Source organism: Canis lupus, chromosome 27, assembly GCF_011100685.1.
Source record: "Canis lupus familiaris isolate Mischka breed German Shepherd chromosome 27, alternate assembly UU_Cfam_GSD_1.0, whole genome shotgun sequence".
Taxonomy (NCBI): Eukaryota; Metazoa; Chordata; class Mammalia; order Carnivora; family Canidae; genus Canis; species Canis lupus.
The window spans coordinates 30,460,892-30,749,249 of record NC_049248.1 but is presented as its reverse complement, the minus strand read 5'-3'; the positions used below and the strand labels follow the sequence as shown (position 1 = coordinate 30,749,249).

General features: G+C 37.2%; 1 protein-coding gene, 1 long non-coding RNA gene and 1 other non-coding gene across 4 annotated transcripts; 2 read left to right on the top strand and 1 right to left on the bottom strand.

Annotated features, from left to right (window-relative positions):
• The first annotated feature begins 155,373 nt into the window (after window positions 1-155,373).
• On the top strand, window positions 155,374-197,870 carry LOC119866310. Of its 2 annotated transcripts, none has more exons than XR_005379650.1 (3): window positions 155,374-155,465; window positions 181,483-181,622; window positions 197,547-197,870. It is a non-coding gene; the product is annotated as an uncharacterized LOC119866310 (long non-coding RNA). The 2 variants fall into 2 exon arrangements; XR_005379651.1 differs by lacking the exon at window positions 197,547-197,870 and adding an exon at window positions 182,359-182,466.
• A 289-nt stretch (window positions 197,871-198,159) lies between these two features.
• PKP2 (plakophilin 2) lies at window positions 198,160-285,374 on the top strand. Its single transcript, XM_038577246.1, has 13 exons — window positions 198,160-198,467; window positions 211,962-212,074; window positions 212,604-213,298; window positions 224,917-225,052; window positions 238,346-238,553; window positions 247,289-247,466; window positions 264,117-264,234; window positions 265,074-265,238; window positions 266,544-266,717; window positions 273,592-273,745; window positions 280,903-281,092; window positions 283,685-283,772; window positions 283,920-285,374. The coding sequence occupies exons 1-13, from the start codon at window positions 198,245-198,247 to the stop codon at window positions 283,986-283,988; spliced, it is 2,511 nt and encodes an 836-aa protein (XP_038433174.1). The 5' UTR covers window positions 198,160-198,244; the 3' UTR covers window positions 283,989-285,374.
• LOC119866474 lies at window positions 221,170-221,275 on the bottom strand. The gene has a single exon (XR_005380222.1). It is a non-coding gene; the product is annotated as a U6 spliceosomal RNA (small nuclear RNA).
• Window positions 285,375-288,358: the final 2,984 nt, after the last annotated feature.

Genomic DNA, 288,358 nt, shown 5'->3' with positions numbered 1-288,358 from the left:
GTTAATTAAATGTTCCAGCCAAATTCTCTGTCACTCCAAAGAATCCTTATACTTTCTCAGTTTCATTATTTTTTCATTTTCTTTGCATAGGATTACATCATTCACACAATCTATCCCTAAAAATACCTTTTATTAAAAAAAAGTGAACTTTACCTCACTCCAATCCCAGTCTATATTTTGGGATATAACTTATATTATTGAATTTCATCTTTTTTTTAATAGCTTCTAGTCAATTTAAAGTTCCTTGAGAAAGGAATCATGTCTTGTTTTTCTTAGTATTAGCTTCAGTCCATCACTCTACAGAAAAGTAGTAAAGATATAAATGGAAGAAGAAAACTCACCTGACAATATCCCTGCAAATGTCCCATAGTGAATTAGAAGCAAATTGAAAGAGTCTGATTATACTCTAGGTAGAAGAAAGACCCCATTTAGGGTAGGCTTCTTCAGTCTGTGGGTGGTTTGAAATATCACAGAGAAACTTAGTACGTACATAATGAAAAGATATTTGCATGTGCCTATTATCTAATCACCTAGGACTTACTAAATGCCTGTTGACATCCTCAAAATATTTTAGATGCAGAAAAATTTCCAAAAAGGATAAGATACTTCATCATCTACAGTATTCAAAACCTCATTTTAAGTGATTGTACTCTTCAGAATAAAAGATTGTCAGAGCCATCTTCACTTGTTCACAAAGTTACCTTTTAACTCAGAAGTTTCCTGAAGCTGAAAAGGTAGTAACTCAAAAAGCACTGAGCAGCTGAACTCGTCACCTTTAAATATTTTTTATTTTTAGCAGATTCTCTGTTCTTTTAGATACATAGAAAATGTAAACTAGATCTTAGTAGAGAGGAGGCTGTAGACTTGCAAATAAGAAATAGGCTGTTTGATAATAAGGTAAGCAAAATGAAAAAAAAACAGCAAATGAGATTACAAATAAATTCAAAATGTCAGCTATAAAAAGAACCATGGCTCAAGATCATAACAGATGCAAGTGATTTTAATAATCTAAAAAGCAAGGCCAGAAATGGTTGGAAAGAAAACCAAAATAACAAATGGTATCTGAGCAAAATATTTAATATTTGTGGCTGTTTAAAGTTGTAATAAAATCTCTTTAACTGATCAGAATGTTCTCAGGACATAGAATTTTATTCTTCTTTCATAAAATAAATATGAATCTCAAACATTCTAGATAATTTCTTATTTTCCATAAATACAGCATAACAATTTCTGAATGGTTTATGTGTTTTTTCTCAAATCACTCAAATCTTGGAAAGACCAAATTAAAATTATATGCTCCTATATGTAAGCTGACTCTTCTTCAAAGGCACAAATTCCAAAAATCTCCATAGCATGAACATTCTGTGTCTTTACATATATACATGACATATAGCTAGGATACAGTATGCTATTATGAGAAAATAAATGAAGGTTAGGCATGATATGAGCCTTCCCTATTATTTCAGTCTCATTGTCTACTACTTCCTCAAATTATTCTTATAGTCTAAAAGAGAAGGAAATCTTACCATTTACAACAACATGAATGGAGCTAGAAAGTATAATACGAAGTCAAATAGTCAGAAAAAGACAAATACCATGTAATTTCACTCATGTGGAATTAAAGAAACAAAACAAATGAGCAAAAGGAAAAAGAGAGATAGAGAAACAAACCAAGAAAAAGACTCTTAACTATAGAGAACAAACTGATGGTTACTAGAGGGGAGGTGGGTAGAGGGATGAGGGAATAGGTATGGGGAGTAAGGAGTACACTTATGATGAAAATAAAATAAAATGATTTAAAATATATATATTCTTATAATCTAGACACATTTAAACCATTCACATTCCTGTAACATCCCCACGTTCTGTATATAACTATGCCTCTGCTCCTAATTTGTCTTTCTTGTATGGTATTTCCAATTTATCTACATGTAAGGCTCCTACTCGTCTTTAAGACAATTCTAGTCATCATCTCCTCTCTGAAACCTTCCCAATCCATTCCCGGTCCTACCAGTTTATATATAATCCACTTGTAATCATCATATTGTATTCTAACTATTTAGATCTCCTTGAGACCAGGAACTGTGCCTTATTTGTCATTGTGAGTTTACATACATGACACCAACCATGTCAGGATCCTGCTACATCACTGGATGAATGTTGACCAAATCTGTATGTCTATATGTATGACTATAAATTCCTTGAGGTTAAAGACACTGTGCTATTCATCACAGTACCAGAAACTTAACATAGTGTCCACTACAAGTTGGCTCTAATCTAAATAGAATGTTTTAATGAATTACCTTGCAATCAAGAAAGCACAAAGTTCGGATCCCTGGGTGGCGCAGTGGTTTAGCGCCTGCCTTTGGCCCAGGGTGCGATCCTGGAGTCCCGGGATCGAATCCCACATCGGGCTCATGGTGCATGGAGCCTGCTTCTCCCTCTGCCTATGTCTCTGCCTCTCTCTCTCTCTCTCTCTCTCTCTCTCTCTCTCTGTGACTATCATAAATAAATAAGAATTAAAAAAAAAGCACAAAGTTTAAAAAGGTAGGTACTAGTATTTAGCCCATCATTTTGCAATAGTAGATTAATATAGATTCACATATCTATGCAGAAAAGAAAATACAGATTATCCCAAACATTGATGAACTTACTGATATAAACTCCTTTTTGCAAATCATTCTGTTCTTGTTATTTCCTGGGAAAACTCAGAAACATCTATTTCTTTATATATGACTCTCTCTTAATAAAATGATAAAATTTATTTAATAAATTTTGACCACCACAGATGATGTTTTCAAAACATAAGCAATAGGGACACCTGGGTGGCTCAGTGTTTGAGCATCTGCCTTCAGTTCAGGGTGTAATTCCCGGGGTCCTAGGATGGAGTCCTGCATCAGGATCCCCACAGGGAGCCTGCTTCTCCCTCTGCCTATGTCTCTGCCTCTCTCTGTGTGTCTCTCATGAATAAAGAAATAATCTTATAAAAAACATAAGCAATAAAGGAAACAAAAAAAGAGAGTTGCTTTTTGAAACTTATTCTGATGTTAGGCAATGTGGTATTATAGGAAAGTCAGTACAACTTTGTGCCAGCGTCGGATTCTCAGTCAACTCAAACACATCTGTGCTTGCAAACTTGAGCAGTTTATTTAACTTCTCTGTGCCTCAATTTCCTCAGCTGTAAAGTGGGAAAGAAATCATAGTGCTCACTTCATAGCATTATTGTAAAGTTTAAAGTTGTTATGGTTTTTGTAACAACTATGTCTGGAACATAATAAGGTCTCAATAAAATGTAAGTGATTATGATGTTAAAACATCAGATGGTCTTTAATAAACAGGAATGAAATTCCATTCTTCCCAGTATGAGAATATAAAAGCTCCCTGTTCTTACCTCCACATGACCTGGTTAACCAAAGTTTTAAATTGCTGTAATCCTTATGAAATAAGCACCTACATGAGTCTCAAATTTTTTTTATTGGGCAGAGCACCTGAGCCAGGAACTAGCTATGGAATAGGATGCCTTTTTGCAGAACAAATGGAATGTGATTATATTAAATCTATCCTGCATACCAAAAACCCTTGGCTAGCAGAAAATATTGTTATATTGTAGCACACATATTACCATAAATGGGTGCTCCCATAATAAAATATATTGCTATTAGTTATTAATGATTATTCTTTTGGCATGTATTTAGTATACTACCACCAATACTCACTATCATGGTTAATAGTTCCTTTAACTAAAGAAAACCTGTATTAACATCTCAGAGTTACTTTCTAAAATTTTTTCTATGCATAATTTTGAGTTAGTTTACTTCGCATAAGTGTGATTATTCTGTAAAAATAAATTTGTAACTCATTTTTCTCTTTCTCCTTATGATAGAGACATTAACCCACACTAACATAAATTTCTTTGCTATCAATATAAATTAATAATTTATTAATAATTTATAATTTAAACAGCCATATAATGTGACATATATATATCATTTAGATATTTTCCTATTTTTGAACATTTAAGTTGTTTTATTTTTATTATAGATAATGCTACCATGAATATTTTTGTGCACTTTGTTTTCCTGCTTTATCCTTATTTCTTTATTTTTTTCCCTTATTTCTTTAGATTGAAGTCCTCGAAAAAGTCTAAAAGTACTTAAAATTTTTAAGATAGAAGAAACTTCCAATTAAAGAATTGGTAGTAAACAACACATTACTTCAGGATATGTTTCCTAAAACATGTACATAACTAAGCTTTTTAAAATCTATGTTCAAAAAAGGATAAAATAGACTTGCTGGTTGGGGAAAATGATCTAAAGACAAGAGATGGAAAGCAATCTTCAGGCATTAAGAAGAATTAGTAAGAATAAAACTAATATAACACTATGTTAATTATACTTTAAAGAAACAAATAAATTTTTAAGAGTAAAATGGATGGAGTGCCAGAAATTACTAGAAGTCATATATATATATATATATATATATATATATATATATTACCTCACTTGAACTTCATAAGAATTCTGAGCCAGGTGCAGCTATTATTCCCATTTTTCACTTCTTGTTCATGAAAAACAAAGTCATAGAGAGGTTAAGTAGCTTGCCAAACATCACACAGCTTATTACTGCTGAAACCAGATGTCATGCTAAGGCAGACTGACAAAGAACCTGTGCTCTTAACCACCCCAAACATCTACTTCCACAGAACAGGAAGATGAACCTCAAGTAAAGGAAGTAAAATTTAAAAAAAGATCCAAAAATGCCAATTTCAAAATTCAAATCCATAGGACTAATTTCTCAAAAATTTTATCAACAGCGTTAGTACTTATTTATAAAACATATGTATCAAATTTAAAGATGGCAAACTTGAAAGGAATATGTCAGGATCAAAATTTAAATAAATTTAAGGATAGGGGACCCTTGGGTTGCTCAGCAGTTTAGCATCTGCCTTTGGCCCAGGGAGTAATCCTGGAGTGCCGGGATCGAGTCCCACATCAGGCTCCCTACATGAAGCCTGCTTCTCCCTCTGCCTGTGTCTCTGCCTCTCTCTCTCTATCTGTATCTCTCATGAATAAATTAATAAAATCTTTTTTAAAAATAAATAAATACATACATACATACATACATACATTTAAGGATGAATAGAAGGAATTCATTAATTCCTGAATCCTCATTCCAATGATCCAAAATATGGACACCAATAATGTAAAATTTCTCCATGAGGTTTAGTTAAATTCAAATTCTTTAATTAGCTACAAAACTACTAAAGAATAGAACCATGGACAGTATTATTATTTTAATTCAACACTGGTAATTGATCAATTACTATATGACAGAGGATTATGATCAAGGGAAATAATGATCCCATTGTCTCCCTATTGACAAGATGACATCCGGAATGTTATAGCTGGCTCTGAGTCTCACTTCCACAAAAAGGCATCTAAAACAGTGAGACCAGAAGGATTAAAGTCTGGAAATGTGGTAAAAAGAAAAAAAAAAGGCACTCAGATACTTATTTGGAGGGCAGTCAAAGAGAGTCTGTATATTGTTTCAAGTACATAACACATTCAAGTGGCTAAAAATTTCAAAGAGATCACTTCAGGAAGTAAACTGTCCTTCATTAGTGCACAAGTTTAAACACAAAATTGAGAGCCATCTATCAGAAGTGGTAAAAACCTTCCCAATAATGAGGAGGAAATTGAACCAGAGTGCCTATGAAGTTTCTTCCAGATATAATATTCTGATGCTCTTAAAATCTGAAAACAAAAACAAATCATAAGATTTCTAACTAAAATTTAACTTCATTAAACTCCTATTAAAGGTGGTTACTTCCACTGAGGGGTATCTTAATGACACAGTTCATAGGCAGTTCTGCTGTAAAAACAAAATATGCTTTTAGCTAGCAAAGAAAACCGTACAGGCAGCCAAGCCTTCCATTGATTCCACTCTACTCGGAAATCCATTAAAGTAAATCTACCACATTGGGAATATCTTTAAAGTGGCACTCTGTGAAAATTGACTGAAAATTTGGCAAAATGAAGGGGAAAAACCTGAGCTTTAATATATCCATTCCTTCCTGAGAAGAAAAATGAAGATCAAATGAGTTTATTAACAACTTTATAATGCCCTAATGGAATTTTCATTGATGTACTAATCAATATTTCAGAAAATGGGCATTAAGTCTAATTTAACTTATCTATGCCAGAGTTAATGCTGAGATAACATTTCCATTGTGAAACTTGCTTTTAATTTAGCAATTTTATATCTTCTGAGAAAATTATCCCTAATGAATAATTTAACTGTTCCTACCCATAAGTGAATTTTAATATGGAAATGGGTCTTGAAAGCAACCAGAACTACTCTTATAAGGTAAAGAGTTTGGAAAGTCAAAGGAATTTTACCTAATGAGTGGGTTCTTCCTTGCTGAGAGCAATACAATTAATTTTTACAAATCCTTAATTAATATTAAATAATATATTTATACAATTATATAAAAAGTAAGAACATCAATAATCATGATTTTTAAAAATTTTCCAGTAACAAGATTAAGGTAGAAATGGCACTCTAACTTTCAGCAGGATTTCCAACAGAAAGCACTAGAGAAATGGAGGTTTGAAGCTACTCAAAGGGGAAAAAAAAAAACGTAAATTAAGCATGGGGCAGGAGAAGGCTCAGGAGATGGTCCAGTTTGGCCATGTCTACCTAGGAGAATATTGAAGGTTATTTTACAACCTTATTCTGAAGGAGTTTATTTTTTTAATATTTCATTTATCCATGAGAGACACAGAGAGAGAGGCAGAGACACAGGCAGAGAGAGAAGCAGGCTCCCTGTGGGGAGCCTGATGTGGAACTCAATCCCAGAACCTGCGATCACAACCTGAGCCAAAAACAGCCGCTCAACCACAGAGCCACCCAGGTGCCCCTGAAAGAGTTTAACATAAATTCTTTGATTCTGGATAATCCTATTTGATTTTGGAAGAAGATAAATGGGATCTTGGATTTACTATAAGTAATTTTTCTCAACTAGAAGAAATAGAAAATTGAAATAACATGGCTGGATAGGATTTGCAACAAACAGAAAAGTTTTGGAAGGACTTTGACAATGAATGATTAGAAGTTCATAATATAGATTGTGAGATGACCAGGAATCCTTGAAAGTTCATACAAAATTAGAAAACATTAGTATTCCATTCTCACTTTATTTAAGAATACAGGACAAATTTTTACCAAAACTGTTAGGTAAAATTAGGATAGTCTGTGGCTATCCTACAAAATATGTGGCTCTTTTTAATGATCAGAAACTTAAATTTAAGTATTTTACTCAGTTTATACTTTTTTACATTTTTATTTCTGAACTTTATGAATTTTTTTGCCTATGCAAACATTTTAATTTATAATTTTTAATCAAAAATTATAAATTAAATATAGTCTTCTGCTTACTTTTATGGACTGAGAAAGAGGAACCTCTAAGTGTTCATTAATTTTTCAAAGTGGCTGTCTGAGTTTATTTCTTTGAATACACGTAAGAAATTATGCCAATAAAAATACCATCATGAAAATTAAGAAATCTGGGTTCCACAGTGTTGTACTGGTGCTAGTTCCTGCCACCTCAGAAGAGCCAACTGGGCACTCCTCTTCCCAACTCCATGATTAATTACATTATGTTAGGAACTTAAAATTGGCCATGATGTAAGTACTTATACCTAGAAATTGGCAAAGCATACAGTACAAATTGAGCTTTCAGAAAGCCAGTTGTTGAAGAAAAGAAAAAGAAAAGCCACATGATGAAAGAAAGAAAGAGAGAGAGAGAAAGAGAGAGAGAGAAAGCAAGCAGGCCAGTTATTAAATATTTATCAGCACACCACTGGTTCCATATGAAAAAAAAGATTTTAAAAAGGTTAGGAGAGACAGAGAGAGGAGGAAGAGGAAAGAACGGAGGAAGAGAAGAAGGAATATGGTTAGTTTCAAGAGCATGGAGAATAACTGCCAATCAAAAAAGTTCAGCTAGTTCAAGAGCAAATGAGATTGACATATCACATACACAAAGAATCTTTAGTTCCTACTCTGGAGAAGCCCACTTTTTTTTTTTTTTTTTTTTTTTTTAGAAAGAGAAAGATTGAGAGCTGAAGGAGAGGAAGAGAGAATTTTAACCAGGCTCTGCACTGGGCATGAAGCCTGTTGGGTTCCATCTCAAGACCCTGAGATCATGACATGAGCCAAAATCAAGAGTTGGATGCTCAACCTGCTGAGCCACCCAGGCACCCCAAGGCCTATTCTTTTTAAAACAGCCTGGACTGTTGCAAAAATCTGAAGAGTAACTGGGCAGACATAGTAATTAAAAGTCATCCTCAGAGTGACTGAAACTGAGACTTGAACTGGGTGGGTCAATTAGCAAGGTGGTATAAATCCAGAACCAAGAACTTGGCAGGCCAGATGTGACAGACTATATGAATTAAAATAGCTTTAATTTTTATTTTTTTAAGATTTTATTTATTTATTCATGAGAGACACACAGAGAAAGAAGCAGAGACATAGGCAGAGGGAGGAGCAGAATCCCTGTGGGAGCCTGATGAGGGACTCGATCCCAGGATACCAGAATCACAACCTGAGCCAAAAGCAGCTACTCAACTACTGAGCCACGCAGGTGCCCTTAAAATGGCTTTAAAAAAACAAAATAAGCACCAATTTCAAATACGAATGCCAAGTATATATAAGGATACAATGTGTAATCTGTATCTCAATGTCTAACATTTATTCTGTTTTTGATCTTTGAAGGAAGGTATATGGTGTTCAAATGGGTAGGTCATATTGGACTCAATTTCAGAGCTATTGGGATCTTTATAATGGAACATCTCTACTCAAGTTGTGAAATGTTTATCAAGGAACAACATCTAGAAGCCACGTAATTTAAAAATGACATCAAGACCTTTCAATGTGTATTTCAAATGAGTGTAGAAAGGAAGAAAAAGGTAATTACCCCTTCCCCCACTAATACTGCTTCCCATGAACTACTATTTTTTTAAAAAATCTTTTATAGTTCCTTGCAATGACATTTCTACCATAATTGACATGGTCACTACTACAAACTCCCCACATTATACGTTATGTGCCCCATGGTACACGTTACTTGCAACTAAATTACCTTATTGAGGCTGAGTATGCTGGTCCGAGGAGAGGCTCCACCAATTTTAACTCCAGATCTAGCATCACTAAATGTCTAACAGCCAACTCACTATTTAATCTCTTAGAACATCTATTTCCTCATTGATAAAAAGCCTAACTCATAGGATTGTCGCAAAGGTAGATGAATTTACACATATAAAGAACATAGGACAGTGTGTGGCATATAACAAATGCTAAAATAAATGATGATTTTTATTATTTTACCACCTCAACATTAATATTGGTTTCCATTAAGTGGTTTTTTGATGATGATTATCTGTTTTACCAAGCAACCCCAAGTATAGAGTGAATAAACATTTTATGACTATCTATCTTGATAACTGGGCTGCCCTGAATTGGAAAGAAATGACACATTTTGCAGATATACCTTTGTCAGAAGTACTTGTTCTAACAATTCTAATCTGTAGTAAATTTCTTTGGGATGTTATTAGCCATTGTCATTGTTACATGACACTGTGGATTGATTATTTCTCTGACATCAAATTTTTCTTAAAGTAATAGCCTAACACTGTTATATTGCATTGACAACTCCAAAAATCCAAATATTTTTAAAATAAGGTATATTTCTTATTAAAGTTGCATGCCCACAGCTGTTTTGCTGTAAGTCTGCCCTCTTCATTGCCTTTCCTGCAGGATCCAGACTTACAAAACCAACCCTCTTTGGGTCTCAGGGCAATGAAGAGAGACAACACGGCTGACTATGAACTCACTTTTAAAACCTATGCACAAAAAAAATAAAATAAAAAAAAAAAATTAAACCTATGCACAAAGTGACACATGCCATTCCCGCCCATTTCATTGACCAATGCAAGTCAACGACCACTTATGAGCCAAACAGAGAAAGGACACATCATCCTCCCATGGAGAGAGGCAGCAAATATCTTGAACAGTAATATAATCCTCCACCAGATCTTAGTGCCGCCAGGAATCAGGTGCTATTTTTAGGAGGAACAGTGTTTTGTTTTTTTAATTTGACTTTTTTCTGCGATTTTACCCTTTGCAGTTTTTGAATGTGGCTAATGTTTTTTTGTTTTGTTTTTATTATTTCTCCCCTGTCCGATTTATTATGACTAAGAAAGAACCTCTTATCTATATCCTGAAACTGAGAACATTAATCACTCAATGGCATTGGATCCAAATGCATGACGGCAGTGAAAATCTCCTCTTTCTTCTACACAATCTTTCTCTACCATTTTGCTCCACTACTTTTATGACTAATAGTTCCAACCATGTGTGTGCGCCTGGCAGGAGACCTTATGGCTGAATCATTATTAAAATTTTTAATATTTTTTGCTCAGAGGTGCAATAAATAGGACATTGACTAGATCTAGGTGGAATTACACTGATTCTCTGACATAATCACCCATTTCCTTGGGGGAATATTGTACTTTATTGATTCTAGGACTCATGCTTGTTTTCATATCCTAACATCTCTTATATTGGAATCCTTCCATAAATTACCATTATACAATATTAATAATTTTTTCTTTCTTGGTTATATATAAAGTTATGATGGATTTAAAAATACATTACATCTTAAATTCAATGGAATATGGTCCTATTAATATATATCTCAAATTTGATCAGTACTAACATGTTGAGTGCCTCATCTAATGAGTTATGATGCTGTGAACCACCCTTCCTCAAAGGCTGCTCCCCAGGTCCCTAATGACAATCAGTAGTACTGCTCTATAAAGAAGCCAATCGGAGCATTCACAGACTAGCACTAATAGCACCTGCTCTGTTAACAAAGTGAGCTTAATGAATGACAGAACTCTTTTCCTTTTTCCAACTTTTATTGTTAGAAGTTTCATATCTTCATAAAATCTGAAACAACATACAAAGAACATCCATTTACATTTCTTCTAGACCAACCACGTTTGCCTTCTGTGAGTGTATGTGTGTGATTTATTTTGCAAAACCACTTGAAAGTAAGTTGTGGACCTAAATTGTAGACCTAACACTTCATTCTGAAGACTTCAACATGCATGTCTTACATTACTATAGTCCATCATCACACCTAAAAAGTTAATAACTCACAATATCATATACTACACTATCCATATTTAAATGTATATAAGTGCCCTAGAATGCCAAATACTCAGTGGGAGCCCTCTGGACTTCACTCCTCTAAATAACTTCAGCCCATCCAAACAACTTCATAAGCTCTAATTTCTTGCCATTTGCCTGTGCTTGAAATTCTTTTTTTTTATTTTATTTGTTTATTCATGAGAGACAGGGAGACAGGCAGAGACACAAACAGAGGAAGTAGCAGGCTCCCCACAAGGACCCCAATGTGGGACTCCATCCTAGGACCCCAGGATCACACCCTGAGCCGAAGGCAGAAGCTCAACCACTGAGCCACCCAGGTGTCCCTGTGCTTGAAATTCTTAAGAGAACATTTTATCTTTTCACTGGACCCAAACCTGAAAAAGATACAAATATATAGATATTGAAAAGAAAACAACAAAAGTTTATACCACAATGGTCCCAAACATTTTATAGAGAGCTAAACTGTTTTGGAGTTTTAATAAATGAGTTTGCATAAGTGGACATTACGCAGAAATATGGAAATTGGAAAGCAGATGAGCTATAACAGTAGTAATGATACTGCTCCTAAGCTGACTCTTTAGACAGGACTCTTCATTGGGGGAAAAAATGACCCTCCATCCAAATACAACAAGCTAAACATCATGCCTTTCTTTTAAAATTAATCTGTAAGTTTTCTTGATACTATACTTTAGAGGCCACCATAAATGAGTGAACACACCCAAAAGTAGTGTTCCTTACCTTTTCTATAATGTCAGCAGAACTCTCATGGGGAAACAATGGATTAGCTCTTCTACAAAACATGGTCCCTTGAGTTAAGCAAAATAATGCAGGGCAGATTTTCAATTTAGCAGCTTTAGAAACATTCTGTGAAAGTTACCAAAAAAATCCTTTCCCATGGTGCTCACTTGCCTAAATGGAAGCATCTGTTCTGAAGATTAGTACATCCTAGAAAAGCTCAAGGGAATGTATGCCACTTTTCTTCTATGAAACCCAAGTATTAACCACCTGCATGTTCCCATGTCCTCCAACATTTTAGAGTCATAACTTCCTCCTGTAATGTCTCAACAAGCCTTCCTTCATATACTGCCTGGAGGGCTGCAGAACCCCAATTTTTCCTTAGAGAATTATTAAAGTATTGCATTGCACCAATACACCCCTTTCTCTGGTTTCCTGCTTTACCTGAAGGTTTAATTGCCCTCTCATAATGATTTGCCTCCCATGGAACCTATTCACTTCCTGCACAGCTCAGCCAGGCTAGACATTTACCCTCTTTTTAGTTACTTCCAGAAGAACAGAGAATTTTACTGAAATTGTTAGGTTAACACAAAGGAGGTTAAGCATAGAAAAAGCAACAAAGCAAAATTTAATATTAGCCATTTCTGTTTCTGAGGTCCTCCCCTTCATTGCTCTCTACAAGGATTTTTCTTCTTTATTTTATTTTATTTTATTTTACTTTATTTTATTTTGCAAGGAGTGGAGGTGCCCTCACCCTCATAGTCCAGGCTTGCCACCATGTTGCCTTAAGATCCTACTCTGCAGCTAACCCTTTGCTTTATTCCATCTTCTTTCTCATCCTCTAGTCTCCTCACACATTTTCTTCTCATTACCAAACTCCTAGTTTTTTCTTATTTATGACAGAAAGCAATTTTATTTTTGTTGTTGCAGCCCTAATCCATCAATATGAAACTCTGGTCTCACATTCCTCAATGAAAAGACAGTTAAAGTATTCTCTGACACTTAGAAGTCATCTACTCTAGAGCTTCTTTCTAATCACATTAAGATATTGTAACCAATTAGGAATAGATCCTGCTCCATGAATATCAATGTCTTAACCACATTGAAGCAAAAGAGTAATATTTTTCTCCACAAAATGAAAAATGTAGGGATGACAATCTGGCTCCAAAATGCTTCAAGTGCCTTATCAGTGCCCCAACCTCTCCTACCTTTTAGCAACACAACAATTTTAGCATGTGTCCCTTCATCCTCATAATATGGATGTTCCATGTCCAGGCAGAAAGAGCAAATGTTTTTAAAAAGAAAAAGAAAAAGGGAAACAGGAAGATAAAAAGAAAGAAAGTGAGAAGAGAAAAAAAAAAGATAAAGGGACAAGCCAGCCAAATCTACTTTTAAAAGAACTTTCTAGAACCCCCATCCAAAGATATCTGCATCTATTTCATCGGCTAGACCTGTGTTATAAACCAAATACCCTACAAGGGTGTGTATGAAACTAGGGTTCTGTAAGTAAAAAAGAGAATGGATATTAGGTAGGCAACCAGAAAGGTCCATGAGCTGAATACAGAGATCAAACAAATTCAAATCTTACCAAGCAGCAAGCTCATTTACATGCTGTAACGGATTCAAGCTCACGGAAAGTCTCAGAGGAAGCAGAGAGAGGGCTGAGATGTCAAGAGAAGATTCCCAGGTTACCCCCACCAGACATCCCTCTGGTCCAGAATAGATGAGATCTCTAAGTAACATTCACAAAACCACTTCACACAGAGGGAGCATTTGAATTATTAAGCATGTCCACTTCACAACCCAAAGAGATATGTCACCTTCATCACATTCTGATTAGAACAGGTCACCTCCTTCTTTCTGCCCACTACCCAGGGTAATTTTCTCCACCAGGCTGCTTTCATTTCTTCCTCCCAGTCTGCAATAGTTTCTCCTTCTTTATGGAGATGAGGAGATGGAACCATTTTCTTTTAGTTTTGATTTTTTTTTAAAGGTAGGATAAGTTTTTTGGGTTCTTCACACAGAATCTTTTGCATAAAATATAATAAAATGTTGTATTCTCTCCCCATCTTGGGCATGCTCCCTAAGAGTCAGGAGATTCTTTTTCTTCCTTTCTATCTACAAAGTAAGTTAACAAATTCATGGAGTCGCCTAACTACCATTTACTGCTCAAGGTACTGGGAATCTAAAAATGGATGAGACCTTGTCCTGTCCCTGGAGAAGCTCACTGTTATGGGGGTGAGATAGGTTCATAGAGTAATGTGGAAAGTTCTATGATAGCCATATTCCTAGGGTATGAGGCATGCTGAATTGGGCAAATAATTGAGACAGAAGGTAAAGGAGAAAGGTAGATTAGCACTCCTTTGCTGAATCTTAAAGGTAAGTAGGAGGTTGAGACATTCCAAGCAGAAGTAATAAATGAGTAAAATGGAAGAAACCTCTAGTATGTGTAGAGAATAAGCCAGACCAATATCCTTGATGAACATAGATACAAAAATTCTCACCAAAATACTGGCCAATAGAATCCAACAGTACATTAAAAGAACCAACTGGGATTTATTCCTGGGCTGCAAGAGTGCTTCAATATCCACAAATCAATGTGATTTACTACATTAATAAAAGAAAGGACAAGAACCATATGATCCTCTCAATAAATGCAGAAAAAGCATTTAACAAAGTACAGCATTCTTTCTTGATTAAACCTCTCCACAGTGTAGGGATAAAAGGAACATACTTCAATGTCACAAAAGCCATATATGAAAATCCCACAGTGAATATCATTCTCGATGAGGAAAAACTAAGAGCTTTTTTTTAAGAGCTTTTCCCCTAAGGTCAGGAACATGACAAGCATGTCCACTATCACCACTGCTATTCAACATAGTACTAGGAAGTCCTAGTCTCAGCAATCAGAAAACAAAAAGAAGTAAAAGGCACCCAAATCAGTACAGAAGAAGTTAAACTATCACTCTTTGCAGATGACATGATATTCTATATGGAAAACCCAAAAGACTCAACCCCAAAATTGCTAGAACTCATATAGAATTCAGCAAAGTGGCAGGATATAAAAGCAATGCACAGAAATCAGCTGCATTTTTATACACTAACTCTGAGACAAAAGAAAGAGAAATTAAAGAGCCAATCCCATTTACAATTGCACCCAAAAAGCATAAGATACCTAGGAATAAACCTAACGAAAGAGGCAAAGGACCTGTACTCTGAAAACTATAGAACACTTACAAAAAAAAATTGAGGAAGACACAAAGAAATAGAAAAACATTCCTGGCTCATGGATTGGAAGAACAAAAATTGTTAAAATATGTGTGCTACCTTCAGCAATCCATACATTCAATTCAATCCCAACCAAATACGATCAACTTTTTTTCACAGGATGGAACAAATAATCTGAAAATTTGTATAGAAACAGAAAAGACTTCGAATAGACAAAGGATTGTTGAAAGAGAAAATCAAAACTGGTAGCATCACAGTTATGGACTTTAAGCTCTATTACAAAGCTGTAATCATCAAGACAGTATGGTACTAAAAAAAAAAAAGAAAGACAGTATGGTACTGGCACAAAAAAAAAAGACACACAGATCAATGGAACAGAACCCAGAAATGGACACTCAACTCTGTGGTCAACTCCTCTTTGACAAAGCAGGAAAGAATATCCAATGGAAAAAAGACAGTCTCTTCAAAAATGGTATTGGGGACATTGAACAGACACATGCTGAAAAATGAAACTGGACCATATCCTCACACCAGACACAAAAATAAACTCAAAAAGGATGAAAGACCTAAGTGTAAGACAGTAATCTATCAAAATCCTAGAGAACGCAGGCAGCAACCTCTGTGACTGCAGCAACTTCTTGCTAGACTTGTCTTCAAATGCAAAGGAAACAAAAGCAAAAATGAAGCAGTGGGACTTCATCAAGATAAAAAGTTTTTGCACAGCAAAGGAAACAGTTGACAAAACCAAAAAGCAACCTATAGAATGCAAGAAGATATTTGCAGATGGCGTATCAGATAAAGGGCTAGTATCCAAAATCTATAAAGAACTTACCAAACTCAACACCAAAGAACAAATAATGCAAACAAGAAATGGGCAGCAGACATGAACAGACACTTCTCCAAAGAAGACATACACATGGCCAACAGACACACGAAAAAAATGTTCAACATCACTCAGTATCAGGGAAATACAAATCAAAACCACGATGAGATACCACCTCACACCAGTCAGAATGGCTAGAATTAACAAGTCAGGAAATGGCAAATGTTGGCAAAGATGCAGAGAAAGGGGAACCCTCTTACACTGCTGGTGGGAATGCAAGTTGGTGCAGCCACTCTGGAAAACAGAATGGAGGTTCCTCAAAAAGTTGAAAATAAAGCTATCCTATGATCCAACAGTTGTACCACTGGATATTTACCCAAAAGATAGAAATGTAGTGATCTGAAGGGGCACCTGCACCCTAATATTTATAGCAGTAATGTCCACAATAGCCAAACTATGGAAAGAGCCCAGATGTCCTTTGACAGATGAATGGATAAAGATGATGTGGGAGATATACACACACACACACACACACACACACACACACACAGAATGTGACATTATTGCTTACCCAGGCTGTGTATATAATGGATTACTACTCAACCATCAAAAAAATAAAATCTTGGCATTTGCAACGACATGGGTGGAACTACAGGATGTTATGCAAAGTGAAATAAGTCAATCAGAGAAAGACAGTTATCATATGATCTCACTCATATGTGGAATTTAAGAAACAAAACAGAGGATCATAGGAGAAAAGAGGGGAAAAAAAAAAAAACAAGACAAAATTGGAGAGGGAGGCAAACCATAAGAGACTCCTAACCATAGGAAACAAACAGAGAGTCGCTGGAGGGTAAGGGGGTTGGAGGACAGGGTAACTGGGTGATGAACATTAAGGACAGCAGGTGATGTAACGAGTACTGGGTGTTACATGCAACTAATGAATCACTGACCTCTACCTCTGAAACCAATAATACAGTATATGTTAATTAATTAAATTTAAATAATCTTTTAAAAGAGAAGAAGGTAGTTTGTGGTTATTAGAACATAAATTGTGAGGCAGCTAATGCTGAGATAGGCATTTGAGGAGGGCTTAGGTTAGATCATGGAGGACCTCACACACCATCTTAAAAACCTTTCACTTAAAAATAAATAAATAAATAAATAAAAATAAAAACCTTTCACTTGATCCTGCAATTGATGGTGAACTTTTGAGGACTTTTACTTACACTACAGAGTGATAAGATCAGAAGTTCATTTTAGATATGGCTCTAGATTGAAAGATAGATGAGAAATTGGGATAATATCATAGTCAAGGAAACTGGATTGAAGGCTGCTATGACAACTCAGGCAAGAGGTAATGAGAACCTAAATGAAATCTCATATAAGAGGGCAATATTATTAGAGAAATAATGTGCTTATTTATTATTTAATAAATATTGATTGAACATGCACTGTGTTACAGGCACTATTATGAGCACAGGGCTATAACAGTGAACAAAACAAACAGAAAAACAGAAATCCCTACCCTCACAGAACTTACAAGGCAATGTGAAAGTTCTTCAGATCTGTGAATTAATAGTAGTGATGGGGTTATGTAACCAAAGGCTGACCTTCACAATACCATTGACCCAGGCTTAGAAACAATCTTTGTCGAAAGAGAAAAAAGAAAATAGGAAGCCCAGATCCTCATTCACATGTCTCTAAATTTTAAAGGACTTGTTCTCCTAGAGTATTAATTAAATGAAACGCACCTCATCAGTGCACCTTTCTGGTGAATATAAATAACTTCCACTGATCTCTGCAACATTTTAACATTTTCACCATTTGGAAATACAGCTGCTGCTGCCCAGCTTGCTTTTTCTCAGCAGCTTTGATGGTGTGGTAATGTCAGGATGTGACATTATTGCTTACCCAGGCTGTGTACTGAAGATTCCATTTTTTCATTCACAGTGAGGCTCTTAATAACCTTTGGGGACCACTTTCAAATTCTTGTACATCCACAAAAACTGCAATTTGTGAGACATCTGATACTCTCAACTCTAATTTTGAAGAAAATCTCTTCAGAATATATTTTTACTAACTCAGGAAGTTTTAAAAATAGTTTTACAAATTTGCTCCATTGTTCTGCTTTAAACAGAGTATACATGTAAGCAATGAGAACCTGCAAGTATTTTATATTGTTAAAGAAGGTTAAAGTACTTATAGGAGTAAAGTCTGCCAAGGAATTATATATACTAGCAATTTTCCCTTCACCCAATACCTGGCAGAGGAACATTTTCCTACATTTTCTACTCTCAGGTATTCCATTCTTTCCTAGTGCTTGTTCCACTAGCTTGCTGGATAACTATGATAAAGAAAATTTCATCACCTCTACGGATATATTTCCTAATTCAGAAATGGAAAGAATTGAATGACAAGTCTTCCCCTAACAAGGTGATTCTAGATGTTGTAATTAAGAAGTACAATTTCAAAGCAGACCTTGAACTCCAAATAGACAGGAGGATACAGGTGTCTCCCCACCCCGTTTTCTTAAAAGTTCACAGTACACCACTTCACTTTTACAAAAGACCTACATTAGTAGTACATGTTTTTGTTCACCAAAAGAAATCTGAAGAGACTCTTCACTTTTACAAAAAGCAAAAATAGCATTCAGCAATTTGTTTTGCTGCAGAGCTGTTACAGAGGCACTGAACACCAGGAATAACATGAGCAGCACCCCCAAGCTCCTTCCCCAGGAACCACACTCAGCAGCTCAGCATCAAGCTGTCATGGCTTTGAACTATGTGAGCATCATGTTTTAGCTTGATTTATTTCATGCATCTGTTAACAAGATTTGTCCTAAGGTATCAGAAAAGCCTAAGAGAGGTTATTTTTGGGACACGGGAGTGCTCAAAAATTTTTCCATATAAATTAATGGTAATTGCTTCTTTACACCATTTTGTCCTACAAAAGTTTTCATAGCAATGCTCTACATTCAGATGACAAGGGGGAAATGTATTAATCAAAAATAAGTAAATAAACATCTTAAACTAATTAAAATATATAAAACTGACAACACATATCCCAGAGTATTTAGACTATGTATAAATATAATCTCAGGATGGCTGGAGGTATTTTTTTCAGTATTATAGATAACAAATATTGTTGCCAGAATTCTGTGGACATGAAAATTTCTTGTATTCAAAAGTAGGTGCAGAATAAGGCACTGGTTCTTTGACAACTAATTTCCTTCACGGTTATTAGATGTTTATATTTTTATCCCTTAAGGAATTAATTGGGTAACATATTTTCTAGAAAATCATCCATTCAAGAAGCTTTTCATTTTTATTAGCATAGATTTTTGAAAATTATTTTTTGTACCTCTATTAATTATTTCAGTACTGGTGGATCATTCCTTCTTCTCACTCTTAAATCTATGTTTGTGCTTTCATCTCTTCCCAGCTACACTTTGATGAAGGTTAAGTGGAAAGTTACCAATTGGAATGGGTTTTATTATATTATTTAAAACTCCTTATATCAATTCTATTTTTTCTATTTCTTATTTATGCTTTAATTTATGCTTTTATCTTCATTAATTTGCTTCTTTCTTTTCTTTCCTTGGGTGTATTTGTTCAATATCCTACAGTGAATACTTAATTATTTTTATTTTCTTTTCCTTAAGTTGTTGCATTTAGCATTTTTATTTTCTATTTGACCCAAGAGTTGGTTAAATAAAAGCTATTTTTTCATTTGTTTTTATCTTGCTAGGTATATCTGGTTTCACTAGTTTCCATTCAGAAATTCAGAGATTTACTAAATTTTTTACTTTCTGCTGTCTGGAATTTATTGAGATTTATAGAGATTCTCTTTGTGGGTCCATGTGGACCTTAAAATAGGTAGAGCCTCTATGGTATATAAATTTTTATGGCAACTCTATTATATATATTATATTATTAGAAATATCATATCCTTATTGGATTATGGGTTTCTCAATCTGTTCTGAAAGAAATATTAAAAATCTCTAGCTAAGACTTACCAAGAAAAAAAAAGGAAAGGACTCAAAAAAAATCACAAATGAAAGAGAAAAAAAACAAACACAGAACTACAATTATAAGAAAATATTATGAAAACTATATGCTAACAAATTGGACAACATAGAAGAAATGAATAAATTCTTAGAAACATATAAACTACCAAAACTGAAACAGGAAGAAATAGAAAATTTGTACATACCAATAACCAAAAAATTGAATCGGTAATCAAAAAATTCCCAACAAACAAAAGTCCAGAACCAGATGGCTTAACAGGTGAATTCTACCAAATATTTAAAGAAGAGTTAAGACTTATTCTTTTCAAACTATTCTAAAACATAGAAAAGGAAAAAAACCTCCAAATTCATTCTGTTAGGTCAGCATTACTCTAATGCCAAAACCAGATAAAGACATCACAAAAAAAGGAAACTACAGGCCAATATCTTTGATGAATACAGATGTAAAAATCCTCAACAAAATACTAGCAAACCAAATCCAACAATATGTTAAAAAAATCATTCACCACAATCAAGTGGGATTTATTCCTGGATACAAAGGTGGTTCAATACTCACAAAGCAACCAACATAAACATCACATTAATAAGGGAAAGGATAAGAATCGTATTTTCATTTCAACAGATCCAAAAAAGGCATTTGGCAAAGTACAACACCCATTCATTCATGATAAAAACACTCAATAAAGTAGGTTTAGAGGAAACATACCTTAACATAATAAAGGCCATATGTGAAAAACCCATAGCTAACACCATCCTTAATGGGGAAAAACCAAGACCTTTTCCTCTAAGGTCAGGAAGGGGACAAAGATGTCCACTCTCACTGCTTTTCTTCAACATAATACTGGAAGTCAGACCCACAGCAATTAAACAAAAGAAGTAAAAGGCATCCAAATTGGTAAGGAAGAAGTAAAACTTTCACTATTTGCAAAAGACATGATACTATATATAGAAAACCCAAAAGACTCCACCAAAAAACTGCTAGAACTGATAAACAAATCCAGAAAATTTGCAGGATACAAAAACTAATGTACATAAATCTGTTGCATATTGAAGCAGCTGATAGAGAAATTGAGGAAACAATCTCATTTACAATTGCACCAAAATTAATCAGATACCTAGGAAATCTAACCAAAGAGATGAAACACTTGTACTCTGAGAAATATAAAATGTTAATGAAAGAAATTAAAGATGACACAAAGAAATGGAAAGATATTTCATGCTTATGAATTAAAAGAACAAATATAGTCAAAATGTCTATACTACCCCATGCATTCGATACAATCTCCATCAAAATACCACCAGCATTTTTCACAGAACTAGAGCAAACAATCCTAAAATGTGTATTGAACCACAAAAGACACTGAACAGCCAGCAAAAGCAACCTTGAAACAGAAAAGCAAAGCTGGAGGCATCACAATTCTGGACTTCAACTTATATTATAAAGCTGTAGCAATCAAAACAGTATGGTGTTGGCACAAATATAGACACATACATCAATAGAACAGGATAGAAAGCCCAGAAATAAACCCACAATTATATGGTCAATTAATCTCCAATAAAGCAGAAAAGAATATTCAATTGGAAAAATACAGTCTCTTCAACAAAAGAATATCTAATTGGAAAAAAATAGTCTCTTCCAACAAACGGGATAACATGCAGAAGAATCAAACTGGACCACTTTTTCCAGTGGCCCAATACACAAAAATAAACTCAAAAGGATTAAAGACTAAATGTGAAACTTGAAAGCATAAAAATCCTAGAAGAGAAAACAGGCAATAATCTCTTTGATATCTACCATAGTAGCTTTTTTCTAGATCTATTTCCTGAGGTAAGGGAAACAAAAGTAAAAACAAACAAACAAACAAAAAAACTATTGGACCTACATCAAAATAAAAGGTTCTGCACAGCAAAGGAAACCATCAACAAAACTAAAAGGTAACCTACAGAATTGGAGAAGATATTCACAAATAATATTTCTAATAAAGAGTTACCATTGAAAATATATAAAGAACTTAGATGACAACCAAGAAAACAAATAATCCAGTTTAAAAATAGCCAAAAGACATAAACAAATATTTCTGCAAAGAAGACACCCAGATGGCCAACAGACACATGAAAAGATGCTCATCATCACTTACCGTTAGGGAAATTCAAATTATAACTATAATGAGTTATCATCTCACACCTGTCAGAATGACTAAAATCAAAAACACAAGAAACAATGAATGTTGGCAAGGATGTGGAGAAAGGAACCCTCTTGCACTGTTGATGGGAATGCAGCCTGGTGCAGCCATTTTCTAAAACAGTATGGAAGTTCCTCAAAAAGCTAAAAATAGAACTACCCTACAATCCAGCAATTGTACTACTGGGTATTTACCCCCAAAATACAAAAACACTATTTCAAGGGGGTACATGGACACAGATGTTTATAGTAGCATTATTTACAATAGCCAAAGTATGGAAGCAGCCCAAGTGTCCTTCAACTGATGAACAGATAAAGAAGATGTGGGATATATGTATACACACACACACACACACACACACACACAAACACACACACACAGATGAAATACTATTCAGCCATAAAAAAGAATGAAATCTTGCCGTTTGCAATGACATGGATGGAGCTAGAGAATAAATATAATGCTAAACAAAAGAAGTCCATTGGAGAAAGATAAATACTATGTGATTTCACTCAGAGGTAGAATTCAAGAACTGAAACAAATGAGAAAAGGGGAGAAAAAAAAAGAGAGACAAACCAAGAAACAGAAACTCAGCTATAAAGAACAAACTGATGGTTACCAGAGGGGAGGTGCATGGGAGGATGGGTTAAATGGATGATGGCGATTAAGGAATGAACTTGTGATAAGCACTGACTGTTGTATGGAAATGTTGAATCAGTATATTATATACCTGAAACTGATATAACACTGTATGTTAACTAACTGGAATTTAAATTAAAACATATAAATAAATACATAAATGAATAAATAAACAAAATAAAAATCTCTGGCTCCAATTATATTGCTTTTGATTTGCTATTTTCTAAAGTTGTATTTACATATTTAGATGCTTTATTTACCGTGACTATGAACAATGCAAAAATTTGTATAATTTTACCACCTCTCCCTCTCTTTCTCTTCCAGTTTTGGTAGTATGTCCCAGGACATTTTCCCCGGGATACTATAACTGAATTATTAATAATTATTAATTAATTATATGGCTTTGTTCAAGAGTTATAATCATAAAAGAGTTAGTTTTGCAACTGTGATTTAAATGTTTAAACTGCAGTAATTGTTTTTAAAAATTAATATTTACTGCCAGGATTTTCTCCCCATGGTTTCAATCTTTTGGTTGAATAGATTATACATTCAAGATTTTTATACAGACTGCCAAGGACATATAGTTAAATAATCTTTCTATATTTGGAAATATCTTTCTGTTGCCTTTACATATTAATGACAACTTGGCTGGATGTACCCTCTATGGGTGAAATCTATTCTTCCTCCAAATTCTGGAAATATTCCTTGCCTGTTTTCTTGCATATAAATTCTCTGAAATTAAACTAATTTCTCCTTAATTGATGAATTTTTTCTTCTGTTTTTCTAGTTATATGATTCCTTCTTTAACACTGAAATTCAATCATTTCACTAGATTTGCTTTAGTCTTAATCTTTCTAGGGAATATAGTGGATACTTATTGTTTGCATCCCCAGGATCTATCCCCTCTTTTTCTGACAAAAGAATTAATTAATTTCTTTCTCACACTCAGTCTATATAGTTTATGGGGAGCTCAAACCCCAACCTGGGAGTAGGGCATATATATTTCTTTATAGAAAGTATCTTTGGTGAAGCTATTACTGCTTTTTCTTTCTTAAACAAAGATGTTTTTATTTCCCCTGAAGTAAAAATGTGAAGTTCAATTCAAGAATCTATTTCCTCCTTTAATAGTTAATTCTTTACTAATTTATTACCAAAATAGCTGCTACTGATATTATAATCTTAACCTGTATTTTCTTAGCAAAATGGACACTTGTTGACTTTTGACTCAGTAGCAACCATTCACCATCATGTTGATGACAATGGCTAATTTTCACTTGGGGATCCACTCCTCTCTATTTTCAGTCCTTCGACTGTCCTAGATCTAAATGTGATATTTGACCTAGGATGGGCATGTGGTTATGTAAGAATGTGACAGTGGCGATGTAGGAATAGTGTTATGAGCTGGATTGTGTCCTCCCCGCAACCCCAGCAAATTCATATTTTGATATCCTAACCACCAGTAACTCAGAATGTGACTGTATTTGGAAACAGGTCTTTAAAGAAGTAAATAAGGTTAAATGAGGTCATTAGGGTGGTCCTTAGTCCAATATGATTAATGTCCTTATATGAAGAGGAGATTAGAACATACACAGAGGGATATAACCATGGGAAGAAAGAGAGAAAAAGTGGCCAATTGCAAGCCAAAGAGAGAAGCCTCAGAAGAAGCCAAGCCTGCTAACAGCTTGAACTTGGACTTCTAGCTTCCAGAAATGGGAGAAAATAAACTCTTGTGGGCTCAAGACACCCAGTCTGTTATGGCAGCCTTACTAATAATACAAATGGGTATGTGACTTGAGTCAGAACAATCAAAACCAGTAATATTCAATTCTGGGAATGAATATTGTTCACCACTGCATTTAAAACTAAGTGAATTCAAGGTGAGGGTTGCTGCAGCACTCTTGTCACCATGAAGCTAGCTAGATCTACCCAAGAATGTAACCAACAAAGAGGAAGTGATACTAAAGGATCAAATAAATGAGAGTACAATGCTGTCATTTGAACCACAAGGTAAGGTAAACTTGAAGCCACATAACTCCTAACTTTTCGACTTTGCAATTCAATAAAAATTCCTTTCTTAACAATATTAATTGAATTCTCTTTTATCATACCCAAAAGAGCCCTAATAAACTTTTTTTGAAGATTATTTATTTGAGAGAGAGAGAGAAAGAGAGAGAGCATGAAGGGGAGGAGGGGCAGAGGGAAGGGGAAAGCAGGCTCACCACTGAGCTGGGAGCCTAACTTGGGGCTTGAATCCCAAAACCTTGGGATCATGACCTGAGCAGAAGGCAGACGCTTAACCAACTCAGCCACCCAGGCACCCCTAACAAATTTAATATCTAAGAATTCTAAACCAAGACTTGTCCAAAGTTACAAATTGTTTTGTTTTGTTTTGTTTTTCCTAAAGCAGTAATTGCTTTGAAATGATACAACCCTATGGAAAGTTGTCATGGTCTCTTTCTATAGGAAAAAAAATAGATGAAATAATAATGAAAAATTTTACACGAAAATTCCTTGAAAGATCCATCTATTCTATAAGTCATTTCCTCTGGAAAGTGTGGTTTGGGATAGAAATATTTGAGAAAGTTTAAGCTCATTTTGTATATTCCTTTATTCTTTCTATACCAAATATCGTTTGAAACATGTTTTGAAGTAAGAAGAAATAAAATTTATGAAGAAAAATGAGATAGTCCTGGAATTCTGAATGTTGGCTCCATGATTATTTCACTTTCATATCTTCAAGTATATCTGTGTGTATACTTGTAAACTAGGGTATCTGCCTACAACAGAAAACAGGTCAACATATTATATGCCAAAAGCATATGGGAAAATAATTAGGCATAAGACTTTGTATATAAAGGACAGTGTTTAGGTATCTGGAGACTGATGGAAGATGGCTTGCTTACCCAAGCTACTCTGGGTCTTCCTCTCTTAACCACAACCTCTGCAACACCTGTAGCGCCCCTTGTCTGTGTAGCTATTCAAGCAAGGTATCAGCCTGCTTAGCAGATCAAGCAAGTAATATCCATACTGAAGTCCTATGCTGCTAATGTATTGACTTTCTCACTCCACACTACTCACCAAGCAGACTAGACAACAAAAGGTAAGTCACCTCTACACCTGGTATGCGCCTGAAGGACAACAACAATTTTAATTCCTGCATCAAACAATCCTCAGAACAATACCCTGATAGGCTGAAAAAAATCAGATTAGTCATCCACCTCTCGAGTTTCATTGTAAAGAATTTGGTGAAAGAAGTAAATATTCTTGTAAGAATTTGTCAGTAGAAATATTTTTCCTCAACAAGTTCAGCAATAAGTCACGATGATAATGTTATGTATGTTCCTATATTTCTGTCATCTGAGAAAACTATCTGTTCAGTTTGATTCTCAAATTGTAACAGATGGAAAAACCTGGAGAATGATTGACAATATCTGTTTAAAAGGCTGCAAATTTCATGTAAAATTTAGTTGAAAAAATCAAAATTTTTAAAGTGTCATATTTAATGACAAAAGGAGACTATCTAAAACAATATGAGGAACTCCTGGGTGGCTTAGCGGTTGGGCATTTGCATTCGGCTCAGGCCATGATCCCAGAGTCCTGGGATCAAGTCCCACATCAGACTCCCTGCATGGAGCCTGCTTCTCCCTCTGCCTATCTCTTTCTCTCTCTCTCTCTCTCTCTCTCTCATGAATAAATAAATAAAATCTTGTAAAAAAATAAAATAAATAATACAATAATATATATATGTTAGAATAAAACTGAGCAGTTATTGTGACCTAAGTTATAACTAGGCAATATTTATATTATTCTAAAAATTTCTATAATTGATTTGAGAAATTTTAGATTAAAAAAATCATATAGCTTTTCCAATTTCAGTTATATATCCTTGGCCAAGTAATTTAGTCTCACCGTTCTTTATTTCCTCATTTATAAATAAAAATAATATACCTATTTTATGTTTGATTATTACAAGAATTAAATAAAACAGTATGCATAAAGCGCCAAGCATATTACAAAGCTAAGTATGAAATATACATGCAATATATTTTTTGGAAATAATACTGATAATATTGCTGATATACCTACGGTAATACTGATATACAAAATTAATATACTTAAATTAATATATAAAAATCAAATTTACAAAGGAGACAGAGGATAATGTACATTATTTTTAAATGCATTCCCTAGGACTATTTACAAAAATCCTTTACTTTCGAGTCCTCTCCCTCATTTGGAAGATGGCAAGATGTATAAAAACTATACTTACACACAGCAGAGTGTAGCAGGAAAAGCAATACTTTGTTGTGAAAAAGATTCAGAGTGACTTTTTACCAATCTATGATCTTAGGTAAGTTATTTACCTTGCCTGAGTCACCATGCACTTAAAGCAAGAATAAGAACATCAGCACATATTTGCCAAAGCTTGAGAGAAGAGTGAAGTTCTGGCACATGGTATACACTTAATACATTCTTTAAATTTTGGAAACTCACTTATTTTATAGAGCAGGATACATGTTTTCAGTGGCACCACACACAAGGGATTTTGGCTGACAGTTATGTCTATTTTATTTTATTTTATTTTATTTATTTATTTATTTTTTAGTTATGTCTATTTTAAACACAATTATATTGAAGAGGTTTAGCACAGGTGTGGAATCCCATATGTACTTAATAAGAATACAGGATTATTATATTCATTATTCAAAATATTTTTGACCACCTCTCTGCAGGTCTGTGCTAGGTATTAGAAGCCAGTATTTCTGACAGTCACAGATGAAGGCTTGTTGCCTAACATCCTTTATTTCCAGCTCTGTCTTATACCATAAGAAGCTTAATTAATAAGAGCAAATGCCTCCAGGATATAAAGCTGTTTCAGAAAAAGAAAGAATTAATTAATTATTAATACAATAAAATACAACAGAAGCCCAACTGCCAGGTTTATTTATGCCAGTTGTCCTTGCCTGACTTCCCTCTGCAGTCATTTGTGCTACTCTCCAACTTGCTTGTCAAAATACCAGGTTCACTCGATACTGTTAAGTACAGCACAAAAAAGCAGGAAACCGCATTCTATATAAAGCTCTAAGACTGACCTCCTTAAGCCAACAAAGGAAACAATAATGAGATAGTTAAGAAAAAGTAAAAACTCCTCAAGGGTGAAATGTATTTTCTTAGATCCATGCAAGCACACATGTTTACAGAATTCCATCTCAGGAACAAAATGTAATTGTGTTGACAGTGAACACTGTCTTATCTTTTCGCATATCGCGAATGCTAAAATGTGACTATACTTTCAAGAATTTGCTTTGACAGATCAGATTGTTTAAATCAGTGCTTGCCATACCCAACTACCACTGTCTTAGGTGACCCTACTGGCCTATTCACAACACTATGCTCTCTGCTATGTTATGTATTAAATATTATGGATATTGTAGTATTTAACATAAAGGATCTGAACTAAGCAAAAAGAAAATCAAAACCCTTTCTCTAGACAATATTTACAGTGACATAGTCTCTCAGCACAATTTATGCTATTGATCCAGAATTGCTACTCCGGTCTAGACATTTGAAGAAGTGTCAGACCAATATTGAAAACTCTACTCCTGGTTCATTAGAGAACACTAATAACAGCTTTTGTTTCCCCACATAACCCCATACCTGCAGAGGTCAGATAGTGAATATCCATCTGATTACTTTCTCCTACATATCACCCAAGTGTGATTGTAGGAATTTGAGAGACTTAATTTCAAGTTCTGCTTCTGTCTTGTGGTCACATAACTTCTCTGGATCTCAATTTCTTCTTCCGTAAAAAGGTTGATAATGAAATCTATTTCATAGCCTTGTCATGAAAATAAAATGAAACATTCTATTCAAAGTCTTAGAACATAATAGACCCCCTAAATAGTAGCTCTTATTACCAAGGAAAGGCCAGGTGAGATATCAGTGCCTACCGGCAGAGGAGCACAAGAAAGGGGCTATTCCATTCAAAGCATCCAGAACATCCCAGGTCCTCCCTGTGGACTGAGGCTTGAAGCATCACTAAGCTCAGCTGTGAAGGAGAAAAGCAAAATAGAGAAAACCAAGTGGACATAGACAAAAATATGACTTAATTGCAAAAATTAACACCTTTTCTTTTTCTGAATTCTCTAATTGCATTTTAATATTCCCTTTCCCACTCAGAACAGCCTGTCAGCCCCATCATCCCTCCAGGGGATAACAAAGATCCTTTAATGATGCAAAGTTATCTGCTGGTGATGCTTAGGTGTTGCTAACAAATCCCACAAAAATAATTTTTACTTTATGCAAATACCCAAATATGTCCACAGAGTAGCTCACTCATAACCCAAAAATCGTCACTCCACTGTCAGAACATTGAGGTGGGCCAATACACATAGAGAAATAAAGAGTAAAAGAACAAATCAAAATATCATCCCTTGATTATAAAGTACTATTATCAAAGGCCATTTCACAGCTTAGTACAAGAGCTAAATTGGCTTGCTAATTGAGCCCAGTGTTAGGCAGATTTACCTGATGGAGTCACAGGCAATCCTGGATAAGAGCAGGTAAGGCCTAAAGCACAGAGGAGCTGAAGAGAACTGCTCCATGAAGACAGCCTTATTAGAAGACAAAAGAAATGGAACTGAACTGCGTGGGCTCAGTTGACCCTTCCCAAATTTACAGAAGTTACAGCAGTGGCTCCTTAGCTAGTGGGATTGTTCCAAGGCCGCCAGCGGATGCCTGACACCGTGGATAGTATCGCACCCCATATGCCATGTTTTTTCTTATGAACACATACCTTTGATACAGTTCAATTTATAAATTAGAGGGACGCCTGGGTGGCTCAGCAGTTGAGCACCTGCCTTTGACCCAGGATGTGATCCTGGAGTCCTGGGTTTGAGTCCCACGTGGGGCTCCCTGCAGGGAGCCTGCTTCTCCCTCTGCCTGTGTCTCTGCCTCTCTCTCTCTCTGTGTCTTTCATGAATAAATAAATAAAATCTTTTTTAAAAATTATAAATTAGGTTCAGTAAGAGGTTAATAATAACTAATAATAAAATAGAACAATTGTAACCATATATTATAATAAAAGCTGCTTGAATGTGGTCTCTCAAAATGTCTCATGGGGCGTACTCACCCTTCTTGCGCTGATGCAAGATGATAAAAACTCCCACGTGACAAGATGACATGAGGGGAATGACATAGGCATGATGACATAGTGTTAGGCTACTACTGAGCCTGAGGATTGTATTCCCCAGGTGGAGGGTCATGTTCCTCCAGACCCTGCAGCGGTGTTAACTGCAGGTGTTAACTGCAGGTAATTGAGACTGTTTTTAGGTGGGAACTTGTATTTCTGGGGCAGGGTCACAGGGATAGAGAAAGGCCAGCATGGCTAAGTTCCCTAAACTAGAAGAGTTCCCTAAACTGAGTTCTCTGAATTGGAAGAAATTTTCAGGAATGAGGGAAGAAATATTCTCCCTTAGTATCTACAACCAGAAAATGAACTGAAAGCCCTCAGAAATGTAAGGCCATATTACATGAATCTATAACCAAGTAGTGGGATCAATACCTGAAAGGTGTCATGTATTACAAAAGTTAAAATTCTATTTAAGCATAGCTTCAGGCATAATAATAAAAGTTCTGGAAGGCATCTGCATCCCAAGCAAAGCATATAATAACTGTCTCCAGTAAAACATCTCTCACTTGAGTCATAATCCAAATCATTCAGGGCATACTGTTGCCATGTTAGGTCTCTAAAGGGCTAGACAAATCTCTTCCCTTAATTAGTTTGAAACAAATTAAGGAATGCACACAGATGCCAGATAGGAATTAAAATACCTGCTTTTCTACTAGTAGAAATGGAATAGAGACCTATGGCTTAAAGCTGTGTTCAAAGTTAAGCTTCCCCCTCATTTTCTGCAAACTGAGTCTAGCCACCCCAAATTGCCTATGTCCTCTGCACAGGAACCGAGCCTACCCACTTAGGAGTCGGTGTGAAGGCAGAGAAATGGAAAAAGGAAGAAAACAGTGCCTTCACTCAGCAAGAAAAGTAAGATAGATCACACTGTTAGAGGAATGTTTAATTCTGCATTTTCACTGACAGAGGAAAATGAACGTTTGACGGCAAATCCTTGCTATAACACCAAGAGATAAATTATTCCACTTTGCACATGGAGGAGTAGGCAAAAAGGGCAACAGAGTATAGAAGCCCCATACTTTCAAAAGTGTAGAATGTGGACAGAAGGAAAGTCATCTTCCTTACATATTACAGTGATCTGCAAAGGCAGATTATGCTGTAAGCGTTGCCTTTTGTGGTAGGTATGAACTTTAGTCCATATTTTCATGTGTATGAGAAATATAACTTGCTTAGTTTTTGTGTAACTCATCCTAATTCTCTTTATAAGATCAAAGTGACCATTTTCCCAATTTGCCCTGGACAGTCCCACTTTACATATGCTAATCTGGCTATAATTATCAAGAGTTCCCCTTCCCACCCTCAAAAATGTCCATACTTGGTGGTGCTTGGCATGTGACTCTTGATCTCAGGGTTGTAAGTTCAAGTCCCATATTGGGTTTAGAGATTACTTAGATACAATTTTTTTTTTAAAGTGTCCCTATTTGAACAAAATGGTATAGTCTTTGTAATAGTAAGCCTATTTTAATGGTGGTAGAAACTTACTCCTAATCAGTTCAGAGAGTATCTCTTTTACTCTGGTGGTTCAGAGAGGGGTTTGGCTTCACAGGGCATTCAGAGAGGAAGGTCTCAGATCCAGGTGAGCAGCCTGGTACTCTGGCATCTGTAGGGACCCGTATTCTTGTCTGATCTCAGGTGTCAGCTAATACAAGCTGCAGCTTCTTAGGTCTCACTCCTGACCAAAAGGTCCCCTTGGGTTAAGATCTGTCTGTTATTTTGGGTGCAGAGAGTCACTGTGAAGTTACCCACACCACACGGGCATAAGGGAAATTAGGAAGCTAATGCCCCCTATCACTTTCACACTTATCTCTAACACATAAAAATTGGTCTTCTGCTCTTGTGTCACCTTGGCCCCCTTTGGACCCCACTTCCTTGCTTGGGAATTATTCTACTGTTCTTGCCTCTCACCAGGACACATGAAATTTTGTAAAACTATCACACAGGTCTTGCCATTTCCTCAGGCTCCATCAGAAGACAGGCACGGCATGCCTTTGCTTCTCTCAGATCCCATCAGATCATCCAGGGTCTTGTACTGACGGCACCCACTCCCAACATAGTTTGGCAAGAAGGAAGCATAAGATCTACTAGTAGATAGTCAATAGTATAATTATTATCTTTATTAAGTTTCCACTTTATCATCTACAAAAAGGTATGATAAAATCTATTTTCTTGATTATAGTGAGGTTCAAAGAGGTCAACATTTATCAAAAGCAAATTACAAAGTGTATTTAAATACTTTTTTTTCCTTCTGTGAGTTCTTTGGAGGGAAATGACCACGTTTTAGTCTTCATTTTTATTTATACTATTTCACACAGTAACATACACAATGACCTCAAATAATGTTTTCAGTAATCACCTTATAACATGAGTGAAGAATATTTATTTCCCATCAAAATAAGCAGGAATAATGTCATGTAGACATTTATAGATTCCAGAATCGAATACAGTGATAAACGTGTAATGGGATAGTAATGTATATTTGTGGGGTGACTGATTCATTTTATTCCAATATGCTTAATTAAATGCATAATTCCAATATGCTATCTATGGCTCTTGAAGCAGGGCTATGTCTTCGAGAAGCCTAATTTGTCTTGTAGAAACAATCTTTAAAAGTTCAAAAAAATCACTATAATATTTTGGAAGTATTATTTCCAGATATGGAAATATATTGTTAAAACTATGTCAAGGAGACCCAAAAATACAGTGACAAGGGAAGAAAAGAAGAAATTAATTTCTCTATCACATTTCAGAAAAGTTAGGCTGGTAGTTTTGCTTTCTATAGTCATTCAAGGTTCCTTCCTTCTTGGTTTGGAGGGGGTCCCCTAGGACAATGTCCTCATGGGCATGGAAGAGGCTGAATGGCAGCATGTCTGTGAGGGAGAGGATATGGCCCACAAGCAGTCCCATCATCTCTGTTCACATTCCATTGTCAAGAACTTTAAGAAACTGGGAAGAAAGGGAAAACAGATTTTGGTAGGCAGCAGGCAGACTTAATTATAATAACAAAGACATTTTTGTCTCAAATAGGTCAACACAGTTTAACTTACAAGTAAAATTTGGCTAAAACAACACCTTTGCAGGCCAGAAAAGCAAAGGAGTTGCTGTCCCTCTGCACCATTTATTTATGTCTACCAATTATAATTTGCCAAGCTTACATAGTACATAGTCATTAGAGAGTGGGAATTTATTTTATAAGTCAGAAAAATAGAAGCTAGTCTAGAGAAGCTAGAGAGACTCTCTAGGAGTGTCACGGAACTGAAAGTCATAATACAGAATATTGTTTGACTTAAGCTTATATAAAACCTACTAAAAATGGGAGAAGAGAAACAGTAACTGAAAATACCTTATTTTAGAATCCATCTTAGTTTAGGATTCCTAACTTGACATAATTTATAAAAATGAACACCAAAAAAGGGGACAAACAAAATGTCAATAATAAATTAAAATGATGAGAATCTAACCCTAATAACAAGAACCTTATTATTATTTACAATAATAATACATTATCAACTCTTAATTAACCTGCTAAGCAAAGCATGGAAGGCTTAGCAAAAAGACAATAAGGTTAAAATTTTTTGGTAGGGATTGTTGTTCCTTTTCATCCTGTTCTTTAAACAAGATTAATAAGATGTTCAATGTCCATATTTTAAGCAGAGGAATGAGATAACACTCAAAATAGATTGCCAATCTCTAAACAGTGGCCAAGTCCTAGAATATATATTTCTTTAAACAATATCTTTTTTAAATTCAAAAGTAGAAGTAACAAGTATTTGAAATTTGGAAAATGAATCTGATAGAATGTTATTAGAAAAGCAATGACTCAAAGATTTTAATAAGCTTTTATTTTCTAACATGATTTAAATTTACATTTAATAACATTTATAATATGGCAAGTCACCACAAACTTTGGGTTCTAAATTCTTTCTCCTTTGCAGTAGAATTTTTATGATCATTTAACTAATTGATAGAATTTTTAAATGATTAGGAATTTGCCATACATATTCAGGTTCTATACTGTAAAGAAGCAGCTTAAAAGCTCTACTTAATTTGGGCATTCTTACAAGTGAATCCACCTGATTCAGAGAACCTTCATTAGCAGGGCTAATACACACTTAAGCTCCAGACCATGGGATCCCTGGGTGGCTTGACATCTGCCTTGGGTTTAGGTCACAATCCCAGAAACCCGGAATTGAGTCCCCATATCAGGCTCCCTGCACAGAGCCTGCTCCTCCCTCTGCCTGTGTCTCTGCCTCTCTCTCTCTCTCTCTCTCTGTCTCTCATGAATAAATAAATAAAATCTTAAAAAAAATAAACTCCAGACCAGTGCCTAGCACATGGTAAGCCCTCAATAAATGTAGCTCTTATTATCCACAGAATAATCATATGCCTACATCAAGAGGACATGCCTTGTGGATAACTAATTTCTCCTCATTGAAATATTTGTGAAATCCATAAAAAGACAGAATCTTTTCTAGATCAGATCAGGGACATTTACCACTTTTGCAGCCTTTATTCCTGTAATCCACTTTAGTCTACCTCAAGATGACCTCTGTACAAAAACTGCCATTGTCTAACTACTCTGAAAGTAGTCTGTGTTCACAGTTCCTCTGAGTTCTATAAAGAACAGAGTTTTCCTTAAATGTGATTCTATCCCTGAGCCTTTTAAATATTGTACATACCTCAGCAGACAACAGATGAAATGGAGTCCTCTGTTACTGCCCACTGCAAAAGTCTCTACTCTTGAGTTATTGGAAAGGGAGTTGATTGTTTGATTATTTTTAATATACTTTATGTAACAACAATGACAACAAAAAATAGTCTCCTCTTTGTGCTTTGGGATAGAAATCTTAGTTCATAATTAGGTGAAAAAATTATAAATTTAGTTTTTAACTATTTAATCTTCTGTGTCATATCTTGACATGGGAAAAGAAACACAGTCTCCATAAATTTTTCTCCTTTTGTCAAGGAACATATAATGTCCAGTGAGAAGAAGGTGCTTATAGTGCACATCTGATGGGGGTGGGGGGTGGGGTATGGCGCGAGTCTTTATCTTATTTTCAATGTCATGTGACTACAAAGTACCACACAAATGTGTGTCATCCCATCTTATGCCAGCTCATCGTTGTCAATCTAGTCAGGTTGCCCAGCAACATTCCTTGCTTCTTTCTGGTCCCTGCAGGAATTCGGCTCTCTCTATTCCATCAGTGACATACTTGAGGCCATAAACATTTCTACAAGGCTAATAAAGGTCCCAGTTTCCCAGATATGACCCTGCTGTATCTGTTCCAGGGGTCTTGGGGGCATCTTCTCTGTAAGATGGGTGCAAGGTCACTCTCAGTAGGGTCTACCACTATCCTTACACTTGTTGCCTTGCCTTGGGCCCTCTCCTTCCTGGCTTAGCAGAAACTCCTCTATCCTCAGTTGCTCCTCACAAATCTTTGTGTTTTATTTGTTTGTATTTTAACTTGTGGACTCCTTTCCACTCCCATACAAGTGTGTGGACTTTGGGAACACACGTTATTTTGCAACCTCAGAATTTCCCTGGGTGCAATTCAAAACTGGTCCCCCTATGCAGACAAGGTGGAGAGACCCAAGGAAGAGGCAGGCCACCCCGGATTTGTAGGTGGCAGATTTAAGAGGCAAGGGAACTTACAAGGCTGGTAAAATGAGTAGATTGCCACACCAGCCTGCCAGAAACTTGAAAGTTTATATAGAGGCCTCTACATCATTCAGTCACATTATGTCTACATGGTCTCAACAACACATTTCTCTCTCAAGGCTGCATTGGTGAAGCTGCTTCTAGAGTGGAAATAGTAGGTGGAATGTACATTCCAAGGACAGGGAGGGGATGAAGAGCCCCTGATTACCCTGGTCTAGCTCAAGGGTCAACCGAAGGTCACATCCTCCTCCAACAACATGTAAGCCAAAAGGCTTCAGGTTTCCCAGGATACAGGTGATTAAGATAGAGATGTGGAGAGTGCTCTCAGGAATAATATGTTAAGTATCAGAAGGGAGCAGGATTGAGTAAAGGGGAGTTCAACAGGTCGCATGTGCAACTGAGGCCACAGCTGATCTGATGGAAGGCTCAGAAGCTGGTGCATCTCTTCAGAGATGCCTCAAATTAAAAGCTGAGCCTTATGCCTGCTCACCAACAAACCATTGGATAACAGAGGGGCTTACTCTTGGACAAGGCTGCTCCTTTTGGTCACAGGCAACTCCTAGAGCCATGGACAAGCTACATTCCTAGCAGCTGAGATAATAATAATCATGTCAATCCTAAAGACAGATCTGCTTCATGCACTACACCAGTGGTTCTCAAACTTCAGCTGCATCAGAATCACCTAGAAGTGATTGTTAAAACACAGATTATAGCTGCAAGCCCAGAGTCTGATTCGTTATGTCTGGGTTGAGGTTAGAGTGTCTGTATTTCAAATAAGTTTCCAACTGCTGCTGATGCTCTTTTTGGGTCACCTTTAAGAACCACTGCACTCTGCTATTCCAAGCTTACTGTATTTTCCATGAGCAAAGAACACCTGAAAGTCAGGAAGTCCAAAGAAGATAAAATAAGGATGGATGGAGGATGAGAATCTATTTTTCAAATACTACCCTGTCACACTGGGATATGTCTTCTACTCATTACAGCTAACCCTTGAACAACACGAGTTTAAACTGCTCAGGTCCACTTATACATAGATATTTTTTTCTATAAAAAAACTTGTTTCCCCTTGGCCCACAGTTGGGAGAGGGCTCCAACATGGCCAAAAAGCTGCCTAGTGGCCTCAGGTTGATGCTCAAGCAGAAGCCCTGGCACCAGGGGGATGCTAGAGGGCCCTCAAAGTCTGCCAGACTCCTAGTCATGCTTGAGGGTGAGCCTCCGGAAGACATCCATGCCCAACCAGCCCAGGTGGGTCCAGCCTGCACAGATGAGTCAGATGGTCGCATCCTCTGGCTGAAGTGGATCCTCTCACCTAGGAAGTGGTTCTGCAGGAAGTGAGGAGCTAGCTGGGTGTCTGTGCAGGTAGTACCCGAGGTCTGCAGCTCAGAAGGGGCTGCTTCAGTTTCTTCAGGATCATGGGGGCATCCAAGGCTCAGCCCCAAACATCTTGGAACATCTTCTGCATGTCCTTGAAGATGACACAGCTGTGTGCTAGTTTTGCATCTTCAAAAGACGCTGAATACCCTCGTGTTTCTCCCTAGCCAGCTCAAGAAGAATTGGCCCACACCCTCCAGAGCCACATCATCACAGTCAAAATAGAAGTCCAAAGAGAGGTAAGTACAAGAAGCCCACAGATGTGTGTTGACCAGGTTGTTGACATAGGCCTCCACCTGAATAGAATAATTCTGACAAATCTGGGAGCTTATGCTTGATTGGCAATTAGGAGCTCTGCTCAGAAAACAGTGCTGGTTTTTCCTTCAAACAGAGTGACTAAGAAGATGGTTCTAAAGGTTGTGAAAAGAAAAGAAGTCAGAGGGCGACCAGAGGCTGGAAGAAAGAGCATCGCTGAGTCTGTTCTGTCCAAACATTGTTGAAATAGATAAACTCACAGGACTGTCAGGAGCACTGCCTATAGGTAAATTTTTTACAGGACATTATTGTAAATGTATTTTCTTTTCTCTAGCTTTCTTTATTGTGAGAATGCAGTGGGTGATAACGTAACATATAAAATACGTGTATTGACTATTTATGTTATAGGTAAAGCTTCCAGTCAATGGTTCATTATTAGTAGTTAAGTTTTGAGGGAGTCAAAAGTTATAACCAGATTTATGGCTGCACTGGGATTGGCACCTCTAACCCTGTGTTATTTAATGGTTAACTTTATTGTGGAGTTCTTTATATTTAATTACTTTTGTCTTCAATTAATTAAATGTTCTTTACTATATGATTATTTGCAGCAATCAACTTGTCCCCACCCTGGCAGCAGTAACTCAATATTACCCCATTCCAATCCACTCATTAGTTTAGAAATTATTTACTCTGCCCATATGTTCATTTGTTATGTCTGAATTCACTGGTATGAAAAGTTTTGTGCAGTTTAACTACTAAGTGAGTTATAGGAAAAAGGAAGAACCATAAGCACAAAACCCTTTGTGGGGCCAGGTGACTGCAGGTATGGCTTAATGACAGAATGACCCCTAAACAGAAACTTAATGAGATTTGTAAACAAGCACAACATCATAGCACATAACCTGAAGTATTAAGGGCCTGGATATATGTTTCTCATGCCACGCAGAATTGGGCACAACCATGCTGATAAGTAGGAAGCGCACTTCATGTGAGAGTTGTCTTCATTTTCTATACTAAAAATACCCAGTGCCGTGACACACATTTAGTACCTGAGGATCAGGCTCAGACAAGGAAAAGGCTGTGAAAAGTCCTAGTTCCTTCCCTCAATTTCCTGCACCCTCTTCTTCATGCAATTGGTGTTTGTTTATGACATTTCACCTTGCCTTTGCCTTTCATGACTGTCCCTTGTCATTCTTTTTTAATGTTGTTTCAGTGCATAAAATGGTAGTAAATGGTAGCAAAATCATAAGTTTTCCTTTTTATTTCCCTCTGCAAATGTCCAAATCCTCCAACTCCTTACATATAACCCTACCCTCTGGGGGCATATACTTTTTCCTGAGTATTATGGGTGATGAATGATGTGTGAAATTTGGAAATAACATATTCCTAATTAGTTTAAAAAGCAGAAAAATAACATCTATGAGGAAATATTAGAAAAACTAGGACTATTTAGAATGGAAAATACAGTTTAGGAATTAATTTAGCAGTCTTCAAAGATACAAAGGATATCCAATTGAGAGGCAAAGGAGGAAATCAAACCTTCAATTTCTGCTAAGATGTAAGGATAGTATAAACTAGTTAGAAAGGTTTTTTGCCTAGGAGGCAATTCAACAATGATTGGGCACATGAAAAAATTGTATTATCTTCTCTTTGAAATAATATCCTATTTCAAAACAGGATTAAGTGTGGTCCTATCAGGATACAGGTTAGTAGAATAGATGACCTCCTAGGTTCCCTTTTCATCCTAAGATTTTTATCTTTTATGATAGCAGTCAGAGACGTTCTGCTGAACAAAATTGATTTCTGGCAAAGGACATATCTCCAAAGAACCATTTTTCATGGGTTTGTATATAATTTTTATTGATACTATAATCTTCAAAGAATGAAGAGATGACTCCCATGTAATGAAAATCCTTGGGCTACTCTAGCTGTTTGCTTGAAAGGATTTACATTTCTATGATGTCTTGAAGTTCTTAACTCATTGTGACCCCAGTCTAATACTTACATACATCCTGGTTAACAATAAGAGTATGAGACTATAATAATGTACAATTGGAGCATAGCTCCACCTAAAGATATTTGAAAATACTATATGATATAGAATTTTGTTTTTCTCCTATTGATTTATTTTCATTCATAGGGTTTTATAAGGATCAGGTTAATCAGGTAGAGAAAAGCAACCTGAGAAGGCTGGATTCATTCTAGGAAAAATTTGTAGGATATCACATGTATACTTTGCCATCCTGAAATATAGTCACCAATGCATGGTTACTAGAACGAGGGATAGGAGGTTAAAGAAGTGAGAGAAACACTATATAAGCTCTGTCATCCTGGAAATTCCCTTGAGTCCTTTTAATAATATGTAGCAAAGTTCCACTGTACCATTATATCCCAGCTAAAATACCACCTTGTCTAGGAAGCCCATCATCACTCCTATAGTCTTAATGGTAGGACCAGTCAGATACCTCTGAGTTTAAATCCTAATTCCAACAAACACTATCTATAAATACTTGGACATTTTATCTAACATCTCTTAATCTCAAAATAAAATTGACTTATATATGTCTGTGAAAAAATTTAGGACAGTGTCAGAGAATAGGTATTCATCAAACAGCAGATCCCTCCCTTAAACTGTTATAATGGGTCTTTTTAAATATTTATGATAGCAATTATTTCATTCTCCTTGGCAAAATGACTATTGCTTACATGTGAGCCCAGGTGCCAATTCTCTGCTTAGTGTTACCATAAACCATAAATCACTGCACCATCCAGCAACCACTCTCCAAACAGGGGCCCAGCAAGAGGCAAGACTGTGGCAAGATCCCTCGACCTCCCCGGGGAGGAACAGTGCAGGTGCCCACCACAGGAGTCTGTAAAGTTTGGAGACTCAAAGGGGGATCACATGCCTGAGATAAAAATGCTCATAATAGTCTGGGTGAACACAGAGTTCAGACAGAAACCAGGGAGATAGGAGCAATTGACTGCTTCTCTGTGCCAGCTCACTGAAGACTGCAGGGGGTGCAGACTTTCAGTTCTGGGATTAGAGATCAGGGTGCTGCAATTTTCATCCCCCACACTGGCTTCTGGAGCTGCTTACACTCAGCCTGGCCCTCTGGCAAAGGGGGTGCAATTCCACCTGGGCAGACACCTGAGAATCAGTGCAGCAGGCCCCTCCCCCAGAAGACCAGCAGGAATTTCTGGCTAATACCAAGTTTACTGATCATACAGAAATCCAAAACTATAGCTCTTCAGGAAAGTATATAGCATTCGTGGGGGTTTCTTCTTATTCTTTAGTCTTTCCATTTTATATTTTATTTTCCTTTTTAACTATTTTCTTATTTTATCCACTTTTAAGTCTTATTTAATTTTCATTTTTATACTTATGTTTTATATATTTTTTTCACTTCTGATTTACTTTCATTATATTCCACTCAATTTTTGTATGTATATAAGTTTTTCTTTCTTTCCTATTTTGGGATCTAGTTTTTTCTAACAAATGCAACAAAATACACCTAGAATCTAGTTTATTCTCTTCTGTTCAACTTCTTGTTTGATTTTATTCTCATTTTTTTTCTTTTCTTTTTGTTTTCTCTTCTCTTCTGATTTGTGTAGTGTATATTTTTCTGGTGTCATTGTTGCTGTTATTGCATTTTCCCTCTCATCTGTTCCTTTCTGGACAGAATGGCAAACTGAAAGAACTAACGCCAAAAAAGAGAACAAGAGTCAGTACTCACTGCCAGAGATTTAATAAATATGGATATAAGTAAGATGTTGGAACTAGAATTCAAAAGAACAATTATGAAGATACTAGCTGGGCTTGAAAAAATCACAGAAGATGCTAAAGAATCCCTTTCTGGAGAAATAAAAGAACAAAAATCTAATCAGGTTGAAATAAAAAAGGCTATTACTGAGATCCTTAAAAAATGAAAGTGATTGCTAGGATAAACAAGGCAGAAGGGAGTCAGTGATATAGAAGGAAAAATGATGGAGAATAAGAAAGCTGAGAAAAAGAGATTAAACTAGTACTAGATCATGAGGGGAGGATTTGAGACATCGGTGATACCATAAAGCAAAACAATATTAAAATAATGGAGATCCCAGGGAAAGAGGAAGGGGGGGTAGAAGTTTTATTTGAACAAATTTTAACTGAGAACTTGCCTAATCTGGGGAAGGAAACAGGCATCTAAGTCCAGGAGGCATAGAAAACATCCCCCCACACACACACCACAAAATCAATGAAGCTTACAAGTTTCAGAAATAAAGAGGAAATCCTCAAAGCAGCTCAGGACAAGAGGTCCATAACCTGCAAGTATGAAAACATAAGACTGGCAGCAAACCTTTCCACAAAGACCTGGCAGGCCAGAAAGTACTGGCATGATATTTTTAGGGTGCTAAGTGAGAAAAATATGCAGCCAAGAACACTTTCCAGCAAGGCTGTCATTCAGAATAGAAGGAGAGATAAAGAGCTTCCAGGACAAACAAAAACTCAAGGAAATTGTGAACACTAAACCAGCCCTGCAAGAAATATCAAAGAGGCTCCTTTCGGTGAAAAGAGAGACCAAAAGTAACAAAAACCAGAAAGCAACAGACACAATGTACAGAAACAGTGACTTTACAGGTAATACAATGGCATCAAATGCATCTTTGAATAGTTACTCCAAATATAAATGGGCTAAATGCCCCAATAAAAAAGACACAGGGTATCAGGTTGGATAAAAAAGCAAGATCCATAGATATGCTGTCTATAAGAGACTCATTTTAGACCCAAAGACATCTCCAGATTGAAAGTGAGAGATGGAGAACCATTTATCATGCTAATGGACATCAAAAGAAAACTGGGGTAGCAATTCTTATATCAGACAAATTAGATTTTAAACCAAAGACTGTAATAAGAAATGAGGAGGGACACTATATTGTAAGTAAAGGATCTATCCAACAAGAAAATCTAATAATTGTAAATATGTATTCCCCTAACTTGCGAACAGCCAAACATATAAATCAATAACAAAATTAAAGAAACACATTGATAATAATACAATAATAGTAGGGGACTTTAATACCCCACTCACAGCAAAGGACAAGTCATGTTAGCAGAAGATCAATAAGGAAATAAGGGCTTTGAATGACACATTGCACCAGGTGGTCTTCACAGATATATTCAGAACATTTCATCTAAAGTAAAGGAATACATGTTCTTCTTGACTGCACATGGAACGTTCTCCAGAATAAATCATATACTGGGTAACAAATACGGTCTCAACTGGCACAATAGACTGGGATTATTCCCTGCATATTCTCAGACCACAATGCTTTAAAACTTGAACTCAATCACAAGAAAAAATTTGGAAGGAACACAATGATGCTTTTTAACCTCCATGTAATTGTTTGTGTTCTTCCAAAAATTTTTTTTTTTTTTTTTTTTTTTCTTCCAAAAATTTTTAAGTAATGAATCACTAAGCTCTACCTCTGAAACTAGTAATATACTATATGTTAATTGAATTTAAATAAAATGAAAATTTTTTAAAGTCATTATAGTGTGTTCCATTTTTTTTAAAGTTACATAATATATAAGATGTAAAAACCACCCAGGTCAAACCTCTAGAGATGAATTTTTCAATATCTGAGGTGAAAAATACAATGGATGTGATGAACACCTGGCTAGATTGAAGAAGAAAAAATTGTAAACTTGAAGAAATAGCAACAGATACTACCCAAAGTAAAATATAGAGAAAAATGGAATTTTAAAAAAATAAACAGATCATCAATGAACTATGGGACAATGTCAATGTACGTAATGTTTTTAAGATTATTCAGTTTTTCTCTTTTATCTGGAGACTGTTTTGAAAAACTTTATTTTCCTAGGAATTAATGCATTTTGCTCAATTTTTAAATTAGCATAAAATTATCCATAATATCCTCTGAATTTTCTCTTCATGTCTGCAATATCAGTAATGGTGTCTTTTTAAAATTTCTTTCTACTCTTGTGTCTTCTCATTTCTGTTCTTCTATCAGTTTTACCAGAGTTTGTCTATTTTATTAGCACTTTTTTAAATCAACTGCTATTTAGTTGATATTCTGTTTGTTTTTAATCTTAGTAATCACTGTTTTATCTTCATTCCTACCTTTATTCTTGTCTTCTTCCTACTACCATTGTTATTGATGAGAAGTAGCAGTCTCCCTGCAGCTTTTTTGTGCATCGATCTTTTCCCTTTGATATCTTCTTTTTATCTTCGGGTTTCTTCAGCTTTGCTTTTACATATATAAGTGGTAATTTGCTCTCTCCCTTTTGGGATTTGTTGATTTTTTAAAAATATATTTATTTATTTTAGAGAGAGAGCACAAACAGAGGAAGGGGCAGAGGGAGAGAATCTCAAGCAGACTCTCTGCTGAGTGCAGAGCCTGATGCAGTACTTGATCTCACAACCCATGAGATCATGACCTGACCCAAAACTAAGAGTCAGAGGCTTAATCAACTGAGCCACTGATGTGCCTCTGGACTTGTTGAACTTTTTAAATCTATAGATTAATGTCTTTCATTATTTGGGGAAAATGGAGTCATTTTGTTTTTTTAAGACTTTTATTTTACAATAGATTTATTTTTATAGAAAATTTGGTAAGATGGGTAGCCCCAGTGGCGCAGCGGTTAGGCGCCATCTGCAGCCTGGGGTGTGATCCTGGGAACCCGGGATCGAGTCCCACATCCGGCTCCCTGCATGGAGCCTGCTTCTTCCTCTGCCTGTGTCTCTGCCTGTGTGTGTGTGTGTCTGTGAATAAATAAATAAAATCATAAAAAAAGAAAAAGAAAATTTGCTAAGATAGTACACAGAGTCCCTATATCCAGTTCTCCCTATTACTAATATCTTCATTGTTATAGAATAGTTAATAATGAATCAATGTTGATAAATGAAACTGGTTTATAAAATTTATAATAAAATTATTGATGCGTAAACTAAAGTTTATTTAGATTTCCTTAGTTTTTACCTAAAATGCTTTTCCTGTTCTAGGATCCCATCCAATATACTACACTGTGTTTAGTCTGATGTCTCCTTAGGCTCCTCTTCACCGTGAGAGTTGCTCAGGTATGTCTAGTCTTGATGACCTTGACAGCACTGAAGGGTACTGGTCAAGTATTTCAATTGGGATTTATCTAATGTTTTCTCATCATTAGACTGGGGTAGTAGTTTTTTAGGAGGAAGATCACAAAGGTAAATTACTATTTTCATCACATAATAACAAGGGTACATATTATATGGACACCTTGGTGGCTCAGTGGTTGAGTGTCTGTCTTCTGCTCAGGGTGTGATCCTAGAGTCCAAGGATGGAGTCCCACATCAGGCTTCCTGCATGGAACCCGCTCCTCCCTCTGTTTATGTCTCTGCCTCTCTTTCTGTGTCTCTTGTGAAGAAATAGTTTTTTTCTTTTTTAAAAAGGGTACATATTATCAATATGGCTTGTCAATATTGTTAATCTTGATCACCTGACTGAGGTAGTTTAAGTTTCTCCGTTGCAAAGTTACTATTTTTCCCTTTTTTTCAAACTTTGGAGGAAAATCACTGTGTACAGCCCACACTTAAGGATGGGGGAGTTATACTTTATATCCTTGAGGGCAAAGTAATCAAATTGTTCGGAGTTATTCTGCATGGGAGATGTAGCTACTTTCCCCCATTTATTTATTTATTTGATCATTTATTTATATTAGCATGGACTCATGGGTATTTATCTTATGCTTTGCTTATAATCTTCTATTTATTTTGCTGCTCAAATTCCCTTAACTTTGGCTATCAGAAATTCTTTCAGTTGGCTCTTGTGTCCTTTTGGCATATCAGATCTTTGTGGTTTGCTTATGTATTTTATCTTGTTTTGTTTTGTTGAGTATTTCCTATTTTTTGGTACTACAAGATAGCCCACATTCATCTTATGTCCTGCCCCAGCACTAGAGTCAGTAACTTCTCTAATGATCTTGCATTCCTTTCATTTGAGAACAGTATGAGAAATCAAGATCTGGGTGCTGGTGTAGTCATTGCTCCTGGAGTGACATTGCTTTTTTGTTCTATCTGCTAACAGATCAAGAGAATATATATACATACACACCACACACACACACACACACACACACACACACACCAGTCATTATATTTTATTGACAGGCTTTATTTTTTAGAACATCTTTATATTCACGACAATTAATTAAGCAGAAAGTACAGAAATTTCTTGGGGTGTCTGAGTGGCTTAGTCAGTTAAGCCTCTGACTCTTGGTTTTGGCTCAGGTCATGATCTCAGAGTCATGGGATCAAGCCCCACATCAGGCTCCTCGTTCATTGGGGAGTCTGCTTGAGATCCTCTCTCACACTTTCTTCCTCTGCCCCCTCCCAGCTCATGTTCTCTCTCCCTCTCTGTCTCTTTCTCTCTCTCTCAAATAAATAAATAAATAAATAAATAAATAAATAAATAAATAAATCTTTTTTAAAAAATAGAAAATACAGAGATTTCCTATATAGCCCTGCCCTACATTTGTATAGCCTCCTTCATTATCAGCATCTCCATCTGGGTGGTATATTTGTTACAATCAATGAACCTGCATTGACGCATCAGTATCACCAAAGTCCATAATTTATAATAGGGTTCACTGTTAGTGTACATTCTAGGGGTTTGGACAAATGTTTAATGACATGTATCCACCATTGTAGTGTCATAGAGAATAGTTTCACTGCCTCAAATTTTCTGTGCCCTACCTATTCATCCTTCCCTCCCCTCAACTCCTGACAGTGATTGATCTTTTTACTGTCTCCATGGTCTTGCCTTTTCCAGAATGTCATATAACTGAAATCACAATATATAGACTTTCATATTTTACTTCTTTCACTTAGTAATAAGCATTTAAGTTTCCTCCATGTCTTTTCGTGGCTTGATAGCTTATTTTTTTAGCCCTGAATAATATTCCATGATCTAGCTATACCATAGTTTGTCCATTCACCTACCAAAGGACATCTTCACTAATTCTAAATTTTGGCAATTATGGATAAAGCTGCTATAAACATTTGTGTGCGGGTTTTTGTGTTGACACAAGCTTTCAACTCATCGGGGGTAAATGCCAGGGAGCACAATTGCTGTATCATATGGTAATAGTATATTTAGTTTTGTAAGAAACTACCAAACTGCCTTCCAAAGAGGTTGTGTCATTCTGGATTTCCATAACAAATGATTGAGAATTTCTTTTGCTCCACATCTTTACTGACATTTGATATCAATGTTTTAGGTTTTCAACATTCTAATAGGTTTGTGGTAGCATCTTATTGTTTCAGTTTATGATTCCCTCATGACATATGATGTTGAACAACTTTTCATATGTATATTTGACATCATTATATCTTCTTTGGTGAGGAGTCAGATATTTTGCCTATTTTTAATTGATTTATTTTTCTTGAGTTTTAAGTGTTCCTTGTATATTTTTGGAAAATAATCCTTTATCAAATAGATCTTTTGCAAATTTTTTTTCCAGTGTGGCTTTCTAATTCTCTTGACATTATCTTTTGCAGAGCAGTTTTTAATTTAATGAAGTTCAGTTTATCAATTATTTCTTTCATGAGTCATGCCTTTATATTTTAAATATTGTTTTTTCCTATTGGTATTCTCAGCTCCTTCTAAAATCCAAATAAATATATATTGAACTTTTAATTCTCTTGTCCATGTCTCTTATGTTTCATTGTCCCAAGAACTTTTATAGTTTTGTTTCTCTATGCTACATTTTATGTTATCTTGTATAGTTAGATATTTGAAACTGTTAGCTATTCATTTTCATTGGAATTCTATTTGTGGAAAATCTTTACATTCTCCTATTTTCTTCCTACCCACCTAGTGCTGTCTAGAATGACTTTAAGTTCTCAAAATGAAAGGTTTTTTTTTTTTTTTTAAGACTACACAGACTGAATACAACATGTGGATTGTAGTACCAAATTCTCAATGTTTTTTTTCTTTTTCTGGCTTTTACCAGCACCAAGTTTAAGACAGCAAGTTTTCTTTGCTACAGTAAAAGAAATGGGTATTTAATGTATTTCTAGCTTATGTTTACACTGAGGATGTAGTCTATAGAATCTCAGGCATATGGGAGAAAGGTATATATTCTGTTAAAGTCACCAACATGGTTGAGCTTTGGATTTTATCTCATATACCAGATATCTAGTGAGGCCATGAAAAACAAAACTCAATTGTACAATTCAGCAAGTACTTTCAGTGTAAAAACAAGCTTCTGTGCTCCACTATCCTTTTTGAGTTTTTACTTTCAATAGGTTTTTTGGTACCAAAAAAATTACTCACTTGCTTGCAATATCATCAATCCATTTATGATGATTGAAGTTCTTTTACCAATAATTTTGAGGGTTTCTGAACAAAGAAATAAATTCCTGGACCTAGTCTGCCACAGAAGTGAAAATATAAATCATCTACTCTGTTTTCCTTCTTTTCTCACTAGTAGCCAACCTAGCATCAAGATCAAATTCTAGAGATATGCAATATACCTACCTTCCCAAAAGTTACAAAACAATAGCTTCGGTATTCAGGGAATCCCAGTAAGTCTTTCTCGAAAAGCTTTATGCTCCCATACTTCTCCTGCTATTCACCCTGCCTTTTCACCCTAGAAAAAGTGATCAGCATCTCTATAGTTTCACCGTTTGATTCATGGCATCTATAATATTTTGTGTAGTTTTACAGAATCTATCATTTTAAAAAGCACTGAAACAGATCATAAAAGTATTTCTTAACCCATATAAAATACTTTCTTTACAAGGCTGAAAACATTGCTGACAACTGATCTGGAAAGCATAAACAGAAAGAATGATTGCTCAATGTTGATTTTTAAGGATGCATTTAAAAAGAAAACCCAATATTTATCATGGCATGATTTTTCCTGCTTATTTGAAATGACTGCAAAGGAAATCAGCATCAATCTTCTCATTTTTGTTTTGCTTTGCTTGAGAGAAAAACAATCTCATGAATTCCAAAGTCCTTTTAACAGGATTACTGACTATTTTATTTGTCAAAGAAAAATTGACTATAAAATCTTTAGGTTCTTGGTACATCTGTGTGGTGTCCCCGGTGTGGTTGTCCCAGCAGTGGTAGAGCATCTGCCTTCAGCTCAGGGCATGGTCCTGGAGTCCTGGGATTGAGTCCCACATCTAGCTCCCTTTGAGGAGGAGTCTGCTTCTGTCTCTACCTCTCTCTTTCTGTCTCTCATGAATAAATAAGTAAAATTTTTAATTAATTAATTGATTGATTAAAATTTTTGGGTTCTGCATTTTAGAAAAAATACTTAGGACAATTGTTATTCCTCAATAACTATCAATAATCCATCTGGGAATAGACACATTGATGAAAAGAAATAATTAGAATATTGCCAACTTTGCTAAGCTGAGTCAATATATTTTGACAGACCTATCTAGGAAGCTTGATATGGTCATCATTCTATTACTCTAATGATGACTTCACAGACATCAGAAAATTGCTATTTAAACATATCGATTCTCAGGCCAACCAACAAAACCAAAATTAAAAGCCAGACTTTATAAAAATCTTTAAATCACACAAAAAATAACCACTTTCAACATTTTATATAACCTAAAACATGAAGCCAAATTTGATAGACTACAAGCCATCCACCAAAGGTTATGCTTCCATTGGCAAGAACTAGTCAGAGCAGCCAGGTTGGGGAAGGATTAACAGAGATACAGGAAAACATCAGAGCAAAGAACTTTTAGGTAATGCGTGGAGAGGAAGAATAGGAAATAGTAATAAAATAATAGTAGCAGGACTGTGCTATTGTTAATTGATTTGCCCTCGTTTTTTTCCTCTTGGATATTGCCTATAGCCAGGCAGCTAAGTGCTTTATCCTAGTGAAGCACATTAGGTGATGAAGCTAGTGAGATCCTCCTGGCATTTTTATCAAAAAGCACACACCCTCGTAAGAGAGAACATTTACTCTCTTGCCTAGAAGAGCCCTAGGAGCAAAGAGGCAGGGTCATATCTGAGGAAACAGAAACTTTGACACCCTTGCAAAGAGTCTTATGACCTCAAGTGTGACTGATGAAATGGAAAAAACTAGATTCCCAAAGAAGTTAGGTGGTAGAGGCAAAGGATGTCTTAGGGACAATCTGTGTGAATTGATGGCCAACAACCAGAAGGATGACCTACATCTCAGGAGATATCCTGTGGGCACCTAGTATTGAAAGTCAGATACAACTTTTTGTTTCCACATGCACTCCACCAGCTACTAATATTAGTCATGATGAATACTACCTTCCTATCGTATCTTTTTGTCACTTGGTAAAATGAGAATACTACACTTAGGAAGGCTAAGTTTCCTCTCCTAGTCAAAATGGGGCATAAAATAAATTAGTGGTTTTTTTTTTTAATTATGTATTTTTTTTCACATCTGAGTTAATGAATAAGGTTTGTATCCCCACTGCATTAAAAGTAGATATTAATCCTTTGTAAACCAAACATAAGTTATATGATAGGGGTGCCTGGGTGGCTCAGTGGTTGGGCATCTGCTTTTGGCTCAGGTCGTGATCCCAGGGTCCTGGGATCGAGTCCTGCATCAGGCTCCCTTCTCCTTCTGCCTATGTCTCTGCCTCTGTGTGTGTGTGTGTGTGTGTGTGTGTATGTCTCTCATGAATAAATAAATAAAATCTTTTAAAAAAAGAAGTTATATAATAAAATAAACTCATGCCAATAAGAGAAGTCATTTTGCAATGGGTGATAACAGGAATTCACCATCATTTTTAGCAGCACACTGGTATTTATTGTACCAAAAGGACCAGAAATAGAATGACAGCTGAAGAAGTCTCTCTTGTGACAGAATTTTGAACAACTGTGAACATAGACTAATTTCAGAATTCTTAGACAATGACAGTTATTGTATAAAGAAAAAGTAGTTTGAGATAGAATAAAGTGGATCATCAGAATGAAGGCCGTGAAAATGATAAATGTCCCTGTCTGTATCTAGGATAGACATTTCCCTTGACAGTACTGCTTAGGAGTTTAATATTTGAAAGAGAAAGGATTAGTTGTTACCATTAGAACAAGTGATGTATGAAATATTAAGAATGGGGACACCTGGTGGCTCAGTGATTAAGCATCAGCTTTCAGGTCGTGATCCTGGGGTCCTGGGATTGAGTCCCACATCAGGCTCACTGCAGGAGCCTGCTTCTCTCTCTGCCTATGTCTCTGCCTCTCTCTCCTTGTCTCTTATGAAGAAATAAATAAAATCTTTTAAAAATATATTAAAAATAATAACAACTGCATATATTGTGTAACTACTATCTCCTGGCCTCAAGTTAAAAGTGTGTTTCAACCATTGTTAAAATTCTCTGAATCACATGGACCCTCCTGTCAGATGTAGTTACTCAATGGTGCCCAAACTAGGATAACCTATAAATATCATCTTTATGGGATCAATTCCAAACATACATACGGCATATTTTCTAGTGCATATGTTTGAGCTATTGATTAGGTAAATGATCTTAGAATTTTTCCTGCATAGGACAAAGATGTTTAAAGTATAAAATGTGTGCCCATTTCATGTGACTCAGAAATATCATTAAAAGTAAATTTAGGGGATCCCTGGGTGGCGCAGTGGTTTGGCGCCTGCCTTTGGCCCAGGGTGCGATCCTGGAGACCCGGGATCGAATCCCACGTCAGGATCCCAGTGCATGGAGCCTGCTTCTCCCTCTGCCTGTGTCTCTGCCTCTCTCTCTCTCTCTGTGTGACTATCATAAAAATTAAAAAATAATAATAATAAAATAAAATAAAAGTAAATTTAGCTAATAGGTATGTTAAAAAGAAATGTTCTTAATGAATGCTTGCTATATATAAATAAATCATTGAATTCCAGTTATAATTCTTGATGAGCTCTATTTCTGTGTTTCAAATATCATAGTTATTTTTACTTTTGAATTTTTAAAAGTTAATTATTACTGTAATTTTCCAATATTTCTCCACTATTTAGGAATTGATAATCCACTTAAATATTATTTTTTTCTTCTATTCTTCTTTCTCTCTTTTTCCTCCCTGTAATTTGGGCTTTGAACATCTTATTAATCACATTAGGAATGTAAGATGAGAAGCCATAAAAGAAATTTCAAAACAATCCCTAAAATAATTTTTTAATAATTTAATACAGAAATTAGAACATTGAAGTGTTGCCTTAATAATAATATAAAATATGTAGCTATTAACTTTACACTGGAAATAGCACAAAACAAGGAAATACGTACCATAAACAGAAGTTATGATGGGTGATCTATGATGTGATGTAGGACAAAAATTGATAATTTCTCATCAGCAATTATTTAGAAGGCAGAACATTTGCCTATTGAAGCTCAGCCTCTAGAGAAAAATGGATAGAAAGAACCAGGATGTGTGTTGGCTTTTATCTATTAATTTTAGCAGATAGGCTTATAACTGAGCCTCAGACTGGTTCTCCAGATTTGTACCAGCAAGAAACCAGCCTCATGAAGGATTCACTGCCTTCAGGGAAGACATGGGTGAAAGCAATGGATGAGGGAGTTCCTCTCTAAGGAGGAGCGGAGTCTATTCAATATGTGGCAAAAATGTTCTGCACAGATATTTAGTGGTCTGAGGGGCATACTGCAGCAAAAATGGTCACAGCAAAATGCACACTCCTCCTGCAGTAGAGTTGCTGTCAGGAGTGTGGCTGCCCAGCCAGGAAACATTTTCCAACACCACACCATTCCCCACCCTCCCCCACATCTTGCTAACATCTAGACATGGCCATTTGATTAGTTCTTGTCACTGCAATGCTTTGGAAGGTATATGTGTCATTTCTGAACCACAGTTTTTTTTTAATGGGTCAGAATTCTCCAATCGTTTACCCTTTTCCACTGGCCAGATAGAAGAGACAAGGCCAGGAAAATTTGCATTTAACATCCTGTTAGCATAAGGTGGGTGCCATACATGAAGAGCTAAGTGAATGTGAATTATCATTACATTATTGGAAATTATTAGTATAAACCTTTTTTAAAGATTTTATTTCTTTATTTGACAGAGAGAGCCAGAGAGCACAAGCAGGGGAAATGGCAGAGGGAGAAGAGAAGCAGACTCCCCACTGAGCAGGGAGCCCAATGCAGCTTGATCCCAGGAGCCTGAGATCATGACTTGAGATCATGACCTGAGGCAAACACTTAACAGACTGAGCCTCCCAGCACCCCTAGTAAAAACTTTTTTAAAATTGTTTACATAATTTAAAAATTACTGTTCTTGAAAACTCTCTCTTCAAACTCATATATATTAAGCTTCCTGCCTGGAAATGTAGAAATTATCCAAGCAAATTATATTTGGGGAAAAAAGTATCTGTATGTATTTTTCCTGAGAAGTATGTATATATTAATATTTCAGACCCACAATTAGTATTTAAAGTGGCCAATAAATAAGAAGCCAAAATAGATGCTTTAGCTGTGACCTGTTGAAGAAATATAATGAGTTAATTAATTAGTGTGAGGATGTTCTATAATGTATAACATGTGTAATGTCTACCCTAATGCTGAAATTCATGTCCCTCCACCACAAATTTATAAGATTCTATCAGCTTTCCAACCTATTATATCTGAAAACATATACAGAGGATGAATGAATCATTGAAATGTTTCAATCATGTTCAAAGAATGTGCACAGACAGCCCTTCCAACTTCCAAGTTCAGGTAGCAAAGTCCCTCTACTTGATTCTGTGCTCAAAACTGGTTTACTTTTAAGGAAAAGAAAAAAGATATGTATATTTTAAATATATACTGTACAAGTATATTTTATATGTGTGTTAACATTATACACGTATGCAAGCATATTTTTACATATGTATATGGTTTGGGGAGTTAGATATAGAAATAGATATATTAGACACATTTATCACATGGACACATAGATTGATCTCTAGAAAAATAAAGGTAGGGAAACAAATTGACTACATATTATTTGATTGAACATTAATCAGTTCCCTCCATTGGCACATGGGGCATTCTGAATAATATGTTCCAGATTCTTCTGTGTTAGGAAAAGCAGTCTCCTGCAGGCAGTCTTTTGACCTTTTATTTAACTGCACAAGAATAGACGTCAGGCCTGGAACACCTCCTTACCAAGGGACAGAGTCTTCACAGACTGTACTGGACTTAGCATCTTGTGTGAGAATATATTTTCCTGTTTCAGATTCAATGTGTGTTCCTTTGTTCTGCTTATGCATGTCTGTCATATGATCCCTGGTCAACCCCACTGCTTTACCTGCCCCCCTGTAAGGAGGGGAGAGGATTAGATCCTTCATTCGTGGCCACGATTTATTTGCCCTGTTTTGACTTCCAGGGGAGACCTGCTGACGATAGGGGACCAATGACCACTACTGAAGCTCATCTTGCTCTATCTCTTCTCTTTGTGAGTAAAGTGTGTTTCCTTTCAGTTTTTGATTGTGTTGTGTTTTCCTTGGCAACTCGAACGCCAAGATGCAGTGAACATAAGTGTTTAGCCTTCTACTCCTGACAATAGGCAACAGAAACAACTTTCTCTGTATTCTGTACACACCTCAACAGCATCGTTCAGTATAGGCCTGAAATTAAATACGTCTTTGATTCCAATTGGTTAATACATTAGCTTCAAATTGCTGAGAGAACTTGATGAACTGCCCCTAAGCTACCTTCCCAATGTCCATAAGAGGTAGGTTGACCAAAGAGATTATAAATCATCCTTGAAAATTAAACACTGACCTATATATCCCAGATCTAAAATAATACTCAGGATTAAACTGTATACCTATTGAAAAAGTGAAAGATATGCTTAGCTCATATTTTTAATCTACCGCTTCTTTTATACCTTAAGCAACCCAATTTTCTTCATTCAGCAAGTGTTTATTGAGTGCCTCCAATGAACCAGTCACTGCCCTAGCTGATGAGGATAGAACAGTGAACAGAACAAAGTTCCTACACCCTTAGAATCATATGCTAGTGATACAGACAGCTAGCAAACAAATATAAAATCAGCTGATGATAAGGACTTCTGGGAAAAGAAACAAGATAAATGAATAGAATGTGATGAAGATAGTATTGACATAGGGCAGTCCAAAAATGTCTCTCTGTGGGGATGACCTTTGAGTAGAGATCTGAATAAAGTATAAATGTGGGCTAAAAGACCACTCAGGAGAAACATCAAATCTTCTCCAGTTGTTTTCTATTAAGACATTTTTTTCCACCCAAAAGATTACAATGTTCTTAATGACATCTTCTATTTATTTTGTATCTACCTCAGAGAAGCAGTCTCAAAATAATCTGGTTATCAGTATATACAAATAAGAGTAGTGGGATTTTATGGGAGATAGTTTATATGTGTACTAATATAATACTAATTACATATACATATATATATAAATGTAATACTAATTACTTTTAATAAAGTAATACTCTGTATCCTGAGAATATAGTATCCACTTTACAGAGGGAAATAGCCATTGCAGCTTAAAAAAACACACTAAAAATAAATCTTTGTCAATGACAAAAGAGGTCCTAGCACCAGTGATACATATGTGTGATCCACAGAAGTAAAATCTGAGAGCAAATTTTTACTGGAATCTTTGCTTTTTTATGATGTGATTATTTGTCACTCTGTTACATGGTTATTTATTTTCTTTGTAAATAATAAATTCAAAAAGCAGGATGAGATTGAAAGACAAGAAAAAAGATAGCAAATGTACATGAGTAGTGAAATCCAATTTTGCCAGAATTAAATTTTTAGAGCTCTAATATCCTTAACATTTATTTCAAAGGTCTATCACTACCATTCCCATCCGGAACATGTGAAGAAACTAATATGGGAAGGAAAGTTGGCCAACTTGAATTGCATTGTTTTGAATTGGATATATTAGTGCTAAGAAATCATATAGATTTAACAGATTAATCCACCCAGAATCAACCCATTCTCTTGAGTTTCAGAAATAAAGTTTAAACTTTCTGTAATACTTTAGCTCAAAATAGAACCTGTGCTTTATCATAGAGTTATGCTTATAAGCCTTACAGCTGGTCATATTTTATGTTTTAACTAAAAATTTTATATTCTCTTAATTAGCTCTCTAAGGCAAATTTGTAAGAAAATAGACAATAGACTTCCTGAAGTACCTGAAATCTAAATATATTAGCCCATCTTGATTCTGGAAATGTCAATTGGAAAAGATTTAGGAAAGAACAAAACAAGACAATTCTTAGTCATAATTAAAAGTTCAGATTATAAAACCAGATTATAAATCCCAGAAGCTGGGATTCAAATCCAGGCTCTGCCATTTATTATCCATGTATCCTTCGGTGAGCAATTAACATCTCTGCTTCAGTTTCCCTGGCTATAAAATGGAAAAATAATAGACCTCCTTAAATTTACTCTGAAAAGTGAATGAGTTAAAACGCATAAAAGTAAGTAGACCAACACTTATTCTTGAAATATTTTGACACATAGTCCATACTGTAATATTTTTCTGTTAGTAGTAATTTGGCAGGGCTTTTAAGAAAATTAAATGAAAGGAGGACCTGGGTTACAGAGTTTGTTGAGCATCTGACTCTCTGGGGTTTTTTGTTGTTGTTTTTTAAATATTTTATTTATTTATTCACAAGAGACACACAGAGAGGCAGAGACATAGGCAGAGGGAGAAGCAGGCTCCCTACATGGAGCCTGATGTGGGACTCAATCTCAGAACCCTGGGATCACCACCTAAGCCAAAGGCAGGTACTCAACCACTGAGCAACCAGGCATACCCTGACTCCTGGTTTTGTTGGAGGTCATGATCATAGGTTCAGTCTCATGAGAACCAGCCCTGCCGGCATTGAGCCCCATATCTGACTCTGCACTCATCTGGAAGTCTGCTTCTCTCCTTCTGCTCCTCCCCCTACTCTCTAAAATAAACAATTTTTAAAAAAAAATAAATTAAATGGATAGTTTATATAATACATATAAAGGACTCAGCATAGGAGTTAACACAAATGATAATTTTAAATAGGAGCATTATCATCATCAAAACCCTTGTCCCTAGCCTGTCATCTGGCAAATTCTGATACAAAGACTGAGCAAAAGAAATGTTAATTCCCAGTGCAAGCCCATCAGCTTGCTGTATGGAACAACATATACTCAAACATAAATAGACATTGTTAAGGCACCACATAGCAAGAAGTACCATCTCTTTATTCTGGACACAAGACCAAAACAATTATTTAGAGACTATCTCTCTAAAATAATGCCTAAATTCAATTTCTTATATTTCTATAAATTATAAAGACAGTGCTAATTGCCAATATTGGAAACTACACTATGAACTATATACAGCTTTATAAACCAAGAATTTCCATATAAATACACATACAATAAATCTAGTTGTGCATAATAGGATTCTGCTACTACTTTTCAAATCTTCCTCACTAAGGAATCAGAAACCCTTCATCAGATATAATGAAGGAAAATGTGTCTAACAAATCTTACCCAATTTCTCCCCTTTCTTCACATGAATTCTGAATTGTTGGCTAATCTCATGTTCCTTCTTATTCTGGTCTCATGCCAGTCTAGAATAAGCACTTGATTGTATGAGCACTTTCTATACTGATTGCAGACAATTCATGCTATTTCCATCTACAAGTACCCAAAGTTCAGGCCTTTAGGAGGAAGATTTCAGACCATGTTTCTATATCTCTAGCTCTTAGTGTTCAAAACTGCAAAGAATTTAAGCAGATTTCTCTGCCTTTAATGAAAGACATAGAATATCTACCTTTAGACATTTATCACCAAGAAATAGTTTCTTTCCATTTACACAATGCCCAGCTTTCTCTCTGCTTTTCCACCCAGAGGATTCTATTATCTACATTTGTCTCTCACTTGTAGATCCACTCAACAAATATTGAGTGTTTACTATGCCCAAGAAATTCTTTAGGCCTGGGAAGATACAGTGATCAAGATATAACCCACAGCTTCAGAATTAACTATATTTACAGGAAGAGTAAATCCTGTCTAATTACATAAATGAAAGAAATTTAATATTTAGCTATATGTGAGAAAAGTCTTGGTTTTTATGTTGTATTCTGAGTATTTTTATACATTCCTTTTCGTAGCTGCAACGTGTTCTGAAAACCTTAACAGCAGTATCCCACTGACTATTCGTCCAGAGTGTCGCTTTCCTAAATAAGCAAACACTGCAATGTGCTAGATGGTATTGGCCACCATAATTGTGAGATGAACTCTGGTAAAGATAGAAAAGTCTTAAGACTGGAAGAGTCATAGGCTATTAGATTGATTTCACATAATGTATCTCTAGGACTCATTCTTTTTAGTTCAAAAGGGTTTAAGCTTCTCCAGTTACAACTACATTAGTCTTATAAGTGAATTAATGAGAATAGATATCTGCTAAGATATTTCCACATTAGCTCAGTTATTTAATGAAACAATCATCTAAAGAATATTGGAGTAAAATATAATATAAAATGTACATGAAAAAAGGGAAGAGATGCTTTAAAGCAAAGACTAACACTACCAGAGAGAAGGAGCAATGAGAGAAGATTAGAATATCTCTTATCTTATGATACAACAAATATTCTTTGAGCTCCTAACATAAGGAAAGTACTGTGGTAGGTGACGAAACTACAATGATGAATATTACTATTCAACTGATGGCATTAAAATTATAGGCTCTTATTGCAGAATGGCAATGACTACTTAACGTGTACTAAATGTATGGGACTACTTCAAGATTCTTTAAAACTCTTATTTTTTATTCTCAATTATTTGATGAAATCCCTAAATTTTCTATCTTCTATTTCTATTTCTGTATGTGTATGTATACACATGCATATATATTTCTAAACATAAGTTCATGTATGTGTATACATGTATGTTTGATTTATTAATAAAAGTATTCAGTAATTTTATCTCCTTTAGTTTTTCTTGAATACTTGAAATTATAGAAACAATTGAGATAAAAAATATAGTTAACAATGGAAACTGTATGTATAAGACATTCCTAATTTGGATTTTTTGTTTCAATTTTTAGGAAATCATTGAAAGTATTATTTATTCACGGAACACTTATTCTCAAAACACCATTAAAAATTCTATTCTTGCAAGACTGTTATATTTAAGACAATTAATTAACAGGCTAGGGCTAAAATGTTGTCTTATCAGCTCTTATTTCAGTACATTTTTATCTAAGAACTAAGAAGTACATTGTTTTAAGAACAATGGAATACATTCATGATATTAAAGAGAGAAAAAAAAAAGATCCCACCTAAGATCAGGATGTTTCCAATTTGGGGGTTGAATAACAGTGACATTTACCATAGAATACAGCCCTTTCGTGGCCTGACTCCTGTTTAATCTTTTCAGATTCTTCTTTTACCATTTTCTGCCTTACACTTTATACTACAATAACATTAAATTATGTGCTATGTCCTACACATGTTTTGTTGTGTCTCATTTTACTGTCCCTGCTCATTCTTCCTCTTCTGTATAGAATATCAATGTCTCCCTCCTCCACTTTTCCTCTTGTCTTATTCATGCACATTGTCCATGTGTCAGCTCAGACATCTCAGATATCTTCCTCTCAATTACCACCCACCTCTTTCAAACTATTTTCTACTCAATACTTCCAGATATCTCTATCACTGTGTAAACCACATTGTATTAGTAGTGTTAGATTAAACTAAATGAAATTGCCATTATTTGGTTGATGTTGACCTACAGAAATGGGAGTCATTCTCTACCACCAAACTATAAAATTGCTTTAGGAGAGGTCTTACTAATTAATCGCTGTCTCCTCCTTCCCTATTCAGAATGGCCCCCAATATCCATTTGTTTACCTGGATGAATAGGTAATTTATAAGCAATCACAAAAATTTCAAGGATGCTCCTCAGACTGTCCTATGCCCTCAATTCAAGGCAGTTGTGTCCATTCTTCCCTCCAGTGGGATGAATGCATGGTTAAACCTAATATTTATGTTGATACACTGCGTTTTCGATAATGGAACAGGACTCCATATGATGTTTTCTGTTGGCTGTTCTTGCATGGCTTCTTCAGTGGAGACCTGAGAAAATCTGTCCCCTAGCAACAGCTCTCTGTAAACTAATCATAAATCAATACAAAGAGAGGGAGTGAGAGATGTGGGGTAAAGCATTTATGGTTTCTTGGTTAAACATAATTTTAACTTGACACAAGATTCAGTTTATTCAAACTGATTATGGACTGAACTGTCTCTGTTCCTCCTTAACATCAGATCTATATACTTCAGCTTCACCCAAAAAGATCTTGCTGACAGCAGACCACGTATGCCTTTGGGACCATTCAATCATGCCTGGCAAATGGATTATGAATAAGAAGCCAACACAGGATTTACCTCCTACCACTCACTACTGATTTATTCATATTTAGCAAGTGCCTGCTGTGTTCCAGGAATTAAGCTAGGATTACAAAGATGGGTAAAAAGGAACAACTCTTGCTCTCAAAGAGCTCAGCATTTAGTAAGGGAAATGAGGCATATAAATAAACAATGGCCAAATAGAGGGAAACCCATATTAAAGACATATACCAAGCACAATAGCACTGGGAAAGAATTTTCTGAAAAATACCTGTAGGATGTGACAATTAGGAGAATATTGGTGGCTTTGGTAAGAACAGTGAGAGTGTCTACTGGAAAAAGATTTAATTGGTCAAGCTGTGATTTAAGGATAAGGAAGTAGAGACATCAATAGAGAAGACTATTGCTTCTATGTGTATACCTGATATAAATCATAATATTAATACTGAAATAAACTTGTGTTATGGAAAGGCAAAGATATAGAGTACCTAGAAATATCTATGCATATTCTTATTGACCCTTTGGGTTAGCTCTCTTTATTTTCTGCCTTTCACAAAGAAGGTAAGCAATAAACTGGACTTGAGCTACAAAAGCAAAACCACCATTAGTTAGACTTTTTTCATATTAAATCATTTCCCCACATTGCATGTGATTCTTTCAAAGCACTTTCACACTTGATATTCTCAACCCTAATAGGAATTTAAATCAGAAAAATAAAGAAATGTGGCAAGGATTAATTGATTAGTTCAAGGTCACATTGTTATAAAACTTGCATCTTATCTAAAACTCTTCTACCCTAACAAAGAAAATAACTCTTCCAATATTTGAATGGCCATTTAGCCTACCTAAATGGCACAATACCTAAAGTCTAAAAGAAGCCAATATTCTTCTTATAATTAGTATCCATTGCACATCCTTTTCTCCTCTGCTCCCATTTGCCAACCAAGATGAGACAAAATAAAGTAATGATTAAGAGGCAAGAGACAGGACACCTGAGTGGCTCAGAAGTTGAGCATCTGCTTTTGGCTCAGGTGGTGATCCCAGGACCCTGGGATCAAGTCCCACATAAGGCTCCAAGCAGAGAGCCTGCTTCTCCCTCTGCCTATGTCTCTGCCTTTCTCTGTGCGTCTCTTATGAATAAATAAATAAAATCTCAAAAAAAAAAAAAAAGAGGCAAGAGGCAACATTTTGTAGCCAGAATGCCTCTACTCGAATCCAGGCTTTGCCATTTAACACTGTGACCTTGACTAGGTAACTTAACTTTGTTGTGACAGTTTGTACAGCTGTAAAATGGAGATGATAATAATTATACCTACAGCATAAAATTGTTTTGAGGCAAACCCTTTAAATAGTGTCTTATAAACAGTGAGTAGTACATATTTATTTGCTATCACCATTATTATTTCTTTGTTGTATAATAAGTAAGAAGATGACACGGATATTAGAAGAGGGTAAATAGCCAGATCCATTCCTTCTCATTGCTACTACTTATGAATCCAGCCATTACACTGAGATGTTTAAAAAGAAAAATTTTACTACAAATTCTGAGGTAAATTATTGGTAAAGAAACATAATAAAAATGCTTAATGTAACAAAGTTTGAGGATGTTTTTGTCCATGCCATCTCTTTTCTAATAATAGCCCTAGTATTAAAGAGTTACTTTGATGTCTAACTTACCCACTAACCTCAGAAAAATAATTTTCACTTCTTCTTGCATTACAATAGACTTCAATTCCTTTCTGTTTGTTTTCATGAAAGTTCCCTTGTTGAAGAGACATGCCTTTTCTTAATGTATGAATTTAAGACAGGGAAAAAGGAGGTGTGGGGGAAAAGGCTAGGGAACAGAAATACATGAGAGGTAGCTGAGAGCAAATTTTGTAGACTGACTTCCATTTTCTCTATTCTTATCTGATAGGTTCTCATTTCAGCTTTGTATCTCTTAGGGGAATGTGCTGTCTTGCCACTTCATTGAATGGCTGCTCTAAGTTATTCCTCTCAAATCTGAATATGCTTCTAAGAGAGAAAAGTAGACCACACCCAATTTGCCAGTATGTTTTTGGTTAGACTAAATTATGTTAGAAAGATAATAAAAGTCTTTAAATAAGCAAAATGTAAAATTTGAAGGATGATAATGTTTATTAAGCATCATTATGTTCCTGATCTCTAAGATAAGTACAGTTGACTCTTGAACAACAAAGGTTTGAGTAGTATGGATCCATTTATATGTGGATTTTTACATATAAATACAGTATAATACTATAAGTGTATTTTCTCTTCCTTATGGTTCTCTTAATAACATTATTATTTCTCTAGCTTACGTTATTATAAGAATGCAGCATATAGGGGTGCCTAGGTGGCATAGCTGGTTGAGCATCTGACTCTTGGTTTTGGCTCAGGTCACAGTCTTGGAGTCCTGGGATCAAGCCCCAAGTCAGGCTCTGCACTGAGTTCCATAACTGCAGAATCTGCTTGATATTCTTCCTCTCTCCCTCCCACTCTCTCTCTAAAATAAATAAGTCTTTTTCTAAAAAAAGAATGCAGTATATAATACATATAACATACCAAGTATGTATTAATAAGCTTTTTACGTTATCAGTAAGGCTTCAGGTCAATAGTAAGCTATTAATAGATAAGCTTTTGGGAGTCATAAGTTATACATAGATTTTTCATGTATAATGGGTGGATTTTTAACTTCCTTCATGGTGGGGGAGAGGATTAATATCCCTAACCTCCATGTTGTTCAGGGGTCAACTGCATTTTTAATATGCTATTTAATCCCTACATACTATTTAATACTACAAAGTATTAAATACTATTTAATACTACAAAGTAAATATTAGCTTCATGTTACAGATAATGAAACTGAAGCTCAAAAAAACCAAATAACTTGCCCAAGATCATAGAGCTAATAAGTGCAAACCTCTGTGGAATTTAAATATGGATCTAATTTTATTCAGAGAATGAAAGGAAAAAAAAACATTATGATCTCTTTCTACATTAAGAACCAAAAAAACAGTGGTTATTACCAAAGACCCTGAACAAAGAATATACAAGTAAATAGCTTGAAATGAATAAATTAACATTTGATTCTCTTCTACCATAAGCAAACAAATTTTCTGTTATGTATTTTCAACTATTCAATATAAAAAGAACATAAAGACTATTTTATCAGATTTACATTTGAACATATAGTTATACCTATTGTATGTGCCTTCATCTCTATGTATCAGAGAATTGGTCGAAGACTTGAAACATGACTTTATGGGATATACTCTTATTGTTCATGAGATATATAACTGTTATTTTCACTCAATATGTAAATAATATTCCCAGTTATTTGAAAGATTACCTTTCCTTGCTCTCCAAAAAGTTATGTAAAGCCAGAATATGTTTTGGTTTTGAGATGAGTGGCATAACTCTTTATCTTCCTTTGGAAAAGTAAATGATATGAGTTTAGGAGGATGCTGGAAGAGAGAGAGAGACTTTAAAAGAAATTGAAGTGTTTTTTAAAATCATTTTTAATGTTTCAGAAAATAACAAAGTTAATTCATTGCCTCACTTTAAAAAGGAGGAATTGGTATATATACAATGGAATACTACTCAGGCATTAGAAAGGATGAATACCCACCATTTGCTTCATGGATGGAACTGGAGGGTATTTTGCGGAGTGAACTAAGTCAATCGGAGAAAGACAATCATCAGATGGTTTCACTCATAGGAGGAATATAAAAAATAGTGAAAGGGATTATAAGGGAAATGAGGGAAAATGAATGGGAAAAATTAGAGAGGTTGACAAAACATGAGACTCCTAACTCTGGGAAATGAACAAAGGGTAGTGGAAGGGGAGGCAGGTGGGGGGATGGGGTAACTGGGTGACAGGCACTGAGGAGGGCACTTGATGGAATGAGCACTGGGTGTTATACTATATGTTGGCAAATCGAACTTCAATAAAAAATAAAAATAAAAATAAAAAATAAAAAGGAGGAATTGGGAATAATGAAGACAAAGTTTTCCCCATTCATCAGAAAATTGCACTCATTTTTTTATCTACAAAGAGAAAGAATTTTTTCTTTTTTTTCTTTTTTTTTTTTTTTTGCCTTTTAAAGAGAAGTTTCTCTCAGTCTCACCATATCTTCACCTTCATAATTCCTAATTATGAAGTAATTAACCAGTCTTTATCCTATACAGCCCATGGGTAATCTCTTTGTTATTAGATTTGGATTCTATTGCAGTAGGATGCATCAAACATCATTATTATGTGTTTTACATAAGTTATTTGGAGCTAGAGTCAGAAGATATAATAATATATTAAATTCAATTCAGAAAACCCTGATTGAGCTTCCTGTGGGAATAAAACACTGGAGTAAGCATTATATGAATGCAGAGATTAATAAAACACTCTCCCTGCCTTCCAGCATCTCCTAGTCTAGCTCTTAAATAACTCTAATACAGGACAACATGCCATAACTTCTTTAACAGACATTCAGAGTGTTATATTTGAGCTACCATTGTAATACTTACCCTAAATATGTCTCGTCCATGTCCTGATCCTGAAGACTTCGTGAAGTAGAACTTCAGTGTTCAACTAACCATAATATGGAAAGACTACTTCTACCAAAACCAGTTGAGTTTGTTTCCAATACTCTACTCCTTTAGATAGATATTCGTGTATGCCAACACACTACCTGCTGGCATACATTTCTATAACCCTCTTCTCTCATGCCTGCTAAGTACTGTGGCCAGTGGTCAGTCAGGGTTTTTTTTAGCAGTACTAGGAGAAGAGACTCTGCTAGGTCTACCCTATTGTCTTGAAATAATAGTAATTAACATGCTGCCTTCTGTCTGGGAATGTTCTCCCTTACAACTGAGTCTATACAATCAGGAGAGATTGGCACAAAATGGTAAAATTAGAAGGAGATACCACTGTAAATCAGATGTTAGATTCATCAAGTCAGCCCAGACAATCAATGTCATTTTAGGGTCCTCTCAACTCTTCCTACAAGTCCTAGGTTCTAGTATTCTTCCTCCTAACCTCTGAGGGCCCATTAAAAACACTATTAGGGAGTAGCTTTTTGTGTCAGAATTTCTCCAAAAATAAGCTTGCCTTCAAGAGATATATTAGCCCCTGAGGCTCAATTTCTACAGATGACTTGCTAAGTAACAATTAACTACTTAATCCAAAAAGTAATCTGTGAGAGATGAGTAAGGAAACCATTTATCTCTGCTTCCTCTGATTTGCCAATTACCTCTTCTTTCAAACTGTATGGATGCAGTCTAAAAACCATTGCACCTATTATCTACTCTTCCCATCAAAAAAAAAAACTTTTAATCATTAGGCTGATTTAAATAGGAAGACTGTATTGCTGTACTAATTAATTAGGGAGATATTTGAGAGGATATGGAGTTTCACGATCTAATATCGTGTTATGTAAAAAAAAAGCATCCAATAAGCATGTATGTGGAACATATAAAAATATGGAACAAATACTAGCCAGAGGAAAGATAGTAATAAGTGAGAGCTCTATTTTTTGTGCCAGGTAAAAGCTTTTTTTTTTTTTTTTTTTTTGGTAAATCCAATACTGCTTTATATATCCTCTAAGGATTTGAACTTGATCATTCCCTTAGAACAATTGTCGAGAACATTACTATTTCCTCTGGCTGAAAAACAACTACTGAGTTCTCTTCTTGTGGAAAAACATATATTCTGTGCCAATATAATTTTCAAGTCATGTCTTAGAAAACCTAAAGAGATAAATAATTTTCAAAAGGGGTACTGAAATAAAGCTCCTCTTTTAAAATGATTGTTTTCCACAGGCAGATATCTTATTATAAAAAAGGAATTACTGTTCTGCAATAGTTGGAAGTTTTTTAACATTTGTAAAAAAAAAAAAAATTCACATCAATTGATCACTTTTTGTTTAAGAAGGAAATTTGCCTGAAAATTAAACTAAAATATGGAGACAGTTTGTTCTCAATTCTGCTGCAACAAGCCCCATAAATATTTGATTGTGCATGCAAATATAGGTACTGGTATTTGTTTTTGTAAAAAAATACTTCCTGCTCAGAAAAAAAGAATTAATGAAGAACTCTCATGTATTGCTATCTTAAAGACCCCTGGCAACTGAAAGGAAAATATCATAAAAGCATCTTCCTACTGAGAAAACAAAATAAGAAAAGAGCAATTCTATAAAATCTAGGAAGACAGCTGTCAGGAAGCAGAAGAAAATCTCCTTAATACAATTAGAATCAGAGGCCTGAAAGGAACCTGGATAGTTTGTTTAACTTACTGCTAACCTCACATCTAAATCATGCTGCAAAGAAAATGCCTATTTGTTCATTTCTCAAGCAGAGAAAGATTTCACAACATCCCCAGCAATTTAAAACTATTTAGAAAACTTTTGGAGGATATTACCTAATTTTGTATATTATGTAAATCTTACCTTTATTTTTTTAAAGGTATTTATATTCTTAGTGGAGTACAAGAACAAGTGGTTATAACCTTCGTATCATGACCTTTTCAGAATTTGGTAACTTGTCTTTCTTAAGTTGCTCTTCCAAAAGCTAAATAAACATCTATCTTTTTATATGCCAATTAGGTCATTGAATGTAGTCTCCTAAGCATTGGAGTGACTTCTCTGAACCCTGCCAATTTTTTTACATCTCCATTTAGTTGGGAAACCCATATGTCATCAAAATAATAACTAGGGGTACCTGGGTGGCTCAGTTGGCTAAGCATCTGACTCTTAGTTTCAGCTCAGGTCATGATCTCTGGGTTGTGAGATCAAGCCCCCAAGTCAGGCTGTGTGCTGTGGGCAGAGTCTGCTTAAAATTCTCTCTCTCCTTTTCCCTCTGCCCCTCCCCCCACTCACATATTCTATATCTCTCAAAAAAAAGTCTTTAAAAATAATGATAATATAAGGATTATCTTGCATCATCTATAAATAATGCAGTAATTACCTGAATAATGATTTAAGTTTTAATACTTTTATTAGAGATTTATGAAGAAAATTATTTAGACTATAATCTGATTCTCAAGATTTCATAGTAGATGCCATGCCTTTTGACTGATTAAGTGATAGCTTGAGGTATGCATTCAAAAACTCATCATGGTATCCTGCCATAACAGAGTAACTGGTACCTCATTAGCCCTTATACAAAACAAGAATATACTAATATATTCCATACACTGGACAAGAGACTGCATAGGATTATAATTCTGAGAGAAATAAGATAAATGAGATAAACTACACAATTGCCTGAGCTTTTTACCTGAAGGCACATTCTGGACTGCTGAATAAAAAGAGAAACACAAATGGACACAGAGGTATCACTGTCTTGAGGAGATAGCAGAGTTCTGAGAAATGAAGCCAAATGCTAGCTAGAATTTAGAGAACAGAGGGGGAAAAGCATGTAAAAAAAAAAAAAAAAAAAAAGAACTCCAGAAATCACTATAAGATCCTCTTGAGTCTTTGATTGACTATCAACGACACATAAGGGGTTCCTGGGTGGCTCAGTCAGTTAAGCATCTGCCTTCCTCTCAGGTCATGATTCCAGGGTTCTGGGATCAAGCTCCACATTGGGCTTCCTGCTCATCAGAGAGTCTGCTTCTCCTTTTGCCCTTCCCCCCACCCCACTCATGCTTGCACACTCTCTCTCTGAAATAAATAAATGAAATATTTAAAAATAAATAATTAAAAATAAACCACACATAGGTTGGGAGTGAGACATATGAAGCATAATAAAGAACAACTACTGGAGGGGAAAAATGTCACAGTGTACACAGTTGGGAGATATCCAAATTTTAGTCAACCAGAAAAAGAAACCTCACTGAACACCTGAGGCATTCAGGAGAACACAAAGGCCACTTCTTAGGAGTAAGGCTAACCTAGCCCTAGCATGAAAGTAATTCTGAATGCACCGTAACAAATCTCAGAAAGAAAACAAAAGCCCAGAGAATCAAACCATTCTTCAAGAAATTATCTACTGCCAGAACAAAGACCTTTTAAAGGTTGGATGTAAAATCTAACCTACTCAAGAATTAGACAAGTGAAACAGAAAAAGGTGAGCCAAAACCAGGAGGAAAATCAGTCAACAGAAACAAAACAGAAATAATAAAGATGATAATAAACAGATAAAGATTTTTAAAACCACTGCTAAAAATATATTAAAATTTTTAAAATGTGAAAAAATCAGAAAAAAATGGAAAAACAATATCAATTAGAACTCCTTGAAATGAAAAATACAATATCAGAAGTAGATTCACTGAAATAAGAAATACACAAAAAAATTAATTTTACTGTGTATATATTATATTTCAATATATCTGACTCCAAAAAAAATTATATTTAGTGGAATTAGGTACTTCAGAGGAAAAGACCAAGAACTGAAAACAAAGCGGTAGAAAATATGCAAAATGAAGGGAGAAGACAGGCACAAAAAAACAAAAAAGTCTTAAAACTTATAGGACAGTATCATATGGTGTAGCATATGTGTAAGTAAGTGCCAAAAGGAAGGGACAAATAAAATATTTATATAAGTAATAGCTTAAAAATGTCCAGATTTGTCAAAAATTATTATTTATAGAACCAAGAAACACAATGTACCCCAAGCAAGATGAGAATAAGAAACTATATTAGGGTATAATATAAAAATAACACATATAATATATGATACAAATATATGAAAACCAATGATAATGAAGAAGTCTTAGTAGTTGAGGAAGAGAAGAGAAATAAGAAGATGCTTGACATCATTAGTCATCAGGATAGAATAAATTTAAATTTAACTACAATGATTTACCACTAATACCTGTTAGGAACCTAACAGACTGATCGTTCCAAGTGTTGATGAATGTATAGAGCAAGCAAACTTTTTATACCATACTATTTCACAAGTATAAAATTATATAAGCAATTTCTAAGCATATGTCTATAGAATGACACAGCAATTTCATGATTATTTAATCAAAAGAAAGAAAAATACATATTCATAGATTGACTTATTAAAGGAATGTTCATAGCAATTTATTCCAACCAAAACCTGAGAACATCCCAAGCAGGAAGAGAAAAACATATTGTGGCATGTTCATACAATAGAATATTGCTCAGTATAAAATTAACTACTAACACCAAAAACTTAAATGAAAATCCAAAACATTATGCTGATGATGTGCCCCCCCCCCAAAAAAAAGCCAGACAGAGTTTATACTGTATGGCTTCATTTACATAATATTCTGTAATAGGTAAAATTAATATATGGCTCCAAAAAGTATAGGCTTTCTGAATGGGGTGGGAGAAAGGAGGGTTGATTAAGGTGGAGTACTGCTCTAATAAATACCTAAAAATGTGGAAATGCCTTCGAATTAAGCAGTGAGTAGAGTTCGTAAAATTTTAGAGGAACAAAGGGAAGAATAAAAGGATATGCTCCTGATATCTTTAGAACTGGAATCTTTATTATGCCTATCCCACCATTGTATTTTCAGAGCAGGTAACTTGTGTCTTGAGTTCCATTGATACACAAATGGAGATTTCTGTCCTTGGCTGGATTATACCAATAGCCTCTCCCATATTGAATACAGAAAATTTAGATAATGGGATTTGGACTTTGATGCTGATGAGATTTTAGACTTTAAGTTGATGCTATAATTGGTTGAGACTTTGGGGGACATTGTGATGGGGTGAGTGCATTTTGTATGTGAGATGGACATGAGTTTTGGGGGGCTGTAGAGCAGAATGTGATAGGCATAATAATGGTCCCCCCAAAGATACCCATGTCCTAATTCTTTAAACCTATGAATATGTTATCTTATATGGAAAAAGAGATTTTGCCAATATGATTAATTTTCCAGCTTTATTGAGGTATAATTGACAAATTAAAATTTTACACATTTAAAGCCTACAACATGATGACTTGGTGTACATATACATTGGGAAAGGATTACCACAATCAAGCTAATTAAGACATCCATCACTTCAGATAGTTACCATTGTTATGTGTGGTGAGAACACTTAACATTTACTCTCTTAGCAAATTTCAAGTATACAATACAGTATTATTCCATCCTCCTTATCCATTCATCTGATGGACACTTAAGTTGCTTCCAGACCTTGACTATTATAAATAATGTTACAATAAACCTAGAAGTGCATATATCTTTTTGAATTAGTATTTTCATTTTCTTTGGGTAAATGCCCATAATAGAATTATTAGATCATGTGGTATTTCAATTTTTAATTTTTTGAGAAACCTCCAAACTGCTTTCCACTGTGGCTGCACTAATTTATGGTGCAGTGTTACTTTTTCTTCATATCCTCACCAACATTTGTTATTTGTCTTTTTTATTTTAGCCATTCTGACAAGCGCAAAGTGGTATCTCATTGTGGTTTTTCTTAAAAAAGATTTTATTTATTTATTCATGAGAGACACAGAGAGAGAGAGAGAGAGAGAGGCAGAGACACAGGCAGAGGGAGAAGCAGGCTTCATGCAGGGAGCCCGATGACTCGATCCGGGGACTCCAGGATCAGGCCCTAGGCCAAAGGCAGGTGCTAAACTGCTGAGCCACCCAGGGATCCCCTCTCATTGTGGTTTTGATTTGCAATTCCCTCATGATTAGATGTTGAGCATCTTTTCATGTGTCCATTGGTCATATGTTTGTCTTCTTTAGAAAAGTATCTGTTCAAGTCCTTTGCCCCTGTTTTAATTAGATTGTTTTTTTTATATTGAGTTGTATAGGTTCATTATATATTTTGGATATTAACCCCTTATCAGATATATCATTTGCAAATATTCTATTATTCACTAGATTACCTTTTTGTTTTGTTAATGGTTTACTTTACATTGCAAAAGATTTTATTTTGATGTAGTCCCAATAGTTTATTTCTGCTTTTATTTCCTTGCTTGAGGAGACATATATAGAAAAATGTTACTATATTTGATGTCAGAGAAATCACTGTCTGTGGTCTATTCTAGAATTTTTATGGGTTCAGGTCTCATGTTTAGATCTTTGAATCCATTTTGAGTTTATTTTTGTGAATGGTATTAGAAAGTAGTCCAGTTTCATTCTTTTGCATACAGTTGTCTAGTGTTCCCAGCACTATTTATTGAAGTGACTGGTTCTTTTTTTTCCACAGTATATATTCTTGTCTCCCTTGTCATAAATTAATTGGCCATATAAGCATGGATTTTATTTCTGGGCTCTCTATTCTGTTCTGTTGATCTATGTGTCTATACATTTGCCAACAGCATGCTATTTTGATTACTACAGCTTTGTAGTATAGTTTGGGGGTTTTGAGGGTTGTTGTTTTTTTTTAAGATTTTATTTATTTATTCATTCATGAGAGACACAGAGAGAGGCAGAGACATAGACAGAAGCAGGACTTGATACCTGGAACCCTGGGATCATGACCTGAGCCAAAGGCAGACACTCAACCACTGAGCCACCCAGGTGCCCCATAGTATAGTTTTAAATCTAGAATTGTTATACCTCTAGCTTTGTTCTTTCCCAAGATTGCTTTTTTTTTTTTTTTTTTTTTTTTTTTTTTTTTTTTTTTTTTTTTTTTTTTTTGAGTAGTTTGAGAACAACTATTAGCTCTTCTTTAAATGTTTGGTAGAATTCAAAAAAAAAATTGTTTGGTATAATTCACTTCTGAATCCATCTGGTCCTGAACTTTTATATTTTTAAAGTTGTTATTATTAACAATTCAATTTTATTACTAGTAATTGGTCTGTTCAGACTTTTTCTTCCTGATTCAGTTTGGAAGATTGCATGTTTCTAGGAATTTATACATCTTTTTCTAGGTTGCCCAATTTATTGACATATAATTTTCCATAGTACTTCTCCTCTTCTCTTTCATTTTCAATTTTATTTGAGTTTTCTTTTTTTTTTTTTTCTTGGCGAGTCTGGATAAGAATTTATCCATTTTGTTTATCCTTTCAAAAACTAGATCTTGGTTTTATTGACTTTTCTTTCTTTCTTTTTTCTCTTTCTTTCTTTTTTATATTTTATTTAAATTCAATTTGCCAACATATAGTATAGCATCGAGTGCCTTCCTTAGGGCCTGTCACCCAGTTACCTCATTGCCCCACACATCTCCCCTTCTGCAACCCTTTTTTTCCCAGTTAGGAGTCTCGTGTAGTTTGTCTTCCTCTCTCATTTTTCCCCACTCAGCTTCCCTCCTTTCCCTTATAGTCCCTTTTTACTATTTTTTACATTCCACATATGAGTGAAACCATATGATAATTGTCTTTCTCTGATTGACTTATTTCACTCAGCATAATACCCCCAGTTCCATCCACGTCGAAGTAAATGGTAGTTATTCATCCTTTCTGGTGGCTGAGTAATATTCCATTGTATATATAGACCACATCTTTATCCATGCATCTGTCAAAGGACACCGAGGCTCCTTCCACAGTTTGGCTATTGTGGACATTGCTGCTATGAACATTGGGGTGCAGGTGTCCCATCATTTCACTACCTCTATATCCTTGGGGTAAATACCCAGGAGTGCAATTGCTGGGTCATAGGGTAGCTCTATTTTTAGCTTCTTGAAGAACCTCCACACTGTTTTCCAGAGTGGCTGCACCAACTTGCATTCCCACCAACAGTGCAAGAGAGTCTATCTTTCCCCACATCTTTACCAACATTTGTTGTTTCCTGTCTTGTTAATAATTTTAGCCATTCTCACCAGTATAAAGTAGGTATCTCATTGTGGTTTTGATTTGTATTGCCCTGATGGCAAATGATGTGGGCCATTTTTCATGTGCTTGTTCGGCAAGTGTAGGTTTTCTTTGGAGAAATGTCTGTTCATGTTTTCTCCCCATTTCATGACTGGATTGTTTCTTAGGTGTTAAGTTTGATTAGTTTTTTATAGATCTTGGATACTAGCCCTTTATCTGATATGTCATTTGCTCTTTCTTTTTTTAGTCCCTGTGCTATTTATTTCTGCTCTGATCTTCATTATTTTCTTCCTTTTGTCTTCCTTGGGTTTTGTTTTTTCCTCTTTTACTAATTCTTTGAGGTATAAAGTTAGATTATTTATTTGAGCTCTTTCTTGCTTCTTGAAGTAGTCCTGTATCACCACATATTTTCCTCTCAGAACTGCTTTTCCTGCATCCCAAAGATTTTTGGGCCATTGTGTTTTCATTTTCATCTCTTTATGTATTATTTTTTCTTCTTTGATTTTATTTTTCACCAACCAGTTGGTTTTTTAGAATTGTGTTATTTAGCCTCTATATATTTGTGGGTTTCCCAGTGTTTTTCTTCTGTTTGATTTTAGTTTCATACCATTGTGATCCAGAAAAGATGTATGGTCTGACTTTAGTCTTCTTAAATGTATTGAGACTGGTTTTGTGGCCTAAAATGCAATCTATTCTGGAGAATGTTCCATATGCACTTGAAAAGACTGTATTCTGTTGCATTGGAATGAAATGTTCTATATATATTATGTCCATCTAGTCTAATGTGTCATTCAAATACATTGTTTTCTTACTGATTTTTTGCCTAGATGATTTCTTTATTGATGTATCTCTTGTTTTCTTTGATAATAGCCATCCTCACCAGTTTAAGGTGATATCTCATTGTTTTTTTATTTGCATTTCCATAATGATTAGTGATGTTGAAAAACTTTTCATATACTTATTGTCCATTAGTATATCTTCTTTGGAAAAATATCTATTCAGATCCTTTGTCCATTTTTGCCTTTTTTTTTTTTTTTTGCCTTTGGGTTGTATGAGTTCTTTATATATTTTGGATATTAACACCTTATCAGATATGTTGTTTGAAAATATTTTCTCCCATTCCATAGGTTGCCTTTTCATTATGTTGATGGCTTCCTTTGCTGTGCAGAACCCTTTTATTTTGATGTGGTCCCCCTGTCGTTTTGCTTTTGTTGCCTGTGCTTGAGATGGAGATTAGTAAAAAGGAAGAGGGATCAATCTGGTCACATAGGTCTTCAAGAGTAGAAAACCTCTCCCAGCTATAGAAAGAGGAATGATGTAATTATGAATAAATGGTCAGAGAAATTCAATGTGACTGGCTTTAAAGATGGAGAAAGCAGGGCATAAGCCAAGGAACATGGGCAGCCTATAGAAGCTGGGGGGTGGGGGGAATAGAAATATTCTTTCCTAGAGCCTCCAGACAGGAACACCACCTGCTGACACCTTGATTTTGGTCCAGTGAGATGCACATTGGACTTTTAACCTAATGTGTGTGTGAACTGTAAAATAATAAATTTTTGTTGTTTTAAGCTATAGGTTTGTAGCAAATTATTATAATAGCAAATGACTACAGGTCTTCAAACTCTAATATTAACCAATAATACTTAATAATATGCTGCATTACCTATGACTATTGAATTCTAATTTTAAGCATAATTATAACAAGTATAATTAGTTCCATACCAGGCCAATGGAAACTCTTCAATGTCAAAATGGAATTGCCTGATGCAATTAATTATGTGTCTGGCTTATGTAAGAAAGTAAGGAATTCCAATTACAAATCCTTACACAAGGAATAAGCCTTGTCTTACATGAAAATGTCGACCAACAGAAATATGTATATGTTTTATTCAAGTGAAATATTTATTGTATTATGTAACATTTTTATAGCTCCTACTTTTATCAACTTTTTCATTGGAGATAAACTGTCTTTCCCAATCATGCTGAATGAAAAAACTTCCATTGAATTACTAGAAACAGCTGAATTGATAACAGCAAAGAAATTAAAAAAAAAAAATTGAAGATCCACAAGTGGGTAAAAAGGTTATGGAAAAAACCTTAATATGCTCAAAATAATAAACATACTCCAGGCATAGAAATCTGGCAATGAATCTTGGGAACACCTGGTTATATTTAGGTTTTTCTAGGTGATACAATAACTCATTTTTATAATGACAAACATAATTACCAAATAATTGAGCTAAGGCTTTCACAGGTACCAAAAAATCAGAAACTTAAGAAATAAATTTTTAGGAGATTTTCATTAACACTACCAAAGTAAATAATGTTGATTCTTCAAAGAATATTTGATGATTGAAAAATATCCTTAAGAATTCTAAAAATAACAACAGCTAGAAAAACAACAACAACCAGAAAATATTTTCAGGAGCAATTGGCAATACAACCTAGTGCCAAAATGAGACTTCTGTCTTCATATTTGCAGTTGCAAGATGTTTAGAGACAATTTATGAGTTTATCATAATATTTAAAATATTAGTTTTCCATAGACCCTTCTTCCAAAATCACTTCTTTATTTCTACAAAAGAATATTCAGGTACTTGAGGTAACACATTTTTCAAACTCAAATATACATATAATATTTTCATATACATGACAAGTCAGATAAAATGTTATATTTTACACTAAGGGAAAATTTAAATGAATATTTATGAAGGAGTTTTAATGATATTACTAATTATAAGAAAGGGCTTTTTTTCTTTTCAATTTGAATAGAAAGCTTTTAATGTCTCTGGAATATCAACTGCATTAAAGTTATTTGTTATTCTGGGTTCAAAAGGCATGTTTCTGGTAAACAATGGCTTTGTCATTTGCTACTTTAATGGCATTCTTTACTAAATCTGTACTGAAAGAGGTACAGAGGACAGCAAGCTATCAAAGCCAATAAATATTTTTAGAAATGAGATTTTCAGCCATTTACAAAAGAAAAAAGAAAACCCTAGACAAAAAGGTTAACAAACTAATTCTGTCAGCTTGTACTAATTTCTAAGTTATCTTAACTACTTCAATGCTGATTATGCTCCTTTTCAATTCCCTAAATAGATTACAAAGGAGGAAAGTGAACAATAATCACAATTACTTTTCAGAGAAAAATCCAACTAGAATACTTGGGCAAGAATTTTCACTTCCCCATTTGGCAGAGAAAGAAAGACAGAGACAGAGACAGAGAGCCATGTCATTATCAAGAATACCTTTTCCTGACACAGACATTAAAAATTCATGCACTTATTCACTCACATTGCTGGTGATTAATACCTGTTTCTGGGAATCAGTTCACAGCTCATTGCATCATTGGCAGTTTTCTCCTGACATGGAAACCAACTCAAAACATTATAAGAGAATAGATGCAAATGAATTCATAAGGTCAAAAAGTACAATGTGAAAAACATTGACTTTGGAATTAAACAGACCTGGGTTTGAATCCTAATCCCAATCCTTAATTATATGAACATAAGTTCTCTGTGTGACTCTGAATCACTTTTTCTTTATAAAAGAGGTATAATAATATTTACTAGAAGCTATAATAATATTTACTATAATAATATACACCAGAAATATAGTATTTATTAGAATGTTTATTGTAAATAATATTTGTAGTTGGATTATTTGCAGTAAAACAGATCTTGGTGAAGTATGAAATACATTTCTATCCACTCCAACTTATTTCTTCTAACTCTTCAGTAATCATTATCTGTGAGAATCAGCTATATTCTTTGCCATATAAATGGTACCATGAAAAAAAAATGCAACAGCCCAAACTTCCAAAATGTTTAATATACTTTTATTGTAAATGTTTGATTTAATATAATGTTAGAGACAAATAATGTTTGAATGACTTCTTCAATTTAAACATCAAAAATATAAATGTACAATTCTTAAAAGTTTTATGATTTTTATAGCAAGAACTTCATTTAAAAGCCATGTTCAGTTTGAGTGTCTTATAGTAAGGTAATTGAAATAAATAATAACAGAAATCGAAAAGTATAGGAAATTAGAATGAGTGAGGAAAGGCAAGAAAATTTGTTATTATATAGCCTAAGAAGGAAATTATGGAAAGGGTATTATGTAGCTATTTTTCACTATATTTCAATTCAAAATCACTGACTTTTATGGAGTACATTGATTCTTTTCATTCATTTTCTTTTTCAACTTCCCATGAGCTCCCCAAGAAGATTTTTAAAACTAAAGCAATAACTTTTTCCCCCACCAAGGAGGATATATAACTATGAATGCAGGGAGAAAAGTCTACTGTGTGTCCACCACTCAGAAAATGAAGCAAGGGAGAATTCTAAGAGTTATGTAAGCAAAATTCCTGACCCTCTAAGCTGAGCCTTTACAATAGGATGTCGTACTTCATTTATTCTAGATTTTCAATTAATAAAAATCAACTTTAAATAAAATACAAAATCATATTCCAAAAGCAATTGTTTTTTTGGATTATCTAAAGTACTGGTTCCCTCCAGTAGCATGGACAACTGAAAGCTGACTTGCTACAATTGAAAATATAGTCTTATTATTAAATACATACCTTTAATGATAGCATGAAATATAGAAGTTACTTATAAAATTTTTCTGACTAGCATGCTCTTCCAAATAGATTTTTAAATTTTTCCCTAGAATTCTTTAAGAAAATTAAATGATTAAAAAAATGATAAAAACTTCCTGTAGAGTTAAGACAATGATTTTAAGAAAATTCTTTAAAAATCCTTTAAGGAAATGATTCATTATGAAAGAGACTTCCCTAGAATTCTTTAAGAAAATAAATTTTTTTTTAATTTTTAGGAAAATCTCCCTTGAATTATTTAAGAAAATTCTTTAAGAAAATAGGAACCATATTTTTTATTCATTCTAAGTCTTGATTCTATAAGGCAGGTAGACAAAGTCTTCTTTAAAAGATCTGTGTAGTTATATGATTTACAGACCTTAAGATGCCAAAAATATCTACCCCCTTATTTGATCTTCATATGAGGAAGAAATACCCTCCTGAAAATTTGCCACTCTGTAAAATATCTTCACATTGATGGAACCTCATATTTTTTACTTACAACATAGAAAAAAATCTGAGGAAAGGGGAAAAGAAAAAAAAAGAAAATTAATAAAGCATGGATGTAAGGAAAGGGAGCAGAATATAGGTTCCAGTTGTGTACCTCCCTTGTTCAGCTGCCCTAATCCAGTGACCCTTTTATCTTTTGAAGATAAAAATTAAGGCCATGCTTCTCTTGCCTTCTTTGAGTAGACCACATACCTAGAAAAAATATTCTTTGGACCATGAATACTATTCAATTGTGTATTTTGTTAGGACATCTTTTTTAACAAATAAAATTAGTTGACCCTTTTTCAACAGTGAAGAAAGATAACCTGGCAAACATCTACCTTTTCAAATTTGATTCTCAGATCCATTGTTTGCAGTGATTATTTTAGCTTGATAAGGCCCACCACTTAAGGAAATAAATCTTTTTTTTTTTTAAGGAGATAAATCTTTTTTTTTTTCTTTCAAGCATGCAATAGAACATAAGCTTTGTGATAACTGTTGGATTTTCCTTCAAAATAACAAAATTGTTTGTAAAAAATGCTGGTTTTGATTGAGTACAATCACCTGAGATACGATACTCATGTTTTCTATTTTTCACCAACAATTTTATTATATTTTATAATGGCATTGGAGAACTATAGTTATTGCTTAACCCAGTTTTGTCTTGAATAAGACAGCAGAATTGTCAATTGCTTTCTTGACCTTAGACCACATCTCTTCCATCCTTTCATCCACATTCAAAGGAGTCTTATGTAATTATATTTCAGTTGAGGACATTGAAGCTTTAAGACAGCTCATGTTACAGTGTTCCCATTAAATGTAAGACCTTGGCATACTACTCTTCACTATTCTGTCTCCTTACCCCCACCCTTGCTCCCTATGTCCACAGTAAAAATCACAGTAACAGCAATATGCACCTTTTGTTTCAGTTCATCCTTTTAAGAGACTTCTCAAGGTGTTACTTAATCAAGGCTATGAGTTGCAATAAACAAAATCCACTTCCAATATGCATGAGCAAACAAGAAGAATTTATTGGAAAAGAGCTAGGGTGTCCCACAAAATCAAAGGGCAAGAAATGAAGCCTGATCCTGTAAAAGGGAGTGTGCAGGTAAAGAAATGACCCAGGTCACTACTCTATTTTTGCCTCTATTTGTGTGTTTATTTCTTTTGTCTCTTTCTCTCTTCATACCTGACTTCACAGAGTCAGCCTGCACATTGTCCTCAGCTGCCTTGTCTCCAGTTTACAAGAATATATAATGCTTTTCTAATCAAATTCCAAATTCTGAGAAATAAAAACCTGGTAGTTGTCTACCATAGTCCACTGACTGTAACCAAGGATTCAGTCATGTAGTTTGAATATGGCTATCAGGGTTCCATCTTTGGCCACAGATAAATGGGTTATCAGAGAAAGGAGGTATGTGCTGGAAAGATCCCCAAAAATGTTCCTACTACTAGGATATAGTTTCAAATTAGCCCCATTTTAAATATGTGTAACCTAATGCATGTTTTATATAATGGTCTTGTCTTCAAAGACTGGGGTTTCAGCCTTAACTCTCTTATTAACAAGATTTTGGAACTAAGTCAAAATCACTTCAGAATATAAATTTGCAAAGTCTCTTCTAGCACTAAAATATTGTAATTCTATGTTCATATGAGATTGATTCTTTAAATGATCAATGCTCCTGCATGGGTAATATTTTACAGCTTAATAGTATTGGCTAACTTTTCCTAAATAGTTACTCTGGGCAAGGCACTATTCTAAAAAGCCTTACGTATATTAACTACAGTGCAATTCTAACAGACTTCACTGGTGAAGAACACTGTAGCCTACAAGACTTCCCTCATTTCATGTTCCAACAATAAGCTTGAAAGTTCCAAGACCACCCACACTTCTGACTACCTAGGTATAAATTGAAGGTTTCCACTATCCCTCAGATTCAATAATTCTCTAGAACAGCACATGGCACTCAGGTGAGCACTACACTTACAATTACAATTTTATTATAAAGAATAGAAATCAAGACCAGCCAAAAGCAGAGATTCATAGGACATAGTCTGGGAGGGTCCTAAACATGAAGCTTCTGAGTTCTCAGGAAACAATGCCCGTTACCAACTAGGGAAACTCACCCATGCTCTGGACAACCAGTTTTTATCATGGTTTTATTACATAAGAATGTTTAATTGAGTCACTGGCCATGTCACTGAGCTTAGTCTCTAGTCTACCTCCCCAAAGATCAGGAGGTTGGACTGTTGTCATATGGCCCAGTGCCCCAACACTCTAATCACATGGTTGGACTTTGGCATGACCAGCCACCATCCTGAAACTATCCGCAGGCCCATCATGAGTTACCTTATTGGTACAAACACAGATACAGTCCAAGAAGCCTGCTATGAATAAAAGAAAATTCCAAAGAACCAGGAACAAAGGCCAACTAAATTTTTTATCATATAACATTAAATCATTTAATTCTCATAACAACTCTTTGAGGTAAGAATAAAATTTCTTTAAATTTTACAAGGCAAAAAAAAAAAAAATTTACAAGGCAGAAGGTGGTTGAGTAACTTGCCCGAAGTCCACACAGCTAATGAGTGGACAGAGAATCTGACTTTAGATCCTATGTTTTCAAGTGATATATCCCTTCTCCTTCAGTTATTTGGTCCTTGTTTAGAAATTTTATCAAGGAACTACACTCCCTCTTCTGTCACCCTACAGATGTGGTGAGCATAGCATAATGTATAGAGAGGTTGAATCACTGTGCTGTATACCTGAAACAAATGTAATATTGTGTCAACTGCACTCAAAAACATTTCTTAAAAAGGCATAAACAAAAATAAAGAATAATATGCCCCCAAATCATAAATAATAATTCTTTGACTTACCATGTCATACTTTCCAACACAAAGATAGCAACCTTCTACTCTTGTTTTCAAAAGAAAAAGTATATTAAATCAGTGCTGTATGTCATCTTCTTCCCTTTAAAACCACAGAAAAACTACATTATAAATCTTTGGGAAATGTGGACGTGATAGCTTCACAGCTATTATCTTCAAAGTGACTGAGTACAGAGAATGTGGAGGCATCTTTATCCAACAGTGGTGTTGAATATGGCATTGGTCAGAATGATTAATTCTAGTCACTGCAGTAAACTTCTCCAAAATCTCAGTGGCTTAACATAATACAAATTTCTTTTTCACTTACGTAAAGTCCAATAAAAGTTGGATAGCATTCCTCCGGCTGAAATTCAAGAATCCGGGTTCCTTACCTCATGTTGTCAAGCCATCCTGAAGCCCTTTGCTTTCAAGCACACAAAGAGTACTTGAGAAAGGTGAATCAGATATTTAACTCCTTAGCCCAGAAGTGGCATGTGTCAGTCAGATCATATTAGTCTGATCACTGTCCAGAACTAATCAGATGGCCAATTTAATCACAAGAAGCCTGGAAAATGGAGATCCAACACATAGCCATTGCTCAGCATTATTAATAGTCTCTGTCACAGTCTGCATTTTAGTTAGCAAACATCCATTTGATCCCTCCTTCCATCTCTCCACAAATAGGCAATCTAAAGACCCAGCCCTCTTAAATATGGCATCCAGTGTTCTTTCACTAGCTGTGTAGGCATGTTACTTACCCATACTCTGCTCTATAAAATTGAGAAATCCACTTTTCATACCTTTAAAAAGTTATGAAAATCCAGTTTCCAAATCCTATCCATTAAATCCATGGCACAGTATTCCAGGTTTTTCCAATGAATTGAAATGCAGGTTCTATCCTTCAGTACATGCTCAGTATGCAATGAGAGAACAGAGACAGGACAGTGACACTGGATGCTCCTTCTGAAATAGGAAGAATGGGAAATAGAAAGCAGTAACTCATTTATACCAATTCTGAATTATGAGGAAAAGACGATGGAGTCTCCCTGCCCTCACAGTATAAAAACTTCCTTGGTATTGTTGCCTTCTGCAAAGAACTGCCTTGTCTGTGGTTCTCTGTGACCTATCCTAACACTCTTCTTAAGAGTTGGACAGTTTTCAAAATTACCTTCTGTTTACCCAGGAACACGACAATGATTCTAAGTTTTGACAGTAAAAGGTTTTTTATTCCATGTTCTGAGTTCTATTGGCAATATCATTCCTCCAGAAACCTAGTAGCCTTCTTATTTCTGATTGCAATTTTTTCCGTGTGCTAGTAGCCACACTCAAAGTTTATCTTAGATATAATTCTCAACTTGATTTATTTATTTTTCTCTTTGCTGGTTCCTACCATATCTCTCCTAACAATTTTACTGTGATTACCTGTCTAGCACAGTGGATAGAAAGACCACATCCTTAGTCTCCTCTTTGCACTGAGACATTTAATTTAACTGAAAATTTTACAGAGATTGCTTCTTTTACGAAAGTAAGGGGGCCAGAGGAGAGATCTGGAAGCAATTAATTTTTAAATCCTTGAAGACCCTGAATTACTGGACTCTATTTCTCTTCCCTTTTTAAAATAGATTTATTGAGGTATAATTAACCAACAATAAACAGTACATATTTAAAATATACAATATGATAATATTTTATATATGTATAAACCCATTAAACTACCACCATAATATAAAAGTTGCACAACTTCAAAATTAAAAGTTTCAAAATATACTATTAAGAAAATGGAGGGGTGCTCAGTCAGTTGAGTGTCCGCTTTCAGCTCAGGTCATGATCCCAGGGTCCTGGCATTGAACCCTGCATTGGGGGCTCTGCTCAGTGGGGAGTCTACGTCTCCTTCTCCTGTTGCTACTCCCTGACTCCTGTGCAAGTGTGTTCTCTCTCAAACACTTTCTCTCTCAAATAAATAAAACCTTTAAAAAAAAGAAAATGGAAATATAAGACACACACTAAGAGAAAATATTTGCAAATCACATTCCTCATAAAGTACTTGCATCCAAAATGTATAAAGTACTCAAAACTCAATAACGGCAAAATAAAAACTCAATTAAGATAGAAATGGACAAAAGGTTTGAACAGACATTACTCCAAAGAAAACAAAGAAATCAAATAAGCATATAAAAAGATGCCAAATGATGAGACAGAAAGAAGAGAAATTAAGAAACCAATCCCATTTACAATTGCACCAAAAGCCATAAGATAACTAGGAATAAACCTAACCAAAGAGGTAAAGGACCTGTACTCTGAAAACTATGGAACACTTATGAAAGAAATTGAGGAAGAAACAAAGAAATGGAAAACTGTTCCATGCTCATGGATTGGAAGAACAAAAATTGTTAAAATGTCTATGCTACCCAAACCAATCTACACATTCAATGCAATCCCTAACAAAATATCATCAATATTTTTCACAGTGCTGGAACAAATAATCCTAAAATTTGTATGGAACCATAAAACACCCCAAATAGTTGAAGGAATGTTGAAAAAGAAAACCAAAACTAAAGGTGTCACAATTCCAAACTTCAAGTTGTATTACAAAGCTGTGATCATCAAAATAGTGTGGTACTGGCACAAAAACAGACACATAGATCAATGGAACAGAATAGAGAACCCAGAAATGGGCCCTCAACTCTGTGGTCAACTAATATTTGACAAAGCAGGAAAGACTATCCACCGGAAAAAGGACAATCTCTTCAATAAATGGTGCTGGGAAAATTGGACAGCCATGTGCAGAAGAATGAAACTAGACCACTCTCTTACACCAAACACACAGATAAACTGAAAATGGTTGAAAGATCTAAATGTGAGACAAGAATCCATCAAAATACTAGAGGAGAACACAGGCAACACCCTTTTTGAACTTGGCCAAAGCAACTTCTTGCAAGATACATCTATGAAGGCAGGGGAAACAAAAGCAAAAATGAACTATGGGACTTCATCAAGTTAGAAAGCTTTTGCAAAGGAAACAGCCAACAAAACCAAAGGCAACCAATAGAACAGAAGAAGATATTTGCAAATGTCTTATCAGATAAAGGGCTAGGATCCAAGATCTATAAAGAATTTATCAAACTCAACACCCAAAGAACAAATAATCCAATCAAGAAATGGGCAGAAGACATGAACAGACATTTCTCCAAAGAAGAAGACATAGAAATGGCCAATAGACACATGAAAAAAAATGTTCAACATCACTCAGTATCAGGGAAATACAAATCAAAACCACAATGAGATACCACCTCACACAAATCAGAATGGCTAGAATTAATAAGTCAGGAAACAACAGATATTGGTGAGGATTCAGAGAAAGGGGAATCCTCTTACACTATTGAAATAGGAATGCAAACTGGTACAGTCACTCTAGAAAAGAGTATGGAGGTTTCTCAAAAAGTTAAAAATAGAGCTACCCCACAACCCAGCAATTGCACTACTAAGTATTTATCCAAAGGATACAAATAATTATTCAAAGGGGCACCTGCACCCTAGTGTTTATAGCAACAATATCCACAATAGCCAAACCATAAAGAGCCCAGATGTCCACTGACAGATGAATGGATAAAGAAGAAGTGGTGTATATATATACAATAGAATATTACTCAGTCATCAAAAAAATGAAATCTTCCCATTTGTAACAATGTGGATGGAACTAGAGGATATTATGCTAAGCGAAATAAGCCAGAGACAGATAATTATCAAAAATAAAATAAGTTGAAATCAGATAGGGAGACAAACCATAAGAGACTCCTAACTATAGGAAACAAACTGAGGGTTGCTGGAAGGGAGGTGGGTGAGAGGATGGGGTAACTGGGTGATGGGCATTAAGGAGAATACTTGATTTAATGAGCACTGAGTGTTATATGAAGCTGATGAATCACTAAAGTCTACCTTTGAAACTAACAATACACTATATGTTAATTTATTTTAAATAAAATTTTTTAAAAGATGCTAAACATTATTAGTCACTGGGGAAGTATGAAGAAAGACACTGAAATAAACACTCCTATTAGAAGGACTAAAATTGAAAAGACTGATCATATCAAGTGTTAATGCAAGTGTGGATCATCTAATACCTGAATATGAAGCCAATATTGTGTACTTATGAAACCTCCACATCTAGTACCAATTTGTTTTAGTAACTATTTGGCTGCTATAAAAAAGAAAATCTCAGTGGCTTACAATTTAATTATTGTCAATATAAAGTCCTATGTGCTCTAGTGGCTCTGAGTGTAGCCTACTGGCTCTCCTCCACTACTAAGAATTAGGGTTCTTTCAAGCACAGTATTTCATTATCTCAGTATTTTTTCTTCCTGACTGTGTAGACAGGGGAGAGAGAAGGACAGATATACCAGCTAGTGAACCATCTTTTCCCATAAGTGACACAAATCACTTCAGATTACATTCCACTCTTTGGAACAAATTACATGGCCAACTTAATTGTTTTCTACTACAAATAGTGAATAATTAATTGTCTATTATATATCTTCCCTGCCTGTGTTCTGAAGTCTATACTCTCCAGATCTCTGAGACGCTTTGTTCCCAGCTTCATTCTCTCCTTTTCTAATACATTCAACTGTTGAATCATTTCCAATTTCCAGATTATCAAAAAAACATTTGGGCTGACCCCATTTTCCCTTAAAATCACCTTCCTCTTTTTAACCCCAGCATTTTACAGTTTCACATTAAATGAATGTTCTATCTACATATTCACAGACCAAAGCCTTACTCAGCAGAATGTTTAGATTGCTCTTGAGCCACATGAAGGGCCCTCTCATAAAATTTAATCATTCTTACTCTTCTCTCATCCTACTCAACACCTATGCACTTTTCATAACTCCCTTTCCTAAGTGCATATCTTTGTTTTCTGGTTCTCCACTACCTCTTCTGGCACAATCTTACCATAATACATCCCTCCTCAATACTCTTAACTGTGGTCCAGTGCTTAACTCTTTACTCTTCTGCCTTTCATCATGTTACCTATCAACTCAACTAATTTTTTTCAAGTGTAAGTAACACCAAAATAATTCAATGTGTTTCTATAAATATTCTCTCATTGCTAGAGAGTTACAGCGATGGAATTAGAAAAATTGCACTAGGTAAACATAGAGTCAGAAATGTATTGGAGGGGAAGGGATGTTTTAACTCCAATCTTTCATTTTTAAGGCTAGTCAAAATATTCTACGATTTGACCAAGATCATACACTGCTAAGCTGTCAGGAAAGCTGAGACTAGATACCCTATCCACCAAACTAGGCTGATTCCTTGATTTTTATTAACTCTTTTCTGTCTCTTTCCACTGATTTTTCAATTTACTCAAAATAAATTCCAGATAGTTGAAAATATAAATCTTCTGCAGAATAAAGGCATTTGAGTAAGGAACCAAATCAAAGTAAAGGCAAGTGTAAATTATGAAACAATTGAGTTGTTTATTTTTATTCTAAGGAGAAACTCTCATCCATTTACCTCATTTAAAATTTTAATTTATAAGTTTCTTGAAATTTTAGGAGTATGAAAGTTTGAAAAAACACTTTAATATTAAATGGCACCTTCTGATAAGTAGGTTTAACCAGTTTTTTTTTTAACATTAGAATAATCATCTCAAAGTGTTATTGAGATTCTACTAGGTCATTTTATTTAGCTTAATTTGTCCTGTTAATCTCTACTATTTATGGCAAGTAGTGCCATTCATTTCTTTTCTAAAAGGTGGCTATTCTAAAGAAGTGGCCAAATGGAAATTAATTATTCCAGTGGAGATTTTCAATGTATAAACACAGCAGAGACCTTATAAATATGTTTTTAAGTTCCCAAAATATTAATTGCTTTGTAGAAATGTCAGATGTTGCCATGATCATGATACAATGTTCATGTTTTACTTCTTTTCAATTCAACAGTGGTATTCTGAGACACTCAGAATGTTGTTAATCTGAAGCAATTTATTTGACAATTTTTAGACTTCTTTATCCTATCTCTACCAAATATCCTTTGTCAACAGGGATGAGATCCTGTTGAACTGAAACCAAAAGTAAGAGAGAAATAGTGTAGAAAATATTCACTTCATGGACACACACTGAAAGAAATAAGTAAGTCAGAGGGACATGGGGGATCAAGTATGGAGCTAAACCTTTAGCTATTAGGATATGTACTAATATACCGTCAGCATCAGAATTAAAGTGCAACCATTTGCTATTTGGAAGTTGAGGTTATAATATTCCATTTGCTGGCCTCCTAAAAATGTTCTATTAGAAAGACTCAATTCACTCAATTTAACAAACCAAATACTTTATAATAAGACATTTTGTGGTCTTCCTTGTCCTGCCCAAGAAACAGAAGAATCCAATAAAAAATTAATTGAACACAATACAGTTATAATATTTTTTGTATATTTTTAATTGGAGTTCTATTTGCCAACATATAGTATAACACCCAGTGCCCATCCTGTCAAGTGCCCCTCCTCAGTGCCCGTCACCCAGTCACCCCATCCCCCCGCCCACCTCCCTGTCCACTACCCCTTGTTCGTTTCCCAGAGTTAGGAGTCTCTCATGTTTTGTCATCCTCTCTAATTTTTCAGTTCCCTCTTTTCACTTATAATCCATTTCACTATTTCTTACGTTCTCCGTATGAGTGAAACCATATGATGATTGTCCTTCTCCCATTGACTTACTTCACTCAGCATAATACCCTCCAGTTCCATCCACGTTGAAGCAAATGGTGGGTATTTGTCATTTCTAATGGCTAAGTAATATTCCATTGTATACATAAGCCACATCTTCTTTATCCATTCATTTTTCAATGGACACCGAGGCTTCTTCCACAGTTTGGCTATTATGGACATTGCTGCTAGAAACATCGGGTGCAGGTGTCCCGGCGTTTCATTGCATCTGAATCTTTGGGGTAAATCCCCAGCACTGCAATTGCTGGGTCATAGGGTAGCTCTATTTTTAACTCTTTGAGGAACCTCCACACAGTTTTCCAGAGTGGCTGCACCAGTTCACATTCCCACCAACAGTGTAAGAGGGTTCCCTTTTCTCCACATCCTCTCCAACATTTGTGGTTTCCTGTCTTGTTAATTTTCACCATTCTCACTGGTGTGAGGTGGTTTCTCATTGCGGTTTTGATTTGTATTTACCTGATGGCCAGTGATGCAGAGCTATTTCTCATGTGCCTGTTGGTCATGTGTATGTCTTCTTTGGTGAAATTTCTGTTCATGTCTTTTGCCCATTTCATGATTGGATTGTTTCTTGAGTGTTGAATTTATTAAGTTCTTTATAGATCTTGGATACTAGCCCTTTATCTGATATGTCATTTGCAAATATCTTCTCCCATTCTGTAGGTTGTCTTTCAGTTTTGTTGACTGTTTCTTTGCTGTGCAGAAGCTTTTTATCTTAAGTTCCAATATAGTTCATTTTTGCTTTTGTTTCTCTTGCCTTCATATATATGTATCTTGCAAGAAGTTGCTGTGGCCAATTTCAAAAAGGGTATTGCCTGTATTCTCCTCTAGGATTTTGATGGATTCTTTCATCCATTTTGAGTTTATCTGTATGTCTGGTGTAAGAGAGTGGTCTAGTTTTATTCTTCTGCATGTGGCTGTCCAATATTCCCAGCACCATTTATTGAAGAGATTGTCCTTTTTCCGGTGGATAGTCTTTCCTGCTTTGTCGAATATTAGTTGACCATAGAGTTCAGGGTCCACTTCTGGGTTCTCTATTCTGTTCCATTGATCTATGTGTCTGTTTTTGTGCCAGTACTTCACTGTCTTGATGATCACAGCTTTGTAGTACAACTTGAAATTTGGCATTGTGATGCCCCTGGCTCTGGTTTTCTTTTTCAATATTCCCCTGGCTATTCGGGGTCTTTTCTGATTCCACACAAATCTTAAGATGATTTGTTCCAACTCTCTGAAGAAAGTCCATAGTATTTTGATAGGGATTGCATTAAATGTGTAAATTGCCCTGGGTAGCATTGACATTTTCACAGTATTAATTCTTCCAATCCATGAGCATGGAATATTTTTCCGTCTCTTTGTGTCTTCCTCAATTTCTTTCAGAAGTGTTCTGTAGTTTTTAGGATATAGATCCTTTACCTCTTTGGTTAGGTTTATTCCTAGGTATCTTATGCTTTTGGGTGCAATTGTAAATGGGATTGATTCCTTAATTTCTCTTTCTTCAGTCCCATTGTTAGTATATAGAAATGCCACTGATTTCTGGGCATTGATTTTGTATCCTGCCACACTGCCAAATTGCTGTATGAGTTCTAGCAATCTTGGGGTAGACTCTTCTGGATTTTCTATGTACAGTATCATGTCATCTGCAAAGAAGTTGAGTTTGACTTCTCCTTTGTCAATTTGAATGCCTTTTGTTGTTGTTGTTGTTGTTGCTGTTGTTGTTGCTGTTGTTGTTGTCTGATTGATGAGGCTAGGACTTCCAGTACTATGTTGAATAGCAGGGGTGAGAGTGGACATCCCTGTCTTGTTCCTGATTTTAGGAGAAAGGCTCCCAGTGCTTCCCCATTGAGAATGGTATTTGCTGTGGGCTTTTCGTAGATGGCTTTTAAGATGCTGAGTAATGTTCCCTCTATCCCTACGCTCTGAAAAGTTTTGATCAGGAATGGATGCTGTATTTTGTCAAATGCCTTCTCTGTATCTATTGAGAGGATCATATGGTTCTTGTTTTTTCTCTTGTTGATATGATCTATCACGTTGATTGCTTTACAAGTGTTGAACTAGCCTTGCATCCCAGGGATAAATGCCACTTGGTCATGGTGAATAATCTTAATGTACTGTTGGATCCTACTGGCTAGTATCTTGTTGAGAATTTTTGCATCTGTGTTCATCAGGGATATTGGTCTATAATTCTCCTTTTTGGTGGGGTCTTTGTCTGGTTTTGGAATTAAGGTGACGCTGGCCTCATAAAACGAGTTTGGAAGTACTCCATCCCTTTCTATCTTTCAGAACAGCTTTAGTAGAATAGGTATTTTTCTTCTTTAAATGTTTGATAATTCCCCTGGGAAGCCCTGGACTTTTGTATCTTAGGAGGTTTTTGATGACTGCTTCAATTTCCTCCCTGGTTATTGGCCTGTTCAGGTTTTCTATTTCTTCCTGTTCCAGTTTTGGTAGTTTGTGGTTTTCCAGAAATGTGTCCATTTCTTCTAGATCACCTAATTTATTGGCATATAGCTGTTCATAATATGTTTTTAAAATCCTTTGTATTTCCTTGGTATTGGTTGTGATCTCTCCTCTTTCATTTGTGATTTGAGTCTTCTATCTCTTCTTTTTAATAAGGCAGGCTAATGGTTTATCTATCTTATAAATTCTTTCAAAGAACCAACTCCTGGGTTTGTTGATCTGTTCTACAGTTCTTCTGGTCTCTATTTCATTGAGTTCTGCTCGAATCCTTATTAAATCTCTTCTTCTGCTTGGTGTAGTTTTTATTTGCTGTTCTTCCTCCAGTTCCTTTAGATGCGAAGTTAGCTTGTGTATTTGAGTTTTTTCTAATTTTTTTTTGAGGGATGCTTGTATTCAATGTATTTCCCTCTTAGGACTGCTTTTGCTGTATCCCAAAGATTTTGAACGGTTGTATCTTCATTTTCATTAGTTTCCATGAATCTTTTTAATTCTTCTCTAATTTCCTGGCTGACCCTTTCATCTTTTAGCAGGATGCTCTTTAACTTCCACGTGTTTGAGTATCTTCCAAATTTCTTCTTTTGATTGAGTTCAAGTTTCAAAGCATTATGGTACAATCCCAATCTTTTAGTATCAGTTGAGACCTGATTTGTGACCCATTACGTGGTCTATTCTGGAGAAAGTTCCATGTCCATGTGCACTTGAGAAGAATGTGATTCAGTTGTATTCGGATGCAAAGTTCTGTAAATATCTCTGAAATCCATCTGGTCCAGTGTATCATTTAAAGCTCTTGTTTCAGAATAAAATAAAAATAAATAAAATAAAATAAAATAAAATAAAATAAAATAAAATAAAATAAAATAAAATAAAATATCTGTTGTTTCTTTGGAGATGTTGTGCTTAAAATATCTGTCATTTACAGAAGTGCTGTGTTGAAGTCTCCCAGTATTAGTGTATTATTAGCTAAGTATGTGTTTGCTTTGGTTATTAATTGATTGATATACTTGGCAGCTCCCACATTAGGGGCATAAATATTCATGATTGTTAGGTCCTCTTGTTGGATAGACCCTTTAAGTATGATAGAGTGTGATCGAGTGTCCCTCTTCGTCTCTTACTACAGTCTTTGGGATAAACTTTAATTTATCTGATATGAGGATTGCTACCCCAGCTTTCCTTAAGGATCAATTTGAATGGTAGATGTTCTCCAGCCTTTCACTTTCAGGCTGTAGGTGTCCTTAGGTCTAAAATGAGTCTCTTGTAGACAGCAAATGGATGGGTCTTGCTTTTTTTATCCAGTCTGAAACCCTCTCAGCGTCTTTTGATGGGATCATTTAGCCCATTCATGTTCAGAGTTACTATTGAAAGATATGAATTTTGTGTCATCATAATACCTATTCAATCCCTGTTTTTGTGGATTATTTCTTTGGGCTTCCTCTTTCTTTTACAGAGTTGGTTTGGTGGTCACATATATATTCTTTCAGTTTCTGCCTATCTTGGAAGGTCTTTATCTCCCCTTCTATTCTGAATGAGAGCCTTGCTGGATAGAGTATTCTTGGCTGCATGTTCTTCTCATTTAGGACCCTGAATATATCCTGCCAGCCCTTTCTGGCCTGCCAGGTCTCTGTGGAGAGGTCTGCTATTAGTCTAATATTTCTCCCCATATAAATTAGGGATCTCTTGTCTTTCACTGCTTTAAGGATTTTCTCTTTATCTTTGGAATTTGCAAGTTTGCAACTATTAGGTGTTGAGGTGTTGAACGGTTTTTATTGATTTATTGATTTGGGGAGGAGGGATCCTCTCTATCCCCTGGATCTGAATGCCTGTTTTCCTCCCCAAATTAGGGACGTTCTCAGCTATGATTTGTTCAAATATGCTTTCTGGTCCTCTGTCCCTCTCAGCGTCCTCTGGAACCCCAGTTATACATAGATTTTTCCTTCTAAGGCTGTCATTTATTTCCATTAACCTTTCCTCGTGGTCTTTTAATGGTTTTTCTCGTTTTTCCTCAGCTTCCTTCCTTGCCAACAATTTGTCTTCTGTGTCACTCACTCTATCTTCTACCTCACTAACCCTCGTCATTAGGACCTCCAGTTTGGATTGCATCTCATTTAATTGATTTTTAATTTTGGCCTGATTAGATCTAAATTCTGTAGTCATGAAGTCCCTTGATTTCTTTATGCTTTTTTCCAGAGCCACCAGTAGCTTTATAACTGTGCTTCTGAATTGGCTTTCTGACACTGAATTGTAATCCAAATTCTGTAACTCTGTGGCAGAGAGTACTGTTTCTGATTCTTTCTTTTGTGGTGAGTTCTTTCTAGTCATTTTGCTATTTCTCTGCCAAGGTCAGAGACCAGAAATTGAAAACAAAGATCAAAATGATATAAAACAAAAGGACCACTAAAGTGAAAAACAAATTTTGAAACAAAGTAGTAAAAAATAAAAGGCCAAGAACCCCAAAGAAGAAGAGAAAAAAAGGGGGGGAGGGGAGTGGGGGGGAGGACTGGAAGACAGTGGTGGTGATGACGAAGTTATAGTGGAGGGAGAATGCAGTCTACCTGAGGGGTTCTAGAAGGTGATTCTCTTGGTTCTGAATATATTAAGTTCTGTATGTTAGAAGATGTTCAGTCCCAAATTTATATAAACCAGAAATACTTGTAGAGAGCCCCAACATTGACCACCAAAACATAAATGAGATAAAAGAGGGGGGCAGAATGGGAATGAGGAATCTCACAGAATGAACCAGCATGGCATACCACATGGTTCTGGGTGCATGCTGGTCATGTTTTAGAAGGTATTAACTTCTGCCATTGTAGAACAAAATAAGGCAGAGAAAACAAAAAACACAAACAAAAACTAATATCTTGTATATCTCCCAAAATTAAGTTGGTTATGTGGAAGGGAATCTAGAAGTGGAAAATATATATAGGACCTGTAATTGTAGAAATATGAAAGTCAAAAAGGAAGAATCTTAAAAATCAAGAGGTAGGGGGCAGCCTGGGTGGCTCAGCGGTTTAGCACCACCTTCAGCCCAGGGCCTGATCCTGGGGACCCAGGATCGAGTCCCACAAGGGGCTCCCTGCATGGCGCCTGCTTCTCCCTCTGCCTGAGTCTCTGCCTCTGTGTGTGTGTGTGTCTCTCATGAATAAATAATAAATAATTTTTTTTAAAAAATGAAGAGGTGGTAAAATATTGTAGTTAAGGTGGGAAAAGAGAAAAAATGGAAATTTACAGTCTGATATAAAAACGAGTTGTACTGGAAAAAGAAAAAAAAAAAATAGGATATCCCTCAACCTCCCCTGGAGCTTTCCAGCACTGCTCGGTCAAGAACTTGCTCTTCCCCTGTCCTTCCAGCTGGTCTTCTGGGGCCTGCTTTGCTGATTCTCAGGTGTGGGCACCTGGGGGAGATGCCCCGCCCCCTGCCAGGTGCACTGCTCAGTGGGAGCTATTTATCCCATGAGGCCTCTATTCCTTGGTGGCCCCGCTCCATCCCAGGCACAGGGTGACACCAGGAGGGACAACCCCACTGGCTGCGGCCAGCTCTCCAGCCCTAGAGTCAGCTCCCGCAGTAACTACCGCAGCTCCCAGTCCGCAGGGACCTGGATGCTCCCGGGGCAGGGGGCGCTGATCTGCACAGCTGGGGGGCGCCCGGCGGCAGGAGTATCCTTGCTGTCCTGGGCCCTCCCCGCCTCCACCTGTCCCGGGGGGAGCGCAGGATCCTGGGCTGTGTCCCGGGCACCCTGAGCTCCAGGGCCTGCGCCCCTGGAATTGTGCTCCCGGGCAGCGCAGCCCCCTCTTCATGGAGCTGCTGCCTGAGCTGCTCCCGAGACCCCGCTGGACGCACTCCAGCCCTTTACTGCAATGGGTAAAGGGGTTGCAGCACTCTCTGCTGGGGCGCCCCTCCTCTGTTAGTGACCTTGGGAACCTGGGGGCTCCACCGCCCCTCCTGGGATCCTGCCCAAGTTCCCTGCAAGTGCTTTCCATCTGGGAAGATTGTTAAAGTTCCCACTTCTCCAGGGCTGGGCTCTCCTGTCCCAGGGGCTCTTGCCGCCCCCCTTAGCCCAGCTCCTCGGGGTGCCCTCCCTCACTGGAGTCTTTTTTATTTTTTTATTTTTTCTCATTTTCATACCTTGTTAGAAGCGAAAACCCTTCTCTCTGTAGCGTTCCAGCTGTTCTCTCTTTAAAACTCAGGACGAATTCATAGGTTTTCAGGATGGTTTGAAAGTTATCTAGGTAAGTTTGTGGGACAGGTGACTTGGGGACCCTACTCCTCCACCATCTTCTCAGCTCCCAGTTATAATATTCTAAGACCAAAAAAAAGGGGGGAAAGTGGTAATAGTAAGGATCCATATGAAAGATGAGTAATTAACCGAGAAATAATTTGAAGAAGTTACTTTATAAGCATAATGTAAAGAAGGAAAATTACACTATATTCTTAATTTGGGGGGCTATCTTTAGGGGATCCCTGGGTGGCTCAGTGGTTTAGTGCATGCCTTTGGCCCAGGGTGTGATCCTGGAGTCCCGGGATCGAGTCCCACGTCTCATGATAGTCTCATGATATCATGAGATATCATGATATCTCATGATAGTCTCAAGACTCTCATGATATCCTTACACTCGCCAAATTCTCCCTATGCTTCTTGGAGGAAGATAGTTAAGCAATAGGGTACACAGAACGAACTGTTTTTCTTACCACCCTGATTGGGAAATAGACCAGTTTAATACATTTAATAACTAGAAGTAGACTTAGCTGAGAAAAATGACTAGAACAGCCTTCTATCTGTTGTCTCTGCTTCTTCCAGTCTATTTCCCATACTGGAGCCTGGATTATCTTTTGAAAATGCAAATTTTACCACCTCCATCTCTGTCTACAAACTTTCAGTGACTCTCTGTTGCTCCCCAGCACAATCTCCCTTCATTGTCTAGCTCCTCCTTAACCCCTCAGCCTCACCTTTAACAAGCAACCCTTCTCTCCTAATCAGCTGTGATGAATAGCTTACACTTCCCCCCAGTGCCCCTGTCCTCTGACTCATGCCTTTGAATGTGCTGACTTCTCTACCCAACACACTCAGTTCAAACCTCATCACCCCGCTCCCTCTTCTTACCTGATAACAGGCTCCAGAAAGCCTTCCCTGATCTTGAAACTAGATCCTGCCTCCTGGATCTCATAGCATCTTTTGAATAAGCTAAAGTACTACCAAAACAGTTCAGTCTAAGACTAAAGTTCCAATTGGCAGTTTCTGTTCAGATAGCCATGGACAAAGTATTCTTACAATCATGCCTCAGGTTAGAGACATCACTGTTACATTCTTTTATAATAGAAGTTGAGATGGTGGGCAGCCCCAGTGTCAGTGGTTTAGTGCTGCCTTCGGCCCAGGGCGTGATCCTGGAAACCCGGGATCAAGTCCCACAGCAGGCTCCCTGCATGGAGCCTGCGTCTCCCTCTGCCTGTGTCTCTGCTTCTCTCTCTCTCTATCTCTCTCTGTGTGTGTCTCATGAATAAACAAATAAATAAAATCTTAAAAAGAGAAGTTGAGATGGAAGTTTCTGTCAAGATTCTAAGATGATATGGGCACCTGAGTGGCTTAGTCAATTAAGTAAGGGACTCTTTTTGTTTTTAAATATTTTATTTATTTATTCATGAGAGACAAAGGCAGAGACACAGGCAGAGGGAGAAGCAGGCTCCCCACAAGGAGCCCAAAGCAGGACTCGATCCCAGGACCCTGGGACCATGCCCTGAGCTGAAGGCAGAGCCACCCAGGTGTCCCAAAGTGACTGACTCTTGATTTTGGCTCAGGTCATGATCTCAAGGTTGTGAGAGGGAGCCCCCACATCGGGCTGCATGCTAGGTGCAGAGTCTGTTTGTTCCTCTCCCTCCCCCTCTGCCATTCCGCCTCTGTTCTCTCCTGAGTGATGCCCTCTCTCTCTCTCTCAAATAACTAAAATAAATAAAATCTTTTTTTTTTTTTTTAAGATTCTAAGATAATAACAAATGCCAAACAGAACACAACACAGACCATCCTGCGGGAGACTTCTGGCCCCCTTGCTTCTCCTTCCTTCCTTAGTACTGGATTTAACCCAGGGGTCAGAAATAGTAACTAGTGGTTCAGTGGTAAAACAAAAAAGAAAGGAGCTTGCAGCCACACCCCCTTCTCCAGTTATAGATGTCAAACCTATAGCAGGACCTAAGTGATACGAACAAGCATGGTCACGCTTCAAGCCAGAGTGGGTCCTATAATGTTGTAGAGTCCACACTGACATGGAATTAATGTTTTGGACAGGTTGCACAATTAAAATTGCATGATGCATCGTGCAGAAAAATCAGGATTATACGATATTACGTGAGTTCACTAGATTGAGGAAGTTTTAAAAATTCTCCCCAAGTAATTTCCTGGAAATTGATATTTAACTCAGCATATATGAACTTCTGATTTCTTGAGAAGTGAGAGTTCTTGGATCCTCTTGCAGCTACAGCATTGTCATAAGTTCTTTGGGACTTGTTTTTCTTCTCATTGATTAAAATCTGTTTAAGCAGTTTTATCCAAACTCATTCCTTTATTCACCACCTATATCATGATCATTCCCAAATGTGTATTTCCCATCCAGACACTTCCTCTAAACTCCAGATTCATAATACATTCAAGGGTGTGCAATATATAAGATTTTCTAAGCACAAAGCTTTGTGCTTAGAAGAGCCACCCTTTGGTTTACTGCTTTGCTGTAGCCATGTTGAAATTATTAATCTTTTTTGAATAAAAGACTCCACATATTCATTTAGCGCTGGGCCTTGAAAATTATGTGGCCATTCCTGCTCATAGCCTACATTCTATCTCCAGACAAAAACCTAAAAACACCATAAATATCTCTCAAACTAATCTAATTATCTTCCCCTCAAGCAACATCTATCTTATTGAACCCACAGAAACTTCAGAGCCATCCTTGATCCTTTCCTCTATCTCACCCTTGATGTAAAGAAAAGCCTGTTGACTTTCTTTCTAAATCTCTTTAATCCTCCACCTTCTCTCCATTATCACTGCTTCCACCCTCATCCAAGCTGCCATCCTTTCTCAGCTAGATTTTACAAAAGCTTTCATAGCTAGTCTGTCTTCATCAGCCTAGATCCTTTGTAATCCCTTCTCCTTACAGGATCAAGAGTGGTTATTTTAATACAGATCTTATCATGTCACACATATACACTATCAAACACACATACCCTCACAACAGCTTGAATCCTTTTAAAGCCTTCCCATTACTCCTAGTTACACTGGACCCCATGATCTGATATTTTATATATGTTTACTTAATTGTCATTTTCTTCTTTCTCCAACCCCACCTCCATCCTCTATGTAATGATGATAAAAACTGTATTTTGTTTTGCTTATCACTTTGTGCCAGGGCAAGCACGACACAAAATGTTCACTGTGAATCTGATTAATAAATGCATCACTAAAAAAAATGCAAGAAAGAAAAAAGAGGGAAACACAGAAAACTGGAGAGGAATATAAAGAAAGAAGGAGAAAAGAAGGGAGGAAAGAAAGGAAAGAAGGAAATGCAGCTGATGGCAGATATACTAAGGCTTATTTTAAATCTTTATCCTGATTCATTGAATGTTCTGGGGATTATTTTTCCTAACATGGAACTTGTAATGAAGCAGTTACAAGCCTACCAGTTCAAGTTCTTTTCCACAGAATATGCAAAAATAATCCTGAAGAGTTTTATATCAGGTATAGAAGAAATGACTTTGAGTGCTTTTAGAGATGAAAATATTGCAGACTGGCTAAGAGTCTATCCCATGGGGGGCAAATTTAAATGTCTCCAAGGGCTAATCAGATAACATAAATTATTGAAAGCAACCAAATGCCAAAGAATTAGGTGTGGTGAAGACTATTGCTGGCTGAAAAGCACATGCTCCATTAAAGGAAGCAACCACTACTCTGTACTGACCAACTGCTGCTCAATGGGAAGACAGGTCCAGAGACACCTGGGTGGCTCCATTGGTTAGGCGTCTGCCTTCAGCTCCAGCCATGATTCCAGGGTCCTGGGGCTCAGCAGGGAGCCTGCTTCTCCCTTTCCCTCTCCCTCTCCCTCTCCCTGATACTCAACCTGCTTGTGCTTTTTTTCTCCCTCTGTCAAATAAATAAATAAAATGTTTTTTAAAGAAGAAAGGAATACAGGTCCAGTAGTGCCCAGTGTTGTTACTCTGTCAAGAGAAGCTAGAATTCTGATAATGACTGTAAAAATTCTCTATTAAAACAATATGCAATACAAACAAACAACTTTGTTTGCAGTATGGAGCCTTCTGGTTTATAAGGTCTAGTAATAGTGATTATGAATGGATTCAAAGTCATCCAAACCTCCATATCAGTGCTAGGTAGCACTATCACTTCCTTGGGAGATGAAATTATGGGGAGAAGAGTAAGTTTGAGTTTGTATATTGGACTTATAATCAAGATGACAAGACTTGGACAAGACTTGGACTTATAATCTTGATGACAAGAAGGAAAGAAATGCTCTTCTACTGTATGTCCAAATGAGAGCCAACTACCTGGAATTATGAAGTACAGCTTGGAAAATCAGGCACACTTGGACCAAATTTGTGAAAATGATTTAAAAGACTGAAGCTTACTAAGCTTTGAGGGATACCTAAATACTCACTATTGGTTAAACTAATGAAAAATAAAAATGACAGAGATCCTAAGTAAAAGAGTACCCACGTATACCTCATTATCCTGAAGTTGAATCCATAAGAGGAAAGATATCAGTGGGCAGGGACAATCTAGTTCATCAGTTCCAGCTAAGGGAATTGGCAGTTTCCCTATCCCCTGAACCAATGCAAGGCTCAGCCTGAAAACAGGATTCCCTGATCTGTTTTAAGTATGGCAATGTTGATTATAGTTTTTACTACCCAGATATCTGCCTCCAGCTATTTCATAGTCCCCAGGAGGGGTGGAGATAGCTGTACACTGGCCATAGTTGTGACAAAAAGGCATTTAGTGACAATCTGCATCTTGAGAATTTTAACCCTAATTATAGGAGTATAACCCCTAAAGGAGGCAAAAATTAAATCCCAGAATGAGTGTATTGGCTCCCAGTTGTGCCAGTAAAAACTGATTGGTATAACCATACTAAGCCTGGTACTACCTTCAGGTGAAACTGAGAAAAATCTCATTCACCTCAGAGGGATAAGAAAGGGATATTGGACTGTGTATGGGAAGGGACACTAGGAAGCTAAAATGTATGCTGTTTACTTCTCTATGGAGCACTACAGAGATTTTTGCTAAGGGAAAAATGTAATGAGGTAGGGAATTGTATGCAACCCCCAAAAGAGGGTTTGGGGGACCTGATTCAAAAAAGGACAGCAAATGATAAACCATGATTGCCAGGGAGCTATCAGATGGAAAAGAAAAATTGTCAGGAGCATGGGGACCATAAGGAAAGGAAGAGAGGCAAAAAGTAACAAAACAGCAAGAAGGCCTCAGAGAGGCACAGGGAAAGACACTTAGCAGTTGCCCTGAGTGGGAAACTTTGGGCAGAGTGAACAATATCTGAAGATGTTTTTGGAAGACTTTTAAGTGCTAAGTTATGTAAAAGTACTATCTTGATATTTTGAACAGATCAGCCATAAATGTCTATACTGTTCTTTAACTTTTTAACTTTTTTTAGACTTTTTAGACTAAAATTTGTAATATGGTGTTGGGTTGGAGGAGGTGAAATGGCAGGGAGGCGAAGAAGCAGACCAAGCACCCCACTTACAGTCATCATACATTTGAGAGGCCTCTTTAGGATCAAAAATTATTTAAATAGCAGATTTCAAAGTGAAATCTCCAATTCATCTATGGTGGTACCAGAATTTAAAATACATACTTTGGAACGTGTATGGGAAGGAAGATCAAAATCTCTGAAGGCTTGAAGATGTTCCCTCCTAGCACAGATCAGGAATGATTTCTCTGTAGCATGTGAGGCTGTGCATGTCATTATGGCAAGCCGTCCAGGCCAAGCCCTCGAAATCCTTACCAAGGAGGGACTTTGATGTCTACTTAGAGAGGCACCCACTTTGCAAGAAGTGTCAGTTCACAAACTAACAAAGTTTGACATGTTTGTTCAGTGCTGCTGGGTATAATTGATTTTAGATTATCCTGATTAAAGCAAGCCTAATTTTCAAACTGTTGTTATATCAAAAGTCCCTGTTGAAAAGAATTCTTGTAAGGAGCTTCTGACAGTTTTGGCTTAATTACTTTCCTTAAAATCTCCCTGAAAGTAGAAGAAATCAACAGAGGCTATTCAAGCTTTTGAATGAATGTTTTAATACTCTGACCCACGTGACAATGGAGAAAGTTTGATAAAGCAAAAGACAATTTACAAAATGTATTTCCTTCTTGGGACATCTGGGTGGCTCAGCAGTTGAGCATCTGCCTTCGGCCCAGGGCGTAATCCTGAAGTCCCAGGATCGAGTCCCACATGGGTTCATGGAGCCTTCTTCACTCTGCCTGTGTCTCTGCCTCTCTCTCTGTGTGTCTCTCATGAAGAAATAAATAAAATATTTAAAAATATATATATTTCCTTCCTTTCCTATTACTAGGTGGAAATAAAATATAGATTATTACTATTACTTAGGGAAAGAATTTGAACCCCTTGATCTGATTATAAGCAACTATCTAAGGGACAAAACAATGATATGGGTGATGGATTGGGAAGAAAATTACTTTTGAAATGAGTACTTCACAATAATTATTATTGTTAGGATAGTTGCATCTGGGCAGCCCGGATGGCTCAGGGGTTTAGCACCGCCTTCAGCCCAGGGTGTGATCCCGGAGAACTGGGATCGAGTCCCACATCGGGCTCCCTGCATGGAGCCTGCTTCTCCCTCTGCCTGTGTCTCTGCTTCTCTCTCTCTCTCTCTCTCTCTCTCTCTCTCTCTGTCTCTCATGAATAAATAAATAAAATCTTAAAAAAAAAAAAAAGATAGTTGCATCTTGACACTTGACTACTGTATTCTTCCAGAGGAGGCACATTGCCCTTTCCAGACTCCTTTATTTACATTCATTTCCTGTTTTTGGAATCTAATTTATCAATTATTAATCCCACTTTGATACAGTAAATAGAATCATAAAAACTTGAAAGGGTTAAAACATCTCCTCAAAGGTGTAAAATGCTACCCAAAAATACCTCAGTATCTAAAACAGTGCTCACCTGTGGCTGCACATTAAAATCAGTTGAATGCTTTACACTTGATCTTAGCCAAAAAGCCAAGAAGTCAAGTGCTTTAAAAAAAAAAAAAAAAAAAAGAATGCCAATGCCTTAGGCCCTCTCTCCAGAGTCTGGCGTCTGGCATGGGACTCCAATTTTTTTCTACAAGCTCACCAAGTGAGATTGATTTATAGCAACAGAAGCCACTGAATCAAGAAATAATTACTATTTTAAAAATCACTGAACAATCAACAACTGGCATTTATTATAAATTTTAATATATTAAATGTGATTCAAAAGATTAAATCAACACCAAAGGATGTTCACCTAGTAACTGACATTTCTCTGAAGGAATAGTAGCATAATATACAAGTCCTACCAATGCCACTGTGCATAAAGCTGCCCAGATGTTCCAGAAGTGGGAATTGCTATTTTGCATGATGCATGAATATAAGAGAATGTATCATTATTTCAGCTTATCAATTATTCATATCAGACCATGAAAAAATATCTCAATCACTACTGTAAAATGATATTTTCCATGTACAGGCATACCTCAAAGATACTGTGTGTTCAGTTCCAGATCACCACAATAAAGCCGATATTACAATAAAGTAAGTCAAATGAATTTTTTTTATTTTCTAGTGCAAATAAAGGTTGTGTTCACATTATTATGTAGTCTAAAAAGTGAGTAATTACATTATATGATTAAAAATGTACACACCTTAATTAAAAAATACTTTATTGCTGAAAGTGCTAACCATCATCTGACCTTGCAGCAAATCATAAACACTTTGCTGGTGGAGAGTGTTACCTCAAAGTTGATGGCTGCTAAGCGCTCAGGGTGGTGGTTGCTGAAGGTTGAGGTGTCTATGGCAGTTTCTTAAAAATACAATAATGAAGTCTCCCACATTGATTGTCCCTTTCACGAATGATATCTCTGTGGCATATAATGCTGTTTAATAATATACCCACAGAATTCCTTTCAAAATTGGAATCATTCCTCTCAAACCCTGCCACTTCTCTATCAACTAAGTTTATATAATATTTTAAATCCATTGTTGTCATTTCAACAATTTTTACAGCTTCTTTTACAGAACCAGGACTAGTTTCCATCTCGAAAAACTACTTTCTCTGCTCATCCATAAGAAGTAACTTCACTTCTGTTAGTTTTAACATGAGATGGCAGCAATTTGGTCACATCTTTAGACTCCACTTCTAAATTCTAGTTCTCTTGCTATTTCAACCACATCTGCACTTCCTCCCCTGAAGTCTTGAACCCCTCAAAGTAATCCATGAGGATGCAGTCAGCTCCTTCCAAACTCCTATGAATACTGATATTTGTTTAGCTCTTCCCATGAATTACAAATGTTACTGGCATCTAGAAGCGTGAACTCTTTCCAGAAGGCTTTCGATTTACTTTGCGTACATTCATCAGAGGAATCACTTGCTATGGCAGCTATACCCTAACACAATGCATTTTTTAGATGATAAGACTTGAAATTCAAAGATATTTTCTAGAGTAATACTCTTTTTCTAATCAGTAATTCTCAACAGTAGGCTTAAAATATTTAGTAAACCATGTTGGAAGGCCTCCCCGGTGGAGCAGCGGTTTAGCACCGCCTTCAGCCCAGGGTGTGATCCTGGAGACCCGGGATCGAGTCCCACGTCGGGCTCCCTGCATGGAGCCTGCTTCTCTCTCTCTGCCTGTGTCTCTGCCTCTCTTTCACTCTCTCTGAATAAATAAATAAATAAAATCTTAAAAAAAAAAAAAAGAAAAACATGTTGTAAACAGATGTGCTGTCATCCAGCACATCTTTGCTTGTCCATGATAGAGCACAGACAGAGTAGATTTAGCATCATGTTTATAGGTCCTAGAATTTGAGGAATGGTCAATGAGCATTGGCTTCAACTTGAAGTCACCAGCTGCATTAGCTTCTAACATGAGAGCCAACCTGTCCTTTGAAGCCTTGAGGCCAGGCATTGACGTCACTCTAGCAATGAAGGTCCTAGATAGCATCTTCCAATGTGAGGATGAATCATTTACATTGAAAAATCTGTTTAGTGTAGCCACATTTATTAATGATTTTAACTAAACCTTCTGGATAGCTTGCTGTAGCTTTTACATCATTTTACTTGCTGCTTCACCTTGTACTTTCATATTATAGAAATGGCTTCTTTGCTTAAACTTCATGAAACAACCTCTGATACCTTCAGACTTTTCTTCTGCAGCTTTCTTACCTCTATTTTGTTGTCTTGATTTAGTCATATCTCTCATCTTTAAATGAGGGATTGGACTGGTTGTTATTTAGATTCCCATGTAGCTCTAATTCTATATTTTAATATAAATATAGCTATATTTTAGATACATTTTAATAAAATTTGGTTGAGGAGTAGGATTGGAGAGAGTGGATAAATCTCACAAGAAAAAGAAAATGTGACTCCCAACCTGAACAGCTTTTGAAACCCAGTACATACAAGCATATTTACTCAGGCCTAATGGGAATTTCCAATGACTGAGTACAATGCTATAAAGTTTCACATTCTTGTCCTTTGAATCATTATCTGACTGAAATAACTTGCATTTTCTATATTTTAATTTACACCTACTTTATAAATGTATATTACTTAGTCTACACAAAGGCATATTGAAATCTGGGAAAAACAGAATCAGTTGATTTCACTTTATATTTTTCAATGTAATGCATTCTCGGTATGCATATGATTAAATAATTCAGAGCAATTTTGCTTTGGATGTAATCAAGGCAACATAAAACTTCTCAGCAGTAGATGGACTGGAAGAACTGGCTGTGGCACACCCCTGGGAGAGATCAGTGTTTTATTTTGTAATGTTTGGTATAAATTTTGATTTTTATTATATTAGGCTTTTCTTTTTTACTTTGATTTTTTAATTTTTGTCCTTTGAATCATTGATCTGTCTGAAATAACTTGCATTTTCTATATTTTAATTTACACCTATTTTATAAATTTGCGTTACTTAGAAAGCCTACAAAATTACATGTTGAAATCTGGGAAAAACAGAGTCAGTTGATTTCACTTTATGTTTTTCAATGTAGTGCATTCCTGGTATGCATATGATTAAATAATTCAGAGCAATTTTGCTTTGGATGGTAATCAAGACAACATAAAACTTCTGATTACATTTGTATTTTTATTACATTAGACTTTTCCTTTTTACTCCTTTTCCTCCAGCCCCTTTGTGACGGCAATATTACAGAGGCTTTAAAAATAGCACATTGAGCAAAAGGAAAGGAAGGGATAAGACACCACTGTGGGATGGTAATTTGGCTATAAAAATCTTCTTTAAGCCAGATGATTGGTTTATGACTAACTTTATTCAGATTTAATCATTTAATATTGACACAATTTCAAGTAAAAAAAAAATATCTCTTTCAAAGGATACTGTTAATTTATAAGATGCTTAAGAATTGCCAGTGAGGTTGAGGACAAAAGCATGCAGTGTATTTCAATGTGTCTATGTGTCCTCTGACATGAAATGGGCTATGGAAGTCCAGACTGTTATTTATGTGGGATGCAGAAAGCTATTGGACTCCATCTTGGACAACTACACAGACTCTAGAGCCCTTATAGTTTCATCAGGGATGCTTAAATAGAAAGTAGGGGACAAAGGTGTCTTTAAAGACACTGAGGAATATGGGTATTTTTTCTGCACTTTTACATTCAAGTTCCTAGGAAATCTTCTAAGAATGATACATTTATGTCTACCTTCTATGTGTGGAAGCACTGTACCCTTTACCCCATTGTTATCTAATCCTTCCAATGAACCTTGGAGGTAACTACTTTCTATATAACCAGAATTGCCCCCAAGTCCTATGTGTCTAAGAGTGCGGATGAGGTTCTGTTAACACTAACACCCAGATTGCAATGGCACTTCGTCCTCCCTGTGTAACAGCTGCCCTTACAGGCTCTCCTTATGGGTGTCTCATGTGGCTTGAGAGCAAGGCTGCTTCCATTCCTCCATTCTGATTCCCATATCGATGGGGTCAGCACCAATTCTTTTGGGAATGTGCTATCCAAGCTTGCCTGCCAAACAGAGCTACCCTGAGTTGACAGCTACGCTTGGATCCCTCAGCACAAATCTGAATTTGGGGTCAGTGCTACCATGGCGTGCTGTGAGAGAGTTATAGGAATTCCAGGTAAAGGATGGCTTTATCTCCATCTCTGTGCAGCGCTTCACCTGGATTTTAGTTTGCACTCATTATACCATTATTGCACATACACACCCAACCCCCATCTCACTAATTATTGCTTCATCAATATGTGTTCTTCCAAAATGTGTTCTTCATTCCTCTTCCCACTGGGCCTCAAAACAAATCCCCAGTCCATGTGAAGAGACAGAGAGACCAGGTGTTATAACACACTCCTCACCCATCCCTCTTTGTTTAGAAACCCTTACACATATCAACTCATGACAGTAGACATCTAAAGGCATCATATATCCACCCATTCCACACAGATGGCCAGACTCTGAAACACATTTTGGAACCACCTAGAGAAACTACCTTAAAGACTCTGTGCAGCATGTGAGACACAGGACAAATGGGATTCCCAAGGGTTGTGTTCTTCAAACATTATACCACTTTCCAACACACAGACCATAAACTTGCCTTGTTTCTGACTCAGTGCGCTTTAAAAGATTTATCACCAAGCCCCATTCTCAATACGTAACATAAAATGATTTTGAGGGAGAGAAAAATAAGTGTGGAGAGTATATTCTGAATTTTACTACTTAAAAATATCATGTTGGGATCCCTGGGTGGCGCAGCGGTTCGGTGCCTGCCTTTGGCCCAGGGCGCGATCCTGGAGATCCGGGATCGAATCCCACGTCGGGCTCCCGGTGCATGGAGCCTGCTTCTCCCTCTGCCTGTGTCTCTGCCTCTCTCTCTCTCTCTGTGGTGTGACTATCATAAATAAATAAAAATTAAAAAAAAAATTAAAAAAAAAAAATATCATGTTATTTGAAAGATAATCATATGCAGGGGTACTAAAAGGCAAAATACCAAAACAATGGTAACCCAAAGAACAATGGAATCTGTCAGGGGAAACTTTCTATGTTTGTGACATTTTGAAGGAAGTAGTGATTTATTATTTTCAGATGTATGATTATTTGTTAATGTTTTTTATTGTACCTTTTATGCTGTACTGAACAATGCACATTAATCTGCACATTTTAATTTGCTAGAATTTCTGAGCTTGCCTAACAACTCCACTCTCCAGAGTTTCATGATGAATGCTGAGGGCTGCCCTGATTTCTGGCCAAAGTTCTGTGATCAGTGCTCTGCTCTGCTCATGACTGAGGTTCCAAATGCATTCATAGCAGGGAGGCCAACACCAGCTATAACTTCCTTCTCTTCACTCCTTGGAAGATGTTTGCATTGCAACTGTCACTCTTCCTCCCACTGTGCTTAATGTCCCTGACAAAACATTAAGGCACCAGACATCCCACTGTTTAATAATAATACAGATTATAATATTTTATTGGTGCTTTTACCTTTTTAAAACATTTTGCTCACATAATCATATTTTATGCTGATAACAATCTTTTCAGAGGACTGGAGCTGAAGTCACTAACTGGCTTGGACATGTAACAGAGAGGAAATGGTTGAGAGGTATGCCTAGGATCATCCACTTTGTAGGTGTCTTAACTTGTTCATTGGAGTCTGTTGATTTTAACATATATGATCAGAGGCCCTGATGTAATGACTCTGGTTATGTTTTATCATTATGAAAAGCCATTAAGAAAAAAATTGAAAATGAATTTTTATTCATTTACTTTTATATGCATCCATTAAAAATATTTATAAACACCTATTCATGTCTATGGATCTAGCTAGGGAAAAAATAGTCAAAAAACTCCACTCTCATTGAGTTTATATTCTAGGAAGCAGGGAGTCCATAAATAAATAAGTAGAGTATATATTGGGCAACATGGTGAAAAGTCCTAAGGGGACAAAGCAAGAAGGAGTTGGCAGTGGGCTGCATTTCAGACAAGGTGCCCATGGATGGCCTCACTAAGAAGATGACATTTGTGTAAAGACCCAAAGAAGAAAGACACTAAGGAGATTAGGTTTATATAGTTTATTTTCTAGCCCACACCTTTTGAATTGCTTTCATATTTATAACATCATTTCAACCTCACCAAGGAGAATATCACAGATGAGGAAAATGGAACTCAAGGATTTGTCCAAAGTCACACAGCCAGTTAGATTCTAACATGTACCCAGAACTTAAAGGAACTCTAGAGCAGCCCTGGTGGTGCAGCGGTTTAGCGCCGCCTGCAGCTCAGGGTGTGATCTGGAGACCCTGGATCGAGTCCCACGTCGGGCTCTCTGCATGGAGCCTTTTTCTCCCTCTGCCTGTGTCTCTGCCTCTTTCTCTCTCTCTGCATCTCTGTGAATAAATAAATAAAATCTTTAAAAAAAAAAAAAAAGGAACTCTAGTCATTGTTGTTTCCATTATACAAACTCCCCCTCTGTAGATGAAGACTGAACATCTTTTTCAGGTCCATGGAAAAATAGGTTTAATAGTGGATTTTAAAACTTTATTGTAAAACAATTTTAATTGGAAATGCAGAAATTAAACTTTTTTAATATCTTTTATCACATTGCAATCATATTCAATTACTCATATTTACTACAACTAATTGTTTTAACAACTTTTCATTTTGTCTACTTAAATTCAATTAAATAAATTTTATTAAGTATCAGCTATGTGTACCGGAAAGTTTTCTGTTTTGTGAACAACAGATTAGGGTTAGAAAGCCTACATAGTCAAATGAGCTGTTGAGGAATTCACCCAACTATTTATTGTGATTGTGACAAAGGTCTAGTTCTTGGTGTCCTGGTTCTGGCGATGGCATAATAGGACACATAACTCTTACTCCATATCCTTTAGTAGGTATAAATCCTCATGAGATGGGTCCTCAGTTATGATTTACAAAATCTCAGAAATATGGGTGGCTAATTGTTTCTGTTAACATTTTTCTTAAGATAACTGGAAAACAAATGCACAAAGATTTTCCCAATCCCTCAGATCCAGAGGACAAATAATGATACTTTGTGTAAATAAAAAGTCTCATTGATTGCTCTTCTCCTTCTTAAGATGGAAAAGAATGAGAAATGTAGTTATAGCTTTCTTTCCACCACACTGAGCATTTAATGCAGATAGAATTTAATGCAGATTTTCTTTTTTAAAGCTAAGTGGAGGGATCCCTGGGTGGCGCAGCGGTTTGGCGCCTGCCTTTGGCCCAGGGCGCGATCCTGGAGACCCGGGATCGAATCCCACGTCGGGCTCCCGGTGCATGGAGCCTGCTTCTCCCTCTGCCTGTGTCTCTGCCTCTCTCTCTCTCTCTATGTGACTATCAAAAATAAAAATAAAAATAAAATAAAGCTAAGTAGATAGCCAAGTCCTACTGGACCTGCTTTACTTGCTCAGAATTTTATGATACCCAATAGGTAGCAACTCAGGAACTGTGCAGAATTTCAGGGTGGCACTATTTTCACCCTGCCTCATCACCTGTCCTTTGGGATAACCACCAGTAAACACAGGGGGTGATACTAGACTCCAGTGTTGCAATCATAGTAGCTAAAATTGCATTTTTCCCAGGTCCCTTTGAAAACAACCACTTCATTAGGCAACGGACTTGCTCGTCAACATCATCTCTGCCTCCTATAGTTCTCAAACTCTCCTGGCTTGCCTCTCTCCCTCGTAATAAAATAAGCAATTTTCTCTAACTATGCTCACTGTTGTCCCTGTTTACTGAATTAGAGTTTCCAGGTTTGGTAATTGGTCTCCTGCAAATGTTGCAGCCACAAGTGGTTCTCATCACTCAGCTGCTGCTGTTCCCATGGCAACAGATGTGTTTACATTCGCAGGGTTATTCAACTTTTTTTTTTTTCCATCTCTGCAATTCAGTAAGAGGAAAAATCGATGTGTGAAAAGGGAAGATATTGCCATAAAAAGGGACAGGAAAGGAAAAGGACTTTTAATTATAGGAATTAATAAAATATTCAATACCTACATGTGTGTTTGAATATCTTACTAATATTCAAAGCAAAGCATGTTTGCTTTTAGAGGAAAGTCATGAAAGCAAGTACTGGTGACTGTGAGAAGCACTAAAATGTTTTTAAATCAGAAATAAATATATAATTTCAGGCTTGGATGTAGAAAAAATTATATTCACTATGAAGGAAAACATTGAAAAAGTTGTGTATGAACACAGTGGTTTTTACAACCTCCTGTAAAGTTTTTTCTCCTTGACCTTAACATCTTTTGGGCCTATTGTGGACTGATTGTTTGTGTTCCCCCAAATTTCATATGTTGAAGCCCTGACCCACTGTGTAGTGATATTTGGATTTAAGGCCTTTGAGAGGTAGTTAGGTTTTGATTCGCTTTTTGAGGCTGGGGCCCCCCATGATGGAATTACTGCTTTTATAATGAATAGGAAAAGACACTCCAGAGCTTTCCTTCTCTCTACAAACATTCACCAAGCAAAGGCCATGTGAGCACACAACAAGGAGGTGTCTACAACCTAAGATGGGTTTCTCACCAGAACCCAACTATGCTGGCACCTGATCTCAGACTTCCAACCTCCAGAAATTTGAGACAATAAATGTGTTCAATCCTCTCAAATACGGTATATTGTGGTAGCAGCCCCAGAAGACTAAGACAAAGCCCTATCATCGAGCCTGTAGGAATGCACTGTTTAAGACTGAGATGCTTCAAACACTGTAAAGCCGATTGAATGCTACTTCTCTGTGAAATATGCTCTGTGGATATACTCTGTGTGCCCCCATAACTTACTCTAAGGTGAAATAAGTTGCAGTTTGAGGAAAGTTCTGGTCATACCTTGGGTCTGAAGTCTTTCTGTTCAGTTATACCTGGAAATGGAAGGTGAGACCCATTTTTTAATCCCTGTAAATGTCCTGTAGCTGACATGTAGGAAAGTTGCAGGCAGGGACACCTGGGTGGTTCAGCAGTTGAGTGTCTGGCTTGGGCTCAGGACGTGATACTGGTCTCCAGGATTGATTCCCGCATCAGGCTCTTGGAGGGGGCCTGCTTTTCCCTCTGCCTATGTCTCTGCCTCTGTGTATGTGTGTGTCTCTCATGAATAAATAAATAAAATCTTTAAAAAAAAAAAAAAAGAAAAGTTGCAGGCAAGACAGTGTCATCAAATCATTCCATGCAGCTGGCCAGTAGCTAAATAATTTTAAATATAAACTATTAACTTCCACTTGATTTACTTTCTAAGGAAGTGGTATCTGGGGAAAATTCTTCGGTTTTATTGAGTCAGGTGGTGAAAGGGAAAAGCAAAGACAAGGGGTAGAGTGCTAGGTTATAGACCTACAGAAGAATAAGGTCCAATGAAAGTAGCAAGGAGGAAGACATGTATTGGAGGAATGAAAAGAAAGGTAGGCTGAGAGCAGCTTCGGTGGGGGAGGTTATAAAGAAAAAGAGGGAAATGGTATGAATATTGCTACATGTAATGAAATTCGGGGAGAATGCAGGCAGTATCTAAAAAGAGTTGTAAAGAGTATTGTGTTTGCCCTGTGATATAATCCCCCCTTTGCTGACCCATCAAATGGCCTTAGTGAAGGCCTAGATTATTTTTCTGTTTTCTAAGTTGAACTTGGATTTTCTTAGTTATGATGCTGAGAATGACAGTAAGATAAACTTTAAATTTACCTGTCTGTATTAACTGCCAAGACTTCTTGGCATCCTGAGTCCTGGCACTTAAATGACTCAATTACCCTCCATAAATGTGGGTATTTCAAAATCAACATGTCAGGCCTAAATTTTTTTTTTCAGGCCTAAATTTTACACAGTACTCTTGCCATCTTAATCTTAGTCTACTGTCTCTCTCTGTCTCCTTCTGCTCCATTTCTGAAATCTCAGAACCATCCTTAAACTATCTGCCGAACCCCTACCTATCTGTGTATCTTCTCCATTTCATTAAAATGAATTAAAGTCCACCTAATAGTTGAATCCTCATCCCAAATCATCAATTCTGTGGTAGAAAACCAATGTCTGTAAATACTTTGGAGTTCTTCCCATCTAAAAGTGGAATCTGGGCAGCCCAGGTGGCTCAGCGGTTTAGCGCCACCTTCAGCCCAGGGCATGATCCTGGAGACCCAGGATTGAGTCCTGCGACGAGCTCCCTGCATGGAGCCTGCTTCTCCTTCTGCCTGTGTCTCTGCCTCTGTGTGTGTGTGTGTGTGTGTGTGTGTGTGTGTGTGTGTGTGTCTCATGAATAAATAAATATAATCTCAAGAAATAAAAACTGCATATTCTACTAGGAACCTCTTGTGTGGCTTTACCTCTAATGGCCCCCTGAAAGCACTCTTCTTGCTCCTCTAGATCTGAGTGGCATCAGAGGCTTCCCACTCTTGCAAGTCCAGGAGTGCCTCATTCTCATTTGTTGGTACTCTTAATTATGTCCACATTTCTGTAAATAGTTCACTTCTTAAATTCTCTTCAGTTAAACCTTTTTGTGTGCCATCTTTCTACTAGGATTCTGACTGAAGATAAGGTGATTCTAGAATTGGATCAGTGTTATGAAGTAAAGCATCAAAATGGGGTTCTGAGTTTCAGTTGTTCACATGCTTAATGATCATATGGATAATCTTGCTGTAGGAAACGTGGCACAAGTATTCCATGGCATACTGAAGCTTCGCGGTTATTTAAATTCTCACTGGTGGTGACATGGGATAGGAATACTAAAAGAGGGCAAGGTAATGGGATAGTGGCTCTGGGATTTAGTTGCTATGGTGACAGTGTTGATTGCAAAGATATTGAGATAGGCTACTCATTTATGAGTACACTGAAGAGCTTACAAAAGTAAAAGCACAAAATTAAAATTAAAATTAAGGCTTTGGATTTCCAAGTAATGTCATAAATGAAGAATCACAAAGCTTTCATGATAACCTGAAAGAACGTCCTTATCTTATGTGGCCACAAGGTAGACATTACTGAGCACCAGACTGGCATCTGATTGTAAGGTTTACAGAGTTGCAAAGCCTATTACCCTGCTAAGTCCTCTAAGCTAGGGAAACTGGAAGGAGTGGCACACTACTTGGAGGGGGGGAATTCGGGCAGATAAAGACAAAAGTAAGAATTCCGAATCCCATATTATCCTGAAATTTTTTTTGCTAGTGGAAGGACCACTCCACCTCACATTTTGTCAACAATTAATCCCTTGCATGAATAATCTTCAGTGCATTCAACTGGGACAGGTACTGTGCGGGAAATTCACACATCTGTCATTGTCTTCAGGCCTATAATGAGAGTTAATGTCCAGCCTTGCCCAGGAGGAGAAGTATATAAGGCCGACTCTTCGGAAGAGATAACATATACACCAACGAAATTACAAGATCTTGCCAATTTGCCTCTATAGAAGCTTAGAGAATAGTCATGGGAATGGATTCTAGAGTTCTTAATTCCTTCTTCATTTATTCTCAGCTTTAAAAGTAGTTCTACAACCTGCGTTTGTTCCTCCTTTATTATTAAGAGTGTCTTTCTTAGTAGTTTACCACCTTTAAAATTTAATGATTCTTTTAATTAAATACTCTCTGTTGAAATTATTAGAATGGTTTCTGTCTCCTGATTAGACCCAGACAGACAGTTTTGTGGAGCCTGCAGTAATACCATTTGAGCCTGGTCTTTATTTATGGAAGATTTTTATTTTTTTTAATTTTTATTTATTTATGATAGTCACAGAGAGGGAGAGAGAGGCAGAGACACAGGCAGAGGGAGAAGCAGGCTCCATGCACCGGGAGCCCGACGTGGGATTCGATCCCGGGTCTCCAGGATCGTGCCCTGGGCCAAAGACAGGCGCCAAACTGCTGTGCCACCCAGGGATCCCAATTTATGGAAGATTTTTAATGACTACTTCAATTTACTTAACAATTATGTTCAATGCATCTTTATAATTTTTTCTTACATTTTCTTGCATTGTTATATTTAGTAATGCTAATAATGGTACCTACCTTGTGAGTCATTATTATTTTCCTTTTACTTGATGTACACATTTTAGGAATTCCTTCATACCAGGTTTGTAATTACTGTCTAGTCCAAACAATGATCACTGCTTACATTACATCTCCACTCTCATTGGATCATGGCACTAACCTTCTAACTAGACTTCTTGCTTTCCTTAAACTTAACCTTTAACTACCAGAGTTATTTTATACAAATATATGTATCAGATCGTGTTACTTGCTTGCTAAAACATGCACACACACACACACACACACACACACAAACCTGTTTATCTTTACTCTGTTAAGATAGCAGAGTAGTAAGAGGACCCTATACATGCCTCATCCCTTGCACACAGCTAGTTAAATATTAAAAAAAAAAAAACCCTAGTTAGGCTGGAATAAAAAATTCTATAACTGAGATGTGAAACCAACTAGATGTAATGACCATAAGGATGGAAGAAGCAGAGGAATAAATATGTGATATAGAAGATAAAATTATGGAAATTAATGAAGCTGAAAATAAGAGGGAAAGAAAAATTTTGGATCACAAATGTAGACTTAAGGAAGTCATTAGCTCCATAAAGCATAATATGATTCATATCAGAGGAATCCTAAAAGAAAAGAGAAAAGGGGGCATAAAATTTATTTTAAAAAATAATAGCTGAAACTCTCCCTGATCTGGGGAAAGAAATAGATATAAGATCCAGGAGGCACAGAGACCCCCTAAACAAAGTCAACAAAGTCAGATCCATATCAAGACATACTGTAGGGGGATCCCTGAGTGGCGCAGCGGTTTGGCGCCTGCCTTTGGCCCAGGGCGCGATCCTGGAGACCTGGGATCGAATCCCACGTCGGGCTCCCGGTGCATGGAGCCTGCTTCTCCCTCTGCCTTTGTCTCTGCCTCTCTCTCTCTCTCTCTGTGACTATCATAAATAAAAATTAAAAAAATAAAAATAAAAAAAAAGACATACTGTAGTAAAATCTGCAAAATATGGAAATAAGGAAAAAATCTTAAAAGTACAAGGGAAAAGAAATCCCTAACTTACAAGGGAAGACAAAAAGATTAGCAGCAGAACTATCCACAGGAACTTAGCAGGCCAGAAGAAAGTGGCATAATCATTAAGTCACTAATTTGTTTCTCTGCTTCTTCCAGCCTGCTGCTCATTCTATCAAGCATATTTCTCATTTATCTATGCTATGTTATTCTTTATCTGTGTTATTGATCTCACTGATGTCCTCCACTCTTTTCTTAAGTCCAGTGAGTATCGTCGTGATCATTGATTTAAATTCTCCATCAGGCACGTTACTTCCATCTGTTTCACTTAGATATTTGGCCATGGCCTTGTCCTGTTCTTTCATTTAGGACAAATTATTCTGTCTTTCTCATTTTGTGTAAGTCTCTGTTCCTGTTTCTCTGTGTTAGGAAAGTAAACTCTATCTTCTGTACTTAGAGGTAATGGCCTTATGAAGAAGAGGTCCTATAGTGCCCTGCAGTGTAGTGCTTCCCCAGTGTCTGGCGCTTCTCTGAGCATCCCCAGCGTGTACTGCAGGTACTCAATTGTGTCCTGACCACTTTATCCTCCAGGCCAGTCATCTGCAGAGGTTCTCAATGCTCGTGTGGGCAGTGTTTGGTCCCAGGCCTGAATGGAGTGTGTTTTAACTAGATGTGCTCTGGTGAAAAGACCTGTCACTGCCTCCACTGGAACAGAGGTCTTGCAAATCTCCCAGATATGGAGAAGTGGTGTTGGTAGTAGTTTGGGCTCGTCTTCTGGGGAAGAGGGCCCACCATGCTGGGATGGAGGCAAGCATGACTGGGAAGGGATGTTCTTCCAGAGACATGGGGATTGGGGGATGATGTGTGGGTTTAGTGTAAACAAGTTAGACAGCCAGTGTTGGCGATGCACTGGTTCCCACAGGTGGCCCTGTCTTATGCTGAGGGGCAGGGGAGGGAAATGGTACCCGAGGGTTCTCTCCATGAAGGCTGCCTCTCTGGGACCACACTGTAGGATGAGCAGCTAACTTCCCTACTGTGTGCCCACACACTCTTCAGATCACTGTTTTATGCTGTATGTCTTTGGGCTGTTTGCCTGCCTTCCCTCCAAGAGCAGCCCCAATCCCCTCCAAGCTATCCTTGAGCCAATCATGCTGACCTTTAAAACTCCAGGCTTTCTACATATTATATGTTTCCATTTATATGAATGTCTGGAATAGGCAAATCTAGAGACACAGAGAGCAGAGATGATTGCTAAAGGTATGGCATCTCTTTTGGGGATGACTAAATGTTCTGGAGTCGATGGTGGTGATGGCACCTTGTGATTGTACCAAAAACCATTGGACCTACACTTTAGTGGAGTGAATTTGTAGTATGCAAATTATATCTCAATAAATACTTTATAAATAAATAAATAGATCTCCAGGCTTTAAGTCCTACTGGTTGCAAGAACACAAAATTCAAGCCCCCTCACTTTCAAGGCCAATTGCTACTGGGATGTGTTTTCCCCAAGCCACTCCCCTGTGTGTTAGTCTGTCTCTCACTCTTCTCCACAACTGCAGCTTTCTCCCCACTGTAGCAGCCATGATTCATTTCTCTCCCAAGCCATGTCTCTACAGCTTCCTACCCTTATTCAATGTTGCCTTTTCTCTATCTTTAGTTGTAGAGTTTGCCAGTCTTCAGATTGATTTCCGGGGTATTATGAATGATTTGATAGTTACCTAGTTGTATTCATGGAATGTAGCAAACATAGAGTCTTCCTTTTCTGCCAACTTCTTCCCCTCCACTTAAATCCTCTTTAAAAAGTGTTATTTGGGGACACCTGGGTGGCTCAGTGGTTGAGCCTCTGTGTGCAGCACAGGGCGTGATCCCAGGGTCCTGGGATAGAGTCCCACATGAGGCTCCCCACAGAGAGCTTGCTCCTCCCTCTGCCTTTATCTCTGCCTCTCCCTCTGTCTTTCAAGAGGGAAAGTATTCTATATAGGAGGAGCATAGATCAAAGCCATTGTTGAGGAAAGTCACCTTTTTTTCTACCCCCTTAGGTTTAGTGACAAGGCCTTTGAATTTATAATAAAAAAGATGAATAGAAGAAAAGGCATACAATTTTTTTGACATTTATGTATACAAGAGTTTATAAAAAATAAGTGAAAGTCAAAGAAGTTGTTAGACTCAAGGATTTGCCATTTTAATTTTTTTAAAAAAGGGAAATTTTGGCTTCAAGGAATGATAAGTTACGGGGAAGTGACTAGGAAATATATGGAGAGGATTAATGGAAGATAAGAATTTTGTTATTCAGACTTACCTTGATTCTTCCTTTCTGTCTTAGGTGAAGCGTTGCTGTCTTCTTCCCATGACAGGAGAGAGGGACACCTTCAAAAGGGAATTTATACTCTTCTTGTAGGTGGGGAAGGGGAAGGCAGAGGACCATTCCTGCACCTGTGGATTCTCAGTTGCCTTCAGGTCAAAATAATCCTTGTGCTTGTTTCATATCTTGGGGTCACATACCCTGATCTCCTTAACAATAGTTCGAGTTCAATATTGAATCTGCGTCACTTAGCTTCTTGTTTAGTTTAGCCCTTTCAGATCCTGCCTGTGTGTGCTTGATGAAGTAAGGTAATATTAGTTATAACAGAACAATATTGGGATTCAAAAAAAAAAAAAAACAGGCTAGTAATCAAGCCAACAAAGGAACTCTTCAATGACATTCCATCACACTCAATTTGTAACCAGGGTAGTATGTTCTATTGCTGTCCTGGCCCGAAGAGCTTTTCAAACTGGTTTTGCCTTATTCTCTGAATGTCAAGAATTGAGACTTTGCTTTTAAGTCAACACCATTGCATTAAGTATCTGAGTCCTCCACTTTGTTCTGGACAACTCTGAGTTTCCAGAATGATTGGATGGTAGATCATACCCTCAGTATATCAGTGGTATGTGGATATTTATTCAAAGAAGCACAAGATTCGTGTATCCATTCTTTGCTGTCTTGTTCACGTGATCATTCCTCCAGCTCCTCCTCCTCTCCTGTTCTCAATCCACTGCCCTTTATATAATCACCCCTTGGCAGAAAAATTCACTCTGCATATGTGCATGGGAATTTTCCTATCTTGGGAAGGCATTCTTCTTTTTCTTGGCAAATGATTTGATGTAGGCTTAGAGGGCAGAGAGTGAAAGGCCTTTGGAGTTAATGAAAGAATTTCATGATTGCATGAGGCACCTGGGTGGCTCAGTCAGTTAAGTATATGACTCTTGATCTCAGCTCAGGTCTTGATCTCAGGGTCACAAGCTCAAGACCTACACTGGGCCCCACACTAGAACCTACTTAAAAAAAAAAAAAAAAAAGAATTTCATGACAGCAAGTATACGGGAGGGGAGGGTGCTGGTTGAAGGAAAAACAAATATATTGCTATATCCTTCTATGTATAAAATATAAATTCCTTCCTCTGACCTGCAGGACACTCAGACCTGGCTCCAGACCACCTCTTAACATACCAGTCTTTGTACTCTCTCTTCCTTCCCTGGAACAAGCTTCTCCCAGGTCTTTGCATGACTGGCTCCTTAGTGTCATTTAGCCTCAATTCCAGTGACATCTACTCGTAGAAGTCTCTCCTCAAAATCTAATCAAAAGCAGCCCTGCGAGTCACTATCACATCATGGAACTTTTGTTCACTTCAGTGGCGCTTGTCATTGTCAGAAATTGCTTCACTCACATTTGTTTACTGTATTTTCTAACTCCACTGGAACCTAAACTCCAGGAGAACAAAGACTAGGCATCTCTCTTATTTACTTCCCAATCCCCAGTCCCTACAATGTTGCCTGGTAGTAAGTCCTAAATAAATATTTGTGTGCTTAGTGATGGACTAAGAGAATGATTTGTTGAAGTATGTGGAAGGTGAGGAGTTCACTTAGGGCAGCTGTTTGCAGATCCTTTTTCTCCAGGATCCCATCACACTCAAAATTATTAAGGATGCCCAAATAACTTTTAATTTATGTGTTGTATTTAAGATATTTAATGTATTAGTGATTAAAACTGAAAAGTTAAAAATTATATAACAATTAATTTATTAACTACTACTACTAATAATAAAAACTAATAATAATAAAATAATAATAAAAATCCATTACATGTTAACATTAAAGAAGCATCCTCTTAAAATGAAAAGTATTTTATAAAACAAAATAATAAGAAAAGTGGCATTGTTTTACATTTCACTATTCTATTTAACATCTGGCTTAGTAGAAGACATCTGCATTTTCATATATGCTCTACACTCAAAAGGTGTGATATGTTATTTTGGTTAAAGTATATAAAGAAAATCAAGCTCTTCCAGTTGTGTAGTTGGTAAAGCTTTTTTAGACAATTGCAGCTATTCTTTTTTGTTAATATCAAAGTGTGATAAGTGATAGTTTCTTAAGGTTAATTGCTATGTGGAATCTGAGATTATATCAACAAACTTTTGTACTTTGTTGAATTAAAATCTCATTGGTCTATCTTATACTTTGAATGGGTGGGTCTTTACCCATGTGTGATTTTGTAATGTATTTTACTGGTCATTTGCAAAATATTAATTGACTGGGTTATGCAGATATTCCAAATGTTGATACATTTTATCATGTATCCTATAAAAAATCACCTTTGTTAATATTACCCCTGTTATTGTCAGAAGTCTTTAACTTGGCAGTTTCCCAAGTTCATGGTGGCAAATATGTTTTCAAATTTAATTTTTGCATGAAAACTTGAATTCTGTCATTGGCAACAAGTACTCGCAGTGATTTTTTTTTTGAACTGATAAGCACACTTTAGTCATTTTTCAAAAAACTTGGGTCAAAAGCCAAGACTGGGTGATCATAGTTTGTCAGTCATTCTTTTAAAAAAAATCAATTTTAAGGAAAAAAAGTGACTAGTTCAGCTTGTAACTCAAGTGTTTGCAACAAATGGTTTTTCCTGAGACAATATCTTACCTCAGTATACAGCAAAAGTGTTTATGTGTAGTTATAGTGAAAAATATTTAAAAGATGTGCACTCAAATGTTGAGATTTAGTAAAATTTTTTAGTAAAATTTTACTGCCACATTGATCTTTTTGTCACTGTTAATTGGAACAGGTGACTTTTTTTCTATGAATGTGAGGCAATAAAGAATACCATGATTACTAGTACAGTTTGGTGACCTTGTTTCACACTAGCTGGAATACCTGTAGTTTTCCCCACCATTGTTTCTGCACTATCAATACAAATTTTAATTCTTTGTAAAAGAGCAAAATAAATTAGTATTATTATAAAAATGTTGACTTAATCTTGCCCTTAAAAGGGGACCTTTCCACCCTCCCCCGGAGATGTTCTGGGACTACACTTCAGAAAGCACTACTCTAGTTCATGGTTACTGTAAGCCAGAGATAAAATATAGGAAAATAGTTGACATACCTTCTTAACCCAAACTTCAATCTAATTGGATTTACAAATACTAAGTTCAAACATTTTCTTCCTACATTCCCTTATTTATATATATCTACCCAAAAATGAGTACAAAGAACAAAGTAGCAAGAGTGCGGTATCTTATACAGCTGAAGACTGCAATTATGGAGGCTTATTGCTCTATTATTATCTAGACATTGCTGATCTTCTGCCTAGGAGACAGGTCTTATATTTATGCTCTATGTCTTAGAAACATTTATATCATTTCCTACCTATGGATGGGTAAAGTATAAAGAGAGTAAAAAAGGTTATAGGTAGTAACCCATAAGTTTTAAAATTCTTTTTAAAGGGGTTCTGCAGTAATACTGGCCAAGCTTCTCAAAGAAATTAGTATTTGACCAATTCTGATGACAAGCCACTGTTTAGAAACTTGAAGGTTCTCTTTACCCTTTGAGAGATTGCTCAGGCCCCTTGCTTGCACAGATGGCCATGTAAAAATCTTAACTTTATTTTGCTTTGGGCATGCTTTATATTTCCACACGCTTGTTATTATATTGCAAGTCTATAAGCAAGGCTCCTTTTTCTATACTTATGGGCATCCAGGAAATGCTGGGAATTCAGCACAAGAACAACCCTCATTTACAAGGGTGGGAAATGAATACCCAACTTCCTTGTCCTTCAGTAAGATAATTCTAAGTTCCTGAGAGCATTTGCAGCTGGATTGAATGCCATTGTCTCTAGAGGTAACCCACCTCATTTCATGCACCCTCTAGTGGCTTTTCTCCCTTCCCTGTCTCACCTCAGCTTCACTAGTGCATGCTAGGATCCATCTAGATAAACTACCTATACCCAATTCCTTTTTTTCAGGATTGACTTTTGAGAGATTAAACAAGGACAAAATCTTCCTTCAAACAAAGTCAGTGGTAATGAACAAATCTTAGGTATTAAGCATAGTTGGAAGGCAGAGAAGGGAGGAGGGAAGTAGTGTCACCTTTTTTACTTAGTAGCTGAAAACTGTTTGAGTCGTAATATTCATCAACATGCCAATGTTAAGAAAATCTCATGCGGGACAGATTCTCCATGTTCAAAGCATGGAGGCATGCCTGGGTGGCCAAGAAGGTTAAGCATCCAATTCTTGATTTCAGCTCAGGTCATGATCTCAGGGTTGTGGGACTGAGCCCCACATTGGGTGCACATGGATGTTTTCAGACATAGTTTCTGGAGCTATATGTCCACCAACATATTTTTCTCATGATACTTGATTTTCAAAGTCACTAGATTTATCTGTAGACTCAACTTTTTGTTATCTGGAAAAGCTTGCAGATTTACAAGTTATATTTCCATATCACTTTCCCTTTTACTCCCTTTAGCTACTATCAGTCTGGTTTATAGTAACTATTAAATATATGAGTGAATATGGAAGGAAGGAACAGAGGAAGGGAAGGAGGGAGAGAGGAAGGAGGAAGGACAGCTGAATTTGAAAATGTATTTTGTGCTATGCCATTCAGTTCTAAAGGGCAGGTTTTATTTATTCTGCATATGTAAATTACAGTATTTGCAAATTATTGGTTATCTGTAATTCTTAACAATAAACTCAGGTCTACTTAATGTCAAGTGAGAAGACAAGTTTCCGTAATAGTAACATCAAAAACTCAGAGCACTGAAATCTGGGAAGCATTCTTCAAAGGAAATGAAAGTCTAAACACCAAAGCAAAGTTCAGTAGAAAGAGTCAAAACAAGACATTCCAAGTTCTTAGCAGAATGGTTTAGTTCACGGATATTTTACTCCATTCCAAAAAAGAACAAATAATTCAAAAATCAAGCACACATAAAGGAAAACAAGGTGCATGAAATTCTGGGTCCTTAAAAGCACAATACAAATTTATCTACATGAAGATGAAGTGAATGGTAAGAAATCTTATAAAAACTAAAGCAGTTATACTCTTACCGTACAATCCAGCAATTGCACTGCTTGGCCTTTACCCAACAGAGTTGAAAACTTATGTCCATGCAAAAACCTTCACACATAGCTTTACAGCAGCATTATTCATAATTGCCAAAACTTGGAAACAACCAAGATGTCCTTCAGTACATCAATGGATAAGTTGTGGTCTGTCCAAATAATGGAATATTATTCAGAGCTAAAAAGAAATGAACTACTAAGCCATGAAAAAATATGAAGAAACCTTAAATGTTATTACTAAATGAAATAAGCCAATCTGAGAAGGCCACACACTGTATGATTCCAACTATACAACATTCTGGAGATGCCAAAACTGTGGAAACAGTAAAAAGATCAGTAGTTGCTAGGGAGAGGAGGAGGCAGAGATAAATATGTGGAACACAGAAGATTTTTAGGGCAGAGAAACTACTCTGCATGATGCTATAATGGTGGGTACATGTCAGTATACACTTGTCCAAACCCCTAGAACGTACACCAAGAATGAACCCTATTATATAAACTATTGACTTTGGGTGATAATGTTTGGGAGAGTCTATGCATGTTGGGGTGGGGGTCAGGAGTACCCTGTACCTTCCATTCAGTTTCATTGTGAACCTGATAACTACTCTAAAAAATAAAGTCTATTTTTTAAAAATATTGAAGTAGTGTATAATTTATTCTCACCAGCAGTTATCTCTGTTGAACTGACATGTTCAAGGTTGTTCTTAGTAAGTTATTTCTTTTGGAGTGCCTAGGTGGTGTAGTCGGTTAGGTGGCCAACTCTTGGTTTTGGCTCAGGTTTCATCTCGGGGTCATTGATTGAGCCCCACATCTGGCTCCATGCTCAGCATTGAGTCTGCTTCATATTTTCTCTCCCTCTGCCCCTCCTACTTATGCTCTCTCTCTCAAATAAAAAAATCTTTTTTAAAAATTTTTTTTAAAGCTATTCCTTTCTCTACCTCTCGCAAAATGAAATCGAAATAAAGGGAAAAATAATCAGTCTTGAAATAATTGTGGCTCTTTATTTTCTGTGAAGAAAATAAACTCTCTCCAAATCATATTTTTATAAAGGGCCTGGCTGTGCAAAAATATTTATAAAAATATTTTCTGTAAATTCTAGTCCAACCACCTTGGAATGTGTATGATCTTTTACTTCCTATCTCAAGAATTAGTCTTCTTGATTTTCTTTCCAAGACAAGCAGGCTTTAGTTCAGTTGAGGAAATACAAGAATTCATCCAGGCTATAATTTCAAACTGTTGAACCTCTGGCAACCTGCCCCTCCTCATCATTCTGTAGATCTTCCTCCCCTCCTCCCTTTCTCCTCTTCACTCCCACACACCTACAGTCCCCTGATAGCCTCCATGGAAGTAACACGTTTGCAAATTGGAATGATGGGAAGACTTTGAAGTCACTCAGGCATAATAATTTGCTTTCTATTTTTAAAAGTAGATCTACTGGTAAAATAAATCAAGTGTCAGGCAAAGTAGTATAATCAAATGTTGTGTTTTATGCATCTTTCTGAAGAACAAATAAAATTTTCCCTCCATAGGGATGAGAAATGATTTAGAGAGTTGGAATAAACTTTACCTCTCTGTCCCCAAATTCTTCTTGATCTTCAAATATTGACTATATTGATAATAAATGCAGATGATCCCCAGCAGGCCCAACTCAGAGAGAGTACCAGGAAGCTTACTATGTGGTTTCTCAGGAACTGAGACAGCAGTACCTCTAGGTTCCTTTCAATGTTCAGGCCACAAATTTGTTCCTTCATGGTATATATTATATTTGCAAGTTATAATTCACAATTATATAATATAATCCTTTGCTTCTTCTCTGCCTGGTTGGAAAGGAGGAATAAATTAATAAATTAATTTAATTAATAAATACCAGGGTTAAACCCAAGCTAGCAACAGGAAAAGAAATACTGTTTTATTATATATTTATAAATGTATGCCCCAATGCTGCTCATTCCAGTTTCCTGTTTATCTTAAAGATGGGGACACACTGATCCCCTTGCAGTCATTTTCAAAAAAAGGTGAATGCTGAAGTCAAGCTCCGTGCAACATGACTTACAGGCATTAAATACCATTCCCAAAGTAATTTCAGCAAAATCCTGTGATCCCAGGTGTATCCGTGATGAATACTCTCTTCTCAACCACATTCTAAAGCATAGCTTCTTCTAGCAGCTGAAAGATGTGTTCCAACCATGGCATCCACACCCTCTTAAAATGCTTCCTAAGAAAGCTTACAATAATAAATCCTTTCTCTGCTTCTTTGAGATATAAATCTTTTCCCACCCAAAAATGGCTCTTCAAAGACCTAGAAGCTATCTCTTTGAAATCAAACACTGAACGAGATACCTTTCCCTCTGCCTCCCTGACCCTATAAGAGAGGAAGGGCCTAACTTCAGTGAACACCTTGCTCCAACTTTCACAAACACCCCCAGCCATAAATGTACTAGAAGTTTCTTCCTCCTCTGGGTAATCACTAATAGACAAATGGCCTAGTTACACGGACCAAACACCTCCTTCACACTCTGCATTGACTTTCCTTTGGCATACCTCAGTGTTTAAAAAGTCTCCTTTTGTTTCAGCAGAGTTGAATTCAGTGTTGTCTTCCCTATTGCAATAGTTATTACTGAATAAAATGTCTTTATATTTGTTAACTAGTGTCCAACTTTATCTTTGACATCAGTCTCAGTTCAATGAAGGAAATCGTAACCATTCTAGGCATTTCAAACAGGAGAAATTTAAAAACAAGTGGTTAGGCATTTACAAAATCTCATTGGAAAAATTGAAGAATTGGAGGTGGGGTTACTATATTTACTGTCTAAATTAGGAGAGGTTTTTTAGAATGAGGGGAGCTCTATTAATAACTACACTAGTATGATGGGTATGAATCAGGACTGTTCTAGACATACAGAGATATGATCACCTAAAGTCAGGTGGTCACTACCATGTCAAAGTTACACCAGTTAGCTGCTATTCAGAGTTTTGAAGCTTCTGCCCCTACTGATGCTGTCACAACCCTGTAAGGTTCATACTCACAGGCTAAAGGCTAGAAAGGGAAAGGCTGAGATGAGTCCCCACCAAACTTCAGCCTGAGTATGCTTGTCAGGAAAACAGTCTTCTCTTCTGGCTCCCCACAGTGTCTGAGTGCCTCTAATCAGCAGAACCTGATTCACATCTGGACCCCTAGATGCAACTGAGTCTGGAAATGTCATTGATAGTTTTTCAACCTCTCCGCAAAGGTGTAGGATGAAATGCAGACTCAGAGAACCAATATAAGCATCTATCATAATCTGTCATTCCAAGCTATTTGGCCATGATATCAGATTGAAAAATAAGTTTCTGCCATGCCAGAGCTCTAAAACTATGAAGTATTAAGATTTCCAAATCCCCTCAAGATTGCCTGGATTAACTCTGGGGCAACCTGACCCAGGACCATTCATTTGTTTTACCCATTGTTAAGTGCTGACCCTAATTCTATTTGTTGTGAGAAGGAGACAAAGATGAGGAAGTGTTTTTTTGCCCTCAATCTGTTAGTAAGTTATCAATACATGACTACTTTTTCAAAGCAGCAGACAGTTGTTTTCTGCAAGTACAATCAAAACATAAATGATTTGTGTGGTCAAGAGGAGAGCCGCCTGAGGAGTTATAAATACACTGATACTTTGAATGAGTTTATGTTCTAGCTGCTGAGTGCATTGTGGAATACTTACTAAATTGGTTACTTGGCTTGCCCTTTGGGTGTTGCTATGATAGACACAGAGAAATGTCAGATAGCATCTCCTGGAGAAGAGATAGAAGAGGAAGAGAAAAACAGAGGAAATGACCAAAAGTCAGTAACAGAAAAGACCCAGAAAGAGACAAAAAAGACCCAGAGAGATATGGAGAGACAAAGGGAGATACATGCACCTCCCCCACCACGATACAGGTATGCATGCATGTATACAGACACATATGAACACCCTAATAATAAGGAAGTGGGAAGTGGGAAAGATGAGAAAAGAAACAGAGAAAGGAGTACACAAAAGCAAAATGAGAGGATAAAAGAAAATCAAAAGGATAAAAATATAAAGATTGAAAAGTTTTTATAATGCTGAAGCTATGCAGAGAATCAGTACAGTACAGGAACACATTGTAGAGATTTTGAGTTTATTATTTGTTTCGTTTCTGTGCTATTTTTGATATTTGTGTTTTGTTACTAGTGAAGAATATCACATGAACATACGTTCTGATTATGAAACTAGCTTTTGTCCAGAATAAAATTAGTGAAGTACAAATTTAAGAGATGTTGAGAGGAAATTTTTTTGAGATTTTCAAATTTGTAACCAATGCTTCTTTCAACCCATATTTCTACTATGTAGATAATGTGAACACCTGCTTTGCTGTGATAATTTTGGTGTTAAATCAAGTAGGTATTTCCCTTTAGTGTGGCTGAAATTGCAACAGGCCTATCTGATGCAGTTATTTGGGTCATTATCTAAGGTATTATTGCTGATTTTGTACACATTCATTATTTTTTCTTGCACTTCACTGTTTCCTTCAAATTAAAAGAAAATCTTTTAATGAAGAGTATTTTTCAGACAGATTAGTTGGTGAACCATCAAACACAATTTTATTATTGTCAGGAATTAGGGTTATCCACTGTCACATATTGTTCAACATTGTTTTGAAGTTCAAGCTAATTTAGCAAGACAAGAAAGCGAAATAAGCTGCATAAATATTGGAAAAAAAGAGACACAATTATCATTGTCATTATTCAATGTAATCTTATTTAATAGCCCCAAAATGTGAAAGATTCAACTAAAATATATATTTAGAATTAAATTAGATTCCCTGAGACAAGAATGATTTTTAAAATCAATAGCTTTTCTATATATTAAAATAACCAGTTAGTCATCAAAATAAGAAATATTTTATTCATAAGTGTGCTAAAAAATAAATATCTGGAAATAAATTTAGTAAGAAAGGCATAAGAGCTCTGTGAAAAAAAATTGTGCTACAGGACATAATGGATGACCTAAGAGAGTGAAAAGAACATCTGCTATTCACAGTAAGAAGACAGAATGTCTTAAAATGCTAATCCCACCTGAAGAGATTCATAAACATAGTGAAATCCAAATTAGAATATCAAAGCAAGATTTTGAAACTAAAAAAAGCCCAAATGACAAAATAAATATGAATTACTGAGAAATGTTTGATAAAGAACCACAAATAGATACATGTCCCACCAAATATGAGAAATATAAAAGCTACCGATAATCCAAACACTATGGTTCTAGTACAGAAGTAGATAGACCAGGATGCCTGGGTGGCTCAGTGGTTGAGCATCTGTCTTTTGCTCAGGTCATGATCCCAGGGTCCTGGGATCGAGTCCCACATCGGGCTCCCTTCAAGGAACCTGTTTCTCCTTCTGCCTGTGTCTCTACCTCTCTCTCTCTGTGTCTCTCATGAATAAATAAATAAGATCTTTAAAAATAATAATAATAATAATAATAATTGGAAGAAGATGAGCCATATAATAAATTGTATCAGGACAACTAATTACAATTTGGAAGAATTTTAAGTGAATTCATAATGTCTCAGCATATATAAAGATATTAAATATTAAGATGCTAATATAGGGACACCCAGGTGGCTCAGCAGTTGAGCATCTGCCTTCAGCTCAGGGCATGATCTGGGTCCCAGGATCAAGTCCCACCTCAGGCTCCCTGTGAGGAGCCTGCTTCTCCCTCTATGTCTCTGCCTCTCTCTGTGTCTCTCATGAATAAATAAATAAAATATTTCAAAAAATTAATTAAAAATAAATTGCTAATATAAACAATGTATCTCTTAAAATATTGATAAATACAGATAAAACCATTTCCTGCAATTTTTTGATGGGTTATTTGGGGAGCATTTCTAAAATCAGAATTAATAAAGAAAAATCTAAAAAAAAAAACAAAAATCTGACAGACTTGACTATATAAAAATTTAAAACTTTTATATCATGAAATATTTCATTAAGAAAGTTACCTAATGTTAGGCAAGGAGAAAAAGACTGTAACACATAAAACAGACAAAAGGCTACTATCCCTGATGTATAAATAATGGCAATTCACTGAAGAACAAGTACAAATGGCTTATAAACATAAGGAAGTCACAAATGAAATAAAAATAAGAAAATAATTTTTTATTTGAGAATGGGAAAACTTAAGAAGATAGCATCCAACATTAGCAAGAGTGTTGGGCATCTGGAACTCTCATAATATAAACTAATAGAATTTATGGAAAAGTAATTTATCCATAAAATTGTAAAGTGTGTATTCCCTTTAACCTAGCGTTTCTTCTGGGACTTTAGCCCACAGATATAAAATGAATTGCAAAGCAATTATCATAGCATGATTCCATTTTTGCAATGGTATTTGTGGAGTTCTGTGTGTGTGTCAGTGTGTTATGTATGTATCTATAGCTGGTTCTGTATAAAATTAGGACAAGTTTTGAATATATAAGCACAAATGGGTATTTTGGAAAATATATTCAAATGGGAGGAAAAGATTTTCATTTCTTTATACATTTTCATTTTAAAAATAGTGTCTGTAAACAGACAAATGGATAAGGAAAATGTGGCCTATATACATAAAACATATATACATAATGAAATATTACTCTACTTTAAAAAAAAAAGAAAAGAAGGAAATCCTGTCATCTGTGACAACATGGATAAAACTGGAAGACACAGTGCTAAGTGAAATAAGCCAGACACAGAAAGACAAATACTACATGATCTCACTTAAACATGTGAAAACTAAAAAGAAGTCAAGCACTTGGTAACAGACTGGAGTGGTGGTTACCACGAGTTAGGGGTGGAAGAAAGGGGAGAAACTGGTTAAAGGAAACAAATTTTCAGTTATCAGATGAATCAGTTCTAGAGACTCTTTTTTAAAGATTTTATTTATTTATTTATTTGAAAGATTGAGAAAGAGAGCATGAGCAAGGGAAGGGCAGAGGGAGAAGCAGATGCCCTGCTAAGTAGGAAGCCCAACACATGGCTCCATCCCAGGACATTAGCAGAAGGAAGATGTTTAACCAACTGAGCCACCCAGAGCCCCAAGTTCTGGAGACCTAATGTACAGCATGGAGACTATAGTTAATAATAATGTATACTTAAAATTCACTAAGACAGTAGACATCAAGTGTTCTCACCACACACACACACAAAAAAAAAATGGTAACTATGGGAGGTGATAAATATGTTAATTACTTTGATTCTGGTAACCATTTTACCATGTATACATATATAAAACATCACATTGTATACCTTAAATATATACAATTTTTATTTGTCAGAAATAAATTTAAAATTTTTTTAAATAGCAAACTTTAGAATAAATAGAATAATTTTAGGTATATCTATGCGGCTTTTATTTGTAAACTGAATAAAGTATTTGACTTATTATCTCTATTTTTTTTGTAACAGATGTGATTTTATTTAGTTCTCCCACAATATTCTTCAGTTTTCAGCTCTGTCATATCAGTCACTCAATAAATATTTGCTGAACAAATGAATCAATAGCCAGACATTCGCTACCCATTATCTGCCTGTAGGCCTCTTTCTCCTTCTTAAATACAATAGCTAGTTTTGACTTCTATCGAGCTGATTTAGCACTAATCATTCACCAAATTTTGCAGTATTATTTTTTAAAATTACTTTCATCTTCTTAAGGGTTTAGCTACCTCTCAATTCCTCATGTCCCTTCCACCTCTCACCTCTCCTCCACTCTCAAAGTGGAAAGCAAACATTTGTTGGCATATTCCGTCAATGTGCTCATTTTTTAAAAAAGATTTATTTAGAAGGAGAGAAAGAGAGAGCAGGGGGGAGGGAAGGAGGAAGAGGGAGAGGATCTCAAGCAGACTCCATACTGAGTGGAGCCCAATGCTAGGCTGGATCCTAGGATCCTGAAATCATGACCTGAGTTGAAACCAAGAGTAGGACGTGACATTTAACCAACTAAACCACCCAGGTGCATATTTTTAATCATTGATTTAGACATCATGGGAAAAAATGAATTCTTTTTAAAATTAAAAGACATTTAAAGAATTGTTTCTTACATTTGAATACGAAATTACTGGGTTCAATCATATGTTTTATTATTCTAGATAAAAAGAAAATAATTCCCTAATTAACAAGAGGGGGAAGGATTAACTTAATTGTGAAAATAAATTTAAAAAGTCCCATAATAAAAACAGGATGTGTTGGGTCAGCTCAGGATTTCTACAGTAATAATCAAAATGTTCTTTGTTTACAGTCTACATGAAGTCCTGATTCTCACATCTGAAATAATCTGTTTGGTTTAGGATAAGTCCTCAGTGAAACTGATACTAAAGATTGTTAATGCTTCTCTTGAAAGTCTGGCTGCCTTTATCTAAGTGACCTGCAGGAAGAAATATTTCATAGGTGTAGTTGTATTGTCATTAGTATTTTGTATTGTTTCTAATTACTCTCCTTAAATCATCTAAAGCTAAAAGGAAAAATTGAATAATATTTATTAAGTCCTTTGGATGTATAAGCTACTTGATAAATGATATCTCATTTAATTCTGAAAACATATTATTAAACAGCCATTTTTATAACCCATTTTGAAGATGAGGAAACAAAGTTAGGATAATAACTTGACCAAGATCTCACAGTTGGAAATGTTAAATTCAAGACCCCAAATCAGGTCCAACTCCAGAGTTTGTGCTTCTACACCAAAGCTAGACCCATAATGTCTTAATTATTGCTCTCAATCAGAACATCATTACATGGATCTTCAAGTAAATGTTGCTTTTCCCATTTCATATTTTATAATGATCAAATTTCACAATGATAATTTTAAATACAATGTGATTCATTGTTATTTAAAATGTAAATTGGAATCTTAATTACTTCTCTTTTAAGTAGACTTTGTTTTTATGTATAGAAATTCTCTGCGGGCAGCCCAGGTGGCTCAGCTGTTTAGCACCATCTTCAGCCCAGGGCGTGATCCTGGAGTACCCGCTCCCAGCGTGGAGGCTGCTTCTCCCTCTGCCTGTGTCTCTGCCTCTCTCTCTCTCTGTCTCTTGTGAATAAATAAATAAAATCTTTAAAAAAAAAAGAAAGAAATTCTCTGCTTGTTGGAAAAAGATTCATTAAGAAGTGACCAATGCTCTGATACAGTTATATCCATTTGTCTCTGGGGTTTTTCTTAGCATTTTAAAATGAGCTCATAGTGAAAACCAATTAACAAACAAATGAGGTTACATTCAAAAACTGCAAAGCCAAACACATTCCTAGTAAATACAAATACTAATAATTAGGGTTTTAATTAGAATAAAGTTTGAACCAAAGAAAGTATGGAAATAAACATAGCAAGTCAATATCGTAACAATCAACTATTTTGGCAGGAAATATATGAGCATGCAAGTAAGCTCTGTAAAGTCCTATTATCCTCTCCTCAATCTTACCATCCTTTTAAATACCTTTGTTTTCAATTTTGGATACAGAGATCAAATATCAAGGTTTTCAAAGTGAGCCAGCATTGGTTCACACTCAACTTTGCAAACAATTGTTACAACCACTCCAGGTCTTTACTAACAACTGTAATGAAGAGATAACAGAAAATAATGAAATTGCCTGTCTGGAAGTATTTTTCTTCCTGTAGAAACATCTTGTGTTTTCTCTGGCAAGACTTAGGTCTCCTTGCCCTATTTCAGAGGATAACTACTATAACCTTAAAGCCCTCAAAGGACATATTCTGGACCTGACATTTAAAAAAAAGAAGTAAAAAGGTGCAACATAAAATAAATGAGCAACAAAAAATAAATCACATAATTAAGAGGGTGATTACAAATAGTATTGATACTTGTATGCTCACACCAGTGATGGAGCTCCTGCTGTGTAAAGTGCAACCAATGAAAAATTAAGGAAGACAAATAATGTGTTATCCTAACAAGAAGCCTAATTTGAGACTGAGTATACAGCTGTAGGAAAGCCAAACTAGCTATCTTGTCCATGGTGCTATAATAAACAGGTTTTCAAAACTGCATAGGATCAATAGGGCACTGGAAAGGAAAGTCCATACAAGGTATAACTATGCAGTCATAAAAGACTAATGAGAGAACTCTTTATGACTGAAATAGAAAGATGTCAGAGTAACAATATTAAGAAAAATAAATACGGGGACACTTGGGTGGCTCAGTGGTTGAGCATCTGCCTTCGGCTCAGGTCATATGATCCCGGAGTCCCAGCATCAAGTCCCACATCAGGCTCCCTTCATGCAGCCTACTTATCCTCCCTCTGCCTATGTCTCTGCCTCTCTCTGAGTGTCACTCATGAATAAATAAAATCTTTAAAAAGAAAGAAAAATAAATAAGATATAAAGCAATGTGCAAAGTATGCAATCATTTCCTTTAAAAAAATTTTAAACATTAAGAGGGGAAATATTGTGAATATATTTGGATTCTTTTTGCATGAAACATCTCAGAAAAGATAACATTGGATAGCTGGGCGAGGAAATGGATAGCTGGGTGTGGGACAGATTTTTCATTGTATATTTGTTCATTCATTTTAATCAGCATGTACCATGACTCGGGAACTTTCCAGCTAAAAATATTCCCTGTGGATATAAACATATTCCAAAATACAAATTCAAAACAATATTCACTATAGCAACATTATTAATAGGAAAGAATTTGAGAAAACCTAAAAGTTCATCAATAGTTTATTGCTTATGTAAATTGTGATTAGATCACCAATCGACTGAGTGGAATTAGCAAGGATAGGAAAATACTTGTGTACTCTGAATGAAACTGTCCCTTCATCATCCTACAGGCCTAGCTCCTGTTTGCTACCCTCAGGTGAATCTTGAGGAGCCTCTTTGATAGTATTTTTGGTCATTTGGTGTTTAGAAAGAAAAAAATCTAAGAGAAATACTGCACTGGAATGTCAAGAACTTCAAAGGTTCTGACATTTTACCCAACCTGCAAGCTAACTAGCTTGTTTGTTTGACACAGTTTTAAGGATGCTTGCAGAAGACAAAGACTCCAGAAATAGAGCAGTTTACTATTCGCAGAGTGCTTGTAGCCAGAGTTTCAGTTCCTTATGCTAGTCCCTGAACTCCAACTCCAAAAGGGTAACCCAAAAAGACCAGGTGACACCTGCACACACAGTGGGTTGTATTACGAGAGAGGAACTTGGAGCTCAGGGAATGCAAATCTCTTATAATGGCCAGTAAGCATGTCTGCCCTTTACTCCAGAAGGAGATACTGTCTGTAGATGCCAAGACTGTAAACAAGTCTGAACTTTGCTCTAGAAGGAGACATTGTCTCTGTCTTACAAGATTATTTACCACACTCAAATCCTTGAAAAGACAGCCCATAACAAAGTTAATCATTGTCTCTGTTGAAAAGATGTACAGAACCTCAAGAGACCCAAGGAGAATTGTCTCCCAATGATATTTACCTCTCATTTCCAGACCCTTGTATTTTCTAGTGAATTTTCCAATGAATATACCACCATATCAACCACTCTAATTTGGCAAACAGATGCTAGGACCTAATCCAGTCAATTTTTCTCATCCAGTAATAGTATTAATTAAGACTATCAACAACTGGGGATCCCTGGGTGGCGCAGTGGTTTAGCACCTGCCTTTGGCCCAGGGCACAATCCTGGAGACCCGGGATCGAATCCCATGTCGGACTCCCTGCATGGAGCCTGCTTCTCCCTCTGCCTGTGTCTCTGCCCCTCTCTCTCTCTCTCTCTCTGTGTAACTATCATAAATTAAAAAAAAAAATTAAAAAAAGACTATCAACAACAATCTAACCCCTAGTATAAGGCCAATCTTCAGGATTGACCCCAATTATGCCCCGCTGGGTCCAGAAGCTAATTAGCTAAACAAATACCATAAACCATCAGGGTCTACATTAGAAATCCAGATAGACTTTACTTTGCCTTAAGCTTCAGTATTGACCTCTCTGTGTGGCCGGAGACATAAATTCAGGCAGAACAAAATATATTTGCAGTTGTTTATTCTCCACCTCAGCCCCAAAGCAGGAGTCTCATTTACCCCCAAAGGCAATTCTCTTATCCATAGTCAATGATTTCTAGTGAGTTGAAACTATTCTGAATGCCTTTTAGCACTGAGTTGGTACCATTGATCAGTTTGGTGAAAATGAAAGATAAATTTCATACCATTTTTTCTAAATAACAAGTCAGTTATCCTTCTGGGAAGCTTCTCAAAGTAACCAAGAGTAACTTCAATTTGGAGGGATTGCTATAGTCAACTATGGGCAACAGAAATAAATGAAGCTTTTCTTTAAATCCTTGAAAATGTCTTATGACCATCTCTAATATGAAAATCGCTGTTTGTAGGATGGAAGGAAATTAATGCCTGGCTTCCACACAAGGACATTTCCGGGGGGTGCATATGGTGCTCGTGGAAAAAATGCATTGTTTACATTTTGGGCTTCCCCAAGAGGAGATTACATCAGGGTAAATACCCAGGTCGACACTGCCTCCACAATGCCTGTCAGCCAGCTAGTAAGCCTTAAGATCTCCAGTTCAAAAAAAAAAGATTTCCAGTTCAGCTCAAATAATTGAATCTGGTTCTTATTTCTGGAACAACTGTCCAAGAAGGTCAGTCCACCCTGTCCTGTTTGGCTAGCCCACCAACCAGGATGACCCCTATTTCTGAACTTCTCGCAGAAATTATCTGTCAGTATCTCCGGATGTTTGCCCACCCTTCATTCTCATACTTGTTAGTCAGTCATTTCACTGAATGGATAAATGCCACCTGGTTGGTGTGTTAAAAAGTTTGGATTTCACTTGTTCCACAGGAAAGTGAGGAGAGGAGAAATAGTAAACTCTAAGAGCACAGACTCTGGAGCTAGGATGCCTGGATATGGATCCTGGATCTGCCATACTTTTGTTAATATTACCACTGATCTGATCAGAAAAAAAATCTTTAAATACTAGGAGGCTGTCAAGCTCACAGTACCACATATGAATTTACAAACTCTACAAAGTTTGAAAGCTCAAATTTTGTCATTGGCAACAAATAGTGTCAGTTGTGTTCCTTGAAGCAACTGGCTCACTTTGTTCATTTTTGTGAAAATGCCTGCCAATAACCAAATCTGATTAACCACAGTTTGTCAGCCAGTCATTTTTTCAAGTCAAAAAAAAAATATTCTATGAAAAAGCAGTTAGTTCAACTCACAAATAATCACACAAGAGCTTTCTTCCAAGATAAGCACCATCCTACCATATATAGCAGAAGGGCTTGACGAATGCTTCCTGCTTTGTCATATAGATATTAAAGTGATGTGTATTCAAAAGTTGCTATTTAGTCAAATTAATCATTTGGAGTTTGGAGCACACTGTCCCAACATGTGGCACTTCACATATTAAATATTTTTAAACTGAAGGGGTTTGAGAAACAACAGGTGCAAGAAGGACTCTCCCACATCCCTCTACTCCCCTAAAGTAAGTCGTAAGACCCTCAAGTGAGAAGTGCCCTCCCAATACCTGAAGGAAAGGGGTATGCTTATCTCCAAAGACGGAGGGATATCTAGAGACATCCAAACAAATAGGCCTTGCTAAGTTTTTTGCAGTTTACTACCCGTAGCTCATATTCCTTTTGTCCTGTCACATTTTTCTACAACTTCCTTCCATTCTTCATCAAACCTATTATAAAAATGCTCAGGCTACTTCTTTAGGTCTTTATTTATTAATAAAGACTCCTGTGTCACATAAAACTAATAAATGTATATGCTTTTCTCCTGTTAATCTCTTTTGTCAGTCCAGTGTACAAAGCTGCAGTCAGAGAGCCTAAGATGAGTAGATGAAGAAATTCTTGTCCCTTACTCATTAAAGAACAAAATAACTATTAGTACAGTTTGGTACTATAGACCCAATTTGTGCTCAGGACCAGCATTTTTACCTACCATTGTTATGCGCTATTAATGCAAATGTCAACATAGTGGAAAAGACAAATAACTTTCTACTACTATGGGATCTCTGGGTGGCTCAGCGGCTTAGCACCTGCCTTCAGCCCAGGGCCTGATCCTGGAGATCCGGGATCAAGTCCCATGTTGGGCTCCCTGCATGGAGCCTGCTTCTCCCTCTGTCTGTGTCTCTGCCTCTCTCTCTCAATCTGTGTCTGTCATGAATAATAAATAAAATCTTTTTTAAAAAAATTTTTTAAAAACTTTCTAGTATTATTACTAGGTTGATCTCATAGAAACTTAAAGTGTTTTAGAGACCCAGGGATTTGCAGGCCAGAGTTTTAAACTGCTGGACTCTCTGAACATGATAAACTCCTAAACTAGGGCAAGTGCAGTATAAATGGAAAAGCAGGGCTTCTTTTTCTTTCTTTCTTTTTTTTTTTTTTAAGAAATTTTTGAGTAGAACACACAGGATTTAGTGACAAAGTACATGGGAGAAATATAAAAGAAGGGGTCAATCTTGCTCAAAATTAGCTGACTACATGATATTAACATAAGGAACCAAAGAAAGTGACAGGAAGATCGGGCAATGGGTCTGTTTATATGAGGTTTGGGAGACCAATTTTTCCTATGACTGAAGACATACAAGGGGAAATATTTTGTATAAAGACAATGATCCCAAGTGTAGATAAGTTGATGACTGAAGTTATCATCTAGGCCAGCTGCCAGTGGGAACTATAATGACAAGGTTGAATGAATTATAATTATAAATCTAGAAATAACTAAAAAAGGTGTTTCACTGAATTCCCACGTAGGCACCAATAATAGAAGTTTCTAGCTACATTGGAAGTTGGGACTACAACAACAAAAGATGACACCTTTAGGGCAAATATTGGGTGCTTGACATCAGATGGCAAACTTGGCTAAGACGGTGGATCTCAATGGAAGAAGAGGCATCTTAACAAGGATATTTGGTGTCACTCATTGTTACTGGAGAAAAACTCAGCCCTTTCAACATTGGACACCACACTCCTTGAAATAAGCTTCAAGGATCATCAGTAACATTGGCAGTAAAGCATTCAGTGGCCATCAGCAACAGAGCTGCGTATGGGGTTTGCAGCAAGAGAATCTCCATCTGAGCCAGAGTAGGAAAAGTTGAGTACGTGATAATCAAAGGGCTAGTTCATGGAGAATGAGACAGACTGTCTCTGGGGAAAATTCCCAATGCTCTTTGTGAAGAATTTACAGCAGGACTTGTGTTCCCAAAAGAATGTAAGAAAAGCCAGAGAACTATTGTTCTGAGGTATTATTTTTCCTCCCTCAGTGATAAAAACCTAGCAAATGGTTGATGATTGGGCATAAACAAAACCCTAACACATGAAAATTAATTTTCTGGTTATTCTTATCTTCCACAGTTATTAGCTTGACCCAAAATTCTATTTTAACAAAGACCTTTTTTCTCCAAGAATGTTGATTTAATTATAAATCAGAAAGTGGAGGTTTCCCTTTTTAATAAAAAGTCATTTGCTATGGTTTTATTTTACCCTCAAAGACTCCATCTGTGTCTGATCATTTGTGATAACCACATAATCACTACAGAGCCTGGCATTTTTAATATATATTTTCCACTCTATATAATACTCATCTTTGGAGAATTTAAGTTGCTTCATTATATTTTATGATGGTTAACCTTCCCAAAGCATTTTTCTGTTTTACAAAAAATGTATGACATATACACTGGAAAGTTCAGTAACTTGACCACAGCTGAAATATAATGTTTTACTATATGTTACATTTAAATGAAGATTTATTTAATACAGTATTAACTACAAGTTATAAAACCCAAGAAGATAATTAAAGAATTATGAACACAAAATGTATACTGAATACTTATAAAATGTTGATTATCTTCTTTCATCCAACAAAAATAGGCCATGAATAGAAATAAGCCACCACTCCCCCTCTGCCACTAATGTCCAATCATACTGTCCTTTTTGCCATTCCTTAAACATGCCAAACTTGTTCCTGCTTAAAAGATTTTGTATTTGTCATTTTCTTTTGTACTATTTCTGTGTGACAAAATACCTCAAAACTTTGTGACTTAAAACAGTAAGCATTTATTATTCCACAATTTCTGTTGGTCAGAATCTCAGGAGGGGCTTAGGTGGGCATTCTGGCTCCAGGTCTCTTATAAGGTGTCAGTCGGGGCTATCATTCAAAGCTTGACTGGGGGCTGGAGGGTACCCTCTGATGCAGCTCCTTCTCCTGGCTGGCAAGTTGGTATTGGGTGCTGGCAGGAGAACTTAGTTCCTTACTATGTGGCCCCAGTCCATATAGTTGTTCGAACATCCTCATGATATGGCAGCTGGCTTGCCCTGTAAATGTTCTAGGAGATCAAGATGGAAATGGAAATGTCTCTCATATCCTAACCTCAAAATTTGCACACCATCCCTTCCACTGTAGAATCTGATCACACAAACCAATCCAGATACATGTGAGAGAGACTACACATGGGCATGAATACAAAGAAGCAAAGATCCTTGGGGTCATCTTGGAGCCTGGCTACCACATTCTTTCTCTCCAGCCTTTTTATTTTTTCCTTAGCTCGTCTAATTCAGGTCTCTCTGATGAAATGTGATCTCCTCAAAAAGATCTTTCATCCTGTCTAAAACAGATTCCCCTTGCTCTATTATCTTTTGTCCTATTATCCTATGTTACTTTTATAGCCCTTACCAATGCCTGAAATTATATCATTTATTTCCTTGTGTATTTATTTTTTTAATCATCGATCCCCCAAACTTCAGGACAGGAGAAATTTTGTCTATTCTTGTTCTTAATGCAGACTAACTGTGGAGTGCAGTGCCTGACACAGAGTAGGCACACAGTAAATACTATTGAATGAATGAATGATTTTTGAAGCAGTGGTAATGAATTTACACTCAGCTCTTCATGCTCTTTTACCCCATTTTCTAATTATGCACAAAGAGAAGTACTAGCTGAAACCTGAAGGATGACAAATCACAGGAATGAGCTCCATAGTATTACCTTTCTGTGAATTATAGTGTTTGTTAGCAATTAAGTTTTTCATTATTCAATAGAGATGATTTTCACCTTCGTAAGTGAAATTTCCAGTATTTATGAAATATTTTAATTATCACATATATTATGAGAAAAGGTGAGGGATTTTAAATATTGAAGTATAATAAACAGTAAAGCTATCAGGAGAGAGTTTCTGGAAATAACTGTTAATGAAGAAAGATACTAATTTTGGAAGGGGCTTAATTTCACTAAACAACATTACTTAAGCATTTAATACTTCTGGTTCTGGTTCATGGAGGCTTTTATTATCTCAATGTGTATATATCATCATTTTTGTCACTGAACTGAATGAAAAAAGAAGTGTGTATGTTTTAAACTGACAAGGGAGTAGTCTCTCTACTGACCTTGTTCCCCTACCTGAAACTCTCCAGGAGGCAAAACTCCAGTTTACCCCTTCTCTGCTAAGGAGAACATAAGCAAAGTTAAAATCCAGTGCTTAAGTTTCATCTAAGATGCTGTATTTTGGGGATCCCTGGGTGGCTCAGCAGTTTAGCACCTGCCTTCAGCCCAGGGCATTATCCTGGAATCCTGGGATCGAGTCCCACGTCGGGTTCCCTGCATGGAGCCTGCTTCTCCCTCTGCCTGTGTCTCTGCCTCTCTTTCTCTCTCACTCTCTGGGTCTCTCATGAATAAAAATAAAATCTTTTAAAAAATAAAATCTTTAAAAAAATTAAAAAATAAGATGCTGTATTTTATACTCTGCAACACACACACAGACACACACACACATGATTAGAAATGTTCTGTCAAATAGTCATTTCTACAGTCATTTGCACCTATGCAATTAGATTATCATGGCAATAATCTGTTGAGACTAATAGCTTTCATTGCAAATGCAATTATTCCAGCTTTAATTCATTTTAACTGAATAAGAGAGCAGAAATAGGTCAGTCAGTAAATGAACCTCTGACTCCAAGATCAAAGTAAGCAAAAGGTTGTTCATTCTAAAGTGGATTGCTGAATAATTTCTGTCATATGGTAATAGAATTATTAAAATGAAGAGAATATTAGAAATTATCTAAGCACCTTCCCCAGCCACAGAGAAAGTTTCCCTCACGATATCCAACCTCTATTTGAACTTCTGCCTATGTTGGAGATCTCTCATCTCAAAGTATTTTTAGAAAATCCAGAGTTCAGATGTTGAACTAAAGTAACTCTCTTTGAAGTTTCCCCATTCAGAACCTAGCTCTATTCCATGAAACATGACAAAATAATCTTTCTGCCACGGGTCAGTCCTTTAAATTAGTGATTCTCAAACTTGGGTGCACATTGGAGTTACCTGGGAAGCTTAACTACTAATGCCTAGACTCCATCTGCAAAATTCTGATTGATCTTGTTGGGGAGTAATTCTGGGATTTAAAGTTTCAGAAGCTCCCCATGTGATTCTAATAATCAGGCACATTTGAGAACCAGTGTATTTGCAAAGCATTGTCTCATTCCCAACACTTTTAGTCTTCTCTCCCCAAAACTAATTCTTCCCTTTTCCTCATCATCTTAGTCCACTGAATATGCTCCACTTCACTGGAGTCGGTCCTCCCATGTAGGATCTAACAGTTCTTTAGTGACCTGCCCAGTGCAGAATAGGGTTGCCATTGTAATTTCTTCTTTGCAGAATGAATTTCATTTGTGTTTGAATAACTATTTGACACTGGCAGCACATAGCAACCCTACAGTCAGCTAAAGCTCTTAATTCCTTTTCATGTGAACTGATACTAAACCATGAATCCCCAACCTAACAGTACAAAGTTGATTTTCTGAATTTCCTATTTATTTTTATCATTTTGTAAGTTTACTTTCCTTTGTTCTACCTAATTAATTTTTAAATGAATCATTATTCAATAGCCCAAGGCAGAGAATAGGCAGGTAAGGCATTCGCCTCAAGGACAAAATTTAAGGGGCACCAAAACTCTCAGAAATCAAGACATGTTTTTTCAGGTTTATTGAAGTATAATTGACAAATGAAATAGTGATGTATTTAAAGTATACAATGTGATGACTTCATATACATATACAGTGTAGTGAAAGGATTCCCACAACAGTTAATTAACACATATTTATCTCTCTTTTTTTTTTTAAGATTTTATTTACTTATGAGAGACAGAGAGAGAGAGAGAGAGAGGCCTAGACACAGGCAGAGGGAGAAGCAGGCTCCATGCAGGAAGCCCCATGCGGGACTGATCCCGGGTCTCTAGGATCACACCCTGGGCGGAAGGCAGACGCCAAAACGCTGAGCCACTCAGGGATCCCCAATTTATGTGTTTTTTGGTGAGAATGCTTAACTTTTCTTCTCAGTAAATCTCAATTATACAATACAATATATCAACTATAGTCACCGTGATCTACATTAGACCCTCAAATCTTACTCATCTTTTAAGTGAAAATTTACACTCTTTTGCCATCCTTCCTCCATTACCACCACCTGCTAGCCCTGGAAACCAGCATTCTACTGTTTCCATGAGTTCAATTTTTTTTTTTTTAGATTCCATATTTCAGTGATACCATGCCATATTTGCCTTTCTCTGTCAATTTCACTTAGTATAATGCCTTTCAGGTTCATTCATGTTGCCACAATTGGCAGGATTTTCTTTTTTTTATTATTTTTTTGGTATTTTAATTTTTCAGTTAAATACAATTAATTAATTGTTACTCAGAGGTAGAGGTCAGTAATTCATCAGTTTAATATAATACCCAGTGCTCATTATTACATCATGCGCCCTCCTTAATGTCTATCATCTGCTTACCCCATCCCCCTACCCACCTCCCGTCCAGGAACCCTCATTTAGTTTCCTATGATTAAAAGTCCTTATGGTTTGTCTCCCTCTCCAATTTTGTCTTATTTTTTCCTCTCTTCCTCTATGATCCTCTGCTTTGTTTCTTAAGTTCCACATATGGGTAAGAACATATAATAATTGTCTTTCTTTGATTGACTGGTTTCACTTAATAATATCCTCTAGTTCCATCCATGTCATAGATGGCAAAATTTCATTTTTTGATGGCTGAGTAATAGTCCATTGTGTGTGTGTGTGTGTGTGTGTGTGTGTGTGTGTGTATTTATATATATACCACTTTTCCCATTCATCTGTCAATGGACATCTGGGCTCTATCTATAGTTTGGCTATTGTGAAAATTGTTGCTATAAACATTGGGGTGCAGGTGCCCCTTCCAATCACTGTTGTATCCTTTTGGATAAATACTTATTAGTGAGTTGTAGGGTAGCTCTGTTTTTAACTTCTTGAGGAACTTCTATACTGTTTTCCAGAGTGGTTATACCCGCTTGCATTCCCACCAACAGTGGATCCCCTTTTCCTCATCCACTCTCAGTTTTTCCCCGTTGAGAATAATATTTGCTGTGGGCTTTTCATACATGGCTTTTATGATAACACAGTATGTTCCCTCTATCCCTACATTGTGGAGAGTTTTAATCAAGAAAGCCTGCTTTCAAGTACAAAAGTACTTTGTCAAGTGCTTTTTTCTGCATCTATTCAGAGGATCATATTGTTCATATTGTTCTTATCCTTTCTTTTATTAATATAGTGTAGCATGTTGATTGATTTGAGGATGTTGAACCACCCATGCAGCCCAGGTCTAAATCCCACTTGGTTGTGGTGAATAATCCTTTTAATGTACTGTTGGATCCTATTGGCTAGTATCTTGGTGAGAATTTTTGCATCCATGTTCACCAGGGATATTGGTCCGTAATTCTCCTTTTTGGTGGGGTCTTTGTCTAGTTTTGGGATCAAGGGAATGCTGGCATCATAGAATGAGTTTGGAAGTTTTCCTTCCATTTCTATTTTTTTGAAACAGCTTCAGAAGAATCGGTATTAATTCTTTAAATGTTTGGTAGAGTTCCCCTGGAAAGCCATCCAGCCCTGGACCCTTGTTTGTGGGAAGATTTTTTATGACTGCTTCAATTACCTCCTGGTTCTGGGTCTGTTCAGGTCTTCTATTTCTTCCTGTTTCAGTTTTGGTAGTTTATACATTTCCAGGAATGCATCCATTTCTTCCAGAATTTGTTGACCTATAGTTGCTTGTAATATGTTCTTACAATTGTTTGTATTTCTTCAGTGTTTGTTGTGATCTCTCCTCTTTTATTCATGATTTTATTTATTTGGGTCTTTTCTCTTTTCTTTCTGATAAGTCTGGCCAAGGGTTTATCAATCTATTAATTCTTTCAAAGAACAGCTCTTAGTTTCATTGATCTATTCCACTGTTCTTTTGGTTTCTATTTCATTGATTTCTACTCTAATCTTTATTATTTCTATTCTCCTGCTGGGTTTAGGCTTTTGCTGTTCTTTCTCTGGCTCCTTTAGGTGTAGAGTTAGGTTGTGTATTTGAGACCTCTCTTGTTTCTTGAGAAAGTTTTGTATTGATATATTTCCCTCTTAGGACTGCCTTTGCTGCATACCAAAGGTTTTGAACTGCTGTGTTTCCATTTCATCTGTTTCCATGAATTTTTTAATTCTTTAATTTCCTGGTTGACCCATTTATTCTTTAGTAGGTTGCTCTTTAGCCTCTATGTATTTGAGTTCTTTCCAAATTTCTTCTTGTGATTGAGTTCAACTTTCAAAGCATTGTGGTCCAAAAATATGCAGGGAATGATCCAAATTTTTGGTACTGGTTGAGACTTGATTTGTGACTCAGTATGTGATCTATTCTGGAGAGTGTTCCATATACAGTGTAGAAGAATGTGCATTCTGTTGCTTTAGAACAGAATGTTCTGGGGGATCCCTGGGTGGCGCAGTGGTTTAGCGCCTGCCTTTGGCTCAGGGCGCGATCCTGGAGACCCGGGATTGAGTCCCACATCAGGCTCCCGGTGCATGGAGCCTGCTTCTTCCTCTCCCTCTGCCTGTGTCTCTGCCTCTCTCTATGTGTGTGACTTTCATAGATAAATAAATAAATAAAATTTAAAAAAAATTTAAAAAAAGGAACAGAATGTTCTGAATATATCTGGTCCAGTATGTCATTCAAAGCCCTTGTTTCCTTGTTAATCCTCTTAGATGATCTGTCCATTGTGGTGAATAGGGTGTTAAAGTCCCCTAACATTATTGTATTATTATCAATTTGTTTCTTTACTTAAGTTATTAATTGGCTTATATAATTGGCTGCTCCCATGTTAGAGGCATATATATTTACAATTGTTAGATCTTCTCATTGGATGGACTCTTTAGTTGATACAGTGTCCTTCCTCATCTCTTACTACAGTCTTTGGTTTAAAATCTAATTTGTCTGATATAAGGATTGCTACCCCAGCTTTCTTTTTTTTCCCCACCTTTCTTTTGATGTCCATTAGCATGATAAATGGTTCTCCATCCCTCTTTTTTAATCTGGAAGTGACTTTGGGTCTAAAATGAGTCTCTTGTAGATGGTATATCCACAGGTCTTGCTTTTTTATCCAATCTGATACCTTGTGTCTTTTGATTGGGGCAGTTAGCCCATTTACATTCAGAGTAATTATTAAAAGATATGATTTTAGTGTTGTTGTTTTACCTGTAAAGTCACTGTTTCTGTATATTATTCTCTGCTACTTTCTGGTCTATGTTACTTTTGGGTTCTCTCTTCACTTAAAGGATCCCTTTTAATATTTCTTGTAGGGCTGGTTTGGTGATCACAACCTCTCTTAGTTTCTGATTGTCTTGGAAGTTCTTTATCTCTCCTTCTATTCTGAATGACATCCTAACCTAATAAAATATTCTTGGTTGCATATTTTTCTCATTTAGAACCCCAAATATATTGTGCCAGTCTTCCTGACCTACATGGTCTCTGTGGATAGTTCTCCTGTCAGCTTTATATTTCTACCCTTGTAGGTTAAGGACCTCTTGTCTTGAGCTGCTTTCAGGATTTTCTCTTTGTCTCTGAAATTTGCAAGTCTCACTATTATATGTTGGTATGTTGACCTATTTTTTTTTAAGATTTTATTTACTTATTCATGAGAGACACAGAGCGAGAGAGGCAGAGACACAGACAGAGGGAGAAGCAGGCTCCACACAGGGAGCCTGATGTGGGACTTGATCCTGGGACTCCCGGATCACACCCTGGGCTGAAGGCAGGCACTAAACTGCTGAGCCACCCAGGCTGCCCATTGACCTATTTTTATTGATTTTGAAGGGGGTTCTCTGTGCCTCTGGGAGTTGGATAGCTGTTTCCTTCCCCAGATTAGGGAAGTTCTCCACTATAATTGGCTCAAATATGCCTTCTGCCCCTCTCTCTCTTCCTTCTTCTCCTCAATTATTCTAATATTGTTTCATTTTATGGTGTCACTTATCTCTTGAATTCTGCCCTCATGATCCAGTAGTTATTTATCATTCTTTTTCTCAGTTCTTTTTCTCCATCATTTTATCTTCTATATCACTAATTCTCTTTTCTGCCTCATTATCTTAGCAGTTAGAGCCTCCATTTCCTATTACATCTTATTAATAGCCTTTTTTATTTTTTTAAGATTTTATTTATTTAATCATGAGAGTGAGAGAGAGAGAGAGAGGCAGAGACACAGGCAGAGGGAGAAGCAGGCTCCATGCAGGGAGCCTGATGTCAGACTCGATCCCGGGACTCCAGGATCACGCCCTGGGCCAAAGGCAGGCACTAAACCACTGAGCCACCCAGGGATCCCCTAGCCTTTTTGATTTTGACTTGATTGGATTTTAGTTCTTTTATTTCTCCAGAAAGAGATTCTCTAGTGTCTTCTATGTTTTATTCAAACCCCACTAGTATCTTTATAATCGTTATGCTGAACTGTAGTTCCAACATCTTATGTTGATTCTGATTAGGTCCCTGGCAATCAGTACTGCCTCTTATTCTCTTTTTTTGAGGTGAATTTTTTCATCTTGTCATTCTGTCCAGTAAAGAATAGATGAAGGAGAGAACAAAATATTAAAATGGTAACAATGACCCCAGAGAAATATATGCTAAACAAAACAGAAGCCATGAAACTGAAAAAAATAAAAATGTTTAAGAAAGAATATAATCAGACAGGTGAACAGAATAAAGCAATAACTTGATCCTGTGCGTATTTTGGTCTGTTTGTTAGAAAACTAGATCCAAAAATTATAAGAAAGAAAAACTTATGTATGTACAAAAAAATTAAATACAATGAAAGGATAGAGTATAACTGTAAAAATGAAAATTAAAAGACAAAAAAAAAAAAGAAAAAATATAAACAGGTGAACAGAACAGAACAGAGCAATACACTATGTCCTGAATGTATTTTAGTTAGCTTATTAGAAGAAACTACATCTCAAAATTGTAAAGAAGGAAAAGCATATATACAAAAACAAAATTAAATGCATTGACAGGATAGAATGTAACTGTAAAGATGAAAATTTAAGAAGACTTTAACAAAACAGAAAAAACAAAACACAAAAAGGAAGAGAAAAAAAAAAGTGATTATGATCAGACAGGTGAAGAGAACAAAGCCATACACTAGATTCTGGGTGTATTTTGGTCTGTTAGAAGGAACTGCATCCCAAAATTGTGAAGAAAGAAAAACATATATATACAAAAATAAAATTAAATACAATGCAATGATAGAATGTAACTCTAAAAATGAAAATTTAAAAAGATTTTTAAAAGAATTGATAAAATAAGAAATTGGTTGGAACAAAAAAGAGAGGGATGCCTGGGTGGCTCAGTGGTTAAATGCCTGCCTTCCCCCCAGGGCATGATCCTGGAGTCCCGGGATCAAGTCCCACATCGGGCTCCCTGCATGGAGCCTGCTTCTCACTCTGCCTGTGTCTCTGCCTGTCTCTCATGAATGAATAAATAAAATCTTTTAAAAAAAGAAAAGATAAACAAGGAAGAGAAAAAAAATAAAATTAAAAGGCTAAAGAATCATGGGGGAAAATAACCATGAATTCCATATGCTACACACCCCAGGCGCTAGAATTTTGCGATTCTCAGTGCTCAGTAAACTTGGTCTTGGCTGGTCTCACCCATCTTCTGGGGGAGGGGCCTGGTGCATTGACTCTCCAGTCCTGGGGTGGAACTGCACCTCCCTTTCCAGGGGGCCACGCTAAGCAAGCAGCTACAGATTGCTCGGTGGCTTTTGTTTCCTGAAGGCTTCCCTTGCAGCTTTAGAAAATGAGAGTGAGAATGCCAGCTTCCTAATCTCCAGCCCCAGAGCCGAAAGCTTGGGGACCCCACTCCTCGGTGCGCCCTCGAAGACAAGCAGTCAATCTGCCTGTCGGCCTGTCTTCCCCCGCACTCCACACTCACCCAGCCTGTGACTGAGCGTTTCTATCTCAGGCATGTGACCCCATCTTGCGTCTCCAGACTCTGCAGACTCCTGGAGCATGTTCCCACATTGCTTCTCCCTGGAGCGTAAAGGGAGGTCTCACCAGTTCTGCTTGTTGAGCTCCTGCTCGGGAACAGTTGCGCCAACTGATTTGTGGCAACCAGGAGATGACCGCCCATTCCAGGGCTCGCTGATTGCAGCCAGCCTCCCTGCTCCAATGCTTGGGAACTCTGCCACACTCAGGAACCCCCAGTCTTCCTGTGACCCCAAGGATCCTGAGACCACACTGTTCCCCCCTAGGATTCCACCTCTGCTTTGCCACCTGAGCACCTTTGGGCAGGGACGCCCCGCATAGGAGCAGATTTCTGAAAGCTCTGATTTTGCACTCTGCTGCTCTATCACTTTCCAGTAGGTGGCTTCCGGAGGCTCCCTCCCCCTGCGGTTTATCTTCCCAAATATCACCTTGGATTCACCTCCCCATCCCTCCTACCTTGCAGAAAGTGGTTGCTTTTCTTGTAGAGTTGCAGCTATTCTTAGAGCTTCTGGTTGAGTTAACAGGTGTTCAGAATGATTTAAAGCTACCTTGATAAATCCTGGGCCCAGAGGAAACTAGGATCTCCTACTCCTCTGCCATCTTGGACTCACTCCCAGGATTTTCTTCTTTCTCATAGCTGAGTAATACTCCTGTGTTTGTTTATATATGCCACATTTTCTTTTTTTTTTTTTTTAAAGATTGTATTTATTTATTCATAAGAGAGACAGAGAGAGAGAGGCAGAGACACAGGCCGAGGAAGAAACAGGCCCCATGCAGGGAGCCTCATGCGGGATTCGATCCCGCGTCTCCAGGATCGGGCCTTGGGCTGAAGGCCGCGCTAAACCGCTGAGCCACCCAGGCTACCCTATGCCACATTTTCTTATCAATTATTCACCCATTGATGAGCACTTAGCTTGTTTCCTTGGCTGGGCTATTGTAAATAATGCTGCAATGAACATGGGAGTACAGATGCCTCCTTGAGATAACAATATTTTAATATAACATTTTTTAAAAAACCAATATCCATGCAAAAAAATCCAGTAATAAATGCTAAGCAGAATATCAGAATTTTAAATAGACACTATTCCTTTTATTTATTTGTTTTATGAACCTGTATTATTATGCAATGGGAACAGTCAATTCCAAGCAACCTGTGTGTGATTCCCAGGCCAGGGTGGCCATCAAGCCCATGTGCAGCCTACCTCAACCCAGTGGGCTTATGAAGGCTGACACTGATGTGCAAACAGACTGGACAAATTAGAGCTTTGTATATATACTCATGGCTTTTGATTATAGAGGGTTTTTTTTAAGATTTTATTTATTTATTTATATTTATTTATTTATTTATTCATGAGAGACACAGAGAGAGGCAGAGACACAGGCAGAGGGAGAAGCAGGCTCCATGCAGGGAGCTTGAAGTGGGACTCAATCCAGGGACCACAGGATCATACCTGAGCCAAATGCAGTTGCTCAACCGCTGAGCTACCCAGGTGTCCCTGCTTATAGAGTTTTTACTACCATTTCATTCATAATAATGGGAGGATATTTAGATAAGCATATAGGGGGGCACACGTTTTTCTTTTCATCTCAGGCTCCACAGCACTACAATAACCATTTGCCTCCACCTCCAGACTTATATCTGTAATTTAATAAACATGACTTTTGTATTTTTGTCTAAGATATTGATAAATATATTAATCAAAGGAAATTCAAATATGAACCTTAGCTCTCTGATTGAGAAAGCTTGCTCCAATTTAAAATTGTTCGAACAACTAAAAATTAGGTTACATGGTCATTTGTTCCATAATTCTCCATCTTCATATTTCTGTACCTAAGAAATCCTTGTTATTTACTAAATTGAATTATATTCTTAGTATTTGATAAATTAGAATACCTCATTTTACATATAGACAAAACCCTCAGAAAACTCATGGTATTTTATTTAAAATGCATTGTGATTTTTATTGTCCATAATTTTCATCTACACAGAGAAGAATCACTAATTCTTTGATTTGCTTAGAACAATTACTTGTATAAGTGGCTTTTTTTCTTCAAATAGCAGAATAAACAGGTGGAAGTTATGGACCATCACATTTTTACGTAGTACAAGAAAGAATTTTCTAACACACAGACATGTTCAAACTTAAATATGAGCTAATGACTCCCTTGTCACCAGCAGCGTTTAAGCATAAGATGAACACCATTTTCTGTGCATGTCATAGAAATCAGAAGTGTAAGAAGAGCTTGGATTCAGTTACTCCGGAGGTCCTTTCCAGCTCTAGAGCTCTGTGAATAAGACCCCCCAAGATAAGCAGTACTGTAGGGCTCCATATAAGTAAAACTTGATTGTTCTTGAAACTTGATATTGTATGTAACTATGAGTCACAAAGATATTTGGAAAAGAGCAATATAATTATTTTCATGATTTCAAACCCAAGGCTTAAATAGGCATTCTGAATAGTCCCAATCTTCTACTAAACAATCTATCACACACCATTTTGTCTACACCTTGTAGAAGGTGTACTTTCTACCTTTCTATCTGTATTACCATTCTGAACAGCTCATTCTATGGATTTACTACTTACATGTAGAGTAAAACATCATGTTATTTTATTTGTTCTAAAATTATTTCTTTCTTACCTCTGAGGGAAACTTAAAAATCACTCCTATTGTCTCCATACTTCTTTGTACAAACCGAATTAAAAGGTACTAACAAAATTTTGATGATATATTTTACAAAAATATGGGGCAGCCCGGGTGACTCAGCGGTTTAGCACCTGCCTTTGGCCCAGGGTGTGATCCTGGAGACCAGGGATCGAGTCCCACATCGGGCTCTCTGCATGGAGCCTGCTTCTTCCTCTGCCTGTGTCTTTCCTCTCTCTCTCTCTGTCTGTCTTGAATAAATAAATAAAATCTTTAAAAAAAAATATGTTTACAGTGGCTCAAGGAAAGGATAAATTTTTTATTCCATTAGAGATGAAATACATGTATTTGGCTTCTCTACATGAGCAGTTCTCAACCTGGCTGTTCACTAGAATTACCAGAAAGGTATAAAATACTGATGGCCTAGCCTCATCTCAGGACAATTAAATCAGAACCTCCTAAGGGAAAACTAGTCTGGTTTAAAGTGTCCCAGTTATTTTTAATGTGCACTGAAGAGTGGAAATACACTGTTATATTTGTGTTTTGTACTTTAGCTCTTTCTCTGGCACAGGTGGAACTTAAAAACAAAAACAGTCAGAGGTTCTCTGCATGTAACTGACTCCACACCAGTAACTGAGACACAGGTGCAATCAGAATATTTTAAGTGCCCAAAGAGGACACAGTGACCGTCACTGACTTCCAAGAGATGTTTTCCTCCCTATTTTTAAAACTAGATTGAAAATAAAATATCCTAATTCATTACCTATGGTTATTTTTGTTTTGTTTTGCTTTTACTATAAAACACAATTGAAAAATAAGTAGACCATAATTTGAGACATTCTAGGATATCCAGGATATCTTTGATATTCTAGGATATCTAGGATATCTTTGATATCCATTCTAGGATATCACAGTGCCCTGATTGCTGGTAGGTTATATCCTAGCACCAATACTGTTTAGTAAAACAACAACAAAAACAAACAAAAAACCTAGTAGCAATAATGCTTTTTAAAGTCTCAGATTATTTTAATTTTAAAACTCAATTATGGGTCATTCAGATCATTTATTTTAAAATAAGTATTCAATCAAATCTATAGAAGAAACAGATCATAGACTTAAAAAAATAAAGATCTACTAAAGTTGACTGTTCCAAAGACAGGCAGGCAAAATGAGATATATGTCATCCCAAACTAAGGGAAAGGGAGTAGGGCTCTGGGACTTCAATGGGAAGGAAAGCAATTCAGAGGGAGTTGAAAAGGAGTAAATGTTTGGTAAACAGATGCTTGCTGGTCTTCAGAAAAAATGGGACATAGAGAAGAATTTTAGCAGTCTTTGCTAAGTTCCTTCCTCTCTTCCACTCCTAGTTCATATTAGAACTTGGTTACCTATGGTGATATTTCCCTTCATGGAGCAGGACCTCTGTCTAAACACTTTTAGGCAGTTAAGGGGAAGGTCAAAGTTTCTTCCTCAGTTTTTTGGGCCTTGACAGTTTTCAGCTCAAAATAATCTATATGCCAAAGTGGCACATCATGGAGCTATTTTTCTGATCCCCAATACCGTTGTTTGAAAAAAAATCAGGCTTAAAAGTAGCATGGATAGTATAATCCCATTTTTAAATATATAAATATAATAAATCTTTCATATATATTAGTCTTCTATACACACCTGGCATATATTTGTGAAATATATACACTAAATTATATATGTAATTTTCTATTTGTCTGCTGTTTATCTCTGGGCTTAGAATTACTTGTGATTTTTTAATTTTTGTTTTGATCATTTTTATTTTATATATTTTGTACAATGAATTAGTTGTGTGAATTTTTTCTTTTTTTCTTTTTTTTTTTTGAGAAAGAGAGACAGAGCGAGCAAGCAGGGAGGAGGGGCAGAAGGAGAGGGAAAGAAAGAATCTTAAGCAGGCTTCATGCCCAGCATGGAGCCCCACTCAGGGCTTGATCTCACAACCCTGACCCTGAGATGCTGACCTAAGCCCAAATCAAGAGTCAGATGTTTAACCAAATGAGCCCCCAAGTGCACCTAGTTAGTTGTGTAATAAAGAAATAATACAGAATTTTATCCATTTATGTGACTTGAACTAGCACCAATCTTCTTTTTAAAAAAAAAATATTTATTTATTTTAGAGAGAAAGAGAGAACATGAGGAGTGGGAGGGACAGAAGGAAAGAGAAAATCTTTTTTTTTTTTTTTTTTTTTTTTTGAAAGAGAAAATCTTAAGCAGGCTCCACGCTCAGCATGGAGCTGGATTTCATGACCTCAAGATGATGAGCGGAAACTGAAGAGTCTGGCACTTAACCAAGTGCACCACTCAGGTGCCCCCTACCAATTTTTCTTAATGCTGTGGCTAAGATCCAGAAACCTACTACCATAGATTACTTTCAAAGAGACAGCAAAGCAAAGCTGTTTTAAATCAAATATCCAAATTTCTTTTTTTTAATAAATTAATTTTTTATTGGTGTTCAATTTACCAACATACAGAATAACACCCAGTGCTCATCCTGTCAAGTGCCCCCCTCAGTGCCCATCACCCATTCACCTCCACCCCCCGCCCTCCTCCCCTTCCACCACCCCTAGTTCATTTCCCAGAGTTAGGAGTCTTTATGTTCTGTCTCCCTTTCTGATATTTCCCACACATTTCTTCTCCCTTCCCTTATATTCCCTTTCACTATTATTTATATTCCCCAAATGAATGAGAACATACACTGTTTGTCCTTCTCCGATTGACTTACTTCACTCAGCATAATACCCTCCAGTTCCATCCACATTGAAGCAAATGGTGGGTATTTGTCGTTTCTAATGGCTGAGTAATATTCCATTGTATACGTAAACCACATCTTCTTTCAAATTTCATCATCAAAAACATCAAATTTCAAAAAAAATCCAAATTTCTCCCATACCTTATTTCTTTTTTTTTTTTTAAGATTTTATTTATTTATTCATGAGAGACAGAGAGGCAGAGACACACGCAGAGGGAGAAGCAGGCTCCATGCAGGGAGCCCCACACGGGACTCGATCCCGGGTCCCCAGGATCACACCCCAGGCCAAAAGCGAAGCTAAACCGCTGGCCCACCAGGGCTGCCCCCTACCCTATTTCTTGTGCCTTTCCCTCACTTTCAGGAATGAAAGTTTACATATTATTTAGACAGCACAAATATTTTGTTGGATTATAAGAGATGAGAGTGACAGCATAAAAATGTCAGGATTGTGTTTAGACATAGTCTATAATTCTGTATATCATACTTATATATGATATATATATAAGTACATATATATCTCAAGTCATCATTAAGATAATTGGAGAGTGACTTGGGGGAAGAGGAGAGAAAATACTAAGTTTGTAGTCCAACTTAACCTCTTGATATTTTAGGCTATTCTTTAAAACTAGTTCAAATCTCATGTACTATTGAAGACTTTCAACCAATTCAATAATCTTTCTCTCCTCTGAATTCTTGTATTGCTTATACAACTCATTTAGATCAATTCAATATTGAGTTACATTGTTATTTTACTTTTTGTGTGTGTAAAACTGCCTTTTATAATGAGAATCTAAGCAAATTAAGGGCAAGACTATATCCTACCTAAGCTCAACACAACGTTATGCACACAACTATTCAATACCTACTTTTCCCATTCATGAGTGGAGCTTGCTCAATTGCACTCAGATTGTGAGAAATCTAAGTCTCTGACAATCTATGGCACCAAAAGCTAAATCAATAAGTCTTTTCAATGAGCTATCATACAACATTATGCCATAGCATGTTTGACAACAACTCCAACTTGTATAATTCTTTATTGTTTACAATAACTGTCTTCATCTGATCTTATGCACATTGCTTAAACAAGAAATGCTTTACATATGTAGTCCATGTAGCAGATAAATTTTTTTCAAAGGATGAATTTAGGGGAAGTCTTCCCAAAGTTTGCTTGGGATACATGACAACATTAAAATACTCCAAAAACACCCAAAAACTTATGGTAAAATAAAAAAAGAAAAATGCTGCATACTTGCAGTGCCAATTGATAGAGCATGCAAACTTTGATCTTAGGGTCATGAGCTCACACTCCACATTGAATGTCGAGCTTACTTAAAAAAAGAAAAGAAAAGAAAAAAGAAAAAAAAGAAAAGAAAAGAAAGAGAAAGAAAGAAAGGAAAAAGAAAAGAAAAGAATAAAAACACTAGGGGATCCCTGAGTGGCTCAGCGGTTTAGCGCCTGCCTTTGGCCCAGGGTGCGATCCTGGAGTCCCAGGATCGAGTCCCACATCGGGCTCCCAGCATGGAGCCTGCTTCTCCCTCTGCCTGTGTCTCTGCCTCTCTCTCTCTCTCTCTATGTCTATCATGAATGAATAAATAAATAAATCTTAAAAAAAAAAAGAATAAAAACACTAGATATTCTTACAGAAGAAAATAATTGAATCTAACTCTTACCTCATAATATATGCATATTATATATTGCATATATATAATATGCATATTACATAGTGCATATATATTTCATAATATATGCAAAATTAACTCCAAAAGGACAGATTTAAACAAAAACTAAAAATAAATAAATAAATGCTGCATACTTTATCCAACTTTTAGAAATTCACACTGTACATTAATATACTAAAGCTCCTGTGAATTCTCCAAGTGAGTTAACTTTTTAAATCTAGTTTACCCCAGCCTTTCCCAGTGAAATCATGTGTTGCATAAGACTCAATAATATGTTGCAGAGCATACCTTAGGAACCATTGATTCTAAGATTCAGAATTTCATTTCCTCTTTCTTAAAGGTGATACCCAAATAGCACACTTTTTTCATTGAGTTATCAACATTAAAGTTTATTACGGTTAATTAAGAAAGATCTTAACATCATAATCCTTTGTTGTATCCAAACTTCTCCTTAAAGATTTGTCATGCAGAAGACTCTTTCAGTGCCTGGAGAACCAAATAAACAGTCCGTATATTTTAAGGTTCTTAGAAACAAGGACAATCATTTCATTTACCAGTTAGTCTCCCCAGTGCACAGAAAGGCTGTTAACTTTCCATTCACTAATATGTTTTTCCAGAGGTCCATTCTTTTTCTTTGGTTCAACTGTTAGATCACAATGGTAATACTTTAAAATATTCTATCTGGGAATGAATCTATTAACACCAAAGGAAGCTTTAGATTATGCACAGTGAGACTGCTTGACAAAAAAGAACAATGAAAAAGAACATCTATCCTGATATGATAGAGAACAAAACCTTCTAGCTATGCTGAAAATATTAAAATCTGGTTTGCAGCAGCTTCTGTCTCTCTATGAAAACAGAGAAAGATGGTGAAAGCATAGAGCTGGAATAGGGTTCTGGATGCCATAGTAACGGCATCTTCAGTGATGACATTATGTACCACCTGGTGCTCTCCTGACTAAATTGCAATATTATGTCTCAGTATTCACCAAGGTGGGAAAAAGCCCAGGCATAAAACAGAACAATCACATTAAAGCAACAATTCACCTACAGGTTGGAGTAGGATGCATCAATCTTTTTTATATTTCTAATAATGTCCTTTGTGCTACCAGGTGTTAGCTCCAAAGCAAGATTTGTGAGCAAAGCCAAAATTCAAAGTAAAAATAAAACAGAGAACTATAAATGTGTAAATCACAGACTTACATAGAACACCCCACTGAAATCTAATTATTTCAATAAAAAAAAAAATCTTGCCAAACTTTTAGTCTATTTAATCAAAAGAGGTTCTAGGGCAGAGGCTAAATGACCACTTTGGGGAAGAATGGAGGAGGGCTGGATAAGACTTTGGACTGGATGAACTATCAGGACTTTCACTACATTAAAATATAATGTTTTGTGACACAGTCACAGTGTCTCACAACATTAGAACTGAACAACCTGCATGACTTGAGAAAACTCCCACTTTTCCACCTGAGTAGGGAAAAACCCAGTTCTCCTCCTTTGTGTCTCTTTTACTGTCACATGAGTAACCACACCCCTGACACTTCTAACACCAGATGTGTGGGAGTCTTCCCCAGAAAGCAATTTTCTGCAACATCAGCTCGGTGACCTACAATTTAACTCAATTCTGACACTGTCTACTTGGACATAGCAACTTCAGATGCCAATTACAAATCCAGGTTGTCACCCGTGCTTCTGACATAGCCTAGCTATAAATCAGAGGCACCCACGACCCCCTCCTCAGATTCAATTAATTTGTTAGAGCAACTTACAGAAGTCAGAAAACCAGTTACTTACATTTAACAGTTTATTAAAGGATATGATAAAGGATACAAATGAACAGTCAGATCGAAGAGATACATAGGGTGAAGTCTGGAAGGATCTGGAGCACAGGAGCTTCTGTTACCATGGAGTTGGAATGCATCACCCTCCTGGTACTTGGATGTGTTCACCGACTTGAAAGCTCTTTGAACCCCATACTACTGGAATTTTTATGGAGGTTTCATCACTTGGGTATGATAGATCATTAACTCCATTTCCAGCCCTTCTCTCTTCTCAAGATAATGGGGGGAAAGCTGAAAATTCCAAGCTTCTATTCATGGTACAGACCTTCCGGTGATCAGCCCTCACCCCTAGGTACCATTGAGGAGCCCACCAGAGTTGCCTCATTAAAAAAAAAAAAAAGATACACCAACCACCCAGGGAATTATAAGGGTTTCAGGAGCCCTTTGTCAGGAACCGGAGTCAAAGACTAAACAAAAGATGTTCCTAGAGCTCTTATCATTTAGGAAATTATAAGAGTTTTAGGAGCTTTATGCCAGGAACTAGGAGTAGAGACCAATATATTTTCTATTATCACCTGTTACTAAATAAAGGTAATGATAATTTTCCACTTTTCCATGAAAGAGAAATCCTTTATGGTTTCATAAACCTAATCAAAAAAGAACCTTTTATCTAACTATGAGCCCTAATTCTTTCCTAGACATGTCAATATTTATTCAGTAAGCATCTATTCATTGAGAATTTGTTCAATGTGTAGCATTACAAGTGCTATAAAGGATATGTCATCCTTTCTGTTCATCAAATATTTCTGACTCTCTCCTTTCAGAACATAGTGGGATTGCACTTTCTGCCTCTTTATGAAGTTAGGTTTGAACATGTAATTTGTTTGGGCCAATGGTATGTTTAATATGTAATCTGTTTGGACCAGTGGCATATTAATTCCAAGAAGAAGTTTTAATATCCATGCATTTGTCATGCTCTGTCCCTACCATTTCCATGATCCTGGAAGCACATATCAGAATGAAGTCTCCATTATCTTAGGTCCTTGAGTCACTCCATTGAGCAGAACACCACTGCTGTCCCATGTTGGACATGAAATCCAAGAGGTGTGTGTAACTTCTATGTTACATGACTGAGGTTTAAATTGTTACCACAGTAAAACCAACCTTTTCTATCTGGTAAGAAAAAGATAATCGCTTTTAAGAGCACTTACTATTTACATAGCACATTATTTATTACTGCATTTATTCCTCACCACAAACCTATGATGAAATATCTTAACCTTCATTAACAGAAAAGAAAAGCATTTATCAGAGGGATTAATAACTTGCTCACGATCAAATAGCTGGAAAATGGCAGAGCTACAGATCAAACCAGGTTCTGAATCCATGGTCTTTCTACCACCCATAAAGCCTGTTCTTGCAAGAACTAAATTCTCAGACTAATTTTTTTGAAAGATGAAACACAATAATTTTGAGACAAAACAAGCATATAATATATATACAGACAATGTGAAAAAAATTGCAGAAATATAAATAGAAAAAGATCGATTTAGATCAAATTCAATTATTAATAGTGATACAGACATGTCTTGAGCCAAAATTATAAGATTTAGTAAAATTTTGTTGAATAGAAAGAATGGGGATAGCAACAGAGGCTGAAGGCACTGCACAAGCAAACAGGGACAGAAAAGAAACTATTAGCAGACCAATGCAGCAGAGGATTCTTAAAGAAAAAGAAGTAATAAATGGGTTATGAGTGGTATTTTATGGGTTTTCTTCCTATGGAACTAATTTTAAAGTATAGGGGTAAACTGTAAAATTCCAATCAGTTCTAGATGAACACATTTAAAACACATTTAAGAAAACTATAAACTTAAATGAAAATATTATGATCAAAATTAGAATCCTGCAGAACCTTAATGCTTTAAGTTTAAAATTCACTATTTTGTCACATCTTAAATTTAATTGTTAATTTTCCTCAGTAAAGTTCATGTCAAGGAACCCCTCTAGACCAATCAGATAGAAAGAGGTTACTATACAGACAGCAAAACCAATAAATAGTTCCATCCTCAAATGGGAGCAAGTGTCACTATCAGAGTTCCTTCTCAGTCAGTCATAATCTCAGAGTTGAAATCTCACAATGTATATAGACTATTCAGAATAAATAGTAGGAAATTGAATTATTTGAAATGGAAGAAGTATGAGTTGGAGTATTTGAAGAAAAAAGAATAGGTTCATGAGTTTGCCTTAATGGATGGTAGGTGTTGAATAAATGGACTTCCAGTTATGTGAAACTCCATAGGCAGGGAAGAAGTGATGTACAGGCATGTTTAAATTGCAGCAAAGATTATGGATTATTTCTCTTCTAGAGAAAATAGGAACGACCTGGCAAATTTGTGTTTGTGAAAAGAATCAACCAAATAACTAATCAATAAATTAATGTGTTAGAATTAGAATTAGAATTAGATTGTGGATGGGTTTACAGCTGACGATGCCCCAAAGGAATAGGCACCAGAGACTTTTGAACAAAGCAGTAATATAATTTAATTCATTTATATTTGTTACATTTGCATAGTGACCTGTTTTGTTTTATATTTCCTACAGTGCTAAAAATTGGTGAAAATACTGAGAAGCAATTGTCTTGAGGCCTTTTCTTAAATTCTAAGAAGCCTTTATTTGACCACTAAAATGTTTTTAATGGAAATAGTTTTTGTTACAAATGCCTACAACAGCATTTTAATATTAAATTTAGAAAATGTAATTTTAAGAAAGGACCCATTCATAATAGTAAATAATAATAATAGCTATATAATGCTGTAGGGGAGCAAATTTAGCCATTCCAAGATATGCTTCTTTGGCATATTGATTATTTTAAGCTGGGTTTGTTTTTTTTTAAGATTTTATTTATTTATTTGAGAGAGAGAGAGAGAAAGCATGAGCAGAGGATAGGCACAGAGGGAGTGGGAGAGGAAGAAGCAGACTCGAGCAGGGAGCCTGATATGGGGCTCCATCCCAAGGACTCCAAGATCATGACCTGAGCCGAAGGCAGACACTTAACCAAGTAGCCACCCAGATATGTGAATTATATTTCAATAAAGCTTTTACCAAAAAACTAAAAAAAAAAACAAGTAACACAAAAAATACATAGATGTAGAAATAATTAATGTAACATTTTAATATATGTTGAGATGCTTTTTAAAGAAAATAGGATTGATTATACAGTATATGCTATTATGAAACCTGCTTTTTTGGTTTTACATTATATTAAGACTACTTTTCCAAATCAATGAGCATTAAAAATCATATTAATCATATAGTATTTCTTTATATGAATATATCATAATTTATCAAATCTATTCCTTGGCTATTATAGCATTTTCAAATTTTGATGTTAAAAGCAATGATATCAGAATATTGTAAGATTTTTTCTATTGGGTGCAAGTTTAGAAAAAATTATGAATGAAAGGAAATATTAATGTTTTAATATACATGTTGCTGAAAAAGTTACAGCAATTTATTCTGAGAATTCTCCTATTCACATAATTTATCTAAATTGAAAATTATCATTTTATATCCTTGCCAAGTAAAAATTGCTGTATTATGGTTATCTTAACTTACATTTCCTTAATAACTAAGGTATTTCAATAATTTTTTATAGATATAGTACAAAATTAATTTTTAAATTGACCATTCATATCCTTTGCCCACTTTTCTATTGATATGTTTGTCCAAGTGTTTTTGAAAGATAAACCTAGTTAGAACATACTAAATAGATTGGAGCATGTGTGCTGCCTGAATGTAACTGAGAGAAGATAAGATTTCAAAATCATAAATCTTCATTTCATTTGAATTGCAATAAAACTATAGCTTCTTTTCTTTAGCCCCAGAGTGATATTGTGGTCAAAAGAACAGTATACCACAGTAATTTCAATTTTTAAGCCCAAGTCCTTTATTCCTATTTCTTGAACACTGTAAAGGAAAATGCATACGTAGAATGAGTAACAATGTTTGTTAAAAATTCTCTTTTCCTCTCTCATCCATGCTTTCACTTTAGTGCCTTTTGAGCCTATTTCCCTCTTCAAAGCCACCTAGAAGCTAAATGCTTCTCCTATTCAAGCAACCTCTGTTCCTATCCTCTCCCTCTCTCTCTACTACTGTTTATCATGTATTATGCAAATATAATTAAAAACAAAATTTCCTGGGACCCCTGGGTGGCTCAGTCAGTTAAGCATCCAACTCTTGATCTTGGCTTAGGTCAAGATCTCAAGGTCACAAGGTCTAGTCCTGGGTGGAGCTCCTCACTGGACATAGAGCCTTCTTAAGTTTTTTCTCAAAAAAAAAAAAAAAAAGAGTTTGTTTTTTTTTTTCTCTCTCTCTCTCTGGCCCTCCCCAACTGTTCGCATGTGTTTGTGCACACATGTGCCCATGCTCTCTCTTAAAGAAATAAATCTCCTGCCAACTCAGATAACTTCTCCATGAACGTATAAGAGAAATAAAATGGTTTTATTAATGAATAAATATTAAACCAGAAAGTGACACACATCACAGGCAATCCACTAAGAAATTGCAAAGACGGAAAAATATCTCACCCTTTTATATAGTCAGGCATATTCAGCCCATTGCATACATATTCTAAAATGGAATGATAACTAGTCCTTAAGTAAGATAACTTGAGAGCACCATGTGTCACACATAGTCCATCCTAGATTCACTCAGTAATTGAGGGGGCTATCATAGTTCTGGAGTGGGGCACCCATGGAGGCTAGGCTTCTACCCTCCCACAGAAACTGAGAGAATAGGGACACTATTTTCCTTAATGATTATGTTTCAAAGAAATGGGTCCCAGGTCCTTGGGGAACATACTCCAGGGTTGTAATGCAGGCAAGAGGCTGATTCTGGCTTTAAAAAGGTTTATATACATCCCAAAGCACAACTGCAAGTTTTCTAAAGAAAATGCTCTGAAAGAAAAAAAATGGGGTGGGGGGGGTAGTCTCCATTCCTTTTTGTACCAGGAAAAATAAAATAATTTGTTTTTTCTTTTTCCTTTTGTATCTATTCTTACATATGCAAATAAGCTTGACCTCACTCAGCTTGGCAACACCACACTTTTCCACTGAGAGTAGGGAAGTGTAGGCCAGTCCTCTCTGGTGAGAGGGCAGAGCTGAGAGATGCTTCACTGTCCCTGAGGACATGTTCCTCAGATTATTAAAGCACATCTGGATCATGGGAAGGGAGTTGGGATAATTGGCTGATGGGCATTAAGGACAGCACTTAATGTAAAGAGCACTGAGTGTTAAATAAAAATTTTTAAATAAAAAATAAAAATAAATAATTAGAACAAAACATATCTAAAGCAGCAATCAATGTTCTCAAGTTCCAGTCCTACTTCTGCAACTAATTCGCTGAGTGCTTCGGGTGTTCTTACTTCTACAAATTTCAGTTCCTTCATCAGAAAACTGAGAGGATGTAATTCATTCCAACTGTAAAATTCAGTTTTTCATGAGCTGCATGTACAGAGGAAATAAATGGCAATGGGCTCTTCAAACAGATGTCCTAATAAAAGGTGAAATGGTGGATTTCCAGAAAATAGAAACATGACTTCAAATAATGGAGAGAAGCAGCTGAGAAGGTAGAGAAGTAGAAGGACCAAGATTCCTCATCCAGAATAACATGGAACAATTCACATCAAACCACCAACAGCCAGAAAGCAAGAGGGACAAAACTTTACCTGGGTGGCTCAGTTGATTGGGCATCTGGCCTGTGGGTCAGGTCATGATTCCAGGGTCCTGGGATCAAGCCTCACATTGGACTCTCTGCTCAATGGGGAGCCTGCTTCTCCCTCTCCCTCTGCCTGCTGCTCTGCCTGCTTATGCTTTCTCTCTCTGTCAAATAACAAGTAAATAAAATCTTAAAAAAAAAAAAAAAGACACACGAGGGATATGATTACCAAATCTCTGTGCACTGAGTTCTGCTAAATTACACATCTGACCTTCCAGCTATATCTTGAAAAATCATTATCAATGCAATCATCTGAGCATATGACAATAATGATATCTAAATTATAAAACTATTTATTTATTTATTTATTTATTTATTTATTTACTTTAAAAGATTTTATTTTTAAGTAATCTCTACCCCAACAAGGGGCTTGAACTCACAACCTTGAGATCATGAGTTGCATGCTTTCTTTTTAAGATTATTTATTTATGAGAGACACACAGAGAGAGAGAAAGAGGCAGAGATAGGCAGAGGGAGAAGCAGGCTCCATGCAGGAAGTCTGATGGGAGACTCGATCCCAGGACTCTGGGATCACACCCTGAGCCAAAGGCAGATGCCCAACCGCTGAGCCACCCAGGTATCCCAGTTGCATGCTTTACCAACTGAGCCAGCCAGGTGCCCCCATAAAACAATTTTAAATACAAAAACATATAATGGTCATATCTTACAAATATGGGATGTTCTGCTCTTTATTGCCTAATTTGTCAGTCAATCTAAATAATGTATATTTTTTTATTTTTTTTAAATAATGTATATATTAAATAAATGTAAGTAGGTATATCATTTATCTATTGCACAAGAATGCTGCCTAGCCCACAACCATAGTGGCATTCAACAACATTTATTTAGCTCTCCATCTGTGGATTTCTGCCCACCTGACTGAGCTCATGCATGGGTGCATGATTCACCAAGAATCAACTGATGTAGGACTCTTCAGCTGGGCAGACTGGGAGAACACAGTTCTGTTCCAGGTATGTCTTTGTTCATCAGTCTAACTGAGCATCCCCCTCAAGATAAAGCAGGAGTGGCAAGTGAAGGCTCCTTTCCAGCCTCTGCTTGGTCACTTTGCCAAGTCTTAGGATGACCAACTTGTCCTAGTTTGCCTTGTCTGTCCCACATGCAGGAAGCCCCCTTAGCTCCAGGCAAACAGGGCAGTTGGTTACCCTACAACATTCCATTTAACAAAATAAATAACATGGCCCAGCTCAGACTATTGGTGCCCTACCAAGTTGCCCTACAGGGCAAAGAGCATGAAGACAGGAAGTCATTAATACAATCAATCTACCACACAGGTTGTTTTTTTTTTTTAATTTTTTTTAATTTTTATTTATTTATGATAGTCACAGAGAGAGAGAGAGAGAGAGAGAGAGAGAGAGAGGCAGAGACATAGGCAGAGGGAGAAGCAGGCTCCATGCACCGGGAGACCGATGTGGGATTTGATCCCGGGTCTCCAGGATCGCGCCCTGGGCCAAAGGCAGGCGCCAAACCGCTGCGCCACCCAGGGATCCCCACACGGGTTTTTAATTTCTTGCTACCTATGTGTACTATTCGTGGGTTTCCAATAAAACAATCCACAGAAACAGTCTTATGTCCCAGGACTGCGATTCCACCTCAGTTCCTATAGAGGTCCTTGACAAACCGCTCCTCCAGATTGACTTCTTAGCTGCCAAAGTTGTGTCTTTTGAATTGCAAAACCAGGGAAGTACAAAACTCTTGACACTAAAAATGGTTTCCAACTTCAACCTGCAAAGATAAGAGCTTTGACAATTTCTCCTCAAAAACACAGATCAAATATGCCCTGAATTAACCTATTAATAATTTTCTCATTAACAAGAGAACTGCTAGAGCTCTACAGTATACTTCTAAACTGGAGAACTTTACATTTGGCCTAATCTATAGAACTAATTAACAAAGGTATGTGAGACCTTCCCTCCTCAAAAAGAAACAAAACAAAACAACGTTACTCTACTACTATGACCAAAGCACATGAATTTTCATGCAAACCGTAAACCTTTAAGCACATATTCCTTATTCGTGTTAGAGGAAAAAAAATTCCATTTTCAAAAAATTTAACTCTAAAATACATTTTTTTTTATCCACTTAGCGGCTATTTCATCAAATGGAAAGAAAACTGCTCAACTACATATTCAAACATTTTTTTTCTTTACTATATTCTTACTAAAGTCTCTGTTGCCTAGAAGGATTTCATAGAACCTTTTCTAAAGAAGATAGTCATCTAATTTGGGCTGTTATCTCATTTAATCCTCATAATTTCACACAATTTACTATCTATCCTTCAATTTTTTTTCTATTTCATTAACTTGAGACAGAGAAAATTGTAATTTTCCTCCTCAGGATTATTCTGATTCTGCCTTCAACTGTCCTTAAATATTTTATGGGTATGTCTCCAGGAAAAAAATAATGTGTTCTCTGGAATAATTCTTGATGACTATGTTTCTCAAACACAAGCAAAATCTACCAAGGTATCTGTTAGAGTAGATGAGGAAAATGTGCAAATCCCTACTCAGCTCAGGAAGTTCATCACCACATATTCCCTGGTCATCTCTCATAAGCCTCAAACTTCTACAGCAATAAAAACTAGCTCCTCATAAGTTTGTCAATTCATAGAATATTGGTGCTAAGTATATTGCTCACTTACCTATCTCCATTTTCAATATTCACAGTATTTATTAAATTTCCTACCCATTTGTTCAAAGAAAAAAGTAATATATTTGATACTTTCTATAATAAAACATCAGAAAAATGGACAAATCTGTAAAGTATAATAAAATTATAGAAACATATACATATTACCTTATATATTATATACATGAATGTATTTTACATATTTTATTATACATAGTATATATATTACATATTTTACTATATTTTATTGTATTGTATATAATTATGAATTATATTATTGTTTTATTATATAATTATAGAAAAATCATAACAAATGTGACACCTTAAATCAGTGGGAGAAGGATAGGTAAGTCAATAAATAGTATTAGGAAACTAACCTTATGCAAAAGTACATTCTAGACTTATTAAAGATTTAAATGTCAATATGAAAAACTAGCAGTACTAGGTGAAAAGATAGGAAAATGTCTATAAATATCAGGGCAGGGAAGGAGTTTATAATATAAAATAATAACATAGAAACCATATGAAATAGGCAAGAAGAGTAACAATGTTATTTACAAAAAGATTTTGTTTAAATATTACCGGCAATAAAGAAGGGCTCTGGAAGTTTTAGCAAATCATGCCCCTTGCCTCCAGTACACTGGCATGGCCATCTGACTAGGTGGTGATGAAGGGATGGGTCAGGATAGATTCATCTATATTTATCAGATTACTGGCCATGTTCTAGGCACCATGCTACCTTCTAGGGACTTTGAGATGATCCATTCTACGATGGAAGAGCCAAGAGCCCTGTGAATCAGATAGATTTCTGTTCATAATACAGCAAGCATGGTAGCAAAAAGTTCCAGACAGGCAGGGAGCCTCAGAAGGTACCAAGTTTTATTGTAGGGAAAAGGGTATATATCAGTGATCCTCAAAATGAAAGAGCAAGAAAAATGATGTAAAGACAGATATGCTTTGATTTTCCACCACTCATGTGTGTGCTAAAGATATTCCTGGGATCCTGATAAGTGACTTGTTTTCCCTTAACCTCAGCTGCCTCATTTATAAACTAAACGTCTCAACACAGCTAACCATTAAGGTCACTTCTTGTAGTATCACACCAGCCTATCAAGCAGCTTCAAAATCATAAGACAGATACCTAGGTCACAGATCACTCTATGACCTATATGCATGCATGAATCATATGTGCTCCAACTACTTTAGATCTGCTCTATAAATTGTTCCTTAGCTGAAATGTTTCTAGAACAGACTCTGTCTCTCACCTTCCTGGGGTCTAGAAACTCATGGAAAAGTTTCATAAGGTTTCATGGATCTTTTATGCTGCTGCCCTTACATTCTTTTAAGAGAATTGCCTTCTTGAATGAACTCCTTTAAAAATTCTCTCTACAGTTTTTTAAGTGTATAGTTTCTCAAAGACTCTTGTTTAAGAAAACTGGGCATTTGCTTTCTTAATCCTATGCTGTGTATAATGGAAAGAACATTTGCCTGAGAATAAAGAGGGCTGGATTCTTGCTTCAGCAAAATCACTAACCTATATATCATTATTATCTTACATATAGCAGGCACTCAGCAAATGCTTGTGGAACTGAATTGGAAATGCTAGGCCATTATTGTGAAGGATTTGGTGTTGTAACACTACCACCTAGTGGGAAATCAGATGAGAAAAAAAAATTCAAGGCATTCCTAAAAGCATGCTTTTGAACACCTTTGGACCAAATATTGGGGGTCTCTTTGTAAACAACAAGTCAAATGTTAAATCAAAATTTCTTGATCAAAAAAAAAAAAAAATTTCTTGATCATTGGAGTCAGAATATATGAGTAGGTAATACATGAAAAAAGATATTTGTGGTCAAGTAATTTTGGATAATTCAGAGTAAAATAAAAATTAGTAAGTTTTCTAAAATGTCAGGCTTCTAATATCTAATTTGCATTTTGACTCTCTAAGAAAGAGGATATTCAATATATTCTTAATTTGTGGTACACTTTTATCCATGTTACAATGTTTTTGGAATCAGAATTGGACTTAAAATTGATGTGTATATTTAATTTAGGTATTGACTTTTCTCTGAAAGTTATTAAACCAATGATTAAGACTTACAACTACACTTTTATTGAAGATAAGTATAGTAATATGCAGGTTTCACAAACTTTATTTGAATAATGGTCTTTTTTTGGAGACTCATAAGAAAATAGTACATGGAATGTATTCTCGTAGGAATATATTACGTGGAACATATGTATACACATAATATATTCCTATCGTGGATCAAATTCAAAATGTTGATCTAATAATACTGGAATGGTTGTAATGATAAATTGGTAGGTTGTGCATTGACTTTGGCATTCTTACTATGAAAATCAGTTTCACCTTTGTGCTCTAGTCAATGGCTTGAAGCCCAGCAATTAGAGCAGCTGGATAAAATAAAATAAAGTAAAATCTAATTAAAAATACTAAGTTTGGTAGGAACATAGAAATATATCCTATAGAAGAGCGATGAGGATATAGGGACCTAACATAGTTCTTTTCATCTCAAATTGTGTGCAGGAGCCAGGGTACTGCAGGGAACTCACAGGACACTTTAACTCACGGGATATTTTAAATTTTCAAGTGTAACTTATCTGACATCTCTCAGATGCCACATGAACTATTAGCCCAAAGTAGTTCACCTTCAAACTGTACATTCCCTTCATTGATGCCATATCTTTATAAAGCTTTTTTTACTGTTATTTTTTGAAAGTGCTGTGTTTGTAAATAAATGAAATCGTTAATTTTCTTTTTCTTCCTTTTTTTTTCTTTTTTTGCCTGGAGGTGCCATAAGAATTTCCGAGGCACAAAGTGCAGTATGAACAAAAAAAGTCTGATAACCTCTAAACAAATCCATTAAACAGTTAACAAATACTTAAGAACTCATTACATACCAGCCATTTTTTGCAGTGCCAGCAATAACAGCAATAAAACAAAACCAAGCCCCTACTCTTCTGGAACTTACATCTTAGAGAAGAAAAATACAGAATAATGAATAAATATGCCTATCTGTGTGGTATGAAGAGCAATTCAGTACTGCCCAGTTATGCTTTGATTACATTAACCCTGTTTAAAAACCTCTGATGGATTCTCACCACCTATCAAATAAAATTTAAAATCCTTTGTCTAGTCTTCAAGTTTCTCCACAATATTCCCAATAATTTAATGACTATAATTTCTTCCCATGAGACTCCTTGATATAGAGGTTGTTATGTACTAGTTTACAGATGGTCCCCATGTGAATGCATCATCTTTCTTATCAAGATACATACCTACTTGAGGGAAGGGACAAAATATCATTCAATTTTGTATTCCTTTCAGGACTAACACAGTTCCTTTTCTACAGAACGTACTCAATAAATAATTGTCAAATAACTGAAAGATATAGATAATAACATACAAATAAGATCATTTCGATTCCCAACCTCACTAGTGATTACTCATCTGCATAAATTTCTTAAAGATTAATCCAAACTTCTCTACTCAATCAGTGGATGTCTTTTTTTTTTTTTAAGATTTTTTATTTATTTATTTGAAAAAAGAAGGAGAGAGAGCACAAGCAGGGTTAAGGGGCAGAGGGAGAGGGATCCCTGGGTGGCGCAGCGGTTTGGTGCCTGCCTTTGGCCCAGGGCGCGATCCTGGAGACCCGGGATCGAATCCCACGTCTGGCTCCCGGTGCATGGAGCCTGCTTCTCCCTCTGCCTATATCTCTGCCTCTCTCTCTCTCTCTGTGTGACTATCATAAATAAATAAAAAGATTTAAAAAAAAAAGGGGGGGGCAGAGGAAGAGGGAGAAGCAGACTCCCTGCTGAGCAAGGAGCCCACCAAGGGCCCTATCCTAGGACCCCGGGATCAGGACCTGAGCGGAAAGCAGACGCTTAATGGAATGAGCCACCCAGGCACATTGCAATCAGTGGATATCTAAAACTGCATTATTATATAACCATTCCTTTGACTAAAGACTTCCATTACAATGAGAATATAGCTTGGAAAGATAGTATGAAATCTTCTTAGCCTTTTTTTGCCTTACATCTAATCTGAGAGCAGTTTTAGCCATTCAGTAAGTACTTGTGGGTTGGGTAAGTAAATGACTGAATTAATAAGTAGACAAATAAGAGTAAGAATGATTCCACAACTAACAAAAGATAGAAATTATGCCAACCCAAAAATTACAGCTTACACTATGAAGGTGAAATAGGAAACTAACTTTGCTCACTTAAATGAATAAATCGAGAAACAAAGATGTTAAGATTTGTTCATGAGTTAAATTGTAGAAGGACTTAGGAGCCCAGGATTGAACCTAGCACTCCAATACTAATATGTCATCTAATTATCTTAATGTATTCCACATTTCAGGTTTAAACTTGTAGTGTCAATGCAGTCCTACCATGCTTGAGACTCCATCTGGAGTTACTCCAGTTGAGAATCTCAAAAGTATTTCTTTTTTTTTTTAAGACTTTATTTATTTATTTATTCATGAGAGACACAGAGAGAGAGAGGCAGAGATATAGACAGAGGGAGAAGCAGGCTCCATGCAAGGAGCCCAATGTGGGACTTGATCCTGGGACTCCAGGATCATGCCCTGTGCTGCTTAACCGCTAAGCCACCCAGGTATCCCAACTCAAAAGTATTCCTAATCAGGTTTATTTCAGGCAGTAGAAATGAACCAACACTATCCACTCTGAGCCTGGGCCCATTTCCAGTATCCCACCATTGAACACTGACTCACTTTGCCTGTTTCATTTCCATGTCCCCAGGGCCCAAAGTAGTGTCTTTGGAATATTCCTTCTCATACATTTTATGTGAAAGTTAACATTTATTATATACAAAGGGTCACTTTAATAAATTAGAAGAAAGATGAAAACATCAGATATAATTAAATAATTTAATATAAATAATTACTGAAAACATTTAAATAATTACTGGAAACATTCGAGTGACCAATTTGAGAGATGTTTTGGTTTCCTTGAGACAAAGGTTTTCCCAGGATGCAGGACTTTCAGTGATAAAACCGGAAGTGCCCCAGGCAAACTGGGATGGTTGGTCATCTAAAATCAAACTAGCTTGAGGGTGGCTCATCAGTTGAGCGCCTGCCTTCCACCCAGGGCTTGATCCTGGAGTCCCAGGATCGAGTCCCACGTCGGGATCCCTACGAGGAGCCTGCTTCTCCCTCTGCCTGTGTCTCTGCCTCTATGTGTCATTCATGAATAAATAAATAAAATATTTTTTAATAAAAACTAGCTTGAGGAGATAATGTGAGAAATGTCATTAAGCAAATTTTCTGTTTGAAAAAGTTACTTAATCTCTTTGGATCTCACTTCATTTGCCTATAAAATAGGGCTGATAAAGGTGCCTACCTTATATGCTGGTTATGAAGATTCAACCGTTATACAGAAGTGCTTATAAACAGTGTAAATTAGTAAGTTCCAGTTCCTACCATTATCATCTTTGCTATTATTTTATGAGGTACTCATAAATGTGTGCTCCATGAAAATGTAATGAGACAACTACAACTTATTCTATGATTTTTGTTCTAAAAATATATACTCACAATAATTTTAACTATTCAGGTCTTAGCTATCCATTATTTTCTACTGGATGTGGACATACTTTTAAGGAAATCTCCTTATTGTGATTATTAAAGATAAAATGAAACCTAACCATTGAAAAATTAAGTATCCTGTGGCCTATAGACTCATTTAATACAGACCCTAAGTCTACCCTGCCAGACTATAAATTAAAGAATTAAAAGCCCCAATGATAGTCCATTTTAAGATTAAATGATTGGAAAATTAATCATTCCCAGAAAGAGACTTTGAGGTAGAGGGGAAATACCTTGCCTAAAACCAATTTAGAAACCATCATAAGGCCAACAACCTGCTAATGCCTGAGTCTAGAAAATGCCATTCCTTTTTGATGATTCCTACACAAAGATTCTGAGCATGACAGATCATAATTATGTATTAATTGATAATTATATATTTCACTATCAACACCACCCCTAGAATATAAAAGTCAGGGGCCCTATCTTATCTCCATTGTGTCACAGGGCCTATAATCATGCCTACTCCTTAATAAGTACTCAGTTAAACAAGATAACAATGTAAGTTTGGTTTAACACCAGATTTTTTTCAAAGCCAAAACACATATTAAAAAGAACAATATCAAAAAAAAAAAAAAAAAAAAAAAAGAACAATATCAGTTAACAAGAAGACATTAAACAAACATTTGTAACATCTCTACCACAGTAAAAGTGTCTGCCAGGTTTAACATCTGGTTAATTTAATAACACGTTTTTAAAATAGTGCTCTAAATTCCCTAAAGGCAAGTTCACAACAAGTAAAATTCAAGCATTTTATTTTCAAAACAATTTTAAGTTCAGATGTATACATTTGACTCTATTCAACAGATGAGATCTTCCTCCTCAACATTATTGCTCCATTCTTAGTTGGGGATACTTTTCCAGTGTGTAGACACAGGCACTAGCAGGAATCTGGACTTACATGTAAACAGAATTATACTACTGTACTGCAATTTTTTTCTTTATTCTTATAATGATATATATCATGAACATTCTTCATTTTCAGTACATGTTGATCTTTCTTATCTTATTTTTGCCCAAGCATTTTCTGAATAAAAGGAATTACAGATCATAGACAGATCACAACATTGTTGACTAATATTTCAGAACTCTGTTCTCACCTACCCAACCTCTTATGCCCAACCCTCTATGAAAGGGGAAAAGTATACCTCTCTAGAGACAATAAATGTCATTTTTTCTCCAAACAGCCATTTGAGACCTTATATTAGTTTGGTAGGGCTACCATAGCAGGCTACCATAGCAGGTACCACACACTGTGTGGCTTAAACAATAGAAATTTATTTCCACATAGTTCTGGAGTCTAGAAATTCAAGATCAGAGTGTGAGCAGGGTTGTTTTTTCTGAGAAGAGATTCTTCCTCTTTCCCTAGCTTGCAGATGGACATCTTTTTCCTGAAACTTCACATCATCTTTCTTCTGTGCATGTCCATGTCCTAGTTACCAAGACTTTTTAAGTCTTTTTATTATTATTATTATTTTTTTTTAGAGAAAGGGAGAGACAGAAAGAGAGAGAAAGGGGCAGAAGGAGAATCCCAAGTAGGGTCCATGGCCCCCGCACCGAGCCTGATGCAGGTCCTGATCCCACAACTCTGAAATCATGACCTGAATGGAAATCAAGAATCAGATGCTTAACTGACTGAACCACCCAGGCACTCCCTAATGTCTTACAAGGATATCAGTCATATTGGATTAGGGCCCACATTAATTACCTCTTTTTACCATTTTAAAAATCCTGTATTCAGGGGCCCCTGGGTGACTTAGTGGGTTAAGCATCTGCCTTTGGCTCAGGTCATGATCCCAGGGTCCTGAGATCTAGCTGTTGTCAGGCTCCCTGCTCATCAGCGAGTCTGCTTGGCTCCCTCCTCTACCCTCTGCCTCCCTTACTCTGTTGCACACACACACACTCTCTCTCTCTCTCAAATAAATAATTTTTTTAAAAAGATCCTATATTCAAATATAGTTATATCTGAGGAACTGGAGGTTAGGACCTCTCAATTAATACATGAATTTTGGTAGACAGAGTTCAGCCTATAATAGACCTATATTTAAGAATATATTCATGTTTGCATATCATATACATTTAAACATTAATTTTAGCAATAAGAACTATGAGACTACACTGTTTTATCAAAATTCTAAATTAAGTAGTATGGGAACTAGGACTTTAACTAGGGATTCCAGTTACTGACAGGAGTAGAGATGGTTTTGCTACTGTTTGTATCACTCTTTGCATTTGGATTGCTTTTATTTATCAGAATGGATGCTTACAGGAAAATTTATCTTTCATGTGAAATCATCATCAGAAAATAATAGCATCAATGGCAGCCAGTCACAGTTGAGGAGACATGATTGTCTGGCTTAGTGCATTTGGTAAAAATGAAGTATTTAAAATGCTTAATGCAGTCACTTATCATTCTGTCATCCAGGCATTTCTATTTCCCAGTGAGACCTAAGCCTCAATCTCGTCTTAAATTTATGCAGTATCTATTACCAATGCCATTTGATATGGCACAACCTTTTCACAAAGTACCTGCTGGGGAGTAATTTCTTCTTGCATAATTTCTACATTGATTTCCAAGACACCAATGGCCTGAATAAAAACCAAGGTGCATATTAATCTCCTGCTTACTTGAATTCTTTTATTCAGGAATTATTTTCATGTATTAACCTTAGTGTGAACAATTTTCAACACCTAACCTACAGAAAGAAATTAGAGACAGAGCTCATAGGCAGGTTTGAGCTGACAGGAACGTCATTTAAGGTCACAATGGGGTCAATGGTCCACTTGTTTCAGCCTTTTCATGTGAGCTCAAAGAAAAGTGGAGGTCTTCAACTTATTCTAGCTTAGAAATAAAGACTCTCTTCTTTGATAAAGGAGATGCAATGCTCTAGTCTGTGGTTGTTGTTTTTTAATTTCCTATGTGTAGGTGTGATAAACAATAACAGACTTTGAGTACAGAATACAGTGACAGAAAAAGTCCTGAGGAAATTTCTTTTTAATGTCAGAAGTGGTAGTCTACACAGAGAAAGATTTTATTTCTTAATTTATTTTAGAGAGAGAGCACAAGAGATGGAAAGGGTAGAAGGGGAGGGAGAGGGACAAGCAGACTGTGCTGAGCACAGAAGCCCATAAGGGGGCTAGATCTCACTTTCTCAAGATCTCACATCTCAAGACCCTGAGATCATGACCTGAGCTGAAATCAAGAGTTGGACACTTAACCAACTGAGCCACCCAGGCACCCCACCAATTGTCTTTTATCACATTGATTCAAGACCCCCAGTCCTTGAACCTAGGACGGTAGAGTATAAAAAGATTTTTCCTCCCCTACAACATCCAGACACACCTATGTACCTGCAGTCACTCACACACACACACACACACACACACACACACCACTTAAGTAGAGACAAATATATATAAGTAGGCATACACACACAAACACAGGTAAACATACCCAGACTTACACAAAGACACATATATACACGATAAAATCCTTACAAACAGACTTACCAAAATTTTTAAGTCTATATAAAATAGCTAAACACTATATTTTCTCTTAGAGATGCATAACTTCCTTTAAGGGATTTTATAAAAAGAAATTAGATCAAATTTTCTTAACATAGCACTTTCCAAAATTATTTGAACAGAATTTTCTCATACTGCTTTGAGCGTCTTAAGGAACAGTCTTCTGTAGGACACTGGTTTGGGAAATACTGGGGAGATCACCCAATGAAGTAGGTATATCAGATTATTTTAGCCCAGGGAATATTAATATCACTTGGAGAGATTTTTCAAAATTCAGAATCTCAGAATCCGTCCCAGATGTATTAAATTGAATCTATGCTCTCAATCCATTATGTGTTAATCTCAGCACTAAAATTTCAGAGAACAATCCACTTCTCTCATTTCTAATTTCTTAGCTGGCATCTCACTATTAATAACACATACATACAAAGCTCTCTGGAATTGCTTTCATGTGATGCCCAACTATCTGGTTCTGAGATCAGATGTCACCATCCCTCTGAAGCCCTCACTGGCCTGTTCAGTTGGTCAGTCTGATCCCCTTGCTCATGATGTGGTGTCACTTTACCTTGTAATTTATTTTCTAGCCCTACGACTGCTATCCTTCATCATAATTATTTGTTTACATGTTTCTTTTATCAGATTGCTATTTTTTGCAGATAAGTCATCAAATTTACATCTTAATATTCCTAGTGACTTCAGTGCATTTAACAAAATATTTAATAATTTTGTTGGTGGTGGTTTTGACTTCTTTAAATTAAAGTGAATTAAAATCTACACATTTTATTTAATTTTGGTATAGTTCTCAGTTATTCACACATAACATCCACATATATTGAATCTTTTATGTAGCATATACCCCACTTAACATATATATGCCCCATAGTCATCAGCCTCTTAGGAACACATTGTTACTGGCCCAGCCTACACAGTTGTGTCAAAATGTGTACAGAGATATGAGCACGAATATAATGTTCAATAAGATGTCCACAGTAAGTGAACATTCAGAACACTAGTGTTAGTATTTGAACCAGATCACAGACTCCCAGCTCACTGATCCACTGATGGCTACCACCTCCTGACTGAGATATGTTAGCCATTAGAGAGTTAAGAGTCCCAGGTACCAAGAAGGCAACATCAAAGGTTAAAACAATAATAATACAATATAAAAAGAATATAATAATAATAATACCATTTATCAACTGCTTACTACTTAACTGAATGCTCTACATATACTAATCTCTCATTAATCCCTGCAATAGGGACGCCTCGGTGGCTCAGTGGTTGAGCATCTGCCTTTGGCTCAGGGCATGATCTTTGGAGTCCTGAGATTGAGTCCCACGTCGGGCTCCCTGCATTGAGCTTGCTTCTCCCTCTGCCTGTGTCTCTGCTTCTCTCTCTGTGTGTCTCTCATGAATAAGTAAATATAATTTTTTTAAATCCCTGCAATATCCTTGTGGGATAGTTATCAATATGAGGGAGGAAAAACTCCTTCTGCCTTTCAAAGGTCCTCGAAGCTGGAAGAAGAATCAAATTGGCATGAGACAGAGTAACAGGAGTAAATCAAATTGAATAGCATGGGGAATCCACACAGACTTGGAAATTCCAAAGAGAGTAGGCAACATGATGCTTATATGAGCTAAGGATAGGGTAGGGGTCTGAGGATACAAAGTGGAGAAAGACCATTAGCAGGAAGATGAGAGGAGATGTTTGGAAAACAAAGGTGACCCTATTAGATAGATAAGTTTCTCAGGTAAAGAGAAATCTCTGTTAATAGCTCTCTTCCTGACACAATCAGGCAATTGAGAGGGAAGCAAAGAGCTTTTCTGCAATTGGCTTGAGATTCTCTCTCTCTCTCTGAGAGAATCCCTCTCCCTCTGCCCCTAACCCTGCTTACGCTATCTCTCTCTAAGATAAAGAAATAAAATCTTTAAAAAATAATAATAAATATTCATGCCAAAGTGACCCATCTTGGGATGGCCTGCCCTTGGCCCCTACATTAGCTTCCTCTTTTTACAGATGAGAAAATCAAAGCTTAAAGAGTGTTATGGACTGGATGTTTTCATTCCTCAAATTTCATATGTTGAAGCCCTAACCTCCAATGTGAAGGTATTTGGAGGTAGGGCCTTTGGAAGGTACTTAAATTTGGGTGAACTTATGAGAGTAGGACCTACATGATGGGATTACTAGCTTTGCAAGAAAATTCCTTAAAATGCATTTCATCCTGATCTTTATCCTCCTGGCCTCTGACTCTCCTTACCCTTATCACATATATTAAATTTGACAAGGAGCACCATTCTTTATGCAACATTTAGTAAGTATTCATTGTGATCTTCCATTCTAGACATTGGTTAGATTTGGGAGGCATTCTCCATATCTCCTTACTCTCAGCCCCCAATAATTATTCTTTCTCCAGCAGTACTATTTTACACTTTCCTAAACAGACAACTTCCCTGAATTGATTCAGCTTTAGAACTTTCTCCCACCTAGCCAGAGTGCCCTCATGCACAGGGCCTCTATCAGACTTTCTATTAGGATGCTTTCAGATACAAGTAACAACAACAACAACAAAACTGATTAATGGAAGCTTAAACCAAAAAGATACGACTCATAGTCAACAAGAAATCTAGCAATAAATGGATCCAAGCAGCTTAGTGACCCAAAGTTGTCAGCATTCTGGGTTAGAATCTCTGAGATTAGAATCTCTGTTTTTTTTTTTTTTTTTTTTTTTTTAGAATCTCTGTTTTGTATCCTCTCCCCCTACTTGTTCTCCCTCTCTCTATGTCAAATAAATAAATAAATAAATAAATAAATAAATAATAAATAAATAAATAAAATCTTTATTAAAATTTTAAATAAAATAAATAAATAAAACTGGAAGGAAAAAGGGAGTTAAAAGGTCTCTATAGGCTTTTTGTATCCATCACTTCATCATACTGGGTACTCAGCAATATTTTGAGTGGATAAAGGGCTTAGGAATGACGTGAAAAGTATAGCAAAAAAGAATATTTTTCTGCCTATATATCTGGGGTGTGTGTGTGTGTGTGTGTGTGTGTGTTGTAAGACGTATTAGGGTTGGATAAAGGAAACATGAGTCAGAGTGATTTCTGAAAGACTGAATTTTTAGAAATTGAACAAGAACATGTAACATATGCAAAAGTATATAATGATACTTATGACTTTAAAAAGTCACGTATGAGTATATAATAGTATATGATGTGATGATTATTTTTAAGAAAATCTTCCTAAAGAAAATGAATTTTCAAAGGAAGTTTGAAAGAAGGAGAAAGCAAATAAGGAAATAAGTGAGAAGAGCATCCAGAGAAGAAACTAAACAGGAATCAGAAATGCCAGTAAAGACTGTTTTTATGCCTTTTATTTTTTTCCCCCTAGTGTCATTATTTTCCTCTCCTAGCAACCTTTTGTCATTCTCTGCCGAGTTTATTTTATAAATAGTCCCTCACACTGCTCCACTCCTAACCTCCTAGTAATTGCTCAACTCTGGGCAATTTAGCTTTTATCATCTCATCACTGGTATGCAAGAATAGAAAGGAAACAGTCTTGTTACCTAGTCTAAACCCATCTCTCCTCCTCCTGCTCATCTATCCCAAGACATGGGACCTTACGCCAGTGATAAGATGCACAGAAGAGCCTTCTTCTGGATGAAAGTAGGTATTGGAAGAAATTCTGAGCTTTCCTCTAAAAAATGTAGAAGATCCTTAGTATATCCCATGCTGTCAGTAATGTTCTTCATCCCCAATGCCAGTTTTATTTATCTAAATTAGCCCATTAGCCTTTCACATTTCCTAAATTGAAGTAATAGGGAAAGAATTCAGAGGATTCTTAATGGAAAACAATCATAAAGATAGAACAATACAAGACATACAATCCAAGACCAAAAGAAATGTAGAGTATTATTAGATAGCACTACAAGAGATTGAGCAAATCCCTCAAATTCTTGGGGCTCAGTTTTTACACAATTAAAACTAGAAGGGAAGGGGCACCTGGGTGGCTCAGTTGGTTAAGCATCTGTCTTTGGCTCAGATTATGATCCCAGAGTCCTGGAAAGGAGCCCTGCATCAGGTTCCTTGCTCAGCTGGGAGCCTGCTTCTCCCTCTCCCTCTGCTTGTTGTCTCTCTCTCCCTCCCTCTCTCTCTCTCTCTCTCTGTCAAATAAATAAATAAAATCTTTATTAAAAATGTAAATAAAATAAATAAATAAAACTGGAAGAAAAAGGGAGTTAAAAGGTCTCTATAGGCTTTTTCAGCCAAAGGTTTAAAATTTTATCAAAGTTCTGTCTCAGTAAGTCACCAATAACCCTTTTAACTGTTATATCTAGTATTCTTTTATTTTTTTCTGGTTTTGTTTTGCCTCTGCAGCACTTCGCACTCTTGACCACATTTTCTTCTTTCCTTTGATATAAATGAAAAGTTGTGATTTTCTTAAGAACAAGCAACACTTAAGGGCACTACATATGGTTGTGTAGGATGGGTATTGCCCAACCCACTACATCCAAAGGGCGTTATTCCAATCAAAGACATCACACCAATGCATTTATTATAAAATATTTCCACTGATGACAGTAAATGATCTCATCCAAAAAAAATACTACCGTATTACGACAATTTTTTTAAAAAGATAACCATTTCTAGTTCATGCAATGAGTCTCATAGGCTGGCAGGACAGTGGCAGCAATGCCTGTGTTGACAGAACAGAATGAGTTCAGTCTTCACCCAGCAATTAGGACTTAAAACTTTACTGTCATCTTTGACTATTTCCTTTCCTCAACAAATAGCCAGCATATATTCAACTAACCTTTTTTTGAGCATTTACTTTTTTAAAAATTAACAAAAAAAGGCACAGTGGTTCACACAAGCCAACACTACCCTCCTCTCCATTTCTCCAGCCACAGTATTTGTCCATCCTCTGCCTTCGGTCTCATCCTCTACCAATATGTCTTCCATAACACTACCTGTTATATCTCCCCAAGACGCAGACCAGATCATCTCTTTTATTTTCTTGACAACATCCACTTATTGCTGAAAAAAAATGTAAGAGTCATCCATGTTCTGGCCTCAGTCTACTCTTCCAGCTTTATTTCATGCTTATTAAGTCCTTAATATACCCTCATTGAGAGGGAAAAAAATATGGAATGACTTGGGAAAAGAACAATTATCATTGACTACAATGTAAATATTTATGCTGTGGCTGTGACCTAAACAGGCCCAGTTTTCCTCAATTCATTTTAATATCCGATTGGGTGAAATAAGTAAAAACTCAAACCTCTCATTTGAAGCCATTAGATAATTTCACAGAGATTTGTTGATAAAGTTCCCAGTATTTCAATCCATGGACACTCTCTGTTTAAGGCAAAAGAAGCTATTCTTCCTCATTTGGGAATTGTTTATTACTGAGAAGCTAAAGAAAACTACTCAGTAATCCCTCCCTATTATTCATCTACAAATGGGAAATGTAGAGGATGCCTCCTCACTTAGTCATTCACAGATTTTAGAACATTTAGCTCAAAAATAGATGATAACTCATGCAGGTTCTTTCCCTGTTTATTATTTCTGATCATTAAATTGTCTACAGCAACAAGTCTAAGACCCACCATATCAGCTGAGAGCTGTTTTTAGTTTTCATATAAATTTTCCTTCTGCCAATTGTCTAAATATATCGGCTTTCTACTTATGACTTAAAATGAGTAAGCTTCAAGGAGCTAAACTCAGGGCCAGTTCTTGCCCCTACATAGAAGGTAGCTAAATCTAGAATTTGAAAATGCAACAGATTTCCTTTTACTTTCAGAATTTTAAAAAAAATTTTTTTAAAGCATAGGATAGACATAATGAATAGAAAACTTTAAATTGACATCTGAGAGACACAGGAAAAAAAGTAAATGGCACTTTCCTCTGATTGATGACTATGTTCAGCAGTTCTCACCTTAGCATGGGTGGCCTGAGAATAGTGGCTAATTTAGTTGCACACAGATGCAACATCAGCCACATCAGTTGGTTTCACATTCAAAATGATGGTTCCTGGGATCAGAGGTAATCCTATTTTGTCTATTTTTTTTCTTTACAATTGTGTGTTCTTCTTCTCCAGTCTTTTGAAGCACCACAGTCCAAATAACTTAATATACTTCTCTTGCCCACATGCCAGTTAATTTCCCAACTTCCTCTTCTTTTGTTTGTAATTTGGGTGTGTCTTATTCTGCTTAGCAAAGGCATTGCTTTAAACTGTGTATATCAAATTTTGATAAACCCAGTCATGGTATAAATATACCGGTGAGGTCACTGTTTAAAGAAAATCTTTGATGAATGCTACTATATGGTAAAAATCCTGAGAGCCATCTCTTAATAGCCATAAAATCTGATTTCTATTTATTGAGTTGCCTAAAGTGGGATAGGTCAATAAATATTTTTGCTCTTTGATATAAAAAATCTTTCCAAATCTACTTTTGCTTTGTAGTTTGTTTTTAATCAAGACATTTTGAATGTTGTTATCCTCTGGATACCTAAGTGTCAGCTCACCACTGATATTATGAAAGGAAATTTGACCTTCATCTTAGTCTTATAAGTTTGCTTGGCATGCACCCAGGGTATTCTCACTCGAGTCAAGTTTATAGGTCCTTGTTTTATGATTAATATAGTTTTAAATATTCTGATAGTTTCGTCAGCATTATCATAGTTTCTGCATGTACAGTTTAGTTTGGGCTTTTTTTCACTTCACTGAAACCACCTGGTTCTAGAAACAACTAAACAAAGGTGTATGTATTGGATAGCACTCAAAGGATCACATGTCAGGGTCAGATTTTGTTTGTTGTTTTTTCATTCTTTCAGCATTTCTGGTGAGTGAGGTGTGCAGAAACTAAAGAATGCATTCTCTAACTGGTAAGGTGGGGGAGGGAGTAAGAAAACAACACCCTGTTTAAGTTAATTCTCTTAAATATCAAAGTCAGTCCCAAATAAAAAGGAAGATACCTTATAACAACCACTTGATGTCACTGCTGTAGCTTATCTCCAGCTTCAGAGGAGCCTAGAAGTTGGCTCCGTTGTAAGTCACCAGAAAAGATGGACTTTCAATCTTTTTTCATGGACATTTTTAAAAAACTAATGATTGTTTCAGTTTTAAATTGGGTTATCCTACCGTGCTTCTTTGTCTTGTTCTGCAGAGGAGAGGGGATTCTGTGAATGACTGAACAGATACATACTGCTGGATAAAGACAAATATTTCATTCTCATGTCTAGTATCCTCAAATTAGCCATGTATCAAAATTCATCTGGGGAGCTTTTTAAAAACACAGGTCACTGGACTTTACCTAGAACTATAGAATCAGAATCTCTGGAGTGAAGCATAGGCATTTACATTTTTGTAAGTCTCTCAATGTGATCTGAATCAGTAAGGTTTGGAAATCTCTGTTCCACTCTGTATTACATTTCCAATTCTAATATTGGGGAATGTGAGTTGACCTGGTTTTCAATACAACTAAATAATTTTACATTTTCACATCCACATATGTCACTTAGAACAAACTTTTGGGATGCACCCTATCCCTCTTTCAAACCTTTCTTTCATCTCTTTCCCTTGATATTTCCTCTTTATTTTTCTCTTCCTTAATATTAAACAGTACACATTCTCATAATTGCAATAATTATGTATTTTGCTGTACTTACATGTCTATTTTTCTTTTTTTTAAGATTTTATTTATTTATTCATGAGAGACACATAGAGAGAGAGGTAGAGACACAGGCTGAGGGAGAAGCAGGCTCCATGCAGGGAGCCTGATGTGGGACTCGATCCTGATTCTCCAGGATCACACCCTGGACTGCAGGCGGCGCTAAATCGCTGCACCACCAGGGCTGCCCACATGTCTATTTTTCAACTGAGGAAAGGAAAGCTGAGCTAAGTCTATCTCCCTTTTATGACAGCACTATACTAGTTCCAGCATATTCCTAATAATAAAAACAAACTCCCATACTAAATTTCCACATCGTTATATGTCAAATGTATTTTTTTTTTAGAAAAATAACTCCCTTTCCTGACCAATTATACGCCTAATCTCATAGAAGACATTTCACACATGTTTGTACATTCTCTCATAAAATCCTGGGGGATCCCTGGGTGGTGCAGCGGTTTGGCGCCTGCCTTTGGCCCAGGGCGCGATCCTGGAGACCCGGGATCGAATCCCACGTCGGGCTCCCGGTGCATGGAGCCTGCTTCTCCTTCTGCCTATGTCTCTGCCTCTCTCTCTCTCTCTCTCTGTGTGTGACTATCATAAATACATAAAAAAAAAAAAAAAAAAAAAAAAAAAATCCTGTGTGACTAGTACCATTTTTTTTAAAGATTTTATTTATTTATTTGAGAGACAGAGAGAGTCAGCAAGAGAGAGAGAGTACAAGTAAGGCAAGGGGCAGAAGGAGAAGCATACTTCCCACTGATTAGGGAGCCCAACGCAGGGCTAAATCCTGGAACTCCAGTCCAAGATCATGACCTGAGCCAAAGGCAGACACTGAACTGACTGAGCCACCCAGCTTCCCTTGACTAGTACCATCAATGGAGCTTTACAAATGAAGAAATTGAAGCCAGAATTTTGCCTCCTCTACCCACATAACCCAAACTTAAAGTCAGAAATTCTAATGCAGATACCTTCTTTGGTTTTTGCTCTTTTAGATGCTGTTTTGTTTTATCAGAAATACGATCACCATACTACTTATCAATTCATTAAGTACTCAGTGTGCCAACTTGAAGGAAGATCAGACTACAAGTTACATTTAAGAGCCTGCATAGTGACATAATATGCAATCTCCTTGGTGAGTCATATGGTTTCTGGTTACTAGGGTAGAGACGTCAATCAATAACAAACCCCAGAACTCTGAGCCACTGCTGTGTGACAATCCAACACGTTTGGGACATTTCCAAAATTTTGCAGCTTGAGGGACAGAAAAACCCATACTTGGGACAAAAACACAACCAGTGGCCCTGCCATTAGCTAATAAATTGAAGATTGTGATGCCTTCTTGTATTCTTTCAACAACAGCTCAGTGCCTTTCAGCTCTACTGTAGAACATGTCAACAATCTCAAGTTTTTTGTTTGCTTTTAGACTTCAAAAGAGATTTGTGACTGAAAACAGATCATTTATGTAAGAAATACTGATTCAATTTTAACATGCTGCCTAATTCTGCCTTTTTCCTGACATAACAACTGGGAAGAGTATCAAAGCAAAAATTGCATTGCTAAGTCTGAGAATAGCCAAAACAATGATTATACTAGCACCAGATACTTGAAACACTTCCAACAGAAAGAAAACAGATATCATTCATTGTGCTAACTTGACTAAAATTAAAAAAGATATTCTGAATCTATGCTAGAGTATCAGGTCCTGTATCTGGTGATGACCCAGCTGTGATTTTTTTTTTAATTAAAGTGAGATTCACCTAACATAAAATTAACTGATTTCAAGTGAATAATTCAGTGGCATAAATTACATCCACAATAGTGTACAACCACCACTTCTAACTAAATTTCAACTTTTTTTTTTCTTTTAGCTTCAACATTTTTTGTCACTCCAAAGGGAAACCTTGTACTCATTAAGCAGTTACTCCCTTTACCTATCCCTCAGCTCCTGGCAACCACCAATCTGCTTTCTATCTCTATGGATTTATGTATTCCAAATATTTTATATAAATGGAATCATACAGTATGTGATATTTTGTGTGTGGCTTTTAGTTAGCATAATGGTTTCAAGGTCCATCTGTGTTGTAGCATGTATTAGTATTTCATTCCTCTTTAAGGCTGAATACCATTTTATTATATGTGTACATCATGATTTGTTCATCATTCACCTCTTGATGGGCATTTGGGGTATTTCCGTCTTTGGCTAATTTGAATAGTGCTGCTATGAACATGTGAGTAGCAGGATTCTCTTATTTTTTTCTCCCCCCCCCCCTTTTTTTTGAAGGGTAGTTGACATACAAAGTGACATTAGTTTCAGGTATACAACATAGTGATTCAATTTCTCTATACATTATGTTATGCTCCTAACAAGTATAGCTACCATCTGTCACTCTACAATGCTACTACAATGACATTGACTATATTCCCCATGCTGTATGTTTAATCTCCATGACTTATCCATTCCATTGAGTAGCAGCTGTAATTCTTTTTGGTATACCTAAAAGTGGAATTGCTGGATCACATGGTAATTGTGTTTAACTTTTTGAGGAACAGCCACGATACCTTTTGTAGCGTATCTCTTCCCCTGCCATCAGCTCTCATTTGATAGAAAACAATAGTGCTCGCTTCAGCAGCATATATAGTAAAAAAAAAAAAAAAAAAAAAAAAAAAAACGAGAGAGAGAGAGAGAGAGAGATAGAAAACAACAGAAGTATATGGAACAACGTCAATTAAACCAGCAGTTCTCAAACTTTTTGGTCTCCATAACTCTTTACACTCTTTTTCTTTTCTTTTCTTTTCTTTTCCTTTTTTTTTTTTTTTTTGCACTTTTTCTTTAAAAACCCAAAGTGCTTTTGATTATGCTGGCCATGTCTATCAATATTTATTGTATTAGAAATTAAAACTGAGAATTTTTCAAAATAACGGAACCATTATAAGCATAAATGGCATATTTCTGGGAAAGATAACTGTATTTTCCAATACGAAAAAATTTAGTGACCAGAGTGAAATTTTCATACATTTGAAGCCAATGTAAGACAACTAGATTCTCGTGGTACCCACCTGGCTCAGTCAGTAGAGTAAGCGACTCTTGACCAGTCATGAGTTCAAGCCCTACAATGGGTGTAGAGATTACTTTTTTTTTTTTAAGAACAACAATAAGGGACACCTGGGTGGCTCAGCAGTTGAGTGTCTGCCTTTGGCTCAGTCAAGGCATGATCCTGGAGTCCCGGGATCGAGTCTCCCGCATCAGGTTCCCTTCATGGAGCCTGCTTCTCCCTCTGCCTGTATCTCTGCCTCTCTCTGTGTGTGTCTCTCATGAATAAATAAATAAAAGCTTTTATAAAAACAACAATAATAATGAGACAGCTGGAATCTCCTGCCTGCTTCTATAGTTAATCTGTTGGATAAGTTCTTTTATTGAAGTGTAGGGAAAAAATCCAGCCTCGGACAGATACATAGTTGGAAAAGGGTGGAATGGTTTAGTAGCCTTTTGGGATATTTATGAACATTTTCTTTGATATTAAATGAAAAGTTAAATGGTAGAATCTTAAAATTAGTTGTGATGTGGAATCTGAAATTACATTAATGAATTTTTCTTACTATCTACATTAAAATCCATTTGTCTATTTAGCACTCTGACTAGCTCTTTCACCCATGCAGGACTGTAACAGAAATGTTGGTTCACTGAGTTATGTATTTCTTCTAAATGTTGATACAATATTTATTGTATCTTATTATACAATAACAAAAAATTCATATTTATTAATAAGACCATCAATCTCAGAAAAATATGGGAGGCTTTTAAGGTCACAATGGGGACACATTTTTCCAAAGTTCTTATTTTTACTTAAAAGTTTGAATCTTGTCATTTGTAATAAATACTTGTGGTTGATGTCTTTGAATTGACAGGCTTCATTTATTTTTAAGAAAATACCTGCCAAATACCCAAATCTGAATAATTATATTTTGTCAGTCCTTCTTACAAGTGAAAAATGCTATCACATTTTCCCTAACAGCTCAAACAGATGCACACATGCTTTTTCTCAGGACAATCCTCAGACTTTTGTACACAGCAGCAGTTCTATGTGTACCTCCAATTCGTCATACAGAACTTTTTTTAAGTCAACTCTATATCCAACATGGGGCTTGAACTCCTACCCTGAGATCAAGAGTCACATGTTGGGGGGCCTAGGTGGCTTAGTGGTTGAGCATCTGCCTTTGGCTCAGGTGGTGATCCAGGGGTCCTGGAATCGAGTCCCGCATCAGGCTCCCCACAGGGAGCCTGCTTCTCCCTCTGCCTGTGTCTCTGCCTCTCTCTGTGTGTCTCTCATGAATAAATAAGTAAAATCTTTAAAAAAAAAAAAAAAAGAAAAGAGTCACATGTTCTACCAACTGATCCAGCTGGGAGCTTGTCATACAGAATTTCTAAAAGGCATGTACTCAAGGGTCAAGATTTAACAGAATTAATAATTGTTACTCTTCCATGAATGATATTCCTAAGTGAAACTGGTATTCTCTTCTCTCATGCAAGTGTGTGGCAGTCGAGAGGGCAGGCCATGGGGCCACGCTCCTAGGGCAGGGCAGGACCACTGCCTTGTGCTATTTCACCTGGCATTCCTCTCCACAGTCAGAGCAAATGTCAACAGAGCAGAAAAGGCAGAGGAAGTTTCACTATCACTATGAAAATAGTTTTACTTTGCAGATCTCTAAAAGGGACTCAGGGATCCCTAAGGGTCTGTAGACCATGCCTTAAAAACCACTACTCTGAATGTTTAAGCTGACCAGAGAAAAGTTATACAGGAATAGCTGTTTAAAGGAGGACTGGAAATTTGGAATTCTCAAGCAAGACAGTTGCAAAAACATCCCAAGAGTTGTTTGTGTAGAGAACCAAAGGAGACAGTGAAAATAAAAGAAGCAGTCTTAATCTCCTAAACAACCAAACTTTTTAGGGGCCTTTTGAAAGCTGCTAAACATCACTCCTACAGAACAAATTCTTCTGCTACCATCCCTTCCTCTGCATTTGGCTAAGAAAACATATGCTCTATAGCCCTGGAATCACCTTATGACCCCCATAACTCCTGCACTGCAGCTGAGGACTCTTAGTTTACCAACTCATCTCCACTTTTCTTTCCCTCCCAGGCCATTCCAGAGACTTACAAATAAAGAGATCAGAATCTCAGATTCATACCTCAGAGCACCTTCACTCCCAAAACTTTCTATGACTCTTCACTGACTTCTGCGGTTTTTCTCATAGGGTCCCCAGAGACACTTTTCTTTTTTAAAAAAAAATATTCATACATCATTAAAGTTTGAGACACAGTGTTGTATAAAGTACAAAATCTACTCCTAACATTAAGGCCTTTGTGGTTCGGACCTCAACTAAATTTCTCCCTTTATGGCTCACTAAATCCTTTTTATCCTTTTTTCAAACCTCGGTGTTCATCAGCATCTCCTTGAAAGCTTTTTCAACCCTACAGATTCTGATTTAATTGGTCTGCACTGGAACGGAGGCATCTGTATAATTTTTAAAGTTTCCTCTTTGATTCTAATGTTCAACTAGTTTGGGAACGCTGGCCAGAATCACTCTAGTCAGACTACTTTCCTTATCAGCCTTACAACTATCACACTTTACTAGCTCCACACTTCTGCTGCCCACCTTCTTAAAACCCTCTACCACGTTCCACCTAATTAAATCCTACCTACCCTCAAGATCCAGCTCAATGAATAACCTACCACAATCTCTATACTTATTGCGCCAACTGGAAAGCAATCTCTTATGCCTGGGACTTCAGGAATACTACTTATCTTTCCAATTTATTTGGCAGATCATCCTGTACCATCCCCTTTATTGTTGCTTTGAATAATTTTTGACATCCTATTGTTATTTAGCTTTTGACATATTTTTGTTTTTTCTCCTTATCTATGATAGAAAGGCCTCTAGGGCAAGAATGTGCCTTATTCTTTTTGCATACCAAGTTCCTAGCTACTGTCTTGCATGTTGCAGCTTTAAAACAAATCTGTTACTTTGACGGCACATATCTAAAAATTCTAAAAGATGCAAAATGATATTTAACACATAGGGCTTTATGGTTTAGAAAGAATTTTCCTGTTATTGTAATTGTCACATTAACCCTAATAATATGGTAGTATTTATTATCCCTGTCTTCAAGCCAGAAACTAAGGCTTAGAGAAGTCTAATAACCTGACCAAGGTTTAATAAGTATTAAATAGCAGATAAGGAAAAGAATTCAGGTTTATCTAATTCCAGAGGCTAACCTCTTAACCGTTATACTATAGTTCTTTATTCATTGTGCATTTACTATTAATTTTTCATTTCTTCATCTTTAAGAATGCAGAATGCAAACAAACCTAAAACAAGCAAGTTTATTCTGAACTCCAGGCTGAGCTTTTTTTTTTAATTTTTTTTTTTTTTTTTTCAGGCTGAGCTCTTTAAAAATGTCATCTCAGGGTGGCTTGGTTGATTAAGTGTCTGTCTTCAGATCTGGGAGTCCTGTGATGGAGCTCCAAATCCAATCGGGCTCCCTGCTCAGTGGGGAGCCTGCTTCTCCCTGTCCTCCCCGCTCACTCATACTCTCTGTCACTATCTCTCTCTTTCTCAAATAAATAAAATCTTTTAAGGAAAATAAAAAATTGTCATCTCATCTAATTCTCAGGAGGCAAATCCAAATGATTCTAAGGAGTCTGGGGGTGGGGCATAGGGGAACCCATAAGAGCAGATGAAGTCAGCCTTGTTAGGAAGGGGAAACAAATTGGACCTTCAAAGACAGGTAGAGGGATCCCTGGGTGGCGCAGCGGTTTGGCGCCTGCCTTTGGCCCAGGGCGCGATCCTGGATACCTGGGATCAAATCCCACATCGGGCTCCCGGTGCATGGAGCCTGCTTCTCCCTCTGCCTGTGTCTCTGCCTCTCTCTCTCTCTCTCTCTCTCTCTCTCCCTGTGTGACTATCATAAATAAATAAAATTAAAAAAAAAAAAACAAAGACAGGTAGACATAAACTGGCAGCCACCAAAAATAGGAGGAAATGAATACCAACAACTCAGGTGTGAGAAGAATTTTAGCCTGGCTGCTTTTAAAGAATGTTTGGTCTGGAGAGTTCCATACTATGAGACAAAGTCATCTTGGTAGGGCGAGGCTAATGAGAAAGATCTTGAATGCCAGGATAATTAATGTTGGCTTGACACTTTATGCAACTGATTGCTGAAGGGGTCACTTTCCCACTTAAGTACTTTCCTGGTAACATCTTTAAATCTGGTTTATTGAGTCAATAATTATGTTGTTAATCATGGCCTCAAAGCTTGATGTTTCTGCTGAAATATATGACATTGAAATATTAGCAAGGCCGTTCAAACTACCCAGCAAATAATTCTAAACCATTTTCATGGAAGCTGTTGCCACAGTCATAACTTCAGAAAGACTTCATTTCTACCTTTTCTGTATCATAGGATAATCACTAGGATTCCTTTTTTCTTTTTTTTTTTTTTAAGATTTTATTTATTTACTCATGAGAGAGAGAGCCAGAGACACAGGCAGAGGGAGAAGCAGGCTCCATGCAGGGAGCCCGACGTAAGACTCAATCTGGGGACTCCAGGATCATGCCTTGGGCCAAAGGCAGTGCTATGCTAAACCACTGAGCCACACGGGCTGCCCTCACTAGGAATCCTAATTGACTTCAGTTCTATGGCCAGAATATTTCTTCGAAAAGTTTTCTGCTATCTGAGCTATAGCACTTTAAGCTTAAAAAGAGCAGAACTATGGGGTTCAGTGACCGACTCTTGATTTCTGCCTGGGTCATGATCTCAGGGTCATGAGATTGATCCCCCTATTGGGTTGCATGCTGGTCATGGAGCCTGCTTGAGATCCTCTCTAACCCTGTCCCTCTGTGCCCCTGCCCACCTCCTCCCACCCAGCACTCCTATGCTCTCTCTGTCTCAAAAAACAAACAAAACAAAACAAAACAAAGAACTGGACAGGTTCTAAATTTGAATCAGTTTAATTCAATTAAGTAGATGATATTAAGGAATTTCGTTGCTGCAAGAAAGCTTGGGTTGTAAAAATGAAACAAGTGAACTCAAAGATGCAGAAGTATGTGTTCTGTCTAGACCTGTCCCTGAAACCATGGAAATCCAGTGCTTTCCAAAGGGCCTTTGCCCCTTATAAGATTTCCACATGATCCCTGAAAGGGGGTGGCTCTGGGAGATTTACAGTAAGCTCTGGGTTTCAGGTTCCAGGAGAAAAACAAATTGTGAAAACAAATGATTGCTTAACCTTACCTTCATTTAACAGATCATTACTCAAAGCATTAAGTTAAAAAAAAATAACAATGAAATAAGTAAATCAGAATCCCATCCTTCATTTAAACCTTTTTTTCACCAGGAAAAGACACACAAAAAAATTGTTCTCACATTTAAACTGTATTTTTTTTTTTAGATTATTTATTTATGTGAGACACAGAGAGAGGCAGAGACACAGGCAGAGGGAGAAGCAAACTCCCCGCAGGGAGCCCGATGCGGACTTGATCTCAGGACCCAAGGACCACGACCAAAGCCAAAGGCAGATGCCTACCCGCTAAGCCACCCAGGCACCCCCACATTTAAACTGTATTAAAGAAGAGAGAAGAACTAAAACTAAAGTGTATTCCTATTATACGTTCATTTAACAAATACTGTGAGCTTACTATAGATTCTCAGCACTACAGATGAATTGGTGAACAAAAAGTTCCTGCTTGGGCAGCCCCGGTGGCTCAGTGGTTTGGCACTGCTTTCGGCCTAGGGCGTGATCCTGGAGACCTGGGATGGGGTCCCATGTTGGGCTCCCTACGTGGAGCCTGCTCCTCCCTCGGCCTGTGTCTCTGCCTCTCTCTCTCTCTCTCTCTCTGTGTCTCTCATGAATGAATAAGTAAATAAAATTTATTAAAAAAAAAAGTTCCTGCTTGCAGGAATCTTACATTCTAGTAGGGAAATAACATCTATGAACATATATACTTCTATAAAGAAGACAACTATCAGGACAGGTAAATGCTTTGTAGAGAGTGGTAGGGTAGCTACTTCAGACTGCTTGACCAGGGAAAATCTTTTCTTTCTTTCTTCTTTCTTTTCTTCTTCCTTCTTTCTCCTTCTTCTTCCTTCTTCTTCTTTCTCCTTCTTCTTCTTCTTCTTCTTCTTCTTCTTCTTCTTCTTCTTCTTCTTCTTCTTCTTCTTCTTCTTCTTCCTCTTTTCCTCTTCTTCCTCTTCTTCCTCTTCTTCTTAGCTCTACACCCATTGTATGGCTCAAACTCATGACTCCAAGATCAAGTGTAGTATGCTCCACCAAATGAGCCTACCAGGGAAATTTTTTCTGAGGAGGAGATATTTAAACAGATCTGAATGGCAGAAAGAAATCAACCTCATGACAGTAAGGAGAAAGCATCTCCCAGGAAAAGGAAAGAACTAATACACAGGGGTATTTCATCAAGATATGAGAAAGGACATTTAGCCCCACCACCTAAACCTTACCTGGACAATTTTTAAATTGAGGCTATAGACCTAACAGAAGAGAAAAGAACATAGTTGGTATGGTCTGATTGTTTGTGTTCCCTAATATGTGAAACCTAAAGCCCAATGTGATGGTGTTAGGAGGTGGGGCCTTTGAGAGGTGGTTGGGTCATGAGGACCAAGCCCTCATGGATGGGAGTAGTGCTCTTATAAAAAAGAGATATCTGGGATCCCTGGGTGGCGTAGCGGTTTGGCGCCTGCCTTTGGCCCAGGGCGCAATCCTGGAGACCCGGGATCGAATCCCACGTCGGGCTCCCGGTGCATGGAGCCTGCCTCTCTCTCTGCCTGTGTCTCTGCCTCTCTCTCTCTCTCTCTGTGAGACTATCATAAATAAATAAAAATTAAAAGAAAAAAAAAAGAGATATCTTCCCCATCTGCCAAGTGAGGACACAGTGAAAAGATGCCTTCTGTGATTCAGGAAGTGGGTTCTCACCAGACATCGAATCTGCTAATGTCTTGATCTTGGACTCCTAGACCCCAGAACTGGGAGAAATAAATATTTATTGCCAGTAAGGCACATTTTTAAAAAGATTTTATTTCTTTATTTGACAGAGAGAGAGCACAAGCAGGGGGAGAGGAAGGCAGAGGGAGAGGGAGAAGAAGGCTCCCTACTGAGAAAGAAACGAGATGTGGGGGCAATCCCAGGACCCTGGGATCATGACTTGAGCCTAAGGCAGACATTTAACTGACTCAGTCACCCAGGCACCCTTTAAGGGGCCTTTTTATGCTATTTTGTATAGCGGATTGCACCAATATGACAATGGAATATGAATGTAAAATAATGGGGTTGGAATAGCAATTGTCTATTCTTCCTCATTCACACCCTCTCTTGGAAATTGCTGTTCTTTTGTATTATTGCAACTATATTTCAAGTGAAGAGCAAACGTTTCTTACTATTGTAAGGGTATTGTGTATTTTTCTCTTATTATAAGTAGGAATGACACAATAAAATTAAACTATGCTATTAATCACTTTTCAGATTCAATTATGTGTTTTTAAAGTTATTGAGTATACTCTGAATAAAATCCAAGATGATGATCAGTCAAGCTCCAGTGACAGCACTGAGATGGTACACAGACTGGAACTCCACCCACGTTTGAACCAGTAGAGGACCAGCAGGGAATGCTTCACAGCCAATGAAACATGTGTGGATTAATTGCACTTGATTTCTAAAGATATCCAAGTGTTCTCTGAATAGAGTTTCAACTCCACTGATATAACAGGCAGAGAGCTACAGGGATCCCCTCACTATAGATAAATGAAGATTGATTTCCTTTGGCTTTGTTCCGCCATCAAAAGATAACATTCCTGCTAAGTTCTGAGAGATATAACAATTCTTTTTTTCTTTTTTTTTTAAGATTCTATTTATTTATTCATGAAAGACACAGAGAGAGAGGAAGAGACATTGCAGAGGGAGAAGCAGGCTTCCCTCAGGGAGCCTGATACAGGACTCAATTCCAGAACCCCAGGATCATGCCCTGAGCTGAAGGCAGATGCTCAACCACTGAGCCACCCAGGCATCCCCGAAATACACCAATTCTTGATAATGATAAATAATAACAGCAGCTACCGTTTATTGAGCACTAAGGGTTTTAGATGGTCTGCAAAGATGTCTAGCACATCCTCTGCCATCCCTCCATGCACACACCTTATAATACAACTTTGTAGCCTCTCCCTTAATGGGTGGCATCTCTTCCCCCACTCCTTGAATCTGGGCTTGTTTTGAACTTGCTTTAACCAATTCAGTGTGGTCAAAACAACATTGAGCAAGTGCCAGAGCCTAGGCCTAAAAAAGCCTATTACTGCTGCTCTTGTTCTCTTAGAATGCTACTCAAGACTACCCTGTAAAGAAGCCTAACTAGCCTCCTAGATAATGGGAGGCCACGTGGAAAGAGGATCAACCATCCTAGCTGTGCCAGCAGACTCATGAGTGTAGCTGTCTTAGGCTCTCCAGCACCAGCCGTGCCACCAGCTGACTTCAGCCATGAGTGAACACAGGCCAAACCCATAGAACTGTTGAGTCAACCACTAGATCATGAGAAAGAAATCATTGTTGTTTTAAACTCCAAAATGTTGGATTTGTAATTGTTGATAACTGAACTAAATGTGGACTAGGAGATCTAAGTGTTTTATATTTACTATCTACATGAATCTTCTTAACAACCCTGAGAGGCCAATACTATTAATGATAGGACATTCCAAACAAAGAAATTGAAACTCAGTGAATTTAAGTAGATTGCCTAAGGTTACACAGTAAGGAAACAGATCAAATCCAGTACTGTCTGGCCTCAAGCACACATTATATCCCTCTACGAGGATGTTTTAAAATATCGTTCTATGATGATGTTTGTGAAAGAAAAAAAGTAGGGGAAATGGGGCTTTTAAAATCCAAGCCAGGGACGCCTGGGTGGCTCAGTGTTTGAGCATCTGCCTTTGGCTCAGGGTGTGGTCCTGGGGTCCCAGGATCAAGTCCCACATCGGGCTCCCCACAGAAAGCCTGCTTCTCCCTCTGCCTGTGTCTCTGCCTGTCTCTCTGTGTCTCTCATGAATAAATAAATAAAATCTTAAAAAAAATAAAATCCAAGCCAGATTATTAGTATTATTTTTTTATACAGAATGTAGTATCTCCATTTATAGAATTTCAAGGAAATAATAGTATGTATGGGAAAGGGCACAAATTAAACATGAAGGTAATTTATTCATTAATGAAATACACATATAATCAATATTTTACATTCAAATAATTTCCAATCAATTCAAAAAGTGTATAATGAAGTAACTTTTAAAATTTAAACAATGTGTGACACTGCAGTGTTAGATCCTCTTTAAAGTTATAGGAAATCATTTTTTCTGAATTTCTCTGATACCTTCATAAGGTTAAAAATCATTAAACATTGTTCCCTCCTAGTCATTCAAATCACACTGAGATTCTGTTTCAGGTCAAGCCACCTCCTTCAGGTTCCCTTTGCTCAGCTGCACCTGGGCCCACTCAAGGCAAACTAATTAATCAAAATGCCCTTAGGTGAGAGGTTATACTCAATAGGCTATATATTGAACACTTGCTAGCTATCTCATTGCTAGATTGTATGGCAGAGACAAAGTGAGGAACATAGTTTCTTATAAAACCAGGAATGTATGGTGGAAATCCACCAAGTTGTTCCCTCCCTTTAGACTCTCTGGCCATCAGATGAAAGATCTGACAGCCATTAATGTAGCAGCTGGAGTCATCTACTCAAAAGGAACTGAGCACATACAAGCCCATGAGTCATGATTAAAGGAACTGTCTTCTTCCTTTTTTTTTTTTTGGTAAGATTTTATTTCTTTGAGAGAGAGAGCCAGCATGAGCAGGAGGGAGGAGCAGGCTCCCTGCTGAGCAGAGAGCCCAATGTGGGACTCGATCCCAGGTTCCTGGGATCACGACCTGAGCCAAAGGCAGACGCTCAACCAACTGAGCCTCTTTTAAGTAAACTCTACATCCAGTGTGAGGCTTGAGGTTCTAACCCTAAGATGGAGTCTCATGCTGTACCAACTGAACCACCCAGTCATCTTGAAAGCCTCAATAACTATGAACAAATTTCTCATTGCCAGCCCTCAAAAGTGCCCAACTGGTTTCCACTTCCCACATCACATTTGGGGTCTTTAAAAAGAATAATTTTCAGAATATATTCAAAATGGCAGACAAGATGAACATCTGCATTAAAGATGAACACCTGAATCCTCACAGCCACCATGAGAGAGTGGTGCTCAGCATGCACATGTTCACAGCTTCCTTACCCATTCCTGATTCAGTTTCACTGTATGTGGCTAATGATGGAACTGTTACCCTTTGCCTTGGCAACATACCCATTTACTAACAGGAGAAATGAAACCCAAGGTTTATTTTAAATTTTCTATCTGCCAGGTCTTTTATACTAATTAAGGAAATATTTTTTTAGAACAATAGATATCAGGGCACCTGGGTTGCTCAGTCAGTTGAGCATCTGACTTTGGCTCAAATCATAATCTTGGGGTCCTGGGTTGGAGCCCCTTGTTGGGCTCTACATTCAGCAGGAAGTTTGCTTCACCCCTCTCTCTGCCCCTCCCTCTGCTCATGGTCATGCTCATGCTCTGCTCTTGCTCTCTAATAAGTAAATAAAATATTTAAAAATAAATAAAAGCAATAGATATTAATAGCCTACAGATTATAACAGGAAAATGTTTCATGAGAGAAGATACTCATGAAAATGTATTAGTTTATTTTTTATTTATTTTTAAGATTTTATGTATTTATTTGACAGAGAGAGAGAGACTAAGCAGAGGAAGCAGCAGGCAGAGAGAGAAGCAGGCTCTCCGCTGAGCAGGGAGCCAAATATGGTCTCAATCTCAGAACCCTGGGATCATGACCTTAGCAGAAGGCAGATGCTTAATCAACTGAGGCATCCAGGCACCCCAAAAGTTTATTTTTTAAAATATGAATCAAAGATTCTGATGCCATTAATGTTCTTCATTAAAATATTATTTCCACTCTAAAATTTATACTATAGTCTTCTAGTAACTTCCTGAATTTTGTGCATATTGGAATTTCCCATATTGGAATTTATAACAGGTTAAAGAAAATAAGGATTACTCTGTGGAAAACCTAATTGTAGACATGAAAACAATAAAATATTAGTGCTTTAAGGCTATAATGTACAAATCAAATAAAAATGCAAATTTAAATCTCAAGATTTTTTTGAAATTATTTATTCATGAGAGACAGAGAGAGAGAGACAGAGAGAGAGAGGCAGAGACACAGGCAGAGGGAGAAGCAGGCTCCATGCAGGGAGGCTGATGTGGGACTCGATTCCGGGACTCCAGGATCACGTCCTGGGCTGAAGGCAACGCTAAACAGCTGAGCCACCCAGGGATCCCTCAAGAATTTTTTGAATCCTTATTGCAGATTTCCAGCAGAAGTAACCTCATAATTCAGTTATCTGTTATTTACAATCCACTTCTGCATTTCTGTGATTTCACCTTTTCCCCCCTTTAATTAGTTTCTGTTGATAAATAAAAAACAAAAAAAATAAGCATTTTCAAAACTGAACCAAAATACTAAAAAGTAGCAGATTACAGAACATCCAAATACCACATAAGTATTCACAGTATTTTATTTCTATGCCACAATTTGATGGCCAGAAACTGCCCTTAGCAGTTAATCTGAGGGCTTGTTCACAATTTAGGAGGTCAGCTAGGCAGCTTCCCCAGGAAATGCTAAGAACAAGACCGGACTGGCACCCTGTTGGGAGTGCACCTCTAAACACATCTATTCTGTGTTTTGGGGCACAATCCCAGAGTCTGCATACTTCCTCACCCTGTAATTAACTATTACTATTGCAATAGTATTGTCATGTCCAAAGAGATCCTTTTAATGAATTTATGTTTATCTTATTTTCAAAGAGGTTGTTTTACTGAACCATTAAATTATGAATGTATTCAAAAAATAGGTTTTTTTTCAAAAAATAGTCTAGTTTTTATTTACAGGGAAATGTACACAGCTAATTAGTACAATACCTAGAATATATAATGATATCTAAGTGACTTTTTAAAAGATAACAAGTCATCAAAAGAGTTTGAAAGCCTAAATAATTATTGCTAACAGTTGTTGAGCACTCATTATATAATGTAATATACTAAGTGCTTTTATGATTCATTCATTCATCCAACATATATCTGTTGTCTCCTGTGTGCATTATTCGAGGGCCTGGAAAACAGCAACGAACAAAACAATATCCCTGCTTTCATGAAGCTTATATTCCAGTAGGAAACAATCAACAATTAAAACATAAAGCATGTTCAATAAAAATAAGTGCCGTAGGGGAAAAAATTAAGCAGCAAAGGGAGATAGATAGATAGATTCTGTGTGTGCATCTCATTGAGATATGTCGGCATAGGAGCAAAGACCTGAAGGAAGTAAGAAAACCCAAAAGTGGATCCCAGAAGATGTTTGTTAAGGAGGATTAAACAATTACTTATTGAGTTATTCTATGAACCATTTATTTAATCCTCACAGCAACACATTTAATCCTCACAACATAACTCAAGTATGTTAGATACTTTTATTGCTCCTATTTTACAGGTAAGAGAGTTGAGGCTTAAAAAATGTGAAGAAACTTGCTTAAGGACGCACTATTTACAAAGGGCAAGATCAAATCTGAAGCCAGATCAATCTCCCTCTCAAAGTGTGAGGCTTTTAACCATCTTCCTCCTGTCAAATTATCTGCCTATCCCACAACAAAATTTCTACATGTTCAATATTGGTACTTACCTGGTAAGATAGTCAATTACCACATCACACTTGTAAAAAGAAAAAAAATCAACTTGAGAGGAAAAAAAGTAAATGAAGTCTGGCTCAAATAAATAATTTGAACAGAATTCCTCTCCAGTCCTCCTGGTTAGGGTTCTAGATAAAGGCAGTGGTCGCTAGGCACAAAAACAAGGATGCCTCAGCTGGCCCTATGGGAGCTGGTATTGGAGCTTTCAATGCAGCACTGATCAGGGTCATGAGTAGAGAGAGGGGGAGAGAAAGAAGGGACAGGAACTGAGTCTGATGTTGGAAGTCTCTATCACCTCCCTGCAGTTCACTGATCGTTTCAACTGAATCTCAGCATTGGGGCTGAATGTTTACATCTGGCTATGTAATTGAACTCTCCATAAGGTATAATCTACTTCAGGACTACATTCCGCAAGGCCAGCTGTTGTCTGGGCTTGATGCCCTCTTCACTCCCTGGAAGCACCCGTACCTGTGTATTAAGTGTGTGTGAGCACAGAGGTGTATGCACAGCAGAAGGGGGGAACTGTGTTCTCCAGCCCCTCCAGACCTGAACAAATGGAGTGTGGCGGTAATTGAGCGATTTGAAGGAGAGTGAGCATGCAAACCCAAGCAATCAAAGGAAAATCATCTTACTTAATACCAAGGATAGATGTTTTTCTTTCTGCCTCTCAAGTCCAAAGAGGAAAATCAGGATGAGTGACTTGTAAACTTCAAGGTTAAGGACCCTTTCTGTTTAGCTTAGCTCTCAAGTTCACAGTAGTCAACTGGGCATGAAACATAATTAATACCAAGATAAATATAAGTTGTGGAAGATGCAACTGAAAGTCAGAAGTCACTTCCATGGGCCTCCTACAAAAGGCCTATCATAAACAAGACTTAATCAACATTAGCAGGGCCATTAAACAGTATCACCTATTAAAAGCGTGCTCTTCTCTAGCGCCTCTTACTGGAGTTTCTCTGCGTGGGTGTCTTCCTAAGGAAGTGGGTGAGCAAGAGTGTACTGGGTACAATTTGTGTATTTACAAGAGAAAACAGAAGCTCTGAATGAGAAAGAACATATGTTTCTGGGACTGCATCTGTGCAAAAAACACATAGCCCCTGGAGTTGTAGGAAGAAGGAAAAAAAAAAACTTAAAAAAAATCATTTTATTTCACACTCATCATCTTCTTGGCACATTTCCCTCCTACCGCCCTTGCAGCCTGACCTTTCTCACCCTCAGGTCCCGGAGAACCATGAAACGTTGAACAGTCAGACAGAGGCTGCCTAACCAGATAGACGGCTCACCCGGGGATCCCACAAGCACATCTCAGCCCAGGATCGGAAAGGAGTCTCCAGGGCGCACCTGCCCAGAGGGCGGCCGCGCTGCAGCTAAGCGGCAATCACATCCCCCGCCAGGGGCTGCGCGGACGCGGAGCCCTGCAACCCGAGCCGGGCACGGCCCCGCCGGGCGGTACCCGAGGGCACTCCGCGGGTTTGCTCGAGCCCGGGCGGACCGCGCCTCTCACCCACCTTCCCCGCGGGCGCCTCCAACTCGCCAGGTGTCTGCGCGCGCGGCCCGCCCCGCCCCCGCTCCCAGGCCGAGTGCGCGTGCCTGGCCGGAGCCGCCCCCCCACCGCGCACCCGGGTTCGGGCCTCGCACCAGGCGTGGGGGCGGGGCCGGCGCGGCGCGGGGGCGGGGCCTGGGCGGAGGGGCGGGGCCTGGGCGGAGGAGCGGCGCGGCGTGGGGGCGTGGCCATGGCGGAGGGGCGGGGCCTGGGCGGAGGCCCGGCGCGGGGCGGGGGCGGGGGGCGGGGCCGGCGCGGGACGGAGGCGTGGCCAGGGCGGGGGGCGGGGCTCGCGCCAGTGCCCCGGGCCCCGCTGCAGCTCCGTCCGCAGGTCTCGCGGCAGTCGAGCGGCTTCGTCGCCCCCTGCGGCCCCATGGCAGCCCCCGGCTCCCCGACTGAGTGCGGCTACATCCGGACAGTCCTGGGCCAGCAGATCCTGGGGCAGCTGGACAGCTCCAGCCTGGCGCTGCCCTCCGAGGCCAAGCTGAAGCTGGCGGGGAGCAGCAGCCGCAGCGGCCAGGCGGCCAAGAGCCTGCGGATCCAGGAGCAGGTGCAGCAGACCCTGGCCCGGAAGGGCCGCAGCTTGGTGGGCAACGGTGAGTGGAGCCCCGCCGCCCCCCGCCCCTTCCCCTCCTCATTCTCAGCACCCAGTTGCTTGGACCCGCTGCTTCCTGAGGGTGCAGGACCTGGTGTGCTCCACCTGTTGCTCGCGGTCCCTTTGTATGACCTGCCGCGCCTCCTGACTCAGACTTACTTGAGGAAAGCGCTCTTGTAAAATAACCTCCTTCTCAGCTGCTTCTGTATATATATCTACATATATTCAACACACACACATATACATATATTTGCTTAAGAATTCAATACAAGATTTTCACCCCTTCCTTAATACCCTTCCCCCCACCCGCACTATTGTGGACTTAATCTAGAGGCTCTGGGAGTCTATAAACACTTTGAGATTCTATGCAGAAAATTCGTATGATTTTTTTTTTTTTCTGGAGGAAAATGCTCCTAGCTTTTATTCAATTGTTAAGAGTTTATGACCTCTCTATACATTTCTTGAAAGAGAAAACCTGAAAGTACTGGCCCTCCGTCTTGCAACCTGGAAATTGGGATTGCGGTGCCTCGCCCAGGTATTTCGGGACGCTCCACCCTGTACAGAGCGAGTGGTTGATCTAGGAAGTGGAAAAAAAAAAAAAAATGAGTGGGTGGCTTTGGGCCCAGGAACAACCACACCACCCCGCGGAGGAAGGGGACTTTGGCCCTGGCCCGACCGCAGCTGCCTCGCCCGCTTTGCTAAGCCGAGCGAACGTTTTCGTGGGCACAGCCCTGGTCTCTCCAAAAATGTAAACTTGGAAGTGAAAAGGAGTTCTAAAACACAACAAGAAGAACTCTACATTAGTGATTAATAAGAGGAGGCAGAAGGGAAGATGGTAAACCAGTTGTGAAAATTAGAGAACATGATACGTCATTTGCTCCTCTGCTAAAAGTCAGATAATCAGAGCCACACAGTAACTCTTTTATTAGCTGTTTGTTTTCTTTATTATAAAAACGTTATAGGCTTATTACAGAAGAGAGAGGAGGAAAGAGATCGAAACATTAAATTGGGATATCTGTTTATTTCCGGCATTGTTGAGCTTGTTTCTGCAGGACATGGGCAATGGCAAATGTAGAACCCATTAGGAAAAAAATGCTTGCAAACCAGAACAGAGATTTAAAACAGCAGACCCTCGGAGCAATATTGTTTTCAGTTTCTGTGAAAGAATCCTAAAGGATCAGGCGTCCAGTATTTACATACTTGAAAGGTAAAGAGAAGATATTTAACAATTATGGTTAATGCAGTTCCCTATTGTGTGCCAAGAATTGAACTATGTGGTTTACATTGATTATTATGTTTTTTTTTTTTTAAATACTTTTGTCCTAGGGTTTTGTTTTTGTTTTTTGTGGTTTTTTTTTTTTTTTTTTTTTTTTTTTTTTAAGATTTTACTTATTTATTCCTGAGAGAGGCAGAGAGAGAGAGGCAGAGACACAGGCAGGGGGAGAAGCAGGCCCCACGCAGGGAGAGAATGTGGGACTTGATCACGGGACTCCAGGATCACACCCTGGGCTGAAGGCAGGTGCTGAACTGCTGAGCCACCCAGGGATCCCCTGTCCTAGGGGTTTTAATCCCCATTTTACAGATGAGGAAGCTAAGCAATTAAATAACACTCAAGTTCCCACAAAGAGTAAGTAGCAGAATTGGTATTTAAACCACCAAGCCTGGGGACGCCTGGGTGGCTCAGTGGTTGAGCATCTGCCTTCAGCTCACGGCCTAATCCTAAGGTTCTGGGATCGAGTCCTGCATCAGGCTCCTTACAGGGAGCCTGCTTCTCCCTCTGTCTATGTCTCTGCTTTTCTCTCTGTGTCTCTCATGAATAAGTAAGTAAAATCTTTTCAACAAAAACCACCAAGCCTGAATTTTTAAACCACTCATCAGTTATACTGTTAAGCTTTTTGATTATTAATTCAAAATGGGATTTTTATTAGACCCTAAGGATTCCCTGGTCCCCTCTCATTTTCCTCTAAGTAAAATCGAGGTAGTTTTGAGAGGAGAGAGGTCTAGACATGACTGCACTGCCACAGGACATGGAAAAAAGGAAGCTGAATTTACATTTCAGAGTCTGACAGCTGGGGCCAATTTTTGATCAGTGGCGTCAGTGGCACCTTGTCAATCTGTGCAGACCCAGTGTTAAACTGAAACTAAACTAGGGTATACTGCTTGAGGGACACAGGAGATGCAATGGCTAGCCAGAAGAGCAACTAGACTGCAGCTATTCAATGAATAGGGGAAATCAACAAAAGGAAAGGAGCATTGTTCAGCATTGTCGTGAACCTAACCCTGTTCTAAAATCTTCATCCATCTGCTTTTCATTAAATCCTTACAACACGGGATCCCTGGGTGGCGCAGCAGTTTGGCGCCTGCCTTTGGCCCAGGGTGCGATCCTGGAGACCCGGGATCAAATCCCACGTCGGGCTCCCGGTGCATGGAGCCTGCTTCTCCCTCTGCCTGTGTCTCTGCCTCTCTCTCTCTCTCTCTCTCTGTGACTATCATAAATAAATAAAAATTAAAAAAAAAATCCTTACAACAATTGCGTAAGATAGATATGAAGCTCCATTTCACACATGAAGAATGCATCAGTCTCTCAACATTTATTGGCTGCTTTGTCCCTAACCCACACATGATCTGCCCTCCCTACCCCGTGGTCAATTCATATTGCTTGGCGAATTCAAGAACTATCAAATGAGTCTGTTCTTCATGCAGGGCACTGTGCAGGTGCTGAATTAAACAAAGACTGTATACTTGCTTTCAGGCAAGAAGTTTAAAGTCTAAAGAAGGAAACTTCCCTCTAAAAAAAAAAAAAAGTGGGATCCCTGGGTGGTGCAGCAGTTTAGCGCCTGCCTTTGGCAGGGCGTGATGCTGGAGACCCGGGATCGAATCCCACGTCAGGCTCCTGGTGCATGGAGCCTGCTTCTCCCTCTGCCTATGTCTCTGCCTCTCTCTCTCTCTCTCTCTCTCTCTATCATAAATAAATAAAAAAAAAATTAAAAAAAAGTCTCATCCAATACAAAATAGTAAGCAACCCAAAAGAAGAACAGCTAACACATTACAGAGTTTGGACGTATGAGTTGGACTGCTAGCTGAAGGGAATTTTGAAAAGCTTCTTAGAGGAATTGGGATTTTAGATCTCAGAAATTTGGCAGGACTGGCCAGAGGTTGGTGGTTGGAGGAAGAGTATTCTAGGAGAGAGCAGGGGAATATTTCATAGTTCACAGAATTAAGGTGGTAGAAATCATGTCATGGTGCTTCTGCTCTGATGCTTGGGGCAACTACTTGAATGGTTCTGCCTACTAAGGAACAAAGTGTTTGAAATATTTTGATTGCAACAGGAGCTTCCCTACAAGCTGAAATACACTCAGCAGCCTACACAGAAGTACAAGTCAGGCAGAGAGATAAGGCAAATAACAACACCTACTTATTCTAAAGCCCCAGCTTTCTGAGACTTAAAAAGGAAATCGGCTTCAAAGGAATTTAACATTAACATGCCACGGAACAATTGTGGAGGGTGGTTTGTGTATGTTAATTAAAGTTCTTTGAAAAGGCCTGGGGGCTTGTGATGGTTGTATTGTTTATTATTATTATTATTATTATTATTATTATTATTATTATTTCCGTATTACTATCCTGTCTCGAAAGCTGAAACAGACAAGCAATTGCTGCAATAGTGCTGGTCTGAAAAGAATCCTGTATCAACACAAGAAAGTCTGGGAAGAAAGGACCCCCGTGTTAACTGCTGTTAGTTCCAGAGCCCTGGAGAATTCTGAATTGTTGACATACCTGCAAGATTGAGGCAGTGGCTAATCTGTTGAAAACAGAGATGTGATAAATGAGGCTGATTTATTGATAAATACCCTGCAAGGGTCTTAAATGCCTCAGTGTATAGGTGGGTGGTTTTCCTGGTAAATCGTTTTAACCTTTGTTGCTGTTTTAAACTGTGCTGAATATTTTAAAGTTCGCTATAACCCTTGGGAGGAGGTGTGTGTGAGGAGGGATGGGTTAGAGGGACGGGGTGGGGGTTGGTCAGAGGTATGTGGCAGCATTGTGAAACGAGTGAGTGTATTGCAGGGAATTTGAAAAATCATTTTATGAACGTCACAGAGAAGACTTAAGAATTGCAAGTATTAGCAAATGAAAAAATTTAAAGTGTCCATATCCTATTTATTATACGTACTTTGAAAGTACTACGTACTTATTACCGAGTTCTCCCCAGGTGCTTGAAGAGGAAGAAAGTCCTGTTTTAAATTGTTGTATGTAATCCTCGTAAAACACAGTGAATAGTAACCTAATAAACTTTGCAACTTGGGAAATCCACCATAAGAACTTGAAGCATGTCATTTACTAAGTTTCCCTAGCCAAGATCTGTGATCAGAGGAAATTCTGGAGAAAGGACTGAAAATTGGTTAAGGAAGGTAAAAAGGCAATTAATGGGTGTTATTGGGGAGAGCGGTGTGTGTATGGGGGGGGGGGGATTGTTCAAATCCTGTATGAATTATTTGTTTGCCAAAAAGGAATTCCCAGAATGAAGCAATTCTGGGAGTGAGGTGGCTAGTTAATCAGAAAGTGGGAGGGATCAGGAGAGGTGGGCAGAAAAGAGTCCCATGGTGGGGTGGCAGAGACATACATGCCCAGGCTGCTCTGTCGTATGTCAGTAGTGCCACCTGATTTAATGAACCTCTGTGTCTGCCTAATATAGCCCATGGACCACTTTTTGTTTAGTGTCTAGCAGATCAATTGCAATGAGTAGAAAAAAAAAGTGTGCGATGGCTTTTAGTTTAGTTGTTTTGTTTTTTAGAAATTCCTGTGATTATAGTTTATCAGAGGAAATAGGATGTTAGCAAAATACGATTACAAAAAATATATCCCACACCCTTAGAAATAGTGAAAACGTATCCTTTATGGAAAAAAGTCTTGAGTCAGAATGTGGTAGGGATCTTTCAGAATCAGTGAAACTACAACAATGTTTGATTTTGACTATGCAAATTCATTGCTCTCTGTGTCACAGATAAAATGCAGGACATTCCCTTCAAGAGAAGACTGTTATTTAGGATTTTTAAAAGGCTCCTTTAAGGTTATCTATGCCCTATGCTAGTGGTTCCAATCATGGGAACAGAGGGGAGTTCACTTGACTTAGATATTCTAAGTATTTGTTGTTCATGTCGGCTCATTCTTCTAAAGTGCTGTTTTGATTATTGGCTTGAAAGCTTTTTTCTCATGTATTAAAATAAGATGTACATATTTGCATTATTATCTTCAAGTGTAGGTAACATTGATTTTAGACTAAAATTGAATTTCTGGCCTGATCAATAAAAGCTTTATTTTTTTCTTTTCTAAGAGACTAAGCATATTATTGGCAACCTTATCTATGATAGTAATGAAATATAATAACAATGCTGCTAAAACCTCTGGAATTTATAGACCAGATTTGATGAACAAGTCCCATAAAAGATCATTTGGTTCCATCTCAGATGATATTCAAGAATTTAAAATTACACAGTTCTATAAATAAAATCTTTAAAAAGAGGGGGGGATCCCTGGGTGGCTCAGTGGTTTAGCACCTGCCTTCGGCCCAGGGTGTGATCCTGGAGTCCCGGGATCAAGTGCTGCATCAGGTTCCCTGCATGGAGCCTGCTTCTCCCTCTGCCTATGTCTCTGCCTCTCTCTCTCTCTGTGTGTCTCTCATAAATAAATAAAATCTTTAAAAAAAAATAAAATAAAATTACACCATTCTGAGCTAAATGTTGGACTCCCAGGTATATTTTGGCATGTACACAAATGTATGAAGACATGAGTTCCATACTCCTCCTGGAGCAGTAAACAGACGAAGGCCAAGTTGCAAGTAGGGATTAAAAAATGAGGAGAAAATCTTGGTATTAGAGTGAACCATCTCACTTGCCTGACTTCTTGTAAGGATGACAGAATTTCAGAGCCTCTTATAATAGGAATACTTAAAAATCTATTTTGTTTCTTCTGTGTAATGCCGTTAGTGGAGATTGGATATTGGACACAAAAACAGTTATGTTCTTAAGTGCTTAAAATGAGTTAGGGAACCCAATATGTTGATTTAGATAGAAATGCGTATTTCAAAGAAAAGAGCCTTGAGCGTTTGAAAACATGACTTGCCATTACCATTAGAAAAATCCACATATTTATATTCTTGGAATAATCAGATTTAGGGCTTAACACTGTTAATTGGTGAAAGCCTCATGATCAAAGTACTGAAATCTCTTGATTTCCAGAAGAAAACGTTCCTCACTCGAAGCTTCATAAATTATTCTCACTTAATATTACATCTCACTAACACGTCCATAGGTTGGAGGTAAGGAGGACCACATCAGTATGAGTGTATTGTGCTACCTTTTGTCTTTGAAGGAGGAAGACAAATGGGAACTTTTCTTGATAGATTAGTGGGAACTTACTATAGACCACCAAAGTATTACAGATAAATACCCAAGCCATACAAATAAGAGAATGACAATAAAGATTTAGCATCCAGATGTAGAATCAACCTTGCTAAATGGAACATAGCCTTTTTACTCAGGAAGAAAGACTCTGCCTACATTAGGGGGAAAGAAATGTTTTTTCCTCCCTATATTTCCAGAATGACAGAAACAGTGGACAGTGTTTGAGCACCTTCTACCCACACCAAGCACCAGCACACATGTGACTACCACCCTTACGTTGTGGCTCCGCTGTGGCGGTCCACAGGACAGATGTCAGCCTAAAGCACTCAGTGGAAACTGAATTTGTGTAACTAGGATATTTCAGATGTAAAAGGAAATATGGCTAATTAACAACTCGTCAAGTGCTGATGCAGGACTGTGCTAGAAGCAGTAGTAAAAGATGTGATTCTTTATGTAAGGATGTAAAAGTTTACCTAGAAGATAGACTCTCCTGTTTTAATCTGGCCTTACTCCAACTCATTTTCCACCTCTGTACTAGAGGAAACTTTCTAAAATCTCACTGCTTCACTTCTTAATTTAAATTCCTTCAGTTCCTTGTTGTTATCTACATAGTTATTCTACTGAGTAAAATTCCCATTCAGCATGGCATTCCAAGTTCTTCATGGGCTGATGCCTGCAACTTCTCAAACTTCATCTTATCACCACTATCCCCACACCCCACCAAACAAACACGTGTGACTTATCTTACTTGGTGTTCCTATTCCTGCCACCCCCATTCCTCCCTTCTCCTGGGCTGGTTAACCTCTTACCCGCCCTTCAAAACTCAGTTTGCTTGTGCCGTTGGATAGACACTATCTTAGAGAGAGATCTTGAATAGTTAAGGACTTGATATTTGCAAGTCACAGAAGATGTTCCATCTAGAGAGAGAAGTGAAAAATGCAGGGGATTTCTGAAAATACATTTGGAAGATTTGGTGCAAGGAGGATTTTAAAGGAGAAGAGACAGCAGCTATGAATGAATTGGGAGGAAAGAGGTTAGCCCAAGCAAGTGAGAGGCAGTGGGGATATGATGACCTGAGACTCGTTACAAAAGCCTGTAGTGAGTTTTTAAAAGAAAAATAATTAAGTTTGTGAGTTCCATAAATTCATCTTTTTGACCACTCGTACTATTGTGAGTATAATGTGATACAATGTCACTGAAGATCTAAAGTGATCATTATCTGGTATCACAGCAAATGAATTGGCAGGAATGCCAAAGCAAGGAGACAAGTTACAGGAATTAATAGATTTAGAAACTTCCAGGATGTATCAACTTAGTACTTCATCAGTGTGTACTAAGCACATCACTGTGCTTAAAATCACATGCTCTAGCTATTCAAAATGCACGATATACACCCAAGGGTGTGTAAGGGTCCTTTTTAATGTGTATTTTTGTGGTTATTTAGAGCAACACTTTGTGGATTGTCCCCCCAAATGCCATAAAGAGATCTATCAGAGGAGAACCTCAAGCTGCTTAGAGGGCTTCTGAAAAATAAAGCCTTCCAGGGGCTGATTGGTATATTGTGTGACTAGTTGCACAGTGGTACGTGGAGCATGTGGCCCATTCTGTGAGGAGAGCTGTTCTTCCCTGGCATGTTCACCTTCGTTGGAAGCTGTGTTTACCTCTATATTGCCAGTGCTGACTCCTAGAATACCAACTTTGTGAGGAAGTCCTAGCTAGTACTTTCCAGCCATACACACCCAATCTATCATGTTTCTCGTAGTTGATTGTGCAAGTTGTGTTATCTGATCACAAGAAGCAGCACCACATACTTTTTGTTAATTTTTCAATAAGGCAGAGCATTAAATAGACTTTGACCTACTTGAAGACAAATCTTTGCCATAGTTTTTGTTTTTTGTTTTTTGTTTTTTTTCCATAGTTTTTAAGCCAAATTCCGTTCATTTTCCAGCCTGCGCAAGTATACTCAACCTGAGTTGTATGCGTGCTGTAGAATTGTGGTTTCCACAAATATCTGGTCATTTTTCTTACAAAATAAGATCAGAAGATAAAAAGTATTTTGTTTTTAATGTAAATCCAGGGAAATGAACCCTGTGTCATAGGCCCACACAGGCAATGAAAATCCTTCACCCATTCCAGAGTCCTGTTGGGTGGTTCTTGATGGGTCCTAATGTATCATGTTTTAAACTCCCACTTTTGTTAGTGAATGACTTTAAGGAGTCATTTAAATATGAATTTCTGTACAAATTTCTTCCAGTAAGTTTCAGGATGCCCTTTCTCACATGTAATAACATGCCCCCCACCCCAACCACCACCAATTTTACGCTTAGGGAAGAAGTTAAATCTTCGTAAGGTATATGGAAGAAAGAGAACTGCTATTATCCAGAGGTTGTGCCGAAAGGCCAAATAGAAGAAGATGATAGCTCTTAGACTTCCAGACTCTCTTCCTCCCAAAAGACTGTTGTCAGCCCACACTGTGAAGGCAACGTCTTGTGACGGACCGCTCAATTAAATGTAGCATTTAAATCTAATGCCAGCAGTGAATGCCTGCTGATTTCTATGTATACATTTAACTATACCTGTTTTCATGGGAATTTCTTCTATCTCCAGGGTGAACCAAATCAATTTTTTAACCATGGTCAGAAAGTACTAGAAGCTTGAAAGAAAAGATGATTTTCTGAATGCAAATGCTACGGTATTAGAAGCAGGGTTTTAAAGGTTTTGTTTGCTTGTTTAGCAGTTCTCAATCATGTATTTACCGTAAGGGAAGCTGTAGTCGCTTTTTAAAACCTACTCAAATAGAGGTAAGAGAGTCACAGTAGACGCTTGTCCATTTGATTTTATAATGTATTAAATTTAACCAATTAGGTTAAATTTGCTGCTCACAAAACCCTGCTCAAAAAAATCAGTTTTTTTTTTTTTACAAACAAAAAACTGATTATGGAAGTCAGCTTATTTTTAACCCTAACAGTAATCCATTATTTTGGACAATACTGGCATACATAACCAGAAACCAAGATATTTTCCTCCTAATAGCTGCTTAGGGAGTCTTATCATTCAGATTCACATTCAGACCAGGAAAGAGAGAAAATTATATTATCTTGTGAGGTCTATACCTCTGCAATCTTCTGAGCAGTTTAGAATCCTTCCACCATCAAAACCAACTCCCATTACCTCACCGCTGCTCTACCATTGCTTTGACCCGAATTGTTTGTAATTTGCGGAGGTGGAGTTTAAAGTTGTGCTATAACTACCTTCTTCATTTCCCTTAAAAAGTGGACTCCATATAATGTCTCTGGCATTCTTAGACGGAAAGGTAAGGATAATGTTGCCCAATTAATACTAATTTGAAAAAGTTCCTGTAAATCATTACCTTCTTTAGGAAACAGTAGAAGCACATTTGCACACTGTACAAATGAAATGAATGGCTGGAAAACCACAATGATATCATTGTGATCCTCAGTGACTGGGTCAATCACAAATAACCAGAGAACGTTAAATTCAAGATCACTGGTAAATTTATCAGAATAAAAATTCTGAGATACAACACAGTGCAAATTAAAGCATGCACTCTACTTTAATCCTTCTTTCTAGAACAGATTACTTCATGAGAAAGGGTAAAAAACAAATTTTTGTAACCCAAATTCTATCTTAAAAACTGTATATTATTTTTGCATGTTGCTTTACAATTTTAAACACTTTTGAATATATGCTGTCTCAGGTAACTTGTCTCTCAGCAACTCTGTTAGTGCCTGGAATTATGGGAAACTGAGCCATCTAAGTGGTTTGTCTAGATAGACAGAAAATAGTGGAATGAAGGCTCCAGGCCAAGTCTACAGATTTCTTCTGTTTAGGGAAGATACCTGCCTCATTTTGTGAAACAAATTCTTTGAAATATAATAATACCCTAGTTTTCCATATTAGAAAATCTGAATTTTCATGTTGGTTTATTTAAAGCAGAATGTACTTTTGAGTATGCTGTGGTTTTGTTTGCTTTCTTTTTTCTGTTTTGGAGAAAAGGCATGGCTGAGTTATTACATATGTTTAGTAGTTATATATTTTATCCTCTGAACAGAAGATTTGCTTTAAAGAGGTTAGTTTCCATCCTAATTAATACATATCTCAAAATTTCTTTAGAATCTTAGAATACACTGTTAATTCATCTTTAAACCACTCTACTAATGGCAAACTCATGACTGCCTAGGCAAATCAAACTGCATTGCTTGTTGTTTGAGATTGGCTTTTTCTTTACTAGAGAAACCTGCAAGCTGAGTATTAGGAATCACAACCTTTCTATCACAGGAAGAGAGTCTGTGGTTTACAGATCCAAGCTTATTTTATTCCTTTTTCCAAACTGTGTTGTGGTTATTTTGGGAACCAGTAAACTGGTCTCAGTTCATTCATCTGAAAACTGAGGAGGAAGCTTCCTTATAAGGACTTAATGCCAGCAAATAAAGAATTAATAGTTACAGAGTATTTGGAGTTGCCCAGGTGAAGATTCTAGAGGAAAGAGAATGATTTCTTTTGGTTTTCATATCAAAACCTATGATGATCATCCCTCTAGAGCTTTGGTAAATGGCTGTTTCAGAAAAACTACAATGCAGTGAAACAGCAGAAACTGCTGAAAATGAGGAACCCGGAGTTCAAACATTATACAAAATTGCTTTGCAATTTAAAGCAAGTAATTAAGTTTCCCTGTTTATAAAGGAGATGATAGGAGCTGGCTCTGCATCACAGAATATGGGAAAGAAACATATAAAATAATTTGAGTCTTAAAGAAGTAATATTGAGATATAAGGAGTTCATATAAGTTGCTTTAAAAAGTCTGATAGCCCCCAGCAACAATGTGAGTTAAATATTTTACTTCAGTAGGCCTGATTATAAATCTCACTGATTAGCTATTTTGATAGGATACATTGTTTCACTGGATCTTTTCCAAAGATTCTTAACACATAAAAAAAAAAAAAAAAAACCCTTGCAGGAATCTCAGCTGGAAAACGGACTTAGTCCCCTACTAACTGTTCCTGAATGTCAGTCTGCTCCTGGAAGTAGAGCAAGGGTACTACTTAATGCTGCAGGTGATGATGAGCTAGAGGGGGCAGGAAAGACATTTTCATGGGTCTTTTAAATTGCATCCTTCCTTATATCATCTCCTGTATCACCAGAATTAATAGTTCTAGATTAGTCATCCACATATGTCATTAGTATTTTCCCATTCTAGATTGTCCCTGACTCATATATTTAATTTTCAGATAATTTAAAATTTTGAAATGACTTTTTTGAGAGACCATAAATTTGATTTCTACATCCCCAGTGCTGAAAGCACCCTAGACCCCAGGCCCTTCAGCATTAGAGCCAGGACCTGCCCAGCTAGCCTCCTTTTCCCCACCAGCAGGTGTGGCCTGCTGCCCTGCTTTTCCAATAGCCTGGGGTGGGGATTCAAGGTGACAGAAGGATCACTGAGGGCAGAGTTGGGGCCTTGGCAAGCTGGGCAGGAGCCCCACGCAGGCATGGAGATTTGAGTCCTTAAGGCATTGCAGCCTTTGCTCTGGCGTTGGAAAGAATTCCTTTCCCTCATTCAGTGTGGAGGTTCCAGACGTTCTCTGTCATTGAGATTAAAAATTAAGGGGCTACCTTCCCTTTTGCCTGTCCTTATGGAGAAATCAGACCTCTAGAAACAAGATGCCTGGCTTACCTCAACTTCCTCGATCTATAGAAAGGTGACAGTTACAAACCTGCCACCCCCAGGACTCTTTGAGGCCTGACACTGTTTACCAACCAGGTTGTTTGGCTCCAGGAAACAAGACACATGTACAAACGTAATTTGGGATGGATTCATACTTTTTAGTTCTCTGGCAACAACCATCTCCATGCCCCCTCCCCCTCAAAATATGTGGTTCTATTTTTAAAAATGTGAATATTATTAGCTTTTGAAATTTTGACTCTATAACAACCTTGCTGGGAGAGTATGTTGGTATGTTCCAATTGTGTTGGGAAGGGGACTGCCTGTGTTGTTTTATCCTCCACATCCTTCGCAAGTCAGAAACCTGGGAGAGTTCATTGAGTATTTTTTCCTCTGATATTTAAAGGAAAAAGAAATTTTGGTTAAAATCAGGGAATTGGAAATTACTTAGGTTTGAGATAGAGCTCTGTGATTATTTTGATTAGTTGTTTGTTTTGTAAAACAATGGGAGATTAGAAAAGAAGAACAAATAGAAAGCTGAGCGAAGGATAAAGGGAGTAGAAGAGGGTTACCACTCTGTCTTTTACCACCCCCCTCCTCAAAAAGCAGTGTTTTTGGAGGCATGCATCCATTAAGAGCTGCAGACCCCGCAGAGCTGAGCAGGGGAAGGGCTGCCTCCTACTCAGTGTTTGTAAGGGAGTGGGCTGGATTAGACCACCAGACTAAGAGCCATCCTGCTAATTCCACAAAAGCACTCATCTGTAGTGCAGAGAATGGTTTCCTTTCCTGCCTAACTCTCAGTGCCAAATACCTCACCCCCAGGCTTGGCCCCTTTCAAGCTGATGTTTTCTTTGACCACACTGACCTACCTTACTGTTTTTACAAGCTGTCTTATCTACTGGTGTTGAGTCATTCTTCTGTTTGTCATCATTATATTTATGCCTACACCTACATCCTTCTTAGGAAGCTTCTGAATTCTCACCCCAGAAATGGAGCTCTCCCCTCCTCCAACTTCAGAAACAGAATGTTTATGGTAGGGACCACCTAAGCCAATAAGTGACCCCTAAATTCCTCAGGGTTATAACAAGCATTTTTGGATCTTTGTGAAAATCTTCTCTCGTCATTCTTCCTTTCTCTTACCCCCCTCCAAAAATTAATTTTTAAAAGTATATTTTTATTCTTTTTTAATATATTTTTATTCTTAATTCAACTTTTATTTTGAAATCTCACGAAGAATGTTGTGATAACCTTTGGTCCTTTCCCACACCCCAGGGTGATGTTAAGCCAGCACTTAAAAACACTAATATAAACCTAATACTTGTTATTGGTCTTAATTACTTAAATTTAAAATACACGGTTGTTATATAGTCTTTACTGTTTGGCCCACTTTATTTTACTGTATGCTTGATTGCAGGAAATCTTCACCGAACCAGCAGTGTTCCTGAGTATGTCTATAACCTACACTTGGTTGAAAATGATTTTACCGGTGGGCGTTCGCCTGGTACTAAAACTTATGACATGCTAAAGGTAGGATATTAAAGAGAATAACTGTAGTTATCAGATTGCCATGAAAACATTTTTAAACTCCCATAGTTTTTTAATTGTGTGGATCTTAACTTTTTTATTTTAATTTTTTTAAGTAAGCTCTATGTCTAACATGGGTCTTGAACTCATGACCCTGAGATCAAGAGTCACATGCACCACGGGACTAAGCCAGCCAGGTGCCCTTCCATAGATTTTTTTTTTTTTTTTAATGTTTACCTTTCCCAAATATTGCCATTTCCTAGATCAATTATGTGAAGATTGATTTTTGTTGATTTTTGTGTGGAGACCAGGAAAAAAACTGGGGACTTTAAGCAGTATCAAATCCTAGTACAAATAACTAGTCCCTCTTCTTCTTCTTCTTCTTCTTTTTTTTTTTTTTTTTTAAGAAAAGGGGCCAACTTCTTCATGTGATTCAGAGAAATGGGCACCTTATGTAATAGGCCTGGAGTCCTTGGTCTTTAACAAAGATGAAAACTGATTTATGCCTCATTTCAACCTTCTTTCTCTGCAGACAGGCACCACTGCCACTTATGAAAGCCGCTGGGGGCGAGGAACTGCACAGTACAGCTCGCAGAAGTCAGTGGAAGAAAGATCCTTGAGGCAGCCTCTGAGGAGACTCGAGATTTCTCCAGACAGCAGCCCTGAGAGGATTCATTACTCACACGGTGATTACCAGCACGGCCAGAGAAGCCAGGCCGGGCACACTCTGCGGCACCAAGACAGCAGGAGGTCTACCCTTCTTCTGCCACCCAGATATGCTCGCTCAGAAATCGTTGGTTTCACTCACTCCGGGGCCATGAGCCGACATCGCCACTATGACACTTACCACAGACAGTACCGGTACGGCTCTGTGAATGACACCGTTTTTGACAGTGCCCCTGCCAACCCAGCGGTGCTCACGTACCCCAGGCCCGGGACGAGTCACAGCACGGGGAACCTCCTGGAGAAGGAGAACTGTCTGACGCTGGGGCCTGCCTCGGGGCAGATCCGGTCACTGGTGCCCCTGCAGGCTGCCGGTCAGAACAGGGCCTCTCATTCCTGGCATCAGAGCTCCTTCCACAGCGCCCGCACGGTGAGGGAAGCCGGGCCCAGTGTCACCGTGGATGCGGGCGGCAGGAGGATGCACATGACCGTTGGCCAAGTGGCAGCATGTGGAAGTGGCAACGTGCTCATGGAGAGAAGCACTTTGACCGACGCCCAGCTCGGGTGAGTCTTCCCTAGGTCTGCGGGACAGTCCGTGCCAGCACATTCTGTTCCCACAGCCCTTTAGTGTGTGAGCTGGCACTTCTGGGGCTGCAAAGAAAGGCTTCCAGAGATAAGTGATTAGAATAATGACTTTTCAGGCAGCTGCCTAATTGACAGATTAGCCTATTTACCTCAGGGACAGGGGCCAAGCTAACCTGTTCCTATGGCAGCTTTGTAGGGAAATAGGACATTTAGTCCGTCTGTTCCAAATTAGTTGCTGGCTGAAGGGATGACCACCCCTTGGCCATGTGCAGATCTGCTCTGAGCGAGAGCTAATTCCAGAGTAAACCAAGAAATCGGTAATTACATGCATTTTCTCAAACATTCTTCAAAATAAGGGAAGGGGAAATATGCTCATTGCTGGTGCTAAGAGTGAACTTCACGTACTGTTTTGATAACTACTGTCGCAAAAAAGGTGGAGAGCTGGAGGGCTAAGTAAGCAAAGGCAGCTTAATTTTCTAGGGGTCTCTTTCCTTCCTTTGATGCCTGATGCTTTTATTTTTTGATTCTAGCAGCAGTGATTGGAGGGTATTTTTTTGGGCAATACCCAATAATTAAAGTAACCAAATTTTCAAAAGTCATTCTTTTCCCCTCATGTTGACTGTCTAGCTTGACCACTCCGGTCTTTGGAACCTAAGTAATATTCAGGGGGTTTTTTGTTTGTTTTTTTTGTTTTTTGGGTTTTTTTGTTTGTTTGTTTTTTTAATATTTAGGTTTAATGCTGGAGTACACATTTCATAAACTGAGGAAGTTACTAAAAAGAAAGGTTGAAAAATTGATTATTAAATCAATAATTCCTGAAATAGTGATGTAATATCATTATGGTAAAACATTAAATGCATTATTTTTGTTTTATTTCTAAGGTTGCTTAATGGAAGTTTTTACCTCTCATCATCCCTACAAGTGAAATTGCACAGTATATTCATTGACTGGGCAGGCACTGGTGATAAAAGATGTTAGGACTCATCTTGAAGCAGGACTTTTTTTAAAAAAAGGATTTGTTTATTCATTTTAGAGAGAGAGAGAGAGCATGCGGGGATGAAGTGAGGGAAGGGTAGGGGCAGAGGGAGAGAGAGAATCTCAAGCTGATTTCTGGTGAGCACAAAGCCTGATTAGGATCACAACCCTAAGATCATGACCTGAGCCGAGTTGGAAGTTTAACCAACTGAGACATCCAGGCACCCCAGGGGACATTTTTTATAAAACAAAACTGAGCATGAGACTTCTAACATTTCTTATAGAATGTAGATCTTTGTCACTGTGAACATACTTACAAAGAAGAAGATGTATGAGGTCATTATTTATGGAGGAAAAAGCTAATCAGGGCCTTCAAATGGATGTTTAAAAATTTAGTAAAGGGCAAAAAAAAAAAAATTTAGTAAAGGGCTGCTATATTCTAGGATTTGTGCTTGGCACAATTTTCGCAACGCGATTTTGGCAGTCACAGAACTCTCAAGACACATCCTCCGATAATTGGTGTTCTTCTCTTCCCCCGTTCTGTGCCTCCATGCTTCTGGAGGCACCCTGTCACTTCCCAGTCTCTCATCAACTCTGCTGCACTTTGGCTTCCATCCCCACCATTTCACTGAAGCATTGTCCTCACAAATGCACCAGTGACCACCTTTTTGCTACATCCAAAGCAGACACGCGTTCAGTCCTTATGTTACTGAGCCCTTGGGCAGCATCTGACAGCACTGCGTGTGAACTTCTCTCTCCCCTCAGTTTCTAGGGCCTCTTCCGGTTTTCCACTTGCTTCTCAAGCTGTGTCTTAGACTTCCCCGTGTGCAGCTTGTCTGCAGGCCCAGAGCAGTCGTCTTTGGTAGCTCTTCTCTCCCGAGTCTGGGTGGTCTCCCGAAGAGGCCCATCTGCGACACTCGAATCCTTGTGATTCGCCAAGTTTTTTCTTCAGAACTGTCCTCTATCCTGAATGCCATCAACATCTTGCATGTATTTCTAGCAACCTCCAGGGCATCCCAAACCCAGTGTATCAAAATCTAAAAGTATAAGCTCCCCCCTACTGTCTACTCCTGTCTCCTCAAACTGAAGTCCTGCCCCGTACAAACCTGGAGGTCATGCTTATCTTCAGCCCTCCACAGGCCTATCACCATGTTTCAACCTCCTTAATGGCCCTTACGTTTTTACCTTCCTATCCATCTCCATTGCATGCATCTCTCTGCCCCCTCTGGTCTTGCTCCACTCAGAACTGTTCTCTGGAAAAAAAATAAATAAATAAATTAAAAAAAAAAAAAAGAACTGTTCTCTGAGCATTAGAATGATCTTCCCAAATATGATTATTCTCTGTCTCGATTGTAACCTTTCCATAATTCCACCAAGTTTTCATGCTTTCTAGCATGGCACACATGGCCTAACTCATGTTTCCACCCCTGCTTATCACTCCAGCCCCACTCTCCTCCCCCTCTTTCTCATCACCATTCCATACGCACCCCCTATGCAAAGAAACCACTTGGAACCTCTTCACTTAATGGATATGCATTTGTGTATTTCCTTTCTCCCTTCCTTCTCCCTTACCTTCCTTTTTTCCATCTCTCTATATCTATATCCATCTGTCTCTATCTCTTTCCCCCCCCAGTAGCTCTGTCATTGCCCGGCTACTCATGATTCTGGAGGTAGCTCAGATACTGCCTATTTCCTGATCACTCCCCTCACAATCTAGGTGCCCCAGATAGATGCACTGTGTGGGTATCTTTGCCAGAATAATACATTGTGGCTATTCATTTCTCACTTCTTTCCCTCTAGACTTTGAACTTCTTGTGAGTGCCTAATCATCTTTTTATTCTCAGTACCCTAAAACAGAGGCAGGCCTATAATAGGCACTGTATAAATCCATGGTGAGAGAATAAAAGGATTAAGGAAGGAAGAAATGAAATATAAACTCTGTACTTTTTGCCATCTAAGTTCTTTTGTTGCTCAGGTTCTAGAAGAAGTATGAACTGCTATTTTGGATTATTGTTTTAATGGACAGGGCAAATTTTAAAAATAAATGATTAATCCTATTTCAAAGAATAGAAGGAACTCTTGGGGTGAAGAAATCTAAAGGGTAAAAAATATATTCTTGATGATTCCCAAAGTTGCCGTTCTAGAGACCAGAATTCATAAAAATGAATACTTCTTGAAATTTTGTTCTGTGCAAAAGAAGGGAGTCAGAGGTATTTCCTATAATGAGGAAAATAAGCCCTCAAGATAGTATCTACGCCTGATGCCTGTGTCAGTGGTGTCCATTTCACTTCCTTCCTGAGGTGTGCCCCATGGCATTTCAGCTCCCCAGGCCACCTCCTGAGAGTTCTGGCTCTGGAACCACACCCTGTGTTCTCCTTTGCCCTGCATTCTCTCCCATTTCAAACCTATCCAGCCTCTGTTTTTATAATTTACTTTTTTTTTTTATGTCTAGTGAAAGTCTCACATATAAAGAAGAATCCTTTCATGTATATGAAACATTCCTACAGAGTAAGTAGGTAAAATTGTAAACCTACATAATGAAATAAAGTATTTTTTTTTTGAAATAAAGTATTAAACAATGGATCTTTCTTTCCAAAAGAAAAGAGTTTTTAATAACTGGTCAGTTATTAATGCAGGTGAAAACCAAGACATTGGCATGAAAGAGAGTCAATATCTGGTCTAAATCAGACTGATGAAAAAGGTCTAAGAAATTACCAAGTGGGGGGGGGGGGGGAATTACCAAGTGAAACACATTCCAGATCTATTTTTCTGAAAATATGGTTTTTGTATTTGTGGGGGACTGGTGGTTTGGCAAATAAATGAGTATGAGGCTCCTCCAGTGTACCCAGCACTGCAGAGATAGAAAATGGAATGGTCTATAGGAAGGTCTAGGATGAGTGAAAAAGAAAATAAGATACATCATCAAGTGCTAGGTTATGAGAATTCAGAGAACAAAAGAGTGTTGTGCTCTGAGATTAGTAGATGGAGCCTGTGGAGAGAGATTGGATCTCTAGTATGATTACCAGTCAAGTTCTTGACCTAGAGCAGCACAGAGCATAAAAGATCTTCCATATTCTCTTAATTACCAACGTCTTTAGTTCTTTGATTCTTCAAGTATCTTTCAACTGTATCTTTATTTCCATTTCCATTTTTAACGGCCCAGTTCAAGGCTTTATTGCCTTAGCTAAGATGCTTCTAGGTAGATCCCTTCAGATGGTCTCTAGGAATACATACCCACACAAGAGGCATAGTCCAAAAGCACTGCTTTCATAACACTTAAATCTCTGCAAAGCAGGGGAATTTGTGTTTCCTGAGCATCTAACAACACTCAGGAGAGGAGCTTTCCATTCATCACCTCACGTTGGTTTGGCCCTCTAAGGGGTAGCCCTATTAATATATATACTATCTGGGAACCAGCCTGGGTCAGGGCTGCATTGTTAGTTGGCAGGGATGCTGGTTGCTAAAAGATCACACACATAAAGTGCCAGTTTTTATTTTCCTCTATCATCTCATATTCTAACCAATGATATTATACGCTGCTTCCTTGTGCATTTTCCATTTATATTTACATCATTTCAACATTGTCTAAAGTTGTTAAAAAGACTCCATTCAGGAGAACAGGTTCAGGTGATAGTGGGGCCAGGGGCAACTACTCTTCCTGAACCCCATCTCCCAAGCCACATTTCCACAGGCTTCAAGAAGTGTTTTGTGGTTGAGTTGGAAGGAAAGAAGGAAGGATGGAGGAAGAGAGAGGGAAGGAGGGCAGGAATGCTATAGGAGAATAGAGGAAGAAATTCAGAAAGGCTCTAGGTGGGACTAGGGACACAGTAAAGCTTTCACAGAGCTGTTGATATTTGAATTGAGTTGTGAAGAATGGATAAGAATGAAGTGGAACGATGGGCTTTCTAGAAAAATCAAGAGCAGTTTGTGAAGAGGCATGCAGTGTTTAGAAAAGGATTAAAGCTCAGCATGGTTGGAGGATGGGGCAGTCACAGGAGGGAAGGGAGAAAGTGATTATGGCAAGGAGATGGAGCCAGACTGGGGTCAGAATGTATGCCATGTTGATACCCTGACAGCTGTAGCAGACCTTCTTAAAGAGGAAGTCTTCCTTCAGTTTGGGAATTGTTTTTATGATAAAGTGAAGTAGCACTGGGTTGACTACAAGTGGATGCAGAGCTTCTTTGTGAATCATGTTCAGGAAAATAAAGGATTAGAGTCATGGAATTATTTGTGGGTGTTAGAGTGTTGGGAAATTCAAACTTTCCTGAGTCATATATGACTTATGAAGTGGATTAAAGGCTTAATCTTAAAAAAAAAAAAAGCTGCATCGAACAGAAGGTTATTCTTATAAGTGATCCTTCATTAGTTAAAACACCTGTAGTGTTACGTGGTAAAAACTTAAAATTGCCACAAGATTGAGAGTGTCAGAGTGTCGATTTCTCTGTAAAGGTGGTGGAGTCCATGCATGTGAAACATTTCCATCTCATTTATTTATTTGTTTTTAAAGATTTTATTTGTATATTGGAGAGCAGGCGCATGCACACATGCAAGTGGGAGGAGGGCCCAAGGGAGAGGGAGAGGTGGATTCCCCGCCCAGCAGGGAGCTTACCCTGAGATCATGACCTGAGCTGACTGAGCCACTCAGGCGCCCCTCCATTACTTAAAAGCTGTGTTTATACTAAATAAAAGTGACTCAAATAGTAATAGCCCACATTTTTTACTCATTAAATTGATTCCTGAGGCACAACTTTAAAATATGAGATCATTATATAGTTCTCAGTATAGATGCCAGAACTGTTCTGCTTCATTCGAAATACCCTTATATTCTAGGAGTTAACTCTGGTATGTTTGAACATGTGTTGGGTATTGCTTTTAGTCATGAGTCCCATTACTCTTACCTCCTCACCCGTGTCACACCCACCCACCCACACACAAACTCACCATTCACAACATTACACATGCTCACATCTATACATGTATTAGTGGGTTAGCCTGATATAAGAGAGAATTTGCAGGCATACCTCAAGGGTATGATAGATTAGGTTCCAGATGGCCACAATAGAGTGAATATCATCGTAAAATGGGTCAAGTGACTATTTTGTTTTCCCAGTGGATATAAAAGTTATGTTTACACTAGAATCTATTAAATGTGTAATAGCATTATATCTAAAAAAAAAAGTACATATCTTTTTTTATAGATTTTTGTTTATTTATTTGACAGCAACAGAGAGAGAGTGTGTGTGCATTAGCAGGGAGAGCAGCAGGCAGAGAGAGGGAGAAGCAGGGAGTCCGACGCAAGGTTTGATCCTAGAAATCTGGGATCATGACCCGAGCCAAAGGTAGATGCTCAATCAACTGAGCCATTCAGGTGCCCAACAATGTACATACCTTAATTTAAAAATACTTTATTGCTAGCTAAAAACTGGTAGCTTTCATCTGAGCATTCAGAGAATGGTAGATTTTTCCTAGTGGAGGCTCTTACTTTGACATTCATGGCCCCTGACTGATCAGGGTGTTGGTTGCTGAAGGTTGGGGTGTCTATGGAAATGTCTTAAAATAAGACAATGAAATTTACCTCGTTGATTGACTTTTCCTTTCATGAATGATTTCTCTGTAGCATGTGATGTTATTTTTTTTTAAGATTTTATTTCTTTATTCATGAGAGACAGAGAGAGAGAGGCAGAGACACAGACAGAGGGAGAAGCAGGCTTCCCGTAGGTAACCTGACACAAGACTTGATCCTGGGACTCCAGGATCATGCCCTGAGCCGAAGACAGACACTCAACCGCTGAGCCACCCAGGTGTCCCATGTGATGTATTTGATAGCATTTTACCCATAACAGAACTTCTTTCAAAATTGGAAGCCATCCTCCCAAACCCTGCTGCTGCTTTATCAACTAAGTTGATGTAATATTCTAATGCCTTTGATGTCATTTCCACAATCTTCACAGCTTCTTCACCAGGAGTAGATTCCATCTCAAGAAACCGTTTTCTTGGTTTGAGCCACCCTGGGTGGCTCAGTGGTTTAGCGCCTGCCTTTGGCCCCGGGCATGGTCCTGAAGTCCCAGGATCGAGTCCCATGTCGGGCTCCCTGCATGGAGCCTGCTTCTCCCTCTGCCTCTCTCTCTCTCTCTCTCTCTGTGTGTCTCTCATGAATAAATAAATAAAATCTTAAAAAAAAAAAAAAAGAAACCGTTTTCTTTGCTCATCCATAAGAAGCAACTCCTCATCTATAAATTTTTATCATGAGATGGCAACAATTCAGTTCCATCTTAAGTCTCCACTTACAAATCTAGTTCTCTGGCTATTTCTATCACATTTGTGGTTACTTCCTCCACTGAAGTCCTGAACTCCTCAAAGTCATCCGTGAGGGTTGGAATCTATTTCTTCCAAACTTCTGTTAATGTTGGTATATGGACTTCTTCCCATGAATCAGGAACGCTCTTTAGTTGGTTAAGTAGTTTTATTTATTTAGGTAATTTCTACACCCAACATGGGGCTCAAACTCACAACCTCGCGATCAAGAGTCACTTGCTCTTTCCACTGAGTCAGCCAGACACCTTGAATCAGGCATGCTTTTAAATGACACTTAAAATGGTGAATCCTTTCCAGAATTTTATCAATTTACTTTGCCACATCCATCAGAGGAATTGCTATCAATGGAAGCTACAGCTTTATGCAGTGTATTTTTTTTTTTTATTTGAGTGTAGTTTACAAACAGTGTTATATTAGTTTCAGGTATACAACATAGTGATTCAACAAGTTTATACATTATGCTTATACTCATCACAAGTGTAGCTGCCATCTGTTACCATACAAGCCTATTATAGTATCAATGACTATACTTATGCTGTGCCTTTTATTCCTGACTTAGAAAAACTGTAGAAGGCTTCACGAATTTGCATGTCATCCTTTTGCAGAGGCCATGCTAATCTTCTCTGTATAGTTCCAATTTTAGTGTATGTGCTGTCAAAGTGATACATTTCTTAAATAATAAGACTTGAAAGTCAAAATTACTCACTGATCCATAGGCTGCAGAATGGATATTATCTTAGTAAGCATAAAAACAACATTAATCTCGTTGTATGTCTCCATCCGATGTATTGAGTGACCCAGGTGCATTGTCCATGAACAGTAATGTTTTGAAAAGAATCTGTTTCTTCTGAACAGAAGGTCTCAATGGTAGGCTAAATACTTAGTAAACCATATTGCAGAAAAATGTACTGTCACCCAGGGTTTGTTGTTCCATTGATAGAGCACAGGTAAAGTAGATTTAGCATAATTCTTAAAGGCCCTAGGATTTTGGAAGTGGTCACTGAGCATTGGCTTTAACTTAGAGTCACCAGCTGTGATAGTACCTAACAAAAGCGCTTCTCCTCCCTAGCTATGAAAGTCTCAGATGGCATCTTCTAATATAAAGCTGCTTTGTCTACATTGAAAATCTGTTTTTTAATGTAGCCACCTCCATTAATTATCTTCTGGATAACTTGCTGTAGCTTCTACAAAAGTACTTCACTTAAGGGTGCTGGGTAGGTCAGTCAGCTGAGTGTCCATCTCTTAATTTTGGCTCAGGTCATGATCTCAGGGTTGTGAGATCGAGCCCCGTATCATGCTCTGCACTGGGCATGGGGTTTGCTTGAGATTCTCTCCCTCTCTGTGCCCCCCCCACCCATTGCACACATTCTCTCTCTCTCATAAAAAAAAATTAAAAATTATATATCCTTAAAAGTGTTTCACCTTAAGGGACACCTGAGTGGCACAGTTGGTTAAGCATGCAACTCTTGATTTCAGCTCAAGTCCTGATCTCAGGGTCGTGAGATCAAGCCCCACTTCAGCTCTCACTCAGTAAGGAGTCTGCTTAAGACTTTCTTTCCCTGTACCCCTGTGCATGCACACATACACACTCTCTCTCTCTCAAATAAATAAAATTTTTTTAAAGATGCTTTACCTTTCACTTATATGTTTTGGAAATGATTTCTTTCCTTAAACCTTATGAACCAGCCCTCTGCTAGCTTCACATTTTTCTTCTGCAGCTTCCCCACTTCTCTCAGACTTCACAGAATTGAAGAGAGTCAGGGCCTTGCTGTGGCTTAGGCTTTGTCTTAAGGGAATGTTGTGGCTAGTTTGATCATCTATCCAGACCCCTGAAACTTTCTCCATATCAGCAATAAGATTGTCTCACCCTTTTTTTTTTTTTTAAGATTCATTTACTCAAGAGACCGAGCAAGCGAGAAGAAAGAGAGCCTGAACTGGGGGGAGGGGCAAAGGGAGAGGGAGAAGCAGACTCTGTTGATGGACTGAACCATCCAGGCACCCGGTTATTTCACTTCCTTATCATTTGTGTGTTCACTGAAGTGAATTTTCTGTTTCCTTCAAGAACTCCTTTGCGTTCACAGCTTAGCCAACTGGTGCAAGAGGCCTGGTTGTCAGCCTGTCTTGGCTTTCAACAACATGCCTTCCTCACCTAGCTTAATAATTTCTAGCTTTTGATTTAAAGTGAGAAATGTACAACTAACTCTTTCTTTCACTTGAACACTTAGAGGCCATTGTAGGGTTGTTAATTAACTCAATTAATATTTCAATATTAATTGGCTCAATTTCAATCTGTGTCTCAGGAAATAGGGAGGCCCCGAGGAGAGGGAGAGAGGTGAGGGAATAGCCGGTTGGTGGAACAGTCTGAACACGCACATTTATCAGTCAAGTTCACCAATTTATGTGGGTGTGGTTCTTGGCACCCTGCCAAATAAATAGTAACGTCAAAGATCATTGATCACAGATCACCATGGCAAAAATTTGAAATATTGTGAGAAGTACCAAAATGTGATGCAGAGCCACGAGGTGAGAAAATGCTGTTAGAAAAATAGCTCTGATAGGCATGCTTGACACAAGCCTGCCACAAGTTTAATATTTTTTAAAAAGCAATATTGCAAAGCATGGTAGAGTAAGGTGCAATTAAATATGGTATGGCTGTATTCATTGTGCTCGCTAGCAAATACTGGAAAACACCCTGCCAAGCTGTCTTTTTATTCTCCATTACCAGGAATGAATCAGGTATAACTCTCTTTGAGGCCAAAGTCCTAGGATACCTTTAAGGCATGTCTTTAGCCACAGTTCTAAGATGTTGCCATCCTGAGTCTGCTTTCTCTGAGTCAATGCTTAAGGAAGCATGAATGTGTTAACATCCACAGGGATAATAGGTTGCCCAACCTAGTTACCCTCCAGGCAGAAATAAAAGGGAAAAAAACCCAGCTCAATGAGGCATTTGGGAGTTATTGTTTACAAGTAGCAATTTTATTTGTCCTCTATAAATTATCCTCTCTTGTGTCAAACTGCATCGGACTTCATCATCACTATACATACCATAGTTAGTAAAGGACAAAAAACAGTATGCTACTTGATAGACATAAACCAAATGTCATTGCAGTGGCAAAGCAAATGGCAACAGAATGTGTATAAAATTGTTTTCTTTAAGAAAAAATGTATTTATAATTATGCTTAATCATTACCTTTCCTGATGAATTCTGTGACATCAGCATGACTTATTTGAACAAAAGCTTGGTTTCCCTGGCTTTTACTGTTTATATACTGTTATATTTATTAAATTAGAAAACTTTTGGGGACGCCTAGGTGGCTCAGTGGTTGAGTGTCTGCCTTTGGCTCAGGTTGTGATCCCGAGGTCCTGGGATCAAGTTCCGCATTGGGCTCCCTGCGTGGAGCCTGCTTCTCCCTCTGCCTGTGTCTCTGCCTCTCTCTCTGTGTCTCTCATGAATAAATAAATAAAATCTAAAAAAAAAAAAAAAAACGAAAACTTTTTGAATGCTTATTTTAAAACTCATTTTTAGGTGAAATAAGAGATTCTGAGCAGCTTTGAAAAATATCTAATGATTATTGAGGGAAAGTGTTTCATCCACGGGTATAACATTACCATGGTAGAAATAATTTTTAATTTCTAACACCAAATTTATTTTAAAGTCCATGTAAAGGGGCGCCTGGGTTGCTCAGCGGTTGAGTGTCTGTCTTTAGCTCAGGGCGTGATCCTAGGGTTCCAGGATCGAATCCCACATCAGGCTCCTTGTGAGGAGTCTGCTTCTCCCTCTGCCTATGTCTAGGTCTCTGCCTCTTTCTCTGTCTCTCATGAATAAATACATAAAATCTTTTTAAAAAATAAAAAATTTTAAAGTCCATGTAAAGCTTTATTGTGCCTTTATTTATTTATCTTTATTGTTATTTTTTTTTTAAGCAGCTTCATGCTAGGCCTGAGCAACTGACTGAGCTACCCAGGCATCCCTTATTGTGCCTTTAAAGTGCCCTTTTAATATGTAATTATCATACAACACACATATTTATCTTAAACAGTTGATTTTCTTTCTTTGGTATATATTACAATTCTGCTCAATTCCATGACATTTTCAGAAACCATTCTGACCAGAGCTGGAATATTTTTACTGCTGGCTGCCTATACCTTCTGATCTCAGGTGCTGATTTCTTTTGAGTAAAGAAAAACCAAGGCTCAGATATTCTAGGTGCTTTAGGATATTAGTCGAGTCATTTCTGGAGGATCATATTGGTAGGCAAGAGGGAGCAGGTTTGGAATTCAGCTGAATCTGTGACTGTTTGTCTAGGAATGCAGACATGGAGATGACTCTAGAGCGAGCAGTGAGTATGCTCGATGCAGACCACACACCACCACCCAGAATTTCTGCTGCAGCTACTTTCATACAGCACGAGTGCTTCCAGAAATCTGAAGCACGGAAAAGGGTGAGTATCATCTTAAATCCAGTTTAAAATTATCTTGCTTTTGCATCTGTTATGGTGGCCATGTAAACTGAAACCAATAATTTATTTAAATTTTTAAAAATCTTTATTGAGTTAAATGTCAATTATAGGTCAATTTTAAATAACTTAATTTTTTTTAAAGTCTAGAGACTTTAAAAAATTTTTGTATTTGGGAGAGGGTGGGGAGAGGGAACGAATCTCAAGCAGATTCTGCACTGAAGGTGGAGGCTGATGTGGGGCTCAATCTCATGACCCTGAGATCATGACCTGAGCCAAAATCAGGAGCCCACCTGACTGACTGAGCCACCCAGGCACCCTGGCATAAGTGTTCTATAGGACAGACCACACCAAAATGGAATCTAGCATAATACCCTCTAGTTCCAGCCACATCATTGCAAATGGCAAGACTTCATTCTTTATTATGGGCAAGTAATATTCCATTGTGTATATATACCACATCCTTTTTATCTATTCATCAGTCAATTGACCCTTGGGCTGTTTCCATAGTCTAGCTATTGAACGTCCAGGTCCGTGTACCCCTTTGAATTAGTATTTTTGTATTCTTTGGGTAAATACCTAGTAGTGCAATTGCTGGATTGTAGGGTAGTTCTATTTTTAACTTTCTGAGGAACTTCCATACTGTTTTCCCCAGTGGCTGTACCAGTTTGCATTCCCATCAGAAGTATAAGAGGGTCCCTTTTTCTCCAGATCCTCATCAACACTTGTTGTGTCTTGTGTTGTTGATTTTAGCCATTCTGACAGGTATGAGGTGATAGCTCATTACAGTTCTTTTGCCCATTTTTATTTGTGTTTTTGATCTCTTGTCATTGAATTTTGACAGCTCTTTATGTATTCTGGGTATAAGTCTTTTTTATTCAGTTACATGATTTGGAAATACTTTCTCCTAGTTGTATTTTGTCTTTTCATTTTTTAACAGTTTTTAATTTGGTTGGAGTCTAATTATAAATTTTTTCCTTTATGGATTGTGCTTTTCATAGTGTATCCAAGAAATTCTTCTGGTCACTTACTCTAAGGACACAAAGATAATCTATATTTTCTTCTAGAAGTTTTATGAGTGTCGGGTTTTATAGTTGGTCTATGATCCATTTGGGATGAATTTTTGTATATATTGCAAGATGTGGACTGAAGTTCCTTTTAAAAGATATATGTGCAATTGTTTAGGTGCCATTTGTTGAAAAGACTATTATTTCAAGTCTAAACTGTTTTTTGTGCCTTTGTTGAAAAGGAATTAATTACATATATGTGAGTCTGTTTTTGCACTATGTATTTATTCTATTTCATTGATATATTATTGGTCTATCTTCATGCTAATATATTGTCTTGATTACATAGTTTTATATTGAAGTTTGCTAATGTTAGTCCTCTGTTCTTTTTCGAGTGATTTTGGCTATTCTAGTTCTTTTGCAGTCCCATGAATTTTAGAATCTATTTCTTTATGAAAAAACTGATAGGATTTTGTTTAAGATTGGAGAATTTTCATCTAAACATTATTGAGTCTTCTGACGCCTGACTATGGTATATTTAGCCATTTAGTGGGTCTTCTTTTTTTTTTTTTTAATTTTATTTATTTATGATAGTCACAGAGAGAGAGAGAGAGAGAGAGAGGCAGAGACATAGGCAGAGGGAGAAGCAGGCTCCATGCAGGGAGCCTGATGTGGGACTCGATCCCGGGTCTCCAGGATCGTGCCCTGGGCCAAAGGCAGGCGCCAAACCGCTGTGCCACCCAGGGATCCCTAGTGGGTCTTCTTTAATTGCTCTTAGCAATATTTTGTAATTTTACTGTGAAATGACTCTTAGCTCTAGTAGCATATTTGTAGATTCATCAGATTTTATTCATAGATCATGCCATCTACTAATAAAGACAGTTTTGTTTCTTTTTGTTTCTTCCTTTTCAATCTGGATGACTTACATAGTTTTTCTTTTTGTATTGGCTAGAACCTCTAATGCAATGTTAAAACGAAGTGAGGGTGGACATGTCCAGTTCTTGATCATAGGGGGAAGCATTTCGTTATTCTTTCACTATTGTGTAGGGTGCAACTTGTAAGTTTTTGTTCGTTTTTAGGAATTTAATCTGAGGGATTTTTATGTGGTTTTTTGGAAGGAAGGAAAAAGTTTTATATTTTAGTATTTTTAACACCATTTCTTTTTCCTGCTTTTTAAAAATTGAATTATAATTGGGTTATATTGATAATAATGCAGATAACATTATATTATTTTCAGGTGTACAATGTGATATGATGTATGTAATATATTGTGAAATTATTACCACAAGTCCAGTTACCATACATCATTCAGTTATAAATTTTTTTCTTGTAATGAGAACTTTTAAGATCTATTTTCTTAGGACTTCCAAATATACAATACAATATTAATAAGTAGTCATCATGATGTACATTATATCTTCATGACTTTTTTTTTTTCATGACTTATTTTATAACTGGAAGTATATACCTTTTGACCACCTTCACCCATTTCACCCATGTCAAACCCTCTACCTCTGGCAACCACCAATCTATTCTCTGTATCTTTGATTTTGTTTTTTGTTTATTTGTTTTCAGATTCCGTACAGTATTTGTTCACTGTCTTTTTCATTCAGCATAATGAAATGGACTTCCAGGTCCATCCATATTGTTGCAAATAGCAGGATTTCCTTCTTATTTATGACTGAATAATATTGCATTGTGTATATCTGTCAATGGGTACTCAGGTTGTTTCCATGTCTTGAGTATTGTAAATAATGCCATAGTAAACATGGGAGTTCATTTATCTTTTTGAGTTAATGTTTTCATTTCCTTCTGAAATATCCCGGAAGCAGAATTACTGAATCATAAGGTAGTTCTATTTTTAATTTTTTGAGGATCCTCCATAATGTTTTCAGAGTGTTTGTACCATTTATGTTCCCACCAACAATACACAAGAATGTTGTATTGTTCCCACCAACAATTCACAAGAGTTCCCATTTTACCACATCCTTGCCAATACTTACTATTTCTTGTCTTTTCGGTAATAGCCATTCTGACAGGCATGATGTGATATCTTATTACTGTTTTGATTTTCATTTCCCTGAGCACAGGGGCATCTGGGTGGTTCAGTGGTTGAGCATCTGCCTTCAGCTCAGGGCATGATCCTGGGGTCCTGGAATGGATTCCCGTATCAGGCTCCCCTGCAAGGAGCCTGCTTCTCCCTCTGCCTATGTCTCTGCCTCTCTCTGTGTCTCTCATGAATAAATAAAATCTTTTTTAAAAAAAAGAATGCTGAGCATGTTTTCTGTATGTCGGCCATCTGTATGTTATCCCTAATTTTACAGTTTTTGTTTTGGTTTTTTACTCAGGAATGGTTATTGGATTTTATCCAATGTTTTATTTGCTCATTAAAATATTTCTATGGTTTTTATCTTAATTTTGCTAATATGGTTAATTACTTTGATTTTTAAATGTTATCCCATTCCTGGGATCAATCCCACTTGGTCATGATGTACTGTTACTTTTTAAAATTAGATTTGCTAAAATTCTTGAAAGCAATTATGCAGCTATATTTGTAAAGGATATTGATCTGTAATTTTCTTTTCTTGTAATGATTTAGTCCAATTTTGGATTGAGAGTAATATTAGCTTCATAGAATACATTGAGAAGTGTTCTCTCCTCTTCAATTTTCTGAAAGTTTGATTGAATTGGTATTATTTCTTTCTTAAATGTTTGGTAGAATTTACCAGTGAAGCTAGTTGGACCTGAAGTTTTCTTGTGAGAGATTAACTATCTTCAGATCATGAGACTGACACACTGCCTGCTGTGTTAAGGAGGCTAACTAGGTTCCTGACTGACTATAAATTCAGTTTCTTTCATTGATACAGGGCTCTTAGGGCTATGTATACTTCCTAGTGAACTTTGGTAGTTAGTGCCTTTCAAAGATTTTGTCCATTTCATCTATGTTGTTCTAGTTTTCTTCAATTTCTTTGTGTAGATGTTGTATGTTGTTTCTCTTTGCCTGAAGAATTTTCTTTTAACATTTATTCTAGTGCAGGTCTCCTGGTGATTAACTATTTTAACTTCTGTATGTCTGAAAAGAAATTTTGTCTTTGCTTTTGAAAGATATTTTCACTAGCAGTGGAATCCTAGGATGACAGTTTTTTGTTCTAATACTTCAAAGTTGTTGCTTCACAGTCTTCTCACTTGTGTTGCTTCAGACAAGAAATCATCTGTCATCTTTATTGTTCCTCTGTACATACTGTCTCTCTCTCCACCCACCCAAGCTGCTTTTAAAATTTTTTTCCTTATCATTAGTATTGAGCAGTTTGGTCACAATGTGCTTAGATGTAGTTTTCTGTAGGTTTCTTGGGCTTGGGAGTTCACTGAGCTTCTTTAAACTTACAAACTTTTATTTTTCATCACATTTTGGAGTTTTGGTTGGCATTTTCAACCACAAATTCTTCAAATATTTTTTCTGTCCTTCCTTTGGGAATTAGTTACATACATATTTGGCCACTTGAAGTTATCTCATAGTTCATCCATACTCTATTCTTTTTCTTCAGTTTTTCCTGTATGCTTCCTTTTAGATATGTTTAGCTTCTGTGCTTTAAATTCACAAATCCTTTCTTCTGCAATGTTTAATATGCCATTAGTTTCATTTGGGGTTTCTTTAGTTCATAAATTATAGTTTTCCCCTTTAAAAGTTAAATTTGAGTCTTTTTTATATCTTCTTTCTCTACCTAACATGTTCCATCCTTCCTCAAGATTTCTGAACATATAAAAGACTGTTAAGATAGCTGCTTGAATGACCTTGTCTGCTAATTCTGATATCTGCATTCATTTCTTCTTTGCATACCTGGAAATTTTTCATTGAATGCTAAATGTTATGAATTTTACCTTGTTGGATGCTGAGTATTTTTATATTTCTGTAAACATGCTTGAGCTTGGTTCTAGGATGCAGTTACTTGAGAACAGTTTGATCCTTTCAAATCTTGCTTTTGAGATTTGTTAGGTGGGACCAGAGCAGGATTTATTCTAGGACTACTTAATCCCCAATTCTGTACTCTGTCTCCTCAACTCTACTTATTGAATTCCATTTGGGTTTTCCCTCGCCACATTATAGCCTGAGAACTCTCTCAAGACCGTGACCTTTGACAGCAGTGGGGCTCACCTTGCTTGTTTTCCATCCCTTAGGGATCATGATCTGTCATTGCTACATGTCCAATTATTGAAACCATTGCATGTTTTATGTATTTTTAAAAATTGTTTCAGGTAATAAGGCAAATCCAGTCCTTCTCATTGTTGAGTCATTATCAATTTTGATAAATAATTCCCTAATAAATTCTCCCCCAAATTGTGTAAATTTACACTCCATCAGCATTGTGTCTTATATGTACCATCACTAACACGAGATTATTCTTTTTTGTTTGTTTCTGTTAATCTAATGACAAAAAAAAAGCTATCTCTTTATGGTAGAAATTTTCCTGTTTTTTGAAATCAAGATTAATAGTTGGTCATTTAATCAGAGTTACAAAGAAAAAACTTAATTATACACACATACCACACACACACACACACACACACACACAGACACAATTACAGCGTTTGTCATAATCTTTCATAAACAATGCCCATTACGTATCATCTATAACTTTAAAGATTAAAGTGAGGGCAGCCCGGGTGGCTCAGTGGTTTAGCGCCTGCCGTTGGCCGGGGACATGATCCTGGAGACCCGGGATCGAGTCCCATGTCGGGCTCCCTGCGTGGACCCTGCTTCTCCCTCTGCCTGTGTCTCTGCCTCTCTGTCTATGTCTCTCATGAATAAATAAATAAAATCTTAAAAAAAAAAATAAAGATTAAAGTGAAATGAGAACCTAATGACATTAATTCACCTGAGTTCAAATCTTTCTGGATTTTTACATTTTTCCTAGTCTTTTACATTAATTTTATCCAAAAATAATTTGAGGTTTTTTAAAGCCACCTACCTTTATCTAGTCTTTCCAAAGCACACAGATTAGTTTTCAGAGACAGAATTCTTTTCACACTTCATTCATTTTCAGAACGGGTAAATAAATTAAATGATTACAGTTACAAGTACAGCTGAACTAAATACATTGGGAAACATACCTAAGTTATCCTTGGTAAACATGTAATTCAACTAATAGAAATAGGGGTGCAAAGCCCAACCTAGAGTAACCTACCAGCTTTGATAGTACTCAGAGTATCCATAGGGTTCACGGAGGGAATAAAGAATGTAGATCCTGCAGATCAGTTAAGTAGAGTCAGACAAAAGAGTTCTGTTGACTATTTTTTTCTACCTAGATCTGTATCTCCTTAATGATTTGTAGGGCTTCTTTATCTATTGTGCAAGTTATATATAAACCAGTGTTATGCAACTTATGGCATCTTTCATCATGCAAGATTTAAAAATTCTTCTGAAGTCAGATTTGTCAATATTTTTATTCATGGCATCTGTATTTTAGGTATTGCTTTTAAAAAACCTATTCCCGCCTCTAGAATATTTTTTATTTTAAAAGCTATTGGGATCTCTGGGTGGCTCAGCGGTTGAGCATCTGCCTTCGGCCCAGGGCGTGATCCCGCAGTCCTGGGATCGAGTCCCACATCGGGCTCCTGCGTGAGCCTGCTTCTCCCTCTGCCTCTGTCTCTGCCTCTCTCTCTCTGTGTCTCTCATGAATAAATACATAAAATCTTAAAAAAAAAAAAGCTATATAATTATTGGGTATTTCTAAATGCCCCTTTGCCTATGTTTGTTCCATGGGAAGAATAAGTAAGGATTTTTTAAAAATTATATATTTAACTAGTAATGAATTTTCTTTATACATACAGATGAAGAGAATTAGCCTAAAAATTAGTCCTTTCTCTGCCTAAATCAGATAAATGTCTAAATTTTTTAAAAGATTTATTCATTTAAGAGAGAGAGAGAGAGCATGAGTAGGGGGAGAGGCAGAGGGAGAAGACTATTCAAGGGCCTGAGAGCCTGATGTAGGGCTCAATCCCAGGACCTTAGGCTCCTGACTCTGTGATTTCTGGGCTGAAGGCAGACACTTAACCATCTCAGGCACCCCTAAATCTTTTTTTATTCCCAACTTAAAAAAACTTGGCATTATTATGCATGCTTTCATTTTCTAATCTGGAAATACTTGAATTTTTCTTTTGTTACTCAAGTTGAGCTAGATTTCTACTATCTCTTAAGTTACTAATTTGATTATAAATATCATTTTGCTTACATACAGGATTAATGTTGTGCTTGCCTTCTTGGCTCTTATTTTAAGGCTAGGATAAACACTGGTTTTGAGAATAATGAAACGTGAAAATCACACTGAAACCTAAAAATATATATGCATGGTAGTAAAAATTAAGAATTATAACCCAAGAACATTAACACAATCCTGCTGACATTAAGCATGGTGCTATAGTGTTTAAATTTATGTATAAAAGACCATTCATTACAGGGGTACGTGGCTGGCTTAGCCAATAGATCATGTGACGCTTGATCTTGGGATTGTGGGTTCCAGCCCCTTAGATGCTTTCCTGGGACTTTTCTTACTTGACACCATCTCCTGACCTGCTTCATCCACTCGCACATCTTCCATTCCGATGTGATAAAGATCCTGATGACTCACTGCATCTCCAGCCCATATCCCTGCCCTGGGCTTCAAACCATGCATCCATCTGTTTCCTGGACATCCCACTGGACTCAACATCAGCATTTTTAGAAAATGAACACATTATCTTCCTTTGCTTTTCATCTCTAGTGTCCAACCCTCCTTCGAAACTTGTTCTTCCTACTGGGCTGAAAGGCAGGACCATTGGTGGTTTGAATGTTAGCTCTCAGGAGTCACTCGGACAGGGTGAACCCAGCACCCTATTTTATTTACCTCAGTGACCTTGGGCAAGATATTTAACCTCTCTGAGCCTCGGCATTCCTACCTTTAAAGTTGGAATAATAGTCCTACTAGAAAGAATTGTGAGAATGCAGTCAGAGCAGTTGGATAATGGTACAATGCCTGCCCCGAAGTAATGAATCAGAACATATTATTTCCTGCGTAGGTGAGTGGTAGTTCACCCAGATGCTGTTACACAAAAACTTGAACAGAGACTTTGAACTTTCTTTTATTCTTACCTCTCAACATTACTCATATTCATGCAGTTTTTAAGATCTATTAGTGCTGCTACTAAAAGTGTCTTGAACCTACCCACATCTGTGCCTCCCCACTCAGTGCTACTATGCTCATCCCTATCACGATGTTTTCTGTTAATCTAGCTGCTTCCTGGTTAATCTTCCTCCATTCTTAACCACTTCTGATACAGTCACCTTACAGCACCAAGGGAGACCTTTCCAATAGCTGCCCCACTACCTGTAGGAGAAGGGACAAACCTCTTAATTTAATCTGCAAGACCTTTCTAAAACTGGCCTTATTTCCATGCCTGCTTCAGATCCCATCACTGACGTATTGATTGCCGTAACTGCCTTGGAGAATCTTACTATAAACTCATTGCTCAGAATTTGAGAAATTAAAAAAAAAAGGAAGAAAAAACATACCCACAGTTCCCACTATAGTTATCATTTTGGTTTTGTTCTCTAACTTTTTAAATGCATGTATTTACATAGCTGTAATCAAATTGAATATGTAGCTTTGTTTGCAGGGATATTTTTGTTTGATTTTTAAAAACATGCACAAATATATGCTTGTTTAAAAAAATACAAAATAACAAGCTGCTTTCATAACTTATCCCCCCATCATTTGTTTCAAGCTCACTAATTTCATTTCCTTCTTTATGTTCTGTGTTTGAATGGAAATACATAGATATTTTATACAGTTTTTTTTTTCAGTAACACTGTATTTTTTTTTTTTTTAGATTTTTTTTATTTATCTATTCATGAGAGACACAGATAGAGAGCAAGGCAGAGACACAGACAGAGGAGAAGCAGGCTCCACTCAGGAAGCCCGATGCGGGACTAGATCCCGGGGCTCCAGGATCACGCCCCGGGCTGAAGGCAGGCGCCAAACCGCTGAGCCACCCAGGGATCCCCCAAGTAACACTGTATCTTAAGCACTTTCTCATAACATTAGCAATATTCTGCATACTTCATATTAATGGTGGCATATTAATGGTGATAGTAATAACTACTATGTGTTGAGCGAGTACTATATACCTAGCATGCAGATTGTTAATCTTAGATAATCTCCATTTGACTGGTGAGGGAACTGTAATGACTTATAAAATATAGGTCAGTTCTAAAATTGCTCTGCCTCTCCCATGGAAACTTCAACATAAGGATGTGTGACAATCATTAACCAGTCTTCCCTGTTGTTGAACCTTTATGGTTTCATTAAAGTTTTCACTATTATAAATAATGTAGTTACGATTACATGTGTGTGCATTTCAAATTATTTCCTCGTGAAGGTTACTAGAAGAGAATACTTTTAAAGTTTTTGACACATATTGCCAATTTTCTTCCTGAAATGTTAAACCAATTTACAGGGAGTGACTAATTCTAATGGTAAGGAAAAGAGAGAAGAGGAGTGACATTTCACAGAGGTGACATTTGAGCCAGCTTATGCAGGATGAGAAGGGCTTTGCCAGAAGTGAGGCATAGTGGTCAGAACATTCTACACAGGAAAGAGAGAGAGAGCAAAGGCACAGGGCACAAGGGAGCCCTTGCCCCAAAGGGGTCAGTCTGTTCCCTCTGCTTATTTGCCACCAGAAATCCTCATTATTTATTTTATAGTTGGCAGCAAAGAGAATCAGAATAGAGCCCTTCCATATATTTAGAAATGATCTCAAATGAAAGCTCTCTTGAAGTTCTGAGACATTCATGCTAGTCTGTATCTTTTTTCCTTTACCCAGAGGGAGAACAAATCCCCTGAGGATTCAGTATAACTGGGAAACACAGGCAACCTCTCTGGTCCCACATCTGCTTCCCTGAATTTAAAGGCGCAAGGACAGTACATTTGACATTGGTCTTAGTACATATAGATCCATCACCAACCATCCTTCTAGTTATATGCAGTGAGGAAAATATCATCAACTTCTTGCATTTGATACTGATTTTGTATCAATCTGCTTGATAAAATGGATAAAAGAAACCAAAGTCTTTTTTTAAATTTGGGATAGGTGCCAGACACTAGGGAGTCAAATTCTACAGTAACTAGAGCTGTGGCAGATTTCAGCCTTTATCTGAGCATGGTGTGTCTGCAATTCCTTCTTTCCGGGCTAGAGCAAGTGCTGAAAGCCAAAGGGATAAAGGTGACAGGGTAAGGGAAACCTGCCCTCTGAGCCCCCCACCCTCCCACCTCAGTCAGGACAGTGGAGGCTTCCACATGCTACTCTGGCTAATTCCATAATCGCATCTGGAAATGCAATATGGCCAGTAAGCCACTTCACATATTTTGAAGAAGGCAACTTATAAATTATAAATTAAGTAATAAAATATTTCTTAAGTTTGCAAAGTACCTTCAGGACAAACAGGATTTTCTTTTTGTGTCTGATGTTTATACTGCTAGCGCGAAGATTTAGTATAGGTGGCATTTATGAAGTTGATAGAGTGTAAACTTAACCACCTTAAAACCTAACTATGAAATAGAAATTGATGAAATTAGGGGGATCCCTGGGTGGCTTAGCGGTTTAGCACCTGCCTTTGGTCCAGGGCGCGATCCTGGAGTACCAGGATCGAGTCCCACGTCGGGCTCCTGGCATGGAGCCTGCTTCTCCCTCCTCCTGTGTCTCTCTCTCTCTCTCTCTCTCTGTCTATCATAAATAAATAAATAAATCTTTAAAAAAAAAAAAAGAAATTGATGAAATTAGAGAAACCTGTGAGTTACAGACTGTTTTTAAAATAAACTGTGCCTTTCTGCTTTTAAGGAAGTGTAATAATGGGAATAGATGAAGTGATCAAATAATGATCTGTGGGACCAGAATTAATTGATAGTGAAGAAATCTTTCTCATTAGCATTGTCACACAAATATATTAAAATAGCTGTAGACATAGCCCAACCAAATTGCTGTGACCAGTCTACCAATTGTATCCTGTTCTGCAAATGAATGTCCCCTCTGAAGGGAGTGATAAGTAGTAGTAATAGTCATTACTACCAGTGAAACCTTAAACGGACCAAAAAACTACTTCTCTCCTCTCTTACTCTTTCTTTCTTTCTCTCTCAAGAGAAGGAAGGGGGATGGGCAGAGGGAGAAGGAGAGAGAATTTTCAGCAGGGCTCCATGCCCAACATGGACTTAAGTGACTGAGCCACCAGGCGCCCTAAGAGTACTTCTCTCTTAAGGTTCTTAACAAGCTATTAATAAGATAATGTATATGAAACTCTTAATACTATGCCAACACCTGGAAGTGGGTGGAGGAGTCATTATCTGTGTTTTATTATTATTATTATCACAGTTATTATTTTTAAACCTTGGCTTTTATTCTTGCCTTGCTAGTTTTCTTCCCAATCCTAGCAAAGGAAGATGTCATATTGGAAAATTATGTCTTAAATACCATTTATCTGTCTATGAAAGGGAAACTGGATTTTTAAAAAAGATTATTTATTTATTTATTTATTTATTTATTTATTTATTTATTTATTTATGATAGACATAGAGCGAGAGAGAGGCAGAGACACAGGAGGAGGGAGAAGCAGGCTCCATGCCAGGAGCCCGATTTGGGACTTGATCCTGGGACTCCAGGATCGCGCCCTGGGTCAAAGGCAGGTGCTAAACCACTGAGCCACCCAGGGATCCCCCAGGAAACTGGATTTTTATGATATGTAGAAAATATGAAAAGGTGTTACTGGGCCCTGGAGCATGAACTGTTGTGCAGTTAGGGCATCATTTGTAGGTGATGAACTTCATCTGAAAGGGAAACTCCTGCTCATTCACAGTTATATCCTAAAAATGTCTGCATTAAGATTGAGAAAGTGACTGAGATCTTTACCAAAAGTTCTTACTAAAATTTTCTGGGGGTGCCTGGGTGGCTTAGTTGAATAGCATCGGACTCTTGATTTTGGCTCAGGTCATAATCTCAGGGTTGTGAGATCGAGCCCTGCATTGGGCTCCACACTCACCATGCTTGGGATTTCTTTCTCTCCTTTTCCTTCTGTCCCTCCCCACTCACGATCTCTCTTGCTCTCTCTAAAAAACAAAATTTTTCTACATCAGATGCCAGTGGAAGACTATGAGAAAGAAAGCCCTCAGTCTGCAACTTAACATTTCTCTTTAGCAGCCCATGTCCACCTCTTGATTTTCTTTTTTTAGATAATATTTGCAGCCTGAAATATAAAATCACCTTGCTCAGATTGCCATTATTTGCCTCTTCTTAAACAACCATACATTTCAGAATCTAAGCCATCTATGTTTCTATTCCTAGTTCTGGCTCTAACAGACAGCACACTCTTTCTTGCATATTTGGATAGGAGAAAGCAATATTTTAAAAATAGCAGGGATCCCTGGGTGGCTCAGTGGTTTGGCGCCTGCCTTTGGCCCAGGGCGCGATCCTGGAGACCTGGGATCGAATCCCACATCGGGCTCCCAGTGCATGGAGCCTGCTCCTGCTTCTCCCTCTGCCTGTGTCTCTGCCTCTCTCTCTCTCTCTCTCTCTCTCTCTCTGTGTGACTATCATAAATAATAAATTAAAAAAAAATAAAATAAAATGAAATAAAATTTAAAAATAGCATATCAAAAAGTATAAAGTTACATTATTTACTTAAATTGCTTGCATAATTTTTATGTAAATCTTTAAGTACCCAAAGCAATTGATCGTAAAAATAGCTGGCATTTAGGATTAGTTTGCTTTGCTACTACCGTCGCCATGGTAAATGAATCTTTATTTCTACCATTAATGAAGTGAGATCTGTTTGTTTATATTGACTGTAAAGTTCTGTCCTGGAAAAAAAAATACTCCCGTAATATGTGCTGTTCTTCCATAAAACTCTTTATTCCTCACATTCCCAAGTCTGTTCATCTTCATTATGCTCAAGGCTTTTATAACTTAACTCTTTTCATTCACAAAGCTATCACTTACCCACCTTCTATCACTTTAACTTTCTCTTTCAATTATCTCACAGGTTTCAGTCTTCTCAAATTTATTGTTAGCTCCTCAGTGAGATGGTAGGCATATACCTTATGCTGTGAGTCTCAGGCTATGTCTCCTTTATTATTTGATGGGGGGTTCTAATCCACAGTGCTGAACTTTGTGTGTTCATTCATATTGCAATGAACGTTTTTGATGGCACATCAGAATAAATACCTGAAATACGCATCCACTTCTTCCCCAGGTCAATCAGCTTCGTGGCATCCCCAAGCTTCTGCAGCTCCTGAAAGTTCAGAATGAAGATGTTCAGCGAGCCGTGTGTGGGGCTTTGAGAAACTTGGTATTTGAAGATAATGACAACAAGTTGGAGGTAGCTGAACTCAACGGGGTACCTCGGCTACTCCAGGTGCTGAAGCAAACCAGAGACTTGGAGACTAAAAAGCAAATAACAGGTAGTGCTCATAGAATATGAAAGGACGTAGAGCAGGGTACCCCAGCTGGGTATGTTATGCTCTCTATTTTTCTTAAGCTTCCCACACCCAGTGCTTTATGGGCTCATCATTATCTGAGAGGTGGCTTTCAAGGAACGTTGTCACCTTGCTGAGTTAGACCTCGAATTCAGGTGAAGTTTGAATTCCTTTTTTTTCTGGAAAGGGGGAAGTTATTTTGAGGCTTTTGCTCAGTCCACATAAGAAAAACTGTGACTTTGACTACATGTTTTTAAAACAACTTTGCAAGACTCACTGCATGGAAATCCGCATCAGTTTACTAACAGCCACTCTATGGTTTGAGGATGTGTGAGCTTTCAGTATTGCCTTGGGTGTCCAAGGCATTCATTCTGAAGAGACTCAAGAGGAGCCACACCCAATTATTTTTACTATTTATTCAATAATCCACTCCCTGGATCTATCCAAAGAAAGCAAATCAGGGAGTCAAATAGTGTCCTAATGTAGAAGATCAATTTAGGGATCCCTGGGTGGCGCAGCGGTTTGGTGCCTGCCTTTGGCCCAGGGTGCGATCTTGGAGATCCAGGATTGAATCCCACATCAGGCTCCCTGCATGGAGCCTGCTTCTCCCTCTGCCTGTGTCTCTGCCTCTCTCTCTCTCTGTGACTATCATAAATAAATAAAATCTTAAAAAAAAAAAAAAGATCAATTTAACCAAATAGTCAAAATACAAGAAATATGGTTTTCTAATCCTTCCATTGCCTGGACCGGTCCACCTCAAAATACCTGCTCCCTAGCCCATCCATCACTGCACCCTAAAAAAAAGAAAAAAAGATGAGAGTGGCTGGATGTGGTTTTTTTTTTTTCTAGCTCTCTACTTCATATTTCAAAATACTGAGTTGCATAGGTAAATACTGTTTTTCTGTCCAATAGATTAAAAAGATGAAATAATCTGATAGAATTAAATCAACAGTTTTAGTAATCCTTGAAACATGGAGAAGACAGACCTAGTTTCATTTAAATGAATAGTACATACAGTAGAGGAGAAAATGGTTCATTGATGTTCAAGCTTGCCCTCCCTGCCCTCACCATCCGCTCCGTGCTGACGCTCCCTGCACACCTTACAGAGTGCGAGAAGCATTACTGAGTTCAATTGTCAGTAGTGTTGGTTGCCCTGGGGAAACTTAAATTAAGAACATTCAGTGGCCCAGGTAGTAAACGTACACTTTTAATTTAATTATCATGAAAAGATTTTGAGATATTTTTAGGTGTTATTGGGTGATTAAATCTCAATTTTACAGATGAGGAAAGTAGGGTCCAAAGAAGTTAACCCTTTTTAATGTATTTGTAAATAATAAATCTTGACAGTGTTATTTATTTTAAAAGTTCTTTTTTTTTTACATTTGTTTTTATTGGAGTTTGATTTGCCAACATATAGCATAACACCCAGTGCTCATCCCATCAAGTGCCCCTCTCAGTGCCCATCACCCAGTCACCCCGACCCCCTGCCCACCTCCCCTTCCACTACCCTTTGTTTCCCAGAGTGAGGAGTCTCTTATGGTTTGTCTCCCCCTTTAATTTTTCCACTCAGTTCACCTTAAAAGGAGGTATCTCACAAATGTTGTTTTAAACTGAATATATTCTGTACTTCCGCTGTGTCCACTTTACCATACAGCCCTTTTTTCTGTAGAAATGTCATTCTATCTTCTCTGCCCATTTATATCTTAAAACAATCACATATTTTTCTATCTTAATATATTTAATTTTATAAAACTATATGAAGAGTGATACCATGCTGCCCTTCTGCCAGCTTCCTATTATGTCCCATGGGAAGTTTCCTTCCATCTTTATGATTTATATTAAAATACCTACAGAAATTAAGAGTGATCAGACACATTCATTGATTCATTCATTCATTCAGCCAGCATTTACAGGGCTGCCTTCAAGTGCCAAGCAATGGGAATCAGTCTGGAGAGGCTGTACATGTTCTTTTCCCTCTGCTAACACATGAACAATTATGTGGTGGTTGGCACTTAAAAAAAAAAAAAAGACTAAACCTCATAGTTAAAACCTAACATTTCCTCCATTAAAATATAGTAATGACAACCATAAGAGAATAGCAAACAGATAATTTTTTTTTTTACTGTTTTACAGTCAAATGACTTCTCGAAGGAGATTATGTTTCATTCTGGACTTTAAAAGAAGGATAGGATACACTTTGAACTGGTGTTTTGAGGGAGAATGAAAGTCATTCCCAGCAAAATGAACATCATTAGCAAAGCAAAGAAGCAAAAAGAAGCTGCTGGTCATGTAGAGGGAGTTTGATAATAGAGTATTGAGGTTAGTGTGTATTGTAGCCAGAGAACTTGGGAGGATTTGTGGTGTGTGTCAGGGAAGTAATCCATTGAACCACGCTTCCTCTTCTCTTGTTTAGGCAATAGGAAACTACAGTCAGAGAACATTCTGTGGTATTAATGCCATAGAAACCATTCAGTTATCTTTAGATAATCTACAGAGCTGATAAATGGAGGTTTATTGTGCAATTCTCAGGATTTCTAGAACTTGGCTTGTTCACCCCTACCAGAGGGTGCTCATTACATGCTAATTGAATTGAGTTAATACTTGAATGTTTGATACAAATCCTTCCAAATAACTTCCTTTAGCTCTATTAATAGAACAGCTAAATAAGTGCTTTCGGGGCCTCAGAAATAAATTGTTGACTTAATGTAGACATGTTTATATCTTTGTTTAGAAACACAAAGCGAGCAACCATACATGTGAATCTTATCTATTTGGTGAACATCTTTTTATTGAGCCTCTTTTTACATGCTTGCCACTAAATTAGGACTTTCCATTTTTCATCTTTGTTCCCCTTGACATCTCCATAAGGCATTATTGTTGATTTCCGCATGATCAGTGTGACACTTTAGGGTGGTAAGTAGATTGCCCAAGATTACACAACTGGCAGAGCACAAGGCCCAGATTTGAACCTAGCTTTATCTGCGTGTTCTGCTGTATGAAAGTGGCTCTCACCTACTGTTTCTGGGGCAGAGAGTGACTCATTTTTACAGTTCTTTGGGAAAGGGTTTATCTTTAAGAATCTCAGATCAGAGAGCTCTTTCATTCTTCTCTGAGCCTTCCTCTCTCTCCACTTGCCACTGACATGATTCAGTCTTCTTCACACCCCTGGTCTACTATTGCAGTAGCTTCTTACTGCCCCTCTGATTCAGTATTGCACATTCCCACTCGATCCACCACTCTGCTCCTAATGATTTCTTTCTAATATGAAAATTCTGCCCATTGTCCTCCCCATGAACTATAAGGTAGAGTCCATGCTGTGTAGTATGCCATACTAAGATTTTATGATGTGAACTTGGTGACCATAGGCAACCAGTGTCTCCTCTCATACCCTTCCAGCTCAGGTTCTGAAATCCTCGAGGATTTTGCTGGTCTGTTCCATGTCTCTTTTCTATCTTGGTATCTTTTGTGCTGTTTCTTGGACTAGAATCTTTTTCCACACCTTGACCATCTGGTGAACCCTCTCATCTTTCAATAGGTGTCTTTTCCTTTGAAGCATTTTCAGATGCCATCTTTCCATACTTTACTCCCTGTCTCCCACCCTCCCCCCAGTGGAGTTTTGAAAAGGCTTCCACTGAACTACTTTTGCATCCTTTAATATTAGGATGCCACTTATTTTATGCCTGTATATTTATTGCAATAACAACAGTTATTTGTTATTTTCTCAAATGAGACTTCTGATTGAACATATGAAAGAGACTTGTGAGAGCACCCAGGTGGCTCAGTCAATTAAGCATCCAATTCTTGGTTTTAGCTCAGGTCATGATCTCAGGGTGGTGGGATCGAGCCTCACATCAGGCCCTGCACGCAGCGTGGAGTCTGCCTCAGATTCTCTCTCCCTCTCTGTCCCACTCACTTTCTCTCAAGTAAATAAATAAAATCTTTGGGACACCTTGGTGGCTCAGTCATTTAAGCATCTGCCTTCAGCTCAGGTCATGATTGCAGGGTCCTGGGATCCTGCCCCTGCCTCAGCCTCCCTGCTCAGTGGGGTGCCTGCTTCTCCCTCTCGCTGCCCCTCCCCCCTCATTCATGCTCATTTTCTCATGCTCTCTCTCTCAAATAATGTTTTTTAAAAATCTAAATAAATAAATAAAATCTTTAAAAAAAAAGACTTGTGACCTGGGAATATCCAGATTACACACAAATAAGAGAACCAAGTGTGTTTTCAGATAGGACCCTGATTTTTCTGGCCAAGATATAAAACAATTAACCATTTGATATCTATATATGTATAATATAAGTACCAGAGCTTTGTTTGCTGGAAGAAAACATCAACTCACTGACCTTCCTAGCATTTTCAGTACCAGCCTCAGAGGGAAGCTCTTCCCTTTCCAGATGAAAAGGCTTCAGGATCAAAGACTCCCTCTGAGATTGTTCTCCCTCCCTTACCAAGTGAGCGTGGTAGTGTACTTTAATTGAAATGAGAACAGTACATACTGATCTCAGAGGTTCATCTTCAGGGTCACTGAGTAATGAACACTTTCAGAAATGAGTGGGCTCTGGCTTAGTAAGAATGAAGCAAGAGATTCTTGTCCTTCTGCGTGTTACATAAGGAAGCCATAGGGAAGGGTCATGTTTGTCGATGATTTGTTGAAAATGCATATTGACCTCTGCATATTTTATGGAAATATTTAATTGAATTGCTGTATTTTAATAAAATAGCAGAAACATTTTACTATAAAATATTCATTATGCACCTTTAAAAATAATTCTATATTATTTTATTCTGCATTTGTAATATGCAACAGGTTACCTTGGGTTCATGTATAACTTGGACTAAACGGCTTTTGCAATAGTGTGGTATCGCAGATAAGATTTACAAAACTTAGGTGAAAGGAGTATATCCACACAAGGAAAATTATAAAAAAAAAAAAAAATCCTCTGTTTTGTGATCACTTTGCAAAACAAGGTTAAAACACACCGGTTCTCCTTTTTTTCCTCCTGCTCTTCCTTCTCCCTCTGTACTGATAATAGGGATTCATTTAATCATACTACTCGCAATTTTTACCACCTAAGTGTCATTTAGACTTTGTTAAATAACTGTATTTCTAGTCCTCAAGGGCGGACTGGATTTTAATATCTTATAAGATCCCTTTACTAAAGTTAGGTATTTTTTGCAAATATCACAGTTGGCAACAAATTTCTAGATAATGAAGTTATTATTATCTCTCTTCTAAGTGCTAATTATTCAAAACATATCCCTAACCAGAATCCATTTCTCTTTCTTTTTGCCTTGAATGAGAACTTAGTGATAGAAAATTACAGGCTTATCAGCTGCAACAAAGAACTATAATAATAGAAACCGAGGCGCTATGAATAAGTTGATTAGAAGCTAAAGGTGAGACCAGTGAAAATCTAAACCCTAATGTTATCTCAGAACATCCAGAATCAAGTCATTGAAAAGAAGTTCTATGAAGGGTCTTCTGGCCCATTTGTTTCCCAGTGCCAGAAATGGGAATCATTTTTTTAAGTAATCTTTACATCTAGTTTGGGGCTCAAACTCATGACCCTGAGATCAAGAGTCCCGTGTTCTGACTGAGCCAGCCAGGTGCCTCAGGAATCATTTTTTAAAATACAAATTCCTAAGATCTGTCCTGAGATTCTGGCAAGTAAGTATGAGATGTGGCCCAGGAATATATGATTCTGATATGCCACGAGGTTCATTCGGAAACTGCTGGTCTAGTGTAACACTCTAGCTTTGAGATAAAATCTCCTTGTCAATGTTTTGATAAAGGAGGAGCTCATTTTTATCAGCTGCAGCAATAGAGCTGGATCTTACAAACAGATCTGTTTTCTTCAAAGCTCTCTTAGAAACTGATATTTTCAGTGAGCCAGAATCTCTTTCCCTTGAATTTCCACTCATTAGTTCTGGTTTTGCTGTCTTATAGTCACCAAAAAATGATATCTAGTTGTTAAATTTGCATTTCTTTCATTACTGGAGAAAATGCATTCCTTTTTTTTTTCTTAAGATTTTATTTATTTATTTATTCATGAGAGACACAGAGAGAGAGAGGCAGAGACACAGGCAGAGAGAGAAGCAGGCTACATGCAGGGAGCCCCAGGATCACGCCCTGGGCTGATGTGCTAAACCGCTGAGCCACCCAGGGATCCCAAGAAAATGCATTCCTATGTGTAGTAGATTCTAATATTTTTTAGCTAGGATTAATTTTTCTACTAGCAATTGAATTTATAATGATTTATAAGAACTCTATATATTAGGGATATTAACCTTGTATTGCCATACATATTTTCCCAATCTGTAATTGGCTGTTTATTGATTTTTGTATGCTCATGTTAGGGGAGTGTCTGTGTATAATCCCAAATCTCTAGTGAACACTTAAGCTCCTTCCTAGCTTTGTGCCATACAAAAATTTGGTAGGCATGACATTTCTATATGATATCCTATATTAAGAATTCAAAAATTATACTGATACTCCCAAACCAGATATTTTTATAGAAATAATACTGCTTGCCAAGCTATAAAGGACATCAAGTGTTGAAGGAAAATCTCACTTCCTTTGTTTAAAATTAATCTTCTTCTGGTTTTTATTGTAAGGTATACTTTTCCTTTGAGTGCCCTGTGTGGTCCTTTCTAAAAAGAGGAAATGTCATTATGCTTTACATTTTTAAGCCTCTGGCAGGCAGGGACTGTTCATTTGTTTGCTTATTTAAAACAGGAAGCTTTTCCCCACCTTCTCTCTCTTTTCTTTTTAGCTTTCTTTAGTAGCTTAGGAAACACAACTCAACCTCAGACCTGCCTCTACATTGTTTTCAGCCACCTTTGGAGTTCTGTTCTGTCATTCTACCCCCGTCCAGGGCCCCTCAAGCCTAAGTGGGAGGAATGAAGTCATTGTGTTGCAAAACCAGTGGCTGAGGGACACTGCTCCTGCCTAAATCCCCAGGGCTAGTTTGATCAGGAAAAGATCCCCCCACTCCCAAGCCAGAATTCGAGCTCTCACCAGACACCAGATCCCCAGTGTCGCTGTATCTGATGGAAGTTCTGCGTAGACTGCAGTGGGGATTCGGTTATGGTCTCAGAAATGACTTACTGGTACACAGCCAAAGTAAACTGATTAAGGCCAAAAGACTGCATTTGGCCTAGAGTGTTCTAAATGGTGGGCCAGATATGAGTATGGTTGAATAATTAGCAAGCTTTAATTGTGTAGACAATTATTTCAGTCATTAAAATCAGGGGAGATGACACCACCACAGAATTCAGCCCCCCCCCCGAAAAAAAGCACCTTTCCTTTTTTCACAACGTAGACTGTTCTGTATACCTGTGCTTCCTCTTTCTTTTATGCAGACAAAGCAGTAAATTTTAAAAGTGGGAATTACCGACTGGGTGGTGGGGGAATGAATAGGGAAGAAAACGAAGATCGCTTCTCTTTCTCTGCTCTCGGCCTTCCTGGATGATAGTGAGTTAGTCATTTCCTGAGGTATGAAAGAAGGAAAGTAAGGCAGCTTTACACCTGCTGGGAGTCACTGGAATAGCAAGCAAGAGCTATTCTTCCACTGAATCGGAAGTATTTGAATGCCAAATCTGTAAGAAAAACAAATCCTAAATGTGTGTGCCACTTTGTATTCCCTCTGAGGCACCCAGCTTCAGGCTCTGTCTCACAAATGCCCTGAAAAGTACAGTATGCTCTTATCTTATGAATTTCTTTCTGAGTTGGCTTATATGGCCTTTCTCTTTACTGGTGGGTCAAGGGGGAGATTTCAAGAGGAAAGGTAAAGTTAAATGAGGACAATGCTTAGACCAGTGCTTTAGGCCATGCGTGTTGGCAGGTAGATTAAATACTCTTGTACCTCCTTCACTGCCAAACTATAATATAGGAAATTCATGAGATACCCAACATAAGTTCCAGGAGGGCAGAAAGTCTATCATTGGGTAGGATTTAATAAATATTAATTGGTGATGTTGATCAGCCTACCGGTGACAGGCAGGGGTACAGTCAAAGGCTTTCAATCGGCCCTTCCTGCTGTCACTGGGCAGCAAATATCAGGTGGAAGTTGCAGGTAGTGGGGAGCAGGAGGCAGAGGGAGATATTCTCCCCATGCAACTACAGGAGAAAAAGATGACCCTTTAAAAACACTGAAGCCTTGGGGCACCTGACTGGCTCAGTTGGTAGAGTGTACAAATCTTGATCTCTCGGTTTTAAGTTCAAGCCCCAGGTTGGGTGTAGCGATCACTTTAAAAGAATGTAAAATCTTTTTTTAAAAATAAACAAAAATAAAAATATAGAAGTCTTTATTACAATAGGATCATTTCAAGCCTCTGTGTTGGTGAGACCAGAATTTGTTACCTCAGTGAGGTCAGCTTAGTGGTAGGATCTTTTAAGAGAAACAGTATACGTGTTTAAGGATTTCTAACTTTCATTCACATTCCTGATTAATTTAAAAGCTGTATAATTTTATATCATAATATCTCTGTGTGTATGTGTATGTGTGTGTGTGTGTGTGTGTGTGTGTGTGTGTGTCTCTATTATGGATCAGCTTCATTGCCATCTAACAAACTCTAAACTGATTCTTTCAGTCGGAAAAGGGGCCACCCTTTTCTCTACACTACTAGCCACAGCCCTAGGGCTGCTGCCCTAACTCATCTTTTCAGCAGTCATTTGACCCATCCTGGTGCTGTTTTGATGTAGTACTTTTTGCTTTTCTAGGTTTGCTGTGGAATTTGTCATCTAATGACAAACTCAAGAATCTCATGATAACAGAAGCCTTGCTCATCCTGACTGAGAATATCATCATTCCCTTCTCTGGGTGGCCAGAAGGAGACTACCCCAAAGCAAACGGTTTGCTTGATTTTGATATATTTTACAACGTCACAGGATGCTTAAGGTAACGCCACTCTACAAATCTTTTCTCTGTATACCTTACATACTGCATTAAAAACTCTACCCCATTACCTGGAGATGCTATAAGAATTATAAAAATCACTCTGAATACAAGAAATAACCATGTAAAGACAGTGAGAAAGGTAAAGAACACAGTACTGTTTCTAGGCATGTTTGATTTTAGCAGCTACCCACATTAGCTCACAAGAGAGAGGATGTCAGTTCCAATAAAGAAAACAGACATCTGATCTGAACACCCAGAATTCAATGCAAACTGGCCTTTCCTATCTCCCAAGGTTCAAGGTAGGCTTCATGCTTTTTTAATTCACAAGAAGCTAATGACATGGTTAAAAAAAAATAATTTTAAGCCCAATGTTTTTACTTTTTTATTGTTTATGTTTTATCAAGTCATAATTGACATAAATTAGTTTCAGGTGTACAATATGATTCAGTATTTGTATATATATTGCAAACAGGCACCACAATAAGTCTAGATAACATTCATTGCCATGCATAGTTTTACAGAACTTTTTTTCTTGTGATGAGAACTTTTAAGATTTTTGTCTTAGCAACTTTCAAATATATAATACAGTGTTATTAACTATGGTTGCCATGCTGTATATTACCTCCCCAAGACTAACTTTGTTTGTTTGTTTGTTTGTTTGTTTGTGGCAGACAAAAATTTATCCCCATTATGGTTTTTGTAAACTTACTTTATAACTAGAAGTTTGTACCTTTTGACCATTTTGCCTGCCCCCCCTGCCTGTGACAACCCCACCAATCTGTTCTCTGTATCTATGAGCTTCGTTTTTGGTTTTGGTGTTTTTTGTTTTTTGTTTTTAATGTAATCTTTATATCCAACATGGAGCTTGAACTCACAGCCCCAAGATCAGAAGTCATATGCTCTACTGAATGAGCCAGCCAGGTGCCCGTATGAGCTTGGTTTTTGTTTTGTTGTGTTTCTTTTAAATTCCGTTTATAAGTGAGATCAATACAGTATTTGTCTTTCTCTGTCTGACTTATTTCACTTAACATAATGCCCTGAAGGTCCATCCATGATGCTGTCAGTGGCAATATTTCGTTCTTTATATATATACCTGATTTTCTTTATCCATTCACTTATCAGTAGACATTTAGCTGGTTTCTATTTCTTGGCTATTATGAATAATGCTTCAGTGAATATACAGGTGCATATGTCTTTTCAAGTTAGTGTTTTCATTTTCTTTGGATAAATATCCAGAAGTGAAATTGCTGGATCATATGGTAGTTCTATGTTTAATTGTCTTAGGAACCTATGTAATGTTTTCCATAGTGGTTATGCCAACTTAACATTTCCACAAGCACTGCACAAAGTTTGCCTTTTCTCCATATCCTCACCAACACTTGTTATTTCTTGTCCTTTTGATAACAGCCATTCTAACAGGTGTGAGATAATATCTTGTGGTTTTGATTTGCATTTCCCTGGTGATTAGTGATGTGCATTTTTTCATGTGCTTTCTTTGGAAAAATGTTCGGATCTTCTCATTTTTTAATCAGATTGTGTTTAATATTGAGTTGTATAAGTTCTTTATATATTTTATCAAATATATGACTTGCAGATATTTTCTTCCATTCCATAGGTGGCCTTTTCATTTTGTTGATGGTTTTCTTTGTTGTGCAGAAGATTTTTGTTTGATACCATCCCACTTTATTTTTGTTTTTGTTAACTTTCGGTGTCAAATCCAAAAAATAATCTTTAAGATTGATGTCAAGGAGCCTACTGCCTATGTTTTCTTCTAGCAGTTGTATGGTTTCAGGTCTTATAATCAAGTCTTTAATCCATTTTGAGTTAATTTTTGTGTTTAATGTGAGATAATGGTCCAGTTCCATTCTTTTGCATGGGGCTGTCCAATTTTCCTGACACCATTTATTGAAGAGACTTTCCTTTCTCCACTCTCCACTTTCCACAAGTATTCTTGACTTCTCTGTTGCAAATTAATTGGCCATATATTCTCAAGTTTATTTCTGGGCTCATTATTCTGTTGCAATGATCTATGTGTCTGTTTTTATGCCAGTATCACTTGCTGTTTTGATTACTCTAGTTTTGTAATGTAATTGGAAATCAAGGAGTGTGATGCCTCCAGCTTAGCTCTTGTTTCTTTAGACTGCTTTAGTTATTTGAGGGTTTTTGTGATTCCATACAAAATGTAGAATTGTTTGTTCTATTTCTATGAAAAGTGCAATTGGAAATTTAATAGGAATTGCATTGAATCTGTAGATTGCCTTGGGTAGAATGGACATTTTAACTATATTCTTCCAATCCATGAGTATGATCTATCTTCCCCTTTATTTACATCTTTGGTTGTTTCATCAGTGTCTTATTGTTGTTAGTATACAGGTCTTTTACCTACGTAATTAAAAGTTACTTCTAGATGTTTTAAAGTAGCTGCAAGGCAACAAAGCCTAAAGGACAGAATGTTTTGCCATAAGAACAGCTACAAAATAAGTTAGTTTGATCAGCATTTCTTAATAGTGGGATGAAAAAATACTTGAAATGTTTTCTCCCTTGGGCTGTCAGATGCCAGCTAAATCGAGAGGAAATAAAAATACATGCAGGAGGAAGGAAAATCCTAGTCCTAACTTCTCTGAGATCATGCATTTGAAGCTTTCGTATATTTGAAAATAATCATTGTACTTTATGTGCAAAGATTAAATCAAATAGAAGATATAATCAGGAGCACCTGGATGGCTCATTCAGTTAAGCTTCTGACTCTTGATTTCAGCTCAGGTCATGATCTCAGGGTCATGAGATTGAGCCCTGCATCGGGCTGCATGTGCATGCTGCATGTGTACACATGCGTGCACGCTCTCTCTCAAATAAATAAATAAAATTTAAAATAAATTAATTAAAAATAAATTTTAAAAATAGGTGTAATCAAAATTAGGCAGCCCATGAAAAGTCAGAATATATTCTGCCTTTTTTTTTCTAGTTACAGTTCATTATTTGAAGAAATCTAGACTGTAACTGAATTTATTATGGTAGAATGTTTGCCTTATTTCCATATTTAATCACACAGCATATCAAATACTAATTTTGCATAAAGTTTTATATTAGGTACTGAGAATTTTAGAAAGATGAGTAAGAAAATCCTTAGGGAACTTTTAACCTAGCAGAGGATGCAGATGAGCAAAGGAACTAGAACACAGCTTACAATGAAATATGTTAGAGCAGTGGCCCCTGAAGCATTAACATCTGCATTACCTAGAAGTTGTTAGGATCCTCAGGTCCTACCTCAGACCTGAATCAGAAACTCTCAGGGTGGGGCTGAGCAATCTAGTTTTAACAAGCCCTCCAGGTGATTCTGATGCAGCTGAATTGTGAGAGGCCTGATGTCAGAGGTACAAGTGAAGTGCTGCAGGAATGCAGAACAAAGAACCATTCATGCCCGCTGAGTGGGATCAGAAAGACACTACAGACTAGGTGCCAAATGAACTAGGCCTTGGTGGATTATTTCAATAGTCAGAAATTCTCTAAGGACTAAGGACTAACTCCTTGAACAGCAGAAGAGGTGCCTAAATGGTCTCTTTGAATCCATCTTCTGTACTGTTCACTAGAACTGCGTTTTCATTGTGCTTTTGATCTAATAACACATTTTGATCTATTTAAAAGTATTTTGCATCTCAAAATTTTCTCTGTAGCTCCCATTGCCTCACCGTATTACATCAGAGTTCTTCAAGTGGCAGGACTCTTTCAATTCAAAATGAATTATTCAACTCAAACTCTTGCTAAAGCCAAGTAGGGATTCATTGGCTCATGTGGATGAGATGTTGATAGTCACTTGTGGAAGTGAAGGAAGTGCACCAGGAACTATGACCTCAAGGATTATGACAGAAATTCAGCATCCATGGACTCACTCTGTTTTTAAATTTGTATCTCCTCTCTGCTTGCTCTTCTAACTCACATGTTGGGCTCATTCTCTACAAATGCAAACAAGCCTCTGCATTCTTTTTATCTTTAATCCCTAACACCTAGCAAAATTTCTGACATACATAGTAAGCAAGGATAAAGTATTTGAATGAAAAAAGTAAATGAATGAGTGAGCAAATGAAAATACATGACAAGCTGGGTGAATAATAACGTCTTGCAAGAATATCAAATTGGTGACAGGAAGTAATCAGACATTGGAAACATAGGTGAAGGCCAGATTGTTGAGGGTCTTGAAGGTCATATTAAGGAGTTAATTTTTTTCTTCTGTAAGCAAGACTAGTGGTTAGGAGGATAGAAAGATGATAAATTCTGTGTGAAAAATAATTATAATATTAACAGGAAAGGTGTGTTGAATAATGTAATAAAGACAAAAATGTTACAAATTTCTTTCTGCCATTTCCCATTATGAATGAGGAATAAAAGACTTGGATAATTTAAGTGAAGCAATACTTTGGTTAACACACATTTTCCAGAAGATGTAATCGCTGACTACATTCCCATCAATATGACACCATTTCAAATAGCACTTGCAAAGCAAGGCCAAACCACTGATTTGAACTACTTTAAGAAGCAGATTACAGCAAAATATCTACAAAATTGGATGCCATAGTATATCCTTAAATATCTGTTCTTATTTCACCTAATTTGCAATTAATAATAGCTGACATTTATTGTGAATTATGTTCTAGACTGTTCTGAATGCTTTATGGGAATTTTTCTCAGTTTATTCTTACAGCAGCCCTTGTAAAGTGAGCTTTCCCCATTTTATATATGAGGGGTTAAGAGAGATTAAGTGATTTTTTCCCAACATCATACAACTAGTAAGAAACAAAGCTGGAATGCAAATCCAGGAAGCCTGTCTCCAAAGCCAAATACATTCATACACTCATGTTTGTCCCATTTCTGCAGACTTTGCTGGTGTGGATAAAACCTCTGCCCTTCACAGACTTGCAGCCTCACACAGGGTTAGGTAGGCCAATTTACAGTCGCATTCAAGTGTTGTTAAGGGCATTACATCTGTGTCTCATTGTTTTTGTTTCAGAAATTCTATGCAAATAAAACTCTACTGCATTTCATATTAAACAGAGAAGATACAGAGGATGAAGCCTATGAAGTGGGAGATATTTCCAGGAGAGGAGATGGCATTGGAGGCAATGTCAGGGTAGATGTTGTCACAATGAGTATAAAATCCACTAGGAGATGATGTGCAGAATGCAAGACCTCTAAGGAACCTGAGATCAAAGTCTCAATTTCCATTACAGTAGAGGTATCTGCCAAGTAGTTGTTTATTTATGACAACAGCTTCTCTAAAAAGATTTTAAGACAGGTGCTGACTGGTTCTAACAAGAGTGAATCTTACTGAATAAGAAGGTCATAAATGTTAGCAAATATCTTAAATGCTCTAAGTATATTTGAAGTATTCTCTCCCTCCAGTGGGTGTAGAGCCAACAACGAATTGGCAACATGAGCAGTAACATGGCACTGTGGTTGACTCAGGTTAATGTACCTAAATTTTTTGAATCTACTTTGGAGAAAAACTGCACACACCAGTGACTTTTTTCCTTTACTAACTTGACACTGAGATCAGTTGAGAGGGACTTCGCTTGGTCTGCACATAACAATGGTGTAGAATGAATCTGCTCTGCAGGTGAGATGTTTGCTTTGTTAATGAACTTGCAGCAGTGACTCTGGCTCTGCATACCCAGAGCTGGTACAGTGAAATTGCATTCACGTAGGAGAACATGCAGAGTTTATCCTTCAAAAAGACCAACACTGTCAGGTACAGCATATTTGTCAGGTGTCAGATCATTTATCTACAGGATTAGCATCTGTCTGCATGGGCCTTGGTGCTTTCTTTAGGTCCCTTTGGAATTAACATACTTTTCATGACTGAAGTTACTCATTGAAAGGTGATACAAATTTTGCAATGAGTAAAACAATATGTTCATGCAAGTTTCAGAGTTTTTTCCTTAATCAATACTATCCTAGCAATAATGAGTAGTAAAATCCAAGTTAGGATAAAATGATACCCTCCAATATGTGCTAGAACCAGCAAAAGCAATTGTCAACATCTCTTCATAACTCCACGGGCAGTGACATCATGTTGGTAGCTTGAAATCAGACATGGTGGCTGTATTTACACCACAGAAATTGGCACATGCTACAAGTCAGAGGTCTCCTCATTCCCTTGCTCCTAAAAAGCTGATGGTTTTTGTGTTGTTTTGGTTTAGATTGGTCCTCTTTTTAAGATTTTATTTATTTATTTATTCATGAGAGACACACAGAGAAACAGAGACATAGGCAGAGGGAGAATCAGGCTCCCTGCAGGGGGCCCAATGCAGGACTCAATTCTAGGACCCCAGAATCACGACCTGAGACAAAGGCAGACACACTCAACCACTGAGCCACCCGGGCATCCTGAAAGCTGATTGTTAAATAAACGTGTACTAGCACACCACTGGCACTGAATTTCTATTAGTTAATTAACATCAAAAAGTGGATAATTAGGGTATAAGCCTATTTTTTTAATACACAACCCTTCTCAAAGAAGAAACAATTCCTTTGTTTTCTTGGAAGGTATTACAAAACCTCAGCATTTTCCCTTTTTTGGAACGAAGAAAACATGCTAAAATGCCCCCCCCTTTTTTTTTCAAATTGTTTTCATTTACTTAGGGTGAAAAGTGTAACAGTATTTGATATTTGATAATTTATTGCAGTCAGTAGAATGCTCTTTCAGATATTTTCAGATTCTACCAGACTTATGTGACAATCATAGAATTGTAAATTACCAAAAAGCATTAGCTGCCACCTTTGATTTAACACCCCTCCTACGTGCACACTCATTGTGGTGAGCCCTTGCTTTTCTATTTAGTATGGGTAACTTCTTAGGAATTGATGTGACATGGCTGTCAAATCAGTATGTTCCCCCTCACTGATTGGCACACTTTTGGAAAACCTTTGATTGTGACAAATAAAACTAAGGATCATTATCAGGAGGAAGTTTGAAATTTCTACCAAAGATTTATCATTATTTCTCCATTCCTCCATGTTGTTCTCATGGCTTCTTTCTCTTCTTTCTTTCCTTCCTTCCTTCTTTCCTGTCTTTCCTTGTCTTCCCTGGGTCTTTGTTTCTCTTAAAGTAGAAGGGGTGGAAACAACTTAGAGGTCAGAAATTAGAGGGCCTTTAGAGTTCTGATTGAACTTAGGTGGGTGGACAGGTGTAATGCCATGGGGATTGGTTGAAGCTGTCAGTAAAGAATGGAGAAAATATACTTGTTCCAAAAGCAGGAAGATTCAAAGTTCTGGAAGACACTTCAGGCTAAACACAAACATATCTCCACAGCCTCTATTAGCAGTCTCCTTCGTTCTTGAAGAAATTAAGTGACAGTGACTCTCCCACAATTACAGACCGTTATCAGAAATTTGAGAAAAGAAACTGGTCCAGTTTTCTTGGTATTTTACCACTTGGTCTGTCTTTCCTCCTCCTCTTATCTAACGCTGTATTTGTTTCTTGAATGCCTGCTATAATCAAAGCACTGTTTAAATTTCTGAAATTTCAAAGGGAACTCTGACCTACCTACCTTTGCCCTGGAGGAACTCAAGGTTTAGTGGGAGAGACAGGGACCTGAAGAGAAAATCACAATCCATTTGATAAGAAGTGTAATAGGTATGAAAGACTCTTCTGGAGGCATTCATTTGCCTAACTGTTGTTGCCTGAGGGTTGGGAAAAATTAATTGGAGAATCACATTTAAGAAGCTGTTAAAGGATAAGTAGGTATTTGAATGTTACTATCTTCAGCTCTTCATTCTATTACTGATTCATCTGTATCATTTTTCAGTATTGTCATAATGAGAAAGGCATATAAAATTGGCACCTTCATCTTACTGCCATAATCAAAGGCCACCCTAGAATTTTGCCATTTTGTTTAGGATGATTTTTCTTTTTCTTGTATTTTGTGCCTATAGATACCAGTTAAAGAAGAAAAGCAATTGGTAATACATTTCTCTTGCAAGTTACTTAAATGTCAGTTTTCCCTACATCATGGTGTAGTAAATGTGTTTTGTTTTGTTTTGTTTTAAGATTTTTGTTTATTCATAGAGACACAGAGAGAGAGAGAGAGAGAGAGGCAGAGACAGGCAGAGGGAGAAGCAGGCTCTATACAGGAAGCCTGACGTGGGACTTGATCCCTGGTCTTCAGGATCACACCTCAGGCTGCAGGCGGCGCTAAACCGCTGCGCCACCGGGGCTGCCCGGTAAATGTGTTTTGATGAATGCATATGTACTAAAATGTATAACTGTCTTAAAAGAAACTTCCATTGTCATTTAGCACTATAAATCTAACTGGAGTTGATTTGAGTGGTCAGAGGAAGCAAAATACCTTTAGAAAGAAAAGCTGTAACTATCTATCAGTCTTGTTCCTAATTAGCCTTAGGGTTAAAAGTAATGTCATGGGGTGGGAGAGGGGTCTTGAATATCAATATACCCACTCTCTGGAAAAAAACTGTCTCCATGTAAAATTTTAATATATCCAAATACTTCTGTCTTGTCTGGTATAAAAAAAAGTTCTTCCTTTGATGTGTAAACATAAGCAATATGAAGTCTGTTGTTAGAGAAGAACATTTTTTCTCTACCCTTCAGTGTTCTTCTGGCTGTTCTAATAATCAAATTGACTTGAGACAGATTAGCAGGAGAAACTCTAACAGCAGCTTAATAATATGTATACTTCCTATATACATGGGAGAAGCCAGGAAAACTGAGTAATTTCCCAAAATGGCTAAAACCATCACCTTAAATATCACCATCAGCTAAAGACAAAGATGTTGGGGGTAAGGAGTCAGTTAAGGGAGGTTACCAGGCAAAGCACAGTAAACAAGAATAAGGCCCTTATACCATTTTAAATCCATGCTTTCTCCTTTGATACATTTCTAGAGATTTAGAATGTTCCCCCTTCTTTGTGATATAGCAGAGAGACACCCTTACAAATGGAGATTTCTCTTACAAATGTAAATGTCTCTTCCAAAAAAGTAACTTTCACTAGGTTTGCAGAACTTCTCCTGTGTTTGCTGTTGTTTTAAAACAACCAGCTTAAAATAATATGTCAAAGTGGCAAAAAATGACTCCCCTACACCATAAATAATGGAATTGGCAATATTTCTAGCAATGTTATACTATCAGTCATAATTGTATTTTATATGTTGTATATTTTAGATATTGTGGAGGCCAAGGATAGGCCATTCTAAGATGGGTGACTTTTTTTTTTTAAGATTTTATTTATTTATTCATGAGACACACACAGAGAGAGAGAAGGCAGAGACATAGGCAGGGGGAGAAGCAGGCTCCATGCAGGGAGCTTGATGTGGGACTCGATACTTTGACATGAAGATTATTTTGAGCTAAAGGCAATCAAGACCCTGTGGGCTCAGGAGAAACTTTTGCCTCTGCATTAACTACATAAAAAACTCTAAATTGGGAGTCTTTCGCAGAGTAAGGATTATTAGCAGAGATAAATTTTATCTGAGTGTCCCATCTATATGGCAGGACAGATATCTCATTACCAAACATCTATTCTTTTTTCACCCTGTGAATTACATTCCTTTTTTCTGAAGTCCCAGACCCTTGCCCCTTTATCCTTAGTTTAGAATAACATATATACTTCATTTTGCCTGTCTTTAGAATTTCCATGACTGTTTGAACTCTCTGTACATATGCTATTTGATTTTCCCCTCTTCCTCTGTCTCATGTCAATTTGATTTTTAGTCCAGCTAGAAGGACCTCAGAGGGGAGAGGAACTCTTGCTCCCCAATAATATACAGACAAATGTCTAGTTTAATTAATTATTTTGTAAACTTCTCAAGTAAATTTAAAAGATGTAAATGGTATTTAAATAGATATATAAAATCTTGGTTTTAAAAAGTGATTGGTTTAATAAGCTAAATCTCAGGGGTTTAAATGATCAGTTTGAAATCTCTCAATAGTAATTAAGTTAGTAAAACAAATAAATCAAACATCAAACCACACAAATATGGCTATGCTTACCTGGTCACCCCTCTCTGATATCCCTGAACCCAGTATTCTTAAGTGACTAGGTTGCATTAGAATTGTCCAATTCTACAACCATTGCAAAGGTCTCAGTTCTTCAGACTAAATTTTCTGCTGTCCTATTCGTGCCTTTAGCAGATAGGCCCAGATTAAGAGTTGTACTTCTCAATGATTATAATGACAGACCTCTTTGCCAGGGAAGCTCTTTATTCTTATCAATCAACTCATAAATACGGACTACCTGCTTTGGTCTCAGCCCTGGGATAATTATTAAGGATACATGAAAAGGACTAATATGGAGGAAGAAAAATCAATGAAGGAAACAGAAGAATAATTTTTATTATATCAAAAGGAATTATAAAAAAAAAAAAGGGGGATCCCTGGGTGGTGCAGCGGTTTGGCACCTGCCTTTGGCCCAGGGCGCGATCCTGGAGACCCGGGATCGAATCCCATGTTGGGATCCCAGTGCATGGAGCCTGCTTCTCCCTCTGCCTATGTCTCTGCCTCTCTCTCTCTCTGTGACTATCATAAATAAATAAAAATTTAAAAAAAAAACAAAAAACAAAAACAAAAACAAACAAAAAAAAAAGAATTATATTTGCTTGCCTTTCTATATCAGTGTATGACTTGAGTCCGAACAACAACAACAACAATTCCCAAGAATGTTGTTCTCAGGGATTTTTTTAAAGCATCCTTTATGTTTGTTTCCTTGTTTTTTTGAGGTATAATTGACACATTAGTTTCGTTACAACATAATGATTTGGTATTTGTATACATTGTGAAATGATAACCACAGTAAGTCTAGTTAACATCTGTCACCTTACATAGTTAACAAAGATGATTTTTCTTGTGTGAGACCTTTTATTTACTCTCTTAGCATCCTCATGTTTAAAAAATACTCTGTGTATAGCTTAAATTGGAAGTAGTTTCTTACTAATTATATCTTATGTCATTGAAAGTCTTTTCTAAAAAACTTGACTATCATAGTCAGAACTGCTATTAAAAATTTTGTAATTTATTATTATAAAAAATGAGCAGGTTGATATATTTGGGTTTGTTTTTTTTTTAAGATTTTATTTATTTATTTATTCATGAGAGACAGAGAGATAGAGAGAGAGGCACAGACACAGGCAGAAGGAGAAGCAGGCTCCATTCCATGCGGTGAGCCTGACATGGGACTCCATCCTGGTCTCCAGGAAAACGCCCTGGGCTGAAGGCAGCGCTAAACTACTGAGCCACCTGGGCTGCCCAGGTTGGTATATTTGGATAAAGTAGTCGATAACTTTGTTGCTATCCTGTAGTTAAAATCTATGCCTGTCTTGGAGGTGGAGACTATCTGAGCATCATATGATTTTACTCCAAGTCTTGAGATCTTCATCAGTCCTGGTCCGACACCTTTAGGTATCAAGAAAGTCTACTGAAGTTCCAGTGGCTCTTGAGCATTTTTTAAAAAGATTTTATGTATGTATGTATTTATGAGAGAGAGCGCGCGTGCGCACAAGCAGAATAAGGGGCAGAGGGAGAGGCAGAGTCCCTACTGAGCAGGGAGCCCAAATGTGGGGCTCGATCTCAGGACCCTGGGATCATGACCTGAGCCCAAGGCAGATGCTTAACCGACTAACCCACCCAGGTGCCCCGCCTAGGCATATTTTAAAAATTAGTTTGCTGTTTATAATTGATTTGAAAAGGAATTTGGCATTCTACCCAGCTAAATCTGATGGAAATAACTGTTACCTATCAACCAGATGATTACTGGCTACATTGATTATTCAGAATACTTTTGGAGGACCCAAAAAATATAAGAAAGCAAAACTAAAGGATTTTTAAGGCTAGATTTTCTCCTCCTCTGCCTCTGCTTCCTTGATGTGTAATAGATGCTGACATATCTTGGTTTGGTTAATGTTCCTTGTCCTGGAAGGAACAAGACGTGTGGATGGGAGAGCTTTGTTCTACCTCCCAATGATGCTTCTGTTTGCAGACCAAACAGTTAACATTGGCTGATGTTTGCAGATACCTTCAGGAACTGATGTTGACGTTGACTTTAGGGTAACAGACAAGTCCTTTTCTTGGCAAAGAGTTTTTGTCCCTCTGCCAGTTCAGATGAGGCTCCCCTTTTGTTCTGTGCAATAACAAGCTGCCTCTGCTGCTTTCTCTGGGTTAATCACAGACAAGGCCCAACTGTTTGATATATATCAGCTGAGAGATAAACAAAAGCCCAGACCTAAATCTCAAATAACAAGAGGAAGAAGGACGCCTCCTTATCTACCAATCTCTTATCAAGTGCCTGTTGGGTCTTAGAATGGACTCTGACCAAGCGCTTAGTGGACTGGAGCCTTATTGTACAGTTTATGATACACGATATTAGAAATCCTATAATTGTTAGTGAATGTGAAGATGTACCTACAATATTTATAAAACCATTCATGTTATCACTCTCAGTAGGCTAGTTAGACCTTGAAGGCTGGTCCCATAGATGTTTATGTGCCTATGAGACACATAAAAACTGTGTGTTAGTAGAAGACTACACCTATTATCAGTAGACATCACCCCATTTAAAAAAATTTCTGCCTCTTAGAATTACTTTTTGGTAATTCTAAGTATCTTGAAAAAATTCACATAACCATATTATTGTGTTGTCTACCATTCTCCTATCTGATAAGTAATTATAGGCTTTTATTTTTAAAATTTTTTTTTAAAATTTTAATTCCAGTATAGTTAACACACAGTGTTCATTTCCCCAAGCTAGTTGTCCGTACACCACACACCAAGCTTTGGACATTCTGTGTTGTAACAAACCTTCTTTCAGTGCTGGCAAACTAGCTATAACAGCATATCTGCATGTAGCCACTCACAGATAACTTTTTATGGAAGGGCCAATAAAAGCCCTATTAGAAAGAGGTAATTATGATTTTAAACAAGAGTCACAGGTCAGGATTCCAAGTGAGATTTTATCATGCCATAATTTAAAGAATATTGTGACAATTACAGATAGCAGTATTTGTAAAGTGCCTACTATCACATCCATCACACACACTACATTGCAGTTCTTCTTATCATTTGACATTGTCCATTCTTCTTTGGTTTGCCATATGAATTTAAGATTTAGTCACCCTGTCATCAATCTTAACAAAGACATACCATTCTTTTTTTAATTCTAGCAAGGTCCTGGATGTTTAGATTTCTTTTCTCCTTTTCATTATAATACTCAGGAATGTATGAGATAAGTGGTCCTAGAGAGTCATGAATCATTGATTTGCTTTTAGATAAAACACCTGAATCTTCCTAAATATGTAAAGTTTTGTTCAGAGACAGAGGTTCAGATTCCATTTTTTCCACCCTTTACAAGTCATATTGCCAGAAAAATTGTTCTTAATATCAAGCACAAGTAACCAATCAAACTGGTGTCCTCCCATTCTGGCCCAGTGAAAGAGAAGAGCTCCAAAACAACCTTGTGTTTGTGAGAAGAGTTTATAGTCCCCACTTCTCCCTTCTTCTGAGACCCTGGCCACCAACCTCTAATGCCCAGTCCAAGGACTTGGTATTTAAAGTTCAGTGTACAAGAGCATATAGTTTCCTGGAAGTTGCCCACATATTTACTCAGACTTTGGCTAGGTTATACCAGGGAAAGTAAACCCATCATTTAATTGAGTTAAAATCATAGATACTAAGGTAAACATTTCTAATAAAGTCATTGGTAATTCGATTAATCAATTTTTATTGAGTAGTGTATTTGCTCATTCTCTTTCAATATACTGATATTTAATATTGCTTCATTCATAACTTTGGGATATTTTTCATATGAAACCTCTTTTGGGCTACATATAGGAAATAGTTATAAATAAATACTTTGTGGGATTCGGGAGATACATTGTAAAAGCTTCCATTCTGCCTAAGATAAGCCTTGGTAATTCTCTGATTCCCACAAACTTAAGTATTGGCTGTTGAGAAAAATATTTTAGTACTTTAAGATAAATATATCACTTTAATAATTACTGCTTATTTTCAGAGTGGTACAATAACAAATTCCTTTCTGACTAGTGACTTCTATTCATGGATATAGCACTATAAAATAATCCACCCTTATCATTCATATTTCTGGGTAGTTGAGTAAGATAGGAACTATTTTTGATATGCAGGAGCAAATACTGAAGCAGTGGGGTTACACTTTCTGTCAACAAAGGTATCAACTGCCAGAAAACCCTGATAAGTCCCATTTCAAGCAAGTAGAGTCTGGATAATACCAAACTACAAGACAAGAGTCATTGCGTGTGAACTGGCGGTACTGCCAAAGTGAATTACCATTCTCACCCAAAATAAACACCCTGAAGTTTAACAAAGCTAGGTCATCCATCTGCAAGGTATGTAGTGGGATAGCTAGTGAAAAACCTTTTGATTTGTCAAAGCAATTTTAAACTACTGCCATTTCTCCAAGCCAGAGGTTGAAAAGGTCAAGGGAAAGCTTTAAAAAGTGATAACGTTGTCTTGGAGTTGGGGGACATATGGTATTTGCTAAGCAAATGGCAGAGTGAATGAATATTGATGAGATGTGCTCTCTTCTGGAGCCGCCCCTGAGAACAGAATAAAGAATAGCTCTCCTATTCTGACCTTACCACTCATGTGCTGTCACCAGGAAATGTAACTTAAACTCTTTGGACCTCAGTTTCTCCATGTGTAAAATAAGATGACTGGAAAAGACACTTTTTCAGTTTCTATCAGGATTCTTCAGAGAATAGATACAGGATCTTGGTTCAAATGATCATTTCTGGAGAAAAAAACTATAGTGAAAATGGTTCAATTTATAATTTATAAAACATTATCTTTTTTTAATGGACGAAGTGTCAGTTTTCAGGTACAGTAAAAATTAAACAGGAGGTAAATCTTAATTGGAATACTTCAATGAAAACCAAAATCACAGAAAGGATTTTGTTAAAATTGAAAATTCATTGTATCAAACCGAAATCACAGAAAGGACTTTGTTAAAATTGAAAATTCATTGTATCAATCGAACAACCATTAAATTTTAAGTATATCCTTAGTTTTATATATATTAGTCTCCTCTCAACTGTTAAACTGAATCATGAAATTGCATTTCTATGGGTTAAAAAGAGTCTTGTGTCATCAATTTCATCCTGTAGATGTGATTTTCATGGGAGCAGGGTACAATGCTGTGTGTTCTGTTTTTGTTCTTTTAATTCCTGATACCATACTGGGTACATTTGTTCTTTGATAGTATGTATTGAAATCAGTATTTGGGGGCAGAAAGCCTTTTTGGAATCACTTAATGCAATATATATTTTAAAGATGAATAAAATAAGACCCAAAAAGTTCTCAGAATTGTAGTTCTTTTGATGTTCAGGATGAAAGACAGTATAAACAAAAACCTTTGAGTATACATTGGATACTCTACCTATCAGAAAAAAGAAAAAAACTGGTCTGATAAATTTTATAGTTCTTTGCAATTAAAGTTAACAGAAGGGAATAAGTAAGGGTGGTTCTCAAAATTCTAAAAATCTGAAGGTGCTGTTCTTTTACCATTTTTGTTAACAGAGGTATTAACATTTTGGGGGAAAAAATTTTTAATGTTAATGCTGACAAAATCTTAATCCAAAGGAACATGGTAATAATAGTAATGCTAGAATATAACCATGATCTGAATTTGAAATTTGATCCCAAAATAAATTACTTTGCTGTATTTGATAAGTTTCAGTTCTCTATAAGGAAGCAACCTCTACTTGTAGATATAGTCACTGTTTATAGAAAGGTGTCATGGCCTCACAAAATTAGAAATAGACTAAGTGCAAAGATATTTATAGGTCATGCTTTTGACCTAGGTCTTACACACTGTAGAACTTCACATTTTTGTCACATCTCTCTGCCATTTTAATTATAGAATCATCACATTTTAGAACATCTGGTTTGACATTTGTCAATAATTGTTTAACACTGAAAGCTACAAAACCCCAAAATAATAGAGTCCAACATCATGTCTTCACAAATGAGAGAACTGAGGTCCAGAGAATTTAAGTCACTTTAAGTTACTTAGAGTTAAGATACAGAACAGATTGGGACTTAGACATATAGTATCCTGTTATGTCGACTATGCCATTTGTTCTTTTTTTTTTTTTTTAATTTTTATTTATTTATGATAGTCACAGAGAGAGAGAGAGAGGCAGAGACACACAGGCAGAGGGAGAAGCAGGCTCCATGCACTGGGAGCCTGACGTGGGATTCGATCCCGGGTCTCCAGGATCACGCCCTGGGCCAAAGGCAGGCGCTAAACCGCTGCGCCACCCAGGGATCCCCCATTTGTTCTTTTAGTTGCAAGGTGTTTGCTTCATCTCTACCCTCTCAAAAATAGATTGCGAATTAAGTAAGTGACGCTGTGGGCTTGGTGCTTGGAGTGAGGTAGACAGAAAGCCGTTATTGACATGGTGACATATTATATGAATGTAGTTAGAGTTTGTGTCCAGATTTGATGACCACTGGACAATTGATAATGAATTGACCCCAGGACATGTCTGCCATGCTTTTATAGATTTGTCAGTTTTCCAAACACTTGGAAGAAGCATCAATCAAATAAAGCTTTGAAACAAAGGCCTATTGGATAACAGAGCTCAAGTCTTATGTTTGTTTGTTTTTCCTGATAGAAACATGAGTTCGGCGGGCCCTGACGGGAGGAAAGTGATGAGAAGGTGTGATGGACTGATCGACTCACTGGTCCATTATGTCAGAGGAACCATTGCAGACTACCAGCCAGATGACAAGGTGATTCATGTGTTAAATATCTCTCACTTGAGTTACTTACTTTGTCTTACTAAGACACTGCAGAGTATTCTGGAAGTAGCTATTTGGGTTTTATTCATTAACTCATTTGCTAAGCTTAAGATTTCCCATCCATGCTTAGAAATATTAAAATCTACCTAGCCCCCTTTTTCTATCTACTTTCCAGACCCAAATTTATAACTACCTATTTAACAACTCTATGTAGATATTTGAAAGGAGCTCAAGCACTCTATGTGCAATAATGAACTTAAAGTCATCTCTTCCCTTGTTCCCAAACTTGCTCCTTCTCTGAATAGTCTTTCTTAATAATTATCATCACCCATCAAATGAAAGCAGAAATCTGAGTAATCTCTGACTGCCTTCCTTCCCTCACATCCTGTATCCATCAGGCAGCAAACCATGTGCATTCTACCTCAAAATGCTCCCTATTTGGTCCACTCCTCCCTCATGCTGCTACTGATGCATCTTTCATATAGCCTTTCTTTCAATAGCCTCCTAACCAGTCCTACAAACAATTCTGTTTCCCAGTTCCTTGTGGCTACTAAATTATGTATCTTAAAATACAGAATTATCTGAACACACTCTCAAAAGTAAATTAGAAAGGCTCTCTAGTGGTTTAAGAAATTCAGCCTCTACTTAGCAGTGCGCTCCTGACCATTCATGATCTAGCCATACTCATTCCACTCCCCCGGACACAGTCCAAGTACATCCTACTGCATCCAGTAAACTGTAAGGTTTGAAGGTAGTAAATCCTGTGGATAGCATACCTACAAAGAGATGTCTATATGTATGTGACTAATATTCATGTCCTGTTTTCTCAGGCCACAGAAAACTGTGTGTGCATTCTTCATAACCTCTCCTACCAGCTGGAGGCAGAGCTCCCAGATAGATACTCCCAGAGTATCTATATTCAAAACCGGACTATCCAGACTGACAACAACAAAAGTATTGGGTGTTTTGGCAGTCGAAGTAGGAAAATAAAAGAGGTATATTGGGAGGACTTTGTTTCTTTTTCTTTTTTTTTTTTAATTTTTTTTTTTTATTTACTTATGATAGTCACACAGAGAGAGAGAGAGGCAGAGACATAGGCAGAGGGAGAAGCAGGCTCCATGCACTGGGAGCCCGACATGGGATTCGATCCCAGGTCTCCAGGATCACGCCCTGGGCCAAAGACAGGCACCAAACCTCTGCGCCACCCAGGGATCCCTATTGGGAGGACTTTGGAAGAAAAAGTGTATATGTGTGTATTTCTGAGTACTTAGTAAATGTCAGGCACAATTTAAAGTTGTTTTAATCTTTACATCAACTGTAGGAGGTGTGTATTATTAATATCCTCATTTATTGACAAGGAAGCAGAAGTACAGAAAGGTTAGTTAATTTTCCCAGAAAAATCCAAAAAATTAGTCGAGGGGATGGAATTCAATCCCAGGCAGTCTGGCTCCAGATTTGCATTGTTAGCCACTATATCATACTGCTGTATGCTTAATAAGTTAGGAAATGAGCTTAGGGCAGCCCCCATGGCCCAGCGGTTTAGCGCCACCTTCAGCCCAGGGTGTGATCCTGGGGACCTGGGATCGAGTCCCACATCGGGCCTGCTTCTCCCTCTGCCGGTGTCTTTCTCTCTCTCTCTCTCTCTCTCTCTCTCTGCCTCTCATGAATAAATAAATAAAATCTTTTAAAAAAAGGTTTTTTTAAAAAAAAGAAAGAAAATGAGCTTAATACAGCATAGCCAATGATGTATAAATTATTTAACATTAAAAGCAACCTGGTGTTTGGCCTAAAAGTACATCCATCTGAAGGAATACTGTCTATACTGGCATTTCATGAAAACTGGAAGAATGTAACCCCCCTATTCCTCAGACTATCATGGTACACTTGGAGAGCAACTGCTAAACTTAGAACCCTGATGTCATCCTAGTCAACTTCACAAGACTGAGGGAAGAGGCCTGTTTTTCTTATCTTCACAGTGGTTGTGACTAACTTAGCTTTTAGCTTAACAGCAGCCTGAAAACTATTCTAGTACAGCTCATGCTTAATTTTCGAGTTTTTCTCACTATGACATGTAAAGTTGGGGAGCCTCCGGAGTGTTGTTAAGGAGAAATAGTCGTTGTGAGCTAAAAGTTAACTGGTTGGAAATCATACACATTTGTTTTTCCATTTCTGGGGCTTGTTATTATGCAAATTACCAGTCTCTGTAGACTAGATGGCATCTCTGGTCCCTTAGTTTGGGTGTGGAATTGTAGAAGTCACTTGAAGGCATTAATTCTGGATTTCTTTGTATATGTGGTTAGCAATATCAGGACATGCCAATGCCAGAAGAAAAGAGCAACCCAAAGGGTGTGGAATGGCTGTGGCATTCCATCGTGATACGGATGTACTTGTCCTTGATTGCCAAGAGTGTCCGAAACTACACTCAAGAAGCATCTTTGGGAGCTCTGCAGAATCTCACTGCAGGAAGTGGACCAGTGAGTATCACCGCTGTTTTTCTGCTTTTTAAAAAGAATGACATTGTAGGACATACCTACATTAGATTCAGAGTTGAGACAGAGAAATAAGAACAGAAGTATTCTCCCTTCAGTCAAGACAGTTCTCAGTAATTGCCAGCAAGAGTTCCAGCTTTCTAGGACTTTCAGCTTCAATTTCTACAGAGCCAAGTCAGGCGGTGAGTGAAAGACTCCTAGATATTTATATTAGAGCTGTCTCAGTTATAAGTCTCAGAATCCTACCTAAACTGGCCAGGGCAAAAAAAAAGAGGAATTTCTTGGCTCATTTAACTGAAAAATCAAGGTAGGTCTTCTTTCTGTCATGGCAGATAGGTACCCCAGCAATTGTGATGATAACTCTATCTCTGGGTTCTCTTTTCCCCTTTTTTATTCTAAAAGGCTCTTTTCACATGATAGCAAAGGTCACTGATGATTTCAGACTTGCATTTTATCCAGCCCAATGTCCTCACAGGAAAAAACAAACAAACAAACAAACAAAAAAACTGTTTTCTCAATAGCTCCATTTGGAACTCAAGAAATGAGTCTCACTTGCCCATATCTGAATAAGTACCTGAGGCTAGGAGCCTGTGATGTTCTGACTGGCCAGATCTGGGTAACGTGCCCACCTGTGAATTTCAGGGGTGTGGGTTTGAGCAGGCAGGGGTCACTGCCACTTGTACTCTGTGGTCTGAAGTGCTAAAGGAGTGGCTCATTACCAGAGGGAAAAATGAGTTCTGGTCAGGCAAAAACAACACATGTGTACTGTGTCTGGAGTTGGAAAGGACATCTGTGCTTTTATGTCCCAGAAATTTACCCACAAAATAAAGAGCTGCTTCTCTTCCTGATGCACTTCCTTTATACCAGCTAAGTCAAAATACATAAAACAGTAAAGGCTTATTCCCTTCCCTATGTATTTTGCACATGGTTAGGGATTCCATAAATATTTAGTTATTTGAACTAAGGTTGTATCCTTTGTCTTGATCATGAAATTATTAGAATTAATCGCCCCCCACACAAAATAGTGTGTCAGTATATGTCCAGTTTCCAATTATCCATCCCCATAGAGAAGAGTACTCTTATGGATAACAAAAATATTATTTATTCTTTAATTGAGAAGCCATGTTCATTCTTTAATGTGTTTACACAGAAGGTTGCTCTGTTTTGAACAAAATTGTGAAATACTAAAACCAGTATGTCTCTTATCTTAGCACTGTGGTAAAAAATATGACCAAACTTAAGGCACCCAGCTGGCTCAGTTTGAGTAGAGCATGTGACTCTTGATCTTGGGGTTGTAAGTTGAACCCCACGTTGGGTGTACAGATTACTTAAAAATAAAATCTTAAAAATGCATATATATGACCAAACTTTATAATCTCTTTGATTTTCTGCAAAATTTACTTGTACACAAAAAGGAAGAAACAAGAAAACTGCCAGGGAGCCTTGAATGATGCACAGACATCTTACCTTCCCATTTTCCCATGCTAGTTTCCCAAAACCATTCCTTTCACTTTCCCAAACTGTGGAAGCCCTCTCGTTAACCATCAGCCAACTAAAAAGAAAATGTTAGGAATTAACTTGATATGCATGTGTGTGTGTGGATATCTGAGTTCACTGTGCCCTGAGTATGGTTCAATATGAGCTAACCCTTTAAGCCTGGATTTTAGCCTCTTCCATTCCAAGATCTCTCATGGCATACAAACAGTCCAGAGATTTTTCCATATTCCTGAGGATGGATACAGAAATATTTGTGCCACTTAAGTTCTGAATATGTAGTTTATTAACTTAGATCTTAAGTTCCTCCATTCATTGTTTGAGCACCTACTATATAGCAGGTACTAGCCTAGTGCTGAGTACATGGCAGTTAATAAGACAAAATAGGACAAAATTAATAAGCAATTAATAATTCATTCATTTTTTGAGCACCTACTATATAGCAGGTACTAGCCTAGTGCTAAGTACATAGCAGTAATAATCTAACTGGGATAAACAAACAGAAATTTAAAGTACTAGAAGGTTCCAAGTCCAAAAGGAATCCAAGCATTGGAGATATCTTCATAATTATCCTAATTGTTTCAAGGCATTGAAAATCCTGTCTAACATTAGACCAGTCTGGTCCCCTAAAAGGAGGCCTACACTGAACTAGTATTAATCTATACTCAAAGTTGTTAGAGTTTAATTTGACTAGAGATTTATAGAATAAAATCATTAGCACGATGGAACAAGAATGTGTTCTATTAAATTACAAGATGCTTTTTATTAATATATCCTTTCTAATTATTACTTTTCCTAATTTTATTATACTTAAATGGTATGATAAAAAATATTTGTTTTATAATTTCTGAGAAGACTCACTTAATAGGAAAATGTGAAAAGCAAGGCATTTAAAATAGTTTCAGAAAATACCCAGTGCATTAACCTGGTGTTCATAATGAGAGTACTGAGCAGTTGATGGCCATGTGCCTGAAATGGGAAAGAACCTAAACTAAAATAAATAGCTTCCTAAAAGATAGGTTATGTCATTTAAGTATAAAATTACTACAGTAATTTCTAATCAGTATACCTACATTAATAAACTTTATTGGTCCAGATATAGTGGTCTTTCTAATAATAAATAGGAAAGAGAAAGGATTAATAAAATTTACCCAGTTAGCAAACTCTCTAAGTACAGTATGAATTAAAAGTACATTATAAATTAAAAGATTAAGGTACCAAAAAGAAAAAAATATTTAAGGTACAAACTTTGAATTATAAGATAAGTAAGTCCAGGCGATCCTTGGTTGGCTCAACAGTTTAGCGCCTGCCATTGGCTTAGGGCACGATCCTGTGTCAGTTATATATCAATAGAAATAAGTTAAACATCACATAATCAAAGTTAAAAGTCATTGAAATAAGCACTTTTCAAATGTCTAAAACACTTTAAAACTATTTAATTTAATTAATATCTGTTGGAAGAAAACAAAACATATCCCTTACCCTCACACCTTACTAGAAAACAAGTTCTAACAGCAATGAGATTTAAATAAGAAAGACAAAACAGTAAAGCTTATGAAAGAATATCTTCATGACCTGGAAGAGAGGAAGATATTTTTAAAGTGGACACAAAAAGTACTACTATAAAGTACATATTTTATAAATTGACTACATTAAAATAATAACTTAGGCTGTTATGTTTTCAGAAGACATTTATTAAGACAGTAAAAAGCAAATCACAGAGTAGAAAAAAATGTTTGCAACATATGTATGTAACAAAGGTTAGGGTCTAGAAAATATTAAAAAACTCACCAAGTTAACAATCAAAAGATCATCTCCTGAGATGATACTAAATCTTTAGGAAAACTTGATAACATTTTATTCATATAATTCAGTTTGGTAAACATTTACATAGGACCTCTCATGTTCTGGGCACCATAGAAGGCCCTGAGGAGGGAAAAAGAGATGGATAAGATCCATGTCCTCCTTTAAAGGAACTTATGTTCTAATAGGAGAGATAGCGGTTGTATATTGGTAGCCTCACGAATTAGGGACTAATGATAAGGAAAGAGAGGAAAGTAGATGCCAGCCCATATGAAGACAATAGAACATCATCCTGGAGACAATGGAGAGTCATTACAGGGCTTAAATGTGAGGTGAACATAATTAGATTAAATTTTAGGAGGATCGTTCTGGCATAAGGCTTTGAATCTCCAGTAGGCATTTTAAAAGGCAGTAAGTTGACTGGCAACATTTGGTTCCTAGTGAAGACTGGAGACCATAAATTTGCAGAAATATCAATCCACAAATGCAGTATTTAGTCTAGCAGTATTTAGTGGCCAAGTATAAAATTAGTTTTGCAGTTTTAATGGGTAGGTGGAAAGAAGCTGGAATGATGAGAGTTAAGGGTCTTGAAAGACAGTTTTTGATGTGTTGGCTCCTGTACCCTAATCTAAATAAGAAAGAAAGGAAAGGCAGGAGATGACTAACAGCTTGAGGTGTGGGGAGTAGAGGTTGAGAGGAAAGCACTGAAGCTAAAGAAGCTGAAGAAGAAATATGGTGGGAGTGAGGGGGAGAGAGCAAAGAGAACAGGAAATTATGTTCAGAGTCTAACATTGGAGTTTAGGTTTTCGGAATCTAAGCATTTTGCGGTGAATACAGATTCTGGATGACCATGGAAGTGAATAGCTGATATATGGGAGAGATGAAGGTCAGTGACATTGAGGAACTATGATGGAATTAATGTGGTCATCTATAGTGAATAGGAGGTGGAGAAGGCTCTGAGCCAGGAGCCAGGCCCTGAGCCTCCAGTGAATGAATGTTGGGAAAGAACCAGTAGGCCTTCAGATGACAAAACTCTCTGGCAGTGATAGAGCTGGATAACAGTGACTCAGAAGAGCAGAATTTTTGCATGTGAGGGAAGAAGACATTATCTAGATGGGCTATTGGGGAGAGAAAGGAATGCTAACCTACCTTTGTACCCAAGTCACAGGAGTGGTAGAGAATAAATAGCCTCCTCTCTGTGTGGCTACAGAGGAAGGATTCTTCTGAGTGGAGCAAATAGTTTAATGGAGTGCTCTGCAAATTAGTGAAAGACGAAGTATAACTTGTTTATAATAAAACATTCTGAAGTAGTGATTATTAAACTTTGGAAACATGGACACTGAGTATCTAATAGAAATTATAAATGCTTGCCCTGAGAAAGTTTATCATAAATACAAAAATAGGCTTTGTTTTGTTTTGTTTTATTATCTTTTTTATTTTTATGTAATCTCCACACCCAATGTGGGGCTTGAACTCACAATCTCGAGATTAAGACCATAGGCTCACCAACTAGCTAGCCAGGTGTTCCAACACAAAAATAGTTTTAAGGACCTCCTGTCGCATCCCAGAAACCTATCCTGGGCCCTCTATTAAGAATCCCTGTTCTAAAAAGATAGTGGAAAATGTAAGGAGAGCAGTCTGCAGGAGGGAGGGGCAAATAAGCAGTGTTTAGATAAACAGAGAAGATAGACACCTTGAAGAATTATAGGCATTTCTGGCAGGTGGCCTCAAGTTAGCTTCAAATACAAATCTATAAAGTTGTGGGGCACCTTAATTGCTCAGTGGTTTAGCTTTGGCTCAGATCATGATCATGGGGTCCTGGTATCAAATTCCACATCAGGCTCCCCTGAGAGAGCCTGCTTCTGTCTCTGCCTCTCTCTGTATGTCTCATAAACAGATAAATGAAATCTTTAAAAAAAAAATCTATAAAGTTGTAGACACAGCCGAGACCCCAGTATTAGAGATTTACTGATGCTAGGAAGGTTCTGGTCAGTACTCAGACCCCCTGAAAGTATGTGGCCAACCTAATTCCAAATAAGATTTGCACATACAGCCTCTGATTGAGAGCATAAAATTAGAGTAATCTAACTAGCCATACATTCTTTTCTTTAAAAGCCCAATATCTCCTTTAGAATAAGCTGGCTTTTTAGAAACGAGTAAGTTTGTTAAAATATATAAAATGCCAAAATGTGAACAAGAAGGTGACCAAGGCAACAGCTAGCATATATGCTGAAATATTAAAGACATCTCCCTTTAAAATTTTTCTCAGTTCAGTTGTCTTTATAGCTAGATTCCACCAGGCCCACAAAGTTGGGATTATTCTTGTATTAAACAAATAGTTCAAGGAAATAGAAAAAGTGAAAACATTATGCAACTAATTGCATGACGCTAGAGTTTGATTCTAAAATATCACCCTTATATTCTTTCCAAAGTGCTGAGTTTAAAAATGTGAATAAAGAGGAAGGGAAAAAAAAGGCCCATTTTATTTATAACCATGCAAAAATATAGTAAATAACCCAAATCCAATATTCTATTTAAAAATACCAAATAGGGCAGCCCAGGTGGCTCAGCGGTTTAGGCCGCCTTCAGCTCGGGGCATGCTCCTGGAGACCCAGGATCGAGTCTCATGTTGGGCTCCCTGCATAGAGCCTGCTTCTCCTTCTGCTTGTGTCTCTGCCTCTCTCTCTCTCTCTCTCTCTCTCTCTCTCTCTGTGTGTGTCTCTCATGAGTAAATAAATAAAATATTTTTAAAAAATTAATCAATCAATTAATTAACTAATTAATTTAAAATACCAAATAAGGGCACCTGGGTGGTTTAGTCAGTTAAGTGTCTGCCTTTGGCTCAGGTCACGATCCCAAGGTCCTGAATGTAAGTCCTGAACCTGGCTGCCTGCTCGGTGGGGAGTCGGCTTCTCTATCTCCCTCAGCTCCTCCCCCAACCTGTGGTCTTTCTTGCTCTCTCTTTCAAATAAATAAATAAAATCTTTAAATAAATAAATAATAAAAAAATTAAAACACCAAATAAGCTGTTTTTATCCTGTAATAAAATTGAAAACATATTAAGAATTCATTTATTAGGGCACCTGCGTGGCTCAGTGATTGAGCATCTGCCTTTAGCTCAGGTCATGGTCCTCAGGTCCTGGGATAGATCCGCATCAGGCTCCCCACAGGAAGCCTGTTTCTCCCTCTGCCTCTCTGTGTGTCTCTCATGAATAAACAAAATCTTTTTTAAAAATAATAAAAAGAATTCATTTATTGTATTGTATTTATTTATTTGAGAGAGAGAGCATGAGCAGGGAGAGGGGCTGAGGGAGAAGGAGAAGCAGTCTCTTCACTGAGCAGGTAGCCCCCAAAGCAGAACCTGATCCCAGAACCCCAGGATCATGACCTGAACTGAAGGTAGACATGAAAACATAAGAATATAAAGGAAATATCTTCAGACTAGGTTCATCACAGCCCTAGTTTTCAAAACATCTTTCTCAGTCTCTAGTAACCTACAGAAATTTAATATTAGCATGAAGTCAGGTGCAATAGTATTGATAAGACATGTTTCATGCGACAGATGCCGACATCAGTAGCTCAGACAGTTGTCCAGAAGGAAAATGGCCTTCAGCACACCCGCAAGATGCTGCATGTTGGTGATCCAAGTGTGAAAAAGACAGCAGTCTCCCTGCTGAGAAATTTGTCTCGGAATCTTTCTCTGCAGAATGAAATTGGTGAGTCAGCAAATGTGTCTCGATGTCGTGAATACATACTGAAAATACAAATGCAGTGGAACTATCTCATTTTCTACAATGACGAACTGAAAATGTGACCAAGGAGCAAAATGCGATAAAGAGACTTGCCTGGCCCTGGCACCGAGGCACCAGGATAGGCTTTGTTCTCAGATCTCAAATAGGATTTTTCTTAATTTCCAACATTTTTTTGCTTGTTTTAATTACTACAGAAGAGAAATTTTAGACTCAAATGTAATTAACAAGGTAGATAACATACCTGATGTTTCTCAGACTTCCGTTATGCAGTCAAGAAAGTGGGAGTGCTCTGTGTGTGGCCTGCTTAAGCACTGCTCTTCCAAACCATTGAAAATATACATACAGCGGTCCTCACTTTAGAGGTTTGGTCCTCACTGCGCTAGAAAAAAATGGATGGACATGCAAAAAAGACAAAAAGGAGGAGTCACTGAATATATATTGAATTCGGCATGCACTTGCAATGATACAGATGGAACTAGAGTGTATTGTGCTAAGTGAAATAAGTCCATCAGAGAAAGACAATTATATGATCTCATATGTGGAATTTAAGAAACAAAACAAACAGAGGGAAGGGAAGGAAAAATAAGATAAAAACAGAGAGTTAAGCAAACTATAAGAAACTCTTAACTATAAAGAACAAATGGGGAGTGCTGGAAGAGCAGTGGGTGGGGGAATGGGGTAACTGGGTGATGGGCATTAAGGAGGGCACTTGATGTAATGAGCACTGGGTGTTATATAAAACTGATGAATCGCTAAATTCTCCCCCTGAAACTAATAATATCCTATATGTTAACTAAGTTAAATTTAAATAAAATATTGTTTAAATTAAAAACAAATTTGGCATAGAGGATTTTTAAATGAATACAATGAAATATATGCTCCCTCTTTTGAATCTGTACTGACAAAGATAACTGTTACACTATCAAATAATGTTCTGTTCATTTGTTTTATACATAGAAATGTCTGATAAATGTTTGTGAATCAAGTAAAGAACTGTAAAATGAGTTAATAGGAAGATAATGCCAAAATCAATCAGGCTTCCTAATGCTCTATAAATTAGTCATTCCTGACAACTCAAAATTCAGTTTTTCACAAATTTCAACTCAAAATTCAGGTTTTCACAAATTTCCACTAAAATTATAAACAAACTCTTGTTTGGTTTCAGCACCAAAGATACTGAAGTCTGTGGTTATGTTTTAATAATGTCATTGCCAAAGCCAGTCGGCAGCACAATATTGCACGGGCGGTTTCATACAATGGTTTCATGCCCATTATAAATATAGAGAGACCCTGGAAATTTTTCAGTGAATCTAAAAGAAACCTTGCCACAGGCACTCTGAAAATTATCAAAGTGTTCTCCTCATTGTCCTTTGTGAACTTTGTGCTGCACTTTAATCAAGTATATTATCCTTTGGCTTTTTTTTTCTTTTCCCAAAGGAAATGTTGACTCCAATCTTTAAAACAATGCTGATGGAGGTAACTGCACTCAATGCATTATGCACGTGCCTATAGGGCAGGAATGCTGTTGCTCTCATGTTCTACCGTCCTCTAACTCTTGGGAAGATGCAAATGTAGCCCACTCTCTACTTTTTTTATATATAAATAAACATTTAATTCTTCAATTGAGCAGGAAATGGCCTTAGCAGAATCAAGGGGATTTTTTGCATTTTACTATACTTAATGTTTATTTTTTTCTTTGTTTGCCTACCTTGAGTGAGTTCTGGCTTTGATACATTGCATCTTAAATTTTTTTGGCTCACCTGGGTAATTATAATATCGATACTCTTTTTTCTCTTAATATGAAATGGCTTAACAATGTGACTTCTCATCCCATACTTGTCACTCTTAACCAGAAGCTAGATAAATGGAAAATCATCGTTTTGGATGGTTTTATTAAAGAACCACAACTTCAGGGTTTTTTTAAGAAAAGATATGTGCCTATTTTAAAAATGCAAGCAATTAAGTAAAGCACAACAAATAAGACAAAAAGAAACTTCCTCTTACCACTCAGAAAGCAACCATTGTTAACCTTAGGTGAATATTATTCCAGATCTCTCTCTGTGCTTTAGACAGATAAAAGTTTAGAGAAACAGGAAGATAAATAAAAGATATTAAAATTGGATTATATAACATCTAGTGGCTAACAAATTATTAGAGTTAATTTTAACAAAACAAAAGCAAACTGAGTGATGTAGAATAACTGAACTTCAGATAAATTTTTCATTACATTTCAGGCATGTTTTAGAGATTGTGATAATGTGTCATCAAGTTTTTCTCAGTCCTGAGTTTTAAGTCTTGGCCAAACTTAGAGGAATGTCTTAACTGCATGTGAAGTAATATTAGTTTCCTCAATTCCAATAATTTCCCTTGTTGTAACATGTGTGTAGCATGCATGTGACATTGTGTAAGATATATAACATGTGTTTTGCCACTAGCCTGTAAAAAGATAAAGTGGAAAGAAACAAAGAAAGGAAAGAAGAAAGAGAAGGAAGGGAGAAAGGAAGAGAGGGAAAGCGAGAGGAAAATTTCTATCCAATGTCCATATTCCAGTTTGTCATTTTAGTGGCCCTCTTTTTTTATTTTTTTAAGATTTTTTATTTATTTATTCATGACACACACAGAGAGAAAGAGGCAGAGACACAGGCAGAGGGAGAAGCAGGCTCCATGCAGGGAGCCTGACGTGGCACTCGATCCCGGGTCTCCAGGATCAGGCCCTGGGCTGCAGGCGGCACTAAACCGCTGAGCCACCCGGGCTGCCCTAGTGGCCCTCTTAATTAAAGTGCCATGTAACTTGTAGATGATGCCCTCCCTCCATTATAGGGAGGACCAGTGTTTTGTTAAATAGGTCTAGCCTTCTCCTTTATTATGGAATAAGTCCAAAGGACCATTATGGTACAGTCACATCAGAGTTTACTGTGACCAGCTTGATCCAAATCCTCTCACTAATGAAGTAGTTTGCACTCAAAGTCTAGTTTTGTTCAATTTATTTTATGTAGCCTGTTATCGTAGTGAGGCTTTTATCCATAAAATTCTAGGAAGATTATCTTTATTGGGTTTTTTTGCAACTTTTAAAATTTTAATTCTAATGTAGTTAACATACAGTGTTTATACTCATTTCAGGTGTACAATGTACTGATTCAACAACTCTATACATTACTCAGTGCTCACCAGGATAAATGTGCTCTCAATCCCCTTCACCTATTCCATGCATCCTCCCAGCCACCTCCCCTCTGGTGACTGTTTGTTCTCTATAGTAAAGGGTCTGGTTTTTGTTTTGTCTTTTTTTCCCCTTGTTCATTTGTTTTGTTTTTTAAATTCCACACGAGTGAAGTCATATGGTATTTGTCTTTCCCTGAGTGACTTACTTCACGTAGTGTTAACACTCTCTGGCTCTATCTATGTTGTTGCAAATGACAAGATTTCATTCTTTTTTATGGCTGAATAATATTCTATATAATACACAGACATACATATACCACATTTTCTTTATCTATTCATCTATCCTTGGACACTTGTGTTGCTTCCATAATTTAGCTGTTGTAAAAAATGCTGCAGTAAACATAATGCTGCATGTATCCCTTTGAATTAGTGTTTTTGTTATTCTTTGGGTAAATATTCAGTACTGTGGTTCCTGCATGGTAGGGTAGTTCTACTTTTTATTTTTTGAAGAATTTCCATTCTTTCTTCCACAGTGGCTGCACCAATTTGTATTCTTCTCAACAATGCATGAGGGCTCATTTTTCTGCATATCCTTGCCAATACTTGTTGTTTCTTGAGGGGTTTTTTTAGCCATTCTGACAGGTGTGAGGTGATATCTCATTGTGATTTTGATCTGCATTTTCCTGATAATAACCAACGATGATAATCTTTTCATGTGTCTGTTGGCCATCTGTCTTTTTTAGAGAAACATCTGTTCATGTCTTCTGCCCATTTTTTAATTGGACTATTTGTTTTTTGGGTGTTGAGTTATATAAGTTTTTCATATATTTTGGATAATAACCCTTTATCAGATATGTCATTTGCAAATATCTCCTCCTACTCAGTAGGTTGTCTTTTAGTTTTGCTGGTTATTTTTTGCTGTGCAGAAGCTTTTTCTTTTGACGAAGTCTCAATAGTTTACTTTTGCTGTGTTTTCCTTGCCTCAGGAGACAGATCTAGAAAAATGTTGCTACAGTTGATGTCAAAGAAATTACTGCCTGTGCTCTCTCCTAGGATTTGTATGGTTTCAGGTCTCACATTGAGGTCCATAATCGATTTTGAGTTAATTTTTGTGTATGGTGTAAGGAAGTGGTCCTGTTTCATTCTTCTTCATGTTGCTGTCCAGTTTTCCCAACACCATTTGTTGCAGAGACTGGTATTTTCCCATTGCATATTCTTCCTTCCTTAGTCAAAGATTGACCATATAATTGTGGGTTTATTTCTGTGTAGTCCCATGCTGTCATAAGATGATCCACTAATAAAGCTCCTCTCATTTTAAGGACAGTATTGAGAAGAGGCTTCCGCAAGATAGATGCAATTTTTAAATTCCAAATTGGGTTTATATATAATTTGAGTGAAAGGGCCCATCTTGATTCAGAGTATTAATAGCCAGGCATAAATGAAAATGAGTTTGAAATACATCAATCGTGTTTCTCCTGAGAGACTTCTAGACTAAAAGTTTCCATGTGCTGACTTGGAATGAAATCCTCACATTTTATTTAGGTTTATAGAAATAAACAGAATGAGATTAATAATCACTACCTCACAGTGTTTTTACAAAGATCAGCTGAAATAACACAAGGAAGTATTTGGATATATCTTGAGATTCTCAATTCCCATCTATTCATAGTTACGGATGTTTTCAGACATCCAATTAATGTCTTGGCTTCTTAAGCTATTTAGTTTAAGGATTAAATGAGATCTCCCTCAATAATATGATATTGAGGGGTACCTGGGTGGTTCAGTGGTTGAGCATGTGCCTTTGACTCAAGCTGTGATCCCAGGGTCCTGGGATTGTGTCCTGAATTTGGCTCCCCACAGAGAAGCCTGCTCCTCCCTCTGTGTTTGTCTCTGCCTCTCTCTGTGTCTCTCATGAATATATAATTAAAATCTTTAAAAAATAAAGAGTTGTGAGGAATAATAGGAGCATGTTCTCTATCACTTGAGTCCAAAGTAGTAAGAGAAAAGGAAGGAAACGTACGTGAAAAGAATTATTGCAAGAAATCAAGTACAAATTCATATTGCCTAAAATATATCCCAATATATTTGACAAGTTATAGTCAAATTATCAAATATTTATACCTTTTTTGTTATTATGAGAAAAGCCAAATTGAAATCCTACAACCAAGAACTTACATATAGAACGAAAACATAAATTTTAAATAGTGGTTTTTTTTCTTTTTTAAATAATAGTATTATTTGTTTATTGAAGAAACTAAGCAGTACAGATAGTTGTTTAAAAAAATTTTAGGTCCTTTTCTGCCCCTGGACGCCGCCGAGTAAGCATCCTTAAAGTCTCCCCTCCCACCGCCGCCGTCATGTCTAAGTCAGAGTCTCCCAAAGAGCCCGAGCAGCTGCGGAAGCTCTTCATCGGAGGTTTAGGTTACCATAATAGTATTATAGAAAAACAAGTCCTATTAATATTTTAGTGTATTTCTTCTCATGTTTCTTTTGTATATTTTCTTTTCTAATGTTACATTATGTATTTCTTATAAATAACTATACTGATTTTTCACACAGAATACTAACATAAATATTTTCTTGTTATACATGTTATTTTAAGATAAATACATGTTTTTCTTATTTCTTATAAATAACTATACTGATTTTTCACACAGAATACTAACATAAATATTTTCTTGTTATACATGTTATTTTAAGATAAATACATGTATTTTTTTTTTTTCATGAAAGACACAGAGAGAGAGACAGCAGCATAGGCAGAGAGAGAAGCAGACTACCTGGGGGGAGCCTGATACAGGACTTGATCCCAGGACCCCAGGACCACCTGGGCCAAAGGCAGATGCTCAACCACTGAGCCACCCAGGTGCCCCATACATGTTTCATAAATATTTTGGAGATACATAATCTTTGCAGATGTGTTTCAGATAATCATATTCCTATTATTGAGTTATTTAGGCTTTTTATAATTTTTCACTTGTATATAATACTATAATAAAAGTCTCTGCATAAATCTTTTTCTATTTTTAAAATGATGTCTTTAGGATGAATTTCCAGAAGTGGAATTATTAAATCAAAGAATGTGAAAAATTTTAAATTCTTGACACTTCTGTCAAACTGTCATTGTTGTTTCTGTCAAAAGACTTCCAATGTACTAAGCACAGAGTATTATCTTTTTTGGAGTGCCTGTGGGTGCCTCAGTCAGTTGAGTGTCCAAATCTTGATTTCAGCTCAGGTCACAATCTCAGAGTCATGAGATCAAGCCCTACATCCAGCTCCATGCTCAGCAGAGAATCTGCTGGAGATTATCTCGTTCCCCCTCCCTCTCTCATGCTCTCTCTCTCTCTCTCAAATAAATAAATAAATCTTTATTTAAAAAAAAAGAAAAAGAAAAAGAAAAGAAGGGGAGCCTGGGTGGCTCAGTAGTTGAGCATCTGTCTGCCTTTGGCTCAGGTTGTGATCCTGGGATCAAGTCCTACATCGGGCTCCCTGCGAGGAGCCTGCTTCTCTCTCTGCCTGTGTCTCTGCCTCTCTCTGTGTATGTCTCTCCTGAATAAATAAAATCTTAAAAAAAAAAAAAAAACCAACTTTTTAAGAATCTTTTTAAAATCCGAGTATCAGATAGATTACATCTTTCCATATGTTTATTAACCAATTGTGTTTCTTTTTGAAACCTTCTTTACCCAAAATGTATTGGGATCTTGAAATTAAGAATCTTTCTAGGGATCCCTGGGTGGCGCAGTGGTTTGGCGCCTGCCTTTGGCCCAGAGCGCAATCCTGGAGACCCGGGATCGAATCCCACGTCGGGCTCCCAGTGCATGGAGCCTGCTTCTCCCTCTGCCTGTGTCTCTGCCTCATTCTCTCTCTCTCTCTGTGACTATCACAAATAAATAAAAATTAAAAAAAAAAAAAAGAATCTTTCTAATCAAGTATTGTTGTTGTTGTTGTTTTTCATTTTGTAGCCAAAGAAACTCTACCTGATTTGGTTTCCATAATTCCTGACACAGTCCCGAGTACTGATCTTCTCATTGAAACCACAGCCTCTGCCTGCTACACGTTGAACAATGTAATCCAAAATAGTTACCAGAATGCACGGGATCTTCTAAACACTGGGGGCCTGCAGAAAATCATGACCATCAGCTCAGGCGATGTGTAAGTCCTGTGGTATCTGCCAGTTGACTGTTTCCTCATTCCTCACCTCCAGTCCCATATGTAAATCTAGTTTTGAATGTCCACACATTGAGTACCATGGGTAACATGGACAGAAAATGAGATCCTAAAGTTGGGCCAGATCGTCTGGTTCAATCCTTAATAATCAAACAAGTGAAAAACTGAATTCTTCAAGCCAAAGAGTTGCCCATTCTCTTCTAAAATATCCAGATAGACAAACTCCATAGCTTCCCTGGGTAATACAATCCAGTCTTTTATCAACCTGGTGAATTAATTTGATTCTCAAAAGAATAAAATAAGACCAACATAATCAGAAATTCTTGCTTTCTCAGTTTTCTCTATCACTTCTCTTCTATCTTTTATTCCCTTTTGAGAATAGGTCTAGTGTATATAAGTCATCCTACATCCCTGTTTCTGTCTCTTTAAATTTTCCCCATTAAAGAAGACAAGAAAGAAAATGAAAAACATTGTGTAACAAAATTATTACTATTAGTTAATTTAGAGGCATAGAATCCAGAGGGGGCATCTTTTTCTCTTTACACAATTCTGAATTGTTTGACTTGTTAAATACAAGTTACTTTTGTAAATAACTAAGAAAGAGAAAAAATTTTATATCCTGATTCTGATGAGTTGTGAAGCAAACAGACTTTCCCCTGGTAGACAATGTGTGCCTGACCACACAGCGAAGCATAGGCGGGTCGGTGGTGTCCTGGAGTAAACACACATCTCCTTCCCCTCAGCCCCATTCAGGTGAGCCCTTGTGCTCTGCAGCCCCACTCTGGCAAACCTCATAGGAAAGGAAGACCATATTCAGAATCCTAGGATTAAAAGGAGCACTAGATAGAATGTTAATTCCCCAAATCAGAATATTCACCTGTCCCCATAGTCTGGAGGAGAACAGTTGCTCAGTCTTTATGGAAAGATTGAATGATTGCTGTAGAACAGAAATGACTATTTCAAGTAGTCATCCATGCTTATAAGCAAATCTCAGGAAGACCATGTGATTTTAATGATTTGAGTCTTCAGGTATAAGAAGTGCATGAGCCTATGCCATCACTTTTGGAAACTACTTATAGCTGAGCAACACATGGGATGTACTACTCTATTCTTTTTTTGCCCTGAGTGTCCATTTGCTCTGTCTTAAAAAAAAAAAAAAAAAAAATCAACAAAGAGCTTTTACCAGTTATGCCCACTGCCCTTTCCTTGTTAGTGTTGTATAGCTGATGTGTAATTTAGGGGCCAGCCTGGAAATCAGTTGCCATTTATAGCATTTTTTCTTTGAATAAATGATTTCCAAGTGCCACACAACCAACCTTTTTTTTTTCACACAACCAACTTATAAACAAACTATGATATAAAACCCTTGCAATTCAGAAATATTTTTCAATTTTAAATATTAAACACCCATTGCTTTCATGGATTTATTAGTGCCTCAGTATTAGCAAGTAACTCTGAAAAGTCCATGAACCATGACACCAGGGTGGCTCAGTGGTTGAGTGTCTGCCTTCGGCTCAGGTTGTGATCCTGGGGTCCTGGGATTGAGTCCCACATTGGGCTCCTCATAGGGAGCCTGCTTCTCCCTCTGCCTATGTCTCTGCCTCTCTCTGTGTGTGTTTCATTAATAAGTAAATAAAATCTTAAAAAAAAAGTCCATGAAGTACTAAAAAAAAAATCTGTAAAGTGATGATTTGACTTACCCTTAGTGCAAGACTGGCATGGAAAAGAAAGGCTTTTAGCAAATGAATGAACTCAGGATGTGCTTCTCCATACAGTTTTGTATTTTCTATTCATAGTTGCCTGTTCATAAATTCCTATGATACGAGAAATCTTTGTTAAATGAAAAAATTCAGCCATGTGCTGGTTCAGGTGATGGAAAGAAAGAGCGTTAAGTAAGCATAGATCCTTAGCCAGAAACAGAAAATTTAGGACAAATTTTTTGTTTTGTTTCATTTTTCACTTAAATTCAATTTAATTAACATATAGCATATTATTAGTTTCAGAGGTAGAATTTAGTGATTCATCAGTTGCATATAAACCCAGTGCTCAGTGCATCAAGTGCCCTCCTTAATGCCCATCAACGTTACCCCATTCTGCCACCCACCTCATTATAGAATAATTTTTTTTGTATATATACACACACATTATAAACATACAAATATATTTCTATAGTGTATATATAATATTTGATATAAATATATTTAATTTTATTTATTTAATATAAAATAAATGTAATAGTGTATATAAATATACAGATTGTAGTCTAAATAAATTCAAGGTTTCATGAAATCTAAGGATATATTCCTTATAAGTATCAGGAATATACTCTATAAACTATTGGTTAGCCTGTCCTAATGGCCTTAAAAATGTTTTTTAGTAATTTTTTCTTTTAAAACCCAATGGCCCCCGGCCTTCAAAGCTCACTATCTAATTCTCTTGTCATGGTGAGTGGCCTGACTTAGTGGACAGCCACCAAGTGACAGCAGTTAAAGAAGATATACAGAAGGTCCAAAGGCAGCATTCAGAAGCCTGACACGTTCTCACTGATCTCAGAATATGCCTTTTTCCTCTTTTCAGTTATGCCTCCAATAAAGCAAGTAAAGCTGCTTCTGTTCTCCTCTACTCTCTGTGGACACACACGGAGCTCCATAATGCCTACAAGAAGGTAAGAACACTAGAAAGGTATGAGTAGCAGTTAACATCCAGATCATGGTGGCCCACCTTTCTGCCCCTGGTAAGAGATTGCTAAAAACTGCATTTTCTCATGTGAAAATGTTATTACCTTTCACATCTCTGTTTGCTTATTCCAAAGGCTCAATTTAAGAAGACAGATTTTGTCAACAGCCGGACTGCCAAAGCCTACCACTCCCTTAAGGACTGAGGAAAATGACAAAGTGCTCTCAGAAATCTCCACCTCACCATTGTCAGCCACAAAAAAAGTCCCAGAGGAAAACACCTATTTTTCTACTTCCCAGCCCAAGAAACCTCAAAAAAGCATGCCCTGTTTCTTAGTCCTTTTCTATTTTCAAGGTCCCATCCAGAAAACAAATAAGCAGAATATAATTTTATTAGTCTTCCAGAAAACTTTTGCAAGTTTGCTACCAATAGACATAACAGGCTTTTACCCTCCAAAGATAGTGGTCTTTGTGATTGGGGCTAATGGCGCAGGGCCTCCTGGAATCAAAATGTGAATTCAAGTGGAATAAATATTGACAAAAAATAAAGAAGGAGGTGGTTGTATTAGTAGGATTTTAAAAGTTTGATTTACATTTATATTCCTTTAATGGTTTCCATGTTTTGTCACTCATATGCACGTTGCTTTGCCATTGAGCCACGAGTGTATTGTTCTGCAGTGTTGAACAGAATGGAAACGACAAGAAATATTTGCAGAGTTATCCAGGAGAAAATTTAATGGCAAAATTATACATTTGTTCATTTTGTGCTTGTTTTTATAGTCTTAAATTTTTCTCTCTGATTTGAAATGAACTTAAGAAATTTAGATCACAGAGCGTACATGACTCTAAGAAAACGAAATTGAAACGAAGTGATCATAGCAAATTTAAAAATCTTTTCACTAGAGAAAGGCAACTATGGTTTTGAAATTCAGTGTTCCCTCTCAACACTACGTGTAAATACGAGCATTGCTCAAGGAAATACCTACCCTATGACAACACCATGAAATGCGAATCTCTCCTGAATAGTAGAATTCAGTGTGATCTTTTGCCTGGACTATTTTAGCCATTTCAGTGGGCTGGTAGAAAAATGGACTCTATATTCTTTAGCTACAAAAGGAACCAAACCTCTCAAACTGGTGAGTGAAAACACAGCTCATTTGAATGAATTACACTATCAATCAGCCCAACTTTGCCCAACATTTAAAAAATAGCACAGAGCCCATAAATCTCATGTAATCTTCCTCAAGCCAGCATTTTAAGTCAAGGAAATTCTAGAGCAAAAAATATGAAGACATCATGTTGAAGAAAAATATGCAAAGGCTGCCCAAAAGTGATATGAGAAATACAAATGTTGAAAAGTTGACATCATCTGTTAAAGCTAATCTATATCAAGTGTTCTTTTAACTGAGCTGTGATTAATACCATTTGCATAGAATTAGTCTCCTCGGCTACAATTCTGTTATATTTTGCGTTTTTTTTTTTTTTAAATATGACAATGTTTGCTATAAGAAAGTAAGAAGGAAAAAAAAATCCTTCCTCTCCTTTTGGCCAGAAAAGTGTAATAGAAAATAAATTCCCATTTTCAATTTGAATGTGTACTTAAGTCTTTATTGTATTTAGAAGCTGAAGTTCTTTGAATTTTAAAAGCTTGATGAAGAAGACTTAGATTACTAATCTAGTTCAAAATGAAATCGATTAGATACCAATTTTTATTTTTTTTATTTTTTTTTAATTTTTTTTTTTTTATGATAGTCACACAGGGAGAGAGAGAGAGAGAGAGAGAGAGGCAGAGACATAGGCAGAGGGAGAAGCAGGCTCCATGCACCAGGAGCCCGACGTGGGATTCGATCCCGGGTCTCCAGGATGGCGCCCTGGGCCAAAGGCAGGCGCGCTAAACCGCTGCGCCACCCAGGGATCCCTAGATACCAATTTTTAAATACTGAAAAGAAATCATCTTTTTCTAGAATTTTGTTGAATACAATTTGGAACATGATTTATTCCTCCAGATAACTGATAGATGTTTGAGAAGTTTCTGTGTTTTTTAAGGCATTAAAAAGGTTCTTAGTAGAACCTTCAATGATATTAAACACAAAAGGAGACAAAAATAATATTGCCTGCATTGGTATCTGTGTATATCTGATTTATTTGTGGATCATGGTATATGTGGTATGATTGACATGACATTTGAAGATCTGACCTTATAAACTTCAGTTTCTAAGGGTTTAATACTTTGTTTTTATTTCTTCCCTACGTAAAGCCCTAAATTCTTTACCCAGAAATACTTCCTATAAGAAAAGTGGAACTAGCTAATGACTAAAGCATAGAAAAATGGAGAGACATACAAATGTGATAGATTTTAGTAAATTGATTGGGTCTGTGACCCTGACAAGAAAAGACTGTGTCTGATACCCATGTCCTACTTTGTTCATTCCGCTTACCAAAAACCTCACCACTTTACTATCTGTGGGTATTTCTCTGAAGGAGGTTCTTGTGTTGAGTATCAGTTTTGACCACAGGTCCACACAAAAAGCTCTTTTCTGAATATGTGTTCCGTCCTTGCCCATGTCACCAAGGGAGTTGACGGGCTGAGCAGGGTCATTTTGTCTATCTGTTCCAAAGGGCTGCTACCTTGTCAAGAATTCTTAATGGTTTTCTGGCATATGGGAGGTCGCTGCCTGGATTTCTATCCCTGGAAACATTTGTTTATACCTGATGGAAATAATCAAAGGGTTATCGGGCAAGATAGGGTATTAACATGTCAAATAGGAAATTAAGCAGCATGAGTAGATAAACCACTTCAAAGTGAGTTTAATCACCCTCTGAAAAAGCAATTTCTTAGAATAAAAAAAGGAAATAGGAAATATATATATATTTAAATCTATCTTTATATACATATACTTTATTTGTAGTGTAGTTATAAATGAAATTTCCTCTAAAATGTGTAATGAACTTATTATGCTTTGGAATGAGGATGACTTCAGTATGTTTGTACTTTCAACAAAATCACAGAAACCTCTAATCGTGGGATCTGAGGATTAGGGGGGAATTTAGAGGACATCTGGTCAAGTCCTCCTTAAAGTATCGTCTTGCATCAGAAAAGACGCAGGTCTTGTTAAAGTAACAGAGGAGAAAAATATGCAGTCATTCATTGAGTTAATGCTCAACATGACCCTGTAATTCAGTCATTTTAAGAGTCCGTAACTGTTGCATTAGAGTATTTGTTGTGGAAGAGAAAATAAATAAGGAAACAAACTTTTCAAAATAAAATACTGCTTTAGATTTAATGTTTTAGTTGACAGTGGCACCAAGAGTTATCATCTCTTTAAGTAAACTTCAACCTTGTAAGGACTATATGAGAAAGAAAAGCTCTCTTTTTATGACATATTTGGGAAAGAGATCAAAATGCACTTAAGTTGGTAAAAGAGCTGTTTAAAATATGAGTGAAAGGGAAAGCATCCTCAGAAACCATAGCTGGGGTTAGTCATGATTTAGTAAAACCTGAAAATCAATGATTTCAAGAGATTGAGGACTAGTTCTTGAATCTTTCATTTCATTCCCACCGTAGTATGCTAATCTGCAGGCAGGAAGGCAACTCAGAAAGCAGTTATTCACCTAGAGGAGCAGGTTGAGGCAGCAACAGACATTCCTACATCCAGCTGATCAAACCTTGTCATAAAACTCAACATCAAGAAGCAGTTAAATCTCTCCAAGGCCTGGATTTCACCTGTAAGCTAACATACAATGGATCTGGCAAGGAATAAAAAACAAGTTCAAACTTGTAGATTTTCCTATAACTGTAATATGTTCTCCCCAGTAACAAGTAATCCTTTGGGAGTTTTGTTTTAGAAGAGAAAGGGGGATGTGGTTCCCCTTTTAATTATCTTTCAACATACATGTATTTGAACATTTATTTATTCTGGAGCTGAAGACCAATGAGCTGCATCTTCATGGGAAAGTGCTCACCGATCTGAGTGAAATGAATTCTCTGTGATGGACACACTTACAATTTACAGTATCCTTTGCATTATCAGGAAATGATGAATGATGAAATGATGACATTTCATTTCCTGGGAAGTGAATCTCAGCATCCTATAGGGTGGGAGTTGGGAAGCACTAGACCCATATAGAACTTCTGGAATAGGTCTCTTAGAAAACAAGAAATGGTTAACCTGAGAGGCAGAGGATTATTAAGAAGATACCTGCATTTTTAGCCAGAAGGAGTTGTCAGAATTGATATCCTTTAATAAGAATGTGTGAAAATTTTAATGTTTAGAAAATTGACAAAAAATTTTTTTCTCAGGAATCTGTTTTACCTCTTGCTCTAATTGGAGATTTTTACAGTTCCTAATATAAAAAATAGAAGTAGTCTATTTTTGTGGCATTGCCTGAACAGCTTTTTATAAGAATTATGTGTGAACGTATTAAGTAGCACATTCCTACTTCTTCTGGTGGCTCATACCTAAAGTGACCCACTTCCTCATGTCAAGGTTCTATTTCTCCTGCTTTAGTTTCTCACTTAAGATGATGTTTCATTTGCATTTGAGTAACAAAAAAGTTCAACTCAAGTGGCTTACAC

Excerpts from the sequence above, each read along its gene's own strand:
- PKP2 (XM_038577246.1), top strand. The coding sequence starts at position 198,245 with ATGGCAGCCCCCGGCTCCCCGACTGAGTGCGGCTACATCCGGACAGTC. Across the intron at positions 198,468-211,961 it reads CCGCAGCTTGGTGGGCAACG|GAAATCTTCACCGAACCAGC; the intron begins GTGAGTGGAGCC and ends GCTTGATTGCAG. Across the intron at positions 247,467-264,116 it reads AACGTCACAGGATGCTTAAG|AAACATGAGTTCGGCGGGCC; the intron begins GTAACGCCACTC and ends TTTTCCTGATAG.